Source organism: Leucoraja erinacea, chromosome 18 (assembly GCF_028641065.1).
Source record: "Leucoraja erinacea ecotype New England chromosome 18, Leri_hhj_1, whole genome shotgun sequence".
Classification (NCBI taxonomy): Eukaryota; Metazoa; Chordata; class Chondrichthyes; order Rajiformes; family Rajidae; genus Leucoraja; species Leucoraja erinaceus.
Genome location: NC_073394.1, coordinates 36,139,840 through 36,428,197, shown reverse-complemented (window position 1 = coordinate 36,428,197; position 288,358 = coordinate 36,139,840). Strand labels below are relative to the sequence as shown.

The window sequence follows — 288,358 nt, the reverse complement described above, 5'->3', positions numbered from 1 at the left end:
TAAGTTTCATGTCCAGCTTTAAGTTTCTGGGCACTCACATCTCAAAGGACCTCACATGGTCCACCAACACCGCTGCGCTGGTCAAAAAGGCACAGCAATGACTGTTCTTTCTGAGAACATTGAAAATGACTGGTCTGTCCCAACAGCTGTTGACAATCTTCTACCACTGCATGACAGAGAGCATATTATCGTATGGCATCTGTGTGGTATCTCAGCTGCATGGAGGCGGAGAGGAGAGCTCTTCAGCACGACGTCCACAGAGCACAGAAGGTCATTGGGACAGAGCTACCAGCCTTGGAGGGCATCTACCACACACGGTGCCTCAGGAAGGCCATCAACATTCACAAAGACTCCTCACACCCTTGTAATGGGCTGTTCAAACTACTTCCTTCCGGCAGACGTTACAAGGCCTTCTACGCCCGCACCTCCAGACTCAGGAACAGCTTCTTTCCCAGAGCTATAGTTGCTCTGAACCAGCCCTGCTGAGTGCCCCCCACCCCCACGGACTGTCTCTCTTGGGTGGTCACGTCGCACAGACACATCTGCACTTTAGTCTGTTTTGACTATTTTTACTGTTGTAATGTTCTTTGTATAAACCATGTTCTCGGGATATCTAAACCTAAATTTTAGTAGTTACTTAAGTTATGAATGTTCTTTGTATAAACCATGTCTAAATTTTAGTAGTTACTTAAGTTATGATGTCGGATGGAAGCTGCATACCCAAATCTCGATGCACTTGTGCAATGTAAATAAAATATATTATTATTATTATTATTATTCTATCTGAGCCCAATACCATGAGCCATCTATCCCATGCAATGACCTTTTCTGTATCTTTTGGAAATCTGATTGCACTACAGTGGCACATGATTTGCTCCCATATCTCAAAGCTACATTAGTTCATTAGTCATGGCCAGTTTCAATAGTCTCGAGTGTAGGTGAGCAGTCAAGTCCAATACAAGGAGATTAATTATGATTCATGTAGGTTGGCACAGAATCACTGGCCAAAGATCCTGTTCCCTTGCCTTATAACTATGATTACATCGTCTAGTTTCCCATTGTCCAATCTGCTACTTCCATCTTTAAAGAACTATAATAAATGTCACACATGATAATGTTATTTCAAAAAGCCATGTTTATTCTGCCTAAACATATTACGAGTTTAAGTGGCCTTTCAACATCTTGGATTTCAATATCTTTCCAATCTTTGATGTTAGGGCTATTGCCTTGTCAGGAATTATGGGGAGAATGCAGAGGAGTGAGTAACCTAATTCTGCTCCTATAACTTCTAATTTTATGAACTACTTCCTGCTTTTCATTTCCCGAGTCCACTCATGATTTCGAGAGTGTTTGAAACTTTGAAAAATCGCTTCTGGAACCTCAGGATGTAGAATAGCTCCATAGAATTTGGCAACATTTAGTCCCATTTGTTTTCATTACATTTCATCTTGGGATAATGCCTGTTTAAAATCCCTCCCTCCAGCAACTTATTTCTGATGTAGTTTCGGTGACGTCCATTTTTTAGAACGCTGAACGTTGTTTGTTCAATGTCTTTGCCATTTCTCATTACTAATTCCATGTTTCAAACAAACTTTTGCTTGTCTCTTCACTTATAAATGCTCTTAACACATGTGTTAGTATTCCTTGCTAGTTTGCCCTTTTATTGGATTCTCTGCCACAACTTCTAGCTAATCTTTGGTCGTTTTATGAGACTTCCATCCTTGGTCCTAAGGTTCGAATAGACTTGAACTATGTCAGGTCGGGGGGAGTTCCCACCCTCACGGGTACCATGTAATCCCGTGCTACCTACTCCATGGTCGGATAGTCGGCGACTAAACCGTCTCCCCACCTAGTTTGCCAGGTGAGGGGGCTGTAAACCTCCAGCAGGATCAAAAACAAGACCTGTCAAAGGGCGGATGAGCTCCTAACGAGCCAACAGCCATCCACACTTCACTAGAAGTTGCGATCACTGTCGTACAGAGCATCGTAAGGCAACGTGCCTGTTGATGTTTTCAACGATGATGATGATGAACTGACAGCTTTTCTCATTTCTTGACTACATTTCTCATTTACCACAGGCACAGAATTCCTGGAGCTTTGCTTTGTCTATAGAGGCTTCCGTGTAATAGATTTAACACACATTTGGTAAAACAAAGAGGGTAGTGTTTGAACTGCTCTTTGGGACAATCAGAAAGCTCCATTTTGAGAGTTGGGAGGGGAGTCACTCACTGCTTAGAGCCACAGTCTTCATGTGTCGCAGAGTCATTGAGTCTAGCAGCATGGAAACATGCCCGACCTGCCTACACCGACGAACATGTCCCACCTACACTAGTCCTTTCTGCCTGCATTTGGCCCACATCCCTCTAAACCCGTCCTATCCATGTACGTGCCTAAATATTTTAAAAACATTGCAATAGTACATATGGTCAATTTTACATTTATACAAAGCTAATTAACCAACAAACCTGTATGTCTTTGTAGTGTTGTACTGTTTTATGTTCTACATTCTCTATGTACCTCAGAGTTTGTGCAACCTCATTATTAAACGCAGGCCTAATTCCGGCAAACCCAGATTCTGCTGCTAATGTTGATTTACACATCTGAGATTCGGCGTTTAAAGTAAGAACATTTGTCAGTTGTGGCCTGGCCAGGGTGTCGTAAGCCTGGAACAGCACCACCTCCCTTCTCCATTCCAAGCACACAAGGTAGGGGGGGGCAAAAATAAAATATCCTAATATTGGCAATCAAAAAAAACCATGCAGGCTAAATTACTGTAATTCAATGCCATCTGAAAATTTTAAAATAGCTGCTGAATCCACAATGTTTGCGTAAATGATGATAACTGTGGTGCCAGTTCTTACCTTGGTGCTGCATCACTGTCTATGTCCCCCGACAGGTTACTGCGTCTATCACTTGCCTTGCTCCAAGTTAATGCCACCTACAATTCTCCTTGTTTCTTTATCCATTATTAACCCTCATGAAAAAGCTAAAGGATCATAATCATCTTCCACATCTTGTCAAAGAGCAAGCAAACTCCTCACAAATGTCTTCAAGCATATATCACATGCTGGACATCAAAACCTGACTTCTAGCACTCTCCCACTTCTCTCCACTCCAGTCCTTTCCTCTGAAGATATCGGAGTAAATTAAAAACAAAAAGATATCCAGAATTCACTTGCCTAACTTACTGAACTTAGACTGAAGAAGGGTTTTGGCCCGAAACGTTGCCTATTTCCTTCACTCCATAGATGCTGCCGCACCTGATGAGTTTCTCCAGCAATTTTGACTACCTTCGATTTTCCAGCATCTGCAATTCCTTCTTGAACCCAGAGATGCTGCCTGTTCCGCTGAGTTACTCCAGCATTTTGTGCCTGGAGTGAAAGATAATTAATCCACAATCTTTTTATAATGGAATCACTGCCTGAACAAATAGTCTACTTCCCTCTTTGAAGACCATGTCTTCTTCTTCTTCTTCTTCTTTGGAGTTTTACGGCAGCCGGCATCCACAATGTTGCATTGCTGCCATTGCTGCCACCTTCTGGCTTCACTCCACAGTCCTCATGTCTTTACTTTATATCCTTTTTTATAAGGCCAGAGGCCCTCAAGAAATTAAACAACAAATTTACTCCTTTTCCTTCCCCTCCATACTCTAGAATGTTATTTTCTGAAATATCTGTCATTCCAATTTTCTTCATTTCATTGATCAAAACTCTTCTTTCTGTTGCATATCTTCTACATGCAACTAGAGCAGAAGACCATGTCTCCTGACTTACAATCAATTATAGACCAGGGTTAGGTCCAGTTTCATGTGTTTTCAGTTTAGCTAAAAATGTTTTGATTGAAACCTTAACAAATGCCACCATTGCCCACACTAGCAAGATAAGAATCTATTCTTCTTTCTTCTTTAATAGCCCATACCGGATTCAAACTTGTAATTAGTTGATTAAATCTAGGAAGACAGCACTTTTATGGCAGAGCAATCAAAGGTATGTTTTCTCTTGTCAAACAATTTGATGAGATTTGAATATTTCAGATTTTAGGCTGACTGAATCAATGGCGGACTATTGGCTTAAGTGTGCCTTCGGTCCTTTGCATAAACAAGGAGACGTGGCAGATCTACGTTAGGGGTAAGACATTTTGAAACATATTTTTTAATTGTTGCCAATATTGCTTGCAGTTCTTTTTACTGAAACATCCATGAATTGCTCATTTCACTTCCACAAATGTTTGTGCTCAACTCCGCAACATCTAAATTATTTGCATTAAATGCAAAATTAAGCGTTTTCCACTATCAAACTTGCAAAACCAAACTTCCTGGAGCAGTGTAAATCAACCCTTGTTTCTCCATGATTAATCAGTATAATCACATATTCGTACCGAGAAGCTATGTGTTAGCAAATAATCTCAGATGAAGATGTTTCATTCCATATTTTTTTTCTTTGATTTATTCTATAGTTAGAATACAAATCCCACATCCAAACCAAAGACATGCCATTATTTTTAAACATTCTGCTAAAATGTTTCAGTAGAAGCAACAATTTTCTCCATTATTGACAACCTGATAGTTTTGCATTAAAAGAACAGGGTTAAAAATAGTAAGAAATAGTAAGAGCTACAACATGGACTACGAGAAATAAAACAAAAATGGCTTAAAAGAAATCCATAAATAGGGAAGATTTAAATTAATAAAGACCAAGTGAATATCAAAATGGGGTGTGGGGAAGAAGGCAGCAATGATTCACTGTTGAATATACATTCGGCAATATCTATGGCGGGGAGGGGGAGGGAGGAAAAGGTAACAAGAATGGATGAGATGATAATTGGAATTCTAGAAAAGCATGCGAAATGCTGAAAAATAAAGAATATTATAACTGTTAAAAATCAGCCAAATCACATTTGAAGCAGCCAGCAATAAAATGATGTATGTACAGAACCTACCCGGGCTAATCAGGAAACCAAAGATCAATATATTCAGTAATATAAACATTGCGAGTGCCGCTGGAGCCACATAAGGGCTCTCTGTTAGAGCTGCTCTGGCCGCCGATCAATCACTGGTCATGATATTACTTTGAAACTTTATATATAAGACACCTGTCACACCCTCTGCAGCCATAGATTGAATGAACAGATAAAGCAGATCCTGTTTGGCCCATTCTCCCGATTAAGATTAACAGCATTCCAGTTTATGCTATTAAACTTTCCAGTTTATGCTATTATGTTTCTTAACACTTGTTTTTTGTGTGGTTGGTATTCATTGCAAAGCCAGCACCGATTAAGCATCGGCAGTCAGTTGTGAGAATGTGGTAGTGGGCTTCCTCCTTGCACCTTACAGTCAATGTGGCCCAAACATTCCAGCAGATCTGGCAAGGATAAAACATACCCAACAACAGCCACATCCAGCCACCGAGACTGTTTGCTGTTTAATATCTAAACACAATACGTTTCAGCAAATATTTTGTTGAGTAACACATTTAAATAGTTATTTATAATTACTACAGTTATTTATAGTAAGATATATATAATAAAGGTCTGGTGCACAGATAAACAAAGGTTCTCCTACTCCATAACTTAAAAGGAGAAAGAACCCACATATAGGTGTTAGACACAAAATGCTGAAGTAACTCAACGGGTCAGACAGCATCTCTGGAGACAAGGAATAGGTGACGTTTCAGGTCGAGACCCTTCTTCAGACTGTACATAATTAGGGTATTAGATCTTAGGGTATTGCCAAAGTCATGTGGAATTAGCTACAAGGGAACTATCACGCATGATGGATGAGATACAACTAAGCAAACCAGTATTAAGGGAACATTTGGTATTGTGTGACCATAATGTTCTGACTGAGGGGACAAGGTAAGTGCTTGCCAATTAGAAATTGCATCATAAACAAGTGTAACTTGAGAGTTCTAGAGAAAGTAGTGGATATTAAAGTGGGAAAAGACACCAAAGGAAATACAAATGGAAAGAACGTACATTTTAAGACAAAAAAGGGTTTCGTTCTTAAAAGAGGAAATGGGCAATCCATGGTGTGGTGTCTGTTTCATCAATCCACCACTTAATTCTCAACTCAATCTACCTGCCTTTGGCCCATTTGTCCCAGGCAAACGCCTCCGTTGCCATACGGTGAGAACGGAGAGGTTGAGAAGGAGTTTCTTCCCAGAGGCCATTCGGACTGTAAACGCCCATCTCACCAGGGACTAACTCTACTGAACGTTTTTCTTTCCATTATTTATTATGTAAAAGAATATGTGTGTTATGATTGTGTTTATAGTTTGTTTGGTTGTTTGTCTTTTGCACAAAAGTCCGTGAGCGTTGCCACTTTCATTTCACTGCACATCTCGTATGTGTATGTGACAAATAAACTTGACTTGACTTGATTTACATCAATGCCCTCGCCTAACAAAAACCTTCAGTTTTACAATTATATTTGACTCATCATTCACAGCATGAGCTGTAGTATCGAGACGGAGTGTTTTGTTTTCAATAACGAGTGGAATTTAGATAGATGCTGGTCCAACCCCATTACTCCAGTGACTTTGTCTCAGGAATGTTTGTGTCTGCAAAGAGTAGCTTCTATTTGGAGGTGATAAAACAAGAAAGCACTGGAAATGTTAAGCAAGTCTGACATCATCAATAAGAGAAGCAGATCACGTTTCGGGTCAATGATCTTTTATCGGAACTCAACTTGTGTTAGTTGCATGTGTTAGTAGAATAACAACAACAATTAATTTTGGACAGGAAACACAAGTCAAATCGTGTGGCGGTTCATCTGTGAGGAGTGAGGAACGGGGACCATTGGAGGCTAAAAGGAACACGTTGTAACTTTGTCGGTGCCCTATATGTGGTGACTCTTTGCTTACCCGAGCGTGCAAAACAAAGAATCTCACTGTGACATGTCACATGTGATAACAAAGTATCTTTCATTCATTCATATATGTATAACCCAAAGTGTTATGTTTGCAAACTGTGAAATTGGAATTTTGAAATGCAAACATTTCTAGTAAAATTGAGGAAAGACGTTCTTAATGTGTTTCCCTCTGGCAGCCTCGTGCACAGATAACCAATGATACCGAGGATGTTTCAACTGCTGACAAGACATGTCCAAAGCAAGTGAGATCAATAGAGCTTCACCAGGAGTTATAAGGTCATAAGGCCATTCGGCCCATCAAGTCTACTCCGTCATTCAGTTATGGCTGATCTACCTTTCCCTCTTAACCCCATTCTCCTGCCATCGCCCCATAACCTCTGACACCCATAACAATCAAAAATCTATCTCTGCATTAAAAATATCCACTGACTTGGCCTCTCCAGCCTTCTGTGGCAATGAATTCCACAAATTCACCACCCTCTTACTAAAGAAATGTCTCCACATTTTCCTCCTAAAAGAACGTCCTTTAATTCTGAGGCTATGACCTCTAGCCCTAGACTCTCCTACTGGTGGAAACACCCTCTCCACATCCACTCTATCCAAACCTTTCACTATTCTGTATATTTCAATGAGGTCCCCCCTCATTCTTCTAAACTCCAGCGAGTACAGGCCCAGTGCTGACAAATGCTCATCATAGGTTAACCTACTCATTCCTGGGATCATTCTTGTGAACTTCCTCTGGACCCTCTCCAGCCACAGCACATCCTTCCTCAGATATGGTGCCCAAAATTGCTCACAATGGTTTGCAGCACTTCCCTCAAAGCTGGAGTTGATGATAAAGAGAACCTTTCAGCCGGTGGTTTCTGTAGACACCGACATCCATGGGAGATTTAATTTAATTTAACATGTGCTGCCATGTACACGCACATACCAAAACAAATGCACATGCTGAAAGTGGTGGACATTGCACCGTCTATTGTAAGTATTGACCAACCCACCATCTACAGGAAACGTGTAGGAAGGAACTGCAGATGCTGGTTTAAATCAAAGATAGACACAAAATGCTGGAGTGACTCAGCGGGACAGGCAGCATCTCTGGGGTGAAGGAAGGGGTGATGTTTCGGGTCGAGACCCTTCTTCAGACTTAAAGTCACTGGAAAGAGAAACGAGAGATATAGACAATGGACAGATGTCATTTCCCTTTCCCGTGACTTTCAGTCTGAAGAAGGGTCTCGACCCGAAATGTCACCCAATCCTTCTCTCCAGAGATGCTGCCTGTCCCGCTGAGTCACTCCAGCATTTTGTGTCTATCTATAGGAAACGCTTCCTCAATAAGGCAGCAAATATCACAAAAGAACCACAACACCCTGGTCTTGCTCTCTTCTTGCTGGTACATTCCAGAAGAAGGTACAGGAACCTCAGATCTGTAACCATTAGGTTCAAGAACAGCTTGACTGTCTGGCTTTTGAACCACCCTGCACAAACCTAACCACAACCTTATCTCAGCACTGAACTACTGTAGACTTTGCAGTATTATGGTTGCTCTAACTACTTGTGGTTTCCGCATTAGTTTGGTTTAGTTTACCTAGAAAAACTGATTATTTATTGTACATTTATTTGTAGTTATTAGTTTAGTTTACTTTAGAGTTACAACACGGAAACAGGCCCTTTGGCCCACCGGGTCCACGCCCACCATTGATCACCCACACACTAGATCTCTATTATCCCACCTCTGCACTACGCACTAGGGGCAACTTATAGAAGCCAATTTTACTTCTGAGTCACATGAGTGATTCCGTGAAGAAGCCCGCCTGTGCGCATGCATGTCATTACGTCTGACGCATTGCGCAACGACGGACTGGCAGGCGCGTCGCTCCTGCCAGCGGTAAGTTTAAACCTGCAGGTAAGTTTTGTACTTGTTACCAGGTTTTGTCTTGCAGGAATCTCTTCTTATAGAGGTTTCCTGCTGGATATTTTCGGGGCAAAGTCTGGACGGGCCGCGGGGAAACCAGTTATTGGCCGTGGGGAGACTCCGGTCTGGACCGCGGAGGCGCGGGTAGCCAGCGGCCGTCGGGTTTACTACCCCATTCGCTGACAATGCAGTCAGCGGCTCCCAGACCGCTGTGGTTCCCGTGGAGGGGGTAAATCCAGGAGGAAGTCGGTAGCGCCACCAGAGTCGCTGACTGTGTGGTCAGCGGCTCCCAGACCGCTGTGGTGCCCATGAAAGGGGGTAAAACCAACAATAAGTCAGCCAGGTCTATGGACTCGGGGAGTCAGGCCAGGAGGGTTCCCCTCCTTCAATGGGTAGCGTCTTCGGACATCTAACCCACATGGAGCACCTGATGGAGAGGTTTCTCCACAATGATATGCTCCAAAGGAGGGAGCTATCAGCCCGGGTCTCCTCGGGAGCCTGCGGCAGCGGCAGTCAGAAGTGCCCGCAATGGAAAAAATGGAGCTTGGATAGCGCCCTCGGGCGTTTATCCCACAAATGTGATGTTCCATCCTGGTATATGTCCGTAGGAGGAGACATATCAGCGCACGTATCCTCAGTGGCCTGCGGCAGCACCTGTTTCAGGGCTGCCTACGAATCTCCCTCTCTGTGGAGGGGAGTGCGAGTGGTCAGTGTGTAACTGACTTCAAATTCTAAAGTATGTCCGTGGAACATACTGGAACGTATGGCTTCAAGGCAATCCTCGCAAACAAAGGTGTTGCTGCCGGAAGAGTTGGTTTCCAGCCGTTGGCAGAAAACACGGAAGGGGCCAGAGTTCCCCTCACGCTACAAGTTCCGGCAGTGAACAGCGCTATCAGGGATGATATTAGAGGCCAGCCGCTGAATCTTCTCTTCAGGTAAAACCTATTCAACAGGTTAGACCTGGATGAGGAAGCAAAAGCTGTCGGACCAATCAAGGTACCAACGGCGAGCAAAGCTTCATCGTTTTGGCGACAACACACCCCACGCCTCCATCGGCAGTAAGTGGTTCACTGAAGCTGGTGGCAGCATGAAAGCTGGGCAGAGGTCTTTCAAGCCAAGACCCAAGTCGGTCTCAGGAAAAATATGGAATCCACTGCAACTGCACAATACCAGGGCTCCAAGCAGGCTTGGAATTGGGGCCAGAGTTGTCTTTTGAGGCAGGCTCAGTATTATGGCCATGATTGCCTTTCAAGACGGGCTCGGAAATTGTGCCGGAGTTGCCGTTTGAGGCAGTCATGGAATTATGGCAGGCCTGGCCTGTTCATTGTGAAAGATGGAGAATGTTGTTTAACTCACATGTGCAGTATAAACTTTCCAAATAGGAAACTTCGTTACTGACTAACAACTGATTTCCATAGGATCTTTATGGCATGCATTGATCTCAAAGATGCATTCTATTCAGTTCCCATTCACAGGGATCACCGGAGACATTTGGAATTTATCTGGATGGGGCAATGATAACAGTTAAAGCATTGCAAAATGGCATAACTTCAGCTCCCAGGTTATTCACCAAATTACTAAAACTGGTGCTTGGACTGCTCAGAGCTCAAAAACACTTGTTATGTTTTGTCTGAATGATATTCTAACGCTGTATTTTGCTAAAATCAACTGTTTCAGCCTCAAACTATATTTGAGAAATTGGGGTTCCTCATCCATCCAGTTAAATTTAAGTTGATGCCAACTACTTATTGATTATTGGGATTTACCTTTAACTATTAATTTGCCTGTGACTCCGCCCTGGGGCAAGAGATTGGAATAGAAGCCTGTAACAACCTTGTTGTTATAAAGCAGCCTTCCATTCATCAAGTGTAATTGGTAATATAGTAGCTGTGATTCAGCTGTGCGTGGGGCTTTTGCATTATCAGAACTTACATCGTGCAAAGTAGTAACCTCTCAAGTGCCATGTAGGTCATTGTTAACAGACCTATGCTATTACCAGCTGAAGCTACCATAGTCACAATGGTGGTCGAACAGTATTCAGCATTGCTCCAGTAGTTCGGTCAGTAAATCTTCAGTTATATTATAAACTGATGGTAGTGCTCAAAGGTGGAACATTACGAATGCCATCTCTAGTTGGGAGGCGGAGGAGATTTGCATGAGTTGCCAATTCTTCTGTTATTGGTATCAACTACCTATAGACACTAGGTGCATTCTATGGGTTAAAGGGTTATTGTGCGAATATGCATAATCTGCATGTTCAACTATAAGTTGATACACAATGGTGGTGGCATATGTTAGTCACATGGGTGCAATCAAGTCAAAGTATCCTGTAATAATTTACCTAATCTCATTTGGCACTGGTGTATCATCACGTAAAATCAATGACAACACAGAATGGGGTGTGGATCACAAAGTATCCTGTTTATTGTCACTGAATTATAGGCTCGATGGAACACCGAGGATATTGATATTCTTCAGTTTTGTATCCCAGCTCATTCACCAGTTGCTATAAAAATATGGCATATGTTACAATGGCGAGAGATACACTGGTGTTCTCGCTACAAGGTTGGAGGAATGTTCTCGATGGAACACCGAATTTATGTCTGTTCCAGGCGCATTTTGCCTCATCAGGCAAGGAGGAGGGGTATTCCAATGGCGCCTTTAAAGTCAACAAGTCTTTCCTCCATTTTCTCATCGCTTTAGATCCGCTTTAGGTTTTCGTACTATCTGACTGGCCTATGCATCCATGGTTCCCGCTTTTGTCGGGAATAATAATACAACCTTATACGGTTATTCTAAACATAAAGCATGCTGGTTCAGCCTTTGGCTCGGGAAACCAGCCTCTGCATGATAAAATCAATTTATTGACTTGCAGATTCTGAGTAGACTGCTCCTGTGGCTCGGGTTGTCAGACTGATCCAAGTATGTGCTCACTGCAGAGTGCAGGGATAGCTCCAAAAAAAGCAGTACATTTCCTCTTCAAGAGATGGGAAGCGTTTTGTTTCAATGCTAATGTTACATTTAATACAGTACAGATAACTGACGTCTTGGAGTTCATTTTCAAATGGGTCTTTGACAATAAATTAAGTTATAGGGACATTAATTGTGCCCAACGTGCCTTCCCATTCTATTTGCTGCAGCAAACAGGACCCACTCTGCCGGGTTTCACCCGCTGATATCAAGTTTATAAAGGATATCTTTAACACAAGTTTTCCCAGACCAAGTACAGGGCAGTATGGGATATTGACATTGTATTAACACTACTTCACCAGGGGGCTCCAGCTACATCCTTATCTTTGGCCCGGCTCTCATAAGGTAGTTATCCTCATGGCGCTGGTCTCAGCGCAACGGGTTCAGTCATTACATAATTACGACTGGACAGGATTGTCACATCTGCAAATAACATATGTTATGCTCACGATTTAGGCAAGCAGGGCAGACCAGGGGCGTCAGGTCTCAAACTAGTTTTCATGGCATACCCCATGGACCTTTGTTATGTGTGGTCACACATATACAACAATACGTCAAGGTCACCAAGAGCCTCTAAAGAGGCTCTGAACTAGCAATATTTGTTAGTTACAAAAAACATTATTAGAAGGTATCAGTTCAGACCATCTCCAGGTGGTTAAAATGGGTTTGGCTTATGCAGGAGTAGATACTGTAGATAAGAGTGGATGATCAGCCATGATCATATTGAATGGCGGTGCAGGCTTGAAGGGCCGAATGGCCTACTCCTGCACCTATTTTCTATGTTTCTGTTTTCTATGTTTCTATACTGATATTTTCAAATCTCACACCAGCAGGGCTGCTACAACATCAGCAGCAAGGGTTCTGTACGTTCCGCTGGACCACATCCTAGCGGCTGCAGGATGGTCAAACGAATGAACTTTCCAAACATTTTGTAATAACCCATTGCCAGACCGGGGGTATTTGTCAATTCTATTTTAGGTTCTGTTTTATAGTTTCCTCCCGGATGAGAGGGGTTACTATTATTATTATTATTTATTCATTATGAATGTTTCCCTTATCTGTCAACTGATGCAGTTGTGCTTGTGAGGACTCGTTTTCACGGCATGAAATCACAGAGCTTTGAAATCTTCACGGAATCACCCACGTGACTCCGAAGTAAAATAGTAAGATGAAATGAAAACTTACCAGTTGGAAGTTTGATCTTTATTTTATGAGGAGTTACGATGAGCGATTACATGCCCTCCGCTCGCAACCCTCGTATCATAAAGGTCATCTGGTAGTTTTAGTCTTCTCTAATCTTACTATGTCACTTCAACTACTGTTATCTGTGATTTCACACCGCTGCTTTGAAGATTGACGCGCATGCGCACAGGCGGACTTCTTCACGTAATCGCTCATCGTAACTCCTCATAAAATAAAGATCAAACTTCAAACTGGTAAGTTCTCATTTAATCTTACTATTAACCTGCAGACACACACATCTTTGAAATGTGGAAGGGAACTGGAGCATCGAGAGGAATCCACGTGGTCACAGGGAGAACGTACAAACTTCACACAGACAGCATCCAAGATCAGGATTGAAACTGTGTCTCGGGTGCTGTGAGGCAGCAGCTCTACCACTGCACCACTGTGTATTGTTTTGCCTAATGTGCCTGTAAAGCTGCAGCAATAAGAAGTTCATTGTTCCTATTCTTATCTGGTGCAGATGACAAATATACTCTTGACTCTATATACATACATACACACACAGTACACATATGCCATATGCGCATGCAACATGACATAGACACAACTAATACGGCACAAATGATACACATACAAAGCTTTTGGTATTTCATCACGTTACTGCCAGCAACATTGGGATTTTCATGTGTAGGAAGGAACTGCAGATGAGATTTACACCGTGGATAGACACAAAATGCTGGTATAGTTCTGCGGGACAGGCAGCATTTTCAGGAGTGAAGGAAGGTCGAGATCCTTCTTTAGACTGAGAGTCAGGGGAGAGGGAGACATAGAGATATGGAAGGGAAAGTGTGAAAACACAGATCAATGGTATGATGAGCAAAATGTAGAATGGTTCATTGTTATCAGAAGGGAAGGTGACAACAAGGCATACAATCAGTCAAATTTAATCAGGAGGACAGTGAAACTAGTCGGAGAACTAGGATGGGGGAGGGACAGAGAAAGAGGGAAAGCAAGAGTTACTTGAAGTTAGAAAAATCACTATTCATACAGCTTTGTTGTAAGTTGGCCAAGCAAAATATGAGGCGTTGTTCAATTTGCATATGGCCTCATGATGAAGTAACTGTTCAGAAGTTGCAATCGGTTGTTTATGCATTTTTGTGGACTGAGGGAGTGCTATGTTGCAGCAAGGAATCAGCCCAAGTCCCATGTCTGCAGCCAGGTATTGCTGCTGCTTACTCTCTCGAACATGTCCTTCAAATCTCCATTGATTATTTTACCACTATCTTACTGTACACCAAGGGGTAATTCACAGTTGCCAATTCACCTGCCAGTGCAAATTTTGTATGTGGGCCAAACCCAAATCATTTGGAGAAGATTCATGGGTTGGGGGGTGTCATTTTCACTCATATGCACAAATGAAACCCATTGGAGATGACCAGTTGATCATAAAGTTCATAAATACATAAGCGATAGTAGCAGAATTAGGCCAACCCGCCAATCAGGTCTACTCCGCCATTCAATCATACCTGCTCTATCTTTCCCTCTTAACCCCATTCTCCCCATAACCCCTGACATCTGTTCTAATCAAGGAATCTATCTATCTCTTCCTTTAAAATATCCACTGACTTGGCCTCCACAGCCTTCTCTGGCAAATAATTCTACAGATTCACCACCCCCTGACTAAAGAAATTCCTTCTCATCTCCTTCCTAAAGGAACAACCTTTAATTCTGAGGCTATGAACTCTGGTCCAAGACTCTCCCACTAGTGGAAACATCATCTCCACATCCACTTTATCCAGGCCTTTCACTATTCGGTAAGTTTCAATGCGCAAATGTTAATCTGAGCAAATGTGAGCGGTTTGTTCAGATAACAGGCTATTCCTGAATCGGGTGGTGTCTGCTGACAGGCTTTTGTGTCTTCTGCCTGACGGGAGAGGGAGGAAGAGAGAATGACCCAGAGGCAAGTGGTCTTTAAGGCAATGTGAAGAATAGATGGAGTCAATAGGGGGGAGGCTGTTTTTTGTGATGGAAAAGGCTGCATTGATAATTCTCTGCAAGTTCTTGCGGTCTTGGGTAGAGCAGTTGTCAAGTCAGGTGATGATGCATCAGGCGGTGATGCATATATAGCGTATGTTGCTATCTACAATGGTAGCAAGATTTTTGTCGCTCCTTTCTCTCTGGCAGGGCGTCCTTCTTAATCGATGGCTGCATAATAACTCTGATCTTAGAAGTAATATAGTCATAGAGCGATTCACCATGGAAACAAGCCTTTCAGCCCTCGGACTCTGTGTGGACTACAGACTACCCATGCATTGTTATCCATATATACCCCATACCCAATGTATTGTTACCCATATACAGTGCTTACAGAAATTATTCACACCCCTTCACTTTTTCCACATTTTGTTACATTATAGCCTTATTTTAAAATGGATTAAACGCTCTTTGTTTTATCATCAACCTACACACAATACCCCAGAATGAAGAAGTGTAAACAGGTGTTTAGAACTTTTTGCAAAGTAATTAAAAATAAATAACTGAAATATGACATTTACATAAGTATTCAGACCATTTACTATGACACTCAACATTGAGCTTAGGTTCATACAGTTTCCATTGATTATCCTTGAGATGTTTCTACAACTTCATTCGAGTCAACCAGTGGTAAATTAAATGGATTGGACATGATTTGGAAAGGGACAAACCTGTCTATATAAGGTCCCACAGTTGACAGTGCATGTCAGAGTAAAAACCAAGCCATTAAGATAAAGGAATTGGCCGTAGACCTTTGAGACAGGATTGTGTCGAGACACAGATCTGGGGAAGCGTATAAAACAACATCTGCAGCATTGCAGGTCTCGAAGAGCACAGTGGTCTCCGTCATTCTTAAATGGGAGAACTTTGTAACTACCAGGACTCTTCATAGAGCTGGCCACCCGGCCAAACTGAGCAATTGGGGGAGAAGGGCCTTGGTCAGGGAGGTGACCAAGGACCCAATGGTCACTCTGACAGAGCTCCAGAGTTCCTCTGTGAAGATAGGAGAACCTTCCAGAAGGACAAGTATATCTGCAGCACTCCACGAATCAGGCCTTAATGGTAGATGACCAGACGGAAGCCACTATTCAGTAAAAGGCACATGACAGCCCGCTTAGAGTTTGCCTAAAGGACTCTCAGATCATGAGAAACAAGATTTTCTGGTCTGATGAAACCAAGATAGAACTCTTTGGCCTAAATGTCAAGCGTCACATCTGGAGGAAACTAGGCACCGCTCATCACATGGTGGTGGCAGCATTATGGTGAGGGGATGTTTTTCAGCAGCAGGAACTGGGAGACTAGTCAGGATCGAGGGAAAGATGAACGGAGCAAAGTACGGAGAGATGCTTGATGAAAACCTGCTCCAGAGCATTCTGGACCTCAGACTGGGGCGGAGGTTCACCTTTCAACAGGGTAATGACCGTAAGCACATAGCCAAGACAACGCAGGAATGGCTTCGTGACAAGTCTGTGAATGTACTTGAGTAGCCCAGACTTGAACCCGATCAAACATCTCTGAAGGGACCTGAAAATAGCTGTGCATCAACGCTCCCCATCCAACCTGACAGACCTTGAGAGGATCTGCAGAGGAGAATGGGAGAAATTACGCAAAAACAGGTGTGCCAAGCTTGTAGCGTCATACCCAAGAAAACTTGAGGTTGTAATCGCTGCCAAAGGTGCCTCAACAAAGTATTGAGTAAAGGGTCTGAATACTTATGTAAATGTGATATTTCAGTTATTTATTTTTAATTACTTTGCAAACATTTCTAAACACCTGTTTTCGCTTTTTTATTATGGGATATTGTGTGCAGATTGATGATTTAAAAAAATGAATTGAATCCATTTTAGAATAAGGCTGTAACGTAACAAAATGTGGAAAAAGCGAAGGGGTCTGAATATTTTCTGAATGCACTGTATACCCCATACCCAATGTATTGTTACCCATATATATACCCCATACCCAATGTATTGTTACCCATATATATACCCCATACCCAATGTATTGTTACCCATATATATATACCCCATACCCAATGTATTGTTACCCATATATATACCCCCATACCCAATGTAGTGTTACCCATATATATACCCCCATACCCAATATATTGTTACCCATATATATATACCCCATACCCAATGTAGTGTTACCCATATATATATATACCCCATACCCAATGTAGTGTTACCCATATATATACCCCATACCAAATATATTGTTACCCATATATATACCCCATACCCAATGTATTGTTACCCATATATATACCCCATACCCAATGTATTGTTACCCATATATATACACCCCATACCAAATGTATTGTTACCCATATATATACCCCATACCCAATGAATACCGATTCCATTTTATTCTTCATGCATTCTTATTTACTTTTACACTCTGACACATTAGGAGCACTTTATAGTGACATCATTATCCCACCGTGTGTCGGAAGGAACTGCTGATGCTGGTTTAAACCGAAGATGGACACAAAAAGCTGTAGCAACTCAGCGGGTGCAGCAGCATCTATGGAGCGAAGGAAAATAGCAACGTTTCGGGCCGAAACCCTTCTTCAGACTGATGGGGGGTGGGGGCGGGGAGAAGAAAGGGAAAAGAAGGAGGAGCTCGAGGGCTGAGGGAGAGATAGGAAGGGGAGGAGACAGCAAGATCAGAGAGCATCTCTGGAGAAAAGGAATAGGTCAGTCTGAAGAAGGGTCTCGACCTGAAACGTCATCTATTCCTTTTCTCCAGAGATGTTCTCTTACCCGTTGAGTTACTCCAGCTTTTTGTGTCTATAATTAACCCACGAACCCACAAGTCTTCAGGGTGTGGGAAGAAACCAGAGAAAATTTCACACAGACAGTGGTCAGGATTGAACATGGGTCACCGGGTCACTCTTCTAGTTGTGCCACCTCCCACCCCACAGTCACAATGTTTCACACAAGGCCACAATGATTGGGATCGAGATAATTGGGATAGGAAGAGGCAGAGCTGATTAAACTATGTTCAATGCATAGATGAATCATGTGTAGGAAGGAACTGCAGATGCTGGTTTAAACCAGACTGAAGTAGGGTCTCGACCCAAAACATCACCCATTCCTTCTCTCAAGAGATGCTGCCTGTCCTGCTGAGTTACTCCAGCATTTTGTGTCTATTATAGAATAATCATGTTCTGCAACAGGAATGTGTTTTAGCCTGTTTCCCTCCTCAATCATGCGTCTAACCTTTAACAACTGAGGCGCTCTCAACAGCGAATCCGTCCCAACATGGGCAGCGATGTCGCCAAGAAGGCACAAAATACTTACTGTAGTTCATACTGAGCCCAGAAAACCGGGCTGAGCCAAAAAGGTGAGTGAGTCAGGCCCATTGCACACCCATTTTGCAGACTGCACCAGCACCAAGTTCACAACCATTGCTGCATGAGCTGCACAGTTTAGTTCTTTGTAGAGTACAGGTCTGCCAGCAGAAGCAAAACCTTGAAAAGACTGAGCTGCACTTGAAGGCTGTTCTGGTGCAAAAAGAAAATACAGCCCAGAGCTTGTTGATTTAATGCCTTATCATTTGAATCTATACATAATTTAGCTGGGAATGTAGACAGTGCCAAGAGTCTGCACAGCCAGTTACCACTTTTGCAAACAGGTCACCCTGACAGTTTTGTCTTCAAGCTCTGTGACATCACTCTTTAGGTCATCAAAGCTGGTAATTTCTGTCGATCTAATTCTCAGAGTTGGCCTACTCTCTGAGGCTTTGATTTGTGGTTGCACGAGGATTATTTTAACCACGCAGCTTACCGATATCTCACTTATCCTAACCTTACCTTTTTACCGTTTGACCGGTGTTTATTTTTTGTTTGCATTGTTGCAGATATTCCAGCAACCTGTCACATTCGCACAACTGCGTCATAAAGCTTCAGCATGAAGGGTTGACGTAAACTGCAGCCTATAACACACGCATTAATAAAACCCGCACCCCAGCGTGTCTGAATGCGACAGATTGCACCTGTTGGAATTCACAGAGAATTTATGTTGGTGTTTACAGAAGAAAAGTACTTGAGACCAGTGAAGTTTCAATCCCAATAAATTAAGCGGAATTAAAGTCACTGCACGAAATAAAGTTCGGGTGAAGATGCACCAAACACAAAGTCAGTCATCTCTGCAGCAGGTACTTTCTTCTTATTCCTTAGAAATAAGAGACTTATGTCCATTGGGAATATTCAATTTATTTGCATTTCCCACAAATGTTCCATACATTAATTGTCCCTAGACTATATCACCCAGCATTGGACTCAGTTGCCAATTCCCTCTCAACTCCCACGTCCTTGAGCAATGGAAGGAAAGTTTAGTTCAGTTCAGTTAATTGACATGTTTACGGAGGTACAGGGAAAAGCTTTTGTTGCGTGCAAACCAGAAAGACAATACATGATTACAATCGAGCCATTTACATGTACTGATACATGATTAGGGAATAACCTTTAGTGATCATAATTGAAGTAAGAAATGTAGGAGTAGAGATTGAGTGTGGAGCGTTTGTAACAAGTGATTGTCGATCTGCTTCTGTGACTAGGGCTCACAGAAGGGAATTGCAAACTGCGCACAGACACTGCCAAAGGTCAGGATCTAACACGGGTTGCTGGAGCGATCAAGGCAGCAGCTCAACCAGCCCTGAATGTGCTACAGTGCATCCAGACCATGTGTCGCTGAGATTGGCTCGGATAAACTGGCCCAGAAATTCGTTTCAGCTAAAATACAAAGCAAAGAGGAAATTTAGGTCTAATCTGACGTATCAGATCAGGTGAGTTTGCAGTGTCCAAATAGATTTCAGTGCAGTTAAGAGGTCTAATAATATTTAAATACATTTTGCTGATTGTTACAATGACCATTTTTGAATCTATCTGCCCCATTGCTCGTTGTGTGATCAACTTGCTTCGTGGTGCTGTAAACCGGTGGCAACTCCACAATAGGGAGCATCCATGGCTAAGGGTGCTCCTGTCAAAAAGAGTTATCGTGTCGGAAGGAACAATGGATGCTGGTTTACATTGAAGATAGACACAAAACTATTTTAACTGCCGCGTAGACATGTAGACCATTTTCTAAATGGGGAGAAAATCCAGAAATCGGAGGTGCAAAGGGACTTGGAAAGCTGGTGCAGGGTTCTCAAAAAGTTAATCTGCAAGTCGAATTGGTGGTAAGGAAGGCAAACACAAAGCTAGCATTTAATTCAAGAGGATACACATCAGGAAATAATGCTGAGGCTCTATAAAGTGCTGGACAGGCCACATTTGGGGTATTGTGAGTAATTCTGGGCACCATATGTGAGGAAGGATGTGCTGGCTCTGGAGAGGGTCCAGAGGAGGTTTACAAGAATGATCCCAGGAATGAGTGGGTTAACATATGATGAGCGTTTGACTGCACTGGGCCTGTACTCACTGAAGTTTAGAAGAATGAGGGGGCACTTCATTTAAATTTACTGACCAGAGGTCATAACCTCAGAATTAAAGGATATTTAGAAAGGAGATGAGGAGGAATTTCTTTAGACAGAGGGTGGTGAATCTGTGAAAAATTAATTGCCTCAGAAAACTGCGGAGGCCAAGTCAATGGATATTTTTAAGAGAGAGATAGATTCTTGATTAGTACGGGTGCCAGTGGTTATAGAGAGAAGGCAGAAGAATGGGGTTAAGAGGGAAAGATAGATCAGCCATGATTGCATGGTGGAGTAGACTTGATGGGCTGAATGGCCTAATTCTGCTTCTATCTCTTATCAACGTATGAACATAAAAACTTATGAACATCATGATACACCTTTGCTACTGGTGCTTATTTTGGAATTTGTGGGAGAGTGTATTTGGGTCCTCTCTTGTTTGTCATATATATTAATGATTTGGAACAGAATGTACGAGGTGTGATTAGTAAGTTTGCAGTTGACACCAAATGGGTGGTGTGGTGGACAGTGAAGAAGGGTATCGCAGAATCCAGATCAACTGGGAAAGCGGGCAAAGGAATGGCTGATGGAATTTAATTCATATGTGAAGTGATAACTTTTGTCAAGTTAAAGCATGGCAGGACTTGCATAATGCATGGTATGGTCCTTGGTAAGTGAAGAGTTAAGTACATACAATGCTGGAGTAACTCAGTAGAACAGGCAGCATCTCTGGATGGAAAGAATGGGTAACGTTTTGGGTTGAAACCCTTCTTCAGACCTTGACCTGAAATATCCCCATTCCTTCTATCTAGTGATGCTGCCCATTCCGCTGAGTTTTCCAGCATTTTGTGTCTGCCTTCGATGTAAACCAGCATCTGCAGTTCCTTCCTATACAGAGTAAGTACAGGTGCACAACCTTTTATCCGGTGTTCCAGAAACCGAAAAGCTCCGAAAACCGGCCATTTTTTCCAGATGTCGTCTGCGCACCAAAGCTCGCGTTTGGCACCAAACTTGACCTAAAACGACCCACGGTCAACCCAGGTCTGTACTACTGTAGCGGCTGCCTCCTCCCTGGAGACCGGGAGACGCTTAAACATCTGTAAATCATTGCTTAAATGTTAGTCAGTTAGTTTGGAGGGCTTTTATGTGAAGGGGGGTGAAGGGGTAAACTTTAATTCTTAGTCCCCTACCTGGTCGGAGAGGCGGGGAGTGGTCAATGCCTTACCGGGTCGCCGTGCAGTAAGCTCCGCAGCGCTGTGGCCGGTGGGGCTGTGGGCGACGCTGGTTGTAGCTCCGACCCCGGCAACTCTACCCCTGGCTGCGTGGCGCTCCAAATCCTGCGCGGCCCGCGGCCGGACGCCCCAGCTCCGCGAATGTCGGGAGTCGGCGGCGTCGCAGCGCTGGGATACCAGCGGGGAGCGGGCAATGCCTTACCGGGTCGCCGTGCGGCAAGCTCCGGAGCGCTGTGGCCGCCGACACACAACATCGCGGAGCGTCGCTGGATTTGGAGCCGCGCAGCCAGGGGTAGAGTTGCCGGGGTTGGAGCTCCAACCGGCGCCGCCCGCGGCCGGACGGAGCCCCCAGCTCCGCGGCTCCAAATCCAGCGACGCTCCGCGATGTTGTTTGTCGGCGGCCACAGCGCTCCGGAGCTTGCCGCACGGCGACCCGGTAAGGCATTGCCCGCTCCCCGCTGGTATCCCAGCGCTGCGACGCCGCCGACTCCCGACATTCCCGGAGCTGGGACGTCCGACCGCGGGCGGCGCTGGATTTGGAGCGCCTCGCAGCCAGGGGTAGAGTTGCCGGGGTCGGACCTACAACCGGCGCCGCCCGCGGCCGGACGGAGCCCCCAGCTCCGCGAGGTTGGGAGTCGCCGACCAGGTAGGGGACTAAGAATTAAAGTTTCCCCCTTCACCCCGACTCCACCACCACCACATAAAATCCCTCCAAAGTAACTGACTAACATTTATGCAATGATTCTCCCGGTCACCGTGGAGGAGGCAGCAGCTCCAGACTTTTCAAGCCGCCCGCGCTACCTACCTAATCTACGCTAAAAATCTTCCATTCTGAAATCCGAAAATGTCCGAAATCCGACAAGTGTCTGGTCCCAAGGCTTTCGGATAAAAGGTTGTGCCACCTGTACATACTTCTCTGAAAGTTCTGTCTCAGGTAAACAGAGTGGTGAAGAAGCTGTATGGCATCTTGCCTTCATCAGATACACATTGAGTACAATAATTATGTTATGTTAAAGTTGTACAATATGTTGGTGAGACCACGTTTGGAGTATTGTGTGCATTTCTGGTTGGACAGCTGTGGGAATTATGTGATTCAGCTAGAAATGGTGCAGAAAAGATTCACAAAGGTGTCACTGGGACTGGAGGGCTAGAGTTATAAGGACAGATGGGATTGTTTTCCCGGAAGTGAAGGTGGCTGGCAACTGATCTCACAGAGGTTCAAGAAATCAAAGCGGAGTACATAAGGTCAATGGTCAGCCTTTTTTCCCATGGTAGAGGAGTCTAAAACTAGAAAGCATAGGTTTAAGTTAAAATGGGAATAAGTTAAAGGGGCCCCAAGGAGCAAGATTTCGCAAAGAGGGATAGAGAGGGTGGTAGGCATTTGGAATGAGTTGTGATTCAATGTGAGACAATGTGTGCAGGAGGAACTGCAGATGCTGGATTAAACCAAAGATAGACACAAAATGTTGGAGTAATTTAGCGGGACAGGCAGCATCTCTGGAGACCTTTCTTCAGACTGAGTCAGGGGAGATAGAGATAAGGAAGTGTAAGGTGTACAAGACATCAAAGGGGGTGGAGTTCACAGAAAATGTAGAATAGATCATTGTTAGCTAAGAGAAGGTAACAACAAAGCACACAGAGATAAAATGTAATCGGGGACAGTCATCTTGGTTGGAGAACTGGGAAGGGGGCGGGCTGAGAGAGAGGGAAAGCAAGGGTTACTTTAAGTTGGAGAAATCATTATTCATACCACTGGGGTGGAAGCTGTGATAGAGACAGATGACAACATTTTTAAAACATTTGAGCAGGTTCATGGATCAGACAGGTTAATAGGGATACGGGTCAAACGAGATAAGGAAATTACCTTTGCCAGTATGGGCGAGTTGGACCAAAAAGTGTGTTTCCAAGCTGTATAACTCTATGAATTTGGTATGGAATAATGTTTCTGAAATATTGTGTCTGAAAAAGGAAAAGGTTGTTCAAACTTCCATTGTAAGGTGATGATGTGATTGCTGCCAATTTTTCTACTCCAGTCAGCAACTACTCTCCCATCTCATTACCTACTAGGAATTGAGAATGGAACTGCTCTGTCACACAGGAGCAATGAAGAATCTGGCTTAGCACTATCGTGGTCAAGCTTAATTGGTAACAACTGATACGTTCACAAGTTATAGGAGTAGAATTGGGCCATTCGGCCCATCGAGTCTACTCCACCATTCAATCATGGCTGATCTCTGCCTCCTAATCCCATTTAAACTCCATCGATAAGAGGCCCAGTGCAGACAAACACTGATATGCTAACCCACTCATTCCTGGAATCATTCTTGTAAACCTAAGGTATGACAACTGCATTTCTGCTGTTATCCTTAAGAGGCAAACCTAAGGCATCCTTGACACATGATATATACCTGCCTTAAAAATATCCACTGACTTGGCCTCCACAGCCCTCTGTGGCAATGAATTCCACAGATTAACTACCCTCTGACTAAAGTTATTCTATATTTATTTGTTACTAGACCAAGTGCAGACCTGTTGGATCTGCTCCCCCAACGCACCGGTTCCCTACCCGTAGCCCCCACGGGAGGCGTGGTCCTCCAACTCAAGCTGTTCCCGAATGTAACTGAAGATAATCAGTGCCAGCCGAGCCATTGTGATGTCATCAGTTGAAGCTGGTCGTTTTAAATTCAAAGTATTTTGATTTTTTTTTAACTTTGATCAGTAATGTCGAGAAATAAAGCATAAAATGTTCAGTGAAGGCGATCTCTGCCTAGATGGGAAAAATGTGAATCAGAATATGTAAAAATCTTGTCAAAGTTTGCATTTTTAAAGCTTTGATCGCGAATAACGTGAAATATAGGATGAAATCTTCAATGAAGCTGATCACTGCTAGCCGAGCCATTGAGAGACGTCATCAGTGAAAGCTGGTCATTTTAAATTCAAAGTCTTTTGATGTTTTTTAATTTCTTACTTACTTTTAATGTAATAAGTCGAGAAATAAAGCTTAAAATGTTCAGTGAAGGTGCTCTCGGCCTCGAGGGGAAAAATGTCAATCAAAATATGTTAAATTGTAATCGTTACAGCGTAGTGTTTTTGCGAAGATGTAAAGACAACCACATATACAAGATCAAAGTTTTAATAACTATATGGTGTTGTGTTAATATGCAGTAAGTAGGAATGCCATTGTTCTTATTCATATCGTGCAGATGTTAAATCAACACTTTTGATTTTTGGCACCAGGGCAGGGGAAAGTTTGGAGAATGTCATAGCGTTAACAGCTTTGGGTAATTAATTATAACTGAGTGCAAATTGGAGTTTGGCTTTATGAGTATACTGTCAGATAGGATGATGAATGGTTTTATGCTACATTTTAAAGTACATCTTAAACACATTGCAAGTTAACTGAGTTAGCCCAAGTGAACAGCAAAGGAAATCAAAACTTTAAAATTGAAATTGAGTAAAAATGGAAGTGGGTGTTAATTAATTTATTCAATTAATTCATTTATTCAATTAATTAATAATTCAATATTCATTAACTAATTGAATAATTTAATTTCCCATCATCGTTTACATTGTAACACTTGCCCCTAGGGACTGCTTTAAATCTTTCCCATTTTAAATTAAACATGCTTCCTAATTTTAGACTTAACGTACTCAACGCACATCTATATAGTTCCGACTTGCCCGTCGCAAACAGGGGATCGAGGATTGTGCGGTAGTCCGATCATGTCCACCGGGGACCGAAGTTGGAGAACCCGTGGGTGTGCCCACCTTGCCTGCTGCTGTCTGAGGCTGCAGACCGAGGATTAGCTCACTGAGGACGGAGGACCTGTCTGGTTGGCCTGACTCACCCACCATCGACTCTGAACTCGGCCCAGAGCCACCGGTATCGACGGAACCCACGCCGGCCGAGGAGGGACCCTCGAGCAACCATCAAGAGCCAGGAAGGCCGCTGCGAGCAAGCGCCGAGAGAGTAGGTAAGCCACTGAAAGTGAGCGGACCATCTAGTGTGCATGGACCATCGAGAGTGTGGTGGACCGTCGAAAATGAGGTCTCGCAAATATACAGGAGGCCATATCAAGAACAACAGAACACCCTGCTGTAGAAAGGATGTCGTTAACTGAAAATAGTGCAGATAAGACATACGAAGATGTTGCCAGATGATGGCATGAGCTATAACGTGAGGTTGGGCAGGCTAGGACTTTATTCCTTGGAGCACAGGAGGATGAGGGATGATCTTATAGAGGAGAATAAGATCAAGAGGCGAATAGATAGTGTAAATGCACAGAATTATTTTAACCCAGAGTAGGAGAATCAAGAACATAGGCTTAAGGTGTAATAGTAAGATTAAATGAGAACTTACCAGTTTGAAGTTTGATCTTTATTTTATGAGGAGTTACGATGAGGAATTACGTGAAGACCCCGGCGGTTCGCATGAGAGTCAATTTTCAAAGCAGCACTGTGAAATCACAGATCACAGCCATTGAAGTAACATAGTAAGATCAGAGAAGACTGGGACTATCAGATGACCATTATGAGGGTTGGAAGCGGAGGGCACGTAATCCCTCATCGTAACTCCTCATAAACTAAAGATCAAACTTCAAACTGGTAAGTTCTCGTTTAATCTTACTATTTTACTTCAGAGTCACGTGAGTGACTACGTGAGGATTTCAAAGCTCTGTGCCGTCTACACAGCCACAACTGCTCCATTGACAAATGAGGGAAAACATTCATAATGCATACAGTCATGACATAGATTTAAAACATGCTGATGCTGTTAAATGAAGTAATAAGAAGTCACATCTCTCATCCGGATGGAACCTATAACAGAACGTAAAATAAAGTTGACAAATGCCCCTGGTTTGGCAACGGGTTATTATAAAATGTTTGGAAATGTGGTTCATTTGATCATGCTGCAGCCGTTAGGATGTGGTCCAGCGGAATGTAATTAACCCTTGCTGCTGTTGTTGTAGCAGCCATGGTGGAGTGAGATCTGGAATCAATATCTACTCCTGCATAATTCAACTCTGTTTTATCACCTGGAAATGGTCTGAACAGATACATTCTTATAAAATCTTTTGTAACTAACAATCATAGCTAGCTCAGAGCCTCGAAGGCTCTTGGTGACCTTGACGTATTGTTGTGTATGTATGCCCTCACATTACGAAAGGTCCCTGGGTATCCCTTGACCTATTTTGAGACCCGACACCCCTACTGCTCTGCTTAAGTAAATTATAAACATAAAATACTATACATATTATTTACAGATGTAATCATCCTGTCCCGTCGCAATGATGTAGCGACTGACCCGTTGCTCTAAGCCAGCGCCAGGAGGATAACTACCTAATGAGATCCGGCCAAAGCTAAGAATGTAGCTGGAACCCCCTGGTGAAATAGTGTCAACACAATGTCAACATCCCATACTGCATTGTACTTGTCCTGGGAGAACTTGTGTTAAAGATATCCTTTACTAACTCGATATCCGGGGTGATCCCAACCGAGTGGATCCCGTTTGCTGCAGCAAATCTGATGGAAAGCACGTTGGCACAGTTAATGACCCAATAACTCAATATTGTCAAAGACCATTTAAAATGAACTCCAAGACGTCAGTAATCTGTACCATTTTAAATGTAACATTAGCATTAAACAAACGCTTCCCATCTCCTGAAGAAGCAAAGTACTGCTGTTTTGGTACTATCCCAGCACTCTGAACACATACAAGGATAGGTGTGACAACTCAAGCCATAGGCAGTCAATTGAGAATCTGTAGAACATAAATTGATTTTATCATGCAACGGCTGATTTCCCAGGCACAGGCTGAACCAGCAAAGTTACGTTTAGAATAACCATATAAGGTTGTATTATCATTCCCGACAAATCGGGAATCAAAACTGCATAGGCCAATCACACAGCAGGAAACCTAAAGCGGGCCCTTGATGACTTTATTTGAAGACCCTTCTGATGAAGCAAAATGGAGGAAGACATAAAAGACCATTCCACCTGCTTGTAGCGAAAATGTATCTTTCACCACTATAATGCCACATATTTTTGCAACCTGTGAATTAGCATGAAAACAACATATCTATATTCGGTGTTGCATTGAATCAGAATTTCATAAACACGGGGTGGTCCAACACCCATTCTGTGTTGTCATTGATCTGTACTTGATGATACTCCAATGGCAAATGAGATGATGTAACTATTACAGGATTCTTTTACTTGATTGCACCCACGTGACTATCATATGCCACCGTCATAGTGTATCAACGTGAAGTTGAGCATGCAGACATGCATATTCGCTCAGTCACTCTTTAACCCATAAAATGCACGTAGGGTCTATAGATAGTTGATACCAATAACTGAAGAGTTAATAACTCATGCAAATCTCCTCCACCTCCAACTAGAGATGACATTCGCAATTTCCCACCTTAGGCCATTAGCATCATTTTGCAATATAATGAAATATTTACTGATCAAACTACTGGAGCAATGCTGAATACTGTTTGTCCATCATTGTGACTTTAGTAGCTTCAGCTGGTAATAGCAAAGGTGTGTTAACAATAACCTACAATGACCTGCACTTTAGAGTTTGCCATTTAGCATGCTTTCAGTTCTCCCACTTGCACAGCTGGAGCACATCTATTACATTGCCAATTAGTCTAATGAATAGAAAGCTGCTTTATAACAACAAGGCAGTTTCAGGTTTCTATTGACTCCAATCTGTTGCCCAGGGCGGAGTCACAGGCCAACTAATAGCCAAAGGCAAATCCCAATGACCAACTAGTCCATTTGATAACAACTTAATTTTAACTGGAGCCCAATTTCTCAAATAGCTTGAGACTGCAACAGTGGATTTTAGCAAAATACAGCATCAAAATATCATCCAGACAATACATAACAAGTGTTTTTGAATTCTGAGTAGTCCTCTTTGAATGATTTATTGTCATCATACTGTTAAATTGCCTCATCACTGCAATGCCTCCAAATATCTCCGATGATCACTGTAAATGGAAACACCCTATGAAATCATAATGAACCACACCTGCCATCATTTTGTGTCTGTCCTGAACGGCAACTCTGGCCTGATTACCGATAATTCAAACCTGTCCCTAGACAACTCTGGCCATAATTCTGAGCCTGCCTCAAAAGACAATTCTTGTCACAATTCTGACCCTGCCTTGAAAGACAATTCTGCCCATATTTCCGAGCCTGTCTCGAAGGCAATCCTGGCTAAAATACTGAGCCTGCCTCAACACAATTCTGGCCCAATTCCAACCTGCTTAGAATGCTAGTAATGTCCAGTTTTACCTGGTTAAATGCCTCTGAGTAGATGACAATGTCTTAATCATTTGTGTATTGTACAACCAAGTGTAAATCTTACCAACTTGTAAGTGGTCCCTTAGTTGTAGAGTAACACTGGTAGAGTGCGCGGACCCTCTGGCCAGCTTTCAATCTGCCACCAGCTTCAGTGAACCACTTACTGCCGATGAAGACGTGGGGTGCGTTGTTCACCAAAACTATGAAGCCTTGCTCGTCATTTGCCTAATTGGTCCAACAGCTTATGCTTCGTCCTCCAGGTTTTGCCTATGGAATAGGTCTTACCTGAATAGAAGATTCGGCGGCTGGCTCTAAAGTCCCCTGATAGCGGTGTTCACTGCATTGTGTTGGGATGGCAAACCTTGCTGCCAGGAATGGTATCTCTGACACGTGCCCTTCATCCCTTGGGGTATGCTCCATGGCTATACCCTCAGCCTCGGCGTCAGATTTACACTGATCCGGCATGCTCTCCTCCTCCATGAGGGAGACATTAAGCAGCCCTGTTACAATGCGCTGCTGGTGTGACCTCTCCAATAGGCCAGCGCTGGCATGGACTCGGCGTCAGCCTAATACTGACCCGGCGGCTTCCATGCCTTGGGGTATGCTGTTCTGCAATACCTCCAACTTCAGGGTCAGAACAAAACTGCCCCGGTAGGCTCACCTCCTCCATGAGAGAGGCATTGTGCAGCCCTTCTACAGGTGCTGCTACCATACATTAAGCAGCCCTATTACAAGGCGCTGCTGGCGCGGCCTCTCCCATAGGCCGGCACTGCCATAGACTCGGCATCCCCATTAAGCAGCCCTGTTACAAGGTGCTCTTCCATATGCCCAGCACTGCCATAGTCCCGCGCTGACACAACTCCTGCTGTTGGAGTGTATCTAGATGGAGCCTCCTCTACATTAGGGGCTCCATCCTGGCCAACCTCCTAATTTTTCCTCATTACCGGAAGGGAACCCTCCCGGCACCAGGGCTGACCATTTTGGTCAGTTTACCCCATATCTTGGGGACCACTGCGGTCTGGGCACCGCATTGCAGCTGGATTTCCCCACCCTGGGAATCCCAGCGTCTATATGCATTACCGGAGGGAAACTCTACCGACACCAGGGCTGACCGTTCCGGTCCGTTTAACCCCTATCCTGGGGACCCCTGCGGTCTGGGAGCCGCATTACTGCTGGATTTCCCCTCCCCAGGAACCCCAGCATCTATATGTATATCGGAGGGAAAACCCTCCCGACACCCGGTCTGCTGGATGTCCCCTCCCCAGGAACCCCAGCGCCTGGAAGTCACTGACCACCTTGTCAGTGACTGAGATCGCAAAACCCGACATTCCCCAGCTATCCGCTTCCACGGGAGAGACGTTCCTGCCATCCAGTGCTTCGCCATGCTAGCGTTGAATTGACGCGCATGCAAACCGCCGGCGTCTTCACGTAGTCACTCACGTGACTCCGAAGTAAAATAGGGCCCTGAGGGGCAACTTTTTCACACAGAGGAAGGTGGATATATGGTATGAACTGCCAGAGGACGTAGTTGTTGCAGGTACTATAGCAACATTTAATAGGCATTTGGACAAGTACATGGATAGGAAAGGTATAGAGGGATACGGGCAGGTGAGACTAGTATATCTTGGTCAGCATGGACAAGTTGTTACTGTGCTATATGACTCTCGGAATCTATAACAGGGATATAATTCCTCTGGTCTTCACCTTTCACCCCACTGGCCTTTGCATCCAGCACACCATTGCCAGTCATTACTGCCAACTGCAACAAGGATCCCCGCCCCTGTTCAGGGACCACTCCTTCCATGAAACCCTGGTTCTCTCATCTTTTGTAACACATCCCTCCCCATTCCCAGACACTTTCTCTGAAATCGCAGACGGTTTCACTCTCCTCCATCCATGGATCTAAAGAGCATTCTTGTTGAGACAAATATTCAGACCTAACGTCTCCTCTAACATAAGATAGACACAAAATGCTGGAGTAATTCAGCAGGACAGGCAGCATCTCTGGAGAGAAGGAAAGGGTGGTCGCCTAATTATAGGAAGGATGTCAACAAAATAGAGAGAGTACAGAGGAGATTTACTACAATGTTGCCTGGGTTTCAGCAACTAAGTTACAGAGAAAGATTGAACAAGTTACAGCTTTATTCTTTGGAGCACAGAAGGTTAAGGGGGGACGATAGAGGTCTTTAAAATGATGAGAGGGATAGACAGAGTTGACGTGGATAAGCTTTTCCCATTGAGAGTAGGGAAGATTCAAACAAGGGGACATGACGAGAATTAAGGGACAGAAGTTTAGGGGTAACATGAGGGGGAACCTCTTTACTCAGAGTGGTGGCTGTGTGGAATGAGCTTCCAGTGAAGGTGGTGGAGGCAGGTTCGTTTTTATCATTTAAAAATAAATTAGATAGTTATATGGACGGGAAAGGAATGGAGGGTTATGGTCTGAGCACAGGTATATGGGACTAGGGGAGAATACGTGTTCGGCACGGGCTAGAAGGGTCGAGATGGCCTGTTTCCGTGCTGTAAATGTTATATGGTTATATGGTGTCAAGGCCCTTCTTCAGACTGGTCTTGAAGAACTGGGTCTTGACCTGAAGCGTTACCCATTGCTTGTCTCCAGCGACGCTGCCTGTCCCACTGAGTTACTCCAGTTTTTTGTGTCTATCTTTGGTTTAAACCAGCATCTGCAGTTCCTTCCTACACTTCTCCTCCAACTTCATCCAATGCATTTGCTGCTCTCATTTGCTGCTCCTCTACATCACTGGGCGAGCACTTTGTCGAGCACCTGTGTCCACCATGCCTCCTGGTTCTGGGGCATTTTTATTTCCTTTCCCATTCCCAACCAGTCTGTCCTCCACTGCCAGTGTGAGGGGAATCACAAAGTAGATGTACAGCACCTGATATTCTTCCCGGGTAATCTGCAACCCAATGGCATGAACAATGAATCCTCTGATTTTAATTAACCTGCACCCCCTCAGATCCTTTATCTCTCCCTCTCATGGACCCAAGTCCTCCCACACACTCCTTGTATCCAACCCCTCCCCTTCAGCCTTGTGTTACTCCGTTCCTTCTCCCTCCCCCATGAAGTTCCATCTGACTATCACTGGCACACTCATCCCACCCGGACCACTATCCCCTCCACCAAAGTTCTCATCTGCCCACCATTGCTCCCTTATCAGGTTCCACATCAACTTTTCTTATCGAATTCCCCAATTTGCTGCTCTTTGTTGCCTCCATGTGTCACCTCTCAACCCCTGTCGCTACCTCCACCCCTCACTCTCTCAACACTCCATAACCCACTCCTCACCTGAATTCACCTGTCAACTGCCAGTCCCTTCCTCGCCCATCTCACTCACCGCTGGATACGGGCCATCTCCTCTCTACACTCTCAGTCCTGATACAGGTTTTCGAAATGTCGACCATCTCTCTTCCATTGATACTGAACAAAGTATCGAACATACTTGTGTATGCAAAATGAAGAATCTCACTGTGACGCGTCACAGGGGATAATAGAGGATTATTCATGATCTACTGAGTTCCTTCTTTTCCTGCTAATGTCTTACAAAGTTGTACTAAGACCTCCCAGGGCATCATGTGTGCATTCCTCACCACTTTTGGCAGCACAGTGATGTAGCCAGTTGAGTCATTGCCTCTCAGCTCCAGGGACCCGGGTTCAAACCCGACTCCTGTCTATGTGGACGTTGAACACTCTCCCTATGGTTTCTTCCTGGGTTTCTCCCAGAATGTTCCAGTTTCCTCCCATATCCCAGTGATGTGCAGTTCGATAGGCTAGTTGGTTGCTGTAAATTGCAGGTGAGTAGGAGAATCTTGGGGTGTTGATGGGAATACCAAACAGGATTGATGAAGGATGGGTGACTGATGGTCAACATGCACTTAGTGGGCAAAAAGACCTGTTTCCATGCTGTATCCTTCTATGTCTGTAACTTAGCTAACTGCGCTGCCACCTTCAGGGATCCTTGAAATTGTGCATCAATGTCCCCCTGTTCCTAAGTTCATACATTCCATGAGCAGAATTAGATCATTCGGCCCATCAAATCTACTCAATCATGGCTGAACTATTTTTCCCTCTCAACACCATTCTCCTCCTCATAACCCCTGACACCCTTACTAATTAACCAAATAAATTCCTCCTCTATCTCCTATTTAAAGGTACATTATTTTATTCTGATGCTATGGCCTCTGGTCTTAAATTCTCCCACATGTGAAAATATTCTCTCCACATCCACTATCCAGGCCTTTTCCTATTTGGTAGGTTTCAATGACGTCCTCCATCATCCTTCTAAACTCCAGCAATTCAAGATAAGGTCCAACATAGGAGATTAGTGGGCAAAATTATGGCACATGATATTGGGGGTAGAGGGCTGACATGGATAGAAAATCGGTTGGCAGACAGGAAACAGAGAATAGGGATTAACGGGTCCCTTTCAAAATGGCAGGCAGTGACTAGTGGGGTACCACAAGGCTCAGTGCTGGGACTGCAGCTATTTACAATATACATTAATGATTTAGATGAAGGGATTAAGAGTAACATTAGCAAATTTGCAGGTGACACCTGCACCTATTGTCTATTATTCATTTTTACCATGGCAATGAATGGACAAAGAAAAAACATTACCATTCAAGCTACTTTTAAGAAATATTAAATGTTTAAATCACTTGCTTTGAGGAGAATGGGGAATGGAATTGACACACTAGTTAACATAATGTCCATCATGGAGCAAGCGTAAATGGAGAAGGATTTCAGTGGGCAACTGAGTTTGAAGAGGGTGTTCCATGGTCTTTCCTAACCGATGGAGTCAAACACATCAGATTGATAAGGATACCCATATATGGTGGAAACAAGAGACTGCAGATGTGAAGTATTGAAGGAGCACCAGCATCTGGACAGGGAATAGACTATAGATACAGCACGGACACAAGCCCTTCAGCGGAGCGAGTCCATGTCGACCAGCGATCCCTGCACACAAACACTATCACACACACACACACTAGATTCGTACAAGTGTCAGGGGTAATGGGGAAAAGATAGGAGAATGGGGTAAGGAGGAAGAGATCGATCAGCTATGATTGAATGGTAGAGTAAACTTGATGGACCGAATAGCCTAATTCTGCTCCTATCACATATGACCTTATATACAACACTAGGGACAATTTACAATTTTACCTGAACCAATTAACTGACAAACCTCTACAGCTTTGGAGTGTGGGAGGAAACCGGAGCATCCGGTAAAAACCCATGCAGGTCACGGGGAGAATGTACAAACTCTGTACAGGCAGCACCCGTAGTCAGGATTGAACCTGGATCTCTGGCGCTGTTAGGCAGCACCTCTACCGCTGCACCACCGTGCCACTGTAGTCTTCCTTGAAGATGATTATAGGATCTCCACTGCTGGCCAGAATGTCCTCACTCTCCCTCCCAGAAGTGGTCGGTGAGGCTGTAGATTTCTGACCAGCTCGTCAAGAGTCAAGAGTGTTTTATTGTCATATGTCCCAGGTAGGACAATGAAATTCTTGATTGCTGCAGCACAACAGAATATGTAAACATAGTACATAACAGGAGAAACAAAGTTCAGTGTGTATATACCCATGCACACATACTCAATAAATAAGCAAATATAGTGCAATAATAATAATAGTCTGTTGCAGTTCAGAGCTTATTTGTTGTCGTGTTTAATAGCCTGATGGCTGTAGGGAAGAAGCTGTTCCTGAACCTGGACGTTACAGTTCTTCCCAATAGCAATGGTGAAATGCGTGTGTGGCCAGGATGGTGTGGGACTTCGACGATGTTGGCTGCCTTTTTGAGGAAGCGACTCCGATAGATCCCTTCGATGGTGGGGAGGTCAAAACCGATGATGGACTGTGCACTGTTCACAACTTTCTGCAGTCTTTTCTGCTCCTGGACGTTCAAGTTGCTGAACCAGGCCATGATGCAACCAGTCAGTATGCTCTCTACTGTGCACCTGCAGAAGTTCAAGAGAATCCTCTTTGACATACTGAATCTATACTGAGTCTTCTCAGGAAGTAGAGGCACAGCAGTAGAGTTGCTGCCTTACAGCGCTTACCGTGCCAGTCACCCTGGTTTGATCCTGACTTCGGGTGCTGTCTGTACAGAGATTGTATTCTCCCCTTGACCACATGAGTTTTCTCCGAGATCTTCAGTTTCCTCCAACACTCTAAAGACGTACAGGTTTATAGGTTAATTGGCTTGGTATAAATGTAAATTGTCCCAGAGGATAGCGTTAATATGCGGGGATCACTGGTCGGTGTGGACTCGGTGGGCCTGTTTCTGTGCTATATCTTTAACTAAACTAACCTAAATGAAAAGAGTTCTTTGTGATGAGGCTGTGCTCCGAGCACCTCATCAAGAGGAGAACCTCACTAGATAGACACAAAATGCCGGAGTAACTCAGCAGGTCAGGCAGCATTTCTGGAGAGAAGGAATGGGTGACGTTTTGGGTCGAGACCCTTCTACTAGGTGAATTGGTGAGAACATGGTGGATGGGACATATTGTGTGGAAAGGTGATATTATCCACCGGTGCACAAATCAGAAAAGCAGAATATTTAAAATGGAATGAGACAAGAAAATGGACACACAAGAGACTGCAGATACTTGATTTTGAAGTCTCCTATTCCTTTTCTCCAGCGTCGGAGACCCAGGTTCAATCCTGACGACAGGTGCTCATCTGTCCGGAGTTTGTACGTTCTCCCCATGACAATGCATTTCGTTGTCTCTGTACTGTACACTGACAATGACAATTAAAATTGAATCTGAATCTGGTAGGTTTTTTCCGAGAAGTTCGGTTTTCTCCCACACTCTGATGCCTCGTTACATTCTCCTCCCTACTCACAACCTAACAATTTAGTCTCAGCAGTAAATCTGAGAAGATGATGTTTGGTCTCCTCAGCTCTTCAATAACTGGAGGCTGAGTATTTGTCCGTGTGCAACCTGACTTTATACAGCTTGCCAAACTGAGAAAAGACCTTTTTATTTCCAGTGCTTCTTCCTATCTGTTAACCAATTCTTAATCTTGCCATTTTAGATTCAGATTCAGATTCAGATTCAATTTTAATTGTCATTGTCAGTGTACAGTACAGAGACAACGAAATGCATTTAGCATCTCCCTGGAAGAGCGACATAGCAAATGATTTGAATAAATAATAATAAGTGTCCGGGGGGGGGTGGTGATTGGCAGTCACCGAGGTACGTTGTTGAGTAGAGTGACAGCCGCCGGGAAGAAGCTGTTCCTCGACCTGCTGGTTCGGCAACGGAGAGACCTGTAGCGCCTCCCGGATGGTAGGAGGTTAAACAGTCCATGGTTGGGGTGAGAGCAGTCCTTGGCGATGCTGAGCGCCCTCCGCAGACAACACTTGCTTTGGACAGACTCAATGGAGGGGAGCGAGGAACCGGTGATGCGTTGGGCAATTTTCACCACCCTCTGCAATGCCTTCCGGTCGGAGACAGAGCAGTTGCCATACCATACTGTGATGCCATAACCTCATTATGCCATTACTCATTCTGTGCGCCATAACCTCATTGGCATCATACTATGTATGCCCGTGTCTAAAGCTAAAATTTAAGTAGTCATCATAAGTACGGGTAGGCACCTTGCATCACGCACGACAGGTGGGCACAAGGAAGCTTGAATGACAAGAGAAATTGAGGCTCTGGTCAAGAGTAAGGAGGCATGGGGCGCAAGCAGCTGGGATCACGTGTATCCCTGGAGGAGTTTCGGGAACTGAGGTGCAATCTAAAAAGAGGAAATCAGGAGGGCAAAAAGGGGACAGGAAATAGATCTGGAGATAACATTAAGGAGAATCCCAAGAGATTTTATAAGTACATAGAGGGAAAAATGGTAACCAGAGAGAGAATGGGACCCCTCAGGAATCAAAGTGGTCACATCTGTGTGGAGTCCACAGGAGATGGGCAATATCTCAAAGAGTATTTCTCCTCTGTTTTTACCGTGGAGAAAGACAGGAGGACCAAGGAACTTGGGACAGTTGCTGGAAGTGTCTTGTGGGCAGTCATTGTTACTGTCAAGGTAGGTGCTGAATGAAGGTCCTGACTTCTATGAAGGGAAACAAATCTTGCAAGTTTGATCAGATATATCCGAGGACATTGTGGGAAGCTAGAGAGGAAATTGCAGGTGGCAATTTACGAGTTGTCATTTTGTATTACAGCACAAGGTGCTGAAAGACTAGAGGTTGGCAAAATCTATCTCTATATTTAAGAAAGGCTACAAGGAAATGCCTGGGAACTACAAGCCAGTTAACCAAACATCTGTGGTTGGAAAGTTACTGCGGATTATTCTGAATGGTATGATATACATGCATTTAGATGGACAAGAGATGATTAGGGATGGTCAGCACAGTTTTGAATGTGGTAGATTGTGTCTCATGAATCTGATTGAGTTTTTGAAGACGTTACTAAAAAGGTTGATAAAGGCAGAGCTGTGGACGTATATATATGGATTTCAGCAAGGCATTTGACAAGGTTCCACATGGTAGGCTGCTCTGGGTGGTTAGATCGCATGGGATCCAAGGAACAATGCTGAATGGAGAGAAAATTGACTTCATGGAAAGAAGCAGAGGGTGATGGTGGAAGGATGCTTTTCAGACGAGAGGCCTGTGACTAGTGTTGTGCCTCAGAGTTTGGTGCTGAGCCCCATTGCTGTTTGTCATCTATATCAATGATTTGGATGCAAATGTACAAGTCATCATTAGCAAGTTTGCAATTGATACTAAAGTTGGTGGAATTGTAGATAGCGAAGATGGTTGTCAAAAATTGCAGCAGGATCTTGATTGGTTGGGCAGGTGGGCTGAGGAATGGTTGATGGAATTTAATGCAGAGAAATGTGAGGTGTTGCATTTCAGAAAGTCTAAAAAGAGCAGGAGCTTACACAGCGAATGGTAAGGCTCTGGGGGTGTCAAAAAGCAGAGGAATCTAGGAATGCAGGTAGATTGTTCTTTGAAAGTGCATAGGTAGGGTGGTCACAAAGGCTTTCATCAATTGGCCTTCATCAATCATTGATTATAGAAGTTGGGAGATCATGTTACTAAGACATTGGTGAGACCACATTTATAGTATTGTGTTCAGTTTTGGTCACCACATTATAGGGAAGATGCTGTCAAGCAAGAAAGTGAACAGAGAAAATGTATGAGGATGTTGCCAGAACTCGAGGGGTTGAGCTATAGGGAGAGGTTGAGCTGGCTAGGACTCAACTCCTTGAAGTGCAGGAGGATGAGGGGTGATCTTGAGTCTTTTGCCCAGAGTAGGGGATTTGGGAATTAGAGGAATTAGAGGATGGGGGAAAGATTTATTAGGAACCTGAAGGGTAACATTTTTATATAAAGGGTGGTAGATGTATAGAATGAGCTGCCGGAGGAGATTGTTGAGGCAGGTACTATCGCAATGTTTAAGAAGCATTTAGACGGGTACATGGATAGGACAGGTTTAGAGGGATATGGGCCAAATGCAAGCAGGTGGGACTAGTGTTTATGGAGCATGTTGGTTGGCATGGGCAAGTTGGGCAGAAGGGCCAACCTCCACACTGTATGATTCTATCATGTTCAGCATAGATGTAGTGGGCCAAAGGACCTGTCCTGTGCTGTATTCTTCTATGTTCTATGTATAATCTTGCCTTTGCCCCATACTGGATAGCACCCCTGGGGTTGCGCCATTCATCTGCATTCTGGCTTGAGGGTGAATTGGATGGCAGTGATGCATCAGGATATATCAGTGTTGGTGCAGCATGAAGTGTCATCTTTGTTAATGAAGTAAACCATCGCTCAGTGTGGTCAGGCTTGCATTCAATGAAGCAAATGCATGGCTCTTATAAACATGCCGAGACTCCTGCTGCAACCCAGATAGAACGGCCAATGAAAATGGTCATCACTTCACCACTGAGTTGGCAGTCCTTGAGGTTACTCCAGCACTAGTCATCCAGTACATGACTGATGTGATCGTTCAGTTATGAATAACCTCCAAGATGCTTGGTTAGTGGGAAAAGATCAGTGGTAAAGTTACTCAAGAGGACCAAGGATGATTAATGATGTATTTGTCGGTCTCATGAACAGTGCAATCTTGTCATGTGAGGTTCCCAGGACAGACTTTCAGTTTCAGCACGCACCACTGCTTTGATCAATTGCAGTATTCTGGCCAGAAGCAGCAACCTCTGGGCCAGGCCTTAAAGTAACATGCCATACTCCCACACTTCTCCCCGCACAGTGGCGCACAGTGGCGTTGCTGCCTTACAGCTCCGGAGACCCGGGTTGGATCCTGACTACGGGTGCTCTCTGGATGGAGTTTGGACGTTCTCCCCATGACCTGTGTGGGTTTTCTCCGGGTGCTCCAGTTTTTTCCACACACTCCAAAGATGTACAGGTTTGTTGGTTAATTGCCTTGGTCAAATGGTAAATTGTCCCTAGTGTGTGTAGGATTGTGCTAGTTTGCAGGGATCACTGATCGGCGCGGACTATGCGGGCCGAAGACACTGTTTCCGTGCTTTAACTCTAAACTAAACTAAATTAAACTAAAATATACGAGCTGCAGTGAAGGAGGTATTGGGAGAGTGAGTTGAGGGAGTGTTCCCAGGTTGAAAACCTCGTAGTCCAAAGATAACTGAGGTTCGGTAGCAGACTATTTTGTTACCAATTTCACCTGCTGCAAAGGCATGCAATTTGGTAGGTTAATTTATTGACATTATAAAGGAGGAGATACTGCTGACTTTTAAGAATGTAAAGATGGATATATTTTCAGAGCCTGACCATGTGTCCTCAGACATTGTGGGAAGGATGTGACAACTTTGTTGGGGCTTTGGCAGACATTTTTTTCACTGTTAGCCATGGGTGGGCGGCTAAAGTCATGCCCTAGTAAGCGTTGCAATAACAAGCTAGGTCATTGCTTGCTGACGAGGTCAACATCGGTGGTGGGACTGTGACTGGAAGAGATTCTGAAGTTTAGGATCTACTGGCATTTGGCAAGACAAGGACTGATTAGGGATAATATGCCTGGTTTTGTTCATGGGACATCGTGTGTCACAAGTTTGATTATTTTTGGAAGAGGTGACAAAGAGAATTGACAAGGATAAGGTATCGATGTTGTCTTCATGGGCAAGTTCCCCAATTGAATACTACAAGAATTGGTGCTTGGTCCAGTTATACTTTAGTTTTGTTTCGGCTTAGAAATATAGCATGGAAATAGGCACTTCAGCCAACTGCGTCAGGGCCAACCAATGATCACCAGTCACGACACCCTAGGGACAGTTTACAGAAGCCAATTAACCTTCAAACATGAACGTCTTTGCAAATAAATGTTTTTTATTGTCAATATTAATGATCTTGATTTAGCGATTCAGAATAATGTAGTTGGCATGTTCTGTAAGTTTGTAGAAGCGTTTCCAACACAAGAGGGCATTGCTACTGTATAAGGTGAGATGGAGAAAGTTTAATGAAGGTGTGCATAGAGTGCTGGCAGATACAATAGTGGTGTTTAAGAGGCTTTTAGGGAGGGACATGGAAGTGAAGGAAATAGAGGGATAAGGAGCATGTAGAGGCAGATGATCAGTTTAACTAGACATCATGTTCGACACAAACATTGTGGGCCTAAGGGCCCGTCCTCATGCTAACTGTTCCGTGACACCAAAATCCATGGTACAATGGACATTGAAGAGGGTTATCTAAGACTACAGCAGGGTCAAGATCCAAAGGAAGAAGCATATGTAGAGGGGAAAATGGTCAATGTATTAGGTCAAGAGCCTGCATTAGAAATGAAAGTGTAGGAAGGTGAGAGCAGAAGGATAGATGTGAGAAAGAGGGGTGACTCAGGGGCTGGCAGGCAATAGGTAGACCAGGAGAGGGGCAGTGGATAAGGGGCCAATGGAACCTGATGGGGAAGAGATGAGGGTATCTATAGACAGAGACTGGAATCTCCGGGTAAATAGATATGAGAGATGGGGAGTATCTATAGACAGTGACAGATATCCGGGTAAATAGATATGAGGATGATAGGCAGATGGAGATAGAAATGGAAAAAGTATACGAATGGAGAAAGACCTCACTGGTGTGATGGAAAGTGCCATTGGGTGACCAAGTGGAAATTGAGGCATTGTGAATGTTTCAGATCTTCCATTCTGTCCGCAGGGTGGTTTATTACTCGATAATCTTCAGACTTGACATGGATAGGATTGGACATGGATAGGACAGGTTTGGTGGGATATGGACCGAACACAGGCAGGTGGGACTAGTGTAGATGGGAAATATTGGCCAGTGTCGGCAAGTTGGGCCGAAGGGCCTGTTTCACTGTATGACCTGGACAGGCTGCTCTGCAAGGTTGCAAGGGATCCAAGGAGAGCTAGCTAACTGTATGCAGACTTAGACTTAGATCCTTTATTTGTCATTCAGACCTTACGGTCTGAACGAAATGTTCTTGCCTGCAGCCATACATGCAATAATAAACAACAAAACACAAATGAACATCCACCACAGTGAGTTCACCAGGCACCTCCTCACTGTGATGGAGGCAAAAATCTTAGGGTTACTGTCTCTTCCCTCCTCTTCTCCCTCTGCGCTGAGGCGATACCCCACCGGGCGATGGTAATCAGTCCCGTGGCTCACCGGGCTCCACGAACGGGCCGGTTCTTCGTGGCCCGGGGTGGTCGTAGCTGCCGCTCTCCAGTCCAGCGGATGCAGCTGTTGCCGCGGGAGCTCCGGGAAACAGGCACCAGCTACTGGAGCACCGTCTCAGCCCCACGCCAGGCCGCCTCAGCCACCGGAGCACCATCTCAGCCCCACGCCGGGCCGCCCTCACGGGAGCGCCGTCCCAGCCCCGAGTCGTGCCGCTGCTACAGCGTCTCAGCCAGCACCGTCACAGACCCGCGCCGGGCCGCCCTCACCGGAGCTCCGAGTCGTTCCGCTGCCACTGGAGCGCCCGAACGCCGCCACAGCTCGAAGACGGCCAGCTTGGTGAGTCCTGGCTGGCTCTACCTCTGGAGCCTCGATGTAGGTCGCACGTTCGAGGCCGCCAGCTCCGCCATTAGGCCTCAGCACAGACGGAGGCAGAGAAGGGGGATATGACAAGAAAAAGTCGCATTCCCCCGAAGGGAGAGGCAGAAAGCCCTGCTTCAGCCCCCCCCCCACCCCCACACACACACAACACAACCTAATAACCAAAAATCTAACTAAACAAGACAAAAAAAAACAACAAAAAAAAGTTAAAACAGACGGACCGCAGGCAAGCCGCAGCTGTTCAACAGCGCCGCCACTTCCGGAACTGGCTCCATATAGGAAATAGAAGGTGGTGATACAGTAGAAGGTTGTTTCTCAGACTGGAGGCTCATGACTGCTGGTGTGCCTCAGGAACGAGTGTTGGGCCTATTGCTGTTTGTAGTTTATATCAATGATTTGGATGAGAATGTCCAAGCCATGATAAGTAAGTATGCAGATGATATCTGGTATTGTAGACAGTAAAGATAGTTATCAAGAATTATAACTCATGGTAAACACATACGAATGTACGTAGCGGGTACGTTGGAGCTCGGGACGTCTCTTAGCGGCTCGTAACGCTAACGGCAGGTACTCGCGAAACGTGGTAAGCTCGTGAAGACTCGTGAAGATTTTTCAACATGTTGAAAAATGTCCACAAGAGCCCCGAGTACCTACGAGCGGCTATTACCGTAATTCTCCAAGTTCGAATCAGGGGAAACTCGGGAGAACTCTTGAATTAGCTCGTACAGTGGGACAGCCCCTTAACAATATTCCATTTGAATGATCTGTTCCTATTTTAAGACCCTTCCATGATTAGGTTAGTTTAGTTCATGATTAGCATGTATACCGTGATACAGTGAAAAGCATAATTTTGTTTGCATGCTATCCAATCAAAGAAAAGATTATACATGAATACAATCAAGTCATACACAATGTACAGATAAAGGATAAAGGGCACATGAATAAAGGGGTATTAAATGTTGATGCCTGAGCTGAGGAGTGCAGATGACTGTTCTTTCCTCTTCACTGCCATGGGAGGAACACTAGAGTCCACCTTTTGCATCACAATGGACTTATTTTCTCATTGTGCTTTGAAGGTTTTTATGATGCAGACTTTTCTCTTTTTACTGTCTGGTGGAATTAATGTGTAGTTTATTTGTAATTTATGTATAATTTATGGTTTTATATGGAATCTATGTGTGCACTGCCGTTTAGTTTAATTTAGAGATACAGCGCAAGAACAGGCCCTTCAGCCCACCAAGTCCGCGCCATCCATCGATCCCCACACATTAACACTCTCCTACACACACTAGGGACAATTTACATTTACAACCAAGTCAATTAACCTACAAACCAGTACGTCTTTGGAGCGTGGGAGGAAACCGAAGATCTCGGAGAAAACCCACACAGGTCACGGGGAGAACGTACAAACTCCGTATGGACAAGGACCCGTAGACAGGATTGAACCTGGGTCTCTAAGGCGATAGCTCTACCACCACGCCACCGTGCCGTCTACTTGCAAGCAAGATTTTCATTGTGCCTGTACCTCATTGTACTGGCACAATACAGTGAGTTCCAGTTGCCGCTGCTTGTCACAGGTGCAGTGCTCCTTCTGCCCTTCTGACGGCGCTGCTCACCAGCTATTGGCACAGACTGCAGCAACTTGCCATGGAATCGCAATTCAATCCCAAACTCTTCCCATTCCCACGTTTGGGAAAAACATAAAACTAAACTCAACGCTCTGAACAATTCACAGTCCGTAAAGTCAACAGAATCGATGCTTACGCTCAAAGAAACTGGCAGCCAGGCTTCAAAATGAATAAAACCTTCCACAGATGACTATGCTGATGAATGCACCACTTTGCTCAGTCTGCCTCTGGGAACTGCAGCCTGTGTTACAGGCCATCTTTATGCCACAGCAGAGTCATAGAGTGCTGATGTGCTCAAGAGGTAAGCACTCATGTGGTTTGATCATCAGGATAACATGGCTGACTACATTCCTCAAGGTGAAGCATGGTGTCAGAAATGGGCATTGTCCTCTTACAAAGGCATTTTTAGAATCCTTGCTCCATGTCGCTGCTGGGGGCACTGGGTCACAAGGCACGTGGCCCCAACATCCCTTCACCGAGTACAAGAGATGGGACATAATGTTACAGCTGTTCAACAAAATGGTGAGAACGACTTGGACTACTGTCTGCAGTTCTGGTCATTCATCTATAGGAATGATGTGATTAAGTTGGAAAGCATGCTGAAGGGCTTGAGTTGTAAGGAGAGGTTTTTTCCCTTAGAGCGCAGGAGTCTGAGGGGGACCTTACAGAGGTATACACAATCATGAAAAGCATAGGTACAATGTTTGGTCACAATCATACCCCTAGAGTAGGCGATTCTAAAACTGGAGAATATCTGTTTAAGGTGAGATAGGATAGATTTAAAGGGGATCTGAGGGGTAGGTTGTTCACTGAGGGTGGGGAGTACATGCATCAACTTCCAGAGGAAGCTGTAGACGCAGGAACAGTGGTGACGTTTGAAATACATTTGGACAGGTGCATTGATAGGAAAGATTTAGAGGCACATGGGGCAAATGCATTCAAATGGGATTAGCTCAGTCATAAAATTTGGTTTGCATTGACAAGTTAGGCCAAAGGCTTTGTATAACTTCCCAACATTATATCCAAGTTTCAGGTTTCTTTGACTAGCGGCAGCGTTCATGATCACGCTTCCTTTATCGGATTAAACTTCCAGCCAGAACCCCAGCAGCAATCTTGTCCCTGGGCAAACTGAGTGAACTGATCATTGAGTGAACTGATCACTGAATTTTCCCATGGACAAACAATCCAGGCTAAGGTCTCTTTCTAAATTGGCAGAAAGCATTCTGACTTTCCTACTAGAAGTGGTGTGATCCATCGAGCAGCAATACTTCATTCACAGCGAGTGCCACAGTTAATTCTCATAGTCATAGAGTGATACAGTGTGGAAACAGGCCCTTTGGCCCAACCTGCCCACACCGGCCAACATGTCCCAGCTACACGAGCCCCACCCCCCCACGTTTTGTCCAGATCCCACCAAACCTGTCCAATCCATGTCTAACTGTTTCTTAAACATTGGGATAGTCCCAGTCTCAACTACCTCCTCTGGCAGCTTGTTCCATACACCCACCATCTTTTGTGTGAAAAGGTTACCCCTCAGATTCCTAGTAAATCTTTCCCCCTTCACCTTAAACCTATGTCCTCTGGTCTTCAATTCACCTACCCTGGGCAAGAGATTCTGTGCTTAGATACGTAGATACATTCGGCCCTTTGTGTCAGCACCGCCATACAATGTGATCATGGCTGATCATCAACAATCAGTGACCCGTTCCTGCCTTCTCCCCATACCCCCTGATTCCCGCTAGCCCTAAGAGCTCTATCTAACTCTCTTTTGGAAGCATCCAGTGAATTCGCCTCCACTGCCTTCTGAGGCAGAGAATGCCACAATTTCACAACCCTGTGTGAAAAAGTTTTTCCTCATCTCAGTACTAAATGACCTACCCCTTATTCTTAAACTGTGGCCTCTGGTTCTGGACTCCCCAACATCAGGAACATGTTTCCTGCATCTAGCATGGCTAATCCCTTAATAATTGTATATCTTTCTATAAGATGCCCTCTCATCCTTCTAAATTCCAGTGTATACAAACCCAGTCGTTCCATTCTTTCATCATATGACAGTCCCGCCATCCCGGGAATTAACCTCATGACCCTATGCTGCACTCCCTCAACAGCAAGAATGTCCTTCGTCAATTTAGGAGGCTAAAACTGCACACAAATACTCCAGGTGCGGTCTCATCAAGGCCCTGTACAACTGCAGAAGGACCTCTTTGCTCCTATACTCAAATCCTCTCTTTATGAAGGCCAATATGTCATTAGCTTTCTTCACTGCATGTTGTACCTGCATGCTTACTTTCAGTGACTGATGTACAAGCACACCCAGGTCTTGTTGTACTGCCCCTTTTCCTAATTTGACATTTATAATAATAATCTGCCTTCCTGCTCTTGCCACCAAAGTGGATAACCTCACATTTATCCTCATTATACTGCATCTGCCATGCAGCTGCCCACTCACCCAACCTGTCCAAATCATCCTGCATCCTCATAGCATCCTCTTCACAGTTCACACTGCCACCCGGCTTTGTGTCATCTGCAAATTTGCTAATATTACTTTTAATTCCTTCATCTAAATCATTGATGTGTATTGTAAATAGCTGTGGTCCCAGTATCGAGCCTTGCGGTACCCCACTTGTCACTGCCTGCCATTCTGAAAGGGACCCGTTAATCCATACTGTGTTTCCTGTCTGCCAACCACTTCTCTATCCATGTCAATACCCTACCCCCAATACCATGTGCTCTAATTTTGTACACTAATCTCCTGGGTGGGACCTTATCAAATGCTTTCTGAAAGTCCATGTACATTACAAGGCTCTCCCTTGTCCATTTTACTGTTTACATCCTCAAAAAATCCCAGAAGATTTGACACGCATGATGTCCCATTCGTAAATCCATGCTGACTCGGACCGATCCTGTTACTGATATTCAAATGCGTCGCTATTACATCTTTGATAATCAACCCCAGCCTCTCCCCACCACTGATAGAAACATAGAAACATAGAAAACAGGTGCAGGAGGAGGCCATTCGGCTCTTCGAGCCAGCACCGCCATTCATTGTGATCCTGGCTGATCATCCCCAATCAATAACCCGTGACTGTCTTCTCCCCATATCCCTTGATTCCACTAGCCCCTAGAGCTCTATCTAGCTCATCAAGCATATCAAGCTAATTGGTCTATAATTCCCGGCTTTCTCTCTCCTCCTTTTTAAAAGGTGGGATACCATTAGCTACCGTCCAATCCACAGGAACTGATCCCAAATCTATAGAACATTGGAAAATGATCACCAATGCGTCCACGATTTATCTACCCGATCTATTCCTCTTATGATTTTATACACCTCTAATATTACCCTTCAACCACCTGCACTCCAAGCAATAGAGTCCCAGCCTACTCAACCTCTGCCTATAGCTCCAATCCTGTAGTCCTGGCAACATCCTTGTACATCTTCTCTCTCCCCTTTTCAGCTTGACAACATCTTTCCTACAATATGGTGCCCAGAACTGAACACAATACTCTAAATGCGGCCTCATCAACATCTTATACATAGAAAAATAGAAACATAGAAAATAGGTGCAGGAGTAGGGCATTCGGCCTGCACCGCCATTCAATATGATCATGGCTGATCATCCAACTCAGTATCCTGTACCTGCCTTCTCTCCATACCCCCTGATCTCTTTAGCCACAAGGGCCACATTAAACTCCCTCTTAAATATAGCCAATGAACTGGCCTCAACAATCTTCAGTGGCAGGTAGTTGAGGCAACGGCAACACGACCGCCCAATTTGTCCTATCAACAATCACTTGAACTTCCAAACCTATCCGAGCCACATATTTTATGTACTATATCTCCGCAGCTGCACCTATATTAAATGGTATCAGTGATTCAGGCATGTGCCACAACATGGTTTAAGCACTACCTCAATTAAAAAAAGCAAGTGATTTAAAGATTTTTTTTCCTTAAAAGTAGCTTGAATGGTAATGGGTTTTCTTTGTCCATTCATTGCCATGGTGAAAGTAAATAATAGACAATAGGTGCAGGTGTCAGCTGCAAATTTGCTAATGTTACTTTGAATCCCTTCATCTAAATCCTTAATGTATATTGTAATTAGCTGCAGTTCCAGCACTGAGCATTCTGAAAGGGACCCTTTAATCCCTACTCTTTGTTTCCTGTCTGCCAACCAATTTTCTATCCATGTCAGTACCCTACCCCCAATACCATGTGTTCTAATTTTGCCCCCTAATCTCCTATGTGGGATCTTATCGACTGAATTGACAAGCTAGTCTTGAGGAAATTATTCAGAGGTACAGGCAAGTGCAATTGCCTGCATTCTCTGACCTTTTGCGTTCCTCCAGCGATGTTTATTGCTTAAGATTTCAACATCTGCAGTCTGCTGTGCCTCCTTCACCCATCCGTGTCAAGCCATGACTACTTCCAATCAAAGAAAGTCCGAGCACCCTCCACCAATTTTAATTACATCATCATCACCAAATGACCAACATCCTTGGGATTACACTGATAATAGACATAAAGTGCTAGAGTAACTCTGCGGGACAGGCCGCATCTCTGGAGAGGAGGAATGGGTGACGTTTCGGGTCGAGACCTTTCTTCAGATGAGTGTCAGGGGAGAGACAGTCGAGAGATATGGAAGGGTAAGGTGTGAAAACGACAGCCCAAGGAGACGAAGGTAAGGAAAATTAAATTGTTCATAGTTAGCTGAGGAGAAGGTGACAATGACATGGAGGCCTACAATCAGTAAAATTAATGAGGACAGTGAAACTAGTCAGAGAACTAGGGTGGGGGAGGGACGGAGAGAGATAAAATTTGGTAGTTCAATTGTGTTCAATTCTTTCACATTGCTGGCTTAGAGCATGCCTTGCAAAAGACCAGAAACATCACCCATTCCTTCTCTCCAGAGATGCTGCCTGTCCCGATGAGTTACTCCAGTGTTTTGTGTCTATCTTTGTTGTAAACCACCATCTGCAGTTCCTTCCTACACATCCTTGAGATTATCCTTGACCAGAAATGCAACTGGGCCCACCACATAAACGCCATGGCTGCAAGAGCAGGTCAGATCTGGGGATTCTGCAGAGAGCGACTCACCTCGTGATATCTCAGGACATTTCCACTGTTTGCAAAGCACAAGACAGAGTGGGTTGGAATACTGACCATTGGCCTAGATGATTGCAGGTTCAACAACTCCAAAGATGCTCAATACCATCCAGCACAAAGCAACCTATGCGATGCAACTCATCCGCCACCCTAAACATACACTGCCTCCACCGCTGGCGTATAGTAGCTGCAGTGTGTAGTATCAGCTAAATGCACTGCAGATACTCACCCAGGCTCCTCCTCCCAAACCTGCCACCTCAATGGGCAGCAGCCATGGGACTCTGGCAGCTTAATAAACCCAGAAAGAATATTAAAAAGTGTATGAGAACAGGGACCCCAGTTTTGGACATATATATCTGTTCCTTCAGTGTTACTGGGTCAAAGCCCTAGAACACCTTCCCAACAACACTACGGCACTTGAAGAAGGTGGCTCACCGCAATCTTCTCAGGTGCATTGAGGGATGGGCAAGAAATTTTGGCATTGCCAATAACACTCAGCTCCTGAAAAATGAAAAGTATTAAAATGATTTCAAATTCACTCTTTCTGTCCTTTCAGGCTGCAGTGGTCTAACGTGTTGTATGCAGTTTCACGACAGCCTCCTGGTCTCATAAAGAAATGCATCACCTCCGCCTTTCAACCGCCTCATTGACTAATCCTACTTTCATTATGGATCAGTGGACCTACACTCCAGATCCCTCTGTTCCTCCATAACTCTCATTAGCTCTCTTTTTTTGTATTTCCTCTGTCATGCATAAAAAATATTGGTTAGAACATCAGTCTGAAGAAGGATCTCGACCCCAAAAGTCACCCATTCCTTCTCTCCAGAGCTGCTGCCTGGCCCACTGAGTTATTCATGCTTTTTGTGTCTATCATTGGTTAGATAACATTTGCAGTATTGTGTTCCGTTCTGGTTGGCACACGACAGGAAGGACATGGTGACAACATGCAGATGAGTCCAGAAGAGATTCCACAGGACGTTGCCTGGAATGAAGGGCTGTAGATCAGATTGGATAGGCTGGGTTTGTTCTCACTGAAATGAGGCAAACTGAGTTTATAACCCGATACCTCTTTCTGGAGGTTTATAAACCTATGAGGGGCATAAATAGGATATACAGCCATGATTATTCCCTCAGGGCATGGGAGATAGAAACACAGTGTACAGATTTAAGGTGAGAGGAGTTTAAAGAAGAGTTTCAAGAAAATCTGAGGGGTAAAATTTTCATACAGAGGATGGTAGTTGTGTGGAACAAGCCAGCAGAGGGGGCAATGGAGGCAGGTATAAATACTAAGTTTCAACAGTGTTTGGCCAAGTACTTGGATAGAAAAGGCCTGGAGGGCGATGAGCCTAAAGGGCCTGTCCCACTTTGGCACGCAAATTACGCGATCTCGTGGTCGCGTTGAGCCGCGACGGTCCAGCAAAGGTCGCATGCGACATCATTCGACCGCACAGCCGTCTGGACCGCGTGACGTCATTTGAAGATGGACACAAAATGCTGGAGTAACTCAGCGGGACCGGCAGCATCTCTGGAGAGAAACAATAGGTGACGTTTTGTGTCGAGACTCTTCTTCAGTCTGAAAGAAGGGTCTTGACCCGAAACGTCACCCATTGCTTCTCTCCAGAGATGCTGCTGGTCCCGCTGAGTTACTCCAGCATTTTGTGTCCATCTTCAATTTTCTTGGCCCCGCTCTGGGAGTAGAAGTGGGGGCGGATCCGGACCGCAACGGCCGTGGGCCCCAGGCTGAGTTTGGCGATCGTTTCCCTGCTTCTGCTGCTGTTAGAGGTGAGATGTTGCATCGTGCCAGGGTCTTGGGCTTGTCCCACTTTGGCCGTCAGTTGGCGCGTGAAGATTTTGTTCGCTACAAAAATTCCAGAGCCCCTTCCGATGTCGCACACAACTACATACCCCTCCGCATTTGGCAGTGGGACCGGCCCCGCGAGGCCATACGATGCCCCTGTGCCTCAACGTGACCACGAGGTCATGTCATTTGCATGCCAAGGACACCTAAGTGGGACAGGCCCTTAATGCTGATAATTGGGATGCATAGGTAGGCAACATGATCAGACTGCACAAGATGAATAGGTCTGTTTCTGTGCTGTGTGATTCCATGACTTCACTAAATGTACTTCTCTGGATTAAACTGCATTTTCCGCTGGCCATCTGACCAGAGCATCAATATCTCCCTGCAGTCTAACACGCATTGGCAGCTGCCATAGTAGCATTTTAGAGATGACCAAATCTGAGCAATTGCAGTCTCAACTTTTTCATGAGCCCTTTCTCTGATGTCTGCAGAATCTTACTCCTCTGTGGATTCAGTGTAATGTCTTCAAGGATGCATTGCTGGAGAAGGGCATTGGGGATGGGGGGTTCCATGCATCAGGAAAAGCCAATTTTACATCCATTTTGCAAATTTGCATTGCATCCCATGAAGTCTAAATTTTGGACTGGCCCTCGCAATGGGACCTTGTCAAAGACCTTATTGAGGTCCATGTTAACAACATTAACTAGGCTGCCCTCATCTTAGATCAATTCCTGCCTTTGTAAGTGTAGAATGATCCTAAAGACATAGAGCAGTGACACAGGTTGTTTCCCTCACCTCGCCAAACTGACCGATGCAGATCCTAATTGTCAGCATTTGGTCCATAGTCTTCAGTGCCTTGGCAATTCTAGAGCTCATCCAGAGACTTCTCAAATGTTATGAGAGTCCCTGCTTCCTCTGGATTTTCCAGATTGTAAACATCCTCTGTCCCTCAGAAATGTCTCTAATAACTTCCCTGGCCTGTGCCGCTCATGAAAGCACACCAGTGCCTCTACTTCCTCAGAAGATTAAGGAGGTTCAGCATCTCCCCAACGATTCTTACCAACTTCTGCCGATACACTGAATAAAACATAATATCAGGCTGCGTTGCAGCATGGTTTAGCAATAACTGCCCATGATCACAAGAATTTGCAGTTGTGGATGTACCCCAGGCCATCACATAAACTATACTTTCAAACCCCCCTCAACTACCCCCCCCCCCCCCCCCCCCCTCCTCCTCCACAACCCCCTAATTCTAATGGTATGAAGAAGGGTCCCAACCCAAAACGCTACCTATTATTATTCTCAAAGAAGCTGCCTGACCTGCTAAAATTACTCCAGCACATTGTGTCTATATTTGGTATAAATCAGCATCTGCAGTTCTTAGTTTCTACTCTATAGGTCTTGGTTAAGTTCGCAATTGGGGTATTATGTGCAGTTCTGATTGCCCCATTACAGAAAAGACGTGGAAGCTTTGGAGGGGGTACAGAGGATGTTTACCAGAATGCTGCCTGGATTAGAGAGTTTCATCTACAGGAAGCAATTGCATAGACTTGGATAGTTTTCTCTGGAACTTCAGAGGTTGTGGGGAGATTTATGAGAAAATTATGAGAGTCATGGATCGGTGAGACAGTCAGAACCTATTCCCCCAGAGTGGAAATGTCCAACACCTGATGGCACAGGTAAGAGGGGGGAGGTTTAATGGAGATGTGTGAGGCATGTTTTTTTTACACAGATATTGGGGGCCTGGACCATATTGCCAGGGGTGGTGGTGGGGGCAGATAGGATATTGGCAAGACTTTTAGATAGGCACATGGAAGTTGCAGGGAATAGAGGGTTATGGACCATGTACAGGCAGTTTAGATCAGTTTAGGCAAGCATCATGTTCGGCACGAATACAATAGGTCCATAGGCCCCATCCCCGTACTGCTCTGGTCTATGTTCTGTATTCTATACATCATATGCTTCTCCCATGAAATTGAGGCAAAGAAGTTGAGTTGGGAAGGAAAGATGAGGAGATAACAATCGGTAGAAAAGTTCATGAAACTTCCCAGTTCCGTAACACCCCAGGATTGTCGTCAATGCCCGTATTGGACAGATACAGGAATAGGATAGGTTTAGAGTCTGAAGAAGGGTGTCAACCTAAAACATCACCAATTCCTCGTCTCCAGAGATGCTACCCGTCCCCCTAAGCTACTCCAGCATTTTGTGTCTATCTTCAGTTTAAACCAGCATCTGCAGTTCCTTCCTACGCAAGGTTTAGAGGGATATGGGCGAAATGCAAGCAGGTGGGCTCAGCATAGTTGAGGTATCTTGGTCAGCATGGGCAAGTTTAGCCAAAGGGACTATTTCCATACTGTATGACACTATGACTCTATTAAACCCGTTACTGATTCCACAGATGCTGCCTGACCCGAGTACTTTCTGTTTTCTGCACTTGCACTTACAGTATTTTTGCCTGCGATCATTGTTCGGCACTTCCAGTTCTCCTTCTGTACTTAAATGGTAAGGTGCCAATGGCATTTGATTTGATCAATCCCATACATCACTCCTGACTGTCAAAAAGTCCCTGTTCACATCCAGTCTCAGAAGGTGCAGAGCAGATTTCCCATTAATACAACAAGGTCACCCGTCTCTTTAGGGCATGGAAGATACACACTGTACTGCATGACACCAGAAAAGCAATTGTGATTACAGATCACTGCACTAATGTGTATCGAAGCAGAAATATAATCCTGGTAAATGTGACCATTTTCTATACCGAGAACACGTTAATCGTTCTTTTTACAATGTTCACACAAGTGTGATGACCCTTCTTTGTGAGAAAAGGCATCAAATGCCTGTTGTGTAAGAAGGAACAGCAGATGCTGGTTTAAACCGAAGATTGACGCAAAAAGCTGGAGTAACTTAGTGGGTCAGGCAGCATCTCTGGCGAAAAGAAATAGGTGATGTTTCGGGTCGAGACCCTTCTTAATCAATGTCCATTGCCAACTTTTGGAGATGCCAGCTGGGAAGGATTAGATGTTTTCTACTACTACTTCATGCAATACCCATGTTCTGGCAGTACCTGGCCTCTCTTGAGGACCACTCTGGCCTGGTTACTGGATAGTTGTCACCACTGAACACAAAAATGCACAAATACCCAGACAAATTGCTTTTACCTGCACTCTCCATAGTGCCAGCCAGTCGTCGCCTCCATAATATCACACAATTCTCTTCTGGTCCAAGCTCATTTGCTGCTGAATTTGTTTCCCATGTCTTTTGTTACCTGTAGCCTTGTCGACCCTAATGCTCTGTCTGTGTAGTTTGTACAACTTGGTGTAAAATCAAATAAATCAAAACTGATTCCTTAAGGGGCTGTCCCACTGTACGAGGTAATTCAAGAGTTCTCCCGAGTTTCCCCTGATTCGAACTTGGAGAATTACGGTAATAGCCGCTCGTAGGTACTCGGGGCTCTCATGGACAATTTTCAACATGTTGAAAAAACTCCACGAGCTTACCACGTTTCCAGAGTACCTGCCATTAGCGTTACGAGCCACTAAGAGACGTCCCGAGCGCAGACGTACCCGCTACGCGCATTCTACATGCTTACCACGAGTTTGATTTTTATTTAAACTCGGGAGAGCTCTTGGGTAAATTCATATAGTGGGACAGGTCCTTTAGTCTCAAATCACTTTGAGTCTCATTCACACAGGCAATGTGCTTGCTGGCTACACCGGCTCCCAAAAAATATTTTCATCTTTAATTTCAATTCACTCCTGTATCTCCAAACTTCCTATTTGTTCAATCTCTTCCAGTCTAATTTAACACAGAAGCAATGTGTAGGAGGGACTGCAGATGCTGGTTTAAACCAAAGATAGACACAAAAAGCTGGAGTAAATCAGCGGGTCAGACAGCATCTCTGGAGAAAAGGAATAAGTGACGTTTTGATTCGAGACGCTTCTTGAGAGTCAGGGGAAAGGGAACGAGAGATATAGACGGTGATACAGAGAGATATAGAACAAATGAATGACAAATATGCAACAAGGGTAACAATGTAATTTAAAATTAAATGATGTAACGAAAAGTAACTTAAAAGTCTTAACACAGAGGCATCTGTGCTCTTCCAATACACTCTGAAGTATCCCCAAATTTAACAGCTACATCAGCAGGAGAAATATCTTCAACCGCCAAGGCCCGGGTCCTGGAAACTCTCTCCAAAATCTCTCTGCCTCACTTTCTCTTCTTCCATCTTTAAGATGCCACTTGTAACCATTTTTTTGGATGAGTATTTCCTGATAAAGCTTGACTTTTTTTATGTTTGTTAAACTGTTAAGGCTGTTGGGACGAATAGAACAAAGAACATCAAACTGTACTGTGTACGAAGGAACTGCAGATGCTGGTTTAAACTGAAGATAGGCACAAAAAGTTGGAGTAACTAAGCAGGGCAGGCAGCATCTCTGGAGAGAAGGAATGGGTGATGTTTTGGGTCGAGACCCTTCTTCAGACTGGTAAGCAGGGTCTCGGCCTGAAACGTCACCCATTCCATCTCTCCAGAGATGTTCCCTGTCCCGTTGAGTTACTCCAGCTTTTTGTAGCAAACAGAACTGAACAGGCTAGCGACGCACTTTTTACAACCGGGCCCCTGCCTTCAAGGTGGTACGCGGATCCCAATGGTGGGCGTCAGCCATGCCGTCCTGCTGGGGATGCCCAGCTTCTACCGGGGAGTGCTGGATTCTTATGTTCAGCCATGGGTTAAGTTGTAGGACCATGCCTCCCATGGGGGCTACAGATTAGTGGTGCTATATTGCTTTGGGGAACAGGTTGCGTTGGGGGACCAGGCCTTCCCGTGTGACAAGGACCGAACGGCTGTGTGTGTGTGTGTGTGTGTGTGTGTGTGTGTGTGTGTGCTGAACTGTTTTTTATCATATTGTGTACTATGTTTATATGTACTGTTGTGCTGCAGCAAGTAATAATTTCATTGTTCTATCTGGGACATATGACGATAAAGCACTCTTGACTATTGTAGAGTAATCTGTACTCTGAATGTTGTACTCCGACTACTCCGCACTATTGTATCCGTTTCCACCACCAGCACCAGCAGCAAGTTCCAGGCACCCACCACTCTCTGCATAAAAATCTTGCCATGCACATCTCTGTTAAACTTTCCCCCTCTGACCATAAACCTATACCCTCTGGTATTTGACAACCCTGAGAAAATGTTCTGACTGTCCATTCTATCTATGCCTCCCTTAACTTTGTACATACATCAGGTCTCACTTCAGCCTCCGACGCTGTTTTAGAGAAACCAACCCATGTTTGTCCAACCTCTCCTTATAGCTGTACCCTCTAATCCAGGCTGCATTTTAGTAAACGTCCAGCACCCTCTCCAATGTCTTCACATCTTTCCTATAATGGGGCAACCAGAACTGAACACAATGGTCCAAATGTGCCTAACCAAGTTTTATAAAGCTGTAACATGACTTCCTGACTCTTGTTATCGATCAATGTTGGCACGTATATAGCACACCTACTTTACCACTCGATCTATTTGTACAACTAGCAGGTTTGCTTATCTCTGCTGGGAAATCATCACAAACATTAGAACCTGAATTTTGCTGCAGTCTAGAAAGAGTGTTTCTTAAAAGGTTCATGATCGAGCAATATTGAATAATGGATGGAGCTCTTGCTTAATCTACTCATGTTTAGCTCATACAGCACATCATGCAAACAGGTTCTTCGGTCCAATTTGCCCACACCGGCTAACATGACTTAGCTACACTAGTCCTACTGGCCTGCGTTTGGCCCATAAACCTATAAACCTGTTCAATCCACATACCTGTCCAATTGTTTCTTAAACATTGCAATAGTCCTTGCCTCAACTATCTCTTCTGGCAGCTCGTTCCATACACCCTTTTTGTGAAAAAGTTACCGCCCAGATTCCTATTAAATCTTGTCCACTTCACCTTAAACCTATGTCCTCTGGTCCGCGATTCCCCTATTTTGGGCAAGAGATTCTGTGTGTCTACCTGATCTATTCCTCTCATGATTTTATGCACTTCTATAAGATCACCCATCGTCCTCCTGCGATCAAAGGAATAGAGTCCCAGCCCACTCAACCTCTCCCTATAGCTCAAACCCACTATTCCTGGCAACATCCTTGTAAATATTCTCTGTATCTTTCCAGCTTGACAACCTCTTTCCTATAACATGGTGCCCTGAACAGAACATAATACTCTAAATGCGGCCTCACAACATACAACTGCAACATGACCTCCCAACTTCTAAACTAATGACATCTCTCAGTGGACCCATTCACTCCAGGGAAACCTGAAGTTCAGCCTTAGATGTTCATCAGGTTATCATCATGAAAACTAGATTCCTTTGTAGTAATCATTTTAATTTTTTTGTCTTTCTGCAACAAAATTACTATCGTTTTCTCTGCAGCTTTTTGCCAGAATTATAGAACACAAATGAACTAAGAACATAGAACAGTACAGCATAGGAAAAAGGCCTTGTAGCCCACTGTGTGCTGAACATGTTGTCAATTAAAACTAATCCCATCTGTTTGCACATGGTCTATCCCCTGCCCGCTCATATGTCTGTACAAATGATATAAATATTCCTATCATATCAGCTTCCACCACTATCGCTAACAGCACATTCCAGGCACCCACTATTCTCTGTGGAAAGAACATGATTCACAAATCTCCTTTAAATTTTCCTCCTTTCACCTTAAATCAATGCCTTCAGGTACTTGACAATTCCATCAAGGGCAAAAGACTCTGACCATCTCTCCTATCTTTTCCTCTCATGATTTTATAAACTTCTCCTTAAACAGGTCCACCACTGGTTTTCCAGCAACTGATGTTCCGGCGCCTCCTTTAAGTATGACAGTGCACTTAAATTTCCCAGGGTGGTTACAGATGGTAATTGCGTGCGGAGCGCGCTCTATTGGGACGTGTCCCTCTGTCCTGAAAGAGTTATTTGTTTACATCTGCAATTGTTGGTGGTGATCCCTCAGTTTTGTGCAATTCCTAGCTTATTTTACTTGCATTTAAACCTAGCTATACCTTCTAAGCAAGGTCCAAGTGGGGTGGCTTGATGGCACAGCAGTAGAGATGCTGCCTCACAGCGCCAGAGACCCGGGTTCAATCTCGACTACGGGTACTGTCTGTATGGGGTTTGTACGTTCTACCCGTGACCTGTGTGAGATCTTAGGTTTCCTCCCATACCACAAAAACATAAAGGTTTGTTGGTTAAATTGTCTTGATATGAATGGTTAAATTGTCCCTAGTGTGTGTGGGGTAGTGCAACGATCAATAGCCAGTGCTAACTTGGTGGACCAAAGGGCCCGTTTCCACGCTGTATCTCTAAACTAAACAACATCCTGACTTTCATACTCAACATCCTGAGATGAAGGTCGATCATAGGCCTTCTTTACAACCGCATCCACCTTGGTTGCTCTTTGAGAGAGCAATGGACTTGCACACCCAGATCCTTTGTCCCTCAAGTAGGATTTGGACACTCTTTCTAATTCTCCGGGCTTCTCAGCAACCTTTGACATTTCTGAAGCTTCCGTTCCCACGAGACCTTCCACAAGTACTGGAGGGGAGACGGGGTTGTCATTTGCAGCACCCTCTCCAGGATATCCTTATTCGTATTAACCGTGCTGCTCACAGCATTCCTGAGGGGAGTTAATCCGTGTTCTCACCAAAACAATGCAAGTACTTTTGATTTGTGTCCTGTGGACCTGCTACTGGAATCCAATCATTTGACTTTATTTACCACAGTTATGTGCTGGCTGCTCTTTTGAAAGATTATTCTACCACAATTCTTACACATCGTGACTGATCGTGGCTTTTTGTCATGGATTTACTTTCTTTTGATTAATTTATTAATTTCAAGATTGACTGAAGTAGCAGATTTGTTCTCATTAGCATAAGGAAAGTCAATGCTGAGTAACGGAGCGTGAATCTTTGGTTGGCTTCTCAGCATCAAACATTTGCAAAGTGAAGGGTACACAAGTGTTTGCAGATATTGGAAGCTGACGCAAAAAAATAAACAGCTGGAAGAACTCAATGGGTCAGGCAGCATCTGTGGAGGAAAAGGAGTGGATGAAGTTTCAGATTGACACGCTGCATCATTCTGCAAATTCATTCTGTGTTGTTGAACATTCCCAGAATAAATGTAGCATGCATGCAGTAAAATACGGAGACCAGTCTGAAGAACGGTCCTGACCTGAAGCGTTCTCTCTCCATTTCCCTCCATCGTGCTGCCTAACCCACTGAGTTCCTCCAGCATTATTTGTTTTGCTCACTAATAACAGTTAAATGCCTTCCACGCTGTCGCATCAGAAACACTCGGGCAGATACAGTGCTAGTGTGACAAAGGGTTTTGTGTGACCATGTACTTTGGCCCAAACTATTCATGCAGCCCCATTTCCTCAGCTTCTCATTCGCAAGTCTCCAACATACCCATTGACTATGAAGCGCATGTTTCAGGTTGACAATCCTTTAAGGCAGGGGTGGTGGCCGAATCAAATGTGGAGTTCAGAAAAAAGATGGATGAGCTACTCAAATGAAAGAGTTTTCATGGCCACAGGGCAAAGGTCAGGGCTTGGCAGAGCTGGCTTACTGCTCAACAAGTTCACATAGTCTTGTTTTATAGCGTCGTCAGTGATAGGAACAGAATTAAGCCAATTGGCCCATCAAGTCTACTCCGTCATTCAATCATGGCTGATCTATCCCTCCCTCCTAACCCCATTCTCCTGCTTTCTCCCCATAACCTTTGACACTGTGTGAGAGGTCATGTCTCATAAATTTGAAAACTTAGAACAGTACAGTACAGGACCTTCAGCACAGGAGCTGGTTCTTCAGCCCCATAAAGTCCGTGCTGAACATGCTACCAACTTAAAGCATTCGATTCTGCCTGGATGTGATCATTATTCCTCCATTAGGTGCCATTCAATCATGGCTGATCTGTCACCCCTCTCAACCACGTTCTCCTGCCTTCTCCCCATAACCTCTGATACCAGTACTAATCAAGAATCTATCTGTCTCTGCCTTAAAAAATATCCATTGACTTGGACTCCACAACCTTTTGTGGCAAAGAATTCCATAGGTTCACCACACTGACTGAAGAAATTCCTCCGCATCTCCTTCCTGAAGGAACATTCTTTAATCTGAGGCTATGACCTCTAGTCCTAGATTCTCCCAATAGTGGAAACATCCTCTCCACATCACTATATCCAAGCCTTTCACTTTTCAATAAGTTTAATGAGGCCTCCCTTCATCCTTCTAAGCACCAGCAAGTACAGGCCCAGTGCTGTCAAATGATCATCATATGTTAACCCACTCATTCCTGGGATCATTCTTGTAAGCCTCCTCTGGACACTCACCAGAGCCAGTACATCCTTCCTCAGATATGGTGCCCAAAATTGCTCACAATACTCCAAATGCGGCCTTACCAGCATCTTGGAGCCTCATCATTACATCCCTGTTTTTGTATTTTAGACCTCTTGAAACAAATGCTTTGCGTTTTCATATAGACAACATCTACAGTTCTGCCCTCATCAATCATCTTGGTTATTTCGTCAAAAATCGTGCTGCCAGGGATGGTGGTGGAAGCAGACACGGTTGTGGCATTTTGCAGGCTTTTAGTTAGGCACGTGGATATACAAGAAATGGCGGAATAACAACAGCATAATAGAATAGTAGCAACATAAAGATCTCTCCATTCTGCATGAAGCTCACATGCTGTTTTAGTTCTGATTGAGGGCAAGACCACAAAGGAAGATTAAACAAAGGAACGAAGGAAGGCGGCTCAGAATGATGTGTGCATGATATGTGATGTGTGGTTGGTGGAGAAACCCATTGAATTGGGAGAGCAGAGGTGGGATTCCATGCCTGAATAAATAAGCCACACGCATCCAATTCCATTGATGGACTATGATGCAGGAGTATGCCATTCGGTCCTTCGAACCTGCTCTGCCATTCATTTTGATCATGGCTAATTCTCCCTCTCAGCACTATATTCATGCGTTCTCCCCATTCCATTGATGCATTTGATGCTTGAACCCCAGCCATCTCACTATTGATAAATAGTCTGTAATACGTTCAATGATCCAATCATACAAGGGAGAGTCAAGGACCAGAGGTCCCAGCTTCAGAATTAAAGAACATTCCTTTGGGAAGGAAATGAGGAGGGTGGTGAATCTGTGGAGGTAGTCAACAGATATTTTTAAGGCAGAAATGGATAGTTTCTTGATTAGTACGGGTGTGTGGGGTTATTGGGAGAAGGCAGGAGAATGGGGTTAACAGGAAAAGATACTGTAGATCAGCCATGATTGAATGGCGGAGTAGACTTGATGGACCAAATGGCCTAATTCTGCTCCTAAAACTTATGAATTAGGGGTGGGATTGAGACTTTCATCCTCCATGCAAATTCCATTTATAGCAGAAAGCTATGTATATATGTTCAATGGGACATAACTAGACCTCAAACTAATGTTCCTTATGTAGCTGTAGGTGCTACATAGAGATTTGCTGGGCAGTTAGCAAGTAAGGCAGGTGGTAGATTCCTAGTAGTTTCCACATACTCCTTCTTTCCTGGCTCTGTGACATATCAGCACAATTTAAGTTAAGGGCCCATCCCATTTACGCAACATTGGCGCGCAAATTACGCGACCTCGTGGTCGCTTGAGACATACGGGCACTGTATGGCCGCGCGGGTCGGTCCCACTTAGAAGCGCGGAGTTGTGCGGGGCTGGTCCTGACATCGCGTAGGGCTCCGAAATTCTTGCAGTGGCCAAAATCTTCACGCGCCAATGGCCTGTCGGCACGCTTGCGCATTGTGGTCGTACGCAGCGTCTTGACAGCGTACGCAGCATCTTGACAGCGTACGCAAAGTCTTACTGGCGTACGCCTAGCGTGTGGCTTTGTGCAATGACGTCACCGCCCAACAAGCTGCACCCCCTCCACATACACCTGGATCTCCTGCCATCAGGCAAGAGATATCGAAGCATCAAAGCCCGGACTACAAGACTGCTAAACAGCTTCCTACCACAGGCTGTGAGGCTGCTAAACAGTCACTCTGTACTCACAGTCACTTGATTCTGCGGCTGGCACGGACAATTTAATAACTGGCACTGGCCACTTTAATAACTGGCACTGGCCACTCAAATCAGCTGCCCCGGACATTTTTATGATTGGTTTATTGTATTTTAACGTTGTGTTTTACCTGCTTTTAACTATTTATTTATACTGTTTCATCAAGGACTGGATTGTTTTTAGTGTTATTATGTGTGAAATGTTTTAAATTTCATGTGCGATGCTCCGCTATTCCCTGGGGAACGTCTTTTCATTTTGCACTGTACAACTGTTGCTTGCAAGATGACAATAAAGGTCGATTGATTGATTGAAGTTACACTGATCTCATCTGCTTGCACATGATCCTTATGCCTTTATTCCTACTTCCACGTGCCTATCTAAAAACCTCTTAAACACCACTATCGTATCTGGATCCACCACCATCCCTGGCAATGCATTCCAGATGCCCACCACTGTGTAAAAACTTGTCCTGCACTTGTCCATTTGTTGGACATTTCCACCCTGAGAAAAAGGTTCTTACCGTCTCCCCGATCTATTCCAGAGAAAACAATCCAAGTTTATCCAACAACTCTTAGCAGCTGAAACCTTCTAATCCAGGCAACAGTTGCAGCTTCAATTTACTTCTCAGCTTCACACATGTTGACATCTTGTGACTGTTTTAAAATCTTTAAAACACAGTACCTTCCAGAAATAATATTAAAACATTGTAACACATCAGAAACATTAAAAAATAGTCGTATTTGTTTAAAGCACTTGATTATTTGTTTAAATCGCTTCTTCCAAATATCAGACAGGAGGGCGTCATTTTTTTATGCCCACATTTCATGCCATACGTGTAGGAAGGAACTGAAAATGCTGGTTTACACCGATAATAGACAGAAGGATTGGGTGAAGGGTCTCACTCCGAAACATCACCCATTCCTTCTATCCAGAGGTGCTGCCTGTCCCGCTGAGTTACTCCAGCATTTAGGGTCTATCTATTTCCTACAATACTCCAGGTTTATCCCATTCCTAGGGATTAGTTCGGTAATTGTATTGGTCATCCCTTTGTGACATTCGCATGCAACCTTCCTAGCCCACACTTTTCCACGAGGCACTGACTGATACAGCCGTTCCAGCAGAACCACGACCACAGCACCAGCAAGAAGACAGTCAAAACATACATTCCTGCGTACCCGACTCACCGTCTACAAACAGAGATCCCATGACAACGCTCAGTATCAACAATACCAAAGTTGCTGCAAATATAGATACCGGGGCAAGATGCAATGTCCTGTCTTTATCAGACTTCCAAAGAATTCACAACAATGAAACTGTCATGAAAACAAACTCCAAGTTACATCCATTTTGGTGGGGGGGGGGGGCACCAGCAAGAAGACAGTCAAAACATACATTCCTGCGTACCCGACTCACCGCTACAAACAGATTTATTCAGTATCAACAAATACCAAAGTTGCTGGGGGGGGGGGCGGACTCACCGGGTACAAACAGGGAAGGGGGTTGCAAACAGTTGGTAAAGTCACATTACAATGCCATCTAGCATCTCAAGTTTACAATCTGGATTTTTTCATCGTTGGAGGGGAATTCCCCCTCCTTCTGGGCATTGATGCATGCCGTGATATAAACCTAATCTCCTTCGTCAAAACTGTGTACCAGCTGTCTACCTCTCAAAGTCCCACCCAACAACTGCTCGAACAATACAAAGACCTTTGATAACCAGCTGGGCAAGCTTCCCACAGCATACAGCATTGTAACCGACAAGGAAGTCATACCTGTCGTTCGTTCTCCTCACCGAATCCCGCACGCAATGAAGGACCGGGTCAAAGCTGAATTTGACAGAATGGAAACACTGGGCATGATAGCCCCTTTCATCGACCCCTCCTCCTGGGTCTCCACCATGGTCGCAGCAGTCAAGAAGAACAAAGACGAAATAAGGGTTTGCATCAACCCTAAAGATTTAAACACTGCCATCAAACGACCACACCACCCGATGCGGACAGTGGAAGACATCGCAGCCAACCTGGGTAAAGCCACAGTCTTCTCCGTCCTAGATGCAAAGAACTTGTTTTGGCAAATACCGCTAGACCATGCATTCTCCATGTTAACCACATTCGTGACGCCCTTCGGACGTTACCGATTCTTACGAATGCCTCTTGGCATCAATTCAGCCAGCGAAGTTTTCCAACGTATTATGGAACAACTCTTTACTGGCTACCCATGCGACATAATCGTGGACAACATCCTGATTGCCGGGCGCAAAGCACAAGAACACGACTCAAACCTGAAGCGGGTCCTGGATTATGCCAGAGAGGAAAATCTCAAACTCAAGTGCAGGTTTCGGGTTGACGAAGTGACTTATGTGGGCCATGTGTTCACCAACAACAGACTCAGGCCAGACCGGTCTAAAACCATTGTCATCGATCAAATGCCAGCACCTAGGGACGTGACAGCTCTATAACGATTTCTACGTATGGTAAACTACCTGGGAAAATTCATCCCAAACTTCAGCGAGCTGTCAGCCCCACTGCAACAACTGACCCACAAGGGTACACACTGACCCTGGCACCAACACCAGCAGAGGGCATTTGAAACCATCAAACAACTAATGTCTTGCGCTCCAACCCTCACATAGTTTGATGCCAAGTTACCGGTCACCCTGACCTGCGATGCCTCCCAATATGGACTGGGCGCTGCTTGCCTATAAGACGACGGAAAGGGTTCCAGACCAGTTGCCTCTGCCTCCCGCACCATGACCGACACTGAACAGCGCTACGCTCAAATTGAGAAGGAGCTACTCACAGTAACTTTTGCCCGCAAGAAATTCAAGGACTTTATCTTTGGAAACCCAATCACGATTGAAACCGATCACCAGCCCCTGGTCCAGTATCCCCAGTAAACCGATCAATACGGCACCAGCGCGTTTACAACGCATGATGATGGAACTACAGAGATATGACATCAGACTAAGCTACAAATGCGGTAAGGACATGCACTTAGCTGACACCATCCCTCGGGCACCTCGCCCAACCTGCGAAGTACACCTATCTGATGGTGAGCACGAGGCGCACATGGTATGATGGTCTCCCGCCTTCCATCCGCGGACTTAGACATCCTAGTGGCACAAACAGCTGCAGACGAAACGCTACAATCACTGGCCACTATCATCCGCCGCGGCTGGCCAGACAAACAGCACCACCTGCCGCAGGCTGTCCGCCCATTCTACCCTGTCAGCGACGAACTGGTCTTTCAAGACTGCATTATAATGAAAGGACATGAGGCAGTCATCGCGACGTCTCTTCACAGCAAGTACTTCAATATTGTCCATAGGGGCCATCCTGCTGCAGAAATAACCCTCCAACACGCAAAAGGTTGCTTTTCTGGCCTGACATGGCTGACTACATTCTCGAGAAAGTTGCTGCCTGCCCGATTTGCAACAGCCTGAGCCTGCACCAACAGAAACAACCAATTCTCCCGCACCCCCCACCAGACTTACCCTGGTCCACAGTGGCAGCCGACATCTTTGAGTGGCACGGCAAACAATACCTGGTTCTAGTCGATTCCTACTCAGGATGGCTTGAAATCGACCTGCTCAGTAGCCCAACCTCAGCCATGGTCATTCAAAAAGTCACACACCTCTGTCCACGGAGCACTCCTAAAAGCCCTGTCCCACGATGCGAGTTTACCCAAGAGCTCTCCCGAGTTAAAAAAAAAAAAAATCAAGCTCTTGGTAAGTACGTAGAATGTACCTAGCGGGTATGTCGGAGCTCGTGGATGTCTCGTAACAGCTCGTAACGCTAACAGCAGGTACTCGGGAAACGCGGAAACTCATTACGTTTTTTCAACAGTGTGAAAAATTTCCAAGAGTAAAAAAAATACTCGTGATGAAGTACCATGAGTTTGATTTTTTTTTTTTTTTAACTTCGGGACTCGGGTAAACTCGCATCATGGGACAGGGACTTTAAGCTACTCTCAGACAATGGAACTCAATTTTCCAGTCAGCTCTTCAGGGATTTCACGAAACGCTGGGACTTTCACCACAACACCAGCTGCCCCAAGTACCCGCAGTCCAACGGCCTGGCCGAGCGCCTGGTAAGAAGTGCAAAAGAACTAATGGAACGCTCACACAGGGCTGCCTCTGATGTTTATCTTGTCTTACTGAACCTACGGAACATCTCCTGGGATCTTTGGTCGAACGGCTCATGTCACGGTGAAGCTGCTCCACCCTGCCTATGGCCAAGCAACTACTAGAACCACAAGTTCGTGCACCGTCCGTGATCCAATCCCAGCTCCAACGCTGCCGCGATGTACAAAGAAAATACGACGATAAAACCAATTCTCTGCTTCAACCGCTCAACAAGGGACAGGTTGTCTGCTTACAGTCACTCCGAGGTTACGACCGCCTCGGAGTCATTCGGGGGTCAACCGCAGAGTCACGCTCGTACCTGGTCAGTATTGATAATTGCATCTACCGGCGAGCCTGCCAACACCTCCTCCCAGTTAATGAACCGGCACCTCCACGTCCTTACCCAGACCAGCCCGCCGGTCTTCCCTCACGTTCCACGAATGCCACTCCAGCGATTCCAGTCCACCCGTCTCCACTGGTGTCTTCTCCTCCGCGTTCACCCAATAAGGGACTTGCTCCATCAGAGAAGGATGAGGCGCATGAGGGGTACTACCTTACACGCAGGTCGTGTCTGCAAGCCAAACCCGCTGATTGGAAAATTCACCGGCTATACTTGAACTGTGCATGACCCGTCTCGTTTTATGTGCTCACATATGCACAAGCTTTGTAGGCCCCCCTCGGTCATGACTGACCATGGGTGATGCATCTTAATTTGCAGGTGATCTGGGATCAAATGTAAGCCTGGGCGATGTCATATGGAGGACAGGCTGTTGCCCATGCAGCATGTTTTCCCCCCTCTCCACGTCACTGATCGATCCAAAGGAACAGCAGGGCCGTTACAGTTTGGCACCAGCGCCGTCGCAGGAGCTGCCAGAGTGAGGTTGTGGACAACGGCGAACTGCCTTAGGGGCTCCGACTCCGGATTTTCTTGAGGTTTAATCCAGGAGCCTTTTCCATGTCTGGATATGGCCACAAGGCAGTGAAGGTTTTAAATCAGAGTTTCCCCTCTCCTAGATGCCTTCCCAGGCTGATGAGCCCCATCTGCCCGCGACTTGTGGGGGCGGGAGCGTCTACCTTCCCGTGCAGGTCTATAGCACCTGCCCACTGCCCATGTACATGTAAAATAATAAATGCTCACACCTTATACTGGTGTTTTACAATATGGTCCACTAACCACTCTATATAGGTTTTGCTTCTTTAAGAGGAAGGATGGAGATTAACCCTTATTAATCCATGCCATTTATAATATCCACTACACATATGTGCATGCCACCCTTTACATGGTATTACGGTACTACACGGCTTTACACTAGCAAGGTCAACCAGCTCTCACACAAGCCACGCCAAGCTGGATAAGAATGGCTGGCAGTTTAAATGTTCCTGTTTGCTTCTGGAATAAAGATTGATCTGTCACTATGTGTGTTGTTGTGGAACATTCATAAACATTTATGGTTGCAGATTCAAAGCACTTACTAAATTTGTGCCTCAGTCCATGCTGGTCGGATCTTCATTCTTCATCGCCTGTTGGCTATTCCTGAGTTATTCATTCACCTCATTTTTAAGTCTATAAATAGGAAATGGAGAGAAATAAAATAACAATGCTGCCTTGCAAACAATGGACATAGTTTTCATAGATGTAATCAAGAAGAATGCCCACCAGCACCATTACTTTATTGTGAGCTTAAAGAGATTCAGCAGGTTGCTGAACAACAAACTTCTACAGATGTACTGCAGGAAGGATCCCTGACTGGTTGCATCGTGGCCTGGTACAGTAATTCCAACACAAAGAGATGCAAGAGGCTGCAGAGTGGTGGACTCAGCCTGGACCACAATGGGCACTACACTTCCCACCATTGAAAACGTCTACATGATGTGTAACCTCAAGGAGGTGGGAACTATCTTGTAGGTTAGGCAGAGGGCACGTTTATCTCCTCCAACCTCATTTAATATCCGTTGTTCCAGGTATGGACCTTTATACATCGGCGAGACCAAACATAGAATGGGCGATCATTTCGCTGCACAGCTTCGTTTGTCCACCTGGGCAAATGTGATCTCACGGTTGCCAAACACTTTAATTACTCCGCCCATTCTGAACTTTCAGTCCTGGGCCTCCACCACTGTCAGAGTGAGATTAATTGCAGAATGGAGGAACTGCACCTTATATTTTGCTTACAACCCAGCAGTAAAAATGTTGAAGGTACAAAAAAAAGCTGGAGAAACTCAGCGGTTGCAGCAGCATCTATGGAGCGAAGGAAATAGGCAACGTTTCGGTCCGAAACCCTTCTTCAAATAAAAAGTATAAATATTGATTTCCCTAACTTCAAGTAACCCTGGTATCAGTGATGGAAATGGGTTTTAGGAACACGGGGTACTCTAAGGTTCATGAGGCTGAGGTTGGGAAGGAAGGGGGGGGGGGGGGAATTTTTTTATGTGCGGTCATACCCATGTAAGAGTACCAGAATGCATAACTTGTTTATTGTGTATTGATACTTTATTGTGTATTATATGTCATCGCTGCTTTCTTGCATATCTCTCTCTCTTTCTCTCACTCTCTGTGTTGGCTGCAGCCATCGTCTGCTTTGGTGAGGGAAGCAGGTCAATGATTGATCAAAAGGCCCCTAGGAGTGTCTGATTGGCCGCCGAGTGACCAGCGCATTATGTGATTGAACACAATGCCATTCGAGACGGCGGCTGATTGGACGGGAGGGGACCGATTTGGTGATTGGATGGGAATTTTAAGGGAACCTGGTCGGTGATTGGACGCAACCCCTTTAGAGACAGCGGGTGATTGGCCGCCAAATAATCGGGCACAAAAAATTGAAAAATGGAAAACAATAAAATCGGAATGCAGCAAAGATACAAGTATCTTTGATCTGCTGTTCCTTCCTATTGAAGAAGAACCCTGGCCTGAAACAACCCCTAATCCATTCCCTCCACAGATGCTGCCTAGACAGCTGAGTTCCTCTAGCACTCTGTGTTTTTTATTTAACTCTTGAAATTGAAGTTAGACATAAAGGGACAGGCAGCGACTCTGGAGAGAAGATCCTTCTTCAGACTGAACTGAACTCTTGTCAGTGAGAGTAGTTGTGATTGTCTGCAGAAGGGTCTCCCGACAAGAAACGCAACTCCAGAGTCAAACAATAAACACCCAGAGCCACGGGCCAGGCGGCACCCGCAGAGGGAACGGAACAGGGGCCACCATGGGCCAGGACTCTTCCCCCCCCCCCAACAGGAAGGAACCGCAGATGCAGCCGTCCCCGCAAAATGGCAAATGATTCCAGGAATGCCGAGGCGAGAGGGTGAGAGAGAGGGAGTGAGAGAGCGAGAGAGATTCAAAGGACGGATTCGGATCCCAATTACGCCTCACTGAGACATCGCCAGAAGTTTCAAACCTACCGCCCCCTCCAGTTCAAGCCACGTGGACCAAGATACCACGTTGTAAACAACCACGTTCGCTACTTTGACTGGGAGTTCGCGTTCTGCCACAGTCCCGCCAGCGGTTTACAGCTGTTTGATATCCGCTTCATGAAGGAGCGGGTGGTCTACGAGTTGAGCGTCCAGGAGGTGAACTCTGTTTACGGTGAAAAGACACCAGGTCTGATGAGGGCTAAGTTCTTAGACAGTCATTATGGAATTGGGAAAAGTTCCAATGAGCTGGCGAAAGACGTGGACTGCCCTTACAGCACCACTTTCCTCCACACCCTCCTTCTCATGGAGACTCGAAACCAAAGATCCTATGGCGGAGCAAGATAGTCCACTCAAAAAAAAAAGCTGTATTAGGGTCATGGGTAATCTTCAGCACCATTTCTGTAACCGGTTTCCGTCTCCACTCTAGTATCTTCGCTTTGGTCATGGCTTCTTCATGCACAAATCATCTTTTTTTTCTCAGCTGCAAGTGATCATTTTGATATTCCTGCCTAGTCCTCCTTTTTAACTTTGAACATACAAAACATTGCCATTTGGAAGGAGCGCCAGAAAATCCTGTACCCACTCAAGCCAGCCATCTTCCCAGCCATCTTCCCTCCCTCCTTCCTCCACCCCCTCCCCCCCCATTGGGAAACATTTTGGTGAGCCCCAGGTTCCCAGCCATGATCCGCAGAATCATAGAAATATAAATAAAGTCTATTATAGACTTTATATCTCCATGGTAGAATGGAAAGTAATCAAAATATGCGCTTAAAAAGTGCCTGCGAGTTAATGGACCAAACAGATCTAAGCTACATTTAAATATAAAATTGCATACATGTAAGCCGATAAGTAGCAAACAAAATGTGTAGATCAACTCTGGAAAGTACATAGTTACAATACCACTTGTTTTAGTGACTGAAATGAAAAAAATAAATAACTAGATCCTGGAAAACCAATAACTATTGGCGAAAAACCAGTCCTGGCATTAAAATTTGGGCTTCAGCCCCATCCTACCCTTTGGGCTTCTAACCCATCCTAACTTAGGTGTGTGTGTGTGTGTGTGTGAGAGTGAGAATGAGAGTGTGTGTGTGTGTTAGTTGTCTGTGCGTTATGTGTGTGCGTGGGAAGGAAGGAGAGAAGGGAAAAGAGAGAGAAGAAGGAGGGACGGAAGGAGAGAAGGGAGGAAGGGAAGATGGGAAGGGAGGGAGAGGGAAGATGGGGAGGAGCGAAGGGAGGGAGAGGGCCGGCGGCGGGAGCGGATGCCGGGGTCCGGGCGGACGGGTGTGAGCCGAGGCCGAGGTTTGTAAACGTTGCTCCAACCCCCGGCCCAGCCATCCCTGTGTTGTTCACCGCGTCACCCCGGGGAGAGTGAGGGGTGGAGTCAGGGCTGTGTGCGTGAAGCACGGCGACGGGAGGGGCTGGAGCGCTGTCCCGGGACCAAGAGGTAACGACCCACGTCCCCCTTCTCCATTCCCCCTCACACCCCCTCCCCGCCTATTCCTTTCTCCCCCTCAACTATATCTCTACTCTCCCTCCACCTCTCCCCCCCTCCACCCGGGGTAGATCTACCCGAGCCGAGAGTAGATTACTCTAACACGGGGTCCCTTAGGCTTAATGCCGGCCCTGCAACCCCCCCCCCCCCCCGCCTCCGACACGGACCGGAGCGATCGTCCACCCTTCTTTTTTTTTGTTAAACATCTATTTCCTTCGGGTGTTTTTTTTTTTAATTTCCCCCTTACCATTTCCGTACCTTTTCCATAGCTGCCATCACCCGTTTGATGTCATCATTCGCCCTGTTCCTGGTCTCGGCCCGCTCCGATCTGCCGGACATGCTGTGTGTGTGTGTTTGTTTGCCGGAGTCTGAGGGGAGAAGCGCCGGCATCAAGAGCGAGCGAGCGAACGCGCCGACAGACGGACTAAAGCAAAGATCATAGCGCGGAATAGGTGACATTTCTGGTCGAGACACTTCTTCAGACTGACAGTCAAGGGAAACGGGAGATATAGGCATATCTTCCATTCATTTGTCCTTAGTACCGTCTACATTTCTTGTTCCTCTTTCCCCCGACTCAGTCTGAAGAAGGGTCTCGACCCGAAATGTCATATAGGGAGGTTTCACGGCAGTCGGGTCATGACCCGAACTGTTGCCACGCTACACCAAGTGGAGTACACGTGATGAACTGCAGGTAAGCACTTACCATTGTTTCCAGCATAGCGGGCCCGTTAAAACCCGCCGAAATTGACAATTTTTGCGCTGTAAATAATTATGGAAATCGGGATAAGCGCGAGAGAAATTTAGCCTACATCAAAATTCCAAAAGTGAGGAGAAATTACGGTAGATAGAAGCGAGAGCTGAAGGGACAACAACAGACAGCGTGCTTAGCTAACATTGGCTGTTTACTCACTGCATTTCATCAACTAAAGCAGTATTTGTGTTTTTTCTTGATTCCTTTGGCATCTAAAAAGTTTCAGAAGTGATAAATCTGGCATTAATTTTTTTTTAATCGCCCATGGTTCTCATGGGTTTTTACATACAAATAGAAAACGCATCGGAAGGAAAATTTACAGCCAGTTTTATCACTTCTGAGACTTTTTAGATACCAAAGGAATCAAGAAAAAACACTAATAATGCCTTGCAGTGAGCAAACGCGATAATTCCCAATATTTTCAATTCCGATATCTGCACGGCTAATGTTCGCCAAGCACTTTAGATGCTGTTGTCCCTTCAGCTCTCGCTTCTCTTTACCTTCATTTCGCTTCACTTTTGGAATTCTGAAGTTGGGTACATGTCTTTCACACTTACCCCGACTTCCACAATTTTTTACAGCGCAAAAATTCACCATTTTGGCAGTTTTTAACAGGTAGGAAAGTACGCGTTTCTTGCATTAATAACATATAACGGAAGTTACGGATGTCCTCCAGATGGATTGAGCGGCTCCATGCGTCAAGCCCTATGACCCAGTGACCTTACGTGCAACCCCCCTATATTCCACACTATGATCGTTGCTTTTGTCAGTCTGTCCGCTCGTTCGCTAGCCCTTGGATTAAGTAGCGCAGGGTTAAGCTGCAAATTCACGCACAGGATGGAAACTGGAAACTGGGGGAACCCGTCGTACCCCTGCGTACCCCCCCCCCCCCCCATTTCCATCACTGCCCGGCATCTCCTCTCTCTCCCGCCCTGGTCATTGTACACATTTCACTGTCATCCTGGTGACTTCCATTGTCTGTATAACTCATTAACACCTCTGCCCACAGCCAGTAATGAACTGTTTCCTCAATCATCGTTACTTTATGCATATCTTTCATTCATTTGATTTATATCTCTGTCAGAAGTCTCAGGAAAGGAGGACTCGAATGCAGGCTCACCCAGACAGTCCCAGAAAACCAAATCCAAACGCGAACTGATTGTTGGCAGGGAGTGAACATAGAAAGGTGTGACTCCAGAAGCAGAGTGAATGCGTAACATGATTAGTCAGGAGAGGAGGAGAGAGAACTGGAGATGTAGGTGTAGGAGCTCCCCTCCCTAGTCACAATCAGGGAGGGGCAGGATACATGGGCAGGGATCCCTCTCTGCCTCCACCACCAGCACTGGATCCATCTCACGCCACCAGGACTTCAGCAGTTGTCACCATGTACACCGGACCACCGTCAATGATGCAGGGTGACAGAGGAGTGGGAGACAGGGAGCTGGAGGACACCGGCTTAACCCAGGATACGTGGAAGATGCGGTGAATCCGCATAAACCGGGGCAGTCTAAGGCGGACAGCAGAGCGGTTGATGACTTTGAGGATAGCGAGTGGGTCAATAAGCCGGGGAGCCAACTTACCAGATTCCACGCACGGGGAGATCGCGGGTGGACAGCCATACCCTCTGACCAGGGCGATAGCAAGAGGCAGGGGTCCGGTGATGATCCACCTACTGTCTGTACCTGGAAGCAGTGCCAACCAGGGAGCAGAAAGCCGTCCAGATCTGAGGTGAACTGCGGACCCCTGTCTGAGATGATGTCTGGAAGGAAACCATGGAGTCTGATGACCTGGCTGACGATGAGGCGAACGAGTTCTAGAGCAGATGGGAGTTTGGGAGAGAAATGAAATGAGCAGCCTTAGAGAAACGGTCAACAACTGTTAAAATAACAGTAAACCCCTTGGACAGGGGCGAGCCGATGATGAAGCCCAGGGTGATATGTGACCAGGGACGGCGGAGATCAGGCAGTGGATGAAGGAGACCAGAGGGAGGCTGATGGGACGTCTTACTCTGTTCACAGGGGTGCATGACAAGGAGGATGCACGAATTAAACCAGCTGCCAGAGACTCAGAAATGTATCTCTCCATAGCGTTGCTCTCAGGGGCAGAGAGCGAATACAGACGACCACGGGGTGGAGAAGTACTGGATAATAAGTCAATGGCACAATCATAAGGGCAGTGAGGAGGTAACGAAGTGGCTCGGAACTTGCAGACAACCTCTTTCAGGTCAGTAAACTTGCACGGTACTTTGGACAGGTCAGGATTGACACAAGGAGCAACAGACAGAAGCGAGGGGAAGACAAGCGGAGCGAAGACAATTAACGTGACAATGTTGCCCCCAAGTGGAGATCTTGCCAGTGGACCAGTTTACGGTGGGGCTGTGAGTTGTCAGCCAAGGCCGACCCAGAACGACAGGGACAAGTTAAGTAGCAGCAACTGAATGCTCACCCGCTGGTTATCATTAACACAAAGTTCTAGGGGGAGAGTAGTGAGTGAAGTCAGACCAACAGTTCCACCATCAAGTGCACTGGCTTGGCGGGGCCTCTTCTCCCCTTACAGCGGGAATCTGGAATTTCTGAGCTAGAGTGATATGAATGAAGCTATTATCTGCCCCCGAGTCAATGAGAGCATCAAGTTTCAACAACTTGTTTCCAATGAGTAAAGTGACAGGAGTGAGTCTAGAGGAAAGAGGTGGGAAATAAACTTTGCTCACCCATAATCCCTCTCTAACTGGGGACGTCTGCCCTTTCCTGGGCAGGCAGCGATGAAATGTCCAGGATGCCCACAGTAGAGACAACTCCTCCCCCGTTTGCACTCTGGCGCTCGGCCTCGCTCAGTGTTGTGCGGCCGATCTGCATAGGCTCCCCCTGCACTGGATCAGGGCCGGGATGTGTGAGGCTTCTTGCTTCAGAGGGAAGTGGAACAATAGGCTCACTATGACGAGAGAAGTGTGAAGGGATAGGTGACTGGTGACCCAGACAAGGTGATCCAGGAGAAAAACAAAATCCAAACATAACCGACAGACTGCAGAACTGATTCGTCAGCAGGGCATGAACATATATAGCAGGTATATAACCCTTGACTGAGGAGGGGAGCAGAGTAAATGCAGGTGAAACTCATGATTAGATCAGGGGAGGAATGTGGAGTCTCAATTGTCTGGAGGCAAGGCAATCTCTTTATATCACCGTCTATAGTTCTCATTTCCTTTTTCTCCTGACTATCACTCTGATGGAGGGTCTCGACCCGAAAAGTCACCTATTCCTTTTCTCCAACGATACACTGCCTGACCAGCTGAGTTACTCCAGCTTTTTGTAACTATCATCAAGGATCCCTACCATCTGGGCCATGTCTTGTTGCTGCTATAGTTGGGCATGTGGTACAAATACCTGAAGTCCCACACCACCAGGTTCAGGAACACCTCATTTCCTGCAACTCATCCTAGCTAAGCAATGGAACCCTACTGATCACCTCGAGCACTTGCTTTCCTAATGTGTTTTGCACATCTTATACAGGAACTTTGGGAAAATGGTCATGTTTAAATTTACATAGGAACTGGACAAGTCACATTTGCAGACATCAGGTGGAGGATGAATCTACTGTAAGTAATGTGTGTGAGATGTTTCTCTTGATTAGCGTGACCGGGGAGAACGGTCAAACACCATAAAGACAGCACATGTAGTCAGGATAAAATCCGGGTGTCTGGGGCTGTAACACAGCAACTCTACTGCTGCGCCCCTAAAGAAGGCCTCAACACAAAACATTGCTGCCTGATCTGCTAAGTACTTCCTGCAATGTGTTTTTTACTTTTGGAACTAAATACAGGAGAGGTGCTGCAAGACTGGAGGGCGGCAAATGTTGTACCTCTTTTCATGAAGGGCTGCAGGGAAAATGCTGGGAAATATAGGCCGGTGATAATACAGCTGTAGTTGGTAAGTTAGTGGAGAGTATTCTGAGGGATAGGATATACAGGCATTTGGATGGGCAAGGGCTGATTAGGGATAGTTCGCAAAGTTTTGTACGTGGGAGGTCGTGTCTCACAAATCTGATTCATTATTTTGAAGACGTGACCAAAAAGGTTGATGAGGACAGAGCTGTAGATGTTCTGTACATGGACTTCAGTAAGGCGCAAGGAGTATTGTGCGTAGTTTTGGTCCCCTAATTTGAGGAAGGACTTTCTTGCTATTGAAGGAGTGCAGCGTAGGTTCACAAGGTTAATTCCCGGGATGGTGGGACTGTCATATGCTGAGAGAATGGAGCGGCTGGGTTTGCATACTCTGAAATTTAGAAGGATGAGAGGGTATCTTATTGAAACATATAAGATTATTAAGGGTTTGAATGCGCTAGAGGCAGGAAACATGTTCCCGATGTTGGGGGAAGTCCAGAACCAAGGGTCACAGTTTAAGAATAAGGGGTAAGCAATTTAGAATGGAGATGAGGAAATACTTTTTCACACAGAGTTGTGAGCCTGTGGAATTCTTTGCCTCAGAGGGCGGTGGAGGCAGGTTCTCTGGATACTTTCAAGACAGAGCTTGATAGAGCTTTTAAAGGTAATGGAGTCAGGGGATACGGGGGGAAGGTAGGAACGGGGTGCCGATTGTGGATGATCAACCATGATCACATTGAATGGCGGTGCTGGCTCAAAGGGCCAAATGGCCTACTCCTGAGTCTATTGTCTGTTGTCTATTGTTTGATAAGGTTCCGCATGGTAGGCTGCTCTGAAAGGTTAAATCACATGGGATCCAAGGAGAGATAGCTGAATGGATAGCAAATTGGTTCCATGGAAGGAAGCAGAGGGTAATGGTGGAAGGTTGCTTCTTAGACTGGATGCCTGTGACCAGTGGTGTGCCTCAGGTTTCAGTGCTGGGCCCATTACTAGGCCCGTTCATCTACCTCAATGATTTGGATGAGAACATACAGGGCAAGATTAGCAAGTTTGCTGGCGATACAAAAGTGAGTGGTTTTGCAGATAGAGAAGATGGTTGTGAATGATTGCAGTAGGATCTGGATCGATTGGCCAGGTGGGCGGAGGAATAGTTGAACGATCCAACAAGTTTATTAGCATATAATAAAGTTACACTCCATGTTGTCACCTCTGTGACGACATCCCGACTAACTGCTAGTGTCTGGAGGTGTTAGTAATAAATGGTGACTGTGTATAGTAAAACCCAGACTGGGGTATGGATCCGAGTGGTGTGTAACATATGTGTGTTAGTATCGGGTTGAGCAGATCTACATTTTTCTTCTTAAGAAAATAACGTAACTACGAATATATATGCGAGTACAACTAATCAAGTTTGGCGTCTATAAGATTAGGCAGTTGCTTCAGCACTGGAGCAGGTTAAGCATAGTCCCCGTATCTAAGGGTAGGTTTGCAAATGCGACCCGCACACGTACGGTACAAGCACGCATCTCCATCCTTCGCCGGCGAGAATTGTGAGACCGGGGGCTGATGGAGCACCGGAGATCCGAGAGACAGGTGGGGTGAGATTGGAGTCCAGACACCGACCGTGGTGACGAGAAGGCAGGATACATGCTGGCCGCAGACTCCGCAAATGGACACCGGGCCGGGGAGGAGAGAGAATATCGGTCATGGGTGACACAATCCAGGAATATCTGGATACGGGATCATGAGTTGCGGTTCCTTCACTGGTAGAAGGTATTGATGGTTTCGCCGGTAGGTCCCTCCATTTAAATCGACCATGTACGAACGTGGTTCTGGTACAGAGCTGCGGATTCAACCAAGGCGTCCATGACCCTTGTCAGTTTGAAGTCGTACAACTTGACGACTTGCCAGCGGCTCGAGTGGCCTGCTCGTACGAGTGCTTCTAGATCTCGCGCTTATGCCGAAGTTGTGCTTGAATTACCGATGACTTGCGAACCTGTGGCTGTAGTAGTTGCTTGGGTGCGGGCAGCGTGGTACGGGTCAGCCTTGACATGAGGCGTTGGGCAGGAGACCCAAGCACTGGGTCGTAGGCAATGTTTCTTAAGTTGAGCAAGTCCAGGTAAACATCGGATTTTGCCAAATGAGATCTTTCCATCACCTGTTTGGCACTCCGGACTTCCCACTCGGCCAGCCCATTCGATTGAGGGAATTCGGGACTACTGGTAATGTGACGAAAGTCCCATCATTGGGCAAAATTCTTAAAGCACTGGCTGGTGAACTGGGTTCCGTTGTCAGACTGGTGTTTCACGGGCACCCCGTGAAACTGGAAAAGTTGGGCTGGGAAGCAGATCGATATCAAACCAGCCCAAGTACGAGTCAACCAGAGCCAGGTATTGTTTACCATGTCAGTCAAAAATGTCTGTTGCCAATGTGAACCATGGTAGGGCAGCGACTGGGTGAAGGAAGAAGCAGCTGTTTGGGTGAAGATATTCAATGATTTCATGGATAAGGCAGAGGAGTGGTTATCTGAAATGATACCACAACATACGAGCTCATCAGCTGGAAGTGCGAAGCCAGAATGGAAGATGAAATTTCACCACGAGATAATATCTCAGAAGTATTTACACGAAGATCAAGACATAAATCTGGTTCTACAGCCAGTTCGGTATCAAGGGTTTCTGCTCGATTGGGAGTTGAAGCTGATCTAGCTGCTCTCTCAATAGAAGCGGATGCCTTGAAGATGAAACATGAGATTGAGCAAGAAGAAGATGAGATGAGGCGACAAGAAGAGGAGATGAGGCGACAAAAGGAACAGATGAGGCGACAATAGGAACAACTGGAACTAGACACAAAGACGACGGTGGCCAAATCAAAGAAGGAGATGCTGGAAAGTGAGGGTTCAAGATGCTGTTCTAGGACATCGAAGATGATGATCTCCGATTTGGGAAGAAAGACTGCTCGAAGTGAATTAGCAGTTGGATCAATTCCACAATTGAGGTCCACCGGATTTCATGGCTTTGAAACCCATTGGAACGGAGTAAGATGAGTAAAACGTCATCGCAGCAAATAAGTGCTAGATCGAAACAAACTACTAATGGAGCATCTGTGGATGCTTGAGACAAACCAATAATGGACCACGCTTTTCCGAGGTCTGATGCACAGGCTTGAGCAGTTCAATTTGAGTCACAGAGGCCTGTTTATCAATATGTGGAGCCAAGCCAAGGTTATCAGGATGGATTATTAGCATTGGTGAAAAGTCAAACTGAATTCATAGCTCGACAACATACCTCTCTCATTCCACCACCAGCATGAATTCCTACATATGATGGAGATCCTTTGCAGTATGAAGCTTTAGTAAGGGCATTAGAAGAAGTATTAGAAATGAGAAATATGGATGTAAAGGAGCGCTTATGATTTCTGGTGAAGTACAAGTGGAAGTGTTAAGGTACTTGCAGAAAGTTGTCAAAATGAGCCAGACAGCCATGGCTATAAAAAGGCGAGAAGGTTACTTAAAGTACGTTTTGGTCATGAACATAGGATTGCTAATGCATACATGCAGAAGGCCATGCTTGAAAAGAAATCAAGCCGGAAGATGGGGAGGCATTGAGTGATTATGCTATATTTCTGAGAGGTTGTTGCAGCTCGATGAGAAATCTTGGCCGCATGGAGGGAATAAATCTTGCAAGTAATACTCGAGTCATCATTAGCAAGTTTCCCAGAAGACTGAGAGAAAGGTGGAGATACGAAGCAGGCAGAATAATGGATGAGAGGAAGCAAGTAGTCAGGCTACCAGACCTGGTGGATTTCTTGGACAAGGAATTACAGTACATGTTAGAGCCACACTATGGGACTATTGAAGATCATAAACCAATTGCAACTACCAAAGGTTCTACCTTTACCAAAACTGAAGAAATATCAGGACCTATGAGAAGTAGTTTTGCTATCAAAACCAGACCTGTGGAAAAGGCAGAAAGAAAGAAAGGAAATGTATCTAGTAGCAAGCAAATAGTATTTTGTTTGTTATGTGATGAAGTTGATCAAGTTTGACCAAGTTGGTCGAAGATTCAAGATGAAAGAATATGAAGAAGAGATGGATTTCTTGAAATAGAAGGGAATATGTTTTGGATGTTTGAAAAAAGGACATATGGTGAGAGACTAAGAGTCCTATAATTTGTTATAAGTGCAGGCAACATCATCCTGAAGCACTTCACACTGATAAGAAGCTACCAAAGCATTGGGAAGAGAAAGAACCTGAACACATAGAAGAAGAGCTATCACAGCAAATGGAAGAAGAGGAACTGGAGCAAATGGAACAGAAGAAGAAGCCAACTACTAAATATGCTTTCACCTCACCTCAAGTAACTGCTCATATTGGGGTCGGGGTTGAAACTTGTAATTTTTCTATCTTACCAGTACAGGTGAGGAACAGTAAGATGAATACAGTGTTGCAAACATATGCTTTTCTGGATCACGGAAGTTCGACTACCAGAAAATCTGGCGAGAAGGCTAAACATTACAGGAGAAGAGACTAAGATTCGATTACCTACTATGACTAAAGATAAAGAGAGCAAGAGTCATTACATTACAAGTATAGAGATATCCAGTCTGGATGAAGATAGTTGTATACCAATATCTGAAGTGTTTATGCATGGAACCATGCCTGCTGGTCATCAAAATATACCAAGACATGAAGACTTGAAACAATGGCCTTACCTGAAGGATGTTAAGATATCTGAATAAATTCTAGTGTTGATCTACTTATTGGAACAAATGTTTTGAAGGCAGATACAGATTGTTAGGATCTAAGGTGATGGACCGTATGCTACAAAAACCCGACTTGGATGAGTTATCTATGGTTCTTTGAAAAAGAATAACAAAAACAAGAATCTGAAAAACTATCCTGCCATTGCTCTTAATCAAATATCTACTGATAAATTAGAAAAGCCAGTGATGAAACCATGCAATCATAACTTCAATGAAAGTACCAGCAAGAAATCTGAAGAGATGTTGAATGAAGAGTTGAAGTTCATGGAATATTATGAACTATTCAGTAAAGATTGACAGACACTATTGTCTGGACTTGCCTTTCAAACAAGAAGGTGTTAATCTGCCGAATAATTGTCATATGGCAGAGCAAAACAACCAGAATTTGTGGAATGCTTTCACAATTGTTGCTGATCCACTTGGAAAGTGTGAATCCCCCCTTATTGCAAAGAGAAGTCAGATGTTCTACTGGTGGAATCTTCAGTGACTACGTGAAGAAGGCCGTCAAGACGCATGCACGCCATTACGTCTGACATTTGCGCAATGACTGACTGGTGGGGGCGTCGTTCCTTCCAGCGTTTTAAACTTACCACTGGAAGGAGCGACGCGCCCACCGTTGGGAGCAACGTCAGTCGTTGCGCAAACGTCAGACGTAATGACGCGCATGCGTCTTGACAGCCTTCTTCATGTAGTCACTCACGTTACTCCGAAGTAAAATCTATCTCTACTGAGCAGAAAGCGATTCAACCAGTCGAACATCTGACCTCTTTGCAATAAGGGAGGATTCACACTTTCCAAGTGGATCAGTGACAATTGTGAAAGCATTCCACTAGATGATAGAGCCAAAGAAACCAGAGAGTTGGATTTGGACAGAGACAATCTGCCAATGGAAAGAGCATTGGGAGTTACTAATGTTGTACAACTGAAATATGTTAACACAGAAGAAAATCCTGCGGATGAAGTTTCCAGAAAACTGATGGCGAACTGCTTCTTAAGCGATAAGAAATGGATCAATGAACTAGAGTCTCTCTGTAAGCCTGACAGAGATTGGCCAAAGCTTGAGCTGGGATTTGAAATCTCTGCTAATGATCCGTAAATTAAATCAAACCTAACGGTGAGCTTTATTGCTAAAAATCCTGTAATTCTTGTGAAGGATTTTCACACTTCAACATTATTGTTACAACACATCCTTGAGTTGATCGGACATGGAGGAAGACGTTTCATGCTATCAAAGCTTTGGACTGTTATGTTTTGGACTATATATGGGTATCATGCCTGATTTTAAGGCTTTGGTGCACACGGTACGAATTTAAACTTAAACTAGTGTTTTAATAAAATTAATAACCTGGTTATGCTCGCTTCAAGAAGGCAAAAGTGAAGATGGAAGAGTCGATGAAGAATTCTGATTGCGGATATATAGTGCTTGTCAATTCACCGACGAAGAGCAACGGGGTTCAGTTCCCTGACATTTTGTTTTTGATATGTTAAGCCTTCATGGCTACCTTTTTGATGTTTATTAATAATTGCCTCGTTATATACTCGGAACAATTAGGGGCCGGTATGTAGTGGCCATTTGGCTTGTTTTCTGTGTCATTGATTATGGCATGTGTCTTTAAATTTTAGACTGCCCATTATATTGTGGGTGGGATTTATGACGTATTTCAGGGCGTGTTTGGAGCTAAGTTTCTTGCGCAGAAGCTTCATTTTTAGTTTAGTTTTGGGCCAGCCTTTTGACCATGCAAAGTGTAATGGAGGCACGAGGAGTTTTCTAATGTTTAATGTAATAAACGAGTTCGATGAAGATTTTTGTGTACGAGTCGGAGGAAGTTTGTATGTACTTTATTGTTTTTCATCAACAATAAAGAATGTATTGATCAAAAGACTGTGTTATGAAGATTTATCTGTGATGAAGCTCTGAAGGTCCCTGACGGAAAGCTTGCATGCATATAACGACATTCCCCTTAACCATGTAGTCCACTTAGCGGCTAGAGGGAGTAATCTCTTGAACAATATAAAAATCTGCCGCTACAGTGTGCATTGGATAATGTAGTTTGCGAAGTTTGTTATCAAAGAGTTCCTTGTACTGAGTGAGAATCTGTTCGGTCGTATCTTGGGCAGGGGAAAGTAGGTGTACTTCTGCAAAGCTTACCAATCCCAGATCCTGACAGGCATTAATACCGAGTAGGGTTGTTACCTTTCCTGGGAGTATGAAAAAGTTCCAATCATGCACATGTGTCGCTAGGTGGCACTGCAGGTCAACCCTGCCAACTGGGTGAACCTCTCCCCCTCCGAAGGGAATTAACGAGGCTTTTGTGTTTAAAACAGTTTCTGCATTCTTGACCCTGGAGAACTCGGCCAGAGACATAACATTACAGCAAGCCCCAGTGTTGATCTTTGCCACAGCAGTAGTGTTATTGATTCGAAATGTGACTTCAGGATCACGTAGTTTACATGAAATCTTGGATAGAGAATGTATGTTTAGGCTGGAAATGTCAGGTTCCGACAAATTCCCATGAGGAAACGGCACAGCTTGAGCTGGGTTGGTCCAGCCATGGGAACCAACTTGTTGCAGCAGATTTACCTGCTGTCTGGGTTTTGTACGATTTCTGCGGGCACGACAGCACCAAATAAAGTGGTTTCTTCGTTTACAGTAGTGGCAAACTTTCCCCGGAGGCTGGGCATTGCTCGCGGATAGCGGAGTGTGAACCGTCACCTTTATTACATTGAACAAGAACCCCGTTGGGCTGTCTCTCTTCTGGTGGCAGGCGTTGGGCTCGGTAGAACGGGTTGGCAACACTCACTTGGTACGATGAGTGCGGATCCGGACCTGCGAGGCGGGTATGAGGGTCGGTAACTTCGACAATGCGGCAGACATCTCCGCCCCAATGAGAGTTAGATCAGCATCCCGTAGTAGTTCACTTTTCACTTTATCATTTAGGTTGGCACTCACTAATCTATCATGGGCAAGATCGTCGCACAGGTCTCCAAAACAACACCGGCTTGCGATGTGCTTTATGGTAATTATGTAAGTCTTGACAGACTCACCAGGGAGCTAGTTTCTTTGATAGAATTTGTTGCGCTCCATAACCATGTTAGTCAGAAGTTCACACAGGTGTCTGAGCTTGTTCATTAAACAGACTGGGTCATTTATAGACTCTTGAGGGGTGATCACCTCATTGTTGTCACTCATCACAGCCAGGGCATAGTGGAACCGCTCACCTCATTGAATAGCTTCCGATCCTGTGACATTGAGAAACACAGCAGCTATCTGCTCGGGAGGCGCTCCGCAATGGGCAGCCAGAATGTAGACGTTGAAATCCGCCAACGCACACTGAGGTCGGCATTGAAAACTAGGGGGTCGGTCTTCTTAAACGATTGAACCATAATAAAGTGGGAAGGAGAAAATAAAAACTGGGAAAAAAAGGAAAAAGAAAACCGATAAACTAGGAGAAGAATGAGTCCGAAAACTCTGACACCATGTAGAACTATTGACACATACTCCAAGTAACGATTCAACAAGTTTATATAATAAATATAATTTATTATAATAGTTATTATATAATAAAGTTACACTGCATGTTGTCACCTCTTGCATTTCGTTGTCTCTGTACTGTACACTGACAATGACAATTAAATTGAATCTGAATCTCTGGCGCTGTAAGGCAGCAGCTCTACCACTGCGCCACCATGTCACCCCTAAAGAAGGGTCTCAACACAAAACATTGCTGCCTGATGTGCTGAGTACTTCCTGCAATGTGTTTTTTTACTTTTGGAACTAAATACAGGAGAGGTGTCGGAAGACTGGAGGGTGGCAAATGTTGTACCCCTTTTCAAGACGGGCTGCAGGGGAAATGCTGGGAACTATAGGCTGGTGGGCTACCATCTGTAGTTGGTAAGATACTGGAGATTATTCTGAGGGATAGGATATACAGGCATTTGGATGGGCAAGGGCTGATTAGGGATAGTCTGCAAGGTTTTGTACGTGGGAGGTCGTGTCCCACAAATCTGATTAATTATTTTGAAGACATGACCAAAAAGGTTGATGAGGTTAGAGCTGTAGATGTTCTGTACATGGACTTCAGTAAGGCGCAAGGAGTATTTTGTGCAGCTTTGGTCCCCTAATTTGAGGAAGGGCATTCTTGCAGCGTACATTGTGCCACAAGGTTAATTCCTGGAATGGTGGGACTGTCATATGCTGAGAGAACGGAGCGGCTGGGCTTGTATACTCTTGAATTTAGAAGGATGAGAGGGTATCTTATTGAAACATATAAGATTATTAAGGGTATGGACACGCTAGAGGCAGGACACATGTTCCCCATGTTGGGGGAGTCCAGCACCAGGGGCCACAGTTTAAGAATAAGGGGTAAGCCATTTAGAACGGAGATGGGGAAACACTTTTTCACACTGAGTTGTGCGTCTGTTGAATTCTCTGCCTCAGAGGGCGGTAGCCTGGATACTTTCAAGAGAGAGCTTGATAGGGCTCTTAAAGATAGCGCAGTCAGGGGATATGGGGAGAAGGCAGGAACGGGGTACTGATTGGGGATGATCAGCCATGATCACATTGCATGGCGGTGCTGGCTCGAATGGGTCGAATGGCCTACTCCTGCACCTATTGTCTATTGTTCGACAAGGTTCCGCATGGTAGGCTGCTCTGGAATGGTAAATCACATGGGATCCAAGGAGAGATAGCTGAATGGATAGCAAATTGGCTCCATTGAAGGAAGCAGAGGGTAATGGTGGAAGGTTGCTTCTCAGACTGGATGCCTGTGACTAGTGGTGTGCCTCAAGGTTCGGTGCTGGGCCCATTACTGGGCCCGTTACTGTTTGTCATCTATATCAATGATTTGGATGAGAACATACAGAGCAAGATTAGCTAGTTTGCTGGTGATACAAAAGTGAGTGCTTTTGCAGATAGAGAAGATGGTTGTGAACGATTGCAGTAGGATCTGGATCAATTGGCCAGGTGGGCGGAGGAATAGTTGAAGGAATTTAATAGAGAAGTGTGAAGTGTTGCATTTTGGGACGTCAAACAAGGGCAGGACCTACAGAGTTAATGGTAGGCCCCTTGGTAGTGTTGTAGAACAGAGGGATCTAGATGTACAGGTACATGGTTCCTCAAAGTTCGAGTTGCAGGTAGATAAGGTGGTCAAAAAGGCTTTTGGCACTTTGGCCTTCATCTGTCAGAGTATTGAGTACAGAAGTTGGGAGGTCATGTTGCAGTAGTATAAGGCGTTGGTGAGACCGCATCTAGAATATTGTGTTCAGTTCTTGGCACCGTTTTATAGGAAAGATATTTGTGGAGTTGTTGACACACTCCAAGTAAGGATCCAACAAGTTTATTAGCATATAATAAAGTTACACTCCATGTTGTCACCTTTGTGACTACATATTCCGACTAACCGCTAGTGTCTTGTGGTGTCAGTAATAAATGGTGACTGTAATAAATGGTTACGGGTAGAACGTACAAACTCCGTACAGGCAGCACCCGAGGTCACGATGGAACCTGGGTGTCTGGAGGTGTTAGTAATAAATGGTGACTAGTAAAGCCCGGACTGGATTATGGATCTGAGTGGTGTGTAGCATATGTGTTAGTATCGGGTAGAGCAGATCTACAATCTTGAAAGGGTTCCAAAAATATTTACAAGGATGTTGCCAGGACTAGCGGGTGTGAGCTATAGGGAGGTCTATTCCATGGAGCGCAGAATGAAGGGAGATCTTACAGATGTATACAAAATCATGAGAGGAAAACATTGGGTAGATGCCCAGAATTGGGGAATTGAGGATCAGAGGACATTGGTTCAAGGTGAAGGGGAAAAGATTTAATAGGAATCCGAGGGGTAACTTTATCACACAAAGGGTGGTGGGTGTATGGAACGAGCTGCCAGAGGAGGTAGTTGAGGCTAAATCTCATTATTTAAGAAACAGTTAGACAGGTACATGGATAGGACAGGTTTGGAGCGATATGGACCAAGCGCAGGCAAGTGGGACTAGTGTAGCTGGGACATTGTTGGCCGGTATGGGCGAGTTGGGCTGAAGGGCCTGTTTCCACACTGTATCACTCTGACTCTATTAAGAGGTTAGACAGCAGTTGTCGAGAAAGTATTAACACTTCTATTTAATACACCCCATGGAATAAATTTGTTTTCTTAAGTATTTTTCAAACATTAATTTCTTTAATCAACATTGTATTATTTGTTTTAAAAAAAAGACATTACAGTGGTCAAATAGGACCAACGAACATTAATTAAACAGCAAAACACAAAGTGCTGGAGGCTATCGAATATTTCAGCGGGATCTTGATCAGCTGGGCGGTGATGGAGAGTGGTATAGATGCTGCCTTATGGCGCCAGAGACCCAGGTTCCATCATGACTTCGGGTGCTGCTTGGACGGAGTTTGTACGTTCTCCCCATAACCTGCATGCGTTTTCTCCAGGTGCCCCGGTTTCCTCCCACACTCCAAAGATGCACAGGTTTGTAGGTTAATTGGCTTTGGTAAAAATTGTAAATTGTCCCTGGTGTGTGTGGGATAGTGCTAATGTACAGGGTGATCGCTGGTCGGCGCGAACTCGGTGGGCCGAAGGGTCTGTATCTCTAAAGTCAAAGTCTAAAGCTGGGCGAGTGGGCTGAATGGCTCATGGACTTTGATGCAGATAAGTACGAGATGTTACATTTTGGACAGTCAAACTAGGGCAGGAGCTACACTGGGAATGGCAGATTCCTTGAAAATATTGTATAGCTGAGGGATCTAGGAGTAGATAGGATGTTAAAGAATCTGTTTTAGTATATTGGATTTCATACATCATGGTACTGAGTATAGAGGATGGGACATTGTGTTAAGGTTGTACAACACAATGGTGAGGCTATAGGAAGGATGTTGTTAGGCTGGGAAGAGCATAGAGAATATTTACGACTATGTTGCTAGGACTAGAGGACAGAGCTCTGGGTAGAGGCAAGGCAAGCTAAGGGGTGATCTTCTAGAGGTTATAAAATAATGAGCGGAATTGATAGGTTAAATGCATCATCTTTAACCAGGTTAAGGGAATCAAGAACCAGAGAATGTACGGTTAAGCTGAGAGGACAAGGATTTAATAGGAAACGTAGGGGTAACTTTATCACCCTCTCGAGGTATTGGATATTGGGAAGTGCACTGCCAGACAAGGTAGTTGAAGCAGGTACTATAACGGCATCAAAAAATGAAATGTGGATAGGTAGATGGATAGGAAAGGTTTAGTGGGATATGAGCCAAATGCGGACATATGTGACTAGCTTTGTTGGGGCACCTTGGTTGGCATGGAGAGTTGGGCTGAGGGACCTATTTCTGTGCCGTATGGCTCTATCAGCGTCTGTGGAGGGAATGAACAGGCAATGTTTCGGATCAGGATCCTTCTCCAATCCGAAGAATGGTTCTGAACTGAAATGTCGACTGCTCATTCCACCCACAGGTACTACCTGACCCGTTCAGTTCCTCCAGCGCTGTGTTTTGGTCAAGATTCCAGATTCTACAGTTCCCCTGGTGTCTCCAGAAATGTATTAAAAGAGGCTATCAGGTAATTGCAGTCGAACTCAGAAATTAAACGCAAGCTGGAGATCAGAACTGCAGCCCTGTATGCTAAAGATAGGCACAAAATTCTGGAGTAACTCAGTGGGTCAGGCAACGTTTCTGGATAGAAGGAATGGGTGACGTTTCAGGTCGAGACCCTTCTCCAGACTGTTAAAGTAATCACCTTTTAAATTTAGATTCATTGCCTGTGTCTGGAAACATCTGTCAATTCCCAACTACCACCTCGAATAATCAACTACGCATTCAGTCCTCTTTCATCTAACGTCTCATGAAGGGTCTCTACCCGAAACGTCACCTATTCCCCTTCTCCAGAGATGCTGCTTGACCCGCTGAGTTACTCCAGCATTTTAGGTCTCTCTTTCATCTAAAACAGGTTTAATATTTTGTTTAATGTCTATGAAGACATTTATTTACTTTGTTTTGTATGGTTTGAAAAATCTCTGAGCTTGCAGTCTTTAGGAAGCTGGGGAAAGAAGCAGTCAGGGCTTTTCCAAGAGAATAGATAGACAATAGACAATAGGTGCAGGAGGTATGAAAAAGTGTTTCCTCATCTCCGTTCTAAATGGCTTACCCCTTATTCTTAAACTGTGACCCCTGGTACTGGACTCCCCCAACATCGGTACATGTTTCCTGCCTCCAGCGTGTCCAAACCCTTAATAATCACATCTGAAATGTCCTCATTATTCAGGGAACGGGGGTTCCCCTCCTCCACCATAAATGAGGCTCGCACCAGGGTCTCTTCCATACCCCGCAACACTGCTCTCTCTCCCCATCCCCCCACTCGCAACAAGGGCCGAGTCCCCCGAGTCCTCACCTTTCACCCCACCAGCCGTCACATACAAAAAGTAATCCTCCGTCAGTTTCGCCACCTCCAACGTGACCCCACCACTCGCCACATCTTCCCATCTCCCCCCATATCTGCCTTCTGCAAAGACCGCTCCCTCCATAACTCCCTTGTCAATTCTCCCCTTCCCTCTAGTACCACCCCCTCCCCGGGCACTTTCCCTTGCAACCGCAAGAGATGCAACACTTGTCCCTTTACCTCCCCCCTCGACTCCGTTCAAGGACCCAAGCAATCGTTCCAGGTGCGACAGAGGTTTACCTGCATCTCTTCCAACCTCATCTATTGCGTCCGCTGCTCTAGATGTCAGCAGATCTATATCGGTGAGACCAAGCGGAGGTTGGGCGATCGTTTCGCCGAACACCTCCGCTCGGTCCGCAATAACCAAGCTGACCTCCCGGTGGCTCAGCACTTCAACTCCCCCTCCCACTCCGTCTCTGACCTCTCTGTCCTGGGTCTCCTCCATGGCCACAGTGAGCAGCACCGGAAATTGGAGGAACAGCACCTCATATTCCGTTTGGGGAGTCTGCATCCTGGGGGCATGAACATCAAATTCTCCCAATTTTGTTAGTCCTTGCTGTCTCTTCCCCTTCCTCAGCCCCCCTGCTGTCTCCTCCCATCCCCCAACCTTCGGGCTCCTCCTCCTTTTTCCTTTCTTGTCCCCGCCCACCCCCGCCCCCGATCAGTCTGAAGAAGGGCTTCGGCCCGAAACGTTGCCTATTTCCTTCGCTCCATAGATGCTGCTGCACCCGCTGAGTTTTTCCAGCTTTTTTGTGTAACCTTAATAATCTTATATGTTTCAATAAGATCCCCTCTCATCCTTTTAAATTCCAGAGTATACAAGCCCAGCCGCTCCATTCTCTCAGCATATGACAGTCCCACCATCCCGTGAATTAATCTTGTGAACCTACCGTGCACTCAATAGCAATAATGTCCTTCCTCTAATTAGGAGATCAAAACTGCACACAATACTCAAGGTGTGGTCTCACTAGGGCCCTATACTACTGCAGAAGGACCTCTTTGCTCCTATTCTCAACTCCTCTCATTATGAAGGCCAATATGCCATTCTCTTTCTTCACTGCCTGCTGTACCTGCATGCTTACTTTCATTGACTGATGAACAAGGACCCCCAGATCCCGTTGTGCTTCCCCTTTTCCAAACTTGACACCATTTAGATAATAATCTGCCTTCCTGTTTTTGCTACCAAAGTAGATTACCTCACATTATCTCACCCAACCTGTCCAAGTCACCCTGCATTCTCATAGCATCCGCTTCACAGTTCACACTGCCATCCAGCTTTGTGTCATCTGCAAATTTTCTAATGTTACTTTTAATTCCTTCATCTAAATCATTGATGTATATTGTAAATAGCTGCGATTCCCAGCACCGAGCCTTGCTGAGCCTCCCACGTGTCACTGCCTGCCATTCTTAAAGGGACCCGTTAATCCCTACTCTTTGCTTCCTGACTGCCAACCAATTTTCTATCCATCTCAGCACTCTACCCCCAATACCATGTGCTCTAATTTTGCCCACTAATCTCCTATGTAGGACCTTATCAAATGCTTTCTGAAAGTCCAGGTAAACTACATCCACTGGATCTCCCTTGCCCATTTTACTAGTTACATCCTCAAAAAATTCCAAAAGATTAGTCAAGCATGATTTCCCCTTCGTAAATCCATGCTGACTCGGACCGATCCTGTTACTGCTATCCAAATGTGCTGCTATTTTATCTTTTATGATTGACTCCGGCACCTTCCCCACCACCGATGTCAGGCTAACTGGTCTATAATTCCCCGTTTTCTCTCTCCTGCCTTTCTTAAAAACCTGCATAAAGTACAGAGTCACAGTGTTGGACCTCCAGCTCCTTGTAAATCGAAATGTTCAATTTGCATGCGATCAGACCAATACCGTGTCCTCTAAGCACTGGTTTACCTCAAGATCGGCCGGACAACAGGGGGAAGGTGGCACGGTGTCTCCACTTCACTCCAGTGGACTGAAACTTCCATTTCTATAGTTGCCAGTGGCAATCTCCCAGCTCCCACAGGAGGCCGGAGGGAATCCTTTTTCTCAAGCAATCTCCATCAAAAGTCTTTCCAGCAATTAGGGGAAGGTGACAACAAAGCATACAAAGATAACATTTAATCAGGAGGGATCGAGAGTAGGAAAGCAAATTGAAGTGGAGTTGAATGTTCATACCGCTGGGTTGTAAGCTGTCCAAGCAAAATATGAGGTGCTGTTCCTCCAATTTGCATTCGGCCTTACTCTGACAATGGAGGAGGCCCAGGACAGAAAGGTCAGAATGGGAGGGGGAGTTAAAGTGTTTGACAACCAGGAGATCATATAGGTTTAGGCAGACTGAGCGGAGGTGTTCAGCAAAATGATCACCAAGCCTGTGCTTGGTATCTTGATATATAGAAGATTAAACCTCTGTCTCAGTACCAAATTAACTTAATGCTCAAATAACGATACAAAGCATAAATGTGCAGCCAGGTAAACAGAGCCATACATGCTCGACACATTGGCATCAGACAGAGTGCCTTGTTCAGCACCTGCACCTTAACCACAACGTTGTGTGCCGCGTGCAGCTCAGCAGAAACCAAAACAAGATTATTCTGCAAACACGAGGAACTGCAGCTCAATGCTGGAATCTTGAGCAAAACAAAAAGTGCTGGACGCGGACCCAAATTATGGAGTAACTCAGCGGAACAGGCAGCATCTCTGGATAGAAGGAATGGGTGACATTTCGGGTCGAGACCCTTCCTCAGTGAGACTGTTCTTCAGAGTTCATCTAGTCAATGACTTCATCAGAGTCTCAGTCTGAAAAAGGGTCTTGATCCGAGATGTCACCCATTCCTTCTCTCCAGAGATGCTGCCCATCCCGCTGGGTTACTTCAGCTTTTTGTGTCTATCTTCGGTGTAAACCAGCATCTACAGTTCTTTCCTACACAAGTGCTGGAGGTACTCAGCGGGTCTGGCAACATCTGGAGAGGGACACAAAAAGCTGGAGTAACTCAGCGGGACAGCAGCATCCCTGGAGAGAAGGAACGGGTGACATTTCAGGTTGATCTTCAGTTCAAACAAGCTTCTGCAGTTCCTTCATGTAGCATCTGGAGAGGGAATGGACAGGCAATGTTTCAGGTCGGGTCCCTTTTTCGGGCTTTGTATTATCGTGCATTGGTTTGGATTTTAACTTGCAGAATCCAATCGGCCTAGCTCATTAAATACATTATACAAATGGCTATTTTCATTGTTTATTTTAAATATTCAGTTACAAGAGAAAACATAGATTGATATATATATTACCGAAAGTCATTAAGATGCATTCTTTCTGAAGTTTAAGGCATTGAATGTAATTTTTAGTATGTTTGCAAAGCTTACGTTAATTTAAATTGAACAAAAGGTTATTGGTTAAATTCCCCGTGATCCTAAATACAGAAAACACCCAAGAAATAATATGATCCGTTGGGAAATCAGTTTGCTGACAACTCAGCACTGGCTATTTTGTTTACTTCTTATGTTGATAAGAAAACTAGTTACTGCTAACACATCATAAAGAGACTGCATTCAGTTCGTGTTCGCTTTTGGAAGAGTCTCAAGAGTATTCCTGGAGGTTGCTGAAAGGAAAACAGAAAACACATCAACAGCCTCTAACGTGGATGTTATCATGAGAACATATATGGTGCCATTGCGATTCAGCAGTTTTTACTGGAAATGTTCACCACTACATAAAATGCAGGAGGCTAGTGAGTCAAAAGGTCATAAGGGATAGGAGCAGATTTAAGCCATCAAGTCATGTTGCAACTTTATAAAACTTTGTGTAGGAAGGAACTGCAGATGCTGGACTTTGACCTTGTCTACTCATCTGGACATCCGCAGCAGCGGGTGCGGAGGGTTGAGGTCCGGACCACGGGGGAAAATGGAGGAGGACTGGCTAAATGTTGTGCATTCCACCACAGTGGTGGATGTTTGTGTTAAATTTTTATTGTGGTTTTTGTGTATTCTTTTTCATTGTACCGCTGCTGGCAAATTCATACACATAAAGTGCAAATGACGAATAAAACTGATTGATTGGTTTAGTTAGGCAGCATTTGGAGTATATTGTACATTTTTGGTTGCCCCATTACAGGAAGGATGTGGAGGCTTTGGAAAGGGTGCAGAACGGGTGTACTAGAATGTTGCATGGATTAGAGGGTACTAAATATAAAGAGAGATTGGCCAAACATGGATTATTTTCTTTGGAGCATCGGAGGTTGAGGGGAGACCTGTTAGAAGTAGTGAGAGGTAGTGATAGGGTAGACTGTCAGAAGACCTTTTTCCCAGAGCGGAAATATCAAAGCAAGAGGCCATAGCTTTAGGGTCAGTGGGAGAAAGTTTAAGGCAGATATGTGAGGCAAGTTTTATTACACAAGAGTTTGATAGGTGCCTGGAACCCACTACCAGGGGTAGAGATGGAAGCAAATATGATTGTAGCAGATAACGGGCATTTAGAAAGGCATATGTACATGGAGGGAATGGTGGGATACGGATCACATGCAGCCAAAGGAGAGTAGTTTAGCTTGTCATCATGTGCGCCACAGACATTGTGGGTCGAAGGGTTTGTTCCTCTGCTGCACAGTTTTATCGGGAGAAAAGGAGTAGGTGAGGTTTCGGGACGAGACCATTCTTCAGACTGAAGAAGGGTCTGGACCCGAAACGTCACCTATTCCTTTTCTCCAGAGTTGCTGTCTGACTCACTGAGTTACTTCAGCTTTTTTGTGTTTATTTTCGGTTTAAACCAGCATCTGCAGTTCCTTCCTACACTGTACAGTTTTATGTTCTATGGTACCTCAACAGGGAGCTTTGTTATTCCTGTGGGTGGAAATTAAGAGTAAGTTGGCAAAGGGTTGGCATGGGAACATGGCACTGAAGAGGATTGGGCGAGGTCAATAAGACTAGAACAACTATCTCACAGAATGCTAGGATGGGTTTACAATTGCAATGTTGGACAAGGTCGTCGGAGCTGTCAGTGCAATGAGCCAGTCATCACACTGCAGTGGCAATAATGAAGAAATGGCTGAAAAAATAGAGCAGGGATGGATTATAAATAAATCCAGATGTAAGAAATAAAGGGAAGAACAGAGGGAGCCAGAGTGATGGTTAAGAAGTGGAGTGAGGAAATGGAACATAATGTGCGAGCATTTCAGGCGACATCTATGGGGGTGTCAAAAATAAATTGCAAAGATTCAAGAAGATAGCTAGGGAGAGGTAGAATGCCTAAAAATGCATAAAGTCCTCTTCATGTGTTATAATAATTCTGTGCTTTAAAGAAGGTTGAAACTAAGCATGTGTAACTAACACTTTACTGCAGTCTACTTTAGTCAAATTCTATCCCCTATTATCAAAGGACAAATGGTAGTTGTAAAACAATAACATGAGGTTAAAATGGTCACAAGACATTTGCTTATTTGTAAATGGGAAGGAATTGGGCTGTGTTTATAGATCTGTCTTTCAAAGGTGCATGATTTTATAATTGTTATAAGACCATTCGAGAGGAAGGAAAAATGGTTAGTGTCTGCCACAGTAAACAACACAACAAAGGAAGATTCCGTATATAAGTAGATGAATCTTTGTTCGTTGAGCAATCTCCTAGATTGCTCCCAGTGATCACTGTATTTGACAATAAAGTCTTGATTGTCTTGCCCAATCATGTGTTTAACGTTTTCTTGAACTAGGGAAATGGACAGTCAATGTTTCGGGTCAGGACCCTTCATCTGAACTGAAGAAGTAGAGGGGAAGTGGCCAGTATAAAGAGGTGAGGGAAAGGGTGGGGCAAGAGCTGCCAGTGATAGGTGGATACAGGTGAGGAGGGGTTGACGGCAAAACTGCAGGAACTTGAACCTGCACGTCTTTGAAACGTGGAAGCACACGAAGCATGGTCACTGTGGATGCAAGTCCACACAGACCCACACACACATACACACAGCACACACTCACATTGAACACACACACACACACAGAACACACACACACACACACACACAATTTCTCTGCCTCAGGGGGCGGTGGAGGCACACACTAAATACACACACACACACACACAGCCATGACACACACACACACACTACACACACAGGCACACACACACACACACCACACACAACACCCCTCCACACACACACACTAACATCACATTAACTGACCACGTTGGTTCCTGACAACACCAGGCCCTAAGGCAGAGCTGGGGTGGTGTGTCTGTCCTGTTGCTTGTACACGGCACCATCAGTGCTAGCTGACCTGACCCCAAAGCCACCTGGCATAAAGCAAGTTCAGTGGAGGAAGGACCATTGCTTCTTTACAATTTTACCCCCTCCATCTATCTAGCCCCTTACTAGTGACATCAGGGAACCTGAGGAGTTCAGAGGCCAAGCCTTAGTCCCCCAGATAGAAGATAGAAGATAGAACATAGACATAGAACAGTACAGCGTAGGAATGGGCCCTTTGATCCACAATGTTTGTGCTGAACATGATGTTTAGTTAAACTAATCTAATCTGCCTGTAGATAATCCATATACCATATTCCATGCACTTCCATGTGCCTATCGAAAAGCCTCGTAAACGCCCACTTTCACGTCTGCCTCCACCACCCCTGGCAATGCGTTCCAGCCCCCCTCCACTCTTTGTGTAAACAAATGTCCCCAGCACATCTCCCTCGCATCTCACTTTCTCCTCACACCTTATAGCTGTGCTCTCTAGTGGTGGACATACCTTGCAAGCTGTGTTCTGACTCTGATGCCTCCTCTTCCCAAGCCCCCACTGCACAACACCTGTGTAAAACAAGCTTGAAATCCCCAACTGTCTGCTGCTTAAACCCAAATAAATAAAACATGAAGGAAATACCTGGACGATGGGTGTCACTGGACAGCCAGGCTTTGCTACTTAGATACAAAATCATATTGAAGGACATCTGAAGCATTGGAAGCAGCAAGAATTGAAACATTTACATACCTACTACTCCTGATCGAACATGTTCAACGATAATCGGCATCTGCAAGAAATATTGGAAGATTGAGTAAAATGTTCCTAATGGTGAATCACAGGACAACAGGAACGTAACAGCTGAATATTTTTACATTTTGAGAAATGTACAGTTTGGTAAGATTTGCATTTACATGGCATTACCATTTCCTTTAGAAACATACACTGTAACATGGAGACTAGGAGCAAACAGTGGCCATTCGGCCCTTTGCGCCTGTCTATCTATTCCATCTGATCATGGCCCATCATCCACATTCAGGATGACACAAAAAGTTGGAGTACCTCAGCGGGTCAGACTGAATCTCTGGAGAAAAGGAATTGGTGAAGTTTCGGGTCGAAGAAGAACGGCCTCGACCTGAAGCATCACCTATTCCTTTTCTCCAGAGATGCTGTCTGACCCGCTGAGTTACTCCAGCTTTTTGTGTCTATCTTCGGTTTAAACTAACATCTGCAGCTCCTTCCTACACATCCACATTCAGGATCCCGTTCCTGTTTTCTCATTATCCCTTCATCCCTCCAACCCAAAGAATAATTTAACTTTGTTGTGGATATTATTAATTATTTATATTCAACTACATCATTTTGGTAGAGAAATCCACATTCTCTGGGAGATTATAGACAATAGACAATAGGTGCAGGAGTAGGCCATTCGGCCCTTCGAGCCAGCACCACCATTCAATGTGATCACGGCTGATCATCCCCAATCAGTATCCCTGTTCCTGCCTTCTCCCCATATCCCCTGACTCCACTATTTTTAAGAACCCTATCTAGCTCTCTATTGAAAGCATCCCGAGAACCTGCCTCCACAGCCCTCTGAGGCAGAGAATTCCACAGACTCACCACTCTCTGTGATAAAAATTGTTTCCTCCTCTCCGTTCTAAATGGCTTACTTGTTATTCTTAAACTGTGGTCTCTGGTTCTGGACCCCCAACATCGGGAACATGTTTCCTGCCTCTAGCATATCCAAACCCTTAACAACCTTAAATGTTTCAATGAGATGCCCTCTCATCCTTCTAAACTCCAGAGTGTACAAGACCAGCTGCTCAATTCTCTCAGCATATGACGGGCCCGCCATCCCGGGAATTAACCTTGTAAACCTACGCTGTACTCCATCAATAGCAAGAATGTCCTCCCTCAAATTAGGGAACCAAAGTTTCTCCTCATTCGCTGCTTTAAATGGGGTGGTCCAATTTCTAGGTTGTTTCTTTGAGAGATGGTGAGAGTGATCAGAAGTTACAATCCTCCGAGCAATCTTGTGTTAAACCAGGAACACGTACCGTAGGTCAACTGGAAAACACAAACTAGTCAAAGTCACATGAGAAATAATCAAATTGGGGGGGGGTTCCTGTTCTTCTGCCAGTTTGAATCTGCTCCGAGGTATCCCAGGTTATGTTTGTACAGAAATCTGTCACTTACCACACAAAACACACGATTGTACTTTGCTGTCGTAGTATTCATTCACAGGACACGTGTAGCAACCTGTCGAGACAAGGATTCAGTGCAATTCTAAGCATTTCATAGTAGACTGTAATAGACAGCTACCTGGCAATACAGGTGGAAAATGCAGCAGGGAACCAACTCTTTATCATCCCAACACCACTCAGTGACATACAGTATCCAGTCTCAGCTGAATCCTGAATAACTGACACAAGAAATGCTGGAAGAACTCAGTCTGCTGAGCAACATCTGTGGAAAGAGAAACGTTTTGGGTCCGGGACCCTTCCCCAGAACTGGGGAATTAGTGAAGGGGCTTATGGTTTCCAAAGCAAAGCTAGTGGAGGAGCGACAAAAGATGAGACAGATAGAGATGGGTTGAGGCAGAGCAGGTGATAAGGATCATGAGGGCTGGCTTTTCATGCAATCTTTCACAGCAAGCGAGTTAAGGATGACGATGGAAGAGCAGTGTACCTGAAGTTGGAGAATTCAATGCTCATTCCAGCAGGTTGCAGTGACCAGTCGGAAGATAAGATGTTGATAAGTTCATTAGTGATAGGAGTAGAATTAGGCCATTCAGACGACCCTGCTCTGCAATCTGTCCCTTGCCATAGCCCAGGTCCTACGATCAGATTGAGTACTGCAGGAACTGGATCAATGCTTCTGATTAAACAGCAGAGTGAATCAACTATGGACCCCAGTTCAGAACTAGTTATCCAGTTAAACCTCTTACCTTCCATGTTGTTTTTCGGGAAGTCCCACAGACTGTGAGGACACATACAAGCCTGGTAACGGCTTGGATGGCCACCATTCTCCGTCAACTCCGAGCTGGTATTTTTTAGTGAATGGGTGTTATAGTATTCGCAGTAGGCAGCTGAAAGAAATTGACAGGTATCACACACTCAACTGCAGAATCCCACCGACCCAAGACCACTGACTGTGTAGCTCTCAGCTCTGTCCCTGGCCACGGGTACCTGGTAATGCTGAGGAAGGCTCTGGGTGACTGATGTGCAAAAAAACAGCACCTCTCGAGGCAGCCAATGTGGAAGAATTTGACAAATATCTGTCTCCAGTAATTTCCCACCATTTTCTTACTTTCTTAAATGGGGAATGTGTGGAGCAGAGAGACCCTGGGGCTGCAAGTGCATAGGAGGGAACAATGGGGATATAGTTCCATAAAAGTGGTGACACAGGTAGACAGGCGGGGTCAAGGAAAGAGCGTTCACGTCGTGGCCCTGTTTCCAACAATCTTTCCACCATCACGGACAAGAAGCGACAACACAGATACCATTGTCTGCAGATGCCGAGAAGTGTGTTCAGCACTGGCTGAACAACTAATATTGTGTGTGGACCCGAGAAAGAAGAAGGTAGACAGGCTGAAGAAGGCAATGGGCATGCTTGCCTTCAGTAATCCATATGTTGAGTACTGGAGTTGGGATGTGATGTTACAAGATGCCGGTAAGATCATATTTGGAGTAGAGTTGACAATTGTGGTTGTTCTGCTTTAAAGGGGATTTCATTAAACTGCAAAGGATGTTACTGGATCTAGAGGGCTTGAGTTATCAGTAGAGACTGGATAGGCTTGGACTATTTCCCCTGGAGCACTGGAGACTGAGGAGAGACCTTATAGAGGTTTCTAAAATCATGGAGGGCAATTACAAATCATATTGCCGCAGTCTTTCATCAGGATAGGGGAGTCTAAAAGTAAAAGGCATAAGTTTCAGGTGGGAGAGGAGAGATTTAAAGGGGACCTGAGGGGAAACATTTTCACACTGAGGTTGGTGGATACATGAAACAAGCTGACGGATGAAGTGATAGAATCGGGTACAATAACTGCTTCAAAGACACTTGGACACGTATATAGATAGGAAAGCTTTGGAAGGATATGAGCCAAACACAGACAAGTGTGACCAGCTTGGTTAGGTAAAACGCAAAGCGGCTAAAGTGGACTGGAAGGTAGACTATAGTAGCAGGCATTTAAAGATATATTTCACAATCTTCAGCAAATTCATATTTTACTGAGAAATATAGATTACCAACAAGGGTGATCTAGCTGGTACTAACGAAGGTTGTTCAAGATTGCAAGAAAGGCAAGGACTAGTGGAAGGCCAGAGGATTGGCCAAACATAGGCTAAATGCAGGTAAACAAGACTAGCTCCAGAGGCACCTTGGCTGGCATGATTGAGTTGGGTCGAAAGGCAGCAAGTGTGGAAGGAATAGACAGGTGATGTTTCAGTTCACACTGAGTGAGATACGTTGTGGATACATTCAGTGATTTCAGAGAGCCATGGCTTTTCCTGGATTTGCCATAACTGGTCAGTTGTATTGTCGGCTCATCCACCTGTAACACAAAACTCTGCTCTATTCTCCACAGATGCTGTTTGACCTGTTGTGTATTTTCCATACTCCCTTTTATTTCAGATTCCAATACTTTTGTTTGTATTACCGCTCTAATTGCAGGAAACAAAATCCATTACATGTCCGGGACAACTGCGATCTCCATCTATCATAGACTGTTCTCTCCAAACCTCCAAAACTTCAAATCCATTTAGTTAGACACAGAATGCTGGAGTAACCCCGCGGGACAAGCAACATCTCTGGAGGAAAGAATGGATGATGTTTCGGGTCGAGACCCTCTTCAGGCAAATCCATTTGTTTTTCTCGCAGTTCCAACTGCTGATGGAAGGTCATCAACCTGAACTGTTGACTGTTTTTCTCTTCACAGATGGTGCCTGTCCTGATGAGAGTTTCAAGCACTGGTTTTGTTTCAGTTTCAACTGGTACCTTTTTTCTGATGTTAGTGATGGCTTTAAGCTCTCTCCTTTTTGCCCTAATATGGGTTTGTTTCTGCCATAAAGGCATATTAAATATCTGGTTTCAGCACTTCACGGTCATAGAGCCTTGGAGTTATACAGTAACAGGCCCTTTAGTTCAACTCGATCATGACAAACGAGGTGCTATAAGATCTTTGGGCAGGACCTACACAGTGAACGGTAGGGCTCTGGGAAGTGTTGTAGAGCAGAGGGATCTAGTAAAGCAAATGCATGGCTCCTTGAAGGTGGAGCCGCAGGTAGATTGGGTGGTCAAAAAGGCTTTAGCCACATTTGCCTTCATCAGACAGAGTATTGAGTATAGAAGTTGGGAGGTCCTGTTGCAGTTGTATAAGACATTGGTGAGGCCACATTTAGAGTATTGTGTTTAGTTCTGGGCACCATGTTACAGGAAAGATATTTTCTAGCTGGAAAGCGTACAGAGAAGATTTACGAGGATGTTTCCAGGACTAGAGGGTCTGAGATAGGGAGAGTTGAAACAGAAACATAGAAAAATAGGTGCAGGAGTAGGCCATTCGGCCCTTCATGTCAGCACTGCCATTCAATACGATCATGTCTGATCATCTAAAGTCAGGACCCTGTTCCAGCTTTTTCCTCATATTCCTAGATTCCTTAAGCCCTAAGAGCTAAATCTCTCTTGAAAACATCGAATACAAATCAAACCCTCTCTTGAAAACATTGAGTAGGCTGAGACTCTATTCCTTGGAGCGCAGGAGGATGAGGGGTGATCTTATAGAGGTGTATAAAATCATGAGAGGAATAGATCAGGTAGATGCACACAGTCTCTTGCCCAGAGTAGGTGAATTGAGAACCATAGGGTATAGGTTTGTGAAGGGGAAAAGATTTTTAAATGATTTAACTAATTCAAGAAAAACTCACAACATAAGTCAATAGGAGTTCTATGGAGTAACTTTTTCATATAAACGGTGGTGGGGCATGGAACAAGCTGCCAGAGGAGGTAGTTGTGGCATGGACTACCCCAATGTTTAAGAAACAGTTACACTAGTACAGCATAGGACAGGTTTGGAGGGATATGGGCTAAATGTGGGCAGGTGGGTCTAGTGTAGCTGGGACGTGTAGGCAAGTTGGGCCGAAGGGCCTGTTTCCACATTGTATCACTTTATGACGCTGTGACTCTATAATAGTCCCAACTTCTCTACTCAATATCCTAACTGCTGAAGGCCAATGCACTGACCGCTCTCTTGACCACCCTATCTAGCTGTGTCGTCACTTTCAGAGAACTATGGAGCTGCACTCCTGGTCTACATATAAACAAGTGCAGAGAAGAACCAAATTTTGCGGAGTTGTTGAAAGGTTTGAAATAATCATTGTACTTGAAGGGGAAGATATTTAGAGATCTGGGCGGAGGGAAATGGGATTGATTTAGCAAAGAAAGGAGGGAAGGTCAGGTTTTCTTCCACATTCATGACTGGACATACTGAGAGAATGGGGCATCAACACAGTCAATGGCTTCTACAACTCCAAGGTACCAAAACTTTTTAAGTGTTTGGGGACCATTTATCAACCATCTCAAAGTCCAATAATATCATAATTTCATATTATCTGCAGTGATGTAGTCCTGTGACCTTTACTTCTGCTTTTGCAATGCATGACTGTGTAGCACCATGTGGATTGTACCAATACTGTTATGTCTGGCGGCTTTGTTTTATTATTATTATTTTTTTTAAATTATTTTTTTTTTCCTTCCTTTTTTTTCCTGTTGTCTTTTTCAGTTTTTATTTATTTATTTTTTTGTTTGTTTTGTTTGTTTTGTTAAAAAATTGTATAAAATAATAATAAATATTAAAACGAACACAGTCAATGGCGATAACTTGAGTAAATCCCAGCAATATGTTTTTAATTGCTATGTTAAGAGCAAATTTTTAAATGATTTAACTAATTCAAGAAAAACTCACAACATAAGTCAGGGGTTCTCCAGTTGATACAGACACCAGCATCCAAACAGGCTTTAGCGTAGACTGCAATGGCTCCACAAAGGCATTCACAGTCTCCGAAAATATCACATCCGCATGTCGTCTGTACACAGCTTTCATAATAGGGAACTCGATAAACCTAACGGTAGAAAGAGAGGAGAAAGCTACAACTGTAGTCCGTGAAGAACCCTGAATGTGGTGTCCAGTTTTTTACCATTCAATCAGATTTCACCTTCAACTATCACAAGCTGCTCTGGTGGCACACAGTGTTATTTTACGATTTTGACTACAAAACCTTGAAATCACTGCATTGGGAAACGATAAAAGACAATGAAATTCAGAATTAGGCCAAAAAGCCCAGTAAGTGAGCTTGTTACAATCTATTGGGAACACATTAGTTACATCCATTCCATGAGTTGAGGTGAAATGTCTGCTTCATTGATGTGGAATATCAATATCTAGAAGCAGCACGTTGAGGGTTGCAGACAGTTAGTTAAATGCAGGCACCAAGTACTGATTAGGAGTCTGATGAGGACAAAAGGGATAAGTTGCAATAAAATGGACAGGATCAGTCTGCAGAAGAATGGTGTGCCTCTGCCCCATCCTGGATGGTGCCTTTACCCAAGAGTTGATGTCTACACCAGAAAGGATTTGCCTGTCATCTGCTTCCCTCTCATTCTGTGGAATCGGAGGGTTTTGGGCAAGCTTTGCTCATTGGAGTGCACTTTGATACTTGTGGGCATGTCCACAGACCCACCGAGGGATAGTCCGGCTGACACTGTAGTGCAGAGGGAATGCCGCACTGCTGGGGATGTTACGGTCCAAAGCAATGGATAAAAAGGCAGAGTGCTGTTCCCTTTCATAAACTGACTCATGGAAATGTCCCAGAACAAATTGATTAGCTGAATACTAAATCTAATCAATATTTGCACCTTAAAGATCAGATCTTCCAGTTATCAATCTGAGACCCATTGGAAATATTTGCCCATTGGATGAACTGCACATTCCCCAACATTGCCCTAAATATAAACACCGAGATGTCTGTTTGTCATCACCATATTTACATGTGCTGGCCACAATTGGTGTGTAAATTTTGTGAGGGTGAGAAATGTGTGTGAACCCAGTATTTCTGTCCTTGGACCCAACCTAGAGCTCAGAAAGCTCAGGAGATCTCCCTGAGGAAAAGATATTGCAGATCTAATTATATCCAAATTTGAGCAAATGGGAGAATAACATTGTCTGCTCTCTTCCTCAATTCCCTTCATCTTAATCCAGGTGAATGCTGCACAGAGCCAATGCTGACAAAAGTAGCCAACTGTTTTAGAACCAGTCAGATGCAATCCTTAACCTTTTCTGCACCATGACCATTACAACTTAGGTGATGCACGCTGTGACACAACAGCATTGGCGACACGGTGGTGCAACGGTAGAGTTGCTGCCTAACAGCACCAGAGACCCGGGTACGATCCTGACTGTGGGTACTGTCTGTGTGGAGTTTGTACACTCTCCCTGTGACCGCGTGGGTTTTCTCCGGGAGCTCTAGTTTCCTCTTACACTCCAAAGACGTACAAGTTTGTAGGTTAATCTGCTTCGGTAAAAATGGTAAATTGTCCCTTGTGTGTAGGATAGTGTAACTGTATGGGGTGATTGCTGGTCAGCACGGACTCAGTGGGCGAAAGTCCTGTTTCCGTGCTGTATGCCTAAACTAACACTAAGCACCGATAGCGATGTAATGGCTTTCACTTCAAGCGGACAGTTCAAATCCTTCATCCCCACTTCTAATGGGTTTGATGCAATGGATATTTTTAAGGCAGAGATAGATAGATTTTTGAATAGTATGGGCATTAGGGGTTATGGGGAGAAGGCAGTAGAATGGGGTTAGGAGAGATAGATCAGCCATGATTGAATGGCGGTGTAGACTTGATAGGCAGAATGGCCTAATTCTGCTCCTATCATTTATGACCTTATGATGCAATCTTTTCAAATCCCACTCCATATTTTCAGAGCATGAACATACATTTTAATACATTTGCTCAATGCTTACTCTGCCAGGGACATTATTTATTTTCTACTTCACCATGTGAAACCTCTGCAGAGAGACCGCCGTATCCCATTGACTGGCATAATATACATTTTGAGCATATTTTCAACTGTTTATCTGCTTAGCATCAGCACTGAGAGGCACTCACCAGATTGTGGCATGTCTTGAAGGTGTCACTGTGAATTATTTGGCACTGCTTTTCTGCCCAGGACAGACGATACGGGTTCAAATCACATGGATGTAGAACTTCAGTCACGTCTTGACATAGTGGCTCTTCCTTCCAAGTGTTTGCAAACTCAAGTGCATTGGAGGCTAAATATTGGCTCCGCGTTATAAAATCATCACCTATGTCCCCGTTGAAGTTACCGCAGAGTCCGCACAGCGAAAGCTGAGAAGTGCAAGAGCATTTCCACTTAGGTGAGCATGGGCACATCAGGCTGTTCAGATCATTTGGAAACATTTCGGTACATAAATGAAACCCATTCTGGTTTAAGGTAAATTGCGGTTGACTAACTAAAAGACTACTATCTAATTAAACATTATCTAATGGAGTCTCACAAGCAAACAGTCTGAAGAAGGGTCCTGACGTGAAATGTAATTAGAGGACATTTCTGGTCACGTACTGACTGTCAGACAGATGGTGGGCGGCTGGAGAGAGATTGGTCAAGCTGGGGCAAAACTGGATGTTGCTCCACCTGTGGATAGATGTGTGTTCTAGATGTTTTGGGAGCACTAGACATAAAAGTGCAGACAGTTGGATCTTCTAAAGAGCACCAAAGCCTCTACTTCCTGAGAAGGCTTAGTAAGATTGGCGGGTCCCCAACAACCCTCACCATCTTCTACAGATGCGCTGAAGAAAGCATTTTATCGGGATGCATCACAGCCTGGTTTGGGGACAGCTCCTTCCAGGACCGCAAGAAATTGCAACAAATTGTGGACGCAGCCCAGGCCAATCTCCCTTCCATTGACTCCATTTATACCACACACTGCCTTCGCTAGGCCAGCAGCATAATCAAGGACAAGTCGCACCCTGGCCATTCCCTCTTCTCCCCTCTCCCATCAGGTATAGAAGTGTGCGGACCGTTTCTTCCCAGCTGTTATCAAGCAACTGAACCATCCTACCACAACCAGAGAGCAGTCCTGAACTACTATCTACCTCATCAAGGCACATTGGACTATCTTTGATCGGACTTTACAGGCATTACCTTGCACTAAAGGTTATTCTTTTATCATGTATCTGTACACTGTGAATGGCTTGATTGTAATCATGTATTGTCTTTCCACTGACTATTTAGCATGAAACAAAAGCTTTTCACTTTACCTCGGTACACTTGACAATAAACTAAAACTGAAATACATGATTACAATTGAGTCATCCACAGTGTACAGATACATGATTAAGGCAATAACGTGAATAACGTTTAGTGCAAGATAAAGTCCAGTAAAGTCCGATCAAAGATAGTCCGACGGTCTCCAATGAGGTAGATAGTAGCTCAGGACAGCTCTCCAGTTGTTAGTACTTCCGTCTGCCCCTCATTCTTTGCCTGTGTTGACAGTATTCACTTCCAGCTATAAATGATATAAACGTGCAGAAGCTGGGGACAGAGCAGAAGAACAAGTATTTTCTTAGTCCAGTGGAATCCACATTCCTGTCCTGCAACTAAAATATAAAATATCAATAATCAGAACGTCCTCAGTATATTGAAACAGTCAACGTTTCAGGCACTATTCACAACCTGTTCGTACCATGCATTGTAAATGGCTTGACCCACTTTCCCGAGTTATTCACGAATTCTCCCGAGTTTTCAAACTCGCAGAATGTTCGTAACAAGTCCGTGGATATATTGTAGCGGCTCGTTATGCCAGCCGTAGGTTACTCGGGGCTATTTTTTTTACTTGTGGACATTTTTCATCAGGCTGGTAAAAAACGTCCCGACTTACCTGATGCCCTGAGTACCCACGACTGGCATAACGAGCCGCTACGATATATCCACGGACTCCTACGGACTCGTTACGAACATTCTGCGAGTTGGAAAACTTGGGAGAATTTGTGAATAACTCGGGAAAGTGGGACAGGCCCTTAAGGCAATATATTCCACCAATCACAGCTGTTGTGTTCGAACACTGATTCAGACTCATCCAGATGAACAACCGAAGAAATGACCAGGAGGCATCCCTAGTTTACCTGCTGCATCCTGGTGAAACGGATGAATGTATTTGTGTTCTTGTTCCACAATAGTTGCAGAAGGTGACCACCAGGGAGCACACACTCAAAGGACAGGTACAGTGGGTTGATGTGGATGCGAAACCTGTCAGCTGCTGCTTCCGGCGTTACCTTGTAGGTTCCATCTGCCATTTCTATCAGAACATCCTGGAACAAAGGAGGTGGTATTGGTATGGGTTTAGTATCGTCACATGAGGTACGGTAAAAAAACTTTGTGTGGGCTGCTATCCAGGCAGATCACACCATGCATGAGTACAACAGGTAGTGGAAGAAAAAAATGGAAAGTGTGTAGAATTTTGTGTTAAAGCTACAGAGAAGGTGCAGGCTAACAAAATGTTAGATTAGATTAGATTGTATATTCTTATTGTCACGTGTGACAAGTGAGATATTCTGAGTCATCATGTAAAGGGCGCTGGCAGAGTTACAAGTACCCCTTTTTTTTACCCCAATGATCCGCCCTCCCCCCTAAGTTCTCATCGCCAACCCCCCCCCCCCCGCACCTAGCCCCTTGTCGTACTCAACGGCCCCGCCACACCGGGTCCCCCCCTTCTGTTTTCTACAGCCCTCCGCTCTGGGGCCCCCCCTGTTCAAGGGCTGCAACAAGTTTGTTGGGAGATCAGAAACATCAGAGACATCCTGAGTTAATGAGAAGGTAGACAAAAATGTTGGAGGAATTCAGCGGGTGAGGCAGCATCTTTGGAGAGAAGGAATAGGCGACGTTTCGGGTCGTGACCCTTCTTCTGACAGTTGTTGGGGGGATGGGAAAAAGAAAGGAAGAGGCGGAGACAGTAGGCTTGTGGGAGAGCTGGGAAGGGAGAGGGGAAGGAGGGCAAGGACTATCTAAAATTAGAGAAGTCAATGTTCAGACCGCTGGGGTGTAAACTACCCAAGCAAAATATGAGGTGTTGTTCCTCCAATTTGCACTGGGCCTCACTCTGGCAATGGAGGAGGCCCAGGATATAGAAACATAGAAACATAGAAAATAGGTGCAGGAGTAGGCCATTTGGCCCTTCGAGCCTGCACCGCCATTGAATATGATCATGGTTGATCACTCAACTCAGTATCCTGTACCTGCCTTCTCTCCATACCCCCTGATCCCTTTAACCACAACGGCCACATTTAACTCCTTCTTAAATATAGCCAATGAACTGGCCTCAACTACCTTCTGTGGCAGAGAATTCCACAGATTCACCACTCTCTGTGTGAAAAAAGATATTCTCATCTCGGTCCTAAAAGACTTTCCCCTTATCCTTAAACTGTGACCCCTTGTTCTGGACTTCCCCAACATCGGGAACAATCTTCTTGCATCTAGCCTGTCCAACCCCTTAAGAATTTTGTAAGTTTCTATTAGATCCCCACTCAATCTTCTAAATTCCAGCGAGTACAAGCCAAGTCTATCCAGTCTTTCTTCATATGAAAGTCCTGCCATTCCAGGAATCAGTCTGGTGAACCTTCTCTGTACTCCATCTATGGCAAGAATGTCTTTCCTCAGATTAGGAGACCAAAACTGTACGCAATACTCCAGGTGTGGTCTCACCAAGGCCCTGTACAATTGCAGTAGAACCTCCCTGCTCCTATACGCAAATCCTTTTGCTATGAATGCTAACATACCATTCGCTTTCTTCACTGCCTGCTGCACCTACATGCCTACTTTCAATGACTGGTGTACCATGACATCCAGGTCTCATTGCATCTCCCCTTGTCCAAATCGGCCGCCATTCAGTTCACAGTCTACTTTCCTGTTCTTGCCACCAAAGTGGATAACCTCACATTTATCCACATTATACTGCATCTGCCATGCATTTGCCCACTCACCCAGCCTATCCAAGTCACCTTGCAGGACAGAAATGTCGGATTCGGAATGGGAGGGGGAGTTGAAGTACTGAGCCACCAGGAGAACAGGTTGGTTAGTGCGAAGTGAGCGGAGGTGTTGGGCGAAGCGATCGCCGAGCCTGCGCTTGGTCTCACCGATGTAGAGAGGTTATGAGAGGACTGTTCAAGAGTCTGATAACAGCAGGGAAGAGGTTGTTCATGAATTGGCCAATGAGAGAAAGAGAGTTTCCAAAAAGCAAAATCACTGCAGATATTCAAATCTAAAATAAATTCAATAATTCTGTAGTTATGTCATTAAACTGGAAAGATTGTAAAGAAGATTTACAACAACCAGTAAGGCTCTGGAGAGAAGGAATGAGTGATCTTTTGGGTCAACACCTTCAGACTGAGGGGAGGGGAGAGGGAGACACAGAGATAAGGAAGGGTAAGGTGTAAAAAGAGGTGCGAGAGAACAAAGGCAATGGTGATCATGGGAAATGTTGAATGGACAATGGCCAAATGTGGGCAAATAGGGCAAGCTTAGATGGGGCATCTTGGTCTGCATGGACGAGTTGGGCCAAAGGGCCATTACTGTGCTGAATGATTCTATGACTCCGTGAGATACTCAGGAGGTTACTGCAGCTTCAAGGCAGGAAGAAATGTTAACTCTGGTTGTTTGCTTTTCACCTGGTTAAATTTCCACAACTTGTTTTTTCTTATGAGGGAGAGAGAGAGAGAGATTGAGCTGGAGAGAGTAAAAGAGACAGGCTCACCATCAAGGGAGAGCTGGATGCAGGAGTTACTCAGGTGAGTGTGAAGTGGTCACTAACCAGCACAGGGGAGCTAGAAAAGTGAGCAGGGAGCGCGTGGGTCAGAGCGGCAGTGAGATGGTGAAGAGCCAACTATCCCAGTGAGACGGTGAGGGAGAAGGGGATGCTCCATGACCCAGTGAGTGATGGTGACCAGGGAGGGGAAGCTGGAACCCAGCAGAGAGACTGAAGGAGGGAGGTGGCCTGACCCAGCACAGAGAACTGCCAATGACCCGATCCCCCCCTCCTCTACTAATGGCACCTCTGCAACTCCTGCAGCAACTGCACACCCTCGCAATGTTGGCAGCTCCCCTGCAGTGACTGTACCTCCCCTGCAGTTACTGCACCGCCCCCACAGTAACTCCGCCTCCCTCAAAAGGTCTGTACCACCCCCACAGTAATTTGATTTGATTTAGTTTTTTGAGGGGATAATAAAGATTGATGAGGGTAAGGCAGTGGATGTGGTCTACATGAACTTTCATAAAGCATTTGACAAGGTCCCTCATGGTAGACTGATCCAAACAATCGCATGGGATCTCCAAAATGGGATCTGATCCAAAATTACATTGGTCATAGTGTAAGGGCACTTTTCTGACTGAGTTATGGTGTTCTGCAGGATCAGTGCTAGGACCTATGTTGCTGTGATGTGTTTAAAAAAGATTTGGACAAAAACATAGTTGGATGAATTAAAAAGTTTATAAAAGTATATATAATTATGAGAGGTAGAGATATGGCAGATAAAATCAGTTTCCCGGGGTAGGAGTGTCTAAGACAAGAGGGGATAGGTTTAAGGTTAAAGAGGTAAAGTTTAAAAGGGATGTGTGGGGCAGGTTTTTTTTACACAGAGTGGTGGGCGCCTGGAACACGCTGCCAGGGTTGGTGGTGAAGGCAGATACAGGAGTGGCATTTAGGGGCATATGAATGCTCAAGGAATGGAGGGGTATAGGTCATGTGCAGACAGATGAGATTAGTTTAGTTTGGTATCACGTTCAGCATAGCTGTTTTAGGCTTAAGAGTCTTATTCCCCTGCTGCACCTTTCTATGTTCCATGTTCCATGACATGAGAAATGGAGAGTGAGGAAAGTTGCCAAAGGGTTCAGCAGGATAGATAGCAGTTAGAAATATAGGAAGAGAAACAACTGATGGAGTTTCTCTACACAAGCGTGAGGTGTTGCACTTTGGGAAGAAAAATGTAAGAGGAAAATATACCTTAAATGGCAGGATTCTTAGAAGCATTGACGTAGAGGTGAACCTTGGAGTTCAAGGCCATTGGTAACACAAGTAGATATGGTGGTAAAGAATGCATATTGCATGCGTGCCTTCATCAGTCGGGGTATTGAGTACAAAGGTCATGTTGTCGGTATCTAACTCATTGGTTTGGTGTATTGCGTGCAGTTCTCATTGCCCTATTGCAGAAACAAGGTGGAGGTTTGGAAAGGGATCAGTAGAAATTCAACCAATGATGCCTGGATTGGTCAGCATTAGCTAAGTAAAGTGTCATTGTCAAAAGGAGAGGTTGTAAAAGCTCAGATTGGTGTCATTGGAGGCCGAGGATGACCGGGTAGAGGTATATGGAGTTCTGGGAAGCGTGGATAAGGTGGACATTCTGACAATCCTGCATACCCGCCACCCATCACCTGTTGCCATTATGTACCAAGAGTAGGTTGCCATTAAGGAGCTGAAAGCAAGTTTTGGCCAATGACGAGGCCTGAGCCAAGGCCCTGTCCCTTCAGCAGTCACATCCAGGCAATGTAGCACAGAATGTGAGCATCCAGAGGAACAGATCCATCACTGAGATTGCCAGCGATAGGGGGTTTGTGGGGTGTGGGGGACTTTGATATAGTACAAACAACACAAAGTGCAGGAGTGGGCCATTCGCCCCTTGCTACTGTTTTAGGTTTCAATGAGAGCACGGCTGATATTTTACCTCGGCTGTACTTTACTGTACTAACCGTTTGATCCAGCATTTAATTTCCCAAAATCCAAAATTTGATCCATCTTTCAACATGTTGTTGACTGAACTGCCCATCTTTGAATATATTACTGACTCAACTCCCCAGCTCTCAATGAGTGTGAATTTCAAAGACTCACCACCCCTGGATAAAGGACTTCCTTTACATCCAATGGATGTGATGTCTCGCCTACTGTAGGTGGGTTTGTCCAGCTCTAGGTGGTGGTTTGCTGCCCCATGAGGAATATTATATTACAACATCACACCTTTACCTCAATGTAGATCTTTATTGCTCTGGAGCAGGTCACACCCGACTGGCCGCAAATAACGTTTTCTGAAACAATCTTAAAGTTTGGATGGGTTTCGTTTGCGCAGCACGAGTCCTGAAAGCCCAAATAACAGCGGTCAGTTAAACCGTTGCAGGCGGCAATGAGTAAATCTGAAATGAAGGTTCACCGATGACCCAGGGGTGGCTGGACCTGTTACCTGAACTAAAGTATATTCGCAGTTGCCGTTGAAGATAAATTTCTTGCCGTCAAAGGTGGTCACGTGGCCCTCTCCGTGAATGACGCAAGTGGCGGGGCAGTGCACGTTTTCGGTGCACTTCCATTTTCCAACAAGGCAGATGCTATTGAGGAGGAAGAAGAGCAATCATGAAACGATCGTGTGGGCCCGCATTGGAAGATCAGCCATGATCATGATGCATAGCAAAGCTGCATGGAAAGGGGCCAGATAGCCCTTGCAGAGGACAGTCATCCAGAGGTTTCTCCTGTGTTCATATACAGAGCATAGTATTTTACTTATTACTTTTTGTTGTTCGCTTTCAGCGCCTCTTTCTATTGTTTGGTGGCCAGCGGAAACAAGTGGATGAGAAGCCTGCAACAATGACCACGAATGAAGTTTCCCAAAATATGTTGAGGATGAAATCAGGTTTGGAGATTCTCCATAAGCTGTCTAACATTCTGGCCCAGTGCATCTGGGTTCCGGCACCATGGTGCAGCAGCAGACCTGCCACCTCATAGCACCAGAGACCCGGGTTCAATCCAGACTATGGGTGCTGTCTGTTCAGAGTTTGTATGTTCTCCCTGAGACCGCGTGGATTTTCTCTGGGTGCCCCGCTTTCCTCACACATTCCATAGACATGCAGGATTGTAGGTTAACTAGCTTATGTAAACTGCCCCAATACTGTAAATATACAATAAATATTCTACGTAAACTGGATCATGATAGTTCAAAAATCAAATTACGCGGTGCACTCTTAGTAATGCAAAGTCCATAATTGTCTGATGCTGAGTTAGGGTTGTGGTTAGGGTTGGCAAGGGTGGTTCAGGTCTTGATGTTTGATGGAGAGATGCTGTTATGAACTTGGCAGTAATGGCTCTCAGGCTCCTGCATCTTCTTCCTGATTGTGGCAGTGAGATGAAAGGGTTGCCAGGAGTCTGTTGGTCTTTGGTGATTTTAGCCAGAAACAAGGATGGTCTGGCCCCACAATGTACCACATAATGTCCGCCACACTCTGCAGCCGTCATCCATCTTGAGCCTGAATGACCAAACCTGGCTGTGATTTGACGAGTCAGCTTGCACTCCACCGTACCCTTGTGGATGTCTGATAGAATATTCGGCAAAATGCTCAAAAAGGCAGTCAGCATCATCAGGGACCTACACCATCCTGGCCACACACTAATCTCACCCCTTCCATCAGAAATAAGGTACAGGAGCCTGAAAACTGTAGCATCCAGGTTCAGGAACAGCTTCTTCCCAACAGCCATTAGGTCATTAAACACTACAACCTCCAATAACCTCATAGATTTTCATTGTTATTATTACACTATTATTGTTTTGTTATGTGTACGTATGTGTACATGTGTGTGTGTATATATATATATTTGTGTGTGTGTGTGAGAATGTATGAGTATGTGTATATATACACACACACTGAACCTTCTTTTCTCATTTATTATATTGTTTCCAGTGTACTATGTTTATATATTCTGTTGTGCTGCTGCAAGTAAGAATGCCATTGTTCTATCTGGGACATATGACAATAAAACACTCTTGACTCATGATTCTCTTCAAACCTCGAATGACATGGAGGTTTTGGTGAGTTTTCTTTGTCATTCCCCTTGTCCTTCACAATAGAGCTCATGGCATGTGAGTGTGGGTGAGTAACTGCAGTGCATCTCATTGATGGTACTCTCTGTAGTGACTCTGTGGAGGAGGGAGAGAGTGTTTCGGCTGGTGGGTGGACTGCAGATCAAGTGGGTTCATTTTTCCAAGATGCCGTTGAGTTTATTGATCCAAACAAGCTTGAGAAAGAAACATCACTTTTTTGGAGACACGTGTAACTGCAGATTGCTGGAATCCTGAGCAAAAAACAAAGTGCTGGAGGAACTCAGCGGCAGGACACGCAGCATTGCGGGGGAAATTGATAGATGATGTCTTGGGGTGGTGGCACGAAGGATTAAAGATGGAAAAGTGAGATGGGGGTGGGATAAAGCCAGCCAAGTGATAGGTGGATACAGTTAAGGGGTAGGGCAATTGATAGATGGGTGGAGTAAATGACAAAAGCTAGGGATGAAAAGGAGGTACAGTGACAAGCTTTTGTTGCGTACTATCCAGTCAGTATCCGGAAAGACAATACATGATTACAATCGAGTGCAAGGTAACTCCAGCAAAGTCCGATCAAGGATAGTCCGAGGGTCACCAATGAGGGTGATAGCAGTTTAGGACTTGCTCTCTGGTTGTGGTAGGATGGTTAAGTTGCCTGATAACAGCTGGGAAGAAATTGTCCCTGAATCTGGAGGTGTGCGTTTTCACACTTCGATACCTTTAGCCTGATGGTAGAGGGGAGAAGAGGGAGTGGCCAGGGTGCGACTCATCCTTGATTATGCTGCTAGCCTTGCCGATTAGTCGCTCCCCCAGTCCTGCCATTGACCTCTGCTCCAATGCTGCATCCACATCTTCAACCAGTGCTTCTCCACCTACCTAACTTCCACCAAAGAATGCAATCTCGACTCCCACTGGCATGAGAAGTATCAGATGTATGTTTGAACAAAAGTCCGTGGTTTTGAGGGAGCGAGCAAAGAAATTCAGTGTAAAGTCTTCCAATGTCAGCCGAGGGGCCCGAGGGAGAGAGAGTGCTGATCATCACCTTCCCCGGGGACAGTTGTTTTGTGCCACATTTGCTGCATGTCTGACATCAGGAGAACATTACAAATCCCTGCTCCCATTTCACCATCAGTACAATTTCATCCTACATTTGGCTCCAGTCAGAAAGCTAACCATTCCTCACCACCTTCTTTCCTCACCACCTGCACCAGATACCCCCACTGATACAAGAGAAATGTGTGGTCACCATACAGCCATACAATCATTGCGTTTCAATCCCAGCAGCTTTCACCCTGCTATCAACCTCTGTAAAAATCTTCCTTCAGCCTCTCTGGAGCATGGCGATTGATGGGAAACCTGATCGAGGTATATAAAGTTATATGAGGCTTGGATCGGGCAGACAGTCAGAATCTATTTTTCTGAGGTGGAAATGTCAGAGACTGAAGGGCATAGCTTTTAGGTGAGAGAGGAGGTTTAAAGGAGATGTGCAGGACCATTTTTTTACACAAAATGTGGTTGGTGCCTTGAATGCACCCCAGAGGTGGTGGTGGATGCGGATAAAATAGTGGCATTTAAGTGGCTTTTTGATTGGTACATTGAAATGCAGGGAATAGAGGGATGTGGATTACTTGCAGGCTGAGGAGATTAGTTTAACTTGGCACCATGTTCAGCACAGACATTGTGGGCTGAAGGGCCTGTTCCTGTGCTGTTCTGTTCTATGTTAATTGTTCTATGTAAATGTCTTATTTCTATCAAATAGCCTTGGAAAGACCACATTCAGAAGACCATGCTCATCAAATCTCTTCATTATTTCAAAAAAAAAAAAAACAATTGGTTCTTAGAAATGCCTATAACAGATGTGTCTCGTTTTCATTAATTAGCCCACAAATTTCCAAAAAACAAAATTTTTGATTTTGTCCCGTTTAACTTCTTGCATTCTACTGCCCATTGGTCTAGCAGGAATATTACGTTTACAACTTTCCAATTTTTGGCAACACTTTAATCCCGAGGATGACTGGAGAAAAAGTATTAAATTAATGTTCAGTATTTTCTTTGGTCACATAGTTCTATGACTATCATTGTTCCTGGCAAACCATGGAGGCAAAATGGCATTGGGTCAAACAATGAATCTAACTGGTAGCTCTATGCTATGCAGGTGACACTGGAGATACTCAGCAGGTCAGGCTACCTGAGCAATAACCTTCCATGGGAACTTAGAGCAGACTCTGGACCATCATGAAAATTGTCATTTTAGCTTAAAAATAGATTTCCCATTTGCAGAGTCTACACCACGGTTCACCAGTTGAATGTCTGGCTTCTTACCATTCCTCACAGTCTCTCATCATCTTCTCTCCTGTTTGATAGATCTGGTCACTGAATTTGCATGGACACTCTTCCGGTAAGATGCAGCTGTCATTGTAATCCAAGACCATTCCCTCTGGACATATGCAGCCAGAGACACAGGTTGAGGGTGCCTGTGGACGCAGATAAAAGATTTGTCACTTAATTGCCAAAAAGCATTGGCTCGGCAATTGAGAGAATGGAGACGGTGCGGCGTTCCCTACTCACACAGGAGATTTGTGTGGCGATCATTTGGCAGGTTGGGGCGCAGGTTGTCCCGTACTGGCACCGTGACCCATGTGCACAGCTGAAGTAAAGCTTGGGAGGCTGACATGCTCCTGGAACGAAAGAAATCCTGATCAGTGTGAGTTGACGCATTCTGCAGTTCTCCTAAGGGTAGAATATCCACCATGAATGGTTGTATTCTAGGATATACCCAGCAAGAAAGGCACATTGGACAATGCCCAAAGATTGTTATGGTGATGAAGAAGGCATACAGGATGCTTGTCTTCACTGGCTGACTCAGGAGGACATGGTACAACTTTATCTTATGTTGAAAATAGACACAAAAAATTGGAGTAACTCAGCAGGTCAGACAGCAAGTCTGGAGAAAAGGAATAGGTGATGTTTCAGGTCTTCAGACTGAGAGTCAGGGGAAAGGGAAACGAGATATATAGACAGTGATGTAGAGAAATATAGAAGAAATGAATGAAAGATATGCAAAAAATAAATGATGATAATGGGAACACGCCATTGTTAGCAGTGGAGTAGACAAAATATTTAAGAAGAAACTGCAGATGCTGGAAAATCGAAGGTAGACAAAAATGCTGGAGAAACTCAGCAGTTGAGGCAGCATCTATGGAGCGAAGGAAATAGGCAACATTTCGGATCTAACGTTGCCTATTTCCTTCGCTCCATAGATGCTGCCTCACCTGCTGAGTTTCTCCAGCATTTTTGTCTACCCACGCCATTGTTAGCAGTGGCCCAGGCAAAAACGAGTTACAGACAATGAGACTCAACAGGACGGCTTTGAAGTTAGTGCAACAACTTGGGTGGGGGAGGGATGGCGAGAGGGGGGATGCAGGAGTTATCTGAAGTTAGAGAAATCAATATTCAACTGTTGGGTTGTAAGCTGCCCAAGCGAAATATGAGGAGATGTTCTCTCAATGTGCATTGGGCCTCAGTCTGATATCTTATATTCCTTAAACCCCTGTCCCACGGTACGAGTTCATTCCAAGAGTTCTCCCGAGTTTGCCCTGATTCGAACTCGGAGATTTACGGTAATGGCCGCTCGTCGGTACTCGGGGCTCTCGTGGACATTTTTCATCATGTTGAAAAATCTTCACGAATCTTCCCGTGCTTACCTGCCATTAGCGAGTCTTCCCGAGTACTTGCCGTTAGCGCTAAGAGACGTCCCCGAGCTCCGACGTACCCACTACGTTCATTCTCCATGCTTACCACGAGTTTGATTTTTTTTAAACTAGGGAGAACTCTTGGAATGAACTTGCACCGTGGAACAGGGCTATTAGCCTGCAGCTGGAATATTGTATGTAGTTCTGGTCACCATTGTGTAGAGGGGATGTGGTTGCAGGTTGCAGGGGGATTTACCAGGATGCTGCTTGTGATTGAATGTCTCAGGTATTTTTTATTTTTTATTTATTTTATTTTTTTTATTATTAGAAGTACGGTAAGTTACAATAATACACAACACTTATGTCTTAATACATTTTTTGTACTGCTTCATTTTTTGAGCTTTAAAAAAAATATAGAAGTAAAGGAAGTAAGGAAAGTGCGCAAGCGTCGTGAAGGTGCAGGAGAGTGTTGAGAAAAGAAAGCCCCTTAGAAAAGAAGTTAGAGAAGGAAGTAAAGAAATAAAGTAGACCCTAGAAAAGAAGGAAAAAGAAAGGAGAAACAATCGCTCTATTATAACATTAAACTCTGCAGAAAGGGGACTACCAACCAAGTCTGTTTTTGTTGTTTGTTTTTTTTACCCCCCGTTGCCAGATCCTGGTACATTTTATTTATTTATTTATTTATTTTTTAAATTACTATTGGACCTTATGCTTTTAATAGTTCCAAAAACGTAGACCACGTCTTTTGGAAGTGGTCTGGTTTGCCTGCTAAGAGGAATCTCATCTCTTCCAGATGTAGTGTTTCAAACATATTTGATATCCACATTTTTATTGTTGGTGTGGGCGCATTTTTCCAGAATTTAAGTATGAGCTTTTTTCCCATTATTAGCCCGTAATTGAGTAAATTCTTCTGAAACACGTTTAGTTCAGGGTTACCTTCCGATATTCCAAAAATGATCCATTCTGGTTTTGGTACCAGTTTTATTTTAATTAATTCAGTAAAGATGTCAAATATTTCATTCCAGAATTTTGGGATTTTTTAACAAAAAACAAAAGAATGCATTATGGGAGCTTCTTGACACAGACATTTATCACAGATGGGTGAGACATTAGGGAAGAGTTTATTTATTTTAGTTTTTGAATAATATAGTCTATGTAATGTTTTGAATTGGATGAGAGTATGTCGTACGTTGATCAAACATTTATGCACCTGTAGTAAGTGATTATCCCAGCTCTCTTTTGAAATTTTTATAGCTAATTCACTTGTTCCCAGTCTCTTCTAATTCCATCAGTTGTGGGTATTTCTATGTTTAAGATGATGTTATATAAGTACAATATTAGATTCGCTGATTCCGCCTTTGTCTTCATTGCTCCATCCAGTAAGTCTGTAGGCATATTATGAATGTCTCAGGTATGAGGAGAGTTTGGATAGGATCAGGTTATTTGCATTGGAGCAAAGGAGGTAGAGCAGGAAATTGATGGGTTGTACACAATTAAGAGGGACACAGGATATGATAGATGGTCAAAGTCTTTTTCCCAGGGTAGGAGGATGCAGAACTGAAGGTCACAGGGTTAAGGTGAGAGGGAAGAAATTTAAAGGAGATCTGAGGGGTATATATTTCACGTAAAAGGTGGCGGATATCGGGATAAAGCTGCCAAACGAGGCAATTATGTTTAAAAGGTGTTTGCATAGTTTCTTGAATAGCAATGACATTAAGGGGTACGGGTCTAATGCAGGCTACTAGACAAAAGACAATAGGTGCAGGAATAGGCCATTCAGCCCTTCGAGCCAGCACCGCCAGTACCCCGTTCCTGCCTTCTCCCCATATCCCGACTCCCCTATTTTTAAGAGCCCTATCTAGCTCTCTCTTGAAAGCATCCAGAGAACCTGCCTCCACCGCCCTCTGAGGCAGAGAATTACACAGACTCGCCACTCTCTGTGAGAAAAAGTGTTTCCTCATCTCCGTTCTAAATGGCTTACTCCTTATTCTTAAACTGTGGCCCTGGTTCTGGACTCCCCTAACATCAGGAATATGTTTTCTGCATCTAGCGTGTCCGAACCCTTAACAATCTTATATGTTTCAATCCAAACACTTAACAATCTAATATGTTTCAAATCTTATATGTAACTAGGATTCATGTGGATAGGCATCACGGTTGGCATGGGCAAGGTGGCTCAAGGAACAGTTTATGTGCTGTACAATTCTATGGTTCTATGAAATATAATTTTAACATTTAAGTTTGAAACGTCAGAGAATTTTATACGACCTTTGTGGACCAGAGGATGGCCAGTGCAGTCCAGTTTTCCATTCTGGCAGTAACTGTGGAAACACAAGAGGAGACCGAGAGTATGTTCAGGCATTAATAACATGACCTGCAGTTCACACAGTAAAACTTGGATTGGTGGACCATTTACTTGTCTTTTGGCCTCGTCAGCATTGCAAGGCTGAGGTTTCTTTCCTGCGTGCCCTTTGGATTGTGATCCCTGTGCTCCATATGTGCCCACACTCCCTGCCAAGTAGCTCTCCCCAGAGTGAAGCACTCAGACTGCCCCACCTCACAAGGTGAGTATAGGTTAGAACATAGAGCACAGAACAGCATAGCACAGAGGCCCCATGGTCCTCAATGTCTTTGCTGAACATGATGCCAAGTTAAACTAATCGCCTCCATGTGAACAATATCCCTCCATTTCCCACATATCCATCTATCTAAAAGCCACTTAAATATCACTACTATATCTGCCTTCACTACCACCCCTGGCAGCACATTATGGCAGCACAGTGGCACAATGGTAGAGCTACTGCCCAACAGCGCCAGAGACCTAGTTTCAATCCCAACTACGGAGTCTGTACATTCCCGTGACCAATGTGGGTTTTCTCCGAGATCTTCGGTTTCCTCCCACACACCAAAGACGTACAAGTATGTAGGTAAATTGGCTTGGTAAATGTACAAAATGTCCCTAGTGTGTGTAGGATAGTGTTAACGTGCGGGGATCGCTGGTCGGTGCTGAATCGGTGTATCTCTAAAAACTAAAAAAAAATTTTAAAAACCTTGGTGACCCATGAATGGTCAAATGTCGATCTGAGCTGCAGGTGAAAGGGGAATGATTAGTGAAGTGCCTCCTGATCAGTGCACATGTACACTCACTAGATCTTATGGTTGATGGTGATCGATTTATTTGGGGCCACAAAGTTGCCATCGGCCAGCATGCACTGGCAGTCTGCTGCTTCCACACAAACACCGTGAACATCCAGGTATGTTTGTGGCGGGCAGACGCAGCCATCCACCGGCACATCGATTGCCGTGCACTCGAAGTCTCGATCGGACAGTGACACACAGGTCCGATCACAGGCTCGGGCGTTGTAACTGAACACCTGACGATCAGCACATGCGATTTCTGAAATAAAAATACCATGGTCACAAAATCGCTGAAGCCCCCCTCCGAAGCCTTTGTTCCTGCCTCTTCCATTGCCTATTAGTAGTTCCCTAATCCACATGCGCTGAAGACGGTTGAAAAGCAGATCAGTACTTCTAACAATGAGCCATTCTACAATTCCTATCATCGATTCCCTTTGATCTGTGTTTTCACACCTTATCCTTCCATATCTCTAGACTCCCTCGTACGTTCTCCCCATGACCTGCATGGATTTTCTCCGGGATCCCCGGTTTCCCCCCACACTCCAAAGATGCACAGGATTTTAGGTTAATTAGCTTGGTAAAAATGTAAACTTTTCCCTACTGCGTCAGATACTGTTAATGTGCGGGGATCTATTTCCATGCTGTATCTCTAAATTAAACTCTCCCCTTACTCTCAGTATGACGAACAGTCTCGATCCAAAATGTCACCCATTCCTTCTCTCCAGAGATGCTGCCTGGCCCGTTGAGTTACTCCAGCATTTTGTGTCTAACTTTGGTGTAAACCAGCATCTGCAGTTCATTCCTACACACTTATAAACAACCCTGTTCTTCTTCTAACCCTGGGATCTTGAGCAAAACATTCCCAATTTCACACGACTTCTTATCTGCTTCCACATCGGCTTGCTTTTATCTGCAATTCATCTTTAACCTTTGTAACAATCTCCCTTCCTCACTTGAACCCACGGATTACTTGCCAGCTCTTGCCCCACACTTCTCTTTACCAGCTTTATCCCATCCAGTTCTTTGGCTCACGAAGCCGAAATATCATCTGTCCATTTCTCATCCCAGTTGCTACCTGATCCGATGCTCCCCCAATATCTGCAACCTGATGTGTCTCATTGCCCTGGGTTCTGGTGGAGTTATAGAGATACAGCACAGAAACAGGCCCTTCAGCCCAACCTATCTATACCAACCAACATGCCCCATTTAATGGTCACAGAGTCATACAATCGTCATAGAGTTTTAGAGTAGAATATTGATTGGAAGAAGACAGGGCTGGTTTAACATTTCACCTGAAAGGTGACAGCTCCACTCTTGCAGCTCCCCACAGTTCGACACTGATGTCAGTCTGGCCTTTTCAGTCGAAGAGACTGATTGTGATTTGGACCCACAACCTTCTGATTCGAGGCAAGAGTGAAATTACAACTCTAAAGCCCTGTCCCACTGTACGAGTTCATTCAAGAGTTCTTCCGAGTTTGCCCTGATTCAAACATTTTTCAATGGCCATGTTGAAAAATCTTCACGAGTCTTCCCGAGCTTACCGCGTCTTCCCAGAGTACGTGCCGTTAGCGTTACGAGCCACTAAGAGACGTCCCCGAGCTTCGACGTACCCGCTACGTACATTCTACGTGCTTCCACGAGTTTGATTTTTTTTTTAATCTTGGGAGAGTTCTTGAATGAACTCGTACAGTGGGACAGGGCTTTAACTGCACCCAACATCCTACAACTCTTGCTTCCTCCTGTTTCTTTTTTGCGGGAATTTGTTCAGGAATGGTGGGCAGTTAATCAAGTACAACTTTGGCAGCCCTGACCTTGGCCATCACCTCTCTATTGCCTCCCCATCATCACGTGGCCTGCCCGGCATCCACAGCTTCCCTTCCACACCAACAAAGCAATTTTCAGCTCCCTCACAAAGCCCATTACGAGCCCCTGTCACATTTTGGTGGGCATCAGTTCACACCTCCTTGCCATCACAGCTGCTGCTTCCTCAGTAACACCAGCCTTGTCATAGCCCAGTCTTTGCTGCTTTGAGATTTTATCCAAGGGTATTCTGTGCAATGTGTAGGAAAGAACTGCAGATGCTGGTTTAAACCGAAGATAGACGCAAAAAGCTGGAGTAACTCAGCGGGTCAGGCAGCATCTCTGGAAAAAAGGAATAGGTGATGTTTCGAGTCGAGACCGTTCTTTAGATATAAAGTCAGGGGAAAGGGAAACAAGAGATATAGACGATGATGTCGAGAGATATAGAACAAATTACTTAGAGATATGCAAAAAGAAATGATGAAAGCCAGCGACCCAAAGTATTCCCTATTCTTTTCCTCCAGTGATGCTGTCTGACCTGCAGAGTTACTCCAGCTTTTTACATCTATATTCTGTACAATGTGTGTGCCAATCCCTCTCTGGGATATCACCCAAACCCAGGAGTCCAGTGTGTATTGACATCTTCCCGAAGGCCCTTTCGACTCCCCTCTGAGTCACGACAGACTCTCTGGAGCTGTACTGTTCTACGTTTCATTATATTATTAACTCTATAAAGGATCTACTCAGGGAATTTCTGACGTACAGTTGGGATCTTTGGGAATACCAACTTGCTCCCGACTCCTGGGCCTTCAGTCGCTCCTCAGCACTGCATCTCTGTGGACTACTTACTGCAGCCTTGCACCGTGCTCCTCCAGTCACTCAGGATCAGTCCCTTTGCTGCACACGCACGAGCGTACAGTCCCAGGGCCGCACAGAGGAAGTCCTGCTTCTCCACATAGTTGCATATCTCAAACAGGCATTTCTGAAGAATGGAATAAGGAGCAATGGTTCAAAATGTCAATTCCACAAAACGCAGATCATTTTATAACCTCGGAACTACTGTCTGCAGATTTTAACTTTAAACAGAGATTTTCACAAAGTGGTGGATGCCCCAAACACTGCCAGAGGTGGTGATGGAAGCAGATATGATAGTGGTGTATAAAAGGCTTCTAGATAGGTGCATGAATTAAGTTGGGAGTGGAGGGATGTGGATCATGTACAGGCAGAGGGGATCAGTTTAACGTGGCATGTTCAGCGCCAACATGAGTTGAAGAACCTGTTCCTTTGCTGGACTATGTCCTACTGTTCTATGAACACTGTAACAGATCGGTGGAATGCATTTTAATAAGGATGGGGAAATAGTTGTTTAATAGTGTATTTGACATTTATGAACATTTGTTTACATGATTGGGTGATTTTGTATTTTGGTGGTGGATTTGTTTGGTATTGTTTTGTAGTGCATATATATATATATATATATATACAGGTGCACAACCTTTTATCCGAAGATCCAAATAACGAAAACCTCCGAATAGCGACATTTTTTCGGTCCTTGAAGAAAGGTCCTTGAAAACGTTCACCGAGGGCGGCCCGCAGAGGTCACAGCGGAACCTCCGGTCGGTCCTCGAAGAAAGGGGAACTAAATCCCCATTCATAAAAGAGAAGGTGAGGGTATATTGCGCGGGAGGGTTAATAATTGACAATATGCTGCTACCTGGCAGCTGCGTTAAAAAGTTCCTACGGTAGTCTCACGATACACAGTGTATCGTGAGTCTTGCGTGGGAACCTTTTAACTCAGCTGGCAGGCAGCAGTAGATTGTCGCTTCCTTCAGTTTCACCCCACCTACACCCCTCTGCTTCCCGGCCATGTGTGTGACCCCTTCCCTCCACTCTCCAGCTCCCCGCTCATTGCACCGGCGCGGGGGCTTTGTACTGTCTTCACGTCGCGATGCTAGCAGCACAGTGCCAGTCACCAGAGACGTCAGGACCAACGGAACACCGACCCCCAGGCCCACTGCAAGCACGGAGATCCCAGATCAGCAACTCCAGCCCAGCCCCGTTCCAACTCCAGAGGAACACGCTCCCCGTATGGGCAGAAGCTGATGGTGTGCAAGGGGTACGTCTTGTTCTTGGGGTGGCGCAGCTCGGGCTGTGGGCGAACTGCCACGTCGCCGTAGCGGCCCATCGGGGAGCGGATTCCTCTGGAGTTGGAGGGGGAGGGGGTATTGTGCTGTTTGATCGCCCCCTACTATTCCAGGGACAGGGAGACAGGACGTTCACCGAGGGCGGCCCGCAGAGGTGACAGCGGAACCTCCGGTCGGTCCTCGAAGAAAGGGGAACTAAATCCCCATTCATAAAAGAGAAGGTGAGAGTATATTGCGCGGGAGGGTTAATAATTGACAATCTGCTAATACCTGCCCGCTGTTAAAAAGTTCCCACGGTAGACACGATACACAGTGTATCGTGAGTCTTGCGTGGGAACTTTTTAACTCAGCGTGCAGGCAGCAGCAGATTGTCGCTCCCTTCAGTTTCACCCACCTACACCCCTCTGCTCCCCGGCCATGTTAGTGACCCCATCCCTCCCCTCTCCAGCTCCCCGCTCATCGCACCGGCGCGGGGGCTTTGTACTGTCTTCACGTCGGCGATGGCAGCCAGCAGGCTAGTGCAGTCACCGGAGACGTCAGGACCAATTGGACGTCGACCACCAGGCCCACCGCAAGCACGGAGAACCCAGAGACCCACAGCCTGCAGCAGCCCAGCCCAGCTCCAACTACAGAGGAACCTGGGTTGCGGATGACGGGGCGCAGCTTGGGGCGTCGTAGGGGCCCATCGGGGAGCGGGTTCCTGTTGGTCCTGACGTCTCCGGCCACCTGCTATCCTCCGGGAACTGTACCGCCCTTGCAGGAGAGTGGGGTTGTTTGCAGTTGCAGAGGGAGGGGGCAAGGGCGGTACAGTTCCCAGTCTCAGCTCCAGTCCAGGGGGGTGGCCGGAGACGTCAGGACCAACGGGACAGCGACCCCCAGGCCCACTGCAAGCACGGAGATCCCAGAGACCCACAGCCAGCAGCAACTCCAGCCCAGCCCCGCTCCAACTCCAGAGGAACACGTAGGGGCAGACGCTGATGGTGTGCAAGGTGTTCTTGGGGTGGCGCAGCTCGGGCTGTGGACAAACTGCCACTTGTCGCCGTAGCGGCCCATCGGGGAGCGGATTCCTCTGGAGTTGGAGGGGGAGGGGGGTATTGTGCTGTTTGATCGCCCCCTGCTATCCCAGGGACAGGGAGACACAGCGGCGTTTTAGACTGGTGGGCAATCACTTCCAAAGTTCTGCCGACACAGTCAGTACACCTCTCCTACACTGCATTTCATACAAACATTTATTCTGCATGAAAAAAACGACATTGAAGACTCAAACTCGCGACCAAGTAACTGCCGGGATCAAGGCGCAAACTCGCGACCTTGCGGATATGAGCCGAGCACTCTACCACTGAGCCAGCCATTAAAATCTACGCTAAAAAAATTCCATTCCGAAGACCGACAAATTCTGAATTACGAAAAGTGTCTGGTCCCAAGGCTGTCGGATAAAAGGTTGTGCATATATATATATATATATATATATATATATATATTAGTTTTTTAATTGAAACAATTATTGCAAGAATAATATATATATATATATATATATATATATATAAAGAGAATGAAAGATCACCGTGTCAGCAAAATGTTGGAAAGAGATATTTGGGTCTGGTACAGGCAAATGTCATGAAATGTGCTGCAAGCTTTCGATGTTTGACTGAAGACCTTTTCAGGCTGCTTGGTCTGATGGATGTGTCTGACCCTTGTTGCAGGAGAGTTAAGGACACAGCCTCAGCCCTTTCTCTGTAAGTGAGCTCTCTCTCACTCAGCAGACACAATCATGGACCAGAACATGCCGTCTTCAAAGGCAAAATATCCCCCCCCAACCCCCGATAAGGGAAACGTGAAATAAAACACAGATTTATGGAAACACTGGTCAGGTCAGGCCAGGCAGCAGGGAGAAACATTAACACCTCAAGCCACTGACTATCCCAGCATATGGGACCTTTGACTTGAAACAGTAAAGGGCCTGTCCCTCTGTACAAGGTAATTCAAGAATTCTCCCAAGTTTTCCCCTGATTCGAACTCGGAGAATGGCCGTAGCGGGTCCGTAGGAGTTGGTGGATGTCTCATAGCGGCTCGTACGAGTAACGGTAGGTACTCGGGAAATCCAGTAAACTCGTGACGTTTTTTCAACACTGTGAGAAATGTCCACGAGTAAAAAAATACTCATGATGAAAGAAAATGTTACTTTTTACTCGTACGAGCCGCTACGAGACATCCACCAACTCCTACAGACCCGCTACGGACATTCTCCGAGTTCGAATCAGGGGGAAACTCGGGAGAACTCTTGAATTACCTTGTACAGTGGGACAGGCCCTTAAATCTGTCTCTGTCTCCCTCCGTCTCTCTCCACATGCTGCCTGACATAGTGATGATTTCCAACATTGGGTATGTTTGTTTCAGCAGTTGCTGCTTTGCATTGATCATCCTCCCCACACATCACAGCCAGTGGCTATAGTTGTGAGCCGGTGATTTGGCAAATATTGCATGGCTTGCCTTTACCAATAACAGGTTATTGGAGAGCCAGTAACCCACCGGCGATGGGAACACACTTGCTCTCCCCAACAGGGTCATCAACACGTGACGGGGTTAACCCCTCCTCTTCTACCCGGGCAATCCCTGGGGATGACTTGCTTCTACTTCTGTGGTTCTGGGATGGCTACTGAGGCCTTTGAGAATTGCATGCATTGCCACTGGAGTGAGTGGATGGTCTGTGAGGTGGAGGGGTTAGTTTCTGTACACATCCGGCACGTGTACTTGAGGATCACTGTATCCTTCCGCATGCTACTCATAAGGTCATAAGTGATAGGAGCATAATGGGATGTGGGAGGAAGCTAGAACACCCAGACGAAATCCACACAGTCACAAAGAGAGCATGCAAACTCCAAAGAGACAGTACCCAAAGTCAGGATCAGTCCTGGGTCTCTGGTGATATGTGCTGCAGCATCTTTACCAGCTGTGCCAATTATTTCTGACAGGATCAGTTCTAAGGAAACTATTGGATAACTATAAAATACAACTTCTCTATCTTGATGGGAAGAGATTCCTAAGTGAACAGAGGAAAATATTTCAGGTCGTGCTCGGAGCCTCCTTGAAGAAATGCAATAGCACCATTGAGTCCTGGTAATGTCTGGTCCATGATCGCTCTCAGTGAGGGGGGAACATTTGGGCTTGTATCGGAAACCTTGAGGCATACATTAGCAGCACACTGAGGCCCCGAACTACTCGCTGTCCATCCCTTCTGCAGTGTCTGTAGTTACCAACCACCTCACCCTCGATCCTGAGGCCAAATAGAACGATGAAGATGGAAGGATAAAGAGGAAATAAGAAAGAAAGAAAGAGGGAGGGAGGGAGGGAGGGAGGGAGGGAGGAAGGAAAAGGGGAAGAAAGGAAAAGGGGAAGAAAGGAAAAGGGGGAAAATGATGAAGATAGAAAGGAAGATGGAGGAAGAAGGAAGAGGGCAGGAAGCAAGAAGAAAAAAGAGGAAGTGAGAAGAAGAAAGGCAAAAGAAGGAAGGCGGAAGGAAGAAAGATGAAGGAAGGAAAAATGATGAAGGAAGGAAAAAGGGAGGAAAAAGGAATGAAGAATTTAGAAAGGATGAGGAAGGAAAAAAGAAAAAAGAAGAGGTATGGGCCTGTCCTACTTGGGCAGCATTTGCGCGTCATTTACGCGACAGGCCGACAGTGACTGACGCGCGACAGTCATCTAGAAGTACGACAGTCACGCGCCAAGTAGCGCCAATTTCCATGACAAGGATTTTCCCAGTGAAAATTTTTCAAAACTCGGCGCGCTTTATACCCAGGTGATCATGTGGTGCGGCGCTCAAAATGACGCACAAATGTGCGTCGACAGCATACGGGCAGCGACGCATGGTTACGGACGTTGACGCATAATAAATTAGCATAGGCAATGTTCGTGCATCACCGTGCGTAACCATACATCACCATGAGCTACACGTATGCCATCAGTACGTCAGCGTACGGCATCAGTACGTCAAGGGAAACGTCACGCAGGTGGCACGCGAGGTTTTTGAACATTCCAAAATCCTGGACCGATAGGGAAGCACCGCGCGTCACTGCATACGCCAGCACGCCTCGCCATGCGCGCCTCACGACGCGCCAACCAATTTTTAGGATGTCGCATAAATGACACGCAAATGATAGGTATGTTACAAAACCTACCTGAATCGTGGCTGGGCATCTGCCCAACCCCGTGTGCGCGATTTTGGCGCTGTTTAGAGGGGGCGGGTTTAAAACGCGATTTTTACTAGGCTGTTGCAATCGAAAATGTTCAGCCTAGTAAATCGTTAACGGAAAATCGCTGAAAGACCCCGTCGCAAAAGGTATTATTAGTTTTTATGGCCTTGTAAAATAGTTATAGTAGTTTAAAAACCACTCTCTAAACTCGCAACCTCTCGCAGCCCCAGGGTTTTATAAAGCAAACAATTAAAGGTATGTACCTTATTTTTACATTAAATGGGGCTTCTTAAGAACCCTGTTTATAAAGTTTTCTATAGCGAGTAGTTCATTTTGGGCTTTTTATATCCCGCAGTATTTTTCTGGGCACTTGAGGGCACAAATCCAGCGCAATGTGAATGCTCTAAACCAGCGCGTGCCACAGGAACCCACTAGAAAGCTGATTTAAATTGACTTTAATTTACAGCAATTGAACACTAAATTCCTTCCATTTGGCCTATAAATTGATGTAAATGAGATTTAAAAATCATGTTTTATTGTGAATTATTTGTGAATATTATTTGGACACTTGGGCTATTTAAAAATGTTAATCATTTATTAAGAAATGGATAGATGTTTAGATCTAGTAATTGAAGTTTGAAATTAGCTACAATTGGGTAACTAACTAATTATATGCTTTAATTTCAGGTCATCCAAGTAAGATTATTTTATATTTGTTTCAGAATGCTTCAATCTATGATAACTGAAAATTTCATTCAGTTCTCTTAATTTTTAAGAAGGTTATGGGCTTTTGACTGTCCACGATCACAGCTTTTTTGTTATGTCCATAGAAAATCAATAGGGAACAAGATGCTAATTTCCGAGTATCAAAATGGCCATAACTTTTTTTATTACTTGAGATATGAAAGTGAATTAGGTGTCAAATTAAACTTATTGTTATGCTTTATCTGATGGGATAAATTGCAGACTTGATTTTTTAAATCTCAAAATTTTGTAACATTGCTACAAATGACGCCCAAGTGGGACAGGCCCTTAAGTATAATCACAGGAATGAGAGTTTTTAAGTTGAGAGAAATGACTCCATGACGGTTAAACATGGAGTCCTGGCTGGAAGGAATGGGTTGCATGAAATGCCGCGTTAGATTTTATTTCATCACATCAAATGTTATTCTGCACCAGGCACCTGTGATAAATGCCATTGGTAGTTTCAGTGAATCCGTGGAACTATCTGTTAAATCGTGCGTCACAAATTTAAAGCATTATTGAAGAATATCGTAGGTTATGAGCAAGAGTCTTGGATCATAAAACTGTGTCTCATTGAAAATAAGAAAGTTGTTACCTCTTCAAATGGCACTGGATCCACTAAATGATGGCATCTTCCAAAAATGCTTGTTACATCCATGATCAGATAGCACTTGTTTGGTGGGTAACCCCCTGATAAACAAACATTAAACATATCCAGTGAACAACACATCATAAACTCTTTAATGCCATCAGTGGGAAGCACTAAATTGTGGAAGGGCAAACGACAACATGATTAGACAGGAACTGGGAGAGCGGATCTAGAGCAACTGTTATTGGGCAGGTCAACATCTGATATGTGGGACATCTAATGACATACTAATCAGCAATCTAGACCAACATGTTCCAGTAAGAAAGACAAGGATGATGAGAGATGTTGTAATTTCGATCAAAAAGGAAAAGGAAGCATGTGTAAGATTGCATGCAGATGGATTAGTATAATTTGGCATCAGCTTGGCAGAAACATAGTTGGCCAAGCAGACTGTTTCTGAGCTGCATTTTCTTTGTTCAATATTTACATCTTCTGTCATATTAGAAAAACTATGCACTGCATTAACATCAAAACCCAAGACAGTTAGTGTAAGGTCCTCTTAAAAATATACCAACAACACCCCAAGAGCTGACATAATGAGTTAGATAGAGAGCAAAGGTCTCCCAACAATGTCCCATCGTACACTCTCAGGGCAGTCGGTTAGAGCATACTGCTCCCTCTATGTTAATCCAGTGTTGAGAAGTGACTTCGTCCAGTTGGTGTTCTTTCTCTGGGTAAAGTGGAGGAACACGGGAGAAGATGTGCTTAGAGTAGAGATATCCTCGCCTGTGAACTTGCAGTTTATGGCATTGCCCAGGCATTGGGGCCACCTCCAACCTCAGAAAATGTTCCCCCAGTGGACTGGGAAATAAATCCCTCAGCCTAGTCCAATCTGCCTCCCAAGGACACAGAGTCTCTTGCCCAGAGTAGGGGAATAAAGGCCCAAAGGCCAAAGGTTTAAGGTGAAGGGAAAAATATTTAATAGGAATCTGAGGTGTAACTTTTTCACACAAAGGGTGGTGGGTATATGAAACAAGCTGCCAGAGGAGGTAGTTGATCCTAAGACTATCCCATTGTTTAAGAAACAGTTAGACAGGTGCATGGATAGGCTTGAAGATAAATGGACCAAACGGGGGGGGGGGGGGGGCATGTTGGCCGGTGTGGGCGAGTTGGGCCAAAGGGCCTGTTTCCACACTGTAACACTCTTAGACTCTAAGACTCTATAAATCTTCAAGGGAAATATTCTTCCTTTGGCCGCAAGGATCTTCCAAGATGGTGCCAAACCCAGGTGACTACTTGCCTGCTAGCCACAGTAGTAGATCTACAATCACATGCTACAATTGCTCCACATTCTCAAATTTCTATTGCTACAGCACAGCCCGACACCTGGAGGCTGCAGCGAATCATCCGATCCGCAGAGAATGTTATTGGCTGCAATCTTCCCTCCATTGATCAACTGTACACTGCAAGGGCCAGGAAACGAGCGGGCAAGATCATCTCTGACCCCTCTCACCCTGGCCACAAACTCTTTGAATCACTTCCCTCAGGAAGGCGGCTCCAGACTGTCAAAACTGCCACAACCACACATAAAAACAGTTTTTATCCATGAGTAGTTGCTCTACTCAACAGCCAAAAATCTGTAGCCTCCCTTTGATCTGGCATTTTGTTGGTTCACATGCTTGATCAATGGGGGTTTTATCATTGATGTTTTATTATTATTATTAATGTTTAGTGTTTTCTGAGTCATTCGTAACTGTCACTGTATGTCATGTTGTTACTTGTGGTCGGAACACCAAGGCAAATTCCTTGTATGTGAATACTTGGCCAATAAACTTACTTACTTACTTATATTTCTTACTTTAACTTACTTTAAGCAAGCTTCAGACCAAGAAATTAAAGACAACATGGATGAATCTTTGATCGGACTTTGCTGGCTTTACCTCGCACTAAATGTTATTCCTTTATCATGTATCTATACACTGTAAATGGCTCGATTATAATCATTCATTGTCTTTCCGCTGACTGGACAGCACGCAACAAAAGCTTTTCACTGTACATGTGACAATAAACTAAACTGTAAACTGTAAATTGTTACTGCTAATTCAAGGAATAATTACAACAGAAGCTACAGATGTGAGAAATCCACTTACAGTTTGTGGAAACGGGTGTACATGGTACACAATCAACAGCAGGCTTGCAGGGGTAATCAACCTGCCACAAATTCACAAATGGTGCGGCTGTCCGTTCCAGCACTTCCATGCTGCTCCAGAAATCGTCCTTGGGATCACCATTAAAATTACCACATAGACCTGGCACAGAACAAACACTGCATATTATCACATACATCGTTGACTCTGTGTAACCCAGAACAACCTCTCTCCACTTTGCTGAGTAGTTGTGACAGTGTCCACCCTCATTATCCAAGCAGGCCACAATGGCAATTAATGCGATGCGATTAATGGCAATTAATGCGAAAAAGATACAAAGTGCTGGGGTAACGGCGGGTCAGGCAGCATCTCTGGATCACATGACTGGGTGACGTTTCAGGTTGTGACCTCTCTTGAGTTATTGTAGTGTGGGGGTCGTGGGAGGGAAAAGTCGGAAGAGAGGAGAGGCAGGGCAAAGCTAGTGAGTGATAGGTGAATACAGGTGAGTGGGGGGGGGGGGGGGGGGGGAAGGGAAGGGAAGAGAAAAGAAGAGAAAATTGGTCACCTAAAATTGGAGAATTCAATGTACATGCTGTTTGGTTGTAAGCTGCACAAGCAGAATATGAGGTGCTGTTTCTCCAGTATGTGTGTGACCTGACTCTGGCTATAGAGAAGACCCAGGACAGAAAGGTCAGTATGGGAACAGGAAGGGGAGTTAAAATGGTTAGTAACCAGGAGATCCATGAGGCCCTGGTTAGGTTTTGCGAGAAATGTAGTCCAGATAACTGTGCATTTGTAGTAGACACCAGTCTATGACAAAATGGCTTGGTGTCCATCTGTGGGGACATGATCAAGGGGTAGGTATGAGGTGCTGACCGAGAGCTGGTGCCTTGCCTCAGCATAGTCGAGGTCAGCCTGCCAGACTACAACAACACCTCCCTTTTGGGAAGGTTTGATAACAATGTTGGGACTGTTGCAAAGTGAGCGGAGGGAGGGCTGTACGTTTAGAGGGGGTGAGATTGTAGTGGGTTAGGGGAGTGGAGATGTCAAAACGGTTGTACCAGCAGTTAGATACAAAAAAAGTCCAGAGAGGATAGAAGGGCTGCAGAGATAATTCATAAGGGGAGGAATGTTGGAGACAGGAGAAGAGATCTAACCGGGAGGCGAAGATTCCTTACCAGAGCAAAAGGCTTAGAGGCGATGGAAGAAGAGCTCAACGTCATGACGGGCTTGAAACTAATTAAGGTGGGGCATAGGGATACAAACGTAAAGATCTGTTGAACATTCTGCATCGGAAATGCGGAGGTCGGTGGGGATAATAAAAAACTACCAGGGTTACAGGCTGGAGTCAGACCAAGGAGGGCAGAGGGAAGGAAGGCAGAGGGGTGGGAGGAGGCTTGGGGGAGGTACAGTGGGGGAATGAGGGGGCCGGGTTTAGGAGAAGCAGCATGGTGAGTTACTCCAGCACTTTGTGTCTTTTATTGTAAACCAGCATCTGTAGTTCCTTTAGTCTACAAATCCTATTATTTAAGCCATTTTCGGATTTGCCAATTTGCCTTGGATCGCTTGGGCAATAACCGTTTGGACTACTCTACTATGTGGGAACTGGTGAAAGATCTCATTGAAGTCCATGTATACCACCACATCAACCACACTGCTCTCATGAACATAATTCTATCACCTCTGTGGTCAAATCTGTTGAAGAAGACATTCCACCTTCAACAAATCCAGCTGACTATCTTCAATTAATTCCTATCTTTCCAAGTCTGGATTAATCCTGTGCCTTGAAATTGTGTCCAATAACGTTCCTTCCAATGACTAGCTTCACAATCTAGTCACCCCCAATTATTCCTGCTGATCTTCTTAATAAAAGGTATCAAAAACGTGTTTTAAAATCTCCAACCTGAACCCCCCTGCCTGGTATACATCTCATTCACCACATTTAAACCTGCAGAAACATTTAATTCTTCATTTTTAATGTTAACCTATTCAAGAATTTCAACACCCTACTCCCTGAAATGTCCAACGATATCACCCATTTCAATAGACAATAGACTAAGGAGTAGGCCATTCAGCCCTTTGAGCCAGCACCGCCATTCACTGTGATCATGGCTGATCATCCACAATGAGGACCCCGTTCCTGCCTTCATTCCTCTATCTTTAAGAGATCTATCTAACTCTCTCTTGAAAGCATCCAGAGAATTGGCCTCCACTGCATTCTGAGGCAGAGAATTCCACAGATTCACAACTCTCTGTGTGAAAAAGTTTTTCCTCGTCTCCGTTCTGAATGACTTACCCCTTATTCTTAAACTGTGACCCCTGGTTCCGGACTCCCCCAACATCGGGAACATGTTTCCTGCCTCTAGCGTGTTCAAACCCTTAATAATCATATGTTTCAATAAGATCCCCTCTCACCCTAAATTCCAGAGTATACAAGCCCAGCCGCTCCATTCTATCAACATATGACGGTCCTGCCATCCTGGGAATTAACCTTGTGAACCTCAACAGCAAGAATGTCCTTCCTCATATTTGGAGACCGAAACTGCACGCAATACTCCAGATGTGGTTTCACTGGGGCCCTGTACAACTGCAGAAGGACCTCTTTGATCCTATACTCAACTCCTCTTGTTAAGAAGTGCAGGAAGGAAGTGCAGATGCTGGTTAAACCAACGATAGACACTAAGAGCTGGAGTAACTCAGTGGGTCATGCAACATCTCTGGAGAAAAGGAATAGCATTTTAAAAGCTTGTTGGGAAGTAGAGAGTGACTGCGGAAGGAGTGAAGCTGATAAAGGACCAAAGAGACAATACATGTGTGTAGCCAGAGGACGTGGTGGTCTTCACTGAATATTCTGATCAGTATTCATTACTGACATGGGTGAAGCTGGAGTAAGTCAGCGGATCAGGCAACATCTCTGGAGAAACGGAATAGATGACGTTTTGGGTCGAGACCCTTCTTCAGTCTCGATCCGAAACGTCACCTATTCCTTTTCTCAAGAGATGCTGCCTGACCTGCTGACTTACTCCAGCTCTTTGTGTCTATCTTCGGTTTAAAACAGCATCTGCAGTTCCTTCCTGCACTGAGATGGGTGATATCGTTGGAGATTGACAGCATTCGTTCAAGGCAACTTTGCAACCTATTGGGGATGGTGCATTGAAGGTCTGTGTCTGTGCTGTGCGACTCCACGTCTTTTATTCCAAAACTCCCCCTAAATTTAGTGACAGAAATTGCAAGCTCAGTGTGGGTGTGACTGAGCTATGTGAAAATAGTGAGTAAACCCTTACCTCGGCTGGTGTCATAAAAATCATTTCCAAGAGTAATGTGCATCTGAAACACCGGGCAGACCTGAATCTGTATCTCCAGGCCAAACATAGTGCTCATCTGTATGTAGGTGGATGACTGTCTGTAAATTGTAATAGTGGCTGGAAGCAAAAAGTGTCATTCAGTTAGTTGCGATGGTCACTTACCACAGCAGGGACAAGACACAGAGCATTCAACCAGGGAAACAGCAGGATTATTTCAGGAGATTTTACGGCTTCTAGTCTGTAGTGTTGGGCCTTGTGCTTGGAATTAACACGACCTTGTGTTTGGATGTAGTGAGATAGAGAGAGAGAGAGAAAGGGAGAGAGAGAGAGAGGGAGTGGGAGAGAGAGGGAGAGAGAGAGAGACAAAGGGAGGGAGAGAGTGTGAGAGAGAAAAGGAATAAGAGCAAGAGAGAGAAAGAGAGAAAGAAAGATTGAAAGAAAGATTGAGAGATTGGGAGAGAGGGGGAGAGAGGAGGGGGAGAGAGGGGGAGAGAGGGGGAGAGAGGGGGAGAGAGGGGAGAGAGAGAGAGAGAGAGGGGGAGAGAGAGAGAGAGAGAGAGAGAGAGAGAGAGAGAGAGAGAGAGAGAGAGAGAGAGAGAGAGAGAGAGAGAGAGAGAGAGAGAGAGAGAGAGAGAGAGAGAGAGAGAGAGAGAGAGAGAGAGAGAGAGAGAGAGAGAGAGAGAGAGAGAGAGAGAGGGAGAGAGAGAGAGAGAGAGAGAGAGAGAGAGAGAGAGAAGGAGAGAGAGAAAGAGAGAGAGAGAGAGGGAGAGAGAGAGAGGTGTTAGAGAGAGAGAGAGAGAAGAGAAAAAGAGAGAGAGAAAATGAGAAAGAGAGAGAAAGAGAGAGAGAAAGAAAGAGATGATTGAGAGAAAGAGAGAGGGGAAGAGGGAGAGGGCGAGGGAGAGGGAGAGAGAGAGAGAACATGAATGAGGGAAGTGAGGGGGTGGAGAGCCAAAGAAAGATGCAGAGAGAGAAAAAGAATAATGAACAGATTATGATTTACTTTCATCTACTCCACGCCTCAACAACTTGAGGGTAAATCAGGTCAAGTTGAGTTTACTGTCACATGCATAAGCACAATGAGATACTGATACAATGAAAATCTTGTAGTAACACAATGTACTGTATCAAAAGGCCGATTAAACAGTGTATGAGGGTTAATTGTGAAAATTACTTAATGAAAGGAGTGTATGTATGCAAGGTGAGCATACATACATACATTTTGATCTGTTGCATGAGGTTCTGTCGAGACATTGGTCATTACATACTCTGTCAGTCTGTTCCCCGAGCAAGGACATGAGGAAGTTCTCCAACCGAAGCATGGAGGTTGGCAGCCCATGCCAGAGTCAGGATTACTTCCTGTGTTGAATGGCGATGTAATTTTTGCCATCAATAACTGCCATTTGGTGTTGGTGGTGGACACAAAATAGGTGTCAGAGGTTATGGGGAGAAGGCAGGAGAATGGGTTAGGAGGGAGATATAGATCAGCCATGATTGAATGGCAGAGTTGGAGGGCCAAAAGGCCTAATTCTACTACTATTCCTTATGCAAAAGGCAGTAAATTCTGGGCCAACAGTGTCTGTTGCAATAACGGGAGCTATGGGCTGAAGCAGCACTGGGAAGGGTCCTAAACCAGCGAGGAGTGAAGCGTCTGGGATGACCTACACACTCCGGTTAAGACCATTCACCTCTTGAGTGAGGCTTACGGGCCCATGGGCAAGATGTATGCCCACTGGGTGGGGTGTGCACCCTCTGAAGGGTCAGAAGGCCTTAGGGAGCGAATGGAAGAGTAGGGACACAGAAAACCCAAAGGTGTCATCAATAGCGGACCTGTAAGAATGGAAGATCGACACAAAATGCTGGAGTAACTCAGTGGAACTGGCAGCATTTCTGGAGAGAAGGAATGGGTGACATTTCGGGTTGAGATCCTCCTTCAGACTTCGTAGGAATAGATATGTTCAAAGTCAGGGATCAATGAATGGGGAGTTTGAATGCGGGGTGGGCCGCTGGCAGTTGGGTTTTATTCATTATTAGAGACAGAGAGGAATGCATTAAAAATATGGTGTGTGGGTGAGAAATATTTGGTGTGCAGATGAGAAATACATCACCCTGACACACCAAAGTCCTTCTGTACATCAATACTGCTAAGAGCCATGGCATTTACTCCATTATCCTACCACAATTTGACTTCCCAAATAGCAATACCTCTCACATATCTAGATTAAATTCCATCAACAACCACTACGCAACTTTCCAGCAGGCCCATGTCCCGATGCAACATTAGAAGACTTCCGCACTATCAATGACTCCACCAATTTAGTACATCTGCATACGTATTAATGATACCCTGTACATATACATCCACATCATTTATAAATATTACACATCTAAAAGATTCCAGCACTGATCACCAATAGTATACCACTGATTATAGACTAGTCCGAAAAAATACCCTCCCACCACTAACTTGCCTCGTATAGCAGGGCAACCAGAACTTCAAACAGTGCTCTAAATGGGGCCTTGCCAATGACTTGCACTGCTGCAACATGATGAGCCAACTTCTGCAATTAGTACCTTGACCGATGCTGGCAAGAGTGCTAGATGCCTTCTCCAACACCCTGTGCACTTGTGTCACCGTCTTCATGAGAATATATCATTGCACCCCTGGGTCTCTGTTCAACATTTCCCAGCCTCTAACACTTGCTGTATACATCCTACCCTGGGCCGTCTTAAACAAATTGCAATAATTCCCATTATCTGTATTAATCTATATCTGCCATTCTATATCTGCCATTCTATATCTACATTTATATCTATATATCTGCCATTAATTGACTAGGTTGATGAAGGTCCTGTTGTAATCTTAGATAACCATCTTCACTGTCTACTATACCATCGATTTTACTTCGGAGTCACGTCAGTGACTACGTGAAGAACCCCGCCAGGACGCATGCGTGTCATATCGCTTTCACGCTTGCGAAACGACAGGCGGGGTGGAGCGTTCCCCCGCAGCGGTCAGTTTGAAACCGCGACCTACAGGCAAGTGATTTACTCTGCGGTAGTTTTTGTCCCCGCGCTGTTTTACACGGGGGGGAAGCTGGACAAAATAGTGTCCACAAGTGCTGCGAGTGAAGCTGGCTGGGGAGGACCGCAAAGTTGCGGGAGGCAGCAGCAGCTGAATGCACAAGCCCCGTAAGTGGGATCAGCAGTGCCGACTTTTGGTCCCGCGCTGGACAGAACACCACGGCCGGGCGGGAGACTATTCAGAATGGGGCCGTTTGACAAGTCGAAAACGGCAGGAGGCAGGGTGGAACAACGTTCCCCCGTAACGACAATTTAAACCAAGACCTGCAGGTAAGAGCTGCGATCTTTTTGTGTTTTCCCATGCTGATTACAGGTGGAGAAACCAACGGGCTGCGACAAAGCTGGTGGGCTAGCAGCGCCCAGCGGCACTTGAATCACCTATAATGGGATCAGCTGTGCCCGATGTCGCCTCCGCACCGGCCAGATCCACTCCGCGGCCGGGCAGGAAGGCAAGACAAAAAACCATCAAAGTCGTGGACTCAGAGGAGTCCGACTTTGAGCAGCCGCGGGCGGCCAGCGACCGTGAGCGCTGGAGCCGCATGGAGCCGTGTGTGGAGCATTTGCTCCAACGTGACAGGCTCCGGGAGATGGAGTCGAGTCACTGTGGGCTCTATGTAAAACCCACAGCAGCACCTCTTGTAGGGCTGCACAGTGCTTCTCCCTCATCAGAGGGGAGCACTGCGGATCAGTTCTGGGCTGATCTGGAAGAGGGGTTTGCAGAACAGAAATCAAGTGTGCAGGGGGTGCAGGAACGTGAAAATCTACTGGACAAGGTGTCCAACTTCATACAGCCAGACCAGACTGGCCAAAACCTGGAGGACACCAGACACCGGGTAACTATATCCCAGAATGTTTCCTGTAGTAATTAATTGTATATGGAAACTCCTAAACAGTGGGGATAACAGCTTTCACCCGCACAGTGGATGAGAAGGACATATCGCAGGACCAACAGGATGCACTGGCACTGCTTCGCAACACACGGCCGTAGACAGCACCCTTACGCACCCACCAGTAGAACAAGACCGACTGGTGAAAGCTCGAAGGTCCGGTACACCAAACATGAGTCTTTCTTAGGCCATGGCCCAGACCGGCCTTCTTGGAAGATACGCAAACCTCCAGCATAAACCAAACCACAAACCACAACATCAACGAAGGATTTACAAAAAGAAGTAAACCTGCCACTGGTAACAATGGAGGTAGGTGGGTTCCCTACAAATTGCAGGGAGCATGGAGGTCGGGGGACACTACTCTCCTTTCTGGATGCATGGAGTATGTTAACTACCGATACTTATATTTAAGCAGTATCCAGGGATATACAATAGAACATATACCGAACCGAATGTTCGTACTTTCCGGTAAAGAAAGCGCAGGCTGAACTGGAGCGGCCTTACGCAAAAGGGGTAATTGGAAAATCCCAACACGAACCGCTAGAATTCGTGTCCAATATCTTTACCAAAAATCAAAAAAGATGGTGGTTGTCGCATCATCATAGATCTGACCAAATTGAATACATTTGTACAATATATTAATTTTAAAATGGAAACCTTTGTTACTGCTAAACTATTGATTGCCAAAGGTTACTTCATGGCTAGCATCGATAAAAAAAAAAATGCTTACTATTCAGTGCCTATACGAGGTGACCACAGATGTTACTTAAAATTCAACTGATCCCATCACACTGGCAATATAGAGCGCTGCCAAATGGGTTAACATCAGCCCCAGGCTGTTAACTACAATTTTGAAACCAGCCCTAGCGTTTCTACGGAAACAAAAACACATGGTCATGGCATATCTAGATGACATACTTATTGTGGGCAAAACTTTGGAATTGGCCAAACAATTTGGTTTATTATCCATCCAGTTAAATCTAAATTAACGCCTTCCACTACTATGGACTATTTGGGGTTCACCATTGACTCAGTTCACATGTCGGTGACTTTGCCAAAGGGAAAGGCTATAGACTTAATAGAGGCTTGCAATAACCTCATTAACATCAGTAAACGTCCATCAGATTGGTAGCAAAAGTAATTGGCAAAATGGTGGCTGCTTTTCCAGCCACACAATTTGGACCTTTACATTACCAAAATTTACAGAGAGCAAAAATACAAGCACTCAAAATCAATGCTGGTCATTTTGACAGACCAATGAAGCTACCAATCAAGCTATAATGGAACTAAAATGGTGGATAGATAACATTTGGCTTTGTTTCAATCCAATCATTATCAGCAACCCTTCTATGGTGCTACAAACTGATGCCAGTGCACTTGGTTGGGGTGCCACCAATCCCATCTCCAGCTGTGGAGGTAGATGGACTGCTCAGGAGACATCATTATTACTAACTGGGCATAAACTACCTGGAAATGTTGGGTGCATTCTATGGCCTAAAGTCATATTGTACTGGGTCATATCACCAGCATGTTAGACTACAGATTGACAATACCACCGTGGTAGCATATATCAACCACATGGGTGGAAACAAATCAACATCATGTAACAATCTGGCTAATACAATTTGGCAGTGGTGTATCCAGAGAGATATTTGGATATCAGCTACGTACCTACCAGGTAAACTAAATTTAGTCGCAGACACCAGGTCACGCAAATTTAATGAAAACACCGAATGGATGTTGAATAAAAAGTATTTGCTGATAATACAACACGATATGGAACACCAGATATCGATCTATTCGCATCCAGGCTTAATCACCAGTTATCAAATTATGTTTCATGGGAATCAGACCATGGGGCAGCGGCGACAGATGCATTTTCGCTGCATTGGGGGGGGGGGGAATTGTTTATTTATGCATTCCCTCCTTTCTGCCTCATCAGTTGGATATTAAGGAAAATACAGCAGGACTCTGCGCCATCAACTGCGCCAGAAGTGCCCTATCGGCTTATCTATGGCAAGGAACAGTGCGTCACTCTGTTGGAACTCACCCACTGGTAACAAAACTTATGAGGGGAATTTTAATACCAATCCCCCAAGAACCAGGTACTCCCAAATATGGGATGTGAGTATTGTCCTGAAGATGCTCAGGAATTGGTCTCCAGCAACAGCTCCGTCCCTACATCGACTGACATTAAAAACAGTCGTGCTAATGGCATTGGTCACGGCACAAAGGGTACAGTCATTACATAAATTAAGACTGGACAACATGACTTCTTCATCTGAAAACATTACGTTTCATATTTATGAATTAGTGAAACAGAACAGACAGGGATCAGCGGGCCACAATATCAAATTTAGGTCTTACCTAACAGATGATCATCTCTGTATAGTAAAACTTTTGTCGTTATATATGGAGAAAACGAAAATCATCAGAGGAAATGAGAAGGCACTTTTAGTCAGCCATAAGCAACCACACAAAAAAGTGTCAGTCCAGACCATCTCAAGATGGCTGAAACAGGTTCTAACACAGGCTGGGGTGGATACTAATATTTTAAATCTCATTCCACCAGGGCTGCAGCTACATCGGCAGCAATGCAGTTGGATGTACCAATGGACCAAATCCTCAAGGCAGCAGGATGGTCAGGGGAAAAAACACTCCAACTATTTTATCATAAACCAGTCATTAAAGCTGGAACATTTGCAGAAAAAATTTAAGTTCTGTAATTTAATTACCAAATGCAAACCTATCGGCAACCTATCATAATATAAATAATAAACACTGCTGATTCCTGTAGTACACCATCTGTTACAGGCCTCTACTTTCAAAAACCACCTTCTTACACAATCTTCTGTTTCCTACTTTTAAACCAATTGTGTATCAAATTGGTCAGTTTGTCCTAGATCCCATTTGATCTAACCTTCCAGACCAGACTACCAAATGGTACCTTGTCAAACACCTTGCTAAAGTCCTTGGAGATCACCTTTACAGCACTGTGTCTTTCAGTCTTCTTGGTTACCTCTTCAAAAAACTCAATCAAATTTATTAGACACAACTTCCCATGCACAAAATCACCTGACTCTCCCTAATCAGTCATTGTCTTTCCAAATCCTGATTGGTGTTATTTCTTAGATTCACTTGGAAAATCAGCGAAGTTAACAGTACAGTCTTGAGGATAATTCACGTTACAGAAGAGGAGGTGTTGTAGGTCTTAAAATGTATTAAGATAGATAAATCCTGGAGACCTGATAAGGTGTATCCTAGGATATCGTGGGAAGCTAGGGAAGAAATTGCAGGCTACTGGCAGAAATATCTATATCATCGATACCTGCAGCTGAGGTACTGGAGGGTGGCTAATGCTGTGCCTCTATTTAAGAAAAGCTGTAAGGAGAAGCCTAGGAATTGGTCCAAGTCAGCGTGGATTTACAAAGGGGAAATCCTACTTGACCAATCTTCTGAATGTTTTGAGGATGTGACAAGTAAAATGGATGAAGGAGAACCAGTGGGTGTTGTGTATCTGGGCTTTCAGAAAGCCTTTGACTAGGTCCCATACAGGAGATTAGTGGGCAAAATTAGAGCACATGGTATTGGGGGTAGGGTACAGAAGATTGGCAGACAGGAAACAAAGAGTAGGAATAAACAGGTCCATGTCAGAATGGCAGGCAGTGGCGAGTGGAGTGTCGCAAGGTTCGCTGCTGGGGCCGCAACTATTAACAACATATATTAATGATTTAGATGATGGAATTAAAAGTAACACTAGCAAATTTGCAGATGGCACAAAGCTGGGTGGCAGTGTGAACTGAAAAGAGGATGATAGGAGGTTGCAGAGTGACTTGGGCAGGTTGAGTGAGTGGGCAGATGCATGGCAGATGCAATATACTGTAGATAAATGTGAGGTTATCCACTTTGGCGGCAAGAACAACAAAGCAGATTATTATCTCAATTATGTCAGATTAGGAAAAAGGGAAGTGCAATGAGACCTGGGTGTTGTTGTACACCAGTCACTGAAAGTAAACATGCAGGTACAGCAGGCAGTGAAGAAAGCTAATGGCATGTTGGCCTTCATAATGAGAGGATTTGAGTAAAGAGGTCCCTCTGCAGTTGTACAGGTCCCTGGTGAGACCACATCTGGAGTAATGTGTGCAGTTTTAATTTCCTAATTTGAGGAAGGACATCCTTGCTATTGGGTTAATCCCCAGGATGGCCAGACTGTCATATGAGGAAAGATTGGAAAGACTGGGCTTGTATTCACTGGAATTAGAAGGACGAGAGGGAATCTTATAGAAATGTATAAAATTATAAAAGGACTGGACAAACTAGATGCAGGAAAATTGTTCCTAATGTTGGGGGAGTCCGGAACCAGGGGTCACATTCTAAGAATAATGGGGAGGCCATTTAAAACTGAGATGAGCTGTGAATTTGTGGAATTCTCTGCCACAGAAGGCAGTGGAGGTCAATTCACTGGATGAATTTAAAAGAGAGTTAGATTGAGCTGTAGGGGGCTGGCAGAATCAAGGGATACGGGGAGAAGGCAGGCACGGGTTACTGATTGTGGATGATTAGCCGTGATCACAATGAATGAGTGCTGGCTCGAAGGGCTAAATGGCTGCTTCTTGCACCTATTTTCTTTGTTTCTAACTATAGACCGATGAGACTAACATCAGTAGTGGGTAAGTTATTGGTGAGGAATCTAATTAAAAAGATGTTGTTAAGTTGGACAGGGTGCAGAGATTTACGAGGATGTTGACGGAACTAGAAGGTGTGAGCTATAAAGAGAGTTTGAGCAGGCGAAGACTTTATTCCTTGGAGTCGAGGAGGATCAGGGGTAATCTTATAGAGGTGTATAAGATCATGAGAGGAACAGGTCGGGTTAATGCACAGAGTCTTTTAATCAGAGTTAGGAAATCAAGAACTTGAGGTCATATGTTTAAGCTGAGAGGGGGAAGATTGAATAGGAACCTGAGTAGTAACTCTTTTACACAAATGGTGGTGGGTGTATGGAATGAGCTGCTGCAGTAGGAAGTTGAGGTAGGGACTATCACAACATTTAAGAACCATTTAGACAGGTACATGGATAGGATAGGTGTAGAGTGATATGGGGCCAAATGCAGGCAGGTGGGACTAGTGTAGATGGGGCATGTTGGTCCACATGGGCACGTTGGGCCGAGGGCCAGTTGTAATCCTGAAGGGCTCAATGAGTGTAAGGTGGACACAACAAGCTGGAGTAACTCAGTGGGACAGGCAGCATCTCTGGAGAGAAGGCATGGGCGATGTTTCAGGCCAAAACCCTTCTTCAGACTCACCGGATATCAATCGACGTTTAAGAAGGAACTGCAGATCCTGGAAAATCGAAGGTAGACAAAAATGCTGGAGAAACTCAGTGGGTGAGGCAGCATCTATGGAGCGAAGGAAGAAGGCAACATTTCGGGTCGAGGCCCTTCTTCAGACTCAAGACTGAAGTGCTTGAGGTATAAGTCGAGTCTGGATAGGGTGGGACTATTTTCCCTGGAGCATAGGAGGCCGAGGGATGATATTATAGAGGTTTATAAAATCATGAAGGGCATAGATACGGCAAATGGTCACAGTGTAAATGAGTCTAAAACTGGAGTGTATCGTTTGACTTGAGACTTGAATAGGTGGGTATATGGAACCAGCTGCCAGAGGAAGTGATAGAAGCAGATACACTTACAAAGTTTATTAGACATTTGGGCTGCCACTTAGATAGAAAAGGTTCAGAGGGACATCGGCCAAACACAGGAACATGGGTCTAGCTTATGTAGGTAACTTGATTGACGTGAGCAAGTTAAACTGTGTATTTCCATGTTATATAACTCTCTGGCTCTAGACAAGAGCTGGGAAGAGTAGATTGGGAGTGGATGTTAATGGGCAAGTCCGCATTTAACATGTCAGATTGAAGAAGGGTCTCAACCCGAAATGTCACCCATTCCTTCTCTCCAGAGATGCTGCTGCTGCCTGTTACTCCAGCATGTTGTGTCTATCTAGGATGTTGAGGAATATAAAGGAAGCACGAAAGTACTTAAACAAGGAATAAAGATTGCCAAAAGGGGCCACTGAAATGTCCTCACTGAGTAGGATTAAGGAGAATCCCAAGGCATTAAAGCCAAGGTGAGAAGATAAGACAAATTAAGAACACTGGAGGGAATTTATGCCTGGAATCAGTGGAAGTGAGCGAGGTACTAAATGATTACTTTGCATTGGTATTCATCAAGGAAAAGGGAGTGGAAGATCGTGAGATCAGGTGGAGGAATGTTGATATTCTTGGGTATGTTGATACCAAGAAAGAGGAGGTGATGGGTCTTCCAAATATTAAGATGGATGTCCTCAGGGCCTGATGGGATCTATGTCAAGTTATTGAAAGAGGCAGGAAGGACATTGCTGAGGCATTGACAAAGATCTTTGCATCCAGTCTCTCGACAGATGGGGTCTCGGAGGCCTGGAGAGTAGCCGATATTGTTCCTTTGTTCATGATAGGCAATAGGGGTAATCCATGAAATTATGAGCCAGTAAGCCTTGTATCAGTGGTTAGAAATTATTGCAGAAGATTCTTGGGGAAAGAACATTCATATCTAGAAACAAAGGACATTAGGAACATCACCATAGCTTTGTGCAAGGGAAGTCTCATTTTACAAAGTTGATGGAGTTTTTGGCGGAGGTGACGAAGGTAATTGATGAGATTATACAATAGACAATGGACTATAGACAATAGGTGCAGGAGTAGGCCATTCTGCCCCTCGAGCCAGCACCGCCATTCAATGTGATCATGGCTGATCATCCACAATCAGTACCCTGTTCACGCCTTCTCTCCATATCCCCTGACTCTCTTTAAGAGCTCTATCTAGCTCTCTCTTTAAAGTATCCAGAGAACCGTCCTCCACCATCCTCTGAGGCAGAGAATTCCATTCTAAATGGCTTACCCCTTATTCTTAAACTGTGGCCCTTGGTTCTGTACTCCCCCAACTTCGGGAACATGTTTCCTGCCTCTGGCGTTTCCAAACCCTTAATAATCTTATATGTTTTAATAAGATCCCCTCTCACCCTTCTAAACTCCAGAGTATACAAGTCCAGCCGCTCCATTCTCTCAGCATATGGCAGTCCCGCCATCCCGGGAAGTAACCTTGTGAACCCACGCTGCACTCCCTCAAATTGGGGGACCAAAACTGCACACAATACTCCAGGTGTGGTCTCACTAGGGCCCTAGACAACTGCAGAAGGACCTCTTTGCTCCTATACTCAACTCCTCTTATTATGAAGGCCAACATGCCACGCGCTTTCTACACTGCCTGCTGTACCTGCATGCTTACTTTCATTGACTGATGACAAGGATTAGGTCAGTGAATGTTGTATACATGGACTTTCATAAAGTATTCGACAAGGTCCTTCATGTCAGAAGATTGAGTCACATGGGATTGCCACTTTTCATTTCACTGCGCATCTCGTATGTGTATGTGACTAATAGACTTGACTTGATTCACAGTGATTTGATATATTGATACATGATGATTCAGCGTAATTATTGGATGAGGGAGGGGTCGGTCAGAGGCGGAAGTAGGGGGTTGGACTGAGTATAGAGCACAGTGATTAGAGGAGGGAGATGTCCTGGTGTAGCAAAGATCATAGAGCGGAGTTTGAATCGGCCCGTTCGCAGGGCCTTTCATCGCCCGGCGCGGCTTAAAATCGGCCGTGGGATCTTCCACCGCCCTGAGGTAAAATTGCTGCATCAAGGCGATCGAGGCCGGGCGATGAAAGCCCCCGCGAACGGGCTGATTGAAGCCCCACGATTCGGGGCGGATGAAGCTGCTGTTGCTGGAGTTCGGAGTAGGTCACCAACCAGGTCATCTCCCGATGTTATCGTCCACAGGGCCCACGGCCGAAGCGTCGCGTGTGTGTGTGCGTGTGTGCGCGCGTGTGCGGCCACGAAGAAATTCTGTCCCCCCCATGTGTTGATAGCGATTTCCGCCCCTGGTTCCATCACACTTAGCTTGACTAAGTAATAAATATTTAATTATTAAATAAAATGTTATTTACCACAACCAATCAGGTTCACATACTCTATGTGGCCTAACCCAGAGAAGGCACCCACAGTACCTCTCAACCTGCACCAGTACCATGTCTCAGCAAAGCTAAACTGATACTGAGAAATTGTCTGTGGATTGTACACCTGGGTGACAATGAACAGGACATCAACTTTCTCACATTTCCTTACAACGTAGTGGCCATTTGGCCCTTCGAGTCAATGCCAGCTCTTATAAAAGTCCTGTTCTTACTTTGCGGTAACCAGTTGTTTCACATGCCCAGCAACTCCCCCCATTCCCTCAATACCCACCTACTCTATGGGCAAGTTACAGAAGGCAAAACAGAGCAACCAGAAGAAGCTCAAGTGGTCACAGAGAGTAAAAGTAAACCATGCACAGAACCCAAAGCTAGGATTGAACCCTGATTGCCAGCAACACTTCAACTGCAGTTAATCCTTAAGCAGCTGCCATCGCACAGAATAACTGGTCGAATAACTTCGAACTCAGTGACATTGGTCAAGTTTTTCTTTGTGTATCTTTTGTTACCAAGCAATGAATTGGCCTTCGACACATTGGGTCATTGGGTAACAATGGCCAGTGCTCTGTTGGAGTGAATGGTCAGTGTTATTCCTTCATTACCTGTTTTGAAGGGTAACTTCGTGATCTCATTATTGACTGTAATCATATCCTGCTTTGAAATTTCGATATTTAACTGAAAAGAAATGAAAAGCACAGTAACTCCATTGAAGGTAACGTCAACTTAATCAAGTAAGATCTTGTTTAAATTTGAATGTACATTGGAGGAGAAAAATCAAGGCACATGCTTTGTCAATTCAGCACAAGGATATCAGATTGGCTGAAGTTGCTCCATTGATAAAGCTAGTTGATATGATACGATACAATAGAACTTTATTTATCCCAGGAGGGAAATTGATCTGCCAACAGTCATAAAAATACTAAATACACAAAACAGAAAATACATAAAATGTGAAATTAAAGTGACGGGTGGAAAGACAAGGAGAATGTACAAAGATTGTGGAGGGGGGGGGGGGGGGGGGGGGGGGTCAGTCAGTCAGTCTTAGTCTGCCCCATGACTGTTGTATTAAAGTTTGATAGCCACAGGGAAGAAGAATCTCCTGTGGCATTCTGTCCTGCATGTTGGTGGAACCAGTCTGTTGCTGAAGATATCCCTCAGGTTGACCAGTGTGTCATGGAGGGGGTGAGCTGTATTGTCCGGGATGTTCCAAAGTTTGAGTAGCATCCTCCCCTCCAAGGCGACCTCCCATGAATCCAACTCTGCCCCCAGGATGGAGCCAGCCTTCCTGATGAGTTTGTTACAATGATGATTGATACTGCTGTGTAAAGACAGAGGATCTCTCAAAAAACAAGGACGGAATTCTTTCTCATGGATGGCAGGGCTTGTTTTCCCTGGAGCAAAGAAGGCTGAGGGTTGAGATGCACCAAATTATGAGAAGCATAGAGAGCTTAGAGTCAAAATCATTCCTACGATATGGGTATCAACAACAACAAATAATAGGTTTAAGGTATGTGGGGGAAGCTTCAAAGAAGATTTCAGGAATATGTTTTTCACATAGTGAAGGTCTAATATCTGGAACTTACTTTTGGAGTCAGATATAATCACATCGAACACAGACCTCATGAAGGCAATTGGGAATAGATCAGGTGGGCAAACAGGTCAGCATGGGCTGAAGGGCCTGTTTCTGTGCTGTGCAAACTCTATCAATTAGACCAGGTTAGTTTAGTTTAGAGATACAGCGCAGAAACAGGCCCTTTGGCCCACCGAGTCCACACTGACTAGCAATCCCTGCACACTAAGACTACCTTACACACACAAGGGATAATTTACATTTATCCAGGCCAATTAACCTACAAGCCTGTACCTCTTTAGAGTGTGGGGGAGAAAGAGAAAGAGAAAACCCAGAGGGAGAATGCACAAACTCCATACAGACAGCACCCATAGTCAGGATCGAACCTGGGTCTCTGGCGCTGTAAGGCAGCAACTCTACCACTGCGCCAACATGCCTTCCCTAGGTGGGACACTAAGTGGGTCACTGCATAGATATACATTTGCCCTCTGAAGGAATCACCTTACCTTGTCATTGGTGTAGGTTATGGCCGTCAAGCAAGTTTCTGATTGTTTTTTACCGCACTGTTGGAAGGTTGCTGTTATATATCCATTTTCTGGAATCTTTGGACTCTGTAATATAGATATTGATAAGCCAATAACACAACATATGTTTTATTGGAATGAAAAGTGTGAAAATCAAGTTGTAGAAGCTGGTAAGGTTGGATGCTGGGAATTTCAAAAAACAAATATCAAGGTCATATGTAAGGGGGAAGTATGCTGTTAATCATCATAAGTATAATCATACTCATAATCATACTTTATCAGCCAAGTACATTTTGCAACATACGAGGAATTTGATTTGCCATACAGTCATACCAATAAAAACCAACAAAGCACACAAAATACATTTTAACATAAACATCCACCACAGTGACTCCTCCACATTCCTCACTGTGATGGAAGGCGAAAAAAAGTTCAATTTCTTCCCTTCTTTGTTCTCCCCCATTCGGGGGCCTCGTGCCTTCTGCTGACGGGACGATCTTGGCTCCCGTAGCTTGTGGTCGGGCCCTCTGCATTGGGGTGATCAAGTTCCCGCTTTGGTTCCCCGCGCCGGGCAATCGGACCCCGGGTCAGGACTAGCCGAACCTCCTATGACTTTGGAGCTCCCCGACATCAGTCTCTACCCTAGACTACGAGCTCCTCGATGTTGAAAACCGCAGGCTGCGGTTGGAGCGTCAATCGCAGGCAAAGGATTGCAGGCTCCAATGGTAAGTTCACGGACCCGCGGTGGGGCTCAAAGTCAATCTCGAGCAAGGCCTCCAGCTCTATGATGTTGGGCCGCAGATCGACCAGAGATACGATCCAGAAAACAATCGCATCTCCGGCAAGGTAAGAGATTGTGATAAAAGTTTCCCCCCGATCCCCCCCAATTGGCAGGATACTTAACAGCATTAATGCCGAGAGGATTAAGATCCAGGTCCAGGTCCACAGCTCTCTGAAAGTAGCAGTACAAGTAGATAGAGTGGTAAAAAATGTATATAGTTTGCTTGGCATCATTGGTTGAACCACTGAATATTAGAGTCAACGGGTAACGTTGCAGCTTTATAAAATTTTAATAAGGTTGCATTTGGAATATTGTGTGCAGTTCTAAGCACCCCACCACAGGAAAGATGTGGAGGATTTTGAGAGAACACAGATGTTTAGCAGGTCTGAAGAAGGATCCCGACCCAAAACATCCCTTATCCATGTTCGCCAGTGATGCTGCCTGATCCGTTGAGTTACTTCAGCACTTTGTCATAAGGTCATAAGGAATAGGAGTAGAATTAAGCCATTCAGCCCATCAAATCTACTCTGCCATTAAATTATGGCTGATCTATCTCTCCCTCCTAACCCCATTCTCCTGCCTTCTCCCCATAACACCTGTACTAATTAAGAATCTGTCTATCTCTGCCTTAACAATATCCACTGAATGGATAATTGATTCAGCAGGGTTTTTTCAGCAGGATACAGGTGGATTGGAGTATTTTAGCTTTCAGGAGAGGTTGGATGAGTTTGGATTGTTTTCCTTGGAGCATCAAAGAAGCTGAACAGAGGTCTGACAGAAGTAATCACATTTATGAGAGGTATAGATAGGGTGGAGATTCACAAGCTTTTTTCCAGAATAGAAATGGCATATATTAGAGGATTAAAGAGTTTATTTTCATGCTGTATGGTCTACGAGTTACATTCACAGGCTGGAAATTGGCCTTCAACCCAACATACCCCAGCTGTCTATTCTAGTCCCATTTGCTCATATTTGGCCCATATCCCTATGAACTGTTCCCATTCATACACTCGTTCAAATGTCTTTAAATTTTGTGACTGGATCAGGTTCCACCACTTCCTCTGGCAGATCATTCCATCCTCGTACCAAGTACGTACCACCTTCTGTGTGAAAAATGTTGCGCCTCAAAGTCTCATCTGATCTAAGACTCTCATGATTTTACACATCTCTACAAGATACCCCTCTATATGCGAAGGAAAAAGCTCCCAGCCAGCCCAACCTCTTCCTACAACTCAGTCATAGGATTCTTCTTTTTACCATGTGTTAAGCCCCAGTCCCACGATGCGAATTTACCCAAGAGCTCTCCCGAGTTAAAAAATAAATCAAACTCGTGGTACTTCATCACGAGTATTTTTTTACTCTTGGAAATTTTTCACACTGTTGAAAAAACTTCACGAGTTTCCGCGTTCCCCGTGTGCCTGCCGTTAGCATTACGAGCTACTACGAGACATCCACGAGCTCCGACGTAGCAGCTACGTACATTCTACGTACTTACCACGAGTTTGATTTTTTTTTAAACTTGAGAGAGCTCTTGGGTAAACTCGCATTGTGGGACAGGGCCTTTAGCATAGAACGTAGAAAAGTACATGATGCATGTAGAGGCACTGGAAAGGGTGTGGAGGTTTAGTGAATGGTGTGATAACAAGGAACTGAAGAAAGAAAGAGCATATAGCACTGTTAACATTAGTGGGAAGCCAGAAGGTTGAGAAGCTTTGAAAAAAAAACAACAGAAGGTAACTAAAAAGGCAATAAGGGAAGAAAAGATGAAATGTGAAAGTAAGCTAGCTAATAATATAAAAGAGAGTGTCAAAAACGTCTTCAGATATATAAAGAGTAAGAAAGAGGCAAGATTGGACCACTGGAAAAGAATGCTGGAGAAGTGATAGTGGAGAATAAAGAAATGGCAGAGGAATTGAAGAACTGTTTTTCACAGCGAAAAACACGAGCAATGTGCCTGAAATTTAAGAGAGTCAGTGGGTTCGAAGTTAGTGGAGTGGCTATTACTAAGGTTAGAGAGGCTGAAAGGTCTGAAAGGTCAGAAGGTGAATAAGTCACCTGGACCAGATGGACTGCACCCTAGTGTTCTGAAAGAGGTAACTTCAGAGATTGTGGAGGCATTAGTTGGGATCTTTCAAGAATCACGAGAGTCAGGAAGAGGTTCCAGATGATGGAAAAATTACAAATGTTACTCCGCTGTTCAAAAAGGGAGCAAAGTAGAATAGAGGAGACGATAGGCCGGTTAGTCAAAGTTCAGTGGTAGGTAAGATTTTAGAGTCCATTATAAAGGATAAGGTTTTTGAGTACTTAGAAGGGCGTGATTAATTAGGCTGAAGTCAGCATGGTTTTATGAAAGGGAGATCTTGCCTGACAAACTTGTTGGGATTCTTTAAGGACATTAATAGCAGGACAGACAAAGGAGAGTCAGTGGATGGTGTTTACCTGAATTTTCCAGCCTTTGATACGGTGCTGCATGAGAGGCTGCTAAAGAAGAAGAGAGCCCATGGGATCAGAGGGGAGATAGTAACATGGCTAGCAGGTTGGTTGGCAAACACAAATAGTGGGAATAAATGGGGCTTTTTCTGGTTGGCTGCCAGTGACTAGTGGTGTTCCGTAGGGGGTCACTGCTGTGGCCGCTCCTCTTCACGTTGTATATCAATGCCTTAGATGAAGGGCAGGTAGTGTAGAGAAAGCAGGGACTCTGCAAAAGGACTTGGACAGGTTGTGAGAATGGGCTAGGTAGCAGCACATGGAATACAGCGTAGCAAAGTGCGGAATCATGCATTTTGGTAGAAGGAATAAAGGCAAAGACTATTTTCGAAATGGGGAGAGAATTCAGAAATCAGATGTGCAAAGGGATATGGGAGGGCTTGTTTAGGATTCTCAAAAAGTTAATTTGCAAGTTGAATCGGTAGTAAAGAAGGCAAACGCAATGCTAGCATTTATTGTAAGAGGGCTACAATACAAAACCATGGATGTAATGCTGAGGCTTTATAAGGCACTGGTCAAATGGCATTTGGAGTATTGTGAGCAGTTTTGGGCTCCATATCTGATGATGGATATGCTGGCGTTGGAGAGAGTCCAGAGGAGGTTTTACGAGATTGATTGGGTTAACATATGATGAGCGTTTGACGGCACTGGACCTATATTCGCTAGAGATTATAAGGATGAGGGGGTGCGCTCATTGAAACTTACCAAATCGTGAAAGGCCTGGAGAGAGTGGATGTGACCAGAGGCCATAGCCTTAGAGTAGAAACACATAGAACGATGAGGAGGAATTTCTTTAGATTGTGGTGAATCTGTGGAATTCATTGCCAATGCAAGGATGTGGAGGCCAACAATGGATATTTTTAAGGTGGAGATTGATAGGTTCTTAATTAGCAAGGATGTTATGGGTTATGGGTAGAAGGCAGGAGATTGGGGTTGCGATGACTGCATGGTGCAGTAGACTTGATGGGCCAAATGGCCTAATTCTGCTCTACAACATGAAATTATGAAGTTGCTATATTATACCAAAGATAGACACAAAATGCTGGAGTAACTTAGTGGGTCAGGTAGCATCTCTGGAAAACGTGGATAGGTGACGTTTCAGGTCGGAACCATTCCTCAGACTGATTATAGGGGGAAAGGAAGTGCCCTCGCTCCCTTGTTCCACAGCTCCCAGCATTGTTTTCCTCTTGAGATCACACCTTCCCTCGCCCACAATGGGCTTGCCAGACACTGCCCACCTGAAGATAGACGCAAAAAGCTGGAATAAATCAGCGGGTCAGGCAGTATTTCTGCAGCGAGGAAATGGTGACGTTTCAGGTCAAGACCCTTCTTCAGACTTCTGGCCTACCTGAGCTCATTTGTGGCCGGCCCTGATTGGTCCTGGTCTTTTCTTGCCTCCACCTCTTCACCGTCCTCTACTTTCAGTCTGAAGAGGGGACCCAGCAGTAAACGTCACCCATCCTTTTTCTCCAGAGATTCTGCCTCACTGCTGAGTTACTCCAGCACTTTGTACCTATCTTTGATATAAATCAGCCTCTGCAGTTCATTGTTTGTACAAGAATGTAATTGTCACTGAGTAGGAACTTTGGGAGATGGTGCTCTTACTTGGACCAGCAGATACTTGCAGACGCCATGGAACCTGTATCTCTTCAGATCGAAGGAAGTGATGAACGATCCTCCGCTGACCGAGCAGGTCCCCGTACATGGCTCACTGGTGCAATCCCAGCGGCCGACTGAGCACAAGCTGAGGACAGAAGGAAGAGAGTGAGCCGAACAACCGCACTGCACACCTTCCACGTCCTATTGGCAATGACACTCTTGCCTAGTTTGCACTGCTGTGGAACGGCATGTGACTAGCAGAGTCTGCAAAAAATGTCTTCATAAAATCTCACATCCCTCTCCAATCTCCTCCCTCATCTTTTTAATTTATTTACATGATCTGGGCCCTTGTGAAGAAGGTGGTGAACCATCATAGAGTGAAACAACATTTGAAACTGCCCTTTGGCTCAACCATGCTGACCTAGATGCTGTACCTTATCGAAGCTAGTTCCATTTGCCTGCATCTGGCTGATATCGCCCTTCCATGCACCTGTCCAAATGTTGTTTAAATGTTGTTATTGTCCTGACTCAACTATTTCCTCTGGCAGCTCGGCCAATATACCAACCTCTGTGTGAAAAAGCTATCCCTCAGGTTCTTATTTAATCTTTCCCCTCACTTGAAAACTATGCTCTCTCGTTGTTGATTCCGCTGCGCTGCGGGAAAGACTTTGTGCATTCACATTATCTATCCCCCTCATGATTTTATACGCCTCTATCAGATCTCCGCTCAGCCTCCTGAACTCCAAGGAATAAAGCCTTAGCTTGTCCCAATCTCTCCGTAAAGCTCCGGCCCTGAGCCCTGGCCACATCCTTTGCCTTCTTTCCAGCTTAAAGGCATCTTTCTTGTAGCAAGATGACTAAAACTGAACACAATACTCAAATACAGCCTCAGCAACGCCTTGTTCCCAAGGCCTTAGCTTTCAAGTGAAGGTCCTGCCTTGGTTTGACTTCTCAAAACACAACACCTCACACATTCACCATTCCTCAGCAAATCAAGATGCCATTAGAATTCTTGATAACCATCGTCACTGTCTATGATACCAGTTATTTGTGTCATCTGCAAAATCATGCCTCATATATTCTCATCCAATTTGTCGATGTAGATAACAAACAGCAATGGGCCCAGCACTGATTCCTGAGGCACACCACGTTCACAGGCCTCCAGTCCAAAAAGCAACCTTCCATCACTAGCCTCTGCTTCTTACCATGAAGCCAATTCTGTATCCAGTTAGACAGATAGCCAGTTAGGTAGCTCTTCCTGGATCCAATGCAATATCATCTTCCAGAGCAGCCTTACATGCGGAACCTTATCAAAGGCTTTGCTAAAGCTCTTAAAGCCCTTTGTCATTACTTCTTCAAAAAACTCAGTCACAAACTCAATATTCTAAACCACTGCAGTCCCCCTGGTGAAGGTACTCACAAATGATTGTTGGGAAAGAGCCAGTGAGACAGATGGATGGTACACAAAAGGACAGATAAGGAGAGACAGCATGGAAACTGACCCTTTGGCCCAACGAGTTTGTGCTGACCATTAACCACCCATTTATATTTATCCTAAATTAATCAAATCCAATGTTATCCTCTCCATGTTGTCAATTGGTCCCAGATTCTTCAGTCACCCTGCACACAAGTGGTGAGTTGCAGAGGCCAATGAACCTACCAACCAGTTTATAGATCCATCTCAACCTATTGTGGAACCTGTGGTCAGTGGTGTTCCCATGCACCTGCCACCTTTGTGCTTCTTGGTGGTAGAGGTAGAAACAAAATGCTGGAGATACTCAGCGGGACAGGCAGCATCTCTGGAGAGAAGGAATGGGTGATATTTGGGAAATGCTGGTGGGTTTGGGAAATGTTGTCAGAGTGGCCTGGCTGAGTAACTGCCTTGGAGGGTACACACTGTAGCAATTGTAGACTGCTGACATAGAAAATGAATGACTTCTGGCTGATGCTCGCTCTTCACTCCCACTCACATCTTGTTCTCCTTCCCCTCTCACCGAAAATACTTCTCCACAAATTAATCTTCACACAAGCCCATCACCTCTGCATCTATCTTACTCAAGGCCCCCTGCCATCTTTGCTTCTCAACCTTATCGTCCCTTCCCCATGCGGACAGAAAAGCCTATCAGTTAACAAGATGGACACGGAATGCTGGAGTAACTCAGCAGGACAAGCAGCATCTCTGGAGAGAAGGAATGGGTGACATTTCGGGTCGGGACCCTTCTTCAGACTGATCATATGAGTTAGCAAACTGGTGCAGGAGAGCAATAACAAACACAGGCAGGAGGACAAAGGGGGGACTGCCGAGAGAACAAAGGGGGTCAAACTCAATACTTTGTAACTTTGTCGGCAGCCTCTATGTGGCGACTCTTTGCAAAGTAACAAATCTCACTGTGACATGTCACATGTGGCAATAACATATCAATTCTTTCAGGATCCACTCCCCAGCCATGATTTGAAAGGTTGTGTGCTCATATTACCAGGATTTGCACAGAGCATCCACTTTCTCTCCAGACGGATGAATTTTCCCATTCAGCACACATGGACACTGCTTCAGCTTCATGCAGGAATAGCCAAGGAAGGTTTTGGAATAATCAGTCTCTGTGGTAAATGAGAACAGTTGTCAGTCCTCACAAAACTGCTGAATGATAAGCATACATGAAACAGGGACCTGCTCTGCCAGTCAATAAGATAACTGTCGATCTCATCTTGCCCTCGGCACCACATTCCCACTCTCTCCGTACCCACCACCTTCTCAGTGCACCTGCACCTCACTGTACTAATGTATATGACCATAAACATGACTCGATATTACTTGACCCTTAACTGCCTTGAATGCATTTAGTGACTCAAGCTCCCTTGGATGGGGGAACTCCAAGAGAAGAAATTGCTCTTATCCACGTGTGGGATCGATGTGTTATCAGCCCTCACCTCAGCTGATGTGATTTATTTGCTGGGCAGTGTAATGAGATGAACTCCCTGGGAGCATCCTCTGGTTCTGCCTCAAATACAAGGAGCATGTGGACCCAGATGACTAAATGATCACCAGGGTTTCTCACACCGTAGCACCGTTGATGCTGAAAGCCAGTGCATCCTAATGCCACCTCAAAGGCACAACTTCCCCTTCTCCATCCAGGATATTTTACCACAGTGTCTCACCGTTACAGATATGGACGGAGAAATGACAGATGAAGTTTAATTCAAGCAAATGTGAGGTGTTGTACTTTGAGTGGTCCAAAGTAAGAAGAAATAATACAGTTAATGTTAAGAACCTTAACAGCATTGAACACAAGTGCTGGAGTAAGTCAACAGGTTAGGCAGCAACTCTGGAGGACATATATGAGCAATGTTTCAGGTCTGGATCCTTCTTCAGTCTGAAAATGGGTCCTTACCAGAAACATCACCTAACCACATTCTCTAGAGATGCTGCCTGATCCGTCGAGTTACTCCAGCACTTTGCGTTCTATATAAGATTCCAGCACCTGCAGTCCCTTTTGTTTATCCTTAACAGCATTGATGTACAGAGGGATCTTGGGTTCGAAGTCCATGGCTCCCTCAGTGACAACACATAGTTAGAATGGTAAAGAAGGTATATGGTATAGAAAACAAGGAACTGCAGATGCTGGTTGGGAAAAGAAGAAACAGTCTGAAGAAGGGTCTCCGCACGAAACGTCGCCTATTTCCTTCGCTCCATAGATGCTGCCTCACCCGCTGAATTTCTCCAGCATTTTTGTCTACCTTTGATTTTCCAGCATCTGCAGTTCCTTCTTAAACAAAGTGCTGGAGTAACTTAGCGGGTCAGACAGCATCCCTGGAGAACAAGGATAGGTGACATTTTAGGTTGGAATCTTTCATCAAACTACTTCTCCTATCCTTTTCAGGCATACGGTAGGTGTGCCTTCATTGGTCGGAGCATTAGGTATAGGAGTCAGAAAGTCATGATGCAGCTTTAGAGGACTTTGGTTTGGCCACATTTGGAGAACTGTGTGGAGCAGACACCCTGTGGCAGGAGAGAAGTGGAAGCTTTGGAGTGGGTGCAGAAGCAGTTTGCTAGTATGTTGCCTGGATTGAAGGTCTCAAACATGAGGAGAATGTGGACTCCAAGAACATAAGGGTCACCACAGTTTCTGAATTACATTGCAGCACTTCTGAGGCGGAAACCCTAAGTGTCCTAATCCCACCTTAGGGCAGCGGTGGAGCTATTGCCTTACAGCACCAGAGACCCAGGTTCGATCCTGACTACTGGTGCTTGTCTGTACGGAGTTTGTATGTTCTCCCCGTGACATGCGGGGGATTTCTATCAGATCTTCAGTTTACTCTCACAATCCAAAGACGTACATGCTTACAGGTTAATTGGCTTGGTGTAAATGTAAAAAGTTGTCCCTGGTGTATGCAGGGTAGTGTTAATGTGTGGGGATCGCTGGTCGGTGTGGGCTTGGTGAGCCATAGAGCCTGTTTCCGCGCTGTATTTCTAAAATAAACTAAAATTAAACGTCAAAGACACAACTTCTCCTTTGCAATCCAGGACATCTGGCCTCAGTGTCCCTTGGTCAGCTGCATCGCAGCCACTGTGCCTGGAACAGCACTTCCCCCCCCCCAGGGAATAGACAAACTCTCAGCTCGCCCATCCAGTCTGAGCCTCCTGCCCATCTTCGGCCCAATACATACTGCAGTCCGTCACGTCGTTCTGCCAGTTGACCAGCCGGATGCCCCGAGCCTTGCAGGCCAGCACGTAGGAGTGCAGGGCCGAGCACATGTAGCCCTGGATGTTCTCGTAGTTGCAGGTCTCGTACCGGCAGCGCTGAAAGGGAAAGAAGGCGTGAGTGGTGCCAGCACGGTTACTCTCAGAGGAACTGGGGAAGACGTCTGATTGTGCATCATCCCATATATTATAAGATAACTCAAAACAAACCTTTCCCACAGCTCAATTACCCACAAGATCAGGTACCATAGAGTCATAATAGTCAAGTGCTTCTGCCCACATTTTACCCATGCTGACCCCAATTACCTGTATATTAATCCTATTTACCACCACTTGGACCGTAGCGTACTATGTAGCGTACTATGTGTTGGTGTTTCAGGTACAATACTAAATGCTTCTTAAATGTAAGAGTCTTTTCCTCAATCATGTTCTCAAACAGTGTGTTCCACATTCCAACCAGCTGCTGGGGAAAAATAATTTACCATAGAACCCTTCTCATTTCAAGTGGTGATAAACTCCTCACCTTAAACTATCCTCTGGTTAAAAACTGTGCCACATTAAAAAGCTTCTCACTGTCCACCCGATCTGTGCCTCTTGTAATTTTGGTGGCCTCTATCAGGCCTTCACATACCAAATATATCAACCCTGCTCTTTTCAGTCTCTTACCACAGCTGAATCCCTACATCCCGGTTACCATCCTGGAGAATCTCCCCTGCAACCTCTCCAGGGCAATTGCACTCTTCCCATGATGGAGCAACCAGAACTATATGGAGTACTCCAGCAGTGGCCTAATCAATTTTTATAAAGTTATATCATAACTTCCATGCTGCCGTATTCCATGTCCCAGCTAATGAAGGTAATTGTCTCACCCGTCTTCTCCACATTATCTACCCATGCTACTGCATTCAAGCATGCTCAGACTTGTACCACATGTGACCTCTATTCCTCAAGACTCCCTAGGGCCCTACCATTCATTATATCTACCCTACCCTCATCCAACTTCCCAAAGGTTGGCAGAGGAGTTGTTGAGGCAGGGATTATCCCAATGTTTAAAAAAACAGTTAGGCAGGTACATGGACAGGACAGGTTTGGAGGGATATGGGCCAAACACAGGAAGGTGGGACTAGTGAACTGAATGGTGGCCTATTATTATCTGAATGGTGGCCGTTTAGGAAAAGGTGAGATGCAACAAGACCTGGGTGTCATGGTACACCAGTCATTGAAAGTAGGCATGCAGGTGAAGCAGGCAGTGAAGAAAGCGAATGGTATGATGGCATTCATAGCAAGAGGATTTGAGTATAGGAGCAGGGAGGTTCTACTGCAGTTGTACAGGGTCTTGGTGAGACCACACCTGGAGTATTGCGTACAGTTTTGGTCTCCTAATCTGAGGAAATACATTTTTGCCATAGAGGGAGTACAGATAAGGTTCACCAGACTGATTCCTGGGATGTCAGAACTTTCATATGAAGAAAGACTGGATAGACTCGGCTTGTACTCGCTAGAATTTAGAAGATTGAGGGGGGATCTTATAGAAACTTACCGAGATGAGAAAAACATTTTTCACACAGAGAGTGGCGAATCTCTGGAATTCTCTGCCACAGAAGGTAGTTGAGGCCAGTTCATTGGCTATATTTAAGAGGGAGTTAGATGTGGCTAAAGGTATCAGGGGGTATGGAGAGAAGGCAGGTACAGGATACTGAGTTGGATGATCAGCCATGATCATATTGAATGACGGTGCAGGCTTGAAAGGCCGAATGGCCGACTCCTGCACCTATTTTCTATGTTTCAATGTTTCTAGTGTAGCTGTGACATCTTGGCCGGTGTTGGAAAGTTTGGTCGAAGGGCCTGTCTCCACACTAATAAAGGTTTCACTCTTTAACTATATGACTGAAGCGCATCACCTCACACATCTGCCATTGTTCTTCTCATCTTACCCAATGATCAGTATCATCGGGTGGTAAAAGACTATCCTCCTCATTATCAACAACACTACTGATGTCCATTGTAATAATACAGCATAAAAACTAGGCCTTTGGACCAATTCATCCCTGCTGACCATGCTGTTTAGCAGGTAGTCCCACAGAACTTTCACATCATCTGCAAACCTACTGCTAATACCTCTACATTCATATAGTGATTGTAAATCTATGTGATGGATATCAAGGGTCCCGGCCCTGATCCCGAGGTACACCACTGCTCATAGTATCAACAACAATCTTCTAATGTTACCCTGGCTCCTACTGCCGAGACAGATTTGGATCCAATGTCCAACTTCCCTGAGATCTCATGAAACCTAACCTTAGAAACCAGTTTTTCATGTGGGACCTCACCAAGCATTTTTAAAGTCCAGGCCAACTAAGTTAACTATTCTACCCTCATCAAGATGTCTGCAGCATCTGGTACCTCCACTGAATTGAAAGATACTGAAAAGAATACATAATAAAATGCACAATAATATGGTCGGCACTCCTTTTCATTACTTACACATTTGAATGCACTGCCAGGAATCCCATTGACGTATAACACTTAATCACCTTTCCGGGAGTTGAAGAATGCTTCTGAAATAGGTCAAATGTTACAGAGAACGCTGTGGAGGCCAAGTCAATGGATAGGGGATATGGGGAGAAGGCAGGAGAATGGGGTTGAGAAGGGAAGATAGATCAGCCTTGGTTGAATGGCGGAGTAGACTTGATGGGCCGAATGGCCTAATTCTGCTCCTATCACTTATGAACTTGTGAAGAAAATAATTTACTCAGCTGCGGTCAAGTAAAACCTCAGCTGTAAAACATTATGATTGCATAAATCATTATTTCCCAACTATATGTGGTCTCACTGTAGGCCCACATCAAGTAACACAAATACAATCATCCACTGTCCACAAATTCATGACATTTAAAGCTCATTATGACATTGGAATATTTATTTCATTTTTACCTCAACATAGTCCATCGGGTCGACAAATGCATGGCATCTTCCAAATATGCTGCTTTTCCTCATCAACTTGAAACAATGGCGCTGTGCGTAATCCACTAGAAACAGAGGTGGCAATGTGACTATTCTGTGTCATTAGTCACTTTATTGCAGCAGAACAGCCCATTCCCAGGAAGCATTACACCCAGCGCAGTGACCTTCAAGTTCTGCAATAACTTACCAGTTTTGACTGCAATTGCCTTAGAGCGACGGCCTTAGATGGGGTGCAATTTGTAATGTACACTCAGGAAAGTATTTAGAGCCAATACATAGGTAGTGGTAGGTGTAGTTATACGTAGGTACAACTAGAGACACACCTGTACCAGGTTTAATCTTGGGAAATGAGGCCTGACACGTGTGTGAAGGGGAGTAATTTGAGTATAGTGTTCATAGTTCTGATAGAATCAGGGCAGTTGTGGAGATGGTCTGCAAGCAAAGGTCCTAATATGTAGGAAGGAACTGCAGAACCTGGTTTACAATACAACACAATACAATACCTTTTTTTGTCATTTGAACCCCAAATGAAGTTCAAATGAAATTTGGTTTCTGCAGTCATACAACAAGAAGAAACAATTAACAAGACACACAATTAACACAATTTACACAAACATCCGTCACAGTGAATCTCCTCCTCACTGTGATAGAAGGCAAAGTAATTGTCTCTCCCCTGTTTTCCATTCTTCGCCCGATGTTAAAGCCCCCGGTGGGCGATGGCAAGTCCCACCGCTCCGCGACTGGAGCCCCCAGGTCGTTCTGGTTGGAGGCCGCTCCACGGTGCTAGGCCCCAACGACAACGGGTATGTTTGTGGTTGTAACGTGACAAAATGTGGAAAGGTTCAAGGGGTATGAAAACATTTACAAGCCACTGTAAAGATGAAGAAGTCCACAGGGCACAAAGAGGTCCATCCCAAACTTCAGTGGGAGGTGACCCAAGTGATTGCTTGGGTCTAGATGATAAATTCCACATTATCCTCAGCCACAGGTGAGGTACCAGATGACTGAAGGGTAACAAATCATGATTTGGAGAAAAATCAAAGGGACAGGATTTAAAGTCACTTGGAAAAACAGGGATTAATTAGGGATTACCAGCATTGCTTTGATCATGGGAGATCTTGTCTCACTAATGTGCTAATTTTCTTGCAGATTGATGAGAGCAGTGCGGCAGGGGTTAGCTACATGGAATTCCTACGTTCAATAGCTATGGAGAGAATTTATGAGCAGAAACGTCAGGTTTCAACATTGGACAGGTCACTGATGGAGTCCTGTGTGCAGTTCTGGTCACTACACCAATGGAAGGTTGTGATACGTGCTGCAGAGAGTGCAGAGGAGATTCACCAGGAAGTTTCCTGGATGGGAGCATTTCAGATATTAGGAGAGGTTGAATAGGTTAGGTTTGTTTTCCACAGTGAAGGAGGCTGAGGGGTGACGATGGAGGTATATAAAATTATGATGATAGATAGTTTAAATCTTCTACCCTGCTAGGAGTATCTAATTAAAGATATATTTGTAAGATGAATGGTAGCTCTGAGTACTGTGTGGGGGGGATTTTTTCACTCAGAGTGTGGTTTGAAACTGAAACGCGCTGCTTGAAGCGGGTGGCACGGTGGCGCAGCGGTAAATTTGCTGCCTTACAGTGCTTACAGCATCGCAGATCAGGGTTCGATCCCGACTACGGGTGCTGTGTGTACATTCTCTCCGTGACCGCGTGGGTTTTCTCCGAGATCTTCGGTTTCCTCCCACACTCCAAAGACGCACAGGTATGGAGGTAATATGGCTTGGTAAATGTAAGAATTGTCCCCAGTGTGTGTAGGATAGTGTTAATGTGCGGGTATCGCAGGTCAGTGCGGACTCGTTGGGCTGAAGGGCCTGTTTCCATGCTGTATCTCTAAACTAAACTAAATGGTGGTGGTGGCAGGTACTCTCACAACAATTGTGAAATGTCTGGCCGAACATTTGAATTGGCAAGGCATTGAAGGCTGAGACCAATTGAGGAAAAATGGGAATAGTGTGGTTATGGTATAAAGATTGGCATGAACATGGTGGGGTTTGGACTTGGTTCTGTGCTTTACAACTTTATGAGGTGTAACTGAGTAGATTCCATTAACTAGTGGCTGTAAAAGCGTAATGTGTGAAATGTCATAATTGTAAATCAATGGAATTTTCAAAGGTTTGTTTATGTTTGAGCCTTCACTTTAATCACCGTCATTTCCAGGCAAAAGTGACATCCCAATTTACCAATAATAAATTCACAAAAGATTAAATTTCACATTGTGAAAGGAAAAGTAGGAAGAATGAGTACAGACTGTCCCAGGCCGCTGATCCCAAGCTGACTTCCAGCCTATCACCCAGGTCTTGCCCTTTTCTCTCTTCTACTTTTTGGGAGAAGACTCAAGGAGCCCATGCTTCAGAACACCTTCTTCCACATTGCCATCAGACTCCTGCATCAAACAGTAGGACAGTGCAGTGGTGCAGTTGGTAGAGCTGCTACCTTACAGCACCAGAAACCCGGTTTCAATCCTGACTTTGGGTGCTGTCTTTGTGGAATCTGCACGTTCTTCCTCTGACAGCGTGGGTTCACGCCTGGTGCTCCAGTTTCCTCCAACATACAAAAGATGTGCGGACTTGTAAGTTAATTGGCCTCCGTAAATTGGTGTGTACCTAGTGTGTAGGGAATGGATGAGAACGTGGGATAATATAGAACTAGTTAAACAAGTGATCGATGGTCAGCATGGACTCCGTGGTGTCCTTATATCCATGCTGTATCTCTAAACTAAACCAAACTTCTTTCACAACCCTTCCCCGACATGCTGTCACAAACTCTAAATCTTAACAATCTCATTCAGTTATTCCATAATATAATTGTTTTACACGCCCTAGAATTGCACAACAGTCTTTGTACCATTCTGCTGCTTTGCACACATTGTTGTATTTATTGCCGCATTTATCAATATTGTATGAATACTGTGCACACTGTGATCTTTATGCCAACAGGGAAATTCTTTATGACAATAAACTAATCTGTAACCTGAATCTGAAGTGTCCTGATAACTGTATCTTTTCCTCAGAATGAAAAGCCAGGGTGTTATTTTGATCTGCGAACAAACCCTTGCCGCAAGAAATTCGTCCCACTCACCGATCTACTCAAATCAAAGTTCATCACGAAGGGAGGCTTTGTTTTTGTCACTTACACTTGAACTGACTGAGGGAGCAGGGGTCTGGATGCTTGTCGATTGCATTTTTGTAGCATCTACCAAGGCGCCAAGTGTTCACAAATAACGCAGCGATCCCTTCCGAGATTTCCATGCTGCTCTTGAAGTCGTCCTTGGAGTCGCCATTAAAATTTCCACACAATCCTAATAGAAAGTAAGGGTCAGATTGAGCATTAAGTAAGAGCGGGCAATGCTGTGAGTGGCGCAATGGACTGAGGACATTGCCTCAAAGCACACTCCCAGAAATGGGGTTCCACAAAGGCTGTGCCAGAAGGGGTATCATTGGAAGACAACACAGAGTGGTGACTGGAAAGAAAGTTGACAAACTCCTCCATCTCCAAGCAGCAGCAACACAAACTAACATCATTGCTTTAGGTTTAGACTATTATAGTCACATGTACCACGGTGCAGTTAAAAGCTTTGCTTTGCATACTATCCAGTGAAATCAGATAGTACATAAATAGAATTAAGCCAAACTCAAGAACAATAGGTAGAGCAGAGAAAATGCACAGAGTACAGAATACAGTGTTCAGCATTGTCACGCAACAGTCCAGAGACAAAGTCCAATGTCCACAATAGAGTAGAGGTGTTTAGACAGTGCACAAGCTTATCGAAGGACCATTCAGAAGTCTGATAACAATAATTGATTATTATTAACAATAATAAAGCTGTTCCTGTTCCAGATTCTGGTGCTGCACACTTTCATGCGTTTCTATATTCTTCCCTATGGAAGCAAGGAGAAGAGGAATGACTAGGTTTTTTGATTATGTTGGCTGCTTTTCTGAGGCAGCATGAAGTGTGTGTGGTCAATGGTGGGAAGTCTGATCTGTGTGATGGACTGGGCTACATCTTTGACATATGCACCAGAACCAGCACAATTACATTCTCACGTACTGCAACATTACAGATACAGATTAAATGCAACAACAATAACAATAAATATACAATAAATTATCAATTATTCTAAACGGTCCATGGTGGAGCAAGGGAAAAAGCTGTTCTTGAACCTGGAGGTAATAGTTCAAAGGCTCAAGTGCCTTTTTCCAGATGGTAACAGTGAAATAAGAGCGTGAGGTATGGGACTTTGAAGATATTAGCTGCCTTCGTGGGGCAGAACTTCCTGTAGATTCCTTTGATATTGGGGAATAGAGGACAAACCGTGCAGGTGCAGGGTGACTAACGAGGACTAAATCCTTGAGACGGTGTAAAACCTGTCACTACAAGGTGCTTGTTCATTTGTCCTGATGGAGGATTGGAGGATCACACATTTCCAAACTCTGAATTGTAAAATGTTCAAACTGCTCACTATTTCATCTTAAAAATCAGTGATAACTTCTGCTCTCCACTGATACTTTGGTGAGCTTCAAGCATTCCTGCTTTGAATTCAGCATCCAAAATATTCTTTGAGCTTTAATTTGATTCACAGCCTTTCCCTTTCAAGAACAAGCAGGTCAGGAAAATTCTTGTTCCAACTTCAGACGAGAGTGCAGGCCCCTCGATGCCCTCCGAGTTTTGATCACTGCAGAAGCTTTGGAAACAACTCCTCAGGACAGAAAGATAGATGCAACCTCTTCAAGGGTGTAAAGTAGGACTGTGGATCGACAGTGGTACAGCTGGTGGAGCTTCTGCCTCACAGTGCCAGAGACACAGCTTCGATCTTGCCCTCGGTGCTTTGCGTGGAGTTTGCATGTTCTCCCTGTGACCGTGTGGGTTTCTTTCCACATTGCAAAGATGTCCGAGTTTGTAGGTTAATTGCCCTCTGTAAATTGCTTCGAGTGTAGAGAGTGGATGTGAAAGTGAGATATTATAGAACTACTGTGAACGGGGGATCGATGGTCAGCATGGACATAGGCAGGCTGAAGGGCCTGTTTTCATGCTGTATCTTTCAATCAATTCAATTCAATTAACAAAAAACCCTGCATAACTCATCTCAGGATGGAGGGCATCAGTTATGAGGCCCATAGAACAACATTGTCACGTTTTTTGAAGAAATTGGTTTGTAGTAGGGATAGACAGAGTTGATATGGATAAGGTTTTCCCTTTGAGAATAGGGAAGATTCAAACAAGAGGACATGACTTCAGAAGTAAGGGACAGAAGTTTAGGGGTAACATGAGGGGGAACTTCTTTACTCAGAGAGTGGTAGCGGTGTGGAATGAGCTTCCAGTGGAAGTGGTGGAGGCAGGTTCGTTGGTATCATTTTAAAATAAATTGGATAGGTATATGGATGGAAGGGAATGGAGGGTTATGGTATGAGTGCAGGCAGGTGGGACTAAGGGAAAATAATTGTTCGGCACGGACTTGTAGGGCCGAGATGGCCTGTTTCCGTGCTGTAATTGTTATATGGTTATAGTGCATAATTTCAGTTTGCGCCTGGGTCTTGTTCATTTTGATTACGTAATTACATCCTTCATACCTCTCGAAATAAACTTGTTTAATTCCAGAAATTCTTTTGCTGATCCATAACTCAAACCTTCCCACCTTCCCCTACACCATCCCTTAACGCAAATATTTTCAAGGGATCAGGATATAAACTGAAAGGTAAGAAGGAAAGCAAGACATGAAGTGTTCTTTCATCGCTTATTACCTTGCGGGTCTGGCTTCCCAAACATTGATACTGTAAATTAATACGAATGCCTCTTACCATGTGTGCTGTCAAAAAATTTCATTTGTACCATTATGTACACTTGGAAAACTGGGCTGAAGTAGATTTGCATCTTCAGGCCAAATCTGGTGGTCATCTGAACGCAGGTGATGGATTTTCTCTCAACCTTAAACCCAGCTAAAAGCAACAAAACAGGCCATCATTAAATGTTATGAATGAAACAGGCGAAAGGGTATCCTTTTCCTCAATAACTTGATTGTTTCTATAGGTTCAGGACTGACACAGCTGTTAGAATCATTGCCTCACAACTCCAGTGACCTGGATTCACTCCTGAAATCTGGTGCTACATCTGTGGAGTTTGCATGTACTCTCTGACTGACTGCACAGGTCTCGCCTGGTTGCTCCCTTTTTTCTTCCCATATACCAAATTCATAAGGTAATGAGGTCATGTGATAGGTGTAGATTTAAGCCATTCAGACCATCAAGTCTACTACGCGATTCAATCATGGCTGATCTATATCTCCCTCGTAACCCCGTTCTCCTACCTTCTCCCTATAACCCTTGACATCCATACTAATCAAGAATCTATCTATCTCTGCCTTAAGAATATCCATTGACTTGGCCTCCACAGCTTTGTGTGGCAAAGAATTGCACAGATTCACCACCCACTGACTGAAGAAATTCCTCCTCATCTCCTTCTGAAAGGAATGTCCTTTATTCTGAGGCTATAACCTCTGGTCCTAGACTCTCCCACGAATGGGAACATCCTCTCCACATCCACTCGATCCAAGCCTGGATTACAATTTGTGTAAGTTGGAAAGTTAATCAGTCGCTGTAAATTGTCCCCAGTGTAGGTGAGTGGTAGAATTTGTGGGAGTTGATGTGGATGGTGTGTCGAAGGCCCAGTTTCGATGATGTAGGACTGATTCTATGTGAAGGGAATATTTGGAAAATAGCAATTACAACATAATATGGTATTGAGAAAGGATATGGGCCATTCCAAGTTTAGTGAAGTCAAGTGAGGATCGTTAGCTTACGTTGGATGAGAAATTATCTGGCCCACCTCAGATGGAACCATTGTTTAGGAAGCAGATGCTGGTTTACAAAAAATACTAGTGTAACTCAGCGGGACAGACAGCATCTCTGGATAAAGCGAATGTGTGACGTTTCGGGTTGAAACTCTTCTTCAGACTGAACGTCAGGGGCGAGGGAGTTACAGGGATAAGGAAGTGTGGGAGATCAAAAGAGATGTAGAGATCAAGGAAAATGTAGAATGGACCATTGTTAGCTCAGAGAAGGTGACAACAAAGCAAACAGAGATACAATGTATATATATATATGTAATATACACTGAACTATTTTTAAATATTTATATATATACACATACTCACATAAGTGTGTGATGAATAAGTGGATGTGAATGAAAGGGATGAATTTACCAGGCCGTGGGGAAGAGGTCAGACAGTGGAACCAGTTTAATCGCTCTTACATAAAGCCATTGGGTGTGTTTGTAGGTTACACAAAAAAGCTGGAGAAACTCAGCGGGTGCAGCAGCATCTATGGAGCGAAGGAAATAGGCAACGTTTCGGGCCGAAACCCTTCTTCAGGGTGTGTTTGTAGAACTGATTCTGTGTGATCTGTGATTGTTCTGTATGCACTGTAACTATGTGCCTGGTAAGGTGTGAAGTTAAAAGATGTTGAAAACATTCAACATGTTAATCAACATTTGTGAAGAAACTTAGTTAATGCTTCAGGTCAACAACATTCCAGAAGAACTTCCGAAGAAAGATTACCACCTTGAAATTGCAACTCTATTTCTCTCTCCGCAGATGCTGCCTGGCCTAATGAGTGTTTCCGAGAATTTCTATCCATTAGACCCCCCCCCCCTCTGCACCATCAGTATGAAGAAAGGTCCCAGCCCAAAACGTTGATTGTCCATTTCCCTCCACAGATGTTGCTTAACCCATTGAGTTCCTCAGCAGTTTACTTTGGACACAGAATTTCAGCCTCATCAGCCTCTTATATTTCCATTTTCATTCAGCTGCAGCATCTTGCTCGAGGCCCTGAAGTTGGTTTGCCCTTCCCTTGTATCATAGCATTCCTTCTACCGTCACTCAACCATAACATGATTAGCACCACTCCCTTCTAAGTTCTGCATATCCCTCCTCACAAGCCGTGTTGAATAATCGCAAAAATCAATGTTACAAAATTATAATAGCACTCCTAATTTTAACTGTAGTTGAACAGTGCTAATGATAAATATACATGCTACGAAGGTGATGAGTTCTTTGTAAGGTGGTACAAGCTCTCTGTTGCTCCTACAAACTGCAGTTGACATGCCTTGTTAATATTATAAGCTGCCTTAGGATGCAATGAAGTGGATCATCTCTCCATCTAACAGAGCTGTGATGTGAAACAGCAGGCGGCTAACAGAGAGCAATTATAGAATCATAGAATGCTACAACCCGTCCACACCGATCATTGCCTAACCAAGGCTGCACTTGCCAATTGCTGGCCCAAATCCCACCAAACATTTCCTATCCATGTCTTTTAAATATCGGAACTGTGCACATCTCTCCCACCCCATCCTCTGGCAGCTCATTCCATATACTTACCATTCTCTTGGCCCTTTTAAATTTCCTCCTCCAAACCTTAAAGGATTTTCTTTAGTCAGAGGGTGGTGAATCTGTGGAATTCTTTGCCACAGAAGACTGTGGAGGTCAAGTCAATGGATATTTTTTAAGACAGAGATCGATAGTTTCTTGATTAGTACGGGTGTCAGGGGTTTAATGCGAAAAGGGAGGAGAATGGGGTTAGGAGGGAGAGATAGATCAGCCATGATTGAATGGCAGAGTAGATTTGATGGGCCAAATGGCCTATTTCTGCTCCTATCATTTATGACCTTATGATCTTATGATCTCAACCTATGCCCTCAAGTTTTAGATTCCTCTACTTGGGGGAAAGGCTGTGGAACAGGTTAAACATCTTAAAATGCCCACTCCTCGTTTTGACAGGTAGACGAATCAGCCGCCTGCTGTTTCACTTATCACCTTATCCTGTGCTTAATAATCCTTAACAGTTCGATTAGTTGCACCATTGTATTTCATGAGAACATTGAATCCCTTTTCCCATTGATTCATGGAGAATATTAATGCACGGCATTAACCCGCTGCCCCACCGTGCCCGTGACTCTACATCATGTGGAAGTTGCTGATTCATCCACCTGTCAAATCGAGGAGTGGGCATTTTACGATGTTTAACCTGTCTCATGTTTCTCCCTCCTCAGACACCACAACCTCTCAGGAGTAACCCCTGCATCAGGGGTTATGGGTAGAAGGCAAGAGAATGGGGTTAAGAGGGAAATATAGATTAGCCATGATTGAATGGCAGAGTAGACTTGATGGTTTAATTCTGCTTCACTTATGCATCTATGAAACTACAGCCAAGTTAGTAACTGATAAACTAACTGCCTTTGAAACTGCAATGAAGAGTCAATATTGGGCCCGGCTCCCTCACTGAGCCCCTGAACTCAGCCCAGCAGTAACCACCATGTTCTGGATGTGCAATGATCCTGAAACATCCAGCATCCGACAATAATTAAAGGCCTTTCTATCCCCTTCAAGACTCTGCCTACTGTGGCACCCTCTCCATCCCTTCAAATCAGCTTGGTCATAGAGTGATACAGCATGGAAACAGGCCCTTTGGCCCAACTTGCCCACACCGGCCAACATGTTCCAACTACACTAGTCTAACCTGCCTGCATTTGGCCCATATCCCTCCAAACCTGTCCTATACATGTACCTACCTAACTGTTTCTTAAACATTGGTATAGTCCCAGCCTCAACTACCTCCTCTGGCAGCTCGTTCCATACACCCACCACCCTTTGTGTGAAAAAGATACCCCTCAGATTCCCTTTCCCCTCAACCTAATGTCCTCTGGTCCTCGATTCACCTACTCTGGACAAGAGACGGTGCATCAACCCGATCTATTCCTCTCATGATTTTGTATACCTCTCTAAGATTACCAGCTTGGTGTTTAGCTTTACCTTTTATGAAGGGCAGACCTTGGATCTGATTATTCACGTACACCATGCCCAGCTTCAAGAAGGTAATTTTTATCTGTGAAACAACACAAATAATGAAGCAGCCCATCTTTTAGATGGAAACCTGAAATATTTATAGGCAAACATATTTAACCTCACCTTACCATAGCCTCCTTTATAGACAAGGCCACATCAACTTGATAGGCTTCACACTCTGGTGTATTGTATGCTTGACTTAATTGATTAGGGCATTGAGTACAAGGGATAGGAAGTCATGATGCAGCTCTATATAACTTTGGTTAGGCCACATTTGGAGTAATGCTTGCAATTCTGCTCACCTCATTACAGGAAAGACGTGTAGGCTTTGAAGAAGATGCAGGCCTTTCCTACGTAGAGGCCCATGACCCTTTTTAAAATGATATCTCACAGCAGACACCTATAAACAGGTTTTACATAGAACATAAAGACTATACTACAGGAACTGGCTCCTGTCTGCAATGTCTGTACCGAACACGATGCCAAGATAAACTAATCTCATCTGCCTGCATATAATAGTAAGATTAAACGAGTACTTACCAGTACGAAGTTTGATCTGTATTTTATGAGGAGTTACGGTGAGGGATTAAGTGAAGAACCCAGCTCTACTGCGCATGCGGCATACTTCGAAGCAGCGGTGTGAAATCACAGAATAGACACAATATTTGAAGTAAGATAGTAAAGATCACGAGACATCAGTTTACTAGTTCGATCTGTATAATGAGGGTGGGAGCGGCGGGCACTTAATCCCTCACCGTAACTCCTCATAAAATACAGATCAAACTTCGTACTGGTAAGTACTCGTTTAATCTTACTATTTTACTTCGGAGTCACGTGAGTGATTCCGTGAAGACTTCAAAGGTCTGTGATTTCAAACCGTGTAACAGTTTTTATTTCACTCACTGCCGAAGTTTATGAGGGAGGAAGTGTTATCGTAATCAACCAGTGGATCTGCTTTCAAAAGAAACAGAAAGGTATTTGTTAACAATAACAACATAAAAGAGCTCCTCTGAGCTTAAATTAATATTGCAGTTTGTAATTTTCTCCTGCAATTAAATCAGGTTTATCAACGGTTTATAATAAAAAATGTTCTGAACGCGGTTCCCTTGACCATTCTGCTGTATTGAAAATGTGGTCAACCGGGATGTCCATTCGTTCAGCCGCTGATACCAATGCTGCCCTAGTGGAATGGGATTAAATGTATTATTATCTATTCCGGCAGCTTTCAGTACCTGTTTGAGCCACCTTGGAGTGGTTTGGCTCGTACCCCGTCTTGGGTTACTGTGGTTGACCCATAGGCTTTCCTCTCCCTCTAAGATAGTGGGTTGTGTCTATATATAGTAGTAAATGGGTCACCACACTCAACCTGGACTCTGGTGGGTAGGCCCGGAATCCCACCAGTGAATCGGGCGTTCCTGGTCCATATAGCCATATAATGACTACAGCACGGAAAACACAGGCGATCTCGACCCTGCTAGTTCGTGCCGAATCCATATACCTGCGAGTTAGATTTTACCAGACCTAAATATGAACTTGATGCGTCTGGGGTAATCACCATGTATCCAGTCTAGTTTATGGAGTGACCGGACTCTTTGAGCGTGTACGAGAGCCATAAGCATGAGCCTTTTTTAAAACATAGATTAAGCAAGCTGAGGGATCTGGCTGGTGCCATTCTCTGAGGTATGTCAATATCACACCAATATCCCATACATGGGTATATACCTGGGTGTTTGGGGCTTATATTATAGTTGCCCTTCATAAGTTTACCTTCAGTGGATGGGATCCCATGCTCTGCTGACATGCGGTTTTAGATAAGCAGATAAGGCGCTCCATGCTGTATTTACGGCACTGTAACTCACCTTTTAGTCATGGTGTAGATGTTCCAGGAACTCCAATACGTCAGTGGTTGAATAGTTCGTTGTCCCTGCGTCGTGGCAGTATTTTACCCATGTTAGCTTTTAGTGACTGTTCGCAGGGATGCCGACATGGTGGTAATGGTTCCTTTGGATAATCCCAGTCCCTGGTAAGGTCTATTCAAAACCTGCACCCAGGAGTTTGATGTTCCCCTGGCATGGGTGGCTTATGCCTGATACTGGGTTGAGTCAGCAACCATGGTCCACTAGGGAAATCCATAGGTGACTCGCCCACCGTGTCGTGATGAACTGGGAACCATGGCTGTAGGCCGGTCGGGCACGTTCAATATCTCGGAGACAGATCCCATCTGTATTGCGAAGTGCCCGACTGATGAGGCAGAAGGGAGGAAGGCAAAGCAGAAATTCCCCCTTCCAGCGTATAGGCATCTATCGCTGCTGCCTCTAATCTGGTTCCTAAGTCACATACATGGGTTACTGGTGATTCCGTCTTGTGCAACCAAATTGATATCTGGCTTTCAAACTGCTTAATAAATTTAGCAGATATTTTGGGTTATGACATCTATTCAATGTAATCATAAATTTGACCCCATGACATGGTGTCTCCCACTGTGTTCTAGCTTCCTAGGACATAGGCAGCTGATAGTTAAAATGTCTTTTGACACACCATTGCCAGATTTGTTTGACCAATTTGTTGCACAATAATGATTATTATGCTCCCCATATGGTTGATATAAGCCACCACCATAGTATTATCAATCCGTAACCACATATGTACGTGCTGCATTTGAAATGCATATGCTTTTTAGCCCAATAGGCGATCACCAATCCCAAGAAGTTGATGCCCGGTATGTGTAGTAACGATGTTTGTGACTTGGTCCATCTGTTACCTGTGCTGGATATGGAGTTTAGTTGCTCCCCAGCCTAAAGTACTGGCATTGGTTTTTAAAATAACCAAGTTGGGATTGGTGATGATAATAGGGCTGAAAACTATGCCAAATATATGTCTGCCCACCACCTTAATTGTGATATAGCTTCAGTGGGTACATTCATGATTTGATTATAGTGACCCAAGTATCTTGGCAAAGTAACAGTCATATGGACGGAATTATTATTGAAGCCCAGATAATCCTAGGTAGTAACGCTTCAATTCTGGTTTATCTGGGCGTGGGATGAACCTCAGCTTTAGGGAGCTGTTTCGTAGCTAGAACTGCTCCACAGCTAATTCCTTTGTTTCCCCTAATATGAGGATATCATCCAATATGTGCCATGATTATGCTTGTTTTCTTAATATTTTCATGGCCATTTATAATAGTTTAGGGCTGAGGTTTAGACCATATGAAATGCTATATGCTCCCATGGTTGCCCTAACCGGGATATCCATGATCCAGGTAAATATATTTAGGTATCTATAATGATCCTAGTGTATGGTATAAGATAGTTAGCATCTCCCATATCAATGCTCCCCATAGGTATCCTAGGGAGATCAGATGTCTGGCAGTGACAAAACTCCACCTCCATCTTAAAGTGGATATACTCAACAGATTTATTTAGTGATATTAGATCAATGATGATGCTACATTCATCATCTTCTATAGTTTTGGTGAATATATTCGATACAAATTCCAATCCGTTTAGTAATGTGCCTGTTTAGTTCAGCTTGCCTTCTCACTTCTCTTTTCTTAGAGGGAGAAACAGCCCTTTGGGCGCATTGCTGAACTGGCAGTAAAATGCCCAATTTGAATTCGTTTTTATCCTCTAATGCTGTTGAGTATATTTTGGTTATTTGTGACAGCATCCCATGCTTAGCCCACTCCCCATGCAGTTTAGTAGAACACCCTTGTTTTAATGTAAACTGGGAGGAACCAGACTACCTACCTCCATGCTTGTTGTTTTTCATGAAGGCGTAGTTTGCTGGTATGCTGGTGCTGTCGGTGGGGCGGCGCATCTTCCCACGGCTCCGCTCTGGGCCCCGTCTAAAAAGAACTATGGGGGATCTGCAGCGGTCACCAGGCTTTCACCAGTCCTTGTTTGATATTGCTGGTGGATGCCGAGGGGTGCTGCCAGCTGGGTGTTGGATGTGATGTCCTGCTCGTCCCATAGCCTGCTCCCTCTTCCCCGCAGCAGCGGTTTGCATAGCCCCATATATTCGGGGTTGCGGGCAGGTCTATATGCACCATCGTTCAGTCGAGTATCCCAAATATGGGAACATCTTAGGCGTCAGCACCAAAGGCGAGCAAAGGTGGTAACATCTTGACCTTCTGTAGAATTCGCTGCTTGTCTGTGAGTCTACGAGACCCAGCTGCCTGCGGATTTGCCTCTGGAAAGGCCTGCTCCTGCAGGGCTTTTGTTGGGAAGATGGTCGCGTGGAGGAGCCATGTAGTGGCCCACGACACCCAGTGGCTCTTCCTGATCCTGCTCCCCTGGCATACTGCTGTTCTCGTCCGCCTGCCCAGCGTTTAAGCCAGCCCAGCCCTGGCCTCCTTAGCCCTTAAAAAAGGAGCATAAAGGATGCGCTAAATGGGAGGAGGCAAAGCACTCCACTCCGCTGTTGCATCAATCCCTCGACAAGGGAGATGGCTAGTGCAATAGCACTGGGGTAGGAGTCAGCTCCCTTGGCATTCAGCCAGTGCCCCTTTACACCGGCGGCACAGGGAGCGGCTCGGTGTCGAGTGAGCGGGAGCATTGAAATAGCTCCACCGCTACCGGTGGCTGCCTCCCAGATAAGGACCCTCGTGTGGAGTTGGGCAGGCAGTCCTTCTCCTGGAGGTGAACTTCATGACCTCCTCTGGCCTGGGGAGACAGACATACTTATTTTGCCTTCTCCAACCTGTTCCAGCTTGGAGGAAGATGGCTCCTGTAGAACCTGTAAATTGGTAAGATTTCCCCTTACCTGTAAGTAGAGGCTGCCTGCCGTTTTCCAGGCGGCGTTGTGGTGGTTCCCGGGCGGTGATTCTCCTGGTCAGGAGTCTGCAGGGCTGCCGGTCGGGTTTTTTTTTTTTTTTTTAATTTTCCCGCCGGTCCGCGGCTGTACGGAACAGCTGTTCAGCGGACCGGCGTTAGCGCAGCTCCTAGCAGCGGTCCGCAGCGTTAGCGGTCCGGGTGGCACCTTTTCCCCGTCACTGTCGGCCCCACGCTGGAGTCGAAACGGGCCCCGCTCACCATGCCTCACTTTGCTCCCCCTGGAGCAAAAATCACAAGGCCCGATTAAGGTAAGTACTTACCTCTCGTCCCTGGATGCGGGAGCTAGCCCGACTCCCGCTGGCCGCGTTCTGCACGCTGTGCGTAATGCCGCACCTGCGCACTGGAGCTGGGGTCTTCACGGAATCACTCACGTGACTCCGAAGTAAAATCCATATCCTTCCATATTCTGCATATCCAAGTTCCTACTCAAAAGCCTCTTAAATGCTACTATCTTATCTTCCTCCATCACCTCCCCTTGCAGTGTGTTCCACGACCAATTACTCTCATCTTAGAGCTATGCTCTCCACTCTTTGGCATTTCTATCCTGGGAAAAAGGTTCAGACTGAACCATACGTATCTGTGCCTCCATAACCCCCCCTCAACCTCCAGCCTTCCAGAGAAAACAATCCAAGCCTGTTCAACCTCTCCAAGTAGCTAATGTACTCTAATCCAGGTATCATTCTGGTAAATCTGCATCTTCTCCAAAGCCAACACATCCTTCCTGTAATGAGGTGAGCAGAACCACATGTATTACTTCAGATGCAGCCCAACCAAAGTTATATAGAGCTGCACCAGGTGGCGCTGATGATAGCTGCCTCGCTAACGGTCTGTCTCGTCTTTTTGCTTCTTTATTTTTTTCGTTTGTTGGAAAATGTACGCTTTAGTGCACTTTTAGTTTTGTATTATGTGCGGGGTGGGGAAAACTATTTTAATCTCTTTCCTCAACGTAGATGCAACTTTTTCCGTGTCGTATCTCCGTCTGCACTGTGGCCTAACATCGTGGAGCTGGCGGGCTCTGATGGGGATCGACCTCGGAGCTCCAACCGTGTGAGCCTGCGGACTTAACATCGTGGAACTTGCAGTCCCATGTTTAGCGACCGACTTCGGGAGCTCCAACCGCAGGTGCTTTGACCGCCCCGATCGCGGGAGCTTCCATCGCCCCAACTAAGGATGGTTCGACTCCCCCGACAGCGGGAGAAAAAGGAGGACAGAATATAAGACTTTATTGCCTTAAATCACAGTGGTGAATGTGGAGTTGGGAAAAGGGGAAGTACCACGGGATCTGAGGGTCCTTGTTCATCAGTCAATGAAAGTAAGATTGCAGATACAGCAGGCAGTGAAGAAATTGAATGGCATGTTGGCCTTCATAACAGCTCTATCTACATGTGTTGCCACTTAAAGGGACTTGTACCTCAAGGTCCATTTGCACTTCAATCCTCAGGAGAGTCCTGACATTTACGGTATAATTTTTTATTACATTTGACATCCCAAATGGAAACACTTTGCATTTTTTTGCACTGAACCATACCTGCCATTCAGCATCACTATTTCCAACTGATCTACCCCCTGTTGAATCCTTTGACAACTTTCCTCACTATTCACAACTGTATCAATTCTTGTAACATCTGCAAATTTATTAACCAGCCCACCATTATAGGTCCAACATTATTTCCTGAAGAACATCACTCGCCACAGAGCACGACATGATGCAGCACCCCTCCACCACTCTTCTCTGTCTTCTCTGGCCAATCCAATTTTGAATTCAATATATCAAATCACTGTGAATCCCATGTGACTCAATCTTCTAATAAGCCCAACGTGAAGGACCTTGTTGAATGCTTTATGACAGCAGGCAGTGAAGAAAGCACGTGGCATGTTGGCCTTCATAATAAGAGGAGTTGAGTATAGGAGCAAAGAGGTCCTTCTGAGATTGTATAGGGCCCTAGTGAAACCACAATTGGAGTATTGTGTGCAGTTTTGGTCCCCTAATTTGAGTAAGGACATTCTTGCTAGTGAGGGAGTGCAGCATAGGTTTACAAGGTTAATTCCCGGGATGGCGGGACTGTCATATACTGAGAGAATAGAGCGGCTGGGTTTGTATACTCTGGAGTTTAGAAGGGTGAGAGGGGGTCTTATTGAAACATATAAGATTATTAAGGGTTTGGACACACTAGAGGCACGAAACATGTTCCCGATGTTGGGGGAGTACAGAACCAAGGGCCACAGTTTAAGAATAAGGGGTAAGCCATTTAGAAGGGAGACGAGGAAACACTTTTTTTACACAGAGTGTTGTGAGACTGTGGAATTCTGTGCATCAGAGGGCAGTGGAGGCCAGTTCTCTGGATACTTTCAAGAGAGAGCTAGATAGGGCTCTTAAAGATAGCGGAGTCAGGCGATATGGGGAGAAGGCAGGAACAGGGTACTGATTGGGGATGATCAGCCATGATCACATTGAATGGCTTGAAGGGCCGAATGGCCTACTCCTGCACCTATTGTCTATTGTCTAAGTCATCAAGTACATGAGCTGCTGCTTCTCCTCTCTATAATATTCTACGATGCCTCACACATTTCATCATTTCAGATGTTTTAGTTTTTATGAATTACTCAACACAAATTTGCTCACCTTACTACTCGTAAAAATGATGGCACTTAAGGAAGTTTCAGTCGGCTTCACTCCAGATGATTCAAATAGTGCCTCGATGTGTCCATTGCCAGGTATGACTGGACTCTGTAACGTTCAATGAGCAACAAAAATAAATTCCAAATATCATAGCAGAGGAAATTCAGCATGATGTTGCCTAGGGTGGAGTGTCTCAATTATAAGGAGTGCCTGGGCAGGCTGGGGATGGAGCAGAGAAGGCTGAGAGGGTGGGGAAAGTAGCTGAAGAGCGAGGGTGGAGGGGGTGGATGATGAGATTATTTTTTATTGAGCAGAATTGTCCAAGATCACGGTGTTCAGGTAAAGGTCCGAACATTTGGAGGAGATCTGAGGAAGAATATTTTCCATCAGAGGCTGGTGGGAACATGGAACTGATGGGGTGGTGACGAAGAGGCTCTTACAATATTTCAGTACTCAATGGATCATTTGAAACACCTTGAAGGTTAAATGCTAGAAAATGGGATTAGTATAGTGATGGTCAGTATGGACATGGTGGGCTTCCATGTCACATGACTTGGTAGGAGAACTGATCCCGAAGGCGACTATTCAGCCATTTACAGTTTTCTTAATCATTCAGTGAGATCACGGCTATTCTGAACATGGCCTCTGCACTTTCCTGCCCATTCTCCAGAACACCTTGATTCCCCTACAGATCAAGCATCTGTCTCTTTTGGTTTTCAATGTACCCACAATTTCCCCTCCACACCTCGGAAAGGCGGAGAATTCCTGACCCACACAACTGTCTGAGCCGATGGATCCAGTTCAAGATCCCCCACAATGTGAACTATTGTGAGGTTATAATTTTTTCATTTTAGAGATACAGCGTGGAAACAGGCCCTTCGGCCCAACGAATCCATGCTGACCAACGATCCTCACACACTTACACTCTCCTACACACACTTGGGGCAAATTAACAATTATACCAAAAGCCAATTAACCTAGAAACCTATACATCTGTGGAGTGTGGGAGGAAACCGGAGATCATGGAGAAAGCCCATACAGGTCACGGGGAGAACGTACTAACTCCGTACAGGCAAACACCCATAGTCAGGATCGAACCCAGGTCTCTGCGGCTGTGAGGCAGCAACTCTACCGCTGCGCCACCGTTCCGCCCACCAGATAAAGGCTTCCCTTTCTGTTTATAGTCTTGATCTACTTTATGGCGCATCGGTAGAGTTGCTGCCTTACAGAGCCAGAGACCCAGGTTCGATCTTGACCACGGGTGCTGACTATACGGAGTTTGTACCGTCTCCCCATGACCTGCATGGGTTTTCTCCGGGAGCTCCGGTTTCCTCCTACATACAGGTTTGTAGGTTAATTGACTTGGTAAAATTGTTAATTGTCCCTAGTGTGTGTAGGATGGTGCTAGTATGCGGGGATCGCTGGTCGGCACAAACTCAGTGGGCCAAAGGGCCTGTTTCCACACTGTATTTCTAAACTAAATTAAACTTATTTTTTATCTACTTAAAATAGCCCAATCATGCACCAGTACTAAAATCTGTCAAGTATGAATCAATTGACGTTCTAACTTACTTTCACAAGAACAAAAGTGCAGATTGAGTGGAATCGATACTGTCTTGAATCGAACGTAGTCACAAACGAGCCGCCTTCAATGGAGCACCGTCCTGGACAAGGTAGCGTCGTACAGGTCCACTGCCCCAGAGAACATACACTGCACAGAAGCAAACAGTCAGCACTATCTTCCTTCAGGAATAATCCCACATTCATCCAATTTGGCATGAATAACCCAGAACGGGATGTCAGCTGTGCAGCATGGCCCTTGCCATTGACTTCAAATAAATACCTTGCTGCAAATCTGGTGATCTGTTTTCAAGTAATGGGCCTGTCCCACTTAGGTGATTTTTTAGGCAACTACAGGCGACTAGTTGGTCGCCACATGTTCGCCGGTGGTTGCCGGGAGTCGTCTCCTCAGTCGCGCAAAAAGTCGTAGCTCCTTTCTAGTCGCTGTTTAATTTTCACCATGTTGAACATTTTTAGGCGATAGTGGGTTTGACGCCGATGAGCACAGCTTGACTTCTCCTGACATAGGTGCTGTCATAGGTTGTCACCAGGATGATGTAGGTTGTCGCCAGTTTTTCGGCGACCTGCTACGACTATGACAGTCGCTGGCTGCCTAAAAAAAATCGCCAAGTGGGACAGGCCCATAACATTCTCTAGACCTCCAGCAACCTAGAAGCTGTTGTATTAACCAATCTGTTCAAGCAATAAGCCATCCTTGTTGCAGTACACCAGGAAACAAGTGGCACTCATTTGATTTAGAGATGTAAGTGACTGCAGATGCTGAAATCTGAAGCAAAATAAACAAATGCTGGAGGAGCTCAATGTGTCAGGCATCATTTGTAGGGGGAAATGGGCAGACAATGTTTCCTTTCGTCTGGATCTGAATTAACCTTTTAACTATTCTAAAAATACCTAATAATATTAGGAACATGCACACATGTTTAAAGAAGAGTTTAAAATAGCAGAATTAAATTTACTTCTTTTCCAGCCCCACATATTTTAAATAGTTGAGGAGATTACAATGCACATTACTTAGTGACAGCTTTTTGGGGCCAGATAGTTTGCCAAATAGTAGTAATAGCTTGGTTAGAAGTTCACTGACCACAGGTAACAAGCCATCAACGGATCAATTGGCATTTATTTTTTCACTTGTAAGTCGGCCATTGACCATGGGCACCTCCCACTGGAAATCAGTTTGGGTGAAAGATTATCAGGCACTGCCACGCATAGTTGACTTTAACATAGCTCGTGGTTTTCTGTTATACACCTAAAGACATTACTAATGGCACACTATGCACTTCCACGTGATGTTGCATATCTCAGGGTTTGTGTGAAAAAGTCGTTGCTAAGAGTGGTTTTACCAGTTCCTGCAGAGTGATGAGATCTTTTCTCCAGGACCATAGATGACCCCATTCCAGGTGCAAGGACACTTATCCAGGTGTACGCACCGATTCTTCTCAGAAACATCATCAAAAACAGTACCTGTGGGTGGTGGAGCAGACATGATTTATTCTGGAGAACAGCTACCAATTTCTGGAGACCCACGCCCATCATGGATTCATCCGCTCTGCACAATAGAACAACGATGAAAGAGGCACAAACAAGTTCTCCGGCCCATTGGGTCCATGCCGACCATTAAGCACTGAATAAGGATCTTGACTCCGTAAAGTCACCTATTCCTTCTCTCCAGAGATGCTGCCTGTCACGCTGAGTTACTCCAGCATTCTCTGTCTATCTTCAGTATTAAACACTTACACTCACCCCATTTTATTCTCCTTACTCCCTGCAGATTTTACCACTCACCAGCACACTAGCAGCGGCTTACAAAGGCCAATTAACCTACCAAATAAACACCTCTTAGGATGTGGAAGGGAACCCAAATGATGATGGGAAACTCACGCTTTCATTGAAAGAACATGCAAAATTTAGACATATGTTAGGATTCAAACCAGTTCTTTGGAGCTACAAGGCAGCAGCTCTACCAGCTATCCCACTCTGCTGATCCATCGCCTCTAATTACAAATTCCTCAGTGAACAGAATCCATCATCCCCGCAAGTTTTCTCCATGTCAAGTAGATTGATAGGGACTCATCAGAAAAAGTCATCTTCAGTGCATTATTTGTAAAACTCCACCCCTTGTGCTGAATAAACGTTAACCCTCCATCATGGAAAATTGAAGGACTGAACCTCATCTTATCTTCGGCCTGAATGAGACAATGGGACTCATCGAGCACATGGGTTTACCTTCTGGGCAAAAGCAGCCATAGGTGCCATGACTGTCGCAGGTGGAGCGTAGGTTGGAGCATGTAGGGAAGCACGGTGACCCGCTCTCCAAGTAGACCTGGTTCGTCGGGCACTGACGTGGAGCTAAACGAAGGAGAGATGAATGGTGAATACATTCTGCAGGTAGTAATTCTACCCCTGAATTAAGAATGCACCAGAACCTTAGCAATAGTAGGCCACACACTCTTCGAACCAGCCCTGCCAACTCAATGCGATCACATCCTCTTCTGTGCCAGTTACACATCGGGCTTAATTCCTTGATCTTTCAAATATGTATTTATTTCCACCTTAAATATATCCAATGAACTGGCCTCCACCACCCACAGAGATTTCCAGAGATTCACCAATGTCTTGGAGAAGAAATTATAATGCTCCTTAGTTGTAAATGACTGCCTTGTGTTTTGTAACTGTCCCCTTGTTTGTGACTTTACCATGAGTGAAAACATCTCAACACTTCCCTGTCAAGTCGCCTTAGGGTCTTTTAGGTGTGAATAAGGTCAACCCTCATTCCTCTGAACCCCAAGGAATAAAAACCCAAGTCATTTTATATTCTATCCCTGGAATTAGCCTGGTGAATCTTCTTTATTCTGCTCCCCCCAAACTACAATATCCTTTTCAGGGAAGGTGCTCACAGTATTCCAGGTGCAGCCTCACCAACACCTTGTACAACTCGAACAAGCAACATTTAGCCAGAGAGACTTCCAACATTTACGTTTTGGCAGTAAATCTATCAGGTTCAAGATTGTCCCGTCACTTGTCCAGTAGCTCATAAAAATATGATTTACTACAAACCTTCTGCTGGCAGTAGTTTACAGGGTTATGGTGACATTATATTTGCTTCCAAACAATTAATATTTTCCAGATAGACTTGGAGCTAATTCATCAACGATAGAAATTGTTCAAAGTTAGTGGAGCTTGAACTGGTGACACCATCGTGCTCTTTCTATCAGGTCACTTTTATATAACGGGCTAACGCATTTTATTACTTTGTTTAATGATGTTCTGTGTCGGTATATTAGTTTAGACATTTCTTAAAAAGAACATGAAAAAACAAACAACAGCTCCTGAAAACAACTGACTGCATTGTAACAGACATTGATATCAAAGCTGTTGTGCTTCATGGGCTGCATATGTAATGTCATTGGTGTTCTTTTTGCATTTTACAATAATAACACAAAAAATAATAAAATGAAAAAGATGATGTTCAGCGGGTAAGGTGTAATCTGCGGAGAGTAGGATTAACATTTGGCAAGGAGTTTTCATCAGTAATGATTCAGATTCAATTTTAATTGCCATTGTCAGTGTACAGTACAGAGACAACGAAATGCATTTAATGGAAAAATTTATGAGAAAAAAAAATGTTTCAAGTTGCAATGATGAATGAGGGTTGGACCGGGCACAACCGTAGTTCTACCAGTGACAGAATACTGCAGATCACCTCTCAAATTAACCATGCACTTATTTTCTAATCCGATTTGGAATACTTTCATATTTTTGCAGTTTTTTCTCTTCACCGTCTTGCAGAATTTATGTATAATTTATGATTTTGTGTGAGTCTATGTGCCAGTGAAGCTGCTGTAAGGAAGATTTTCATTGTACCAGTATCTCATCATACTTGTGCATATGACAGTAAACTTGACTTGACATAAAATGGGGGAACCTCTTTGAAATTTACCGAAGAGTGAATGGCCTGGATAGAGTGAATCTGGGGAGGATGTTTCCACGTGGGAGATTCTAGGACCAGAGTCCAGAGCCTCAGAATAAAAGTACGTACCTTTAGAAAAGAGATGAGGAGGAATTTCTCTAGTCAGAGGGTGGTGAATTTGTGGAATTCATTGCCACAGATGGCTGTGGCCAAGTCAATGGATATTTTTATGGCGCAGATTGTCTGATTTTTGATTATTAAGGTTGTCAGGGGTTTGGTGAGAAAGCAGGAGAATGGGGTTGAGAGGGAAAGATAGATCAGCCATGAATGGGAAAGTAGACTTGATGGGCCGAATGGCCTAATTCTGCTTCTAGAACTTATGAACATGAACTTATGAACATAGTTTAATGTGAGGGAGAAACTTTTAATAGGAACAGAAACATAGAAAATAGGTGCAGGTGTAGGCCATTCGGCCCTTCGAGCCAGCACCGCCATTCAATATGATCATGGCTGATCATCCAAAATCAGTATCCCATTCCTACTTTATCCCCATATCCCTTGATTCCATTAGCCCGAAGAGTTATATCTAACCCTCTCTTGAAAATATCCAGCGAATTGGCATCCACCGCCTTCTGTGGTAGAGAATTATACAGATTCACAACTCTCTGGGTGAAAAAGATTTTCCTCATCTCAGTCCTAAATGGCCTAGCCCTCATTCTTAAACCATGACCCCTGGTTATGGACATCTCCCAACATTGGGAACATTTTTCATGCATCTAGCCTGTTCAATCCCTTAAGAATTGTATATGTTTCTATAAGATCCCCTCTCATCCTAAATTCCAGTGAATATAAGTCCAGTTGACCCATCCTTTCATCATATGTCAGAACCGCCATCCCGGGAATTAACCGGTGAACCTACGCTGCATTCCCTCAATAGCAAGAATCTGAGGGGCAACCTTTTTTACACAAAGGATAGTGGGTGTATGGAACGAGCTGCCAGAGAACGTAGTTGAGACAGGTACTATTGCAACGTTTAAGAAATATTTAGACAGGTACATGGATAGAATAGGTTTAGAGGGAAGGGCCCGTTTCCACACTGAAATATCAAAAAAATATTTGTGAACATCTAGCAATAAGAATCTTTGTCAGTCTGTCTCCATTTGCATGTGATAGGATGAACTGTGAATCAATGTCCGTACGCCATGGATGTTGACTCATCTTGTGGACATGTGTGGGCCGAGAAACAAGCTTTGTTATTGGGACTGAAGGACCCAGCATGGATGTAGATTAATGAGATGTAAGAGCAAAGAGAACAAAGAGTATTGCTGGGTTGCCATTAATACAACAAATATACTTGCAATGAGACTTACGGCACAGCTGTTCATTTCTCCAATTGTGGACAGGTTGCAGTAGCCTTGAACACTCGCGTGCGTACTCTGAGAATGTGTCACAAGCACAGCTTACGTCTTGCTCCCTGGAGCACTGGGGCAGGTCTTGGATGCATCTCTGAATGTAACTCGATTCTGGTACCGTGCAGTTTGGTGCCACACTATCCATCAAAGACGTACAGATAGCCAGCTAAAAAGTGAAAGCAACAGGATCAAGTATTACTGATGTTCTCTGGTTTGCCCAGAATAATTGTGGTTACATTACACTTTTCACAGTTAGTTCTTCAGACTATCCAGGACACAAAATCAGAAATCTAGCTAATAATACCACTCTGTGGCCCACACGATGATGGCCACAGTAAATAACACAAAACCTTGAAGTTCCACTTTCCCTCACAAACAAGAATATGCCAATAGTCAGAATAGTCTCCCCCGTTAAGTTCATTTCCTGTAAGTCTTCCTTTATATTTCTACCACTGAGCTTTACGTCTTGCAATAGAATCAAAATTGTTCAGGTATGACGGTGCGGATTCGGTGGGCTAGGTGTGGACTCGGTACGGACTCGGTAGTCTCAGTGAGCTCGGTGCAGACTCGGTAATTTCGCTGCAGATTCGGTGCGGACTCGGTGGGCTTGGTGCGGACACGGTGGGCTCGATGCAGACTCGGTGCGGACTCGGTTTGGGCTCGGTGGCCTAGGTGCAGACTCGGTGGGCCAAAGGGCCTGATTAGATTATTGGATCCTGCAAAGATTATTAACTACTATAAGATGTATTAACACGTGTGAGACTGAGAAGTAAAGCAATGAGCCTGAAGAAGGTGCGGCTCGGTAGCTCAGCAGTAGAGTTGCTGCCTTACAGCGCCCGAGATCCGGAACATGGAGCTGTCTGTATGGAGCTTGTACATTCTCCCCGTGACCTGCGTGGGTTTTCTCCAGTGCTCCAGTTTCCTCCTACACTTCATATTTGTAGGGAGAGAGAGAGAAAGAAAGAAAGAAAGAGATAGAGAGACAATTTGATGCTGCTTTGACAAGTTGGTTTCGGCTTGACATACAATTTTTATCTTTAAATTTTATTGTACGTGTAAGATCGGATAATTATAGCGCCAATGAATAGCAGTTAGTTTGGACCAATTGTAGAAAATTATTCTTTCTTTCTCTTTAAAGGAGAACATAGGGACAGTACAGAACTAAATATTTGCCTCTTTGAGTTTGCTCCACCATTCATCAAGTTTATGAGCGATATTCGACTTCTGCACCATTTCCTTGTCACTATCCCCATATCCTTTATTTGACTCAAATCCAGAAATGCATCAATCACTGATTTGAATGACATGGCCTCCACAACCCTCAGGAAGTCTCCACTGAAGGAAGACATTTCAGTCATTAATTGTTTTCCCCCTTTTCTGATGTTTTATTAGTAAGATTAAACGAGAACTTACCAGTTTGAAGTTAGTGAGTACGTGAAGAAGACCCCGTCCAGCCGCACACGCATCAATCTTCAAAGCAGTGGTGTGAAATCCCAGGAAACAAATAAAGTCTAATAGTAAGACCAATAATCTAGAACTACCAGATGACCTTTGTGAGACCTTTGTGATGACCTTTGTATAGAATTTTTCGAGGATGTAACTAGTAGCGTGGATAGTGGAGAACCAGTGGATGTGGTGTATCTGGACTTCCAGAAGGCTTTTGACAAGGTCCCACATAAGAGATTAGTATACAAACTTAAAGCACACGGCATTGGGGGTTCAGTATTGATGTGGATAGAGAACTGGCTGGCAAACAGGAAGCAAAGAGTAGGAGTAAACGGGTCCTTTTCACAATGGCAGGCAGTGGGGTACCGCAAGGCTCAGTGCTGGGACCCCAGCTATTTACAATACATATTAATGATCTGGATGAGGGAATTGAAGGCAATATCTCCAAGTTTGCGGATGACACTAAGCTGGGGGGCAGTGTTAGCTGTGAGGAGGATGCTAGGAGACTGCAAGGTGACTTGGATAGGCTGGGTGAGTGGGCAAATGTTTGGCACATGCAGTATAATGTGGATAAATGTGAGGTTATCCATTTTGGTGGCAAAAAAACGGGAAAGCAGACTATTATCTAAATGGTGGCCGATTGGGAAGGGGGAGATGCAGCGAGACCTGGGTGTCATGGTACACCAGTCATTGAAGGTAGGCATGCAGGTGCAGCAGGCAGTAAAGAAAGCGAATGGTATGTTGGCTTTCATAGCAAAAGGATTTGAGTATAGGAGCAGGGAGGTTCCACTGCAGTTGTACAGGGTCTTGGTGAGACCACACCTGGAGTATTGCGTACAGTTTTGGTCTCCAAATCTGAGGAAGGACATTATTGCCATAGAGGGAGTGCAGAGAAGGTTCACCAGACTGATTCCTGGGATGTCAGGACTGTCTTATGAAGAAAGACTGGATAGACTTGGTTTATACTCTCTAGAATTTAGGAGATTGAGAGGGGATCTTATAGAAATTTACAACATTCTTAAGGGGTTGGACAGGCTAGATGCAGGAAGATTGTTCCCGATGTTGGGGAAGTCCAGGACAAGGGGTCACAGCTTAAGGATAAGGGGGAAATCCTTTAAAACCGAGATGAGGAGAACTTTTTTCACACAGAGAGTGGTGAATCTCTGGAACTCTCTGCCACAGAGGGTAGTTGAGGCCAGTTCATTGGCTATATTTAAGAGGGAGTTAGATGTGGCCCTTGTGGCCAAGGGGATCAGATGGTATGGAGAGAAGGCAGGTACGGGACACTGAGTTGGATGATCAGCCATGATCATATTGAATGGCAGTGCAGGCTCGAAGAGCCGAATGGCCTACTCCTGCACCTAATTTCTATGTTTCTATGTGAGAGAGGGTTGGGAGTGGAGCAACGTACTCACCAACGTAACTCCTCATAAAATAAAGATCAAACTTCAAACTGGTAAGTTCTAATTTAATCTTACTATTTTACTTCGGAGTCACGTGAGTGACTACGTGAAGATTTCAAAGCTCTGTGATTTCATGCCGTAGATTCAAATCCAGGCGTCTCACTGCACTGATTGACTCAGAATGAGTAAAATAATCAACAATGCATAAACCATAACATTGATGCAAACAGTTAACGGTTTATCTATATAGCAAAACAATAGCAACCCCTTCTATCCCAGGGGGAAAAACATATAAGACTGAATTCAAAACAGAATCACCAAATACGCCAGGTTCGGCAATCGCCTTATGATAGTATTTGTGAAACATCCATTCACTTGACCATCCTGCGGCCGCGAGGATATGGTCTATTGGGACGTCCATTTTCCTGGCTGCTGATGTTGATGCTACCCTGGTGGAATGAGATTTTAAATTGTCAGTATCAATACCTGCATCAACCAGCACCTGTTTCAGCCACCTTGAGATAGTCTGAACCGACACCTTCTTATGCGGTTTCTAATGGCTGATAAAGAATGCTGATTCTGCACCTCTTAAGGTTCTGGTGGCTTCGATATAACATCGCAAATGTGACACCACACATAGGTGTGGATCCGTAGAATATGCTGAAAAAATCAACTTACACCCCGTCATCCCAGGTCTGCTCTGCTTGAGCAAATCATAGACATAGAACGTAATGGCATCTGCAGATACTTCCATCCTGTCTATTCGCAGCTTCTGCAATGTCTGCACCCGTTGTGCTGAAACCAGTGCCATGAGCATGACTACCTTCATGGTGACTTTGGCCAAAGACAGAGCTGAAACAGGAGTCCACTGACGAAGGAGCATAAGCACATCCATTACATTCCAGATTACTGTATACCTGGGTCTGGGAGGCTTGGAATTCAAAATTCCCTTCATAAACCTAGAGACCAAAGGGTGTGACCCTACAGGATATTGTTCTGATTCCCTCCATAAATATGAAGAGAGCGCACTTCTGTCGGTATTGATCGCACTATAGCTTAACTTAAGATCGAAATAGAGAGTTGACAGAAACTCTAACACGTCTGGGATGTCTGCCATGTGGTATGGAATATTCTGCCGTAAGCAGAACACCTCCCATTTCCTTATATAAGAAATATACTGCTTTTGGGTACTATCCCTCCAGGCCGCCGCAATAACACCCACGGTGCGATCTGATAGTCCTCTTCCGAGATATGGCCTCCTTAAAATCTGCAAATCAACAGACCAATACGATCATGTAAAGGATGCCAATCACCATTTACAGGGTGCCCCAGTAGGTTTTCCTGTTTGGGAATAATCATAAGAGGCTGTGTGATCATTTTTAACACGAGAGGGAACCATGGTTGTGTAGGCCAGTCGGGTACCACCAATACTCCTGAAGCGGAGTCCTGTTTGATTTTCTGTAGACACCGACTGATGAGACAAAATGGAGGAAATGCATACAAAAACATTCCACCCCAATGCAGCGAGAAAGCATCCACCGCTACTGCCCCAGGATCTGGTTCCCATGAAACATATTTAGGTAACTGGTGGTTAAGTCTGGATGCAAACAAATCAATCTCTGGCATTCCGAATCGTGCAACAACATCATTAAATATGTCACGATTCAGCATCCATTCTGTGTTGTCATTGAATTTGCGTGACCTTATGTCTGCCACTATGTTGAATCTACTTGGTAGGTAGATTGCCGAAAGCCAAATGTTTCTGGTAATACACCAGCTCCAGACCAAGTTTGCCAATCTATTACAAGATACCGACTACCGACTTGATTCCACCCATATGATTAACATACGCTACTGCCGTAGTGTTGTCAATCTGAACCTGAACATGCAAGTTATGCATAGTAGAGCAATAAGCTTTAAGCCCATAAAACGATCCTAAAAGCTCTAAGTAATTAATCCTTTGTGCTTGCAGCAAAGCTACTTCGTCCACATTCCATCTACCTCCACAGCTGGAAATAGTATTAGTAGCACCCCAACCTAGAGCACTGACATCAGTCTGTAGAACAATGGAAGGTGTTTCAACCAAAATTTTCCTGGAAGCATTTGAGACATTCCTGATCCGCCATTGTATTTCAGTAATGGCTGCAACTGGTAATTGCATGGGCCTGTCAAAATGCCCTGAATGTACCCTCAATGCCTGTACCTTTGCTCGCTGCAATTGCTGATAATGCAGAGGTCCAAACTGCACAGCCATTAATTTGCCAAGCAAGATGGCCATCTGCCTAATTGAAGGTTGTTGCTGTGTAAGGAGCTTGATACAACCTTCAATTAACTGCAGCTTTTTATCCTTGGGCAGAGTAATATGCACCTTGAAGATCTATGCTCGCTACAGTATATAGCATTACTGGAAATCAGCTGTTTATCATTAGCAAAACTCTCAATTTTTAAATGTTTATACTGTACAAAGGGGTTAAGGCTCGTCAGGTCGAGAATGATTCTATACCCTCCATCCTTTTTTGCTCTAGGAAAAATACTTGACACAAATTTGTGGAGTTGGCGAACTGACTTCTCAATTACCCCTTTTTTGCACAATTTTTCAAGTTCTGCCTGAATCTCCATATTCTCTTCTTGTGAGAAAATACGTGCCCGGCTTGGAACATGCTGAGTGGGTGCACACAAATTGGGGTAGAATTCAATTCTAAACCCTACTATACTGCACAGTATAAATGCCTCAGATGTTATCTCATGCCACTGTTTTAGGAAGAAGTGTAACCTCCCTCCAACTTGTAAATGTGTTTCACTTAATATGTTTCTACCAGGACAGGACCCACCTACCTCCGAGGTTACCAGTGGAAAATGTTGTCCCCTGCTCCTAGTGGAAACACTGAATCCTCCACGTGCGCCAGTGACGAATATTCGGGCAAGACTGACTTGTCCCTTCACCGGCCCCAGTCACCGCACGTCGGTAGGGAAACTTGCCTTCGAACTGCTCTGCCGACCACCAGTGGTTTCATCATCCCCACAGTTTTCGCCTCTTCGTTAAGATCTTTCACCCTTTTGGCGAGGTCCTCTCCAAAGAGCAGATTTGGCAATCGAATGTTAGTAGGTTTACCGTGCGCCGCAAACTTGGGGTGAATGGTAGGCGTTATGGCACTTTTACGTAGACAGTTTATCTCAAAGTGCGCACTACACATGAGTGCTAGGGCATCCTGCTGGGATACAGACAGGTGACCCTCATCCACCCCTCTGGCGAATGCCGTTATGCCTGATGCAAGCAGCCACAGTACCCGCTGTAACTTCACCTCCCGTGCACGGACCCCAATGCCCATATACCCCATATGACATTGTTGACTGCTGGGACTCCCAAAAGTGCACAATTTTGCGGGGTTTCGTATTTTGTGGCTGTCTCGTCCATCGTCAGCTCTTGCAGCTGATGGGAGAGCAGATAATTTATAGTCATCGGCAATTCATCTCCCAATAGTTCCCCAGACTCTCTGGGAACGGCAAACCTTTGTGCCAGGCACGGTATTGCAGGCTCTTCTCTTGGGCTCTGGTCACCCTCTGATTCAGCGTCAGAATCTTGCTGACCCGTGAAACAATCCCCCCCGTAGTGGGGGCGATGGGGCAGTCCTGTTCCAGGCGCTGCCAGTGCGAGCTCTCCCGTAGGCTCACGCATAAACAGCCCTCTTTCAGGCGCCGCTGGCACGGGTTCTCCTGCCCACGCATAAACAGCCCTCTTACAGGCACTGCTGGCGCTGGCTCTCCTGTGGGCCAGCGCGGACTCCACTCCTCCTCCTGGAGTGGGTCCTGACAAATCATCTTTTGCATAAGGAGCTCTATGTTTGAGATACGAGCAGACATAATATCTGACTCAGGAGGGGTACCCTCCGGGCCCGACTCCCCACAGTCCATGGGCCGAGCAGACTTTTTACTGGCCTTATGCCCCAATGGCGCAGCGACGGTACTTACAGTGACCGAGTCTGCAGTCGATGGCCTCCCTGCCACCGACTCGTTAGGCGGGCGCCCCCTTCCCGCGGTCTTCACGAGTTTTACTGGCGGCACGCCTAGCCTTCGCTTTAACCACTTTCTCCATTACAGACTTGTACACTGCAACAACAAACCTATTCACACAAGAAAGCGACCTCTAGTGAAGTGAAAACACTTACCTTGAGGCTTTTTAAACTTACCGCTGGATGAGCTCTACCCCTCTCAACCGGTCGCTGCGCTATGGGTCTGACGTTATGATGTGGGACGGGGTCTTCTTCACGTAGTCACTCACGTGACTCCGAAGTAAAATTCCTATTTCTAGATCTCTCCTGCATCTCTCATTTTGCAGTTGCTTTTATCTCCCTGCATCTACCCAGTCAAGCCCTATAACATTTCATTGAGGTTATCTCTCAGTTTCCTGTGCCAAAGAAAATACAGACTCAGACTCGTTCAATTAATCTAATACACTCCTCGTCTACTCAATCTCTCCTCATATCCAAAAACCAGTGTGGTAAACCTACACTGCACACCTTCTTTAGAAAGTATATCTGTTTTTTAAGTAGTCGGACCAAATTTAGACACAAAACGTTGTCACCTCAATACCAAATTTAGTTATTATAGAGGATAAAATTCTGTAGTCTGGAACACTTGGGAACTGATCGAAGGATGACAGAAATTGCCCCGTGAACCCTCCCCACCCTCAGGTAAACATATGCCTAACCCTTCGGCATACCAGATTACTCTGCACAACAATTAGCTGACCACCTATTGTCAACCAGGAGCTTCAAGAATCAACGGGAGAAATTGCCTTGTCAGTTTCCAAAGCAAATCCCTTTGTGGCGTCCCATGGCAGCCTACAGGAAGTTATCCTTGGTAAACCGGATCAGTTCTCCGTTTTCATTTTGTGGTTTATTTTCTATCAGAAATTCTGTAAAAGCAGATATTTATTCCTTATCTTAATTTTGCCAAAACAGGGAACAATTGCCAATACAGAATGCAAACGCAGCTGCCCGAATGACTGCTCTGCAAACTACTGGTGCCAGATGCAAAACCATGGAAGCTGTTGGACTATAGAAAGCCTGATGAGAGAGTTTCACCATGTTTGGGCTGCACGGTGGTGCAGCGGTGGAGTTGCTGCTTTACAGCGTTTGCAGCGCAGGAGACCCAGGTTCAATCCCGACTATGGGTGCTGTCTGTACGGAGTTTGTACGTTCTCCCCGTGACAGCGTGGGTTTTCTCTGAGATCTTCCGTTTCCTCCCTCACTCCAAAGACGTATAGTTTTGAAGGTTAATTGGCTTGGTATAAGTGTAAATTGTTCCTGGTGTGTATGATGTACGGGATGTTCCTACGGGAGTTGCTGTTCAGTGTGGACTCGGTGGGCCGATGAGCTTCTTTCCATGCTGTATCTCCAAACTAGACTAAATTAAAATAAACTATAAATCTTTATTCTTCTACTCAAATCCTCCTACAATACAGGCCAATGTAATAGTTGTCTTCCTAACAGCCTGCTTCACCTGTAGAGTATCTTTCAGTGACTTGGGTACAAGCACCAGATCTCTTCCAACATCAGATGCTCCTCGTATACTGCAGTGGGACAAGCAGCATCTCTGGATAGAACGAATGGGTGACTTTACTCCGGATAGAAGGAATGGGTGACGTTTGTGTCTACCCTTTTAAATCATTCTGCTCTCACCTTGAACCTATGTTCTCTAGTTATAGACTTCATAACCCTGGGGAAAGAGTGTGGCCATCCACCTTATCTATTTCCTTTATAAAGTCACCTCTCAGCCTGCTACCTTCCAAGGAAAAAAATGTCCCATTTGATCCAGTCTCTCATCACTCAACTCTCCAGGCTTGACTTTTGCTGCCTCTCCAGTTTAATTGCATCCTTCCTACAGCAGAGTGACCTGAATAATACACAAGACTTTAGAGAGGAGTCTGAGGGATTAGATCCAGAAGCATTTGGAGAGTGGAGTGCAGGAAGATGAGGGGTGATCTTATAGATGTGTATTATACCATGAGGGGAATAGATAGGGTAGGTGCACCAAATTATTTTACCAAGAGTAAGTAATCAAGAACTAGGGGTCTTGCAGATGTACAGGTGTCCCACCTGGAACAACGGATACAGCAGATGAGGTTGGAGGAGTTTATGGTGAGCCTCTGCCTCACCTGAAAAGACTGTCAGGGTCCTTGTTTGGAGTCAAGGGGGGAGGTATAAAGACGTTGCATCTCCTGCGGTTGCTGGGGAAAGTACCTGGGGAGGGGGTGGTTTGGGTGGAAAGGGACGAGTTGACCAGGGAGTTGTCGGAAGGAACGGTCTCTGCGGAAAGTGGAAAGGGATGGAGATGGGGAGATGTGGCTAGTGATGGGATCCTGTTAGAAAATTGTGAACAATATTCCTCGATTTCCTAGATGTTTGTATTTCTATTTAAAAACCTCTTGAACACCACAATGAATCTGCTTCCACTATCACGCCAGGCAAAAGATACCAAATTACCGCACCACTCTCTGTACAATAGTCTCATCTTGTGTGTGTGCGTGGATGAATGTTTTGTATCTTCCACAAAACACTACGCACTAGCGCTTAAATATTTACATATTCTAACTCGCATTTTTCCCATCCACGCCGTACTCAGGATCACTTAAAATTTCATCCAATATTTCACAAGTTATTCATGATTAAAGTTAAAAAATAAAAAAAAATACGCTTCTGAGCTTTTTTCCAGCAGCCTCCAGTGATGATGTCACAATGCCATCTCACAGACGTCCAATCACAATGGATCTCATTTACAAATGACATCACAATGGGACATTGCCAACGGTAACCGCAGCTTCTCACAGAGAGCCTTTTTCCAGCAACTTCCAGTGATGATGTCACAATGCCAATCACATGGCACCAATCACAATGAGCTCTCAAGCTGCCAAGTGCCACAATGACATCACAATGGGACGTTGTCAACGATAACCACAGCATAAGGAGAGATTGCCAAAGAAGCTGCCATTGAGGGAGAGAGCGAGAGAGCGAGAGAGAGAGAGAGGGAGAGAGAGAGAAAGGTGGAGAGTGTCCACAGGGTCGGTTCACGGGCTCGTCCGCCGCCTGCATTTTCTGCGGCGAGGAAGAGACCATGTTCCATGCTTATATGGAGTGTGAGAGGCTACTGCCCCTGTACCAATATCTAAAGGGGTTGTTCCTCAAGTTCTGGTTGCATTTTAGTCCTATGATTCTGGTGTTTGGACATAAGACAGGGAGTGGGGAGAGCCGAGTGGGGGAGTGGGACTTACGTGTCGGTTTGCTCCTGGGCCTGGCCAAGATGGCCATTCGCGGGTCCAGGCAGTGGGCGGTCAATGGTCAGGCTAGAGTCGGTTGCCTGCCCCTCTTTCGGGCCTACGTCCGTGCATGTGTGTCCCTGGAGAGGGAACACGCGGTGTCCACGGGGACTCTGGAGGCCTTCCGTGGGTGCTGGTCACCGCGTGGGGTTGAGAGTATTGTAAATAATGAATGTACTATAATGATTATTTGATATAGTGTAATTTCTGATTATGTTTTGATGTGTTGTATCATATGATTGTGTTGAAGAGGGATCTGTGCATTCACATTATCTAATCCCCTCATGATTTGATACATTGGCATGGTGGCACAGCAGTAGAGGTGCTGCCTTACAGCACTTACAGCGCCAGAGAAGCGGGATCTGCCTGTACCGAGTTTATATGTTCTCCCCATGACCGTGAGGGTTTTCTCCTAGATCTTCAGTTTCCTCACACACTCCAAAGACCTACAGGTTTGCAGGTTAATTGGCTTGGTATAAATGTAAATTGTCCCTAGTGTGTGTGGGATAGTGTTAATGTGTGGGGATCACTGGTCGGTGCGGACTCGGTAGGCCGAAGGGCCTGTTTCTGCGCTGTATCTCTAAACTAAAAAAATTAAACCTCTGTAAGATCATACAATGATTTTTCTAGGGTTTGGAATTGAAGAAGTATGGTCACACGTTTAAGGTAAGAGGGGAATGATATAACAGGAACACATGGGACAAACTTTTCAGACAGAGGACAGTACATATATAGAATGAGCTACCAGTGGAAGTGGCTGAAGCAGGTACAATAACAATATTTAATAGATATTTGGACAAGTGCATTTGGAAATCAAAGGTATAAGGAAATATGGGTCAAAAGCAGGCAAATGGGAGTGGGTTAGTTGGGGCATAGTGACCGGCATGGACAAATTGGGCCAAAGGGCCAGTCTACATTCTGCATGATGATATGACTATGTATTATTTCTCATGTTCTTAATTTCAAGACGTATTGTCCTTTGACAGATCTGGGCCCTCCTCTATTAACACTCCACAGATGGAGATTGAAAATATTTGTTGCAGGTGCCTGGCTGTCTGGTGTAACATCTGCACCCTCAGGTACGTAGATGCAGCTAAATGAGGAAATAGTTTTGCACGTTCTGGTTTGGTGGCCGCACGAAAGAGGTTTATTAATTCAAATAACAAATGATGCTCTTCAGCATGAGTAAGGATATGGCACTTTGTGAAGCTGAGATTGAGTCAACGTGACCGAACCTCATGTAAGTTGCGCATTTTAGTGCGCGAAAACACGATACAAGAAATGTTTGTGCCGCTTTATTTAGCCCACTCTGAGATGACCCGACAAGTTTGTGTTCATCAGTCAAAGGTGCAGAATTAGGCCATTCAGCCCATCAAGTCTACTCCACCATTCAATCATGGCTGATCTATCTTTCCCTCTCAACCTCATTCACCTGCCTTCTCCCATTACCATTGACACCCCTACTAAGGGCAGTCACAGTGGCGCAGGGGTTTGATCCCGACTATGGGTGCTGTCTGTACGGAGTTTGTATGTTCTCCCCGTGACCTGCGTGGGTTTTCTCCAAGATTTTCGGTTTCCTCCCACACTCCAAAAATGTACAGGTTTGTAGGTTAATTGACTTGGTAAATGTAAAAATTGTCCCTCGTGGGATGGTGTCAATGTGCGGGGATCGCTGGTCGGCGCGGACCTGGTGGGCTGAAGGGCCTGTTTCTGCACTGTATCTCTAAACTAAACAAGAACATGTCAATCTCCACTTAAAAAATCTCCAGACTTGGCCTCCACAGCCACCTATACCCATAATCTCCACAGATTTACCACACTTTGGCTAAATAAATTCTTCCTCATTTCCTTTCTAAAGGTATGTATTTTTATTCTGAGGCTGTTTCCTCTGGTAATAGATTCACCCACTACTGGAACATCCTCTTCACATCTGCTCTATCCAGGCCTTCCATTATCCCCAAAGGGAAAATAGTCTACACTTTTATTCCTACTGCCAAAGTGCCTGATCACGCACATTGTTACATAGTATTACATCTGGCACTTCTTTGCCCACTCTCCCAAACTGTCCAAGTTCTTAGTGTCATTGAGGCATAGGGTCATGTAGTGTAGAAACAGATCTATTGGCCCAACTTGCCCACACAGACCTACATGTCCCATCTACATTAGTCCCACTTGCCTGCATTTGCCCCATACCCCTCTGAACCCATCCTATCCATGTACCTAATTGCTTCTTAAATGTTGCAATAGTCCCTGCCTCAACTACCTCCTCTGGCAGCTCATTGAATACACCCATCATTGTTCCCTTGTGTGAAAAAGTTACCCCTCAGATTGCTATAAATATTTCCCCCTTCACCTTAAATCTATGGCCTCTGGTCATCGATACCCCCACTCTGCGCATCAGATTGTGTGCATCTTCCCGATCTATTCCCCTCATAATTTTTTACACCTCGATAACATCGCCCTTCATCCTCTTGCACTCCAGCTTGTTCAACCTCTCTCTATAGCTTAGGCCCTCAAGTCCTGGAAACATCCTTGTAAATTTTCTCTGCCTCCTTTCCAACTTGACATCTTTCCTATAACGGTGCCCAGAACTGAACACAACACTATAACTGTGACCTCACCAATATATTACATAACTGCAGCATGACCTCCCAACTTCTATTGATGCCGGTTTGAGCGGCTGGGAGCGGGGAACAAGAGCAGCCGCGACGGCCAGTGCCCGTGAGCATTGGAGCCGGTTGGAGCGGCTGCAGGAACTGAAGCAGGAGCGGCTTCAGGAGCAGCCACGACGGCCAGTGCCCGTGAGCATTGGAGCCGGTTGGAGCGGCTGCAGGAACTGGAGCAGCCACGAGTGGCCAGTGCCCGAGAGCATTGGAGCCAGTTGGAGCGGCTGTTGGAGCAAATACTCCAAAGTGACAGGCTCCAGGAGATGGAGACCAGTCACAGTGGGCAGCTAGTAAGTCCTACAGCAGTACCTCTTGTAGGGCTGCACAGTGTTTCTCCCTCATCAGAGGGGAGTACAGGGGGTCAATTCTGGGCTGACCCTGAAGAGGGGTGCAGAACATACCCCTAGTGCACATGGGGTGCAAGAAAACCTATTGGATATGGGGTCCCAGTTTATTCAAACCGACCAAACTGGCCAAAACCTGGAACCTATAATAGCTGCAAGTATCAACTACTTGTCATTCAACCAGCTATAAGGACAGGCATTATTGGACACCACAGCAAGACACTTACCACCAGGGAACTGCAAAACACTGAATGTTCCCAGTGTCAATCAGTGTATTTGAAAACATGTCGGAGCCTCAATCAGAGCCAGGGACTTGAAACTACAGAAAGTTCTGAAAGTCCTAACGCGGGAATTGCGGTTTTCGCCCGCCAAATAAACGAAAAAGACATGACACAAGATCACCAGGATGCACTGGCTTTATTTTGCAACTCCCAATACGAGTAAACAGCATTAGGAAGAGTGCCATCCAACCGGCTTTAGACCCTAATTTGCAGGCCTATGCAAACCTGGAACCTCCAAACCACCAATATTACTATTTGGAGGCAACTTATCAAAACAGATAAAAGAACTCGACGAAGAGGGTAAAACCCTGGGGCTCATTAAAGCTATGTCTACTTCGGCCAGAAAAAGCACCCCTATGCACCACCAGTCGGCCAAGACAAACTGGCGAAAGCTCAAAGGCCAGGAACACTCAACATCGGTCTTTTTAGGCCATGGCCCAGACCGGCCTTCCTGGGGAATGCGCTAACCCTCAACAGCGACCCAACTACAGATCCAGACACTGGCGCCTCAACGTCCACGGAGGATGCCGAAAAAGTAACAAACCTACCAATAGTAACCATAGAGGTAGGTGGGTCTGGTTCCTTACGAGGTTGGTGGGAGATTACAATTCTATCTGGATGCATGGAATAAATTAACTACTGACACTTATATTTTCAGAAGTATAGGGTTATACCATAGAATTTATACAAAAGCATAATCCTCCAGTTCAGCATGTACCGAACCGAATGTTCATGCTTACAGGCAAAGAAAAATCAAAAGTGCATGCTGAACTACAGTGGCCTTATAAAGAAGGAGTAATGGAGGAAACCCAACACGTATCACAGGAATTTGTGTCCAAAATCTTTATTGTAAACAAGATGGTGGTTGCCGCATCATCATAGATTTGACTACTTTGAATACTTTCGTACTATATATTCATTACTAGATGGAGACCTTTGTTACTGCTAAGCAATTGATTTCCTAGGTTACTACATGGCAAGCATCGTTTTAAAAGATGCTTACTATATAGTACCCATTAGAGGTGACCACAGATGTTATTTAACACAATGGATCATCTGGGGTTCACCCTTAACTCAGTTCACATGTCAGTGACTTTGCCGAAAGAAAAGGTTACAGCCTTAATGGAGGCTTGCAGCAAAATCATTGACATCACAAAACCATCCATCAGACTGGTAGCAAGAATAATTGGCATAATAGTGGCTGCGTTTCCAGCCACACAAATCAGACCTTTACATTATCAAAAATTACAGAGGGCTAAAATACGATCACTCAAAAATTATGGTGGTCATTTTGACAGACCAATGAAGCTACCAACAGAGGCCATAATGGAACTAAAATGGTGGAAAGATAACATTAGGCATTGTTCCTATCCAAACATTATCAGCTACCCGTCTATGGAACTACAAACTGATGCCAGTGCACTTGGATGGGGTGCTACCAATTCCATCTCCAGCTGTGGGGGAGATGGAATGCACAGGAGGCATCATTATTACAAACACTGGGCATAAACTACCTGGGAATGTTAAGTGCATTCCATGACCTTAAGTCATATTGTTCTGGGTTATATCACCAGCATGACTACAAATTGACAACACCACCATGGTAGCATATATCAACCATATGGGTGGAAACAAATCGACATTATGTGACAATCTGGCCAACACAATTTTGCAATAGTGTATCCAGAAAGAGATATTTGGATATAGCTACCTACTTACCAGGTAAACTAAATTTAGTGGCAGACTACAGGTCACGCAAATTCAATGAAAACACTGAATGGATGTTGGATAAAAATGTATTTGCTGAAATTACAGCATGGTATGGAACACCAGATATCGACCTATTCGCATCCAGGCTCACACCAGCTATCGAATTATGTTCATGGGAACCAGAACCTGGGGCAGTGACAACAGATGCATTTTCGCTGCATTGGGGGATTGTTTATTTATGCATTCCTTCCTTTCTGCCTCATCAGTCGGGTATTTAGGAATATACAGCAAGACTCCACGTCTGGTATTTTGATAGTACCCGATTGGCCTACTTAACCATGGGTCCCGGTGATACTCGACATGGTATTAGAACCATGCATCACCATCCATCATAGACCTAATTTACTGGTTCATCCCACAACAAGGGGAAGTTACCCATGTCATAATTATATAAACCTATTAATTTGTAGAGTTTGAAAGCACCTCTACTACACATGAGACTGACAGACCGAACAGTGGATATTATTTCAGCGGCCCACAGACAGTCCATCAAAAAACAGTACTTAGTGTCATCAAGAAATGGGAAGTACTGTCACAACAATAAACATCACCCACAGATCTATGAACATCCCGTCTGTTCTGGAATTCCTGGCAAGCCTCCATTATGATGAGAGGCTCAGTTATAGTGCCATCAACTGCGCCAGAAGTGCTCTGTCAACATACCTGTGGCAAGGAACAGAGCGGCATTCTGTTGGGACACACCCTGGTAACCAAACTCATGAGGGGCATTTTAATGTTAATCCCCCAAGAACCAGGTACTCCCAAATATGGGATGTGAGCATTGTACTGACCATGTTAAGAAACTGGTCTCCAGCTACAGCTCTGTCCCTACAGAAACTGACTATGAAAACAGTCATGCTGATGGCCTTGGTCACGGCACAAAGGGTCCAGTCACTACAGAAACTAAGGCTGGACAACATGACTATTTCATCTGGAAATTTAACTTTTCACATCAATGAATTTGTCAAACAGAACAGACAGGGGTCAGCAGGCCTACAAACAGAATTCAGGGCATACCCGACAGATGATCGTCTCTGTATTGTAACACACTTACTATTATATATGGAGTATACTAAGATCATCAGAGGGTAAGAAATGTCACTTTTAATCAGCTACAAACAGCCACTCAAAACAGTGACAGTCCAGACCATCTCTAGATGGCTAAAACAGGTCCTAATAAAGGCTGGAGTAGACACTAGCATTTTAAATCTCACTCCACCAGGGCTGCAGCTACATCGGCAGCTATGAAGTTGGATGTTCCTATGGACCAAATCCTCAAGACAGCAGGATGGTCAACGGAGAAAACTTTCCAACGATTTTATAACAAACCAGTCATTGAACCTGGAACATTTGCAGAAACAATTTTAAGTTCTGTAATATAATTTACCCCATAAATAGGGGCTATAATTTGGTGTTAATATATTTATCGTTGGGGTTTCAATATCATATTGATGTCTGATGATGTTAACACTATTCTCCCCATAATCAAGGCAGATGTGATGCATGGACTCGTTTCCACGGCATGAAATCACAGAGCTTTAAAATCTTCACGTAGTCACTCACGTGACTCCGAAGTAAAATAGTAAGATTAAACGAGAACTTACCAGTTTGAAGTTTGAACGTTATATTATGAGGAGTAACGTTGAGGGATTACGTGCCCTCCGCTCCCACCCTTGATCATATACTCAACTGGTATCTCTTCTCTAATCTTCCTATGTTTAGTCATTACAGTTATCTGTGATTTCACACTGCTGCTTTGAAGAATGACACGCATGCGTCCTGGCGCGGTTCTTCTTCACGTAATCCCTCAACGTTACTCCTCATAAAATAACGATCAAACTTCAAACTGGTAAGTTCTCGTTTAATCTTACTATCATTCCTTGTCTTTCAAATGCTCTGATTCCCCTCTCAGAAACCAGCACTGATGTTGGAATTTCACTTTCACCGATCTGCCTGACTGGCTCAGTATTCTCTTCATTTTTTTGGTTTATGTTAAATATTGCAAAATATTTAACAATCTTCAGTCATTCATGCCCATTATTACGACCTCAATACTTTAGATCCCACCTCATCAAGGTCAAGCCCGCCAACTGGGGAAAGCTATGGGAAAGAAAACTAAGGTAAAAGCTGGTAAGATCAGTGGGCTGCACCACCGGATGCCATAAAACCATCCTGTCGAAGATAGCCGTCACCAAACTCGGCCCTGCTCAACCCTGATGAACTGAGGCAACGACGGACACAAGCTGTCGGAGAGCAGTGTGGACGGTTGCCAAACCCCGAAAGGCGCAGAACCAGGGGAGCACACCTAGAATGGCTACAAGGCTCATCTCCCGCTCACCCTCGAAGACCGGGAAACCGAAGGAGGAGAGAAAGTCGGCAACATCGGCAGACACTGGACAAAGGGCCAGTGGAAGAACCAGGGAGTTTAACCTTCCATGCTTTCAAGGTCGGCTGCGGGATGCCCCCCCGCCCCAGGAGCAGGAAGGCTGAAGGCCCGGAGGAGACGGGGCTCACTGGTGAACCAAATGAGGTGATGGCTGCAATGGGTCTTTATGTCCAGCTTCAGCTTGGAAGGTGGAAGGAATGAATGAATAAGTTTATTGGCCAAGTATTCACATGCAAGAATTTGCCCTGATGCTCCGTACGCAAGTGAAAACATGACATACAGTGACAGTTAAGAATTATACATAAAACATTAATAATAAAATATTATTGATTAAACATGTGAATTAAATAAAATACCAGAGCAAAGGGAGGCTACAGACTTTGGCTGTTGAGTAGAGCAGCTACTCGTGGAAAAAAAGCTGTTTTCATGTCTGGCTGTGGCAGATTTGACAGTCCGGAGTCGCCTTCCAGAGGGAAGTGATTCAAAGAGTTTGTGGCCAGGGTGATAGGGGTGAGAGATGATCTTATCCACTCACTTCCAGGCCCTTGCAGTGTACAGTTCGTCAAGGGAGGGAAGGTTGCAGCCAATAACCTTCTCTGCTGATCGGACAATTCGCTGCAGCCTCCAGGTGTGGTGCTTGGTGGCTGAGCCAAACCAGACCATGACGGAGAAGGTGAGGACAGATTCTACGATGGCCGTACAGAATTGAAACATCATTGCCTGTGGTAGATTGTGCTTCCTCAGCTGCCGCAGGAAGTACATCCTCTGTTGTGTCTTTTTGACTGTGGAGTCGATGGTAGTCCCCCACTTAAGGCCCTTGGAGATGATGGTTCCCAGGAACTTAAAAAAATCCATAGATGTGACTGCGGTGTTGTTGATGGTGAGTGGGATGAGGGGAGGAGGAGCTCTCCTAAAGTCTACAATCAATTCCACTGTCTTAAGAGCATTGAGCTCTAGGTTGTTGCGATGGCACCAGGCCAGCTATGACACTTCCTGTCTGTAGACAGATTCCTCCCCATCCTGGATCAGTCCAATCAGGGTTGTGTCATCCGCAAACTTGAGCAGCTTGACAGAGGTGTTTGTGGAGGTGCAGTCGTTGGTGTAGAGAGAGTAGAGGAGAGGAGAGAGTACACAGCCTTGCGGTGCTCCTATGCTGAGTGTTTGCGGGTCCGAGTTGTGCTTTCCCAGCCTCACATGCTGCTTCCTGTCTGTCAGGAAGCTGGTGATCCATCGACAGAGGGGTTCAGGCACAGTCAACTCGGAAAGTTTGGAGCGTAGTAGCTCTGGCACAATGGCGTTGAATACAGAGCTAAAATCAACAAACAAAATCCTTGCATAGGTCCCCTGGCGGTCTAGGTGCTGGAGGATAAAGTGCAGGCCCAGGTTGACTGCATCATCATCGATCTATCGGCCCGATATGCAAACTGTAGAGGGTTTGTGATATTTTTCAGCTTGACCAGCACAAGTCTTTCAAGGGTCTTCATGACTACAGAGGTCAGTGCGACAGGCCTGTAGTCTGTAAGACCAGTAATCCTTGCCTTTTTGGGTACTGGGACAAATAGTTTGAAGCAGGCAGGGCCAGAACAGGTTTACAGGGACTGGTTGGAAATATCTGTGTAGACCGATGTCAGTTGTTCGGCACGGAGCTTGAGAGTAGAGGGGGAAACTTTGCCCGGTCCTGGAGATTTCCGGATTTTCTGTCTTCTGAAAAGCCTCTCCACCTCCTCTATTTATATTGTTGATGATGGAGAAGTGATGTTGTGCAGCACAGAGGGTGTGGGTAATTGGGTGTGAAGTGGTGATTGGAGAGGGGTAGGTGGGAAAGGGTCCAGTCTTTTCCGACTGGGGTCTTGCTTTATGTAGGTTTGAAGTGGTGAATGGAGAGCAGTGAGTGCAGAAGGGTCCATTCTTTGTAGACTGGGGTCTGGCTGTGTTAGTTGGGGAGGGGGGGAGGGAGTACCAGGGTTACGTTTCTGCTTGTCCAACCTGCAGAGAGTAGAAGGGTTTGCAGTTTTTTAAAGAAGGAATCTAGGTTGGGAGAGCAGAAATTTGACAGTATTGTGATGTTGCTGCACCAGTCCTGGTTGGTATAGAAGCATACCACCGCCTCTTGATTTCCCCACTGCCACCACTTTGCGGACCGATTTGTGAAGTTGGAAGCTAGCCAGTTGCAGTGCGCTGTCTGTGGTCGACTCACACAGCCAAGTCTCGGGTGAAGCCACGGCAGCGGCTCGAGAGAAGTCCTTGTTTATCCTGCGCAGGAGTTGCAGTTTGTCCACTTTGTTATTGAGAGAACGCACGTTAGCCAGGAATATGCTCAGGAGTGGTGTGGGTGATCCTCGTCGCCGGAGTCGGGTGAGTGCTCCAGAGCACTCACCCACGGGACCTCCTCCGTCTCAAGACCGTGACAGCTCCTCCGACAAGTATGTTCAAATAATCCAGCGAGTGAGAGAAATCCGGAACGATGTTTGGAGGTACTGTATGTCCGATGTTTATCAGTACCTCTCTCGTGAAAGTAATCTTTGTAGGGTTTTCACAGACGACACAAATGAACAAACATATACAAAACAGCAAGGAGCAGTACACCGTGGCAGCCATCGTCAGTGCCAGCAGCAGCAAGCAGCAGCAGCTACACTGCAAGCAGCTACACTTTTACCTAGCTTCAAAATTGGCACCAAAATCTGGCTACTATTGCATGTGGGCTCAGTGGGCTGTTTCCATGCAGGGGGGACTTAATCGGGGATTGGTTTTATGTCCATAAGTTCATTTATTGTCACATGTACCAATTGGTGTAGTGAAATTCACTGGCCAGGTCAGTCATACAATTTAAAAAGGCAACACTCAAAAAACACATTTTAACATAAACATCCATCACAGTGACTCCTACACATTCCTCACTGTGATGGAAGGCGAAAATAAAGTTCCAAGTCCTTCCCTTGTTGTTCTTCCTTGGTCGGGGGCCTCGAGCCCCCCCCCGTTGACACGACGGTCTTTAGTCCCGTAACCGGTGGCGTTCGGGCCCTCCGCGTCGAGGCGTTCAGCTCCCGCATCGGGGGGTTGTCAGCTCCCCCACGCCAGATGATCGAACCTCGCGTCGCGGCTGGACGAACCTTCTGCAGCGTTGGAGCTCCCGACTAGCCTCTCCCGAGACTGTGACCCCTTGATGGTAAGTCCGCAGTCCGCGGTGGGAGCGATCCCAGGCAAGGGATCCGCTCCGATGGGAAGTCCACGCCCCGCGGTGGGGCTCACGACAGTCAGAGGCGGCTTCCAGCTCCAGCGATGGTAGGCTGCAGAGCCCGGAGAATGTGATCCGAAACTTGATCACCTCTCCGGGAAGGTAAGCACCTGAAAAAAAAAAGTTTCCTCCAACCCCCACATAAAACAAACAGAAGAACATTAAAACAAACTTTAAACAAACGCTAAAAATAACAAAAAGGATGCAAAATACAAACAGACTGCCAGCAGGGCGCCATCTTCCTCCTCCGGCACCCGCAGTACTTTATTTATGGCAATAATCACACTGATCTATATGCAAAACATGTACTTCACTGTACCTTTGGTACATGTGACAATAAAATAATTATTGAACCATTGAAAGTTAGTTAACAATTCAGCAAGCATCATAATGAGAAATAAGGGAAAGCAATCATGTAGAATCCAAGAAAATGAAGGATGATCGGCAACTGTCATACTCACATAGTTTGGAAGTTGCCCCTCTTCACTCTCATTGCCCACTTGTACGCAGTTTTCCAAAGGATCATCCAACTTATAGAATGAAGCGAAATATATTGGGCTAATCACATGACCTAATCAAAGAAAAAAATTGTCTCAGGCCTAATTTAGCTGACTTTAATAATATTAACACACTGTCATAGAGTCATAGTGTAATGGAGTCTAACAGCGTAGAAACAGGCCCTTTGATCCAACTTGCCCACGCCGGTCAACATGTCCCATCTACATTAGTCCCACCTGCCTGTTTTTGGCCCATATCCCTCTAAACCTGTCCTATCCATGTACCTGTCTAAATGTTTCTTAAATGTTGCAATAGTGCCTGCCTCAACTACCTCCTCCGGCAGCACGTTCCATAGACCTACCGCCCTTTGCGTGAAAAAGTTACCCCTCAAGTTCCTATTAAATATTTCCCCTTTGACCGTAAGCCTATGTCCTCTAATTCTCGATTCCCCTACAATGGTCAAGAGACTCTGTGCGTCCAATCAATCTATTCCCCTCAAGATTTTGTACACCTTTATAAGATCATCATCCTGCGCTCCAAGGAATAAAGTCCTAGCCTGCTCAACCTCTCTCTATAGCTCAGGCCCTGCTATTTACATCCCTAAATTTATTATGAACTTAGTATTATAACCTAATGTTATGGTGCCAAACTATTTCCAGATGCCCCTTCCCTTCCTCTCAAAAACTAATAGCATCACCACTTTCTCCCAGTATGAAATTCTATTTTATCCTCTTTTATCTTGGCTTTAAGACTCGTCAATACAAAATACAAAGAAAAAACACCTCAGTCAAGAATAATAACCCATAAAAAGAGAGAAACAGTTAACCTTCTCCTGCTAAACTCAGCTCTTAAACCTTGCACTTCACTATCCAAGAGTTACAATACAGTATAACAATCAGCTGATGTGCAAAAGTGTGGCTTCCTCACTGACTCTCGAGGGAGACATCACTGAGATAAGCACTGTCTTGGGAGGGTAGGTGCTTCCAAGATGCAAGTGGCATTCTTCTATTGAGAGATAGGGTGTTAAACATATTAAATCCTAACTAACAGTTAATTAGTTAACATTACATGATCAAATATGACTAGATGGATTTTAGCCAACTGGAAGATTAGATGGCCTGTTCCACTGACGCGACTTTACAGCGAGTGCCTTCGACCTTCAAGCTCGAGGGCACTCGCCTGGAAAACCTCGAGCTGGATCGATCGTCAGCAATGAAACCGCGAGCTGGATCGACCGACCACTCACACACACACAAACACATCGCAAAGGCGGGAGCCAGGGAAAGCGGGGGAGCGTTGTCTGAAATTCACACCTGTGATGAAGAGGAAGATAAAAGACGGCTGCACAGTGTATGGTGTCCTTCAGAGTACGCGGGGGGGGGGGGGGGGGGGGGGGGGGGAGAGAGGGGGGGGAAGAGTGGGAGGGGGGGAAAGGGGGGGGAAGGGGGGAGAAGGGGGGAGAAGGGGGGAGGGAAGGGGGAGAGGGGAAGGGGGGAGAGAAGGGGAGAGAAGGGAGGGAAGGGGGGAGGGGAAGGAGGGGGAGGGGAAGGGGAGGGGAGGGGGGGGGAGGGGGGGGGGGGGGAGGGGGGAGGAGGGGGGAGAGGGGGGGGAGGAGGGGGCGGGAGGGGGGGGGGGGGGAAGAAGGAATGGAGATACCTTTAAGAAGTCAGACAACGTTTAATAAAGTTTGCCGGGATTTACCGGTCCGTTTTCCTTGGTCCTGAAAACTCCAATGAGCCAATAAAAATGACCGGTCAGCGAAGGAGATTGCCTACAGCTGCCCTCGACTGCCTGTAACTACATAGCGACCCCACTCCACTGCACTACGAGTTCAAAAGAACCATGCCAACTAATTTTTACTCGCGGAAAATTTTTCAACATGCTGAAAATGTTTCTTCGACCTAGCTGAGGCCGCGAGTATGCGGGAACTTCCCTCGACCATGAAGGAGAGTTCCAGTGACCTCATCGGACCACGTGTCGACCATGCTGCGAGTTTGAGTCGAGGGCAAACTCTTCTAAACTCGCAGATTAGATTGCCGCAGTGGGACAGCCCCTTAAGGAGACACTAACAACTACCAATACTGGAATCTTGAGCAACAAAACAAATTGCTGGAAGAACTTAGCAGGTCAGGCAGAATCTGTGGAAGAAAATGGACAGACACTGTTCTGCGACAGTCTGAAGAAGTGTCCCAATGTTAAAATATGGATGTCCATTTCCCTCCACAGATGCGGCCTGGCCCGCTGAGCTCCTCCAGCCATTTGTTTTTCTGCTGAAATGCTAAGTAACTCTGCTCCCACAAGAAGACGGTTATGTCTTACCTTCGTAGAGGAACTCCTTGTATTTCGGAGATTTGTTAAAGTCCCCGCACAGACCACAAGTTTTATTTAGGTATTTGTCTCCCAGCTCAACCTTGAAAGGAAAAAACAATCATTCAGGAAATAGTGCAATGAAGTAGATACACTGCTTTATTTTCATGTATTTCCTATTTACAAGCCTGTATTTACAGTCATTGAGTCATAGAACTATATCGAATGGAAACAGGACCTATGGCCCAATGTGTCCATTTTGGTTGGCGTCCTGGGCTAGTCCCATTGGCCTCCATTTGGCCCCTATCCCCCCAAATCCTTCCTATCCAAATATCTAAGTGTCTTATGAAAGTTGGAATTGTATCTGTTTCTGCAGGTTGCTCTGGCAGCTCATTCCAGGTAAGTGAATACCATCTGAGTGAAAGAATTGCCCCCGAGGGCCCTTTTAAATCTCGCTCCTCTCATCTTTAGTCTACTCCCACGACTTTTGCAGTCTTCTTACCTGCAAAAAACATTGAGTGTTCATTTAACCCCTCATGATTTTGTATACTTCAATCAGCTCACCTCTCAGTCTCCCACGTGCCAAATTATAAAGTCCTATCACTTTCTCCCTATATCTAAAGCCTGCAAGTCTCGGTAACATCCTGGTGAATCTCTTCTGCACCCTTTTCAACAATAACATTCTTCCAATGGCTGGATGACTAGAACTGCACACAGTACTCCAAAATGTGGCCTCACCAATCACTTGTACGACTGTAGCATGATGTCCCACCTTTAATACTCAAACCTTTCACAATGAAAGCTACCATGCCAAACAGATGTACTGTAAAAGGTGCCCTGACTAGTTGCATCATGGCCTGATACAGCAATCCCAATGCACGCAAAATGTAAAAGGCTGCAGAGAGTGGTGGATTTGGTTCGGCCCATCACACGCAAAGCCCTCCCCACGATTGAAAGCATTCCCGTGAGGCGTTGTCTCAAGAAGGAGGCATCTATCATTGAGGATCCTCACCATGCCCTTGTCTCACTGCTCCCATCAGGTTGGAGGTATTTTGTACACTGAAATCCCACACCACCTGGTTCAGGATCAGCTTTTTCCCTACATCCATAACCAGGTGCCCAGGCTAAAACCTCTTCCACAATGCAGCAAAATAAAGGAGATCGGGATTGACTTCAGGAACTGAAACGATACACACACCCTGGTATACATTGATGCCGCTATAGGAGAGATGGTCAAAAGCTTCAAGTTCATCAGAATAAACATCACCAGCAATTAGTCCTGGGCCAGCCACATCAACGCAATGGCCATGAAAGCACACTAATGCCTCTACTTCCTGCGAAGGTTTGGGAAGTTTGTCGTGTCCCCAACAAACTTCACCAACCTCTACAGATACACCGCAGAAAGCATTTCATCAGGATACCTCCCCCCTCGACTCCGTTCAAGGACCCAAGCAATCGTCCAGGTGCGACAGAGGTTTACCTGCATCTCTTCCAACCTCATTTATTGCGTCCGCTGCTCTAGATGTCAGCAGATCTATATCGGTGAGAGCAAGCGGAGGTTGGGCGATCGTTTCGCCGAACACCTCCGCTCGGTCCGCAATAACCAAGCTGACCTCCCGGTGGCTCAGCACTTCAACTCCCCCTCCCACTCTGTCTCTGACATCTCTGTCCTGGGTTTCCTCCATGGCCACAGCGAGCAGCACCGGAAATTGGAGGAACAGCACCTCATATTCCGTTTGGGGAGTCTGCATCCTGGGGGCATGAACATCGAATTCTCCCAATTTTGTTAGTCCTTGCTGTCTCCTCCCCTTCCTCAGTCCCCCTGCTGTCTCCTCCCATCCCCCAGCCTTCGGGCTCCTCCTCCTTTTTCCTTTCTTGTCCCCCCCCACCCCCGCCCCCGATCAGTCTGAAGAAGGGTTTCGGCCCGAAACGTTGCCTATTTCCTTCGCTCCATAGATGCTGCTGCACCCGCTGAGTTTCTCCAGCTTTTTTGTGTACCTTTGATTCTCCAGCATCTGCAGTTCCTTCTTAAACACTATCTATAATGGGTGATGGGCTGGGTACGAAGTTAATACTTTTTGTTTGTGTTTACTGTGGAGAAGGTCAGGGAAGATAGTGAGTTCAGGGAGGTGAATGCTGATGTCTTTTTTGTTTTGTTTAGAGGTACAGCGCAGAAACAGGCCCTTCAGCCCACTGTGTGGGAGGAAACTGAAGATTTTGGAAAAACCCACGTGGTCACGGGGAGACCATATAATTTCCGTACAGAGTGCCCTTGTAGTCAGGATCGAACCTGGGTCTCTGGCGTTGTAATTGCTGAAAGGCAGCAATTCTACCGTGGCATCACTGTGCCATGATGTCCTGAATCAGTTATGCCCTGTACTGAGAGATTCAAGAAATATTCTGCTCACACCGTTTTCGCCATTAGTTATATTGTGGTAAAAGAAGAAGATTTGAAATAGATATCCCACTTTCAAAAATAAGCTTGGAAAAAGGAAGATGAAAGATACCAACCATCAGGTAGTCTTCATTGTTCCAGACAACAATGATATCAAGCCCCTGCTGTTTAGCCAACAGTCTGACAAGGTTCCCAAACGGCTGAATATTTATTCCATTTGAATTGTAAGGCAATTGAATATTCCTGGCAAATAAAAACAGCAGTTAACAACATCCAATAACAAAGTTCTTCAATACTTACTCCAGTTTCTCTTTTGCGACTTACAAGCCTCCCTCTGTTCTGTGATTCTTGTAGACTGGACAGGCCAATGCCTCAGGCTCACCTCTAGCAGGATGGCCAGGGTCGATCTTACTATGGTATGGCCCTCTTTGTTGATATTGTTGTGCAAGCAGACAGTTCACCCGTCAGTATCGAGCTAAGCCTCATTTTGAATCTGTGAACACCGGTTTCGCTCTTTCAGCCGGAGTTGTGGAACGTTAATGAGATCTCTTCACTTTGTTCTAAACTCTGCGAAATACAGAACTCAATCGTTCCTCATTGTCCATATCCAGGAAACTGTCTAGTCAACCTATGCTGCACTTACTCCACTGTACTCCAAGTTGTAGAAGGGTGTCGACCTGAATCATCACCCATTCCTTCTCTCCAGAGATGCTGCCTGTCCCACTGAGTTACTACAGCATTTTGTGTCTAACTCCAGGTACACTCAGCAACAATTATAGGAAGGCATCTTCAATCCACACTCATTCTCTTGCAACAAAGATCAACGTAGTCATTTGCCTTCTAAACTGGCTGCTGCACCCAAGTTTCTGCATGAGGTTTCCCTGGGTCCCTGTGAACATCAACATTCCTCAGTCTCTCATAGTTTAGCTAATATATCCCTGCTATTTTCTCCCTCATATTGTCCGACATGGTGCTCCTTCCAGCATGTTGTTCACTGTACTCACTTAACTTCCACATTTGGAGATTACATAAAAGTCGACATCGTTATTCAACTGTGCTGAGGGCAATGAAAAATTGCAGCAGGACACAGAGATGCTGGTGGAATGGGCAGACATGTGGCAGATGAGGTTTAATGTAGAAAAATGGTAGTTGATGGACTGCGGATGATGAGGCTGGAAAAATTAGAATGAAGCAAAAGGGAATAAATAATATAATTCTGAAGAGATTGCAGGAGCAAAAAGAACGTGCATGTGCATGCATTGTATGCATACTTGTATGCATTGTATGTGGCAGAACAGATTTTGTGAAGATTTTCATTCATATATATATGTGGTAATGAAGGCTTTGATGGAACATCTAGATGGGACTGGGGAGTGAGTGGGTGGCTTGCAAGCATCCTGGTGTGGATATCATAAGACCAATGATCTCGTCTTATTAATACCACTGATCCTATCGTTGGTCTTGAAGTCTCTTTGCATCCTTATCACCACTAGAAACATAGACATTAGGTGAAGGAGTAGACCATTCAGCTCTTCGAGCCAGCACTGACATTCAATATGATCATGGCTGAATATCAAAGATCAGTACCATGTTCCTGCTTTCTCCCCGTATCCCTTGATTCCGTTCGCCATAAGAGCTATATCTAACTCTCTCTAGAATATAATCCAGCAGTCCACTTACTTTAGTTTCATCAGCAACTGTGGAACTCTTTATGTTTCGACCTCTTAGAAGGCTAAGATAGTTGGACATGTCCCCATCGATCCTCACCAACTTCTACACATACGCCATTTAATGTATTTGATCATGGATGCATCACAGCCTGGTCTGGGAACAGTTATATCCAAGACCGCAAGAAATTGCAGTTGTGGACGTAGCACAGACCATCACACAAACCACCCTCCCTTATATTGGCTCTATCTATACTTCACACTGCCTCAGCAAGGCAACCAGGATAATCAAGGACTTGTCTCGCCCCAGACACTCCCTCTTCTCCCCTCTCCCATCTGGCCAGAGGTACAGAAGTTGGAAAACTCATAACTCCAAATTCAGCAAGTTTCTTCCCAACTATTATTAGGCAACTGAGCCATTCCATCAACAATTAGAGATTGGTCCTGATCTACTATCTACCTCGTAGGAGACCCTCAGACTACTTTTAATTGGACTTTCCTGGACTTTTATCTGCACTAAACATTATTCCCTTTATTATGTATCAGTACACTGTGGATGGCTCGATTGTAATCATGAATAATCTTTCTGCTGACTTGTTAGCACGCAACAAAAGTGTTTCACTGTACCTCGGTACACATGACAATAAACTAAACTGATAACTAACCAATAATTAATAATAACTAATACATTTTGTACCCTTTATCCTTTATCTATGCATTGTGGGTGGCTAAAATTCATTTATGTATAGTCTTTTCTATACAATTCTGACAATAATACGCTAAACCGTCAAATCATGCTCTCCCTCTGATTGAACCTCCCCCCTCCAACTGAGCCTCCATCTAACTGCACTCAGGCAAGTGGGCTGAGGAATGGTTGAAGGAGTTTAATACAGGTAAGGGCGAGATGTTGCATTTTTGGGAAGTCAAACCAGGGCAGGACCTTCACAGTGAATGGCAGGGCTCTGGGGAGCGTTGTAGAGCAGAGGGACGTAGAAGTGCAGGTACATAGTTCCTTGAAAGTGGCGTCATAGGTTGATGGGGTGGTCAAGGAGGTTTTCGACACAATGGCCTTCATCAGTCAGGGCTTTGAGTATAGAAATTGGGATGTTATGTTACAGTTGTACAAGAGGCCACATTTGGAGTATTGTGTTCTGTTTAGCTCACCCTGCCACAAAGAAAAAAAAATTAAGCTGCAAAGAGAGAATTGATGATTTACAAGCATGTTGCCAGTACTTGAGGGGCTGAGTTGCAGGGAGAGGTTGGGCAGGATAGGTCTATATTCCAAGGAGTGAAGGAGGATGAGCAGTGATCTTAGAGAGGTGTATAAAATAATGAGGGAAATGGAAATGGTAAATAGTCTTTTACCCATAGTAGGGAAATCAAGAACCAGGATTTAATAGGAACCAGAAGGGCAACTTTTTCACACAGGTATAGGGAATTATATTGGAATGATATGGAATGCCATTGGAGGTAGATGAGGTAGGTACTATAACAGTATTTAAAAGATATTAAAAGGATAGGAAAAGTTGAGAGGGACATGACAAATGCGGGCAGGTGAGACTAGTGGATATGGGGCATCTTGGTTGGTGTGGTCGTTGAGCCGAAGGGCCTGTTGCCATGCTGTATGACAATGATTCTCTGACTATGATTGAACCTACTACGACTGAACCTCTCACTCCCACTATTTCAGATTGTGTTTTTATCACAGTGCAATATTTCACTTGGAACTAGGCTGTAATTCAACAGCCTGAGAAGTTAAAGCTGTGGCCGCAAGTCAAAGTGGAGGTGACAAACACTGGCTGAATCTGAACCTCCATACCCCTCCGCGCTTCTCAGTGGGACCGGCCCCCGCGCGGCCACACGATGCCCGTGCGCCTCAACGCAACGACGAGGTCGCGTAATTTGCGTGCCAAGGACACGTAAGTGGGACAGGGCCTTAAGGTACTACTGATGGGAACAGTCGTTCACATTAACTGAGAATGAGACGATCAGAAATGTTTTGACGTACATTAACATCCTCGTCATTTTGAACGCTTCGCTCCGGGCCCCGCGGCCGCGGACCGGGAACCCGGCCGGAGGCCTTATCGAAGCGCCGCGATCTGGATGCCAGCCGGAAAGTTCCAGAAGGTTCGGCGCGCGGTCGAACCCGCCCGCAGCTCATTCGGATCGGTCGCAAAGCTGGAAGGGGACGGAGGAGGCCGAACGGTAATGGAGGCGGCAGGGGCGGGTGTCGAACGAAGCTGGAGCATGTGGACAGAACGGGACGTGGCCTACAGCGGTGGAGCGGCGGCGGCGGCAGCGGTGGCGGTAACACAGTTGCTGTGAAGGATGTGCCGTGAAGAAGCTGACAGGTACTCACAGCTGACTGTTGACTGTGATTTTGCCCAGTTCCACTGTGACCATGGTGCTGTACAATTGAATCAGCAGTCTTTTTATATCCCCGTTGCTCTCCCTTCGAAGCTGAATGCTGAAATCTGGGAAGTGTTCTGTGCATTCACTGACAAAAATATAGTTGCAAGTTTTGTAAAAGTCATACATGAAATTATCGAACGTTTTGAAATGGCCTCTTCCCCACGTGGTACAGACGGCTCTTTTCGGGGCTGTGAAAGCAACGTGTGAAAAATGTCGTTCATTATCAGCCAAATTTTACACATCTCCTGACAACCACCTGATGTCCTCAAGCAAACTCACCATCTCTCTGGGATTTGATCCTGGTGGGATGTGGGGATTTTTGTTTAGGTCGTGTCCTCCTTGTTTACAAACCTTGTTCTTATGGTGTGAGGTGCCACAATGTGACCCTTTACCCACAGGCAGATAACACAGTTGTGCTTACTCATATCAAGAAAACTTGTTCTGAACAGGGGTCCTGGACATTGACAGGTTCCTCTTTCTACAGATGCTGGTCCACAGCCTGAGTCCCTCCAGCACTTGGAAACATAAAAAAACACATGATTGTGCTGCCTCTGCTCTTGTAGCTGGTGGAGGTTGTGGGTTTGTAAGGTGCTTCCTAACGAGCTTTGGTGAGTTACATAGAAACATAGAATATAGGTGCAGGAGGAGGCCATTCTGCCCTTCGAGCCGGCACCACCATTCATTGTGATCATGGCTGATCGTCCCCAATCAATAACCCCTGCCTGCTTTCTCCCCATATCCCTTGATACCACTAACCCCTAGAGCTCTATCTAACTCTCTCTTAAATTTAGCCTCCACAGCCCTCTGTGGCAGGGAATTCCATGAATTCACAACTCTCTGCGTGAAAATGTTTTTTTCTCACTTCAGTCTTAAATGGCCTTTATTGCAATTGATTTCAGCAGGTTTTTCAATGCGTTTGGCATTCAGCAACATTTAAAAACTACTACAAATAATGCAAATAATGAACAATATAAAAACAAGAAATAACTGATAATTGAAAGTTTACTAAAAAGTATTATTAACAAAACAATTCCCCCCCCCCAAAATAAAATACTGATGTAAGTTGAGGAAGTTTTTTCATGCATTGGCTTGAGGAATGAAAACCTAACAGAAAGCCCTGAGAGGAATAACTTATCTGAACGCGAATTAAAGGTTCATTTGAGCATTAGCTGCTAGTTTGAAGGTAGAAATTTAAGAAATGTTGAAGTACTCACAATAAAAAATATGCGGGAATTCTTCTTTCATTTCCTTGTAGTCTGGAAGCTTTCCCCCTGCAAACAATACAGATTTGGATTACTAATACAAAGAAGTTCATCTACTTTAATACACTGATGAGCAGAGAGGGTGGGACATTGCAATTGGTGTCTCATGCACCACAATCTGTCAGATATGTATTTGGGGATTTTCACTTTGTTGTGACTTATATATATATATAGAACATAGCACAGGACAGCACAGAAACAGGCCCTTCAGCCCACAATTTCCATGCTGAACATGATGCCATGTTAAACTAATCTCCTTTGCCTGCATGTGCTCCATATCCCTCCATTCCCTGCATATACATCTTAAATGTATCTACCTCCACCACCACCCTTGGCAGTGCATTTCAGGCGCTGACTACTCTCTATGGAAAGAACTTGCCCCACACATCACCTTTAATCTTTGCCCCTCTCATTCTCTAGACATTGACATTTCAATTCTGGGAATAAAGGTTCTGACTGTCTACCCGAACTATGCCTCTCATAATTTTGTCTCTCCGCAACCTCTAAAATACTAGAGAAATCAATCCAGGTCTGGACAACTCCTTATAGCTAATTCCCTGTAATTGCAGTAGCATTCTGGTAAACCTCATCTGCATCCACTCCAAAGCCTCCACATCCTTCCTGTATTGGGGCGACACAACATTTCAATGAGACCTAACCAAGATCCTATCAGGCTGCAATATGACCTCCTGACTCTTATGCTCAATGTCCTGGCCAATGTAGGCAAGCATACCATACACTTTCTTGAGAGGGAATTAGCTATCAGGGGAAGGTCCAACAGATTAAATAGGGCATTTCAGCATCATAGAGAAAGCAGGAAAGAACTCAAGCAAAGAATTAGAAGGGCCAGAAGGGAGATTGCAGTGTATTTGGCAAGACAGATCAAAGAAAATCCCAACACTACATAACCATGTAGGGTAACTGGAGAGAAGGTAGAAAGGCAGAAGGTCGAGGGTAGGTCAATGATAAAGGAGGGAATTTATAATTTGGGCCGCTCAGTGGTAAAGTTGCTGACTTACAGCGCCAGAGACCGGGTTCGATCCTGACTGTGGGTGCTGCCTGTAAAGAGTTTGTACATTTTACTTCGGAGTCACGTGAGTGACTACGTGAAGAACCCACCCAGCGCGCAGGCGCGGCATTACGTCAGCAGCGCAACAGCGGCAGCAGCTGGAGCCAGGCTCTCCAGCGGCAGCATAAAGACCAGATTCCAGGTAAGTGTCTTTTGTGTTTACAGAGTCGCTAAACGGAGGAATAGTATGGCTTCCCGAAAGCGACCAGCAAGAAGGACTGCCTGCCCAACTCCACCCGAGGAGGGGTCAATATCTGGGCGGCAGCCACCAGCGGCGGAGGAGCTGTTTCGACGCTCCCGCACACCCGAAGCCGAGCCGCTCCCTGTGCCGCCGATTACGACGCCCCGCACAGGGAGGAAAGCAACACGCAAATCAGAACGGCCGGTGATCTCCGACTCGTCGGAGGAAAGGGAATGCTCTCCACCGGCGAAACGGGGAGACAGCCGCATCAGCTGCATGAGGCAGCTGCTTGAGCAGATGCTCGACGAGGAGATGCGGGCTAGGCATCTCCAAGGAGGACGGGCTTTGGCCTCCTCCAAACCGTCGCCACACCCTTCTGTTCCCTCTCTGTTCGAGGGCAGCAAGGGAGGCCAGGACTGGGCTGGCCTATCACAAGGGCAGGCGGACGACAGCACAAGTATGCCGGGCGTGCTGGAGGAAGAAGAGCTGCTGGGTGTTGTCAGTCGGTACGCGGTGCCCCCGACGGCCGGGATGATACTACCACCAAGGATGGCAGCCAGTATCATCAACCTCTCCAACAAGCCTTTGCAGGAGAAGGTCGTACAGGCGGCACTTGACACCTATCCAGCGCCGCAAAACTGCGAGGCGCTGCGGGTGAAGACCGTGAACGGCCAAATATGGAACCAGCTGGGGCAGCAGATCAGGACTCAGGAGGTCAAAATGCAACGAATCCTGAAGCTCCACACTGCAGCCATTACCGCCTTTGCTCGGTCCGTCGGAGACGCAGAGCTCTCTACACCCCAGCAGGATGTGCTGGCGTTAATGTGCAATACGCAGTACGAACTTAATAATCTACGGCGAGAAAACATCAGGCCTGCCCTCAACCCCAAATACGCGGGCCTCTGCAAAGCTCCGGCGCCAGAAAGGGAGGCGCTGCTATTCGGAGCAGACTTGGCTAAAAAGCTCAAGGAATTGGAAGAGGCGGCCAAACCTGTAGGCCTTATGAGGGCAGCGCCAGGACCAAGCAGGGTGAAGACACCCAGTTGGCAGCACGCCTCGGCATCCACCAGTAGGTACCGAGCTAGTGAAAGCCTGGTGACCGCTTCCCACTACCCCCAGAGCTCTTTTTTAGAGCGGGGCCCAGGGCGGAGCCGTGGGAAGATACGCCGCCCCACCGCAGCACCAACAAGGACACCCTCGGGCCAAACCCATCGGAAACGCTCCCAGAAATAAACATGGAGGTAGGTGGGTCTGGTTCCTGTCGACATACACAGACAAAGGGTGTTGTATTAACAGGAGGGCGTTTGAGGTTCTTCAAACATGTTTGGTGCTCCCTTACTAATAACGAGTTTATACTCAACAGTATCAGTGGATACAAAATTGAATTCAAATCAGGCATAGAACCACCTGTTCAGCATATGCCCCAAAGGGTATTCCTTGCCTCAGATTTAGAGAAGGTAGAAGGACAAGCTGAACTAGACAGGCTCGTGGCCAAAGGCATCATAGAAAGGACCAGACACGAGCCGTTGGAATTTGTATCCAATATCTTTCTCAAAACTAAAAAACATGGTGGATGTCGTATTATTATTGATTTGACATCACTTAATCAGTCTGTTGAGTATCAACACTTCAAAATGGAGACGTTTGTCACTGCCAGACTACTGATCTCCAAGGGATACTTCATGGCAAGCATAGATATCAAGGATGCTTACTATTTAGTACCCATTCATAACGATCATTACAAATATCTGAAATTTATCTGGATGGGGCAACTATGGCAGTATAGAGCATTACCCAATGGTTTAACGACAGCTCCCAGATTATTTACCAAAATTCTTAAAGTGGCCATGAAAAAATTGAGAGAACAAAATCATTTAGTCGTGGCCTATCTGGACGATGTTCTCATATTAGGGAGAACAAGGGAACTAGCTGTCGCAGGAGTTTTAGCCACTAAACAACTCCTTGAAACATTGGGATTTATTCTACACCCAGATAAATCAATATTGGAGCCAACTACTAACATGGATTACCTAGGCTTCACTATTGACACTATCCTCATGACTGTCACTCTGCCAAGAGATAAAAAAGTTACACTTACAGAAGCCTGTAACAGTTTAATCGCGAAACCGCAACCAAGGATTCGGCATGTAGCCAGAGTCATTGGTAGTATAGTAGCAGCATTCCCAGCTGCTCAATATGGGCCCTTGCATTATCAAAATTTGCAAAGAGCAAGGACACATGCACTACGTCTAAGTAGGGGCCATTATGACCGCAAAATGGATTTACCCGCTGAAGCAAAATCAGAACTTCAGTGGTGGGTGCATAATATTTGGCACAGTTACAGTCCTATCACCGTCACCAATCCTAACATAACCATCGCTACGGATGCCAGTGCTTTAGGCTGGGGAGCTACTAACTCTATAGCCAGCACAGGTGGCAGATGGACTAACATAGAGGCATCGCTACTTCAATCACTTGGCATAAACTACTTGGAGATGCTCGCCGCATTTTATGGGCTAAAAGCATATGCATCCGATATGCGGCATGTGCATGTCAGGGTTATGATTGATAACACAACGGCTGTGTCTTACATCCACCACATGGGTGGCATAAAATCAGTATCATGCGACAAATTGACTACTATAATCTGGCAATGGTGCGTCGAGAGACATATTTGGCTATCAGCTGCCTATTTACCAGGCAAGCTAAACTCAGTGGCGGACACCAGGTCACGAAAATTCAATGACAACATCGAATGGATGTTAGACCCAAAAATATTTGCTATAATTGTCAAGCAATACGGTACGCCAGATATAGATTTGTTCGCATCTAGACTAAATCACCAACTACCCATGTATGTGGCTTGGGAACCAGACCCAGAGGCAGCAGCGGTAGATGCCTTCACGCTGGACTGGGGAAATTTCTTTTTCTATGCTTTCCCTCCCTTCTGCCTCATCAGTCGGGTACTCCAGAAAATACAAGCTGACTCAGCTTCGGGTATTCTGGTTGTACCCGACTGGCCTACCCAACCATGGTTCCCAATTTTCCACGACATGGTGGTAGAGTCACCTATGGTTTTTCACAGCCACCCACAATTATTGACTCACCCAGTATCTGGCATAAGCCATCCATGCCACCAAAAATTGAACCTCCTGGTTTCCAGATTCTGAACAGACCTTACCAGGGATTGGGGTTATCAGAACGAATAATCACCACCATGTCGGCATCCCTGCGAGTTTCTACCAAGAAACAGTACTTGACCTACATCAGGAAGTGGGAACAGTACTGCCTGAATGCAGGGACATCTTACAAGACAGCTTCAATCAAGGACGTGCTGGAGTTCCTGGGCCACTTGCACCATGACCTTAAGATGAGCTACAGTGCCATCAACGCAGCCCGAAGCGCCCTGTCCGCATACCTTATGCCCTCAGGACATCATAATATTGGATCCCACCCCCTGGTTATCAAACTCCTTAAAGGGATCTATAATACCAAACCCCCTACACCTAGATACACCCATGTGTGGGATGTTAGTGTAGTTTTGCAACACCTTCGAGGTTGGCCTCCGGTGGGATCCTTGAGCCTGGAGCAGTCCACTATCAAGACCCTCATGCTCATGGCGCTCGTCTCTGCTCAGAGGGTTCAGTCGCTGCATCAATTAAGACTGGACTACATGGTGACCACCCCAGATTCCATTACTTTTACCATGCCGGGGTTGGTTAAACAGAGCAGGCCAGGTATATCCAACTCTCCGTTGATCTTCCGGGCTTACCCTCCAGAACCCAGGCTATGTGTTGTGACCCACCTACATGATTACATAGACACAACCCAAACACTTAGAGGGAGTGAGAAAGCCTTATGGGTCAGCCATAGAAAGCCTTTTGGACGGGTTACCAGCCAGACTATATCTAGATGGTTGAAACAGGTCCTAAATACTGCAGGGATTAACACGAATGTTTTTAAATCCCATTCAACCAGGGCAGCGTCCACGTCAGCGGCAATACGGATGCAGGTTCCCATAGACCACATCCTTAGTACAGCGGGATGGTCAAGGGAATCGACATTCCAAAAGTTCTACCATAAACCGCTGATGGAGAAGGACGTCTTTGCGGCGAAAATTTTAGAATCCGCAAATTATAATTTATAGCCCAGGGGAGCTATTTTTTGTTATTGTCAAATAAACATTTTTGTTTTAAAAAACGAACAAATTCGTTGGTCTTTAGATACCACTTCCTCCCTCGATGATCTTTCGGCAGTGAGTGATATAACTGTTACACGGTTTGAAATCACAGACCTTTGAAGTCTTCACGTAGTCACTCACGTGACTCCGAAGTAAAATAGTGAGATTAAACGAGTACTTACCAGTACGAAGTTTGATCTGTATTTTATGAGGAGTTACGATGAGGGATTACGTGCCCTCCGCTCCCACCCTCATTGTATGGATCAAACTCGGGCTGATGTCTCATTAATCTTTACTATCTTTACTTCAATATTGTGTCTATCTGTGATTCCACACCGCTGCTTGGAAGTATGCCGCGCCTGCGCGCTGGGTGGGTTCTTCACGTAATCCCTCATCGTAACTCCTCATAAAATACAGATCAAACTTCGTACTGGTAAGTACTCGTTTAATCTCACTATTCTCCCTATGATCACGTGGGTTTTCACCAGGTGCTCCGGTTTCCTCCCACGTTAAAAAAAAAATCCAGGTTTGTGTACACTGTGCAGTCGATATTCGGTCACCAGCGTGTCAACTCGTGTTTTATGTCTGAGCATAAGATATCAAAAATGGGAAGAGGATGGTTTTGTGGATTCCCCAGCTTTATTTGTTCATGTAGATCAGGAATTCTACAGATGCACGGAGAAGTGTTGTATAACTTTCGGTGTCATGGAAAGCTGAAATTTCGATCACAAAGTTTGGGTTCATGAAGCACGTGCGGTGAGACTGTTAGAAATCCAAGATGGCGGTGCCCATCGGGTACATCGGATGATTGGGTGAGTTCCAGCAAAGTCGGGAAACGTTCAGTGCGTAAATTACATTACTGAAGTAGAAGCTTCTGATGTGGAACCAAGACACTTTAATGAAGCAACTAAAGCTAGGAAAAGAGCAATTTTCCTCACTGAAATGGGTCCCGATGTTTATGAAACGGTAAAGAATTTGTTAACTCCAGCCAAACCTAAGGACACATCATTGAAGGATTTTCTTAAGAAGTTACCAGAACATTATGACCCTAAGGCCTAAGAAATAGCTGAAAGCTATCAATTTGGAACGGGATGCCTACTTCCAGAGAAGGACGTTAGTCATTTTATTGTGGCACTCAAGAGGTTATCAATTCATTGTAATTTTGGAAGTTTCCAAGATCGGGCGTTAAGAGGCCGTTTTGTGTGTGGACTGAGAAGTGAGCGGATCCGCAGTAAGCTGATGACTGTGTGTGACCTGACATTTGAAACAGCTTGTAAAACTGCTCCGTCAATGAATATGGCAGAGAGGGGTTCTAGAGAAGTCAGGACAACTTCTAGACAACCAGCAGAAGAGTTGAACAAACTGCAGTCCAGCAAACCAAAGACGCCTAAGTCGACAAAGACGTTAGGGAATCGTCATCCAGGGAACGGTAGCAAGACTATTGCAAAGTCATGCTATCGCTGTTTGGGCTCACATCTAGCACAGTCTTGTCCGTTACTCGTGTCACAAGATGGGACATCTAGCGAAGGCTTGTCACAAGGCTGAGCAGAGCAAAGGTTCAACAACAAGTAAACATCTTCAGACGCTGCATTCTGTGGATCAACTCCAGGTGGAGGAAGAGCCTCTCGACATGTACACCATCTGCAGCAATGAGCTAGCGAACCGGAAGACAAAGAATGTGTCCGTGCAAGTCCAGTTGAATGAAGCTCATGTTAGCATGGAATTCGACACAGGAGCATCTGTGAGCGTGATTCCAGAATCTGTGTGTCAGGAGAAGCTGAGTCAAATTCCTTTCGAAGCGAAGCAAATCGAGCTACGTGGTTACTCTGGGGAGAAGATTCCAGTGTTAGGAAGCGTACATGTACCAGTTAGGTATAAGAGCAACAGGCGGAGTTCCCTCTCGTAGTTGTAATGGGAGATAAGCCTGCTTTGCTAGGTAGGAATTGGCTGCAGATCTTGAAGCTCAACTGGAATGAGATATCTGATGGTGTTCAGCGACCAGGGAGGGCCAATCAAGGGGTACAAGGCGAAAGTACGCGTGAAGCAGGATGCGACACCAGTGCATTTCAAACCCCGGGCCATGCCGTATGAACTTAAGGACAAGGTTGAGAAAAAACTGAAAAGACATGAGGCTGAGAACATTATCAGTAAGGTAGAAAGTAGTGAATGGGCAACACCCATTGTAGTTGTACCTAAACCTGATGGTAGTGTTAGACTTTGTGGGGATTATAAGGTAACTGTAAACCAGGTACTTGTAGGTAGCATATCTACCAACGGCAGAGGATTTGTTTAGGAACCTCACAGACAGTCAAGTCTTCATAAAAATGGACTTGACAAATGCCGACTTGCAGTTAGGTGTAGATGACGAATCTAAATCCAAGCTGACTATCAACATGCATTTGGGATTGTTACAGTTCAATAGGCTCCCATTTGGCATATCATCAGCCCCAAGGATTTTTCAAGGGGTGATGACACAAATTCTAGAGGGAATTGAAGGAGTGGTGTGTTACTTGGATGACATCCTCATCTCAGCCCCTGACAGGCAGACACATGATGAATGATTGCAAGTGGTAGTCAAACTAGGTATGTTACAATACTTACCTTCAGCAGCGCTGCAGTTCTGCCACTGGCCGTGTGCGCGATTTTGGTGCGTTTGAGGGGGTGGCGGGGTTAAAATGCGGTTTTCTCCTACCTTGTCCTGGATTATATTTTGTCGGAGTGCAAGCTTTTGCTGAAGAATCGTTCTGTCGGCCGTTCTGTAAAAGTGTTTCTTAAGATGCCTTTAGTTCACATTTTAAGTTGTGAAACGGTGATTTAGTCCCCATACGAACTGGCAGTATTTTTCATGCCGATATGGGGGTCTAAATCACCGCAAACCGCAACGTTCCAAATGATCGCGTTCCAGAAAAACCTACTCGCAAGTTGATTTAAATGGCCATTAATTTGCAGGTATTAAACATTAAACTCCTTCCATTTGGCCTATAAATCCATGACAAGGAGATTTAAAAATTATGTTATATTGTGAATTCTTGTGTGAATGTTATTTGGACACTTAGGCTATTTAAAAATGTTAATCTATTTTTAAGAAATTGATAGATGTTTAGATCTAGTAATTGAATTTTGTAATTAGGTACAATTAGGTAACTTACTAATTATATGCTTTAATTTCAAGTCATCTAAGTAAGATTGTTTCATATTTGTTTCAGAATGCTTCAATCTATAATAACTGAAAATGTATTTCAATTCTCTTAATTTTTAAGAAAGTTACAGGCTTTTGACTGTCCTCGATCACAGCTTTTGTGTTCAGTCAATGGAAAAGCAATAGGGAACAAGATGCTAATTTCTGAGTATGAAAATGGCCATAATCTTTTTAATACTGAAGATATGAAAGTGAATTAGGTGTCAAATTAAACTTCTTTTTATGCTTTATCTGATGGGATAAATTATAGACTTGATTTTTTAAATCTCAAAATGTTGTAACATTGCTACTTAAACGCCATGAAATACACAGTGTAAGAGTGAGTTCTTTCAGAACTCGTTAGAGTACTTGGGTCATAAGGTAGACAAGGATGGTCTACACTCCACCAAGTGTAAAGTTGATGCGATCAAGAATGCACCCACTCCTGGAAACATCTCTGGGCTCTGATCCTTTTTAGGATTAGTGAACTATTATGGGAAGTTTGTGCCAAATCTGACCACCTGTTTACATTCCTTGAACGAGCTCTTGAGAAAAGATGTACCATGGAAGTGGACACGTGAATGTGACCAAGCTTTCAAGTCATGTAAAGCTCAGTTGGCAGAGAGTACAATGTTTGTTCATTACGATGTCAATAAGCCAGTGAAGTTAGCATGTGATGCTTCACCATACGGTGTTGGTGCTGTGATCTCTCATGTGCTGGAAAATGGAGAGGAGAGGCCAATAGCATTTGCATCTAGAACACTCAGTGCCAGTGAGAGAAATTATGCGCAAATACAGCAAGAGGCACTTGCATTGATTTTTGGCGTTAGGTGGTTTCACAAATACTTGTATGGTAGAAGGTTTGTATTCGAGACAGATCACAAGCCATTGACAGTGATCCTAAATCTAAAAGCACACGTTCAAACTCTGACAGCAGCCAGAATGCAAAGATGGGCATTGATATTTTCTGCATACCAGTATGATATTCAGTATCGTAAGTCAGCAGAGCACAGCAATGCTGATGCCATGTCTAGATTACCTTTGGAAACGGAGGTTACCCCAAACAGAGAGGACGTGTTTTGTTTCTCTCATGTAGATGAGTTACCTATCACTTCAGGGGACATTCAGAAGGCGACTCGCACTGACAAACTTTTGTCAAGAGTGCAGGAATATGTTACAAGGATGGCTAAACAAATTGCTGGATTCAGAGGTAGAACATAGGAATGAACTCTCAGTAGACCAAGGGTGTGTCATGTGGGGAGTGAGAGTTGGAATCCCTGAAAAACACGGAATAAAATTGCTAGGAGATCTTCATGATCAGCATTTGGGAATGTGTCTTACAAAGAGTCCAGCTAGAAGCTATCTATGGTGGCCTGATCTAGATAAGGACATAGAACAAACGGTGAAAGAGTGTTGCACATGTCAAGCAGTTGGAAATAATCCACCAACAGTACCGCTACAGCCATGGAAATGGCCGACTAGAGTGTGGCAAAGATTACACTTTGACTTTGCAGAGTTAGATGGTCAACAATTGTTCATTGTAATTGATAGTCACTCCAAGTGGTTTGAAGTGTTTCCGATGAACAAAACACCATCCAGCAAAACGATAGACATTTTGCGAGGATTGTTTGCGTCCTATGGATTTCCAGAGGAAATTTTGTCTGATAACGGATCTCAATTCTGTTCACAAGAGTTTGCACAATTCATGAAAGGGAATGGTGTAAAACACACGAGAGTCGCTCCATACCATCCCGCTTCAAATGGAGCAGCAGAACACACAGTGCAAATTGTGAAGCATGCATTAGTCAAACAACTGATGGATCCAAATCCAAAGAAAAGACAGTTGTCTCTGTCTCACAAACTGGCTAACTTTCTCATTACATATCGGAACACACCTCACACCACTACTGGTCAAATGCTAAACTGTTCTTGAAGAGAAAACCAAGAACAAGGTTTTCACTGTTGAAACCAAACTTGGCTCAAACAGTCGAAGAGAAACAGGAGAATCAAAAAGTAAATCATGACAGGAAAGAAGTGCTGAGTTGAATCAGAAGGTGAAAAACCATCAACACAAGTGGGTGGTGGTTACCTGGAAGAGCAGTGAGAAAGTGCGGACCACGGACATACTTGGTCAAGATGATTGGAAGTGGGAAGGTAGGAAAAGTACACATTGACCATGTTATGCCAATGCAAGCACAGACAGGTTTGCAACCAGATCAATTAGACGAGTCAGATCATTTGGTTACCACTCAAGTACAGGTACCAACGGATGGACCAAGAATGGTGCAAGAAGGTACACAAGATAGTGAGAGTTTGAATCAGCATGCAAATGGAGGTTCAAGTGTGGTTAACAGTGAAACAAAACTGACTGATGGACTGGAATCTATGAATGTAGGTCAAAAGGAAGGCTTGACTCGATCAAAAATGAATCCATGTGGTTCTATACAGTGGTTCTATACAGTGAGAAACTTTTGGTCAGGGAAGATATTCAGTAAGAAGGAAAAACCCAGTGACAAAAAGTTGCCACTGAGGTTTGTTTTCAATTTCTCTCCTTATTGCTATTGATGGGAGTGAAGTCAAGGTTAATTCCCAGGATGGCGGGACTATCATATGTTGATAGAATGGAGCGGTTAGGCTTATATACTCTGGAATTTGGATGAATGAGAGAGGATCTTATTGAAACATATAAACATATTAAGGGTTTGGACACGTTAGAGGAAGGAAACATGTTCCCAATGTAGGGGGAGTCCAGAACCAGGGGCTACAGTTTAAGAATAAGGGGTAATCCATTTAGAACGGAGATGAGGAAACACTTTTTCACACAGAGAGTTGTGAGTCTGTAGAATTCTCTGCCTCTGAGGGCGGTGGAGGCCTGTTTTCTGGATGTTTACAAGAGAGAGTTAGATAGAGCTCTTAAAGATAGCGGAGTCAAGGGATATGGGGAGAAGGCAAGAACGGGGTACTGATTGTGGATGATCAGCCAGGATCACATTGAATGGCGGTGCTGCCTCTAAGGGCCGAATGGCCTACTCTTGCACCTATTGTCTATTGTCTAAGCCGATCCACTCTGGTTTAAGATCCTCTACGCTTGGAAAAAGACTGCGAGCATTCACTTTATCCAAGCCGCTCATGATCTTACATGACATATCAAGGAAATCACCCTTCAGCCTTCTACACGCCGTAGAAAAAAGAAAAAGAAAGCAAGCCAACACTTCAGGGCGAAAGTCAGCTTTTTCCCACGGTGGAAATGTCAAAGACTGGAGGGCATAGCTTTAAGGTGAGAGGGGCAAAGATTAACAGGGATGTGGGCAAGTTTTATAAACAGAGGGGACGCGTGCCTGGAATGTGCTGCCAGGAGTAATAGTGGAGTAGTAGCGTTTGAGAAGTTTGTAGTTAGGCAGACGGAAGTGCAAGGAGTGGAGGGATGTGGATCTTGTGCAGACAGATGAGCTCAGTTCATCATGGCATTATGCTCGGCACAGACATTGTGGGCCAAAGGGTCTGTTCCTGTGATGTGCTGTTGTATGTTCTAAGTTCAGGTAACATCCTGGTAAATCTCTTCTACACCCTTTCATACTGAATGACATCTGCTTTGCCAGTAACACACAAAAATGAGTTTAGTGAAAAAACATCGAAGTGGGTTGGTGAGACCTTGGGATTCTCTGCTGGAGAGAGCCATGGGGACTGGACATAGATTGGTCAGTAGAACTCCAGATGTTGCAAATCCAATGGCTGTTGAGGTAGAAGATCAGCCAGGGTCACGTGGAATGGTGGAGCAGGTTAAGGAGCTGAATGGCTCACGGCCGCACCTATTTCTTACAGGAATATCTTATACTCTGATGTTGAAGAGTTTATTGAAAGAGAGGCAGGACAGGTTGGAGCTTCAGCAGGTAAACAAACAACACCCTAAGAGAAGACAAAGAGCAGGATGAAGGGAAGGGATGGACTCAGTTCAGCATGAAAGCCCATAAGAATACAGAACACCTCTTATACTCCTCCGCTGTCTCTTACGTTGGGTAATGACCCAGAGAGGGAATTAGGTCGGCCTTCCTTGGTTGCGCATGGGGTCAAGGAAAGAGCATTCAGGTCGCGGCCCTGTTTCTACCAATCTTTCCACTACCGCACACAAGAAGCCCAAGAAGCAACAAGACAGACACCATTGTATGCAGATGCCGAGAAGTGTGTTCAGCTGAACAACTTTTAATCTTGTGTGTGGAATCGATAAGGAGAAGCTGTGCATGATGGTCACCCAGTCAGGAGGGCAGGTTTCCACCAAGGTGTGCCGGAGCAAGGGCAGGTACAGGGTCGTGAACAGACCAAGGGCCAGGGCAGGATTAGGGCCAAGGGTGCGAGCAGAGGCAGGATCAATGACAGGGAGAGGGGCAGGGGCAAGATCAGAGGTAGGATCGGGGGCAAGAGCAGAGTTGTGGCCGGGATTGCAAGTGGGGGAAGGATCGAGAACAGTGTTGGTGGTGGTAGTGTTGGTAGAGGGCAGGTGTCGGAATAGGATCTTTGATATAGATGACAAACAGCAATGGCTCCAGCACCGAACTCTGAGGCACAACACTAGTCACAGGCCTCCAGTCCAAAAATAATTCTTCCACCATCATCCACTGCTTCCTTCCTTGAAGATAATTTTCTATCCATTCAGCTACCTCTCCTTGAATCCCATGGGATCTAACCTTCCAGAGCAGCTCACCATGCAAAACCTTGTCAAATGCCTTACTAAAATCCACGTATACAATTTCTACAGCTCTGCCCTTCATCGACCCTTTTGGTCACATCCTCAAAAATTCAATCACATTCGTGAGATATGACCTCCCACGTACAAAATCATGTTGACTATCCCTAATCAGCCCTTTTCCATCTAACTGCATGTATATCCTATTCCTCAGAATACTCTCTAGCAACTTGCCAACTGTATGACAAACGATGACAGGTGAACAGCGAAGGAAAAGACAATTTGATTCCTCGTGCCTGCCACCATTCAGTGGGGACAAGCCAATTGCTTAGTTTCCTGCTTTAACCCTAAATCTCTGATTTTTCATGAATATTCAGATATGTTTCCATCTCTATCTTGAATATGCATCCACAAACTGGGGATTGGTGCTGGGTTTGTCACCTGTATGAACAATTTGGATGAGAATGCAGTTGGCATGGTTAGTATGTTTGCGAATTACACCAAAATTGGTGGGGCAGTAGACAGCGAAGAAGATTATCTACGATTACAACAGGATCTAGATGGAGTTGTGAAATGGGCCAAGAAATAGGCAAAGAAATGGCTGATGGAAATTAACACAGACAAGTATGGGTTGTACTTTGCCAAGTTAAACCAGGTAGGACTTACACAGTAATTTGTAGAGCCTTGCAAAGTGTTGGAGAACCAAGAGACCTGGGGTGGAAGTGCAAAGGTAGATCGAATGATGAAGAAGGCATTCAATACGCTTGCCTTCATCAGTCAGGGCATTGAGTACAGATCTAGGCCTGAGTGATGTCCTGGTTGTCAAACAATTTAACTCCCCTCCCATTTCCACACTGACCCTTCTGTCTTGGGCTTCCTCCACTGTCAGAGTGAGGCCAAAAGCAAATTGAGGGAACAGCACCTCATATTTCGCTTGGGCAACTTACAACCCAATGGTATGAATTTTTATTTCTCTAACATCAAGTAACTTGTGCTTTCCATCTCCATCCCTCCCCCACCCTAGTTCTCTGACTAGTTTCACTGTCCTCCTGATTAATTTTACTGTTTGCATGCCTCGTTGTCTTCTTTCGCTCAGCCAACAATGAACCATTCTACATTTCCTTAAGCATCATTTTCCTTTGATCTATCATTTTCACACCTCACCCATCCATTTCTCTAGTTTTCCTCTCCCCTGACTCAGTCTGAAGAAGGTCTCAACCAGAAACATCACCCATTTCTTCTCTTCAGAGATACTGCCTGTCCCGCTGAGTTACTCCAGCTTTTTGTATCTATCATTGAGTACAGGAGTTGGTTTGTCATGTTACAACTAACTGTACAGGTTGTTAGTGATAATACACTTGGGGAATTATGTTCATTTCTGGTTGCCCTACTATGGGAAGGATATCGTTAAGTTGGAAATGGTGCAGTAAATATTCACAAGGATGTTACCAGGAGTGGGAGGGCTTGAATTATAGGGAGAGACTGGTACTGTTTTCCATGGAGTGAAGGAGGCAGAATGATGACCTGATAAAAGTTTATATAATCATGAGGAGTAATGAAAAGGTGAATGATCACAGTATTTTTCCCAGTGTAGGTGTCTAAAACTAGAGAGAAAAAGGTTTAAAGGAGAGGAGAAAGATTTAAAAGGAAGCTGAGGGGAACTATTTCACAGAGGATTTTAGGTATGTGGAAGAGGTTGCCAGAAGATGCTGTAATGGCTGAAGCAATTGCAATGTTTAAAAAGCATTTTCCTTTCAAGGAAAGGAAAAAATATGAGTGACATAGACAAAACACTGGCACATGGAACTGGATTATGAACCCAGTTTATGAGCCTGGACCAGTTGGGTTGAAGGCCTGCTATGTAACTCTGATGCTATGGTTCTAACTTTCTTCTCACTTCAGTCCTAAATGGATGATCTATTTTCTGAGACTCTGATCCCTGGTTCTAGGCACGCAGACAGGGAGAAACATCATCCCACATCCACCCTGTTAAGCTCTGTCGGAACTTTAAATATTCGGAGATGACCTCAAGATCAAATAAGTGCAGGTCATCCCGTTTCATCTATCCTACAGGGCATAATCCCAGAGGAACTCCTCCCTCCCACACTGATGACGGTTTGTACGTTCCACCTCAGGATGGAGCAAAACACAAAGTAGTGGAGGAACTCAACGGGCCCGGCTAGACACAAAATCTCTGAATAGAATGGCAAAATAACATGGGTGCACGTGGAGAAAAGACAAATACATTTAGTTTTCGTTTAGTTAAAAGATACAGCGCGGAATCAGGCCCTTTGGCCCACTGAGTCCATGCTGACCAATGATCACCCTGTGCATTAACACTATCCTACACGCTGGGGAGAATTTACAATCTTTACTGAACCCAATTATCCGACAAACCTGTACATCGTTAGAGTGTGGGAGGAAACTGGAGCACCCGGAGAAAACCAACACGGTCACAGGAAGAGTGTACAGACAGCACCCGTCGTCAGGATCGAACCCGGGTCTCTGACGCTGTAAGGCAGCAACTGTGCCACCGTGCTGCACACATTCATTGTTTACATGTTCATTGATACATTGCAATGTGATTTAAAATACTGATTGTCCACAACAGGAGCTTTTGCCCAGTTCTGATACCCACGTTTTAGCAAAGATGTCAAGAGATACTGCAGAAGACATTTCCCAAAATGATTCCTGGAATGTAGGACTCACTGGGGCATCTGGGGTTCTACTCGGAACAGAGAAGGGAATCTGACTGTGGGAAATAAAATCATGGACCGCTAACAAAGTAGATGGAGAGAAACCGATCCCGTTGGTAGAAAGCCATAGAACCAGAATGAAGGTGATTGCCAAAAAATAGAAGAGATTGAAGCAGCAAGTCTTCGACACATAATGCATACCTGAAGAGTGGCTGAGGAAGGTTTGCTTGTGGCTTTCAAAGCTTCTGGATAAGTACTAGAGAAGAGAAAGATTACAAGGTATTGGAGAGGGAGTGAAGAAATGGGGCTAGCAAGACTGCTCTTCCATCGTGTCAGTACAACACAGTGAGCTGAATGGGCTGGATATTTCCTGTGATTCTAGCTTCATGTCGATCAGATCAGGGCAGCACTGTGGCGCGGCGGTACCCGGGTTCAATCCTGTCTATGGGTACTGTCTGTGCGGAGTTTGTACATTTTCTCTGTGACATATTCTCCGGTGTTAGTGTACGGGGTGTTAGTGTACGGGGTGAATGATGGTCAGCGTGGGCGTGGTGGACCGAAGGCCCTGTTTCCACGCTGTACCTCTGAATTCTTTGAATATTTGAAAAAAAATGCGTGATTGATAAAATTAAATAAACGATATAGAACATAATAAATTGCCATTCTGGTGTTCCACACAACAGAACACTACTCGATAGCAAACCTATTATTCTGATGGTCAGGCAGACAAAAGAAAGTGTGTAGGAAGGAACTACAGATGCTGGTTTAAACAGAAGATAGACACAAAAAGCTGGAGTAACTCAGCGGGTCAGGCAGCTTCTCTGGAGAAAAGGAATAGGTGACGTTTCAGGACGAGACCCTTCTTCAGAATGAAAGTCAGGGGAAAGGGTAACGAGAGATTTAAAACGTGGTCTTAGAGCCAGAGAGCCGGAGATAAGAGCAAGTCTGTGTCTCCATTGTGACTAGGAAATGGTGGAAGTGAATGAGCAGAATTAAGGATTCTGAAAAGCCAATGCCACAGACGGGAAGGAAAACAATCCAAGTTGGAGATGCCTCAGACAGGAAATGACTATCGTTGGCAAGATAGATTTAGAGATAACATGGTGCCAGGTAAAGAAAAGGAAATAGTTAGCAGTGGAACTGGGATAGAGTCCCAGATGCCATCAGATACTCAGGCAGGTAAAGCAGGTAAAGCAGGTAAAGATCATCAGATCCAAACGGAATCGGTTCAATGAAACTGAGGAAGTAACTGGGAAGGAAGGAAGAATGACAAGGGTCGATGATATTACAGAATGCACCCACACCTCCCCACCTTGCACCTATGTTCTGGGGATAGTTTACATTAACCAGAGAAAACCAGAGCCCCCAGGAGAAACTCACTCAGTCACAGCGAGAATGGGCCAACTCCACACGCCAGCACCAGAGATCAGGATGGAACCCGGCTCACCGGAGCCATGAGGCGGCAGTTCCACCAGCCTGACTAGCGAATTCCAAACCACACAGGAGAGTTATTAAAAATTCAGATCTTACCTGAACTGTGCAGCAGACTGAATAAGGTCATTGTGACAAATAACTTTAACATTTCGAAAGGCTGAGGGAATTTTTGGGGTGTGATGGGGAAAAGCCCTCTCTGTGGAGCTATATATGCTGGCAACGGCAGATTGAAATTTATATAGGCAGAACACAAGGTAGTCACTCCCTCTAAAATCAGAGAACAAAACAATTTGCCTCTTGTGTGCCAAACAGGATCCAGGTTATCATTTCAGTGCTAATCCTATGCCTCAACTCCTCCATTCAGATCAGGCAGCTGGCCTTCATCTGCATTTCCTCAGACTCTGTTGGGACTTGATCACAATGGAAGTGCAGGAACTTTCACTCTCCTGTCAGCAGTTGCGCTGAACCCATCAGGATTTCCGGGATAAACTTCATATAATATCCGTGGCAAGGTGCAGACAAGTTAAGTATCCCACACATTGCACGTGCTCACTTGAGGATGGCAGGAGGACACACGTGTTCATTTTTCTTTTCCTGCCAGCATTATGGCTAAGATAAAAGTAAGTTGAAATTTTGCAAAGGAAATATCCCTTGGTTTATCAGGATTGCACAGAGTTCTCAGTGGGTTTTCCGTGTCAGTGAATGGACCAAGCAGAACCAGAAATACCTGTTGAACTCACTCAAAACAAAAGGATCTTTAGTTTAGTTTAGTTTAGAGATACAGCACGGGATCAGGCCCTTCGGCCCACCGATCCGCACTGACCTGAAATCCCCACACAGTAACACTATCCCACACACACTACATTGATACCAAGCCATTTAACCTACAAACCTGCACGTCTTTGGAGTGTGGAAGGAAACCGAAGATCTCGGTGGAAACCCACACAGGTCACAGGGAGAACATACAGACTCCATACAGACAGCAACCGTAGTCAGGATCGAACCCGGGTCTCTCACGGTTAATTTATTATTTTATTGGTCATTATATATTTATTTTTTTAACGGTCCTGTGTTAATGTGCCTGTAAGCTGCAGCAAGTGATATTTTCATTGTTGAGTTCCCAGTGCATAGGACAATTAAGGCACTCTGGTTTTGAAACATGCAGGTGAGGCCTGTGAGAGCAGAGTTCCAAACAGTTTGGAGAAATATTCAGTGCTTAGCTGAACTCTGCTGGGTGAGAAGGCATCATGAAATATTACAGACATAAAATGTAACTTAAAGTGAGGTGTAGTGAGGTGGCATTAGCAGTGGCATTCTTTATTCCTTTTCCTTATATCAGTCTTCACCTGGTACACAGAGTGCCATGGACAGAGAGGTTAACATAAGCGGTGACATGCCCAGGTGGAAGAGGAGGTGCTGTTCTTCAAGCAAAGGGAAGTGCGAAGGGGCTTAAAAATATATATATTTTAATAATCCAAAATCCTTTTATTCAATTATACACAAATACAGATTTGTAACAAAATCAAGACTGCCATTGGCAGTTTACAATCAAACAGTTATCAGATTAAAATATTGTCAACTTTTCTTGGTTTCTTGGTCCTCCAAAATATTCCAAATGGAATTTAAACTGGAGGTGGTGAAGGGAGGGCTTAAGCCAGAAAGGGTTATTGGGAAGAAGGAGCTACTTTAAATTTAGTTGCATCTGGTTGGGTAACCATAGTTGGGTGGAGATTATTCCATGCTTTAATTGTGCGGGGGAAGAACGAATTGCTGTATACATCTGTCTTTGTAGCTTTACAATACACTCGAACCCCCGCGGCGACCAGCGTTCACAGAGGCCTCCAGACTCCGCATGGACACCGTGTGCTCCCTCTCCAGGTACACGTGAGCAGGGACATAGGCCCGGAATAGGGACCGGCAGTCAACTCGGGCAGAACCCTCGATTGCCCGCTGCCTGGACCCGTGAATGGCCATCTAGGCCAGGACCAGGAGCAAACCAACAGGGAAACCAAAGATTAGGAGCCAAAGGGACTTGGGAGTGCTGGTGTAGTACTCCCAAAAGGTTATTTTGCAAGTCGAATCGGTAGTAAGTTAGGCCAATTCAATGCTAGCATTTATATCAAGACTGGAACAAACAAAAACAGAGATGTAATGCGGAGGCTCTATAAGGCGCTGGTCAGACCGCATTTGGAGTACTGTGAGGGCTCTGGAGAGGGTCCAGAGGAGGTTCACAAGAATGATTCCAGGAATGAGTGGGCTAGCATATGATGAGTGTTTAACAGCACTGGGCCTCTACTCACTGGAGTTTAGAAGGTTGAGGGGGACCTCATTGAAACTTACAGAATAATGAAAGACATAGATAGAGTAGATGTGTAAAGGGTGGTTCCACTGGTGCGAGTGTCTAGCACCAGAGGTCATAGCCTTAGAATTACATTTCTTTAGTCAGAGGGTAGTTAATCTGTGGAACTCATTGCCAAAGAGGGCTGTGGAGGCCAAGTCAGTGGATATTTTTAAGGCAGGGATAGAACAAATTCTTCATTAGAATGGATGTCAAGGGTTGTGGGGAGAAGGCAGGAAAATGGGATTAGGGGGCAGAGATCAGCCATGATTGAATGGTCGAGTAGACTCGCTGGGCCGAATGGCCTAATTCTACTCCTATTGTTAATCCTGGCCCGATTGGTGAGGCTAGGACTCTAAAATGGGGTAAAAGTTTCAGGGCTGCTGGGAGATAAGATCAATTTGAAAGTGCTCTCTGTGGAACTGGGACAAGCTGCAGAGTGGTGCCAGTTTGTCTAGAGCCTCGATCCAAGCTGCAGGAAAAGAATAAGAACATCTGCAGACCCTGTCAGTTAGATGCAAAATGCATAGAATGGATTGGATGACTGCAAACCAGACATAGACCTTGTAAATAATTGTAAATTATGGTGCAGAGTTTCACTTTGCCGAATGTTGATTGGATGAGGTATAGAACCTTGTCTGGTTTTCTTGCAGATCAGGGTAAATGTTGCAAGGTTTCCTTCCTTCGAGAAGCCCTGTTCGTATTAGCCTCTGTATTATTGGGTTAGGGAAATGTCTGTTATATATGGGGTTAATTAATATCTGTAATTGGATTATAAAGAGACCACCCCTATGTGGTTCGGCCCCTCGAGGTCCGGGGACCTATAAAAATCCGCTATCACAAGGTCCCGCGTCGATCTTCTGGGAGAACGCCTGGGGCTGTGTGACCTTCTGGAGTGTCTCTGTTTGAGCGAGGCCTAGAGGGCTTGATCAGGCAGATACGAGGATCGAACCCGCAGTGGGATAGGTACAGTAGTTGAACTATAATTGTGTTTAGTCAAAATAAAGAGTAGTTGATCAAGTGCTTGATTCAGTGGTTTTTGACTGAAACTAAACTGGGGGGAAGCTTAGAACAAGCAATTTACATTGGGGGCTCGTCCGGGATCTCAACAGATCCCCAAACACAAGTTTGCGATCAAAGGTGTTGAGCTGTTTCGATCGTGAGTGCAGAAATCGGGCTCACTGAGCGGTTTTCGCATTGGTTTTCGGCACTTCGTTAGTCGGAACAGATCGATCATTCGCGGGCTTGGGAAAGGGTCTAATCGAGATCACTAGAATAGAGTCAGTAAGTACGGGGGTGTGGTTAGCACTCCTTTGGGTTGGGGGCCCAGAAAACCAGGCGTGGAGTTGCCCAAAACTAGGTCGTAGATGGCAGACTGCAGCTGCTTTAACGAGAGCCTAACACACTTCATTGGGCGAGGAGTGGCCCAAGGTCAGATTTGGTATCCAATTTGTGGGGTATTGAAATGTAGGTCTGACCTATGTATCGATCGGATCTTTACCGGGAACGGGAATTGGAAAGGTGCGCTCTGAACATCGGCATTGATTACTGCCAGCGCGAAGCAGCTAGGCGCTGAACCCCCAGTGCCCAGCAATGTCTGCGTGAAGGTCTCTGACTCCCGTGTGATGGACGAGGAATCTCGTAAAGGTACTGGGCTCAGTGGTCAGAGTATAGATTGGCCGAATACTCTAGTCCATTCGAGAATTTAATTGGGCATTTTTTGTTTGATTCCAGTGCCCGCGTATGAGGTGGGATATGCATTAATACTAGGAGTTCGAGAACGAGTCTATATTGGCAGAGTTAAATTTCCAAATACAGAATTTCACGTTGAAGTTCTGCCCGTAAGGTGGAATTCAAATTCCAGTATATAGAACTTCGGAGTTGGTGCATGTCCATGATCGATTCTGAATAGCGGCTGATCAACAGTGAATAGTAATCCTCTGATCGATTGTTGATTAGTACCTGATAGCGAACAGTGTCTGTGAGAAGGGAACCTGGTTTACTTGGGGAAAAGTAATCCGAATGCGAAGGGTACCCACAATTCTGTCGAACATAGAGAGGAGGGATAGAAGTCCCCCTATAGAAGTCCAGTCTTGGTAGGATAGTAACATTCGGGAGGAGAAGTAGTCATTTAAGTAGTCCCTCAGCAAAGAGTAACCAAGGAAGGGGAAAATCTTTGGTATCAGAGGGAGCGGTTCACTGAGTGATAACAGCGTGACGCGGCGTCTAGATCGAGTGTTTGTAAACTGCGCTAGTGCTTTAAATCATTTTGTAAATTGTAAAAATGGAACTTTCTGTATTGTTATCGGAACCGAACTGTGTAAATAGTCCGTGTATGTAAATAAATTTAGCAAGTTAATATTTAGAGGTTAAGATTTAGGGTGTGTTAAGTCCGCAGACAGCTGTTTGTATTGCTACTTGTGTGAGTGTTTACGGATCTAGATACTTGAAGTAAAAGTGTGTTTGAGTTAGATATTTGTCTTTGTTTAGATCGTAGTATTAGGAGAATCTGAGTCGTGGTTCGATCAGGGATACTCTTTCGATCGCTGTGTCGGGGGAGGAGTCGTTCCGCTGACCGATTGCGCCATGAGTAAGATTTATTATAGTGTAATTTACCGTCGTAATAAACAAACGTTTGTGGTTTATGTAGGAGTGCGGTTGTGCCTGATAGTAATAGGCAGCGTGTTATCCTGCTTGTTTATTGTGTTACATGCGAGTCTGAGGATGATTTTCGGGTGTTTCGATTGAGGATTAAACGAGTGTGAAAATGTCTTTCATTGTGCTTGGATGTGTTTGATTGTTCCCTGGAGTACTCTGATCCTTGATTGATTGGGGATTGAGAAAGTTGTTAGGTTGAAAGCTTGTGGGAGATAGGAGAATAATTTGAATTGGAGAGTAGGATTGGTGGAGCAAAGAAGTAAAAAGTTGCGAGGCTGCAAACGCTTTGAGCCATTGGCCATTGTTTAGGAGCGAGCTTGATAAATTTAGGGATCAAAAGGAAGGATTTAGGAATTCTGTTTCGGGTGATCGGAAGCATGGGAAATAACATAGAGTGAGATGTAACAGAAGAGGAAAAGAGCCCATTGCAACTAATGTGTAATGAGTTCCCTCACAAGGCAGAGAAATTAAAAAATTGATCAGGAGCATTAAAAAAGAAATTAGGAAACAAGCTATGGCCGCCAGGCGGTATTAGAACAGTAAAAGGGATTAAATACATAGAACGGATTATTTGGCAGCATAGTAATAACGAAAGTGCAAAAGAATTAATAGGGTTATGGAGAAAATATTTTGAGGAACGGAAGGCGAATAAGAAGGTTAAGAGAATGGCTAGTTGGGAAAAGGCAATCGCTAAACTTGGAATCGAACTAAAAGAAGGTAAAGTAGATCGAACTCCTGGCAGTAGGAAGGACAGGAGTGGGGATGGAGGGAAACACACAGAGCAAGGGAATCTCCTGGAAGGAAATTAGTCACTGCAGTTAAAGATTTGGAATCCGATGGTTAGTGCTGACCGAGGGGGAAGGAGTTGAATATTTAGACAATAGACAATAGACGGAGGAGTAGGCCATTTGGCCCTTCGAGCCAGCACCGCCATTCATTGGGATCATGGCTTATCATCCCCAATCAGTACCCCGTTCCTGCCTTCTCCCCATATCCCCTGACTCCGCTATTTTTAAGAGCCCTATCTAGCTCTCTCTTGAAAGCATCCAGAGAACCTGCCTCCACAGCCCTCTGAGGCAGAGAATTCCACAGATTCACCACTCTCTGTGAGAAAAAGTGTTTCCTCGTCTCCGTTCTAAATGGCTTACTCTTTATTCTTAAACTGTGGCCCCTGGTTCTGGACTCCCCCAACATCGGGAACATGTTTATTGCCTCTAGCGTGTCCAAGCCCTTAACAATCTTATATGTTTCAATGAGATCCCCTCTCATCCTTGTAAACTCCAGAGTGTACAAGCCCAGCTGCTCCATTCTCTCACCATATTTGGAAGAGTGGACAAATGTTAATGTTGCTGGAAGTTCGCAACTTCCGCCATGTTCCTCTTGCGTTTCCCAGGCTTCACCAACACCGTGTATGACTTGTGTCCGTAATAACTATTTCAGGTCTGCAAAATCTATAAAAACTCCTGCAGATTCTACACCTTAACAGATACTACCAACAGCAGATACTGAGGTACCAGATTCTTCTATCCTATCCATGCCATCATTGATAGATCATCCAGTGGCTTATGGCACCAGGTGTAGAACGAAAAGGTTAGCTCCAGTGTTTAGATAAAAGGAAGGTATGTTTGATATAGTGCAACCGCCAGAGTATTTTTGGGAGCCACAAACTAGACAGATTACAAGGAAGAGGAATGATTTGTTTGGGCAGTATCAGGAAACCCCTTGCGAACGGAAAGATTAATCTGTGGGTGAGACAGTGATTGAAAATACTGAGATAGATTTTGATGTAACCAAAAGTTTACAAATTAAACAGATATCCCATAGGCAGTTCCCAGTAAGGGAAGGGCTGGATACAGCAGATTCGACCAGTGCAGTAAGTATGAATAATCCCCGTGCCACAGACGTCCATACTCCGTGGAAGCCCCATGAAATAATGGCAGTACTACACAGAATCCCCGATAGGATGAAGTCACCTGCTGCCTTTATAGATTATTTAAGAACCACAATGCGTGTATATCATGCAGATTCCCAGGATTTGTGGGAGACCATACAACAGATAATTACTCCAGCTGAAAATACCAAATTTCTAGTAGCCCTAGCCCTAGCCACAAATGTAGTAATGAATGACAGTGCAAGAGAAGAGTCTGTTTTAACGGCCCTGGCAAAAACGTTTCAGAAACCAGGCGCTTTAAAACGAGTTCTGGAAATAAGACCAGAAAAGGCTGAAGGGGCAGGAATTTCTAAACCACTTTTCAAAATTATATATTGACCAATCAGGTGATTTAGACTATCCGAATGGGGCAAGTTCCCCTCAGTATTGTGCTATCCTATTGAATTGCCTCCCTACTGAAGTAGCGGATTTAATTAAAACTGATAACAGGAACTGGTCTGAGAACTGAGCAAGTCAAACGGCCAGAGCTGTGAGGCACTATTGGAAAGAGGGGAGGAACCAAGAAAATTACCCTGTAACAAGAAGAGAGAGTGAACGCATAGCCAAGAAAGAATTGCTAAGATCTAACTCTGAACCATGGATTCCCAGAGTACCAGCAAATTATGGATTGGGAGAAATTAGGGTTCAAGATTTCTCAGATTATTATCACCACTACACTCCCAATTTAGAACCCATTCCAATGGAACCAAGGGGTAGAATAAGACCAACCATGTTGCCTAATCAATGCTGTACTTGTGGGGGGATGGGACATTGGAGTCGGGCGAATGAAAGAGAGGGGTCAAAGAAGGGATTTCCAGAATTATGAAGAAAATAGAGATCCTAGGGAAGATCCGAGATTCAAGGAATTATGGGAGGTCCTTTAATTCAAGAGACTACTGGGACCCGAATGACCAGAGAGAAAGATGGCCCGAATGTCAGGAACGAAGAAGTCACACACCATTCACTCAAGCTAATGCATTTTCTTGGTCCTGACTTACCAACCCGCCCTGGAATTGTTGGCGTGGAGACATGACCCCCACTCTAGAACCCCCTCAAGTAATTTACCAGAATGAACCAATTGGATGTCCTATTGTAGTAAAAACTGAAAATCACATAGAAGAAAATTGTAAACCATCTTATGACTACTCCAGAAAACCCCTTGGAGCAAAGAAGGTTGTAAAATCAAGGAGCTTGTCTCAACTGCACCCAATTAGGTAATTGGAGTAAGGAGTGCCCAGCGAGAATACAGAATATAGCAGGAAGGAAGAAAAACCATGGGACAATAAGGAAAGTAAGTAAAGGAAATGGTAGCTGCACAGACCCCTTGAGAATGGGCAGAAGACTGCATGAGAATACTGTCCTGCCCCTTTAAGAATTTAATAACTAAGGAATGAGAAATGTATCCCACTCCCTATTGAAACTGACACCAAAAAAGAAGAAGAAGAAGTGAAACTTTAAACATTGCTGTGCAGGAGGTATGAAAGGAGTCTATCCCTAAAGGGGAGTGACAAGCTCCTTTTGGAAAGACTGAATAAAAACACATTCCCCTTGAGAATGGGGCAGAATACAGCAAAGGTAATGTAGCTCCAACCCCCAGGGAAAATAACAGGAATCCCAGATAGCAGGATCACCTAATCTAGGTATCATTCTGGTAAACCTCTTCTACACCCTTTCCAAACCCGCCATTTCCTTCCTGCATTGGGATGACCAAAATACATGCAATACTCTAAAGTCTAATCCAAGTCCTAACCAAAGTCCTATAAACCTGCATCATGACTTCCTGTTTTTTATACTCAATGCCCCGATCAATGAAAGCAAAAATTCCAAATGCCTTCAAAATGTCTTCTTTATCATTCTATTTACTTGTGTTGTCACTTTGTGAGTTATGCCCTTTTATCCCAGAATGCCTCTGTATATCAATGCTATTAAAGGTCTTGAGTAGGAAAGAACTGCAGATGCTGGTTTAAACCAAAGGTAGAGACAAAAAGCTGCAGTAACTCAGCAGGACAGGCAGCATCTCTGGAGAGAAGGGCCTCGACCCGAAACATCACCCATTCCTTCTCTCCAGAAATCCCAGTCACTGGCAAGACGGTCAGTGACTTCCAAACGCTGGGGAAATACCGCAGCAATGCGGCGCCCAGACCGCAGTGGTCCCCAGGATTTGCGGTAATAAACGGACCAGAACGGTCAGCCCTAGTGCCGGGAGGGTTCCCCTCCAGTAAGGTATACAGATGCTGGGGTTCCCGGAGAGGGGAGATCCAGCAGCAAAGCAGTGCCCAGACCGCAGTGGTCCCCAGGGTATGGGGTAAAACCGACCAAAATGGTCAGCCCTAGTGCTGGGAGGGTTCCCCTCCAGTAATGTAGAAAATTTGGAGGCTGGCCAGGATGGAGCTCCTTATGGAGAGGATGCTCCATCTAGATACACTAGCAGGAGTTGTGTCAGCGTGGGCCTATGGGAGAGCCCGTGCCAGCAGCGCCTTGGACAGGGCTGCTTAATGTTGATGCCTAGTCTATGGCAGCGCCGGGTTATGGAGAGCCCACCCCAGCAATGCCTTGGGCAGGGCTGCTTAATGTTGATGCCTAGTCTATGGCAGCGCCGGCCTATGGCAGAGCCTGCGCCAACAGCGCCTGGTGACAGGATTGCTTAATGTCTCCCTCTGGAGGAGGAGACCAGGCCGGGTCAGTGTAAATCTGACGCCGAGTCTGAGGGTATAACCAGAATTGTCGTTCGAGACAGGCTCAGAATTATGGCCAGAGTTGTCTTTTAAGACAGGTCAGAATTATCAGATAGGCTCAGTCTTATGGCCAAGATTGTCTTGCAAGACAGGCTCGGAAATCGGGCCAGAGTTGTCGTGTAGGCACAAAATTATGGCAGGCGTGGACTGTTCGCTATAAAAAATGGCTAATGAACAACTGGTTTCATAAGGTGTTCCCATTTACAGTGATCATCAGGGATATTTGGAGGAGGCAATTGCTATGATGAGGCAATAATAACAGTATGATGTCTTGCCTGGATGATATTTTTAACGCTGTATTTTGCTAAAATCCACTGTTTCAATCTCAAACTATCTTTGAGAAATTGGGCTCCTCTATCCAGTTAAAATTAAGTTGTTACCAAATAGACTTGGTCATTGGGATTTACCTTTAACTATTAATTGGCCTATAATTCCGCCCTGGGCAACAGATTGGAGTTAATAGAAACCTGTAACAGCCTTGTTGTTATAAACCAGCCTTCTATTTATTAAGACCAATTGACAATTTAATAGATGTGATTCAGCTGTGCAAGTGGGAGAACTGACGCCATGTAGGTCATTGTTAACACACCTATGCTATTACTAGCTGAAGCTACCAAAGTCACAATGATTGACAAACAATATTCAGCATTGCTCCAGTAGTTTGGTCAGTAAAAATTTCAGTTATATTGCAAACTGCTGCAAATGGCCCTAACGTGGGAAATTGTGAATGTCATCTCTAGTTTGGAGGCGAAGAAGATTTGCATGTTACCAATTCCTCAGTTATTAGTATCAACTATCTATAGACCCCACGTGCATTCTATGAGTTAAAGAGTGATGGAGCGAATATGCATAATCTGCATGCTCACACTTCAGGTTGATACACTATGATGGTGACATATGTTAGTCACATGGGTACAATCAAGTAAAAGTATCCTGTAATACTTTACCTAATCTCATTTGCCACTGATGTATCATCAAGTGCAGATCAATGACAACACAGAATGGGTGTTGTATCACACAGTATTTATGAAATTCTGGTTCAATAGAACATCGAATATCGATATGTTGGTTTTCATGCTTATTCACAGGTTGCAAAAATATGGGGCATAAACAGTGGCAAAAGATATATTCTTGCTACAAGGAGGAGGAATGGTCTTTTATGTCTTCCCCCATTTTGCCTCATTAGTCGGGTCTTCAAGTAATGTCATAAAGATCCTGTTTAAAAAAAATGTCCTAATGGCTGGCTGGCCTATGCAGCTTTGAGTCCCGATTTGTCGGGAATAATGATACAACCTTATACAGTTATTCTAAACGTAAACGTTACTGGTTCAGCCTGTGGCTCTGGAAATCAGCCTGTGCATGATAAAACCAATTTATGTTTGCAGATTCTGAATAGACTGCCCTGACGGCTTGGGTTGTCACACCTATCCTTGTATGTGCTCACTCCAGAGTGCTGGGATTGCACCAAAAAAGCAGTACATTTCTTTTTCAGGCAATGGTAAGCGTTTAGTTAATGCTCATGTTGCATTTAAAACGGTACAGATTACTGACGTCTTGGAGTTCATTTTAAATGGTCTTTTGACAATAATTGAGTTATAGGGCCATTCATTGTGCCAACGTGCCTTCCCATCATATTTGCTGCAACAAACGAGACCCACTCTGTCGAGTTCAACCCGGATATCGAGTTTGTAAAAGATATCTTTCGCACATGTTCTCCCAGGACAGGTACAATGCAGTATGGGATATTGACATTGTGTTAACACTATTTCACCAGGGGGCTCCAGCTACATCCTTAGCTTTGGCCGGATCCCATAAGGTAGTTATCCTCCTGGCGCTGGTTTAGCGAAACAGGTTCAGTCGCTACATAATTGCGACGGGACAGGATGATTACATTACAGTATAATAATTGCGACGGGACAGGATGATTACAGTATAATTACTTAAGCAGAGCAGAAGGGGTGTCAGGTCTCAAAATAGTTCAAGGCATACTCCGGGACCTTTGGTTATGGGAGGGCACATATATACAACAACACGTCAAGGTCACCAAGAGCCTTTGAGGCTCTGAACTAGCTATGCTTGTTAGTTACAAAAAACTTGATAAGAACGTGTCCGGTCAGACCTTTTCCAGGTGATAAAATGGGGTTTGATTTATGCAGGAGTAGATAATGATTTACAGATCTCACTCCACCAGGGCTGCTACAACATCAACAGCAAGGGTTATTTACGTTCCGCTGGACCACATCCTAACGGCTGAAGTATGGTCAAACAAACAAATTTCCAAACATTTTATAATAACCCATTGGCCGACAAGGGGTATTTGTCAACTCTATTTTTCGTTTTATAATAGTTCCACCCGGGTGAGAGGTGTTACTATTATTATTACTTCATTAACAGCATCAGCATGTTTTAAATCTATGTCATGACTGTATGCATTATGAATGTTTCCCTCATCTGTCAATGAAGAAGTTGTGGTTGGGTAGACTAGTTTCTCACGGCATGAAATCACAGAGCTTTGAAATCTTCACTTAGTCACTCACGTGATTCCGAAATAAAATAGTGAGATTAAACGAGAACTTACCAGTTTGAAGTTTGATCTTTATTTTATGAGGAGTTACGTTGAGGGATTACGTGCCCTCCGCTCCCAACCCTCATAAAGGTCAGTAGACTAGTCTTCTCTAATCTTACTATGTCACTTCAATTACTGTTATCTGTGATTTCACACCGCTGCTTTGAAGATTGACGCACATGCGAACTGGCGAGGCTTCTTCACGTAATCCCTCAATGTAACTCCTCATAAAATAAAGATCAAACTTCAAACTGGTAAGTTTTCGTTTAATCTTACTATTTTAAATCTCATTGTCTTGAATTTATAGGCCAAATGGAAGGAATTTAATGTTTAATTACCATAAATTAATGGACAATTTACTCATCTTGCGAGTGGGTTTTTGTGGAACGCGATCGATTGGAACGTTGCGGTTGCAGTGAATGTGAACCCCATATCGGCAGGAAAAACACTGCCTGTTCATATGGGGCCAAAATCACATTTTCGCCAATGTAATTTGGATTAAAGTCATCATAAGAAGCAAGTGTATATGTAAAATACACAACTTACCTTATGTTTACTCCAGGGATTAAATTGTCCCGCGATTTTTAAAAAAAGTACGTCCGAGAACGCAAGTCGGATCGATTATTCTTCAGCAGCTTAACAGCCTGAGAAAGTTTGACTACGACAGGCAGGAGAAAACGGTATTTTAATCCCGTCCCCCTCCCCCCCCAAGGCGGCAAAGTCGTGCACACGGCCAGTGGCAGAACTGCAGCACCGCTGAAGGTAGGTTTTGTAACATCGCTAAATAAAGGTCTTGCCATTAATGCCATATTTTCTCCTTGCATTCGTCCTCCTAAAGGACAGCATGTCTTTCTTGCTCGAATTAAACTTCATTTGTCATTTCTCTGCTTATTTCTGAGGCTGATCTATATCCCACTGTAAACTTTGATAGATCTGTGATCCCAGTGATCTTGGTATCATCTATAAACTTATTAATCAACTCATCCACATTGGCATCCAAGCCATTTAGTTATATATCATAAACAGCAGAGGTTTAAGCACAGATCCTTGCGGAACTGGTTAGAGACCGACAGCCTGAATACTGCCCTACCACTACCTCCTCCCTGCGTCTTCATTCAACATGACAGTTATAAATCTATATGACCAAGTCACTGTTAATCCCATGCATCTTAATATTCTGGATCGGCCTACTATTGGAAACTTTATTTAACGGCTTTGTAAAATTCATGTAGGTACCGTCCACCACCCAGTGGGGGTCGCAATGGGCAGTGGGAGTGGGGGAGTGAGTAGGAGATTAGGGGGAGTCTGGGTAAATCAGCTGGGGGAATGAGAGTCACAAGGAGAGTGAGGGTCACTGTGGACAGTGAAGTTGGCAGAGAATGAGGATTCATGGTCAACAGAGGGTGTGAGGGATCAGTGTACAGAGAACGTGAGTCACAGTGGGCAGAGGGAATGGAGGTCACAGTGGTCAGTGGACATGTGGGGGATCAGTGGGCAGAGAGGTGGCAATTGTCCAGGCCTTGATGAGACTGCACCTTGAGCATTGTGCATAGTTTTGGGTCTCCTTATCAGAGGAAGGATGTTTTTGCTATGACAGTTCAGCGAAGGTTCATGTGAGTCAAGGGCATAGCTATGAAGAGAGATTGGGCCAATTAGGCATATACTAGGTGGAGGAAAGAAGTATGAGCGTGGATCCCATTGAAACTCGATGGGACTGGACTGTTTGAAGAATATTCCTGATGCCGGGAAGTCCAAAACCTGGCCCAAGGATGAGTGAAATTGTGGAATTCACTCCCATGGATGCCAAAATCATGAAGTATATGATTTCATGTATATTGAGGATGGAGTTAGATATTTCAAGATTCAAGAGTTCAAAAAATGTTTATTTGTTGTATGCATAGGATATGAACCGGATAAATAAATTCTTACTTCCTGCAGCTTTCCAGCTTTACAGGATGCAACAAAAAAGATACAATAAATTATCAGTTAATCTAAGGGAACAACCACGATAGTGCAAAAGCAAAAGTACATAGAGTAACCAATAATAGGGCAAAGCCTGTAGTGGTTCAATGCTGTGTAGGGTTGTGGTCAAGCTTGTGCAAGATGATTCTTGAACCTGATGGTAATGAGAAGCTGCTCTTGAACCTGGAGATAATGGTTCTCGGGTTTCTGTACCTCTTCCCGATGGTAACAGTGAGATGTGGGCATAGGTGGTGTGGGTCTTTAATGACATTAACTGCTGTCTTGAGGCAGCAATTGCTGTCGATCCTTTCGACGGTGGGGTGGTCAGTTGGTGTGATGGACTGGGCAATGTCCACCACTTTCTGCAAACTCCATAATTTCTAATTGTTCAGTTTCCAAACCAGCCATGATGCAACCAGTTCATGCTCTTCATCGTATACTTATATTTGCCTCAAGGCTAAAGGACTGTGGGATATAGGGAGAAGGGCGGAGCAGGATAATTAATTTGTTTGATGAGTCACAATGGTAATGCACGGTGGGCCAGGCAAGAAATGGCCACCTCTGCTCCTACTGATTCAGTAAGGATATTGATGAACCAGCTGGGATCAATTTATATAGTCCAATGCTTCTCTGATCACAATCACCAACTTTGTTTTATTTTTTATTTAACTTTATTTTCCTGATATAAATTTCTGAATTTAAATTCCACGGCTGCCATTGTAGAGTTTGAACCAATATCATTGTTTATACATAGGTAGACAAAAATGCTGGAGAAACTCAGCGGGTGAGGCAACATCTATGGAGCAAAGGAAACGGGCAACGTTGCGGGCCAAAACCCTTCTTCAGACTGATGCGAGGGTGGGGGGAGGCTGTGGGAAGAAGAAAGGAAGAGGAGGAGCCAGTGCCCAAGCAAAATATGAGGTGCTGCTCCAATTTATGGTGGTCCTCACTCTAGCCATGGAGGATGCCGAGGCCAGAAAGGTCGGATTCGGAATGGGAGGGGGAGTTGAGGTGCTGAGCCACCGGGAGATCAGGTTGGTTATTACGAACCGAGCTGAGGTGTTCGGCGAAGCGATCGCCAAGCCTACGCTTGGTCTCACCGATGTAGAGCAGCTGACATCTAGAGCAGCAGATGCAATAGATGAGGTTGGAGGAGGTGCAGGTGAAGCTCTGCCGCACCTGGAGAGACTTTTTGAAAATCGTTGTTTATACATAGATAGGTTTAGAAATCTCCCCATTATGCACAATGCTGAACTATGATTGTGTCTGGTTCATCTTTGTTCCTCTGTATATTTTGCCATCCTGTGATGCCACAGAGCCACGGTTGTTGTCACTGGATGAAATTGCTACCTTCTAGAATGTAATTGTGAGTTATTCAAACCAAACAAATTGTCTTAAGGGCCTGTCCTACTTGGCGATTTTTTCGGCAACTGCCGGCATCATTGACTGACATATCAGGTCACCGAAAAAGTCATGGCATGATGAGGCGTGATGACGTATTGACGCGTGGTGTTTCCTCAAGTGTCGCAACATTTTTTTTGTCACCGCTGGATTTTGAAATGTACAAAATCTTTCAGCGACCCTGATACGTCAGTGAATGACGCCGGCAGTAGCAGAAAAGAATCGCCAAGTGGGACTGGCCCTTTCCACTTACATTGTCTCCAGTGGCAGCACATGATTGTGGCAAGATGTACACTGCAGCTGCAATGACAGATACAGTATGGAAACTGCCCCTTCAGCCCACTGAGTTCATGCCAACCATCGATTCATCCATTCATACTCGTTCTATTTTATCCCACTTTCTCACCCACTCCTGCACACGAGGGACAATTTACAGACGGCCAATTAACCTACAAACCAATGTGTCTTTGGGAATTTGGGAGGAAACTGGAGCACTTAGTAGAAACCCACAAGGTCACAAGGAGAACGTGCAAGCTCCACACGGACAGCACCCAAAGTCAGGAACGAACCCAGGCATTTGAAACTGTGAGGCAGCTCCTCTACTAGTGGTGGTCCTTAATGGAGAACTGCAGATTGCAAAACAGTTGAAAATATTGGGAATCTGCAATAAAAAAGACTATTACATAAAGTAAAATCCGTAAGCAATGGATCACAATGTGATGTACCTTAATAAAATGTTTCATAAAGTTTAAAAAAAAAAAGTAAATCTGTCCAGTTTTTGTCCCTCTAGATATGAACCATGGTTTGCGTTAACATGTTTGCATCTGCACTCATGTGCATCATTAACAAGTTAGTGGCACAGAGGCAAGAGGAGAAGAGACCATAAACTGCACCTCGGTTAAACTTGCTAACTGCGCAGTGCATAAACCTCCTTGTTTGAAGGTGAAAGAAATCGGCCCCTTTAAACCCAGGACATTCTCACAAGTCAATAGCACTGAAGTCATACAGAGCCGGAGCAGGTCACTCTCGGACGAATGTCCCTGAGGTGATGGAGTGTTCTCAGAGGTGGTTAGAGCCTGGGAACCAGGTGGCATTCTTTCCATCTCGTCAAATATAAACAGAAGAACAAATCAGTCACTGTAATAAAACTTCTTTAGAAAAACACACTCTGTGTGAATCATAATCCAGATGGCAACAGAATTATAATGACCCTTTGTTGCAATGGTAACATTAAGCAAAATGTCATATTTTTTTGAACTTTCAGTTTTTATTTTATAACTTATTGATGTATTTTTGTAGTGTAATGCACCTCAGAGACGGTCGTAAAGGGCCTGTCCCACCAGCATGCGACTGCATGCGGCGAGCGCGGCCTAACGTGGTCGCTTGAGCCGTATGGCCTCATGGGGCCGGTCCCACTTCGATCACTGGAGCCGTATGGTGTTGTGCGGGGCTGGGCTCCGATAAACTGACACTGTCCAAAAATTCCGCGCGGCAATGGCCTGTCGGCCCGCAGCCGCATTGAGGTCGTACTCAGCGCCTCGACGGGCGTACGCAGTGTCTCGATGCCGTACGCAGCGTCTTGACGGAGTATGCCTAGCACGTGGCATTGCGCGATGACGTCACCACCCGGCGTGCCGCTGTGTGATGATGTAACCGCCCGACGCCATGCAACGTCCAAATTCAGTCGGCCCGCCTCCTGCCCAGCTGATTGGTGAGTATGATGTCGGGACCAGCCCCGCAAAACTCCTGACAGCTCTGCGGTCGGAAGTGGGACCGGCCCCGTGAGGCCCTATGCCTCAAGCCACCACGTTTGGCCGCGCCAGACGCATGCAATCGCATGCTAGTGGGACAGGCCCTTAAGTGATTACCTGGATGCCTTGGTGCAAGAAGTATGAGTCTTGCACCTTCTGTTCCCCCTGACTAATATGCATGGGATTACAGTGACTTGGCTGTGAAGATTCAGAACTGGCTTACTGACAGAAGATAGAGGGTTGTGGTGGAAGTACAATATTCAGGCAACAGGTCTGTGGCCAGTGGAGTTCCGCAGGGATCTGTACTGTGACTTCTGCTGTTTATGATATACATAAATGACTTGGAGGTAAACATAGATGATTTGGTTAGTAAGTGTGCAGATGACACCGAGATTGTTGGGGTTATGGACTGTGAGGAAGGCTGTTAAAGTATTCCGTAGGATATAGATCAGCTGCAGAAATGGTTAGAGAAATGGCAGTGGGAGTTTATCATGACCAGGTGCGAGGTGTTGAACGTTGGGAGATCAAATATGAGGGGAAAATATATAATTAATGGCATGAACAACATTGATGTAAAGACGAGTCTTGGGGTCCAAGTGCCTAACTCCCTGAGAGTGGCAGCACAAGTAAATAAAGTGGTAAAGAGAGTGGTACATGATACACTTGCTCTCATGGCTACACAGCTTATTTATTTATTTTGCTTTTCTTTTTCATCGGTTGGAGCTGCATACTAAATCTTGTTGCACTGACGTGCAATGACAATAAAATATATTATTATTATTATTATTATTATGGGTTGGGCAATGAGTTAAGTCAGGTAGACATAAAAGAAGGGAACAAACTTCACATAGCAATCCCACAAGAAGGTGGACCCTTCGTTCTGGGCAATGCTTCAGCCACAAGAAACGACACAATATATCACTGAGACAGAAGTAGTGAGGCTGGATGCTCACATCGCTTGTATTTATTTAGTTGAATAGTATATCTTGATTAGTACGGGTGTCAGGGGTTACGGGGAGAAGGCAAGAGAATGGGATTAGGAGGGAGAGATGATTGAATGGCAGAGCAAACTTGATGGGCCAGATGGCCTAATTCTGCTCCTATCACTTATGACCTTATGATCTCCAGACAAGAAAAATTGGAAGGACCAATAGATAGTGGAACGACCGATTTCTAATACTTCCAGTGTCGCTGGCTGACTTACATTGTTGCCATTGTTGACAAAACCAGGAATTGATCATTCAATTGCTTTCCTTGACCTTACAGAACTGAGGCTTGCGTCCAGTATGGGTGGTGTTGTTGGAGAGACATGCGGACTGCTAGAATCTTGAGCGAAAACAAACTGCTGGAGGAACTAAGGTCAGGCAGCACCTGTGGAGAGAAATGGACAATGGACATTTAGCATTGGGATTATTGATTCTCAGATGATTGCTTAGTTTAGTTTAGATATACAGCGTGGAAACAGCCCCTTTGGCCCACCAAGTCCGCGCTGACCAACAATCATCCATACACTAATTCTATCCTACAACTAGGGACAATTTATAAAAGCCAATTAACCTACAAACCTACATGTCTTAAGAATGTGAGGGGGAGCCAGAGCACCTGGAGAAAACCCATGCGGTCACAGGGAAAACGTACAAACTCTGTACAAGCAGCACCCGTAGTCAGGATTGAGCCTGGGTCTCGAGCAATGTTAGGCAGTAGCTCTAGCAGAAAGAAAACACATCTTAAAAGTGTGCAGCTAAAATTACAGAATGCAGGCATCTGATCAAAGCCAAACCGGTAAACTTCTCATTGTATATGGTATATTAATACTGTATTACTGCCACTCAATACCGCAGCAATAAAATAAATTAGTTGAGGCAGCCTTTTTCAATGACGCCCCCAAGTTGTGGAATACCCTGCCCAGGGCTATGAGAGACGCCCACACAGTTGGCATTTTTAAACGGCAGCTAAATACTTATCTTTTTAATCAAGCTTTTAATTTACTTTACTTCCATTGTGCTTTTACATTCTCAATTTTATCTTTTTATATAAATCAGTGCTTTTTATGCAATTAATTGCCCATGGCTCTTACTGTTTTAAATGGTATTATTGTTTAGACCTGTGTTTATGTGGAAAGCACTTTGGGTTGCATTCAATTTTCTGAAAAGTGCTGTACTGACAATAAAGGCTATCTAATCTAATCTAATCTAATCTACTAATAAAGTTATTATTATTATTATATTCACAGGAAACAATTCACGTTGGGGTTTCAACAGCATGGTCTGACAGAGCCAGCTGCAATTTCCAACACAGGTATCCTGGTCAATTACCTCTTGACAGGTGTTTTGAGCTTGAAGTATGATGACTGGTTAACAATGGGGATAAAATGTCCAATCTAAGCACATTGAACAATGCGGCTGCAGGTTGCACCCAACCATGTGCTTGTTCTGAGATGTGTGATTACTCTCTTTATTTCTGCCTTGTCCCAAGCAAAATTAACTCTTGGGCAGCATTGCAAAAAGTAGACTTTGCTTTAAAAATGTCTCTTAACCCCATTGGTATCAAAATAATGTTTGACTGGAATTTTACTTCGACGTTAGGTAAGTACTTACCTTAATCGGTCTTTTCCTTGTGTTTTTTGCTCCAGGGGGAGCAAAGCAGCAGAGGGAAGCGGCCCCCGTTCGACTCCAGCGAAGGAGCCGACAGTGGAGGGGGGAGAGGCGGCAACGGGACCGCACACGCTGCGGTCCACATACACGGGTGCTGCGCTGATGCCCGGTCCGCTAAACAGCTGTTTGACTAACAGCAGCGGTCCGGAGGGAAATTTAAAAACCGGCCGGCACCCCTGCAGACTCCCGACAAGGAGACTCGCCGCCCGAGAACCGCTGATATGCCGCCCAAAAACGGCAGACAGCCTCTAACAACAAGGTAAGACCAAACCTCAGGCTGGAGACAGACACGGAAGATGGGATCAGCACTTCATACAAAAAACAAGTATGTCTGTTTCCCCAAGCCAGAGGAGGTCATGGAGCTAAAAACTCCAGAAAAACTGCCAAGGGAGCTAACACTCCCACTCCAGTGCTATTGCACTGGCCATCTCCCTTGTCGAGGGATTGATGGGACCAGAGCTGGGCTGGTCAAAGAAGAGGGGTCACTGGCTGAACAACATCGGGAGTATGCTTGAGGTACAGGATCAGGAACAGCTGCTGGGTGTGGCCGCTATATGGCTTCACCACTAGCGAGATAAATTTCAGTCTCGACTGACAGACCAGCTTACTACCTGTTCTTTTCAAAGAACCTCTCCAAGACAGGTAGTCATGAGGTGTTGGATTCATCACGCCTTCCCTAAATTGCATTACTCAAAGTACCCACCATTATTGGGGGATACATTGAGCATCGCTCTCAAAAAACCCAATATTTAAAAATGAATTTGATATGCCTGATGTCGGCTATCATTCACATGCTCTTCCAGAGGTCAGGGTAGTATGGCAAAACACCTGACCCTACTGTTCGCAGTGCCCCGCAACTTCTCAGGAAGTTATAAAACCTGCCTTCAACCAAAATTCACAAGACTGTGAGAACGCCGACACAACAACTTAGCCAGACAGAAGGATCCGTGATCAAGCCAAGTTTTTAAAAAGGTACACAAAAAAGCTGGAGAAACTCAGCGGGTGCAGCAGCATCTATGGAGCGAAGGATATAGGCAACATTTCGGGCCGAAAACCCTTCTTCAAACAAAGTTTTTCAAAAAACTGGACGACGTGTCAAAAATATCGGGGTAAGGCGGCAGTGTCTGGAATGAGCACCACACGTAAACCAGTCAGCAGTACCTCTAATGCATCCACCAGCTGGGTATACCTTATGGTACTGGTGAAAGCTCGGGGCCTGCATGCCAATCCTGTAAGCCTTTCAGGCCAGGGCCCAGAGCAGGCCCCAGGGAAAACGCGCCACCCCCACCACGTCATACGACGTGTAAGACTCGTTGGACCAGGAGGAAACAGAAGAATACCCATAACCATGGAGGTAGGTGGGTCTGGTTCCTGCCAGCATATAGAGAACAAGGGTGCTCTACTAACAGGGGGCGAATACACTTGTTTAAAGAAGCATGGGGTAATGTCACGAGTAACTAGTATATACTCAACAACATTAGTGGATACAAAATTCAGTTATATCAGAGATATTATCGCCAGTTCAACATTGGCCCAAAAAAGATGGTGGAAGTCGCATCATCATTGACTTAACATCACTAAATAAGTTTGTTGAGTATATACATTTCAAGATGGAGACGTTTGTTACTGTCAGACAACTGATCTCCAAAGGATAATTTATAGCAAGCATTGATATTAAAGATGCTTACTATCTAATACCCATACACAAGGATCATTGCAGATACCTAAAATTTAGCTGGTTGGGGCAGCTGTGGTAGTATAGAGATTGCCCAATGGTCTAACTCCAGCCCCTAGACAATTCACCAAAATATTAAAAGTAGCCATGGGAATACTAAGGAAACAAAAGCATATTGTCATAGCATATCTGGATGATATTCTCATAGTAGGGAAACAAAGGAATTGGCTGTGGCAGCAGTATTAGCTACAAAACAGCTCCTTGAAACACTGGGGTTCGTCCTACTCCAGATAAATCTAGGTTGAAGCCATGTACTACCATGGACAAATCGGACCTTTGCACTATCAAAATCTACAAAGAACAATAGTCAATAGTCTATTTAATTGTCATTTAAATGCCGTTAAATGCCGTTTCTGCAGCCATACATTACACACAAATAGACCCCTACACAAGTTATTAATCAGATGCCAGTGCTCAACATAATTACATTTTACACTCTAACATATCCAGCACAGGTGCCAGATGGACCCCAGAGTGTCATCAGGCCCACACACACTGGGCATCAATTTAGAAATGTTGATATTATGATGATGTTATGAGCAGAAATATTTCAGCCCCCGGTTAGGCGATGGCGATTGTCCCCCCGGGATTGGGGTAAAGCATGTTGTTCCGTGTGTTTAAAAAGGGTCGCAGTAAACCGGGTCTTGGTGTTAGAGACTTCCCGGCGTGCGCTCGCAGAGTCCCGCGGCATCTAGATAAAAAGGTCTGCGGGGCAGTGGTGTTAGGCCCTGCTCCAGGAGCTCTTCGACCCCGCAACTCGGGCGGGAGAAGTCGCCGTTGCAGGAGCCCCGAAAAGCGGCGGTCTCCCTCCAGGGATCCGCGGACTTTAGTCCCCTTTGCCGGTTCCTCATGGAAGATTGGTTAAGAAGGTTCAAGCAGCCTGCAGGGAAATAGCAGCAGCACAGCAGCAGTGGCAGCATGGGAGAAGCCGGTAGGTAATGGCGATGGCTGTTTATCGGGTTGGAGGCAGGCTGCTGGGGGGGTGCCTCAGGGATCTGTGTGGGTTTTTTGTTTTCATGTACATCAATGATTTATATGTAGGTGTGGTTATTGGATTAGTAAGTATGCAGATGGTGTGTGGGGGGGGTGGGGGGGGGGGGGGGGGGGGGGGGGGGGGGGAATTTCTCCCTGGGCTGGAGACCAGACCTTTTCTCTGTCGGGTCTCAGTTGTCGTTGGGGCCGCAACGAGGACGTACATCCAATGGTAGGGAATTGAAGAATACAGTTGAACGGGGATCTCAAACCGTGCATGTGGCTTGAAGCTTGGAATCTCAGATCGACCATCGGCTTTTGGAACTATAAATCAGAGCATTGAGCCGAGAAGCTGGGATGCGGGGCGGGGGGAGGCATTGGTGAGACCAATCTGGAGTGTGGTGTACAATTTGGGTCGCCCATTGGGGGGGGGGGAGGGGGGGGGGGGGGGGGGGGATCTATACAAAAAATACAAAGAATATCAGGGTACATGCACTAAAATGGATATTGGGTCAAAGTTGATCGGGGGGGGACCCATGGAATATATTCTCTTACAGCACTGGGGGGGGGTCACTAACCTGGGGGGGGTCTTTAAAATGGGGGGGGGGGGGGGGGGAGTTGGGGGGGGGGGGGGGGGGGGGGGGGGGGAATAGGGGGGGGGGGGGGGGGGGGGGGGGGACATGACTTCAGAATTAGGGCACAGTTTCAGCCCTATATGGGGGGGGGGGGGGGGGGGGGGGAGAGTTAGCGGTATTAATCAGATTGCCAGTGGGGGGGGGGGGGGGGGGGGGGGGGTATCATTTAAAACTAACTCCATATGCAGCACAGGTGCCAGATGGACTAACCAGCAGTCATCAACCACCACACACATTGCCAGGGCCGAGATAACCAGAGTCATCATTTCCGTTAGTAATTGTGATATGAAATTTTAGTATTATTTTAAAAGCATATGCATCTAAAATGCAGCACTTGCATGTGCGGTTACAGATTGATAATACTACGGTGGTGGCTTATATTAACCATATGGGGAGCATAAAATCATTATCGTTCGACAAATTGGTCAATCAGATCTGGCAATGGTGTGTCGAAAGACATATTTTACTATCGGCTGCCTATCTACTAGGTAAGCTAAATACAGTGGCAGACACCAGGTCACGAAAAAATTTAATGATAACATCGAATGGATGTTAAACCCAAAACATTTGCTAAAGTTATTAAGCAATATGGAACGCCAGATATCGATTTGTTTGCAACAAGACGGAATCACCAGTTACCTATGTATGTGACTTGGGAACCAGACCAGAGGCAGCAGCGGTAGATGCCTACACGCTGGATTGGGGGGGAATTTCTGGGTTTTTGCTTTCCCTCCCTTCTGCCTCATCAGTCGGGTACTTCGCAATACAGATGGACTCTGCTTCTGGGATATTGATGGTGCCCGACTGGCCTACACAGCCATGGTTCCCAGTTCATCACGACATGGTGGTCGAGTCACCTATGGATTTCCCTAGTGGACCACGGTTGTTGACTCACCCAGTATCAGGCATAAGCCACCCATGCCATGAAAACATCAAACTCCTGGGTTGTAGGTTTTGAATAGACCTTACCAGGGACTGGGATTATCCGAATGAACTATCACCACCATGTCGGAATCCCTGCGAACATCCACCAGGAGGCAGTATTTAACCTGTATCAAAAATGGGAGAAGTACTGCCAGGAAACAGGGACAACATATACAACTGCCACAACCACCGACGTGCTGGAGTTCCTGGCCCATCTACACCATGACGAAGGGATCAGTTACAGTGCCATCAATACAGCACAAAGCGGCCTGTCTGCTTACCTAAAACCAGCAGGACAGCAGGCCATGGGATCCCATCCTCTGGTGGTAAAACTCATGAAGGGCAATTTTAAATATTAAGCCCCTAAACCCAGGTATACCCATATTTGGGATATCAGTGTGGTATTGACATACCTCAGGGAATGGCCACGAGCTAGATCCCTCAGCCTCGAGATATCTACATTAAAGACGCTCATGTTAATGGCACTCGCAGCCGCTCAGAGGATCCAGTTGCTGCACAAATTAAGACTGGACAACATGGAGGTCGCCCCAGACCAGATTACGTTTATCATTCTAGGTCTGGTGAAACAAAGCAGGCCAGGAACGCCCAATTCACTGGTGGTATTCCGGGCCTACCCACCAGAGCCAAGGTTGTGTGTGGTGACCCATCTACAACAATATATAGACACAACCCACAATCTCAGAGGGAGAGAAAAAGCCCTATGGGTCAGCCACAAGAAACCTCATGGCGGGGTAACGAGCCAAACCACTTCACGGTGGCTCAAACAGGTACTGAAAGCTGCCGGAATAGACACTAATACATTTAAATCCCATTCCACTAGGGCAGCATCGACATCAGCGGCTGAACGAATGGACGTCCCGGATGACCACATTCTCAATACGGCAGGATGGTCGAGGGAAACGACGTTCAGAATGTTTTTATAATAAACCGTTGATAAAGCCTGACATTATTTGCAGACAGAATATTACAAACTGCAAATATTTAATTGAAGCTCAGTGGGAGCTATTTATTTTTGTTATTGTTAATAAATACCTTTCTGTTTCTTGAAAAAACAGATCCATTGGTTGATTACGATAACACTTCCTCCCTCAAGAACTTCGGCAGTGAGTGAAATAAAACTGTTACACGGTTTGAAATCACAGACCTTTGAAGTCTTCACGGAATCACTCACGTGACTCCGAAGTAAAATAGTAAGATTAAACGAGAACTTACCAGTTCGAAGTTTGATCTGTATTTTATGAGGAGTTACGATGAGGGATTACGTGCCCTCCGCTCCCACCCTCATTATATAGATCAATGTTTACTATGTTTACTTCAAATAACTGTGTCTATCTGTGATTCCACACCGCTGCTTGGAAGTATGCCGCGCCTGCGCACTGAGCGGGTTCTTCGACTCACGATACACTGTGTATCGTGAGTCTTGCGTGGGAACTTTTTAACTCAGCGTGCAGGCAGCAGTAGATTGTCGCTCCCTTCAGTTTCACCCCACCTACACCCCTCTGCTTCCCGGCCATGTGTGTGACCCCTTCCCTCCCCTCTCCAGCTCCCCGCTCATTACACCGGCGCGGGGGCTTTGTACTGTCTTCACATCGCGATGCTAGCAGCACAGTGCCAGTCACCGGAGACGTCAGGACCAACGGAACACCGACCCTCAGGCCCACTGCTAGTACGGAGATCCCAGATCAGCAACTCCAGCCCAGCCCCGTTCCAACTCCAGAGGAACACGTAGGGGCAGAAGCTGATGGTGTGCAAGGTGTTCTTGGGGTGGCGCAGCTCGGGCTGTGGGCAAACTGCCACTTGTCGCCGTAGCGGCCCATCGGGGAGCGGATTCCTCTGGAGTTGGAGGGGGAGGGGGGTATTGTGCTATTTGATCGCCCCCTGCTATCCCAGGGACAGGGAGACACAGCGGCTTTTTAGACTGGTGGGCAATCACTTCCAAAGTTCTGCCCACACAGTCAGTACACCTCTCCTACACTGCATTTCATACAAACATTTATTCTGCAAGAAAAAACGACATTGAAGACTCAAACTCGCGACCGAGTAACTGCCTGGACTCAAACTCGCGACCTTGATGATATGAGCCGAACACTCTACCACTGAGCCAGCCATTAAAATCTACGCTAAAAAATTTCCATTCCGAAGACCGACAAATTCTGAATTACGAAAAGTGTCTGGTCCCAAGGCTTTCGGATAAAAGGTTGTGCACCTGTATTTCCATCATACGGTTATCCATTTTTTTGGTTAAAGTGTTGAGCAACTGATTGATCAGGTATGTTTACATGGACTAAGTGAAGGTTTCAGCGAAACGATCGCCGAGCCTGCCCTTGGTCTCACCGATATACAGGAGTCGATACCTGGAACAGCGGATTACAGTAGATGAGGTTGGAGGGGGTGCAAGTGAACCTCTTCCTCACCTGAAAAGACTGTCTGGGTCCTTGGACGCAGTCAAGAGATGAGGTAAAGGGACAGGTGTTGCATCTCCTGCGATTGCAGGGGAAAGTACCTGGGGAGGGGGTGGTTTGCATGGGAAGGGATGAATTGACCAGGGAGTTGCGGAGGGAACGGTCTCTACAGAAAGCATAAAGGGGTGGAGATGGGAAGACGTGGGTAGTAGTGGGATCCCGTTGGAGGTGGTGAAAATGTTAGAGGATTTTGTGCTGTATGCAATGGCTGATGGGGTGGAAGGGAGGACAAGGGAGATTCTGTCCTTGTTACGAATGGAGGGGAGGGGGAGCAAGAGTGGAGCTGCGGGATATCGAGGAGACACCAGTGAGAGCCTAATCTATAATGGAAGAGGGGAACCCCTGTTCCCTAAAGAATGAGGACATCTCCGCTGACCAGGCATGGAAAACCTCATCCTAGGCGCAGATGCGGCGTAGACGGAGGAATTAGGAGTAGGGGATAGAGTCTTTACAGGAAGCAGGATGGAAAGAAGTGTAGTTTAGATAGCTATGGGAGTCAGTGGGTTTGTAATGGATGTCTGTCTCCTGTGATGGAGACTGTGAGATCTAGAAACGGTAGGGAGATGTCGGAGATGGTCCAAGTGAATTTGAGTGCAGGATGGAAATTAGTCGTGCAGTTGATGAAGTCAGTGAGTTCTGCATGGGTGCAGGAGGCAGCACCGATGCAGTTATCAATGTAGCGGAGGTAGAGTTCGGGGATAGGGCCAGTGTATGCCTGGAACAGTGATTGTTCGAGGTACCCTGCAAAGAGGCAGGCATAGCTGCTGTCCATAGCTACACCTTGGATTTGGAGGAAGTGGGGGGAGTCTAAGGAGAAGTTGTTAAGGTTTACAACCACTTTGATCACCCAATGTTGCCTTACTTTGCCATCCTTATTCTTCCTATTCACTGGAACATGCCGGTTCTGAACTTCAATGAACTGGCTTTTAAATGACTCCTTCGTGTCAGATGTGGACTTGCCAAATAATAGCTGCCTCCACTGCACCCTCCTAAGCTCCTGCCTAATAATGTTATAGTTTAGTTGAATTTAAGAACCTTTTCACCAAGAGAGTTGTGAATCTGTGGAATTCTCTGTCACTGAAGGCAGTGGAGGCCAATTCACTGGATGTTTTTAAGAGAGTTAGATTTGGTTCCAAATTAATCAAGGGATATGGGGAAAAGGCAGGAATGGGGTACTTAGATTTGGATTATCATGATCATATTGTGTGGCGGTGCTGGCTCGAAGGGCCGAATGGCCTATTCTTGCACCTATTTTCTATGAATTGAATTTAGTAATTCCCTGCAAGGTCTAGCCATCTCCCTATTCAGACTAATCTTAAAACCTACGGAGACTTGATCACTATCCCCAACATGCTCTTCCACTGTAACACCAGTACCTTGGTCAGCTGAGGTCACTATCTCTCCTGTGATGGAGCGGTATTGAACAGATTTTTTTAAAACACATAAAATGCTCGAATAATTCAGCTGTCAGGCAGCATTTCTGAAGGACATGGACAGGTGGCATTTCAGGTCGGGTTCCTTCTTCAGACTAATTGTTGTGGTGGGGGTAGCGGGAGAAGTGGGAGGGAAGAAAGAGCTGGAAGAGAGGAGATCACAACAATCTGTCTGAAGACAGGTCTCGACTGGAAACATCACCTATCCATGTTCTAAAGAGATACTGTCTGACATGCTGAGATGCACCAGCACTTTGTCTTTTTTTTGTTAACTAGCATCTGCAGTTCCTTACATCTGTTATATTGAATAGATCAGACTGGGAGACCATTAGGGCAGCATTTGGAAGACGGCATTTGATTTCTACATGGACCTTGTCTAAATATGCAAAATCATTGAATTTTCAATGAACTGCGGCCACATTATGGTGATTCATACAATGTGCTGGTCTGGTGTGTGCCTGCTTAACAACACTTTCAACTGCCCCAAGCTAGATGGGCCACACTTGTCTGTTCTCCCCACTGGCTTACACCAAACACCCCAAACTCCTGTAATGACTCCAAACAGTTGTGGATGCCAGGTTTCAGTCCACACCTTTTCACCTCAATTTGTGCCATGAATGAATGAATCACACGCAAAGGCAAATAATAGAGTTGGCAATTCCAAATCCCCTGAGGATGTGTGAACATAAACAAGCCAAAGGTAATGACACATTACTATCCCGGCACTCATTGTCTAGCTCCATCTTAAAAACATCCTCAGTTTAGTTTGCCAGGGAAAGAGTGGTTATTAACATACATAAACATACTTTCCAAGTTATTGCCAGATAGGTTTTTGTTGTGACGTCTCCTGACCTACAACATCGTTCATCCATTTCCCTCCACAGATGCTGCCTGACCTGCTTAGATCCTCCAGTAGTTTGCTGTTTTAAAACATTGTGTTTGGATCAGCTCTGCTCCGAAAGAAGTCAATTGTTCCACTCAATCTTCATAATCACTATGTGACTTTCCAATTGAGCTCATTCGTCAACAGGCTCACAATATTAACTTTTGTTGGGAGTTAAGTTTGGTTTAGTTTAGTTTAGTTTCAAGATACACCGAGGAAGCAGTCCCTTCGGCCCATTAAGTCAACAGTGACCATTAACCATCTGTACACGAGTTTCAATCCACACACAAGGCACAATTTACAGAAACTAAAGGGCCTGTCCCATGAGCATGCGACTGCATGCGGCAAGCGCGACCAAACCGGAAGCAGGGGCCGCACGGGGTTCGCGCGGAGGTCGAGTGATCCCCGTACAGGCTCAAGCGACCCTCGGTATGATCCCCGGTATGCTTGAGTGATCCCCGGTATGGCTCAAGCGACCACGTTAGGTCGCGCTTGCCGCTTGCAGTCGCATGCTCGTGGGACAGGCCCTTAATTAACCGACAAACCAGCGATAATGGGAGGAGACCGCAGCACCCTGGAGACAACCCACATGGTCACAAGGAAACTGAACAAACTCTGCACAGACAGCACCTGTGGTCAAGATCAAATCTGCGTCTCTGGCGCTTTAAGGCAGCAACTCTGCCACTGTGCAAGAAGACTAAATTACAATACATGGCAGCAACATTCAATGTTCGGAAAAAATCTGAACTGGATCTGATTTAAACCTCGGCTGTTTCTACCACACTCTTGCAGCAGTTACAATGGTGTTTAATCTGAAAATGAATCATTGAACAACAAAGCTCTTTGGAGGAACTGTCCGATTAGTCCCATTTCCCCACTCGGTCTCCTGCAAATATTCCTCCCACTTCCAGGCAGCAAATTTCAGATCACACAACACACGGGATAACACCAGCTTTTATCTTGAATTGTTTGTCCATTATCTTAAGTAAAGGCAGGACGTCATATCAACCATACTGTTGCATAAAGGCATCTTAAAATGTAAATTTAAATCCATTTACTTCCTGGAACCAGAATATTTATGATTTTCTTCCAGGAATTTGCTGGTTTCAGGGGTCGTGGGGATTTTTTCAAATAAATTAGTTTGGATTTAGTTTCGAAGGAATTAGATTGGTTGTGAGGGATATGGGCCAAATGCAGGCAAATGGGAACAGCCAAGAATGGCAAATTGGTCGGCATGGACAAGGTGGGCCAAAAGGCTGTATAATAGTAAGATTAAACGAGAACTTACCAGTTCGAAGTTTGATCTGTATTTTATGAGGAGTTACGATGAGGGATTACGTGAAGAGCCCGCTCAGTGCGCAGGCGCGGCATACTTCCAAGCAGCGGTGTGGAATAGTAAAATTAAACGAGTACTTACCAGTATGAAGTTTGATCTGTATTTTATGAGGAGTTACGGTGAGGTATTACGTGAAGATCCCAGCCCAGTGCGCATGTGCGGCATACTTCGAAGCAGCGGTGTGAAATCACAGGATAGACACAATATTTGAAGTAAGATAGTAAAGATCATGAGACATCAGTTTATTAGTTTGATCTATATATTGAGGGTGGGAGCGGAGGGCACGTAATACCTCACCGTAACTCCTCATAAAATACAGATCAAACTTCATACTGGTAAGTACTCGTTTAATCTTACTATTTTACTTCGGAGTCACGTGAGTGATTCCGTGAAGACTTCAAAGGTCTGTGATTTCAAACCGTGTAACAGTTTTTATTTCACTCACTGCCGAAGTTTTTGAGGGAGGAAGTGTTATCGTAATCAACCAGTGGATCTGCTTTCACAAGAAACAGAAAGGTATTTGTTTAACAATAACAACATAAAGAGCTCCCCTGAGCTTAAATTAATATTGCAGTTTGTAATATTCTTTCTGCAATTAAATCAGGTTTATCAACGGTTTATAATAAAAATGTTCTGAACGTCGTTCCCTTGACCATTCTGCCGTATTGAGAATGTGGTCAACCGGGATGTCCATTCGTTCAGCCGCTGATATCAATGCTGCCCTAGTGGAATGGGATTAAGATGTATTATTATCTATTCCGGCAGCTTTCAGTACCTGTTTGAGCCACCTTGGAGTGGTTTGGCTCGTACCCCGTCTTGGGGTTTCTGTGGTTGACCCATAGGCTTTCCTCTCCCTCTAAGATTGTGGGTTGTGTCTATATATTGTAGTAGATGGGTCACCACACTCAACCTGGACTCTGGTGGGTAGGCCCGGAATCCCACCAGTGAATAGGGCGTTCCTGGTCTATATAGCCATATAACGATTACAGCACGGAAAACACAGGCGATCTCGACCCTACTAGTCCGTGCCGAACTCATAATCTCGCCTAGTCCCATATACCTGCGAGTTAGATTTTTACCAGACCTAGAATATGAACGTGATGCGTCTGGGGTAATCACCATGTTATCCAGTCTAGTTTTATGGAGTGACTGGACTCTGTGAGCGTGTACGAGAGCCATAAGCATGAGCGTTTTTAACATAGATTGAGCAAGCTGAGGGATCTGGCTGGTGCCATTCTCTGAGATATGTCAATATCACACCAATATCCCATACATGGGTATACCTGGGTTTTTGGGGCTTATTATTATAGTTGCCCTTGATAAGTTTACCTTCAGTGGATGGGATCCCATGCTCTGCTGTCATGCTGTTTTAGATAAGCAGATAAGGCGCTCCATGCTGTATTTACGGCACTGTAACTCACCTTTTAGTCATGGTGTAGATGTTCCAGGAACTCCAATACGTCAGTGGTTGAATAGTTTGTTGTCCCTGCGTCGTGGCAGTATTTTACCCATGTTAGCTTTTGGTGACTGTTCGCAGGGATGCCGACATGGTGGTAATGGTTCCTTTGGATAATCCCAGTCCCTGGTAAGGTCTATTCAAAACCTGCACCCAGGAGTTTGATGTTTTTCTGGCATGGGTGGCTTGTGCCTGATACTGGGTTGAGTCAGCAACCATGGTCCACTAGGGAAATCCATAGGTGACTCGCCCACCGTGTCGTGATGAACTGGGAACCATGGCTGTGTAGGCCAGTCGGGCACGTTCAATATCTCGGAGACAGATCCCATCTGTATTGCGAAGTGCCCATCTGATGAGGCAGAAGGGAGGAAGGCAAAGCAGAAATTCCCCCTTCCAGCGTGTAGGCATCTATCGCTGCTGCCTCTAATCTGGTTCCTAAGTCACATACGTAGGTTACTGGTGATTCCGTCTTGTGCAACCAAATTGATATCTGGCTTTCAAACTGCTTAATACCTTTAGCAGATATCTTGGGTTTGACATCTATTCAATGTTATCATAAATTTTACCCCGTGACATGGTGTCTCCCACTGTGTTCTAGCTTCCTAGGACATAGGCAGCTGATAGTTAAAATGTCTTTTGACACACCATTGCCAGATTTGTTTGACCAATTTGTTGCACAATAATGATTATTATGCTCCCCATATGGTTGATATAAGCCACCACCATAGTATTATCAATCCGTAACCACATATGTACGTGCTGCATTTGAAATGCATATGCTTTTTAGCCCAATAGGCTATCACCAATCCCAAGTAGTTGATGCCCGGTATGTGTAGTAACGATGTTTGTGAATTGGTCCATCTGTTACCTGTGCTGGATATGGAGTTTAGTTGCTCCCCAGCCTAAAGTACTGGCATCGGTTTTTAATAACCAAGTTGGGATTGGTGATGATAATAGGGCTGAAAACTATGCCAAATATATGTCTGCCCACCACCGTAATTGTGATATAGCTTTTTAGGTATCTATAATGATCCTAGTGTATGGGTATAAGATAGTTAGCATCTTCCATATCAATGCTCCCCATAGGTATCCTTTGGAGATCAGATGTCTGGCAGTGACAAACCCCGTCTCCATCTTAAAGTGTATATACTCAACAGATTATTTAGTGATATTAGATCAATGATGATGCTACATTCACCATCTTTTGTAGTTTTGGTGAATATATTCGATACAAATTCCAATGGTTCATGTTTACTCCCATGATCCGTTTAGTAATGAGCCTTTCTAGTTCAGCTTGACCTTCTCACTTCTCTTTCTTAGAGGGAGAAAATGCCCTTTGGGCACATTGCTGAACTGGTGGTAATATGCCCAATTTGAATTCGTTTTTATCCACTAATACTGTTGAGTATATTTTAGTTATTTGTGACAGCATCCCATGCTTTATCAACAAGTGTAAATGCCCCCCCCCCCCCCCCCCCCGCAGTTAGTAGAACACCCTTATTTAGTGTAAACTGGGAGGAACCAGACTACCTACCTCCATGTTTATTGTTTTTTCATGAAGGCCTAGTTTGCTGGTATGCTGGTGCTGTCGGTGGGGCGGCGCATTTTCCCACGGCTCCGCTCTGGGCCCCTGTCTAAAAAGAACTTTGGGGGTAATGTGAAGCGGTCGCCAGGCTTTCACCAGTCCTTGTTTGATATTGCTGGTGGATGCCGAGGGGTGCTGCCAGCTGGGTGTTGGATGCGATGTCCTGCTCGTTCCATGGCCTGCCCTCATGAGGCGCACAGGTTTAGCTGCCTCTCTTCCCGCAGCAGCGGTTTGCATAGCCCCGTATATTTGGGGTTGCGGGCAGGTCTTATATGCACCATTGTTCAGTCTAGTATACCAAATTTGGGAACATCTTAGGCGTCAGCACCCTGGTAGTGCAACGGGATAGTCTCATCCTGGGAGAACCACCTTGGTGATCATGGCGTCTCGCCTGCCAGGTGAGTATGATCCGTGGAAAACGAGCAAAGGCGGTAACATCTTGACCCTTCTGTTAGGAGCTTCAGAATTCACTGCTTTTAGCTCTTGTCTGCGAGTCTGCTGACCCAGCTGCCTGCGGATTTGCCTCTAGAAAGGCCTGCTCCTGCAGGGCTTTGTTGGGAAGATGGTCGCGTGGAGGAGCCATGTAGTGGCCCACGACACCCAGTAGCTCTTCCTGATCCTGCTCCCCTGGCATACTGCTGTTCTCGTCCGCCTGCCCAGCGTTTAAGCCAGCCCAGCCCTGGCCTCCTTAGCTAGCCTCAAAAGAGGGAGCAAAAGGGTGTGCTATAAATTGGAGGAGGCATAGCTCAAACTCCGCTGTTGCATCAATCCCTCGTCAAGGGAGATGGCTAGTGCAATAGCACTGGGGTAGGAGTGTCAGCTCCCTTGGCATTCAGCCAGTGACCCGTTTTCCCTGGAGGTTTTGAACTCCATGACCTCCTCTGGCTTGGGGAGACAGACATACTTATTTTTGCTGTCTCCAACCTGTTCCAGTGTTGGAGGAAGTTGGCTCCTGTAGAACCTGTTAAATTGGTAAGGTTTTTGTCTTACCTGTATGTAGAGGCTGCCTGCCGTTTTTCAGGCGGCATTGTAGCGGTTCCCGGGCGGCGATTCTCCTTGTCAGGAGTCTGCAGGGCTGCCGGTCGGGTTTTTAAATTTCCCGCCGGTCCGCTGCTGTTACCAAACAGCTGTTCAGCGGACCGGCATCAGCGCAGCTCCCTGCAGCGGTCCGCAGCCTGTGCGGTCCCGTTAGCGCCTATCCCACTCCACTGTCGGCTCCTTCGCTGAAGATTAAGGAGACATCAGTTTACTAGTTTGATCTATATAATGAGGGTGGGAGCGGAGGGCACGTAATCCCTCATCGTAACTCCTCATAAAATACAGATCAAACTTCGAACTGGTAAGTTCTCGTTTAATCTTTAGTCACGTGAGTGATTCCGTGAAGACTTCAAAGGTCTGTGATTTCAAACCGTGTAACAGTTTTATTTCACTCACTGCCGAAGTTCTTGAGGGAGGAAGTGTTATCGTAATCAACCAATGGATCTGTTTTTTCAAGAAACAGAAAGGTATTTATTAACAATAACAAAAATAAATAGCTCCCCTGAGCTTAAATTAAATATTTGCAGTTTGTAATATTCTGTCTGCAAATAAGTCAGGCTTTATCAACGGTTTATTATAAAAACATTCTGAACGTCGTTTCCCTCGACCATCCTGCCGTATTGAGAATGTGGTCAACCGGGACGTCCATTCGTTCAGCCACTGATGTCGATGCTGCCCTAGTGGAATGGGATTTAAATGTATTAGTGTCTATTCCGGCAGCTTTCAGTACCTGTTTGAGCCACCGTGAAGTGGTTTGGCTCGTTACCCCGCCATGAGGTTTCTTGTGGCTGACCCATAGGGCTTTTTCTCTCCCTCTGAGATTGTGGGTTGTGTCTATATATTGTTGTAGATGGGTCACCACACACAACCTTGGCTCTGGTGGGTAGGCCCGGAATACCACCAGTGAATTGGGCGTTCCTGGCCTGCTTTGTTTCACCACACCTAGAATGATAAACGTAATCTGGTCTGGGGCGACCTCCATGTTGTCCAGTCTTAATTTGTGCAGCAACTGGATCCTCTGAGCGGCTGCGAGTGCCATTAACATGAGCGTCTTTAATGTAGATATCTCGAGGCTGAGGGATCTAGCTCGTGGCCATTCCCTGAGGTATGTCAATACCACACTGATATCCCAAATATGGGTATACCTGGGTTTAGGGGCTTAATATTAAAATTGCCCTTCATGAGTTTTACCACCAGAGGATGGGATCCCATGGCCTGCTGTCCTGCTGGTTTTAGGTAAGCAGACAGGCCGCTTTGTGCTGTATTGATGGCACTGTAACTGATCCCTTCGTCATGGTGTAGATGGGCCAGGAACTCCAGCACGTCGGTGGTTGTGGCAGTTGCATATGTTGTCCCTGTTTCCTGGCAGTACTTCTCCCATTTTTGATACAGGTTAAATACTGCCTCCTGGTGGATGTTCGCAGGGATGCCGACATGGTGGTGATAGTTCATTCGGATAATCCCAGTCCCTGGTAAGGTCTATTCAAAACCTACAACCCAGGAGTTTGATGTTTTCATGGCATGGGTGGCTTATGCCTGATACTGGGTGAGTCAACAACCGTGGTCCACTAGGGAAATCCATAGGTGACTCGACCACCATGTCGTGATGAACTGGGAACCATGGCTGTGTAGGCCAGTCGGGCACCATCAATATCCCAGAAGCAGAGTCCATCTGTATTGCGAAGTACCCGACTGATGAGGCAGAAGGGAGGGAAAGCAAAAACCCAGAAATTCCCCCCCAATCCAGCGTGTAGGCATCTACCGCTGCTGCCTCTGGTCTGGTTCCCAAGTCACATACATAGGTAACTGGTGATTCCGTCTTGTTGCAAACAAATCGATATCTGGCGTTCCATATTGCTTAATAACTTTAGCAAATATTTTGGGTTTAACATCCATTCGATGTTATCATTAAATTTTTCCGTGACCTGGTGTCTGCCACTGTATTTAGCTTACCTAGTAGATAGGCAGCCGATAGTAAAATATGTCTTTCGACACACCATTGCCAGATCTGATTGACCAATTTGTCGCACGATAATGATTTTATGCTCCCCATATGGTTAATATAAGCCACCACCGTAGTATTATCAATCCGTAACCGCACATGCAAGTGCTGCATTTTAGATGCATATGCTTTTAAAATCATAATACTCAACATTTCTAAATTGATGCCCAGTGTGTGTGGTAATGATGACTCTGGTTAGTCCATCTGGCACCTGTGCTGGATATGGAGTTAGTTGCCCCCCCCCCCCAGGCTTGAGCACTGGCATCTGATTAATAACTAAAGTAGGGTTAGTGGTGATGATAGGGCTGAAACTGTGCCACACATTCTCTGCCCCCCCCCCCCCCCCCACTGTAGCTCTGATATAGCTCCAGTGGGTAATTTCATGATTCGATCATAGTGACCCGAATATCGTTTTAGTGCATGTACCTTTGTTCTTTGTAGATTTTGATAGTGCAAAGGTCCGATTTGTCCATGGTAGTACATGGCTTCAACCTAGATTTATCTGGAGTAGGACGAACCCCAGTGTTTCAAGGAGCTGTTTTGTAGCTAATACTGCTGCCACAGCCAATTCCTTCGTTTCCCTACTATGAGAATATCATCCAGATATGCTATGACAATATGCTTTTGTTTCCTTAGTATTCCCATGGCTACTTTTAATATTTTGGTGAATTGTCTAGGGGCTGGAGTTAGACCATTGGGCAATCTCTATACTACCACAGCTGCCCCAACCAGCTAAATTTTAGGTATCTGCAATGATCCTTGTGTATGGGTATTAGATAGTAAGCATCTTTAATATCAATGCTTGCTATAAATTATCCTTTGGAGATCAGTTGTCTGACAGTAACAAACGTCTCCATCTTGAAATGTATATACTCAACAAACTTATTTAGTGATGTTAAGTCAATGATGATGCGACTTCCACCATCTTTTTTGGGCCAATGTTGAACTGGCGATAATATCTCTGATATAACTGAATTTTGTATCCACTAATGTTGTTGAGTATATACTAGTTACTCGTGACATTACCCCATACTTCTTTAAACAAGTGTATTCGCCCCCTGTTAGTAGAGCACCCTTGTTCTCTATATGCTGGCAGAAACCAGACCCACCTACCTCCATGGTTATGGGTATTCTTCTGTTTCCTCCTGGTCCAACGAGTCTTACACGTCGTATGACGTGGTGGGGGTGGCGCGTTTTCCCTGGGGCCTGCTCTGGGCCCTGGCCTGAAAGGCTTACAGGATTGGCATGCAGGCCCCGAGCTTTCACCAGTACCATAAGGTATACCCAGCTGGTGGATGCATTAGAGGTACTGCTGACTGGTTTACGTGTGGTGCTCATTCCAGACACTGCCGCCTTACCCCGATATTTTTGACACGTCGTCCAGTTTTTTGAAAAACTTTGTTTGAAGAAGGGTTTTTGGCCCGAAACGTTGCCTATATCCTTCGCTCCATAGATGCTGCTGCACCCGCTGAGTTTCTCCAGATTTTTTGTGTACCTTTTTAAAAACTTGGCTTGATCACGGATCCTTCTGTCTGGCTAAGTTGTTGTGTCGGCGTTCTCACAGTCTTGTGAATTTTGGTTGAAGGCAGGTTTTATAACTTCCTGAGAAGTTGCGGGGCACTGCGAACAGTAGGGTCAGGTGTTTTGCCATACTACCCTGACCTCTGGAAGAGCATGTGAATGATAGCCGACATCAGGCATATCAAATTCATTTTTAAATATTGGGGTTTTTTGAGAGCGATGCTCAATGTATCCCCCAATAATGGTGGGCACTTTGAGTAATGTAATTTAGGGGAGGCGTGATGAATCCAACACCTCATGACTACCTGTCTTGGAGAGGTTCTTTTAAAAGAACAGGTAGTAAGCTGGTCTGTCAGTCGAGACTGAAATTTATCTCGCTAGTGGTGAAGCCACATAGCGGCCACACCCAGCAGCTGTTCCTGATCCTGTACCTCAAGCATACTCCCGATGTTGTTCAGCCAGTGACCCCTCTTCTTTGACCAGCCCAGCTCTGGTCCCATCAATCCCTCGACAAGGGAGATGGCCAGTGCAATAGCACTGGAGTGGGAGTGTTAGCTCCCTTGGCAGTTTTTCGGGAGTTTTTAGCTCCATGACCTCCTCTGGCTTGGGGAAACAGACATACTTGTTTTTTGTATGAAGTGCTGATCCCATCTTCCGTGTCTGTCTCCAGCCTGAGGTTTGGTCTTACCTTGTTGTTAGAGGCTGTCTGCCGTTTTTGGGCGGCATATCAGCGGTTCTCGGGCGGCGAGTCTCCTTGTCGGGAGTCTGCAGGGGTGCCAGCCGGTTTTTAAATTTCCCTCCGGACCGCTGCTGTTAGTCAAACAGCTGTTTAGCGGACCGGGCATCAGCGCAGCACCCGTGTATGTGGACCGCAGCGTGTGCGGTCCCGTTGCCGCCTCTCCCCCCCCCCCCCTCCACTGTCGGCTCCTTCTTTGCTGGAGTCGAACGGGGGCCGCTTCCTCTGCTGCTTTGCTCCCCCTGGAGCAAAAAACACAAGGAAAAGACCGATTAAGGTAAGTACTTACCTAACGTTCCTTTCCTTTCAGGCTAGTTGCGGGAGCGCCCGACTCCCGTCTGGCCGCTGTTGCACTGCTGGCGTTAAAAATCAATCACACAAACCTATCTTCTGCCCTTGCACTGAGACGAAAGTGGATGAGGCATTCTACAGGTAGCAGCACAGCGAGGACATTGATGGGAAGGGAATAGATCGCATTGGACGGAGCTGGGGGAATGGAAGGCAATAGGATGGATACATGCTGAGGAGGGAAGGTCAATCTGGAAGAAAATTATAGAGTAAAACAGGATATTGGGGAGGAAAGCAAATGGGCAAATAGGGAGATTGAGGCAGAGGCAAAAAGGAAGGAGAAAGGGAACAGAGAATTGAGAATAGTTACATTTGGAAAGTTGACAGAACTGTTTCTGCCCTGGGTATTGTTGAACCCTTTGATCAAACTGAAGCTTGTAGCTGCATTTGCAACTTTATTACAACTTGCTGTAGAGCCATTTAAAATAACTGGTCATTACAGTAGCAGTCCTAGAATCACACATCAGGGAAACAGGCCATTCAGAAGGGTCTAAACTAGAATGGCGGGGGGGGGGGGGGGGGGGTGGAAATGGAAGGGCTGATGGGAAAGTGGAGGTTATGACAAGCAAGTTTCAAAGGACAGGCAGGGTGAGGATCATGAATATGGGGATAATGAAGGGCTGAAGTGTGTTTACTTCAATGTAAATATTGTGGATAAAGCTGATGAACCTAGAGCCTTGATCGGTGCTTGGAATTATGATGTTGCGGCCATTACGGAAACTTGGTGCTTGCTTACTCCTGTTATCTTGCGGAGCTGCCATCTTCAAAGATCTTTGGACTAAGGCACAAGGATCTCTCTGTTACTAAAGTAGTCACAGAGTCCTTGTACTCTATCATTTATGATGGATGTCCTTGCCTCATTCGTATTCCCAATATGTATCACTTCAGAATTTTAACTGGTTTATGTTTGTAATCAATTCCCTTTTCTCACAAGTAACACATGGGATTCAGCTAGCATGTTCTTGTGACCTAGGGCACCACAAGTACTACTGGACAGTGAGCATTGAACCACTAGGTGGCAGAAGGACCTGGACAAACACAGGGACACCACCGTTGTCTGTGGTGCTATCAAAGCAAGGAGAAATTGCTGCCTGTCCCGCTGAGTTACTCCAGCTTTTTGTGTCTATGAACAACTGATCTGTGGTGTTGATGCTGCTGATGCTGCTATCATGAGAAATAAATGCCACATGTTATGTAAAAGGTAACATTTTATTTTGTTAAAAGTGCTTTGTGGTATTAGATGTTACAACAATTGGGTGTATGTGAAGCGTAAAGCTACGATGACTAACTGGTCTGATCTTCTGGAGTGGTGGTGAAACTTAGCGGGTCAGTCAGCATCTATAGAGAGGAATGGACAGACAATATTTCATCAGGCTGATGGACTAGAGGGGATGAACCCCCACCTTACTCCACCTAGAGCTTGCCAGTTCCTGCCTGATCCCTTTCCCTCACCTCCTTTTACCAGTTTTCTTCCCTCTACTCCATTCGTCAGAAGTGTCCCGATCTAAAATGCTGTCTGTCCATATCCCTCCAACGATGCTGCCTGACCCGCTGAGTACCTCCAACACTCCAGCAGATAGGACCAGTTAGTCATTGGTGCTTTACGTTTCACATTCACTCCATTGCTATAACATCTTATACCGCAAAGCGTTTTTAACAGCATAAAATGTTACATTTTACATAAAATGTGGCATTTTAATGCAATGCTTGGTCATTGGCACAAACACAGTGGGCCGAAGGGCCTGTTTCTGTGCTGTGTGGAATCGATGTTTAGCCAAGGATTCAGAGATTGTCCTACATGTGAGCAAGTTGGTGAGGCTATGCCGACAACATCAATGAGCTGACAATGAATAGGGATTGGGATGTTTACACGAATTAAGACAATAAAAGAGGATTTGAAACAATGAACACAGAAGAGAGAAAGTATAGTGTGTAAAAATACATGCTGAAAACTTTGAGGAGGATAATTGGCAAAGACGATGAGTAGTGAAGACATCTCATGAGAACGCCTTTAGAAGCCTGAGAGAATGGATCCAAGTTTGCCAGGGCCAAGGCTCTGATTAACGATTATGTGCTTTTGGTTGAACCTGATAAAATCAGTGATCATTTGGGGTCTCAATATGCCTCCATCTCTAAGCCGACAATCTTGAAGCTGTATAAAATGTTGGTTAGGCTGCATTTAGAGTATTGTGCGCAGTTGTGATCGCCCCATTACAGAAAGGATGTGGAGGCTTTGGAGAGGGTGCAGAAGAGGTTTACCTGAATGTCATTGGATTAGAAGATATTAGATGTGAGATGATGATGCATAAACTTAGATTGTTTTCTCTGGAGCATCAAAGGTTGAGGAGAGACCTGATGGAAGTATATAAAATTGAGAGGGAGAGATAGAGTCAGAACCTTTTTCACAGGGTGAAAATGTCAAAGGCAGGTACTATCACAATGTTTAAGAAACATTTAGACAGGTACATAGTTAGGATTGGTTTGGAGGGATATGGGCCAAAAGCAGGCAGATGGGACTAGTGTAGATGGGGCATGTGGTTGAGGTGGGCAAGTTGGGCCGAATGGCCTTTTTCCATAGTGTATGACCACGGCTCTCTATGACTAGAGAGCATGGCTTTAACGTGAGAGGGCAAAGTTTAAAGGAGATGTGCAGGGCAATTTGGTGTGGTGAGTGCCTGGAACACGCTGAGTGGTGGTGGAAGCAGATACAATAGGAGGGTTTGAGATACTCAATAGACAATAGTCAACAGACAATAGGTGCAGGAGTAGGCCATTCGGCCCTTCGAGCCACACCCACATCCCCCACCCCATACTCCCATCCTCCCATGATCCAGCCCCATCTCTCACCCCCCACACACATCTCCCCAACCCCCACACCAGCTCACAATCCCCATCCTCCCCAGTCCAATTTCCGCAAACCCATGCCCACCTCCTCAACCCCATTGTCCCCGTCCATCATCTCCCACCATCATTCCAAATCCCCATCCACTCTGCCCACACCTCCCTCATCCCTGTTTCCCATACTCCACCTCCCCATCTCCATAGCCACCTCTCCATCCCCCCACCCCCACCTCTCCATCCCTATTCACCCCAGACCCACCCCCACCGTCCCACCCCCAACTCCCCATCCCCACCCCATTTGCCAGCCCCCACCCCCACTTCTCCATCCCTATTGCCACTTTCCCATCCCCAATCTGCCTACCCATGATCTCCTCATCCCCAATGCTTCCTCCCCCATCCCTTGACTCTCGCTCCCTAGCTGGGAGGTGTAGGCAGGACAGAGCCTGGCAAGTGACTGGTGAAGGAAGGAACTGCAGATGCTGGTTTACACCAAAGCTAGACACAACGCTGGAGTAACTCCGTGGCATCATCTCTGGAGAGAAGGAATGGGTAACGTTTTGGGTCGAGACCCTCCTTCTGTCACCCATTCCTTCTCTCCAGAGATGCTGCCTGTTCCGCTGAGTTGCAACAGTACTTTGTGTCGAAAGTGATAGGTGGATGCAGGTGTGGGTTTGTTTATTGGCAGTTTGGTGAAGGAAGGCTCGAGATAAAAAGGAGACAACTTTAGGTAACAACCGTCCCCTTATCTCACCTCTCTTTCCTGTGCCCCTCCCTCCCCACCCAGTCTGTGCATCAATTTCTTCCCACTATGGCCCTTCCTCCCCCCCCCCCCCCCCCTACATCCCCATCTAACTATTCCCCCCCCCTCCCCCTCCCCTCCCCTCCCCTGGATACAGCTTTTTGTCTGCATTTCATCCCTAGCCTTTGTCCTCCTAACTGGAAATCAAAATGCAACATATCACAAAATTCATGAACAAACTTCTGCAGATGCACTGTAGAGAGTACCCTGGCTGGTTGCATTGTGGCCTGGAATGGCAATTCCAATGCTCAGGAATGCAAGAGGCTGGAGAATGTGCAGGAAGGAACTGTAGATGCTGGTTTAAACTGAAGATAGACACAAAAGTTGGAGTAACTCAGCGGGTCAGACAGCATCTCTGGAGAAAAGGAATATGTGACGGGCCGGGTCTGAGGAAGGGTCTTGACCCAAAACGTCACCTATTCCTTTTCTCCAGAGATGCTGTCAAACCCGCTGAGTTACTCCAGCTTTTTGTGTCTGTCTTAGGCTGGAGAATGTAATGGACTCAACCTAGTTCATCATAAGTAACCTCCTGCCTCAAGAAAATACCTCTGTCAACACCTTCAGCGATTCACAATTCACATCGATGACAGATGGAAAGACAGAGTGTATTTGATTATGAGACACAGTTAAATGAGAACATGAGCTGCAAAGAGATCAATAAGTATATAAAAGTATATAAAAAGCTATAGACAGTTAATCAATTGGTCGACAAGGTATCAGACAAAGTGTGGGAAAATATGAGGTTATTTATTTTGGTGTAATGAATAGAGAATAATATTTTTTTTAATATTGAGAAGCTAGTAAACACGTGTGTACGGAGGGATTATGTGTATTGGTTCAGCCGACACAAAGCAAATACGCAGGTTCAACAAGGCATTAGAATGGCAAGTAACACAGAAATAAAATACTCAGCAAAAACAAACTGTTGGAGGAATTCAGCAGGTCAGCATTTGTGAAGGGAAATAGGGAGATGATATTTTTTTAGTTTAGTTTGGTTTAGTTTAGAGATACAACACGGAAACAGGCCCTTCAGCCCACTGCACCAATCAGCGATCACGCACATTAACACTATCCTACACACACTAGGGACAATTTACATTGATACCAAGCCAATCAACCTACAAACCTGTACGTCTTTGGATTGTGTGAGGAAACCGAAGATTTCAGAGAAAACCCATGCAGGTCACGGGGAGAACACGCAAACTCCGTACAGACAAGCACCCATAGTCAGGATTGAACCCAGGTCTCTGGCGCTGTAAGGCAGTAGCTCTACTGCTACGCCACCGTGCTGCCCTAGGTCAGGACCTTTCTTCAGTCTAAATTTCGCATGCTGAGTTCCTCCAGCAGTTTGTTTTTTTGGTCAAGATTTCAGCACGTGGCAGCTTAATGTTGCAGAGTGCATATGCTGCAGGAGAGATAGAGATGGGGGTAAAAGAGGAAGGGGTGCTGCTTTCTTGATTAAGGAGAATGTCATGGCAGTAGTTCAAGAGGACATTACAGATGGTTCATCCAGTGAATGTATAAAGGTGGAGCTAAGAAATAAAAAGGGGATAGAACAGTGGTTGGGAGTGTACTACAGACCCCCAAGTAGGAAACGAGAATTAGAAGATCGAATGTGCAAATGGGAGATTGCAGGCAGCTGCAGGACTAATAAGATTGTCGTAGTATTGTCAATATTTACTGGGACTGTCATAGTGAAAAAGAATTAGACGAGGCAGAATTTGTCAAATATGTTCAGGAAAGTTTCTGCGGCCAATATGTAGAGAGCCCTACACAGGAGAGGTCAAAGCTTGATCTACTCTTAGGTAATTGGTATGGTCAAATGACTAAAGTGTTCGTGGAACCAGCGACCACTGTTCCATTAGATTAAAAATAGTTACAGATAAAGTCAGGGCAGGCCCACGAGTTAAAATTCTGAATTGGGGCAAGTGCAAGTTTGATGGTATTAAGCAGGTTGTTTCTGGACAAAAGAATGTTCGGAAAGTGTTCGGAATGCATTTGAAGGTGTGCCAAAGGAGTTCAGGGTATGCATGTTCCTGTTAGAGTGAAAGGCAAGGCAGGTAGGAATCTGGATGCGTGGATGACAAGGGAAATTAAGTTAGATAGAGCTATAGGGGCTAGTGGAGTCAAGGGATATGGGGAGAAGGCAGGCACGGGTTATTGATAAGGAACGATCAGCCATGATCACAATGAATGGCAGTGCTGGCTCGAAATTAAGGCTCTGGTCAGGAAAAAGAAGGAGACATGGAACAAGTATAGGCGGCTGAGATCATGTGTATCGCTGGAGGAGTTTCGAAACTGAGCTGCATACTTAAGAAAAAGAAGGAAGTTAAAAAGTGTCAGGAGATACTGTAGCTCTGGCAAATAATATTAACTGCAAGCCTATGAGATTCTATGTACATTAAGAGAAAATGTGTAATTTGAGGGATAACAGAGCCCCTCAGACACCAAAGCGATCATCTCTGGGCAAGATCCCCAATGAGTATTTCACTTCTGTTTTTTACCATGCAAAAAGACATGAAAACTTGGAAATTTGGGACAGTTAATGGAAATGTCTTGAGGACAGTCCATATTATAGAAACATAGAAACAAAAAATAGGTGCAGGAGGAGGTCATTCGGCCCTTCGAGCCAGCACCGCCATTCATTGTGATCATGGCTGATCGTTCCCTATCAATAACCCGTGCCTGCCTTCTCCCCATATCCCTTGACTCCACTAGCCCCTATAGCTCTATCTAACTCTCTTAAATCCATCCAGTGACTTGGCCTCCACTGCTCTCTGTGTCAGGGAATTCCATAAATTCACAACTATCTGGGTGAAAAAGTTTTTTTTCAGCTCAGTCTTAAATGACCTCCCCTTTATTCTAAGACCGTGGCCTCTGGTTCTGGACTTGCCCCACATTGGGGAAAAAATTACTGCATCTAGCTTGTGCAGTCCTTTTATAATTTTATATGTTTCAATAAGTTCCCCCCTCATCCTTCTAAACTCCAGTGAATACAAGCCTAGTCTTTTCAATCTTATGGTCGAGGAGGTACTGAACATCCTAAGGCTAATCAGGTAGATAAATCTTCCGGGCCAGATCAGGTAAATATAATGACACTGTGGGAAGCTAGAGAATAAATTGCAGGCACCCTGGCTGAGGAATATGAATATTGTTTAAGAAGGAACTGCAGATGCTGAAAAAATTGAAGGTAGATAAAAAAGCTGGAGAAACTCAGCAGGTAGAAACATAGAAACATAGAAATTAGGTGCAGGAGTAGGCCATTCGGCCCTTCGAGCCTGCACCGCCATTCAATGTGATCATGGCTGATCATCCAACTCAGTATCCCGTACCTGCCTTCCCTCCATACCCTCTGATCTCCTTAGCCACAAGGGCCACATCTAACTCCCTCTTAAATATAGCCAATGAACTGGCCCCAACTACCCTCTGTGGCAGAGAGTTCCAGAGATTCACCACTCTCTGTGTGAAAAAAGTTCTTCTCATCTCGGTTTTAAAGGATTTCCCCCTTATCCTTCAGCTGTGACCCCTTGTCCTGGACTTCCCCAACATCGGGAACAATCTTCCTGCATCTAGCCTGTCCAACCCCATAAGAATTTTGTAAGTTTCTATAAGATCCTCTCTCAATCTCCTAAATTCTAGAGAGTATAAACCAAGTCTATCCAGTCTTTCTTCATAAGACAGTCCTGACATCCCAGGAATCAGTCTGGTGAACCTTCTCTGCACTCCCCCTATGGCAATAATGTCCTTCCTCAAATTAGGAGACCAAAACTGTACGGAATACTCCAGGTGTGGTCTCACCAAGACCCTGTACAACTGCAGTAGAACCTCCCTGCTCCTATACTCAAATCCTTTTGCTATGAAAGCTAACATACCATTCGCTTTCTTCACTGCCTGCTGCACCTGCATGCCTACTTTCAATGACTGGTGTACCATGACACCCAGGTCTCGCTGCATCTCCCCTTTTCCTAATCGGCCACCATTTAGATAATAGTCTGCTTTCCTGTTTTTGCCACCAAAATGGATAACCTCACATTTATCCACATTATACTGCATCTGCCAAACATTTGCCCACTCACCCAGCCTATCCAAGTCACCTTGCAGTCTCCTAGCATCCCCCTCACAGCTAACACTGCCCCCCAGCTTAGTGTCATCCGCAAACTTGGAGATATTGCCTTCAATTCCGTCATCCAGATCATTAATATATATTGTAAATAGCTGGGGTCCCAGCACTGCGCCTTGCGGTACCCCACTAGTCACTGCCCGCCATTGTGAAAAGGACCCGTTTACTCCTACTCTTTGCTTCCTGTTTGCCAGCCAGTTCTCTATCCACACCAATACTGAACCCCCAATGCCGTGTGCTTTAAGTTTGTATACTAATCTCTTATGTGGGACCTTGTCGAAAGCCTTCTGGAAGTCTAGATACACCACATCCACTGGTTCTCCCCTATCCACGCTACTAGTTACATCCCCGAAAAATTCTATAAGATTCGTCAGACATGATTTACCTTTCGTAAATCCATGTTGACTTTGTCCAATGATTTCACCACTTTCCAAATGTGCTGCTATCCCATCTTTAATAACTGACTCTAGCAGACTCTAGCAGGTGAGGCAGCATCTATGGAGCGAAGGAATAGGTGACGTTTCGGGTTGAGACCCTTCTTCAGTGATTTGGGGGTGGTGGGGGTGGGAAGAAGAAAGGAAGAGGCAGAGATAATGGGCTGTGGGAGAGCTGGGGAGGGGAGGGGAAAGAGGGAGAAAGCAAAGACTACCTGAAATTGGAGAAGTCAATGTTCATACCGCTGGGGTGTAAACTACCCAAGCAAAATATGAGGTGCTGCTCCTCCAATTTCCGGTGGTCCTCACTCTGGCCATGGAGGAGGCCCAGGACAGAAAGGGCAGATTTCGAATGGGAGGGGGGTTGACGTGCTGAGCCACCGGGAGATCAAGTTGGTTATTGCGAACGGAACAGAAGCATTCGGCGAAGGGATTGCCAAGCCCACGCTCGGTCTCAACGATGTAGAGCAGCTGACACCCAGAGCAGCGGATGCAACAGATGAGGTTGGAGGAGGTGCAGGTGAACCTCTGCCGCACCCGGAAAGACTGCTTAAGTCCTTGGATGGAGTCAAGGGGGGAGGTAAAGCGACAAGTGTAGCATTTCCTGCGGTTGCAAGGGAAAATGCCAAGGGAGGGGATGGTTTGGGTGGGAAGGGCCGAATTGACCAGGGAGTTACAGAGGGAGCGTTCTTTGTGGAAAACCGAAAGGGGAGAAGATGGGAAGATGTGGCCAGTGGTGGGATCCCTTTGGAAGTGGCGAAAATGTTGGGGGATTATCTGTTGTATGTGACGGCTGGTAGGGTGGAAGGTGAGGACAAGAGGTACTCTGCCCATGTAACGAGTGGGGGGATGGGGAGTGAGAGCAGAATGATGGGGTATAGGAGACCCTGGTAAGAGCCTCATCTATAGTCGAAGAGAATGAGGACATCTCCGATGCCCGGGTTTGGAACACCTCATCCTGGGTGCAGATGCGGCGTAGACGGAGGAATTGGGAGGAGGGGATAGAATCCTTACAGGAAGCAGGGTGGGAAGAAGTGTAGTCCAGGTAGCCATGAGAGTCAGTGGGTTTATAGTGGATGTCGGTCAGTAGTCTGATACCTACGACAGAGATAGTGAGGTCTAGAAATGGTAGGGAGATGTCGGAAATGGCCCAGGTGAATTTGAGTGCCGGAGGGAAGTCAGTGGTGAAATCGGTGAAGTCAGCGAGTTCTGCATGGGTGCGGGAGGTGGCACCCATGCAGTCATCGATGTAACGGAGGTAGAGTTCGGGGCAAGGGCCACGGTATGCCTCGAACAAGGATTGTTCGATGTACTCTACAAAGAGGCAGGCAAAGCTGGGACCCATGCGAGTGCCCAGAGCTACGCCTTGGATTTGAAGGAAATGGGAGGAGTCAAACAAAAAGTTGTTGAAGGTAAGGACCTGCTCCGCTAGGCGGAGGAGAGTATCAGTAGACGGGGATTGGTTGGTTCTGCGGTCGATGAAGAGACGGAGGGCTTTAAGACCCTCCTAGTGGGGGACGGAGGTGTAGAGTGACTGGACATCCATGGTGAAGATGAGGGAATGGGGCCTGGAAAACGGAAGTCCTGGAAGAGATGAAGAGCGTGTGAGGTGTCTCGGACATAGGTAGGGAGGGATTTAACCAGGGGGGATAGGATGGAGTCGAGGTGTGTGGAAATAAGTTAGGTAGGGCACGAACAAGCAGAAACAATGGGTCTGCTAGGACAGTCAGGTTTGTGGATTTTGTGGAGATTTGTGAGTTGCCCGAAGACTGGGGGGTGGCTAATTTTCCTCCTCCATTTAAGAAGGGCTACAAGCAAAGTCTGGGAACAATAGACAAGTGAGCATAAATATCTGTGGTAGGGAAGTTACTGGAGAATATGCTGAGGGATTAGATATATAAGCATTTGGATAAACAGGATATGATTAGGGATGTTTAAGAAAGAACTGCAGATGCTGGAAAAATCGAAGGTAGACAAAAATGCTGGAGATACTCAGCGGATGAGGCAGCATCTATGGAGCGAAGGAATAGGTGATGTTTCAGGTCGAGACCCTTCTTCAGACGTTTTGATTTGATTAGGGATAGTTAGCATGGTTTTATTCGTGGAAGATTGTGTCATCCAAATCTGATTGAGTTTTTTGAAGAAGTAACCAGAAGGGTTAATGAGGGCAAAGCTGTCTATATGGACTTGAGCAAGACATTTGATAACATTCTACATGGTAAACTGCTCTGGAAGGTTCGATTGCATGGGGTCCAGTAAGAGATAACTAACTTGATTGTGAATTGGCATCATGGAAGTGGTGATGGTGGAAGGTTGTTTTTCAGACTGGAGGCTTATGACTAGTGGTGTGTCTCAGAGATCGGTGCTGCTTGTGATTTATGATGATACTAAAGTGGGTGATATCATATATAGTGAAGATAGTTATTAAAAATTACAGCAGGACGAATTGTTAATGGAGTTTAATGCATCGAAGTGCGAGGTGTTATAAATGTCTTAGTGACCATAACATGATAATTTTAATCTACAATTTGAGAAGGAGAAGGTAACATTGGAAGTGTCAATATTGCAGTTGAACAGAGGGGACTATGTTGGCATGAGGGAGGAGCTGGCCAAAATTGACTGGAAAGGAACCTTATTAGGGATGACAGTGGAACAACAATAGCAGGTGTTTCTGGGAATAATCCAAATGATGCAGGGTAATCTAATTCCAAGGAGGAAGAAAGATTCTAAGGGGCGTAAGAGACCGTGGCTGACAAGAGAAGTCAAGGACAGTATAAAAATAAAAGGGAAGACATAAAATCAGAAGATACAGTCATTGTGGATACAACTGAGAAATTGTAAGGGTAAAAATACCCTAATGGGAGTTATCTACAGGCCCACAAACAGTAGCCTGGAGATTGGGTGCAAGTTGCATCAGGAGTTAAAATTAACATGTCACAAAGGCAATGCTACGGTGATTATGGTAGATTTTAACATGCAGGTAGACTGGAAAAATCAGATTGGTAGTGGACCCCAAGAAAGGGCGTTTGTAGAATGCCTGCGAGATGGATTCTTAGAGCATAGCAAAACATAAGCGGGAAGCCAGAGGATTGGGAAACTTTTAAAGATCAACAGAAGGTATCAAAAAGGGCAACACGGGGAGAAAAGATGAAGTATGAAGGTAAGATAGCTAAGAATATTAAGGAGGATAGTTAAAGCTTCTTTAGGTATTTGAAGAGAAAAAAATTAGTTAAGACAAATGTGGGTCCCTTGAAGACAGAAACAGGTGAATTTATTATGGGGAACAAGGAAATGGCAGATGGGTTGAACAGGTACTTTGGTTCTGCCTTCACAAAGGAAGACACAAACAATCTCCCAGATGTACGAGGGGACAGAGGACCTAGGATGACGGAGGAACTGATGTGGCTCTAGAAATCGTGGTTGCATTGGTGATCATTTTCCAATGTTCTATAGATTCAGGATTAGTCCCTGTAGAATGGATTGGAAGGTAGCTAATGTTATTCCACTTTTTAAGAAAGGCGGGAGAGAGAAAGCAGGGAATTATAGACCAGTTAGTCTGACATCGGTGGTGGGGAAGATGCTGGAGTCGATTATCAAACATGTAATAGCCACACATTTGGATAGCAGTAACAGGATCGGTCCGAGTCAGCATGGATTTACGAAGGGGAAATCATACTTGACAAATCTTCTGGAATTTTTTGAAGGATGTAACTAGGAAAATGAACAAGCCAGTGGATGTAGTATACCTGGACTTTCAGAAACCCTTTGATAAGGTCCCATACAGGAGATTAGTGGGCAAAATTAGAGCACATTGTATTGGGGGTAGGGTATTGACATGGATAGAAAATTGGTTGGCAGACAGGAAACAAAGAGTAGGGATTAACGGGTCCCTTTCAGAATGGCAGGCAGTGACTAATGGGGTACCGCAAGGCTCGGTGCTGGGACTGCAGCTATTTACAATATACATTAATGATTTAGATGAAGGAATTAAAAGTAACATTAGCAAATTTGCAGATGACACAAAGCTGTGTGGCAGTGTGAACTGTGAAGAGGATGCTGTGAGGTTGCAAAGTGACTTGGACAGGTTGGGTGAGTGGGCAGATGCATGGCAGATGAAGTTTAATGTGGATAAATGTGAAGTTATCCACTTTGGAGGCAAGAACAGGAAGGCAGAATATTATCTGAATGGTGTCAGGTTAGTAAAAGGGGAAGTACAACAAGACCTGGGTGTGCTTGTACATCAGTCACTGAAAGTAAACATACAGGTACAACAGGCTGTGAAGAAAGCTAATGGCATATTGGCCTTCATAAAAAGGGGAGTTGAGTATGGGAGCAGAGAGGGCCTTTGGCAGTTTTACAGGGCCCCGGTGAGAGCACACCTGGAGTATTATGTGCAGTTTTGGTCTCCAAATTTGAGGAAGGACAATCTTGCTATTGAGGGAGTGCAACGTAGGTTCACGAGGTTAATTCCTGGGTTGGCGGGACTGTCATATGATGAAAGAATGGAGCGACTATGCTTGTATTCACTTAAATTTAGAAAGATGAGAGGGAATCTTATGGAAACATAAAAAATTATTAAGAGATTGGACACGCTAGATGCAGAAAACATGTTCCCGATGTTGGGAGAGTCTAGAACCAGGGGCCACAGTTTAAGAATAAGGGGTACTTTATTCTTTAGGAAACGGAGGTTCCCCTCTTCAACTATAGATAAGGCTCTCAATTCAATTCAATTCAATTCAATTCAATTCAACTTTAATGTCATCGCACAAATACAAGTATCAGTACAACGAAATGCAGTTTTGCGTCAGACCGTAGTAGTTGTACATAAAGAGAAAAGACAAGAAAAAAATAGAAAGGGAGAAGATATAGAATAATCAGGAAATACAGAATGATTAAGCAAAGGGGGACGGAGGGACCAGAGAAGTCTATCGTCGGGACTCCGAGTTCAGCAGTGTGATTGTGTTGTTATAGAAGCTTTTCCTCATCCTGCTGGTACGTGACCTGAGGCTCCTGTACCGCCTCCCTGATGGGAGGAGGGCAAACAGTCCATGGTTGGGGTGTGAGGGGTCTTTGATGATCTTCCCAGCCCGTCTCAGACACCGTTTTTGGTGGAGGGCATCCATGGCAGGGAGCGGGGCACCGATGATGTGCTGCGCGGTTTTCACCACCCGTTGTAGTGCTTTCCTGTCCGCAGCAGTGCAGCTGCTGTACCATACCGTGAAGCAGGTGGTCAGGATACTCTCTATGGTACAGCGGTAAAAGTTGGTCAGGATCTGGGGGGACAGGTGGGCTTTCTTGAGCCTCCTAAGGAAGTAAAGGCGCTGCTGTGCCTTTTTGATCAGCTTGGAGGTGTTGAGGGACCAGGACAAGTCCTCCGAGATATGCACTCCGAGGAATTTATAGCTGGAGACGCGCTCCACCTCAGTCCCGTTGATATGGATGGCGGTATGACTGCCTCCTCTGGTCTGCCTGAAGTCGACAATAATCTCCTTCGTCTTTTTGGAGTTGAGGATGAGGTTATTGTCGGCACACCAGGTGGTCAGGTGCTGGATCTCATCCCTGTAGGCTGACTCATCGTTGTCGCTGATCAGTCCTACTACCGTGGTATCGCCAGGGTCTCCTCTACATCCCATAGCTCCGTTGTCACTCCCCATCCTCCCACTCGTAACAAGAACAGAGTCTCTCTTGTCCTCACCTTCAACCCTACCAGCCGTCGCATACAACAAATAATCCTCCGACATTTTCGCCACCTCCAACGGGATCCCACCACTGGCCACATTTTTCCATCTTCTCCCCTTTCGGCTTTCTGCAGAGACCGCTCCTTCTGTAACTACTTGGTCAATTTGCTCCTTCCCACCCAAACCACTCCCTCTCCTGGTACTTTCCCTTGCAACTGCAGGAAATGCTACACTTGTCGCATTAACTCTCAACTCTATCCAAAGACCCAAGCAGTCTTTACAGGTGAGGCAAAGGTTCACCTGCACCTCCTCCAACTTCATCTATTGCATCCGCTGCTCTAGGTGTCAACTGCACTACATCGGTGAGATCAAGCTCAGGCTTGACGATCGCTTCGCCCAACACCTCCGCACAGTTTGCATTAACCAACCTGATCTCCCGGTGGCTCAGCACTTCAAATCCCCCTCCCATTCTGAATCCGACCTTTCTGTCCTGGGTCTCCTCCATGGCCAGAGTGAGACCCACCGCAAATTGGAGGAGCAGCACCTTATATTTCGCTTGGGTGGTTTACACCCCAGCGGTATGAACATTGACCTCCAATTTCAGGTAGCCTTGCTTTCTCCCTCCTTCCCCTCCACTTCCCAGCTCTCCTACATCCTACTGTCTCCGCCTCTTCCTTTCTTTTTCGTGTCCCCTTCCCCGACATCAATCTGAAGAATGGTCTCAACCCGAAACGTCACCAATTCCTTCGCTCCATAGATGCTGCCTCACCCGCTGAGTTTCTCCAGCATTTTTATCCACCTAAGAATAACGGGTAGATCATTTAGAACTTAGATGAGGAAAAACCTTTTAACACAGAGAGTTGTGAATTTGTGGAATTCTCTGCCTCAGAAGGCAGTGGAGGCCGATTCACTGGATGCATTCAAAAGAGAGTTAGATATAGCTCTTAGGGCTAGCGGAGTCAAGGGGTATGGGGAGAAGGTGGGAACGGGGTACTGATTGTGGATGATCAGTCATGATCACATTGGATGGTGGTGCTGGCTCGAAGGGCTAAATAGCCTACTCCTGCACCTAATGTCTATGTATCTATGTAGAAGGGCGTTGAGACAGATCATTTAAAGGCACTTGGACAGGTACATTGATAGGAAAGGATATTTAGAGGGATATGGGACAAACACAAGCAGGTGGAACCAGTGTAGATTGGACATACTGGTCGGCATGAGAGAGTTGGGCCAAGGGGCCTATTTCCATGCAGTATTATTCTATGGCTCTATGACTATGAGAGACTCCCACTTAATGTCAAAACTGCCGATGGTTAAATCCCTTCACCAGCACATTATAAAGAAAGAGCAGAGTAACCCATCACCCTCCGTTCCCCCAG

At 45.1% G+C, this 288,358-nt stretch overlaps 1 protein-coding gene across 1 annotated transcript; it reads right to left on the bottom strand.

Annotated features, from left to right (window-relative positions):
• Positions 1–91,641: 91,641 nt before the first annotated feature.
• On the bottom strand, positions 91,642–234,884 carry LOC129705932 (mucin-6-like). Its single transcript, XM_055649861.1, has 37 exons — positions 234,122–234,884; positions 216,559–216,615; positions 215,292–215,532; positions 211,382–211,508; positions 208,883–208,973; positions 206,527–206,636; positions 185,178–185,385; positions 182,124–182,246; positions 181,241–181,361; positions 179,892–180,030; positions 178,323–178,427; positions 170,832–170,904; positions 166,825–166,962; positions 164,162–164,326; positions 160,938–161,032; positions 157,970–158,102; positions 155,782–155,902; positions 153,311–153,449; positions 148,420–148,524; positions 146,946–147,018; positions 134,282–134,419; positions 131,001–131,159; positions 128,857–128,951; positions 122,033–122,165; positions 119,393–119,642; positions 118,514–118,566; positions 115,122–115,231; positions 114,876–115,027; positions 110,931–111,072; positions 110,717–110,827; positions 105,834–106,019; positions 103,797–104,036; positions 101,590–101,746; positions 97,576–97,716; positions 96,825–96,887; positions 95,379–95,418; positions 91,642–92,008 (listed from the first exon to the last, which is right to left on the bottom strand). The coding sequence occupies exons 1-36, from the start codon at positions 234,171–234,173 to the stop codon at positions 95,402–95,404; spliced, it is 4,563 nt and encodes a 1,520-aa protein (XP_055505836.1). The 5' UTR covers positions 234,174–234,884; the 3' UTR covers positions 91,642–92,008; positions 95,379–95,401.
• Between the last annotated feature and the right edge of the window lie 53,474 nt (positions 234,885–288,358).

Coding starts and splice junctions, on each gene's coding strand:
- LOC129705932 (XM_055649861.1), bottom strand. CDS start 234,173: ATGTTAAAGTTATTTGTCACAATGACCTTATTCAGTCTGCTGCACAGT. Junction 148,525..153,310: donor GCAAGTATCTGCTGGTCCAA/GTAAGAGCACCA, acceptor TCTATATTACAG/AGTCCAAAGATTCCAGAAAA. Junction 147,019..148,419: donor TAACCTACACCAATGACAAG/GTAAGGTGATTC, acceptor ATTTCTTTTCAG/TTAAATATCGAAATTTCAAA.